The sequence below is a fragment of the Fistularia commersonii genome, chromosome 2 (assembly GCF_037954325.1).
Source record: "Fistularia commersonii isolate RoL2024-O1a breed Wild chromosome 2, RoL_Fcom_v1.0, whole genome shotgun sequence".
NCBI lineage: Eukaryota > Metazoa > Chordata > Actinopteri > Syngnathiformes > Fistulariidae > Fistularia > Fistularia commersonii.
This window is the reverse complement of record NC_141285.1, coordinates 3671154-3935320: the sequence shown is the minus strand read 5'-3', so window position 1 is coordinate 3935320 and position 264167 is coordinate 3671154. Positions and strand designations below refer to the sequence as shown.

The 264167-nt window shown below is 40.9% G+C and overlaps 9 protein-coding genes across 11 annotated transcripts; 4 read left to right on the top strand and 5 right to left on the bottom strand.

Moving 5' to 3' along the window:
- Positions 1–32819: 32819 nt before the first annotated feature.
- On the bottom strand, positions 32820–43478 carry socs5b (suppressor of cytokine signaling 5b). The gene is made up of 2 exons (XM_086164738.1): positions 43177–43478; positions 32820–36697 (listed from the first exon to the last, which is right to left on the bottom strand). The coding sequence occupies exon 2, from the start codon at positions 36676–36678 to the stop codon at positions 34987–34989; it is 1692 nt and encodes a 563-aa protein (XP_086020864.1). The 5' UTR covers positions 36679–36697; positions 43177–43478; the 3' UTR covers positions 32820–34986.
- A 14722-nt stretch (positions 43479–58200) lies between these two features.
- rhoq (ras homolog family member Q) lies at positions 58201–74419 on the bottom strand. Its single transcript, XM_086164726.1, has 5 exons — positions 73880–74419; positions 73349–73407; positions 63202–63366; positions 61923–62018; positions 58201–60721 (listed from the first exon to the last, which is right to left on the bottom strand). The coding sequence occupies exons 1-5, from the start codon at positions 74019–74021 to the stop codon at positions 60560–60562; spliced, it is 624 nt and encodes a 207-aa protein (XP_086020852.1). The 5' UTR covers positions 74022–74419; the 3' UTR covers positions 58201–60559.
- A 13130-nt stretch (positions 74420–87549) lies between these two features.
- mxtx1 (mix-type homeobox gene 1) lies at positions 87550–89783 on the bottom strand. Its single transcript, XM_086160518.1, has 3 exons — positions 89762–89783; positions 88802–88980; positions 87550–88299 (listed from the first exon to the last, which is right to left on the bottom strand). Exons 1-3 carry the CDS (start codon positions 89781–89783, stop codon positions 87550–87552), a joined length of 951 nt encoding a protein of 316 aa, XP_086016644.1.
- Positions 89784–94049: 4266 nt separating this feature from the next.
- On the top strand, positions 94050–97930 carry tmem254 (transmembrane protein 254). The gene is made up of 4 exons (XM_086164713.1): positions 94050–94231; positions 96139–96242; positions 96983–97042; positions 97242–97930. The coding sequence occupies exons 1-4, from the start codon at positions 94145–94147 to the stop codon at positions 97360–97362; spliced, it is 372 nt and encodes a 123-aa protein (XP_086020839.1). The 5' UTR covers positions 94050–94144; the 3' UTR covers positions 97363–97930.
- LOC147236170 (uncharacterized) lies at positions 97455–111066 on the bottom strand. Its single transcript, XM_086164699.1, has 11 exons — positions 110815–111066; positions 106533–106860; positions 106061–106177; positions 104059–104300; positions 102805–102970; positions 101404–101503; positions 101177–101252; positions 100455–100580; positions 100046–100213; positions 99888–99945; positions 97455–98541 (listed from the first exon to the last, which is right to left on the bottom strand). The coding sequence occupies exons 1-11, from the start codon at positions 110928–110930 to the stop codon at positions 98443–98445; spliced, it is 1596 nt and encodes a 531-aa protein (XP_086020825.1). The 5' UTR covers positions 110931–111066; the 3' UTR covers positions 97455–98442.
- Positions 111067–117382: 6316 nt separating this feature from the next.
- Positions 117383–126208, top strand: LOC147236169 (placenta-specific protein 9-like). The gene is made up of 3 exons (XM_086161089.1): positions 117383–117620; positions 124654–124745; positions 125145–126208. Exons 1-3 carry the CDS (start codon positions 117557–117559, stop codon positions 125280–125282), a joined length of 294 nt encoding a protein of 97 aa, XP_086017215.1. The 5' UTR covers positions 117383–117556; the 3' UTR covers positions 125283–126208.
- A 250-nt stretch (positions 126209–126458) lies between these two features.
- Positions 126459–206557, bottom strand: stk32c (serine/threonine kinase 32C). Its single transcript, XM_086164686.1, has 12 exons — positions 206123–206557; positions 178576–178631; positions 156942–157093; positions 148337–148510; positions 141829–141866; positions 141121–141210; positions 140661–140764; positions 140458–140574; positions 137066–137191; positions 136647–136775; positions 133970–134037; positions 126459–131953 (listed from the first exon to the last, which is right to left on the bottom strand). Exons 1-12 carry the CDS (start codon positions 206202–206204, stop codon positions 131758–131760), a joined length of 1332 nt encoding a protein of 443 aa, XP_086020812.1. The 5' UTR covers positions 206205–206557; the 3' UTR covers positions 126459–131757.
- Positions 206558–207362: 805 nt separating this feature from the next.
- On the top strand, positions 207363–215631 carry LOC147236167 (leucine-rich repeat-containing protein 27-like). Of its 3 annotated transcripts, none has more exons than XM_086164655.1 (11): positions 207363–207496; positions 207614–207879; positions 208022–208152; positions 208364–208422; positions 209856–210008; positions 211041–211242; positions 212576–212698; positions 213446–213551; positions 214062–214159; positions 214773–214893; positions 214994–215625. In XM_086164655.1, the coding sequence occupies exons 2-11, from the start codon at positions 207679–207681 to the stop codon at positions 215102–215104; spliced, it is 1305 nt and encodes a 434-aa protein (XP_086020781.1). In that variant the 5' UTR covers positions 207363–207496; positions 207614–207678; the 3' UTR covers positions 215105–215625. The 3 variants fall into 3 exon arrangements, with proteins under 3 accessions (XP_086020781.1, XP_086020801.1, XP_086020792.1); XM_086164675.1 differs by having other exon boundaries at positions 214062–214155; positions 214994–215129; XM_086164666.1 differs by having other exon boundaries at positions 207421–207496; positions 207691–207879; positions 214994–215631.
- Positions 215632–215777: 146 nt separating this feature from the next.
- On the top strand, positions 215778–224782 carry pwwp2b (PWWP domain containing 2B). The gene is made up of 3 exons (XM_086164646.1): positions 215778–216195; positions 218387–220115; positions 222840–224782. The coding sequence occupies exons 1-2, from the start codon at positions 216056–216058 to the stop codon at positions 220113–220115; spliced, it is 1869 nt and encodes a 622-aa protein (XP_086020772.1). The 5' UTR covers positions 215778–216055; the 3' UTR covers positions 222840–224782.
- Positions 224783–264167: the final 39385 nt, after the last annotated feature.

Below are 264167 nucleotides of genomic sequence, written 5' to 3'. Positions count from 1 at the left end.
AATGTTGTGGTGAGATGCAATTCCCATGTAGCCACCAGATGGCAATAATGTTTCGCTGACAAACAGTAAATTAAGTGGCAGATTCTTACATATGCAAATGCCAAAGTGCTCATCTATTTATATTTTGATACAGAGGGTAAAGTGGAGACCACCCAAGTACCTATCATCCAAAGACACCAAGCTCTGGTGTGTCTGATTCTGGCGTCCTGATGGCTGGGCGTAGTTGGCATAACCTATCAGGATCCTGTCTGCTGTCAGCAGCTCCTGAGATGCCAAGCTCAGTCGGGGGGGGGGAAGGAATGGACTGAACGCTAGGAGGGACCCACTGACATCCCACTCAGTACTGAGTCACTGCAGGAGGGCAGCCACTCCACTCTCATCGGCCTCATGTGGCGTGTGCCATGATAACATGTACCTTAAAGATACTGCATGTGAAGGGCAAATGCAGTATTAACAGAAATGCAGGGCGTAGTATCAGATAAGAAGCGGAGAATGTTATAGCGGCTTGTGTGTGTTTGATAGTGCTGAGTATTCTGTCACAGAGGGATAGATGGATTACCCAAAAATCAGAAAAATCAGAAAACTCAAATGCACATGTAAGGTATATTTGATGTATATATGATGGGATTGACCTCAAACCCAGGAAGCTTGCCAAGTAAGTGTAGTGGATTACATAATGCAATTCAGTGACCCGCTTGATAAGCAGAACACCCTTTTCTACATGGATTAAACAGCTGAATGGCAAATTACCTTTGAGAGAGCTGTACCTAATCGAGTCCTAAGAAAGCCACCTCGCTTCCCTCCAAAACAGCAGCATTTGACTTGATTTCCGATGACATGTCTGCGATGAAGACCAAGTCTCGGTTGTCCTAGAAATTTCCCCTCCATTGTGTGTGTGTGTATGTGTGTGTTTGCGCTCGTTCACAGCAGCTAACTTCTTTACAGAGTCCTTTCTCAGCTCACGTGTCCTGCTCTCAGCCTCAACCCCCCCTGCACAGTAAGCTGGACAATCTGTCTGCACTTCATGTTAGCCTTCATGAAAGCTTTTGGAAGAGGTCGATTTCAAAAAAGATCCCATTGGAAGGATTTAAGGCTTGCTGTGGGAGGGAGCGGGGTATGCTGCTAATAAGTTGACTTAATCAAATATGTACTCTTCAAAAGCATGGCCATATTTCGGATACAAACAGAAAAACTTGTGTTTTCATGACTCAATCTTCCTCCTGCATTGAAATCATTGGAACCAGCTACAGATATAGTCAAATATTTGCAATAAAGTAAATTGTCTTCAGTCTTCTAATTACAACAATAACTTAATCTACAGTTCCATCTATTGGTCTTTGTCGAAGGACATCAAAGTTTCACTCAGATGTTAGCTGATGACTCTTCATTCAAGCTTCCTTTAAAATCCCAAGCACAAGTTGTTCTACTGTTCCAGCTGTGTTGTTGTTTGACTGACGCCTCGTTCAGGATCCACGGTAAACAATAGATGAGTGGCAATGTCAAGAAAGCTGTGCCAGCAGTTCTGTGCAAGACCACAGCAGTACTTCTGTCGAGGTGCTAACCTGTGCATGATAGTGTAATATAGGCTAGCTGTGCAACATTGAACCCCAAAATGCTCGCACTTAAGGGGAGTTCTCACAGGATTTAGTCTGCTTCCCGTGCCTTAATAAAGAGTCTATTGGGGATAAGTGAATTAGTAGGAATACAAAATTCAAAATTTACATTTCTTAACCCTGCATACTATTCAACCATGCTTACAGTAGTGTAATGCAAACGTTTAAGATGTACTATCTTGAACTGTCAAGCGCTCATTAACGTTTGAGTTTGGCCAAGATGTCAAGTCCCGACGCAAGCATGGCAATGCCCATTACATGGTCAAATTATCCATGCCTGAATAATGCCCGCTTGGAAATTTCCAAGTTTTTCGGGTTGTGTTTCAAACTAGCCGCCGTGTAAAATATACAGAGTGTGTAGCCAAGATAACCAGAGCTTACCTTATTGACAAAAACAACACGATTAACCAGATGGCAAAATAGTTGCGGTTTTGCCTGCTATGCTGCCGGGTACTTTAGTGTGAAGTCAGCAGGAAATAGCAAACTAATCGCTTGTTTAGTTGAAACTATTAAGTAAATAAAGTAGACTGTATATTAGATGGTAATTAAAAACACAGTCCACAAATGGAAGTAAGCCCAAAAAAAAAAAAAAGAAAAGGGTAAATAAAGACCGGTAATACAAGAGAACAATGCACTTCCAAGATACATAATAATAAGATAGTTCAGCTACTGTAAGCCGAACAAACAGGGAAAATAACAAACCAGATACAGATGAACTATCAGTAAGTCAATAAGAAAAGTAAACAAAAACATCACAGATACAAGTGAAACTTGGAGTAAAAATGGGGTAAAAATGTTCCAATTAAAAGGGGAACACAGGAAGCATAGCAACAGCCAACATGAAAACTTTTCAGATTCCCCTCCAGTTTATTTGATTTGTATATTGATAGACGTGCATTGTGATACACAGACTTATTTGTCCACCCTAAAATAATAGTAATGTGTCTATGTCGGAAGTTATGAATAGATTTAATTAAATACTTGTAATCTGGACCCTTTTTGCATAATTAGCATTTTTACTTTGATACTTAAAGTCATAATTTGACACCCCTGGTTTAATCCACAAAGTTTAAAAATACCAGGTTTCAGGGGTGAATTGAACAGTGGGTATATTAACAGTAGTTAATATATCATCATTTTAACCATCCAGCCCACTTAAGAATAGATTGGGAGGTAACCAGAGAACCCGGAGGAAACCCATGCAGACATGGGGAGAACATGCAAACTCCACACAGAAAGGTCACCGTGTCGGAAATCGAACCTTTTTTTTTATATTCATATTAGAACCATACCGAGAGGATACCGTTCTAAACAAGTTTCATTTTGAAACATTTGTCTCTGCGTGTATAGTACAATATTGATTACATTATTGATTTATCAGAGAAGCATTTCATTTAAACCACAAAGATTTCATAGTATAAATGAAGTCTGCACATGAAACAAATCCAAACCTAAAGGGTTATTATTACAGTTTTTTTCTGACATTGCATAGTGATGTGCACATGGATGTGTAATATCTGATTGGGTCTGGTCTTCATTTTATGTATTCAAAATCTATTTAAATTATAGCACAGGTGCATTCAGATGTTTATAATTTGATGCAGGAAGTAGGAGAGCTAAAAGATAAATAACAAAAAATATTAGTATTATTAGTAGGATGCACTTAAGACCTGGAGTCTTCTGGAAAAACCTATCATCTGTGTTTTTTTTTTTTTTTTATGTTTAGTGTGTGGGTGGTGAGGAGGAAGTAAACCACTGGCACATGACATATACAGCCATTTGTCTTGGTTTTCTAACTAACAGGAACACATCTAGTGATCACAGAGGCCGTAAAGGTCACGGTTTGGATCCATCTGGCGTAAGGTATTAATCTTCTTGAATTTTACAAAAAGGACGTGGGGAACGGGGAATGTGAGGAAAGAAAATACTGAGTAAAAAAGAATCAGTCAGAGAAAGTAAAAAAAATATTCAGCACAAAGTGAATATAACAGAATGCAACAACCTTAACAATAAGCAAAATTGAGAAAGGAGCTCAGCAACTACACAGGGTAATATAGCAAAAACGCGTGTGACAGAGGTGCAGAAAGAGATCGTGAACAACATGGTTGTTGTTGCTGATGGCTTGAGGTGATGACTGGCAGTCATTCTGTGACGCAATATTGCAAAAATATGTTTGGACTTGCAGTATTAAACCACTGCCACCTACTGTCTCATTCCTAGATGTGATGTGACTCATGCTGTCTCAATTTCCCTCATTTAAGCCAATAAAGCAATCGTTTCCTCACGAATATGGAGGTGTTGATCTTTTTTCCTTCATCTTGCCTATTTTGCCTTTTTTGGAAATTTGCATAATTTGGTTCATATGTTTCTACCATTTCATCGCGAATGAGCATGACTAGTTGAGTGCAACCCCAGCACACTTTAAGCTTAGATATTACATTAGGGGAAGGGAGGATGTTTAGGAAGCATGATATGTGTGTCTGTATATATTGAAGCCATTACCATAACAGAAGTACGTGTCTGCTCACCGTCATCGCTTCATCACTTCAGACCAGTAAGGTCGGCTGCATGATGCGCGGATAATTTGTTTGGAAACATTAGCAGTTAGCACCTTTTTAAAAGTTCCAACCTTTGCTCCAGCTTCGGCGCTGCCACAAACCGGGCAGAGTTTCTGTGAAGATCATTGGCTGATGTGCAACTAGCAGACCTTCTGAGTGCACAAGACTGTAGCAAATTTTGTTCTGGTCAAATCAAAACAAATTAAATGCACAGTTGAAAACGAGTATTCTCTGTGAAATTAAATCTACCCTAAGCACATTTATTTCGAATTCAAATGGAGAAATACAAAGATAAGAAAACACAAGCACATGAAATGTGAAATGATTAGAAGACATTCAGGTTGGAATCAGATGATTTGTTTATGTCAGTTGATGAAAGTGAAATGTGTAATTTGCATATTCGGTCTTTAAAAACTTGTGTATTCTAGCTTATATGCACATTTTAAAGTAGTAATAAAAACTTTCAATATAATCCGAACACCTTAGATAGGTTATAAATAGTTGCTAGCCAATCATCTAGCAAAATAAAACAAAAGAAGAGCTAGTAGAAATGAACAGTATGAAGTAAATTTACCTTGATATTTCAAAAAGTGTTGGGTTGCTCTGTTTATCAAACCATCATGCTGGCAAATCTCAAACTACAAATACAACCCCCCTAAAAACATGAACGAATCTTCAACTGCAACACCACCTTGCATTCTGTCATATCTTTGAGTGGTTTTTGAAGCTTTCGCTGTGACACCGATGTTCCAGTGTGACAGCAAATGTCAGACAAAAACCAAAACCTCCTCCTTCACCTCGCCTCACCATGTCCTTACCTAAAAGTTGAAATATGTACATTACAATTATTTCATTTTTATTCCCTAAAGTCACCGCAGTGTGATTGCGTAAACAGATTTATGATCCCACAACATGAGTAACATACACGGCAGTGCCTCAGATGCAACCTCTGTTTGGTTGCGGCCAAATCCAGTACAGACACATTGAGGAAATTCTTCACTCCCAATTTCCCGGGACTGAACTGGGAGTGACCTGGTTGGCAGACACACAGCCCCGATGGAAGGAATGTAACTCAACTCCCCCCCTGCCTCACCCCTAATACCCTCCCATCCATCCCGCTGGTCCAGCTGTTTGAGGACGGAGAGGAAGAGAGGGTTGTCTTTTATCTTTTGCTGGCCTTAAACTGACCGCTGTACTTGCACAGGAAACCACCAAAGCGGCAGCAACTGAATTAGCAGTAAAATCACTGTCAGTCACAGCAGCAACTGCAACAGGGGAAAAAAAAAAAACAAAAAAAAAACGACAGAACAATAAAGTTATGAGAACAAGATGGCTTTTAAGGATATTTGCCTGAATTTTCCTTCTGTTCTCTGTGCATTCAAGAACGAGCTGGATACCCCCCCCCCCCCCCAAGCTCTGACCCCCACCTGGTCGTGAGCTTAGTGCAGTCAATGGTAGCCTGTGGAACTGGTTAACCTGTCTGCATCGCAAGTCATCAAAACCACATTTTTAGCAACAACCAAAACACCCTTATGTAAATGTTGCGATTTCTCTATTTACCATGTAATGAGATAATGATGTGAAACTATGAAGTGAATTTTGAAAAGCAAACATGTAGGTAGAGCTACTTTCCTTGTAAAACCAGTGATCTGGGCCTCCGTAAGCATAGGCTCAGCACAGTGTGATATTTGATGGCATTTAACACATTAAATTAAAGCTGAAGGGATCACACCTAATCGCAGTTTCTTACAAAATATGAATTAATTCTTTTGCATGGCTTGATTCTAGACGAAACTTTGATAGTATGTTTAAAGAGGGGTATCTATGTCTAGTCTTCATTTCACAAAGAAAACAAAAATTTCTTCAGAATCACCTTTAGTCCAAATGCATGAAAAAAAAAATAATCTAAAATAAACACACCCAGGTCAATGTTAATAGTTTTGTGAGTGATACAACTGTCAGTCTTCAGGTTTCTGTATTTTACAGTGCTTGTGTCTGCTGAGTACTGACCCAAGACTGACTTCAAAATATTTCAAGACATGCATCCTGTTACTACGCCCATGGATAAAAATCATTAAGAACAAAAAAAAAATCTTTGTTTTCACTGATGACAATGTGCAGATCCTTCATGTGTCTGAACATCCACCATTCAAGAAAATCCAGAATTTTCTCAGAATAACCATGACCAGATCGGATTGCTTAGTATTTTGATAATATCTGCCGGCCAGTGGTTTTATTCGATCCTTATCATATGCATTGCTCCTTCAAGAATTGCAAAACACTTCCCTTTGTGAATTACAGTTTTATTAAGAGTATTTTGTTCTGTATTTCCTAAGTGTATTTAACTTCACACACTACTCTGATACTTGTATCACAATCAAACATTTTTCCAGCAGGCTAACATCAGCCAAACCACACAAGAAACAAGAAGTCTTATTACACATTCATTGATAAAATAATCAATTTCTTCTTACTTGAAGAAGCAGTTCTACAAGGATTTGGTTTGGTTTACACGGTTCAAAATTCAGCAGATACAGTTAAATTGTATAATCAGGTACCAAGCAAGTGAAATGAATATTATTTATATAGTGTATGTTTTTTGATTGAATAGTATGAGGGCAAAAACAACATATTTAATTTCTTCAAAAACCTGTGCAGACACAAGGTTGAACGTATTTGAACATAAATTCTGTAACGTGTGTGTGTGTGTGTGTGTGTGTGTGTGTGTTTGAAGGGGAGCCTGGAAGTACATTTTCTCATCATTAAAACCTTGTTTCAAACCCATTCCTTGAAATCTTCAAGCTTAAATCGCCATTACTTTCCAATTTCATTTTCTTAAGAGTGATTACCAGTTTATTATACTTGGACAGTTATTGGAGCGAATCGCGGCTATTTATCAAGATAAACTGGAGCTGGGTTTTGCCGCCCCGGCCCATCTTCGACTCGGCCAGACCGTGAGGTCAAAAAGAAACCACCGTGCCCTTATGACTCAGCAGAGGGTGAAGTATGCAGCGCTGCCCTCTCGGTGCCCATGTGCCTGCAGCGGTACTCGGTGTTCTCGAAGAGCCGTCATATTACCCTGCGCCGTGGGACTCTCATCTTTCCAAGCTCCTGATATAAAAGCCAGGAATGCAAAGTTTCAGCTTGGCATGCTTCGTCCCTGAAAACTGGATATCTGCAGAGAAGCTCTGATTGTTCGGGCCCGAATAATGTGAAATACTCTCGCTTTAATGATGATTCTCTGAATAAAGGAAATCTTGTTTCGCTCTCACATCCATGAGAAGCGTGATTGAGATAATGGTGGCGTGTGGCAGCCTGCCCTGCGGGAGGGTTTCGAGGTTCAGCTGTTTGGCAGTGAGGTCCGGTGGATTTGCAGAGCTGTTGTCTGGATGCCTCCTGCTCCAGCCTCCCCTGGTGGTGTCCTCTTTCACCCTCGCCAGCCTTTTATTGGCTCCCCTGGCCTCCGGTGATCCTCAAAGGCCCAGGAACGGCACTCTGACACAAACTCGGCCATCCCACCTCTCCCCTTATTTGCTAACGGAGAAAACAATGTGGGGGAGATCCAAAGGGGTCACGGCAGAATCACCTTCCCCTCTGGCTGTCTCCGAGCCTGGCCTCCTCTGGACACCTCTCGTGACACTGAACCTCCCCGGGCTTGGCCTTAGATGTTTTAACCAGGAGTCTTTATACTTAACAGCGGGTGTCACTTCACTGAAATCCAAGGTATGTCACAGATGTAGTATAATTTACAGCACAAAACCCACTTATATCAAATTGTCTTCAGTGAAATGAATGCAATGACCTAGTGCACTGGTCTAGTACATACTGTAACTCCCAGGAAAATCCCAACCTGTCATCCTATCCCGAAACCCCAATGTGTCACGCTGACGACACAAAGTGTAACAAGTTAATTAGTAAGCCTAAGAGATGTTGATGGGCAGATTTGCTGACTTTTGGCTGCTGCCTCCAGCTCCGCAGTGCTAAGCTAGCATTGTTATAAAAAGTAAAAAAATCCAAGAAATATCACAATAATAGTGCAAAGCCTCGGTGGACATGACCTTGATATTCAAGGTCATTTAGTGCAATTGAAGCAGGCTCTGCATTTGGTAAGTAATGATGCAAGAAATGGAGACAATATAAATCGCCACTGTTTGTTGATGAGAATAAAGGAATCAATAAGCAACCAATAAGTCTACACTGGATGGGAAACAGCAACTGAATTGATTCATCTGCGTGCACGCACTTCTTCTGAAAAGGTATTAATGGCAGCTAATATGAGAAATAGTGCCCACACCTGTTGAGGCCAGTGGGCCATCTGGGCATAATTGCGGAGGATTGGAAGACAGTTCGATTGAAATCCAATGCATACAGCAAATATTTGGCTCATTTTACTCAAAGCAAATAAATACATAAATATATTGATAACACAAAGTATCATTTTTTTAGAACATTTCTCTCGATGAACCCCTCCTCACAGAGCTAAAGCCACTCTATCATTTTCCCTTACAGATTCAGTTTTTTTTTTCTACTTTTTTTTAAAGAAGTAGAAAATACAAGACATAAATAAACAAACAGATGTGGAGATCACAAAAGTTTCCATTGGAACAAAGAGAGTTCCAGCTGACAAACATAAATTAGCTATGTGGAAAAAATGGCATCAAGAGGTTATTGGCCCAATGCTGATTGGATATTGCTTGGTTACCGATAGAATACTGTCTTCGGTGATCAATCGATTTCCTATACAGCCTTGGGATTCTGTTATTGGATTTTTGTTTATGTGGAATAACTGCAATACCCTTCTCCTGTGTTTCATACTGAATTTTTCAAAATCGGCATAAACAATTGTTCATGCTACATTTAATTTTTTTTTAATCCAATATTTCTACTACACACTTTTATAAATTAAAAAGTTCAATTTTCAAAATGAATGAGTTAATTAAATGTATATAAATTTAGTAACACTACTACCACATTGTAGTTAGTCCACCACATCTTTTTAAATGCAAAGGAGCTCAGTGCAATTTAGTGCAAAATGTCTTTCACCATCCAAGGAGGAAACTGCTCAAACTCTTTTCCAGACCCAGTCTGCTTCTTTACTTAGTTTTTAATCAGTCACTGCTGAACGGGATGCCTCACACAAACATCTGGATCTGTTTCCATCTTTACATCTACTTTATCACAACAAGACAGTTTTGGCATAAGTCTTTGTTTAAATGTTAAAGCGCTTAAACATAATAAATCTGACACAACCGCCTGGATGTGACGTTTAAATGTAAAACAGGGATAATTAGACATTTCAAATGAAATAGTTTGGTTTGGTTCTTCTCACATGATAAGGTTGAGAAGTTAATTTCAAGAAATGCTTCCTTGAAATTTCAGACAGTTCTTCGGTGATCTTTGAAACTTGAAACTGAAATTTGAAACAATTACAGTCAAGACCGTATGATAAACATTGTAGATCAGTAAATACGCATCAATTAGAAAATAATTACATTTTACCAGGCAATTACATACGTTATGATGTAAATAGTGAATGTGGGTATTGTGATTTCTCTACATAATGAATAATCACTTTGAAAAACAATTACGATTTGGCAACCTAAATGGCCCAGATGTGTGAATGAGAACATGAATGGCTGTTTGTTTATATAAGTGTTTGACCTGCAACTGATCCAGTGTGAACTCTGCCTCTCGCACAATGATAACTGGGATAGGCTCCTGCCCCCCTCCTGCGGATCTAAGAGCAAGATAAGTGGCAGAAGATGGATGGATGGATGGATGGATGGATGGATGGATGGATGGATGGATGGATGAATACGACACACATCCGCCAAATCTGGCACGACGTACAATTATATGTGGCCCGCAAGATCATTTTATATAGATGTGTTATTATTGTTATTAATGGTCCAGCCGTATGAAACGCCGGCAACACACAAACTACAGATCCCATAATGCAGCGCTGTCTTGCTGTTTTGCCAAACACTAGGCTACCTGGGAACATACACGCGTCAATTAAGCCAAGCTTCAGTCGTAGAGTTCCACTGAACGCCATAAGAGGTCTTTCCTACCTGAGGCTATCAGACTTTTTAATTCCTCTATCTTCAGTCGAAGGGAATATTCAAATCTTTGTACTTTTTAAGACCTTAAAACACTTGATAGCCTTAACTTTGACACTTTAAATTTTATTGTATTTCTTATTCTCCCTCCTTCCTACTATTATCTATTATTGTTATGTTTTGCTTGAAACTCTAGCACAACAATTTCCTTCGGGATAAATAAAGTTGTTCTTATCTTATCTTATCTTATCTTATCTTATCTTATCTTATCTTATCTTATCTTCTGTTGCTGTGTACCACACTATTGTAAAGTTATTGTGAAGCTATCCCCTCACAATGGCAAAGAGAAAAGTTGATTCTGAAAACAGAGCCTTTCAGAACCGACGGGAGGCTGAGAATAAGTTTACTTTCATTGCCGACAAACTTATTGGACTTACAATAGATGGATCCCCGGCGATGTGCGTTGAAAAAAGTAGACTCGTGGTACGAGCATACGTGCAGGAAGAGAACTGTACTGGTGAGTTAACAGCAAATCACTGCATCATACACCAGGAAATGCTGTGTGGTAAAGTCCTTAAAATAGAGCATGTATTGCAACGCAAACTGTAAACTTTATCTGAGCTAAAGGTTTAAATCTCTGTCAATTTCAGTCGTTTATGCAAGAAATAGATTCAGAGTTTGCTGAAATCTTTGAGTTCATTGACAGTGAATTAAAAGACTCCACAGACTTTTTTGAAGATGAAAAGAGGAAATATGAGTTGGCGTTTCTGGTTGCACACAACAGCTCACCTCAACATCTTGAACCTTCAGCTCCAGGGACGTGAATGCATGGTCACTCGCATCTATGATGCGGTGAAGGCATTTCAAATGAAGGTGCTCTCATGGGAAACACAAAAGAACCAGTGCAACTTGCCTCACTTTCCCTGTTGCCAAGTAATGTTGAACCAACTCAGCGCAAGGATATCCCCAAATGTGCACTTTTTTGATAAACTAAGTCCATTGTGCGGTTTGCACGGCGCTTTGGTGACTTTGAAGCACAAAAAAGAATTTAGAGCTGCAACGCAACCCATTTGCTGTTGACCTGGAAACTGCACCTATACAGATTCAGATAGAGCTGATTGAGCTACAGTGTAATGGGACACTTGAGGCAAAGTATGACACTGTAGGGCCGGCACAGTTTACTTGCTCCATTCTTGAAGCAATGCCCGAGCTCTGTCTACATGCAGCTCAAACCTTGTGCATGTTTGGTAGCACTTATCTGTGTGAGAAGCCGTTCTCACTAGTGAAGATGAACAAACAGCGCACAGGAGTCGACTCACTATATGAACACTTGCAGTCCATCCTGAGAATCTCCACAACACAGGATCTTACACCAAACCTAAACAAACTTGCTGCCAGATAAGGTGCCCAATATCCAGCTCTGACAAAATGGCATAAAAGCAAAGATAAGTGAATGTTTTGATTTGTTGTTATTTTTACTTTTGCTGGAAAGCACGCATTTTATTTAGATTTCTATTTTTTTTTTTTTTTTTTTGCAGCGCTGTCATATTTTGAATTTTTATAATTTTGACAGGAGATATTTCTATGGAGAGCAAAATCACTGTAGATATTTAAATTATAAGTTTATCTTTTATGAAATGGCATAAGAGCAAAGAAATAAGACTGTTTTGATTTGTTTTTATTTTAACGTTAATTTGAAACCACAATTTTTATTTAGCAGGGTTTTTCCAGAATGTTCGACAGGATATATTTTAATGGAGAACAAAACATTGTTCGTTATTGAAAGTTCCAGTTTATTTATGCTGGAATAATATCCCTGTCTGTTTTTAATTCATATTTATATTAAAAAAAACATTTAGTTTTTATGTGTTCAATAAATGTTTATCCTGCTGCACGACTAAAATGTGGTTTGAGTTTAACACCCCTGCTGTAAGTGTATGGGAGCCCAGCTCTTCATTTTGATGGCAGGCTGCCTCTCCAGCATGCGCTATATGTTACATCCTGGTCATCGGCGCTAAGCCTGCTTCTGACCGCCAGCACGATATACTAACCTCACTGAGCAGACGCTTGATCACACATACTTATATAGTCATATACTCATGTAGATATGCATGCTCCCTTCCTTAACACACATGTATATTTTGCCCCTCACACTCATTTGGGTGCTCCAAGCTCAGATTAGCACGCTCATGCACGCTGCACGACCAACCTCCAGACAGGTTTAGGGTTTCTGTCACACTGAATTTTGTAGTCCACCCCATGCGCTATTCTTATCTGCTCAAAGTAAAAGCTCTGCAATCTGTGTAAATGTAAAACAAAAAAATAAAAGTAAACCAATCATCTAACATGCACGACAGCATTATCCTCATTCATTTTGGTTTTCTGAAAGAGAGAAAGGCTGCAATCGGAGATCTTTTTATTACTGTAAAAAAAAAAATCTTTGTTTCAAGTTTAGCCCCTTTGACTATAATTTGTGTAACAGTTCAGCGTGTTAAACCTCGGGCTTTTATTTTTCTTGCATATGTACATACATTTAAACGTTCTTTAAAAACGCAGTATAACATATGGGAATAAAGTAAAATATTAAGAAAATACGATGTCTATTGGTTGTAATAAAAACAGCTACGTAATACAAGAACGGAGAAAGCCTCTCGGATGAGGGGCGAAACATCTTCAAGTGAAGAAATTCAAGTCCAGTTGCCACGACAAGAAGTATTTTAACCAATAATTCCCTACATCCAATCATCAATCATTTCAATGCTTCTGCAGTCACAAACCCACCTTCTTTCTGCTAAAGACAAACAAAGCCTCTGTTTTCAAGCGACAGCATCACTGTAAGTTAATGTGTACTTTGTTATCGTGCTTTTCAAACCTTGTCCTTGCTTTCCTACTGTACTGTGGAAACTGGGCCACCGGATGGATTTTAACAGGTCGGTTGAATACCTCTAAAAGTTGAGTCCCGCCCACCTGGCCTAGTTCACCCAGAAAAACATCACACTGTTTCTGTATAATGCCTCAGAATTTAAGAGTTTAAAGATTTTCAGTATACACAAAGGTTAGCCATGTAAAGCCTTAAAAGTCAGGGATTGAAAATGATCTAATCTGACAATAGATACTTAGGCAATAGCGTGCATTACTTGTCCTTTTTTGCCCACAGCAGCACTTTTAACAACTGAATGTGATGGGAGTGAAACTGGTTAACCCCTGAACAAAGGGCTTTGCTAAAAATCTAAACATGAGAAAAAAGAACAGCACGCCCAACACTGAGTAGGCGCTCAGAGGATAGAAAGGATCACATTTTCTAGAAATCAGGCTTAAGTTGGCAGAAACATGAATGGACAAACATCTCAGTGAATTAAGGCATTCCCAGTAATTGTTTTAATATCGCCTGTGAGGCTCAGAGATTGGAGGGTGAAGAAACTGGATTTGGCAAATAGTTGGCATCCGTCTCATTGTTGTTAAGATTTTTCTTTTTCTTTTTGCAAAATCCAACAGTTGGAAATCGGCGAGTCAGGCGAGCATATGTTCAAAAATTGAGAGATGGGATGTGAGGCTGTGGAAGGTTTTTCGTGCGGTGTGAGGGGAGTGGGCCATTCCCATGGTGGTAAAATGAGGAGAAAAAAAAATAAAGCCATAATAAATTTGTGCCGTTCACTTGATGCTATATCAAGGCTGACAGCAATGCATGCCGCAGTTTTTCACTGAAAATGTTGTTCTGCCAGAAGAGAACCGTATCAAATTGAATGACTTTGACAGTCGACAGCATCTTGGACTCTATAATTTGGTATCCCATTATGAGGTTAACAAAAACAAAACAGCTTTGTATGGAGACATATATTCTTTTCATATTGACTGAGCAGAAAGGGTTTGCAATCAAAATAAAGACTTTTGATACAGAAACAAATTCCACATCTTTCCTGCAAATTTGGTACTCTCAAATCACCAGCAGACCTCTGTGGTGCAGGGGACCTTCTATAAATATTAGAGATAATGAGATCACGGTCTGTATTTTAAATATTTATGTCCAGATGTATTCAGTAACTGCTAAATTGTGACTAGCTGATAATCACAGAGAGACCCATCGATACTGACAGAGATGGTCAGTTGGAGGGAATTTTGTTCTGCACGGGTTAGGTAGCCTTGCCAACAGGAAACTAAATGATGTAGCAGTTTGGAGAAACCCTCAAACAGCTACAAACAGATGGATGGGGAACATCTATTCAAAACCAGACAATAGGGAACTTGAGTTGACCAGGACGTCCGTCTGAGAAGCGAGTCGAGTCAACCAAGTGAGCTCCAATGACTGGAACCGAATGCAGGATGTAACCCGGCCTGTATTTGAGAAGGTAAACTCAATCGCAGACGTACTGCAAATGCAAAGAACCAATCGGGCCAAAAACATGTAGAGGAGAAGATGAGATTTGAAACGGCATGAAATAGCGAGAGGAACCTCTGTTCATTTTCTATGAAAAGCTGTTCCGTGACCCATGATGCAATCAAATAAACAAATAAAACTGAACATCCAGGTTCAGTCTTCTCTTATGGGAGTCCATAGAACAACAAAACAAGACCGTCTCTGTGAATATTCGGTTTAAGCCACCGGCTAATTGAAAAGAAGAGTAACCTTACATCTTCTCCTGAGTAGCAAGACCACTTCTTCTTCCTCTTTTTTGGTGCAAAATGTATGGGAAAAGGTGTTCTGGGGCACAGAGAGTGACAATGTACTTGGAATTGCCTTGTTTGGACGATACTTCCGTCCTTGCCTGGCACTCATGCGTGTTCGGCTGTCTTTATCGATCCATAAAGCTTAAGTGACCAATATATGACCATCAGAGGGAACGGTGAAGAATACGAGAGATACTCTCCACCACTGCACGGAGACGGTGTATGACTTTGTCTCGCAGCATTAAGGCGGCCATCCCAATATGTCCCTTCTGACACCGCAGGCTGTGACGGCATTACCTTTGTGGTGTCAGAACGCCGTTCAACACAACCGAGACCCGGAGAAAAACCCGGAGGAAAACCCGGAGGTACACGATGAATGAGTTTTCGGTGGCCAGCAACATTTTCCGGAGGAATCAATACAACAGAATTTAGTTCCAACCCTAATTTACATGTACCATGTGCTGAGGTAGTATTTCAGAGCTCATTTAATGCACTTGGAAACGAATACAGTGAATAAAAAAAATGAAAACTTGCTGAAAAAACTTGAACACTGCATTTAACCCATTATGAAGACCCGTAAGCAGTGGGCAGCCACCCATCAGAGCTGTTTGGGCTCCTTGTCTTGCTCAGCATTCACTTCAGCATGTAAGGGAGAGCTCAGGAATTGAACCAGCAAAGATCAGTTTCTAGAAGATCCCTCTTGCCACCCGAGCACGATGTAAAGAAATGTCGTGTTGAAGAGCGGGCGGGAATGAAAGATAAAGATGCCCGATCTGTCAAATAATACATACTGATACATGTAGATCTATAGCGGCATTAATGAGCTCAACTTGCTGTAGTTCTTCAGGTTCCTAATGGTGCCCGTCACTGCGGCACCCGAACAGCTGGTACCGGGACAGAAGCTCACAGGTGGGAGGGGAAGAGCCAGGTGTCAACACAGTTTAACACCAGCTGAGAAGCAGAGAGAGAAAACAGACAGCGCAAAGATTTAGTGGCTCAAACACACCGTTAATGCCCTGGGTGACTGGGTGTGTGTGCGTCTACCATCAGACCCCTGGCAATAGTACAGCGATTCAGAGTGTTTGTGGCGTAAAAAAAGTCTCAGTCTATGTGTATGTGTGTGTGTGTGTGTGTCTGTGTGTGTGTGTGTGAATAGGAACAATGCAGCCATTTATGGGGTAAATACCGCAGTCTTTAAACAAGGGCCCTTAACATATTATACATGTGACCCGCTTGAGCTCAGTCTTGAAACTACCCCAGCTGCCCCCCCCCCCCCCCCCCCCCCCCCCCCCGCTGCATTCACCCCCGACCCGCACAAGAGATGCACACACTTTTCACTTTCTCTTTGCCGAATTCGAATTTCGAAACCCGAATGATCGCTCCGACGAAGGTCCCACAGTTGAACGAAACTTTCATTAAGGCCATAAGTATGTGCGAGGAGTGGGAAGCAACCCCGGGACCTTTGACCCCTGGTGTACGAGCCGGGCTGCCTTTGCCCCACTGAGGGTGTGATGTCACCCCCCCACCCCCCCTCCCCCGAGCACAGAACAGACAGTGCTGGAAAAGAAGGCCTGAAAAAAGAACTGAGAAACACAGTCCAGAAGAATAATTATATGAGAGAGGGAGTGAATCAGGAAATAGCTTTTGGTTTGGGAAACTCAAGAGTTTCAGGGAGCGCTGCCATGTGCTAAATGAAAACAGCATTAGAAAAAAAAAAAGAGGGGAGTGCGGAAATAAAGCAAAAATGTACTTTTTTTTTTTTTTTTTCTTGAGTAAGGGTGGCAGGGTAGCCAGTGGTCAACTCCCTCTTCCCTGACCTCCTCTCTCTAGCCTCTCTCTTCGAGACTCCCCCTTTCCATGAACTTCTCCTTTCTTTCTTCAATTATTGTGTGTGTGTGCATGTGTATGTGTGTATGCATGTGTGTGTGTGTGTGTGTGTGGCTGACCAGCTCTCAGCTCGTTCTTCCTTCCTCACACATTTTAATGGGTATCTTCCCAATCATGTTTTTATTGCAGGAAATTTCAGCACACCACATTGCGTGAGCCGAAGGAGTGTTCCATTCTTAGCTCGGCAGTGCTCTGTGCCAGGGTGTGTTGAGCTTGCCAGTGTGCCTCTGCATGTGTATGTGAGTGTGTGTGTGTGTGTGTGTGTGTGTGTGTGTGAGTGGGGTTAGAAAAGGGGGAGGTGAACCAAAGTGGCGTTAGTGTCTGTTTGGTGCCAACATTGCAGCCCTTGCTGCTCCAGCCTCCTTCTTTTGGGAACAACATTGAAGTCAGGATCGCCGACGGCGGAGTTAAGACCCCGAGAAATACGAGCGGTCGTCCGTGAGTCTGAACACAGAGGCGTAACATTGCAGAAATCTTCTCTCAGAAACCCCCCTCACTCCGCCCAATGCCACCGCCATCACCAACACCCAGCTCCATTTGCGAGAGCTTCAACTCCTCACCTCTCTGTCTCCTCCCTTTATTTTCCCCTCCTGGCAGCCACCTGGGTTTTTTTTCTCTGAAACGAAGGCCGTGGTTTTGGGCTTGCGGTTTAATTGAAATAATATTTGCTGTACTCCACTGCCTCCCCGGCTCTATTCTCTCTTAACAACGGGCATTATTTTTAGCCTCTCTGACGAGTTCTGTCATTTCCTGTTGTAGGGCTCGCTGTGCTCGACCACAAGCAGACTCTAACACTCTGGTGCCTCTCCGTGCTTCGCTTCGATTGCAACTCTCCTCGTGCGCACCAAGCCGAGAGTCCACGGTGAACCGTCCGAGATAAACTGAAAGACGCTCGGCCTGTGACTCTCAACTGCATTTGATTTAGTGCTTTCGAGCTTAAAAAGTTGGTTGAATCTTTTCACATTTTTGAAAATGGAGCAAAAACAGAAAACATTCGGAGCCGTTTACACAAAGTTTTTGCGCAGCTACAATTTTTTTTTTTTTTTTTTTTTTTTTACTCAACAAATTACACAAGATCCCCAGGAGCAACTGCATGCTACATTTTATTTGATATACACTTTTTTTTTTGCGACCACTTGATGTATGTAAAGGAATCTATTTCGACGACACGAAAACTGCGACGTAAATCTCAAGCGCACAATGGCGTAGCCATAAACAGACACACAGACCTCACATGCAGAGCAAAGAGACGGCAGGGAAACAGTTTGGACAGTAGACTATACAGCTCCCTCTACAAATATACATTGAAAGGCAGCAGAATGTCTGTGTGCATCCAGGCAAAGTGTCCAACATCATGGCAGCAGCTGCACACCCGAAACAAATCCAGCGGACGATAGCTGGAAAGCCACTATGTGCGAATGACCTGCAGGCTCGGATGATATGGGGATAATCAGAATACCGCCCCTGCGGTATCTGCTTGGGTTTTGAAAAATGATTGTTGGCTTGTCCTACTTAAAAAAAATGTGATGTCTTACACAGCTGACCTGAATTTAAAAAAAAAAAAAAAAAAAAAAAGTTGTTTTATTAATAAGAGATTTTTACTCCTGGTTCACGCAGAGTAATTTCCTTCAGGTTTCTAAGTAACATTTGGACATTTTTAGCAATCATTTTTTTGCAATAATTTATATGAATAATTTGCAAATTTGCAGAGGGATAGGAAGACACCGGAAAATTTGCCTCTTTTTGGTTTTTGAATCAATGATCTTTTTATAGGATATGAATGAAGACGGTGGAAATAAAAATCACGGTTTGCCATGTTCAACATATAAATCACAATTAAATTTTACAGCGTGGTATTTGATATATTTCACTTCATCATCCATTTGTTTTCATTGGTCTCTAAATTAGAAGTATTTTATGGGTTGTTCTAAAAGTTTGTATAAAGCTTTGCCAAATTCGCGGATCAGATGTGACTCGTTAGTCAACATAATGACAGCTATGCCTTCGAAGAAACCACGTCTGCATTGTCAGTGTGAGCGTTTTAGCCCGCATTCTGTCCAAAGTAAGACCGTGCCAAGATCAGCTTTGCAGAGCGGCAGGGCTGGATGTACTGTAGACTCACAACTTACAACACAAATAAAGATATTTCCAAATTTCTACTTTGGATGTTGTTTTTGAAGTTTAGGCCTTCACTTGACAAAATCGCTCCTGACGAGTTTACCAGTCCTTGGGTCTGTTCAAATAAATTCTTCGGTGTCTTCTTAGTTACCTGATGGGCCACTGAATAGAGTTCTGTGTCTTATGAAGATTAGATTTTTTCTTTTTTTTGTCCATTTGTCAATACATGATGGTGCAAACCCGGGCCTTTAGTACATTTTTGTTTGTGTAACCTGATGGTTTTTGAATTCACTTGCTTGTCTGTTTACACAATGTTTCATTCTTTATATACCTAACTAGGATAGACCCACTAACAGACTTTTTAATTCCTCTTCCCTCAGCCGCAGGGAATCTTCAATCTTTGTAGTTACTGCTAACAGTTAAGACAATTCATATTTCATTATATTTCTTATTCTTCCTCCTTTCTACTATTATCTATTACTATCATGTTTTTTTTACTTGAAACTCCGGCACAATAATTTCCTTCGGGATTAATAAAGTTGTCCTCGTCTCATCTCATCTCATCTCATCTCATCTCATCTCATCTCATCTCTCATATAGGAGTGCAAATTGGCCATAAAAGGCTTTTATACTCTCCAAACATTTAATAGTTATTAATTTATATTCTGATATACCACTAGCTTTGTGTTTTATCCCCACCAAAGCAAACAAATAAACACATTTTCAAAAGGAAATGAATACGTGTAGGTACAGGAATTCTCAACTTAAAGTTGAAATAATTTATTTTTAGTTCGATTGGGAAGTGCTATTACATAAAATATACAGTAGTTGTGATTTGGAAAAATGAGTAAAGCACCCATTGCCACTCATAGTCTTTTGCTCCATTGCAATGTTCCCAGCTTTCAGTGTCCAGCTCACCGAGCTGAAGACCTGTGATGTAATCAAAAGGGATAGTTGTTTAAGATTCAGAATTTTCATTGGAAGCGCCTGAGAGAAAAGAGATAAAACTTGGACAAAGCAAAAGCTTGAGTCTAATTGAGTAGATTGAAAAGTTATGACCAGAAGTCACAGGTTCAGACCTGCGGCGGCGGCTCGAGAGCGGGTTACGCAACAAGCGTCAGTGGAGTTGCTCAATGACCTGTGGTTGATTTGGGAAGCTCCCCATTGCAGGATGTGAAGCTGTGGCTGGCTTAGCAAAGAGCAGGGAGCTCCAGGAATATTAGTTTATCAAAGATTACAAGAAACGGGGATAAAATTACCCCTTCAAAGAAATCCCCTTGTAGAAATGTGTTGCAAGTTTTAATGGTCTCTCCAAAGCAACAGAGTGGAGTCTTAGGAGCATCCTTGGAAGAGTATGTTTTGTAAAAACACATAGAAATGCTGTTTGGGCAAAGCATCAACATCCACATCCACAGCGGGCAAATTCTGAACAAAGAATAAAATCAAAAAAATATATCATTCAACACCACAGAAGCTCATGTATTATGTTTATATCCCTGGAGTGGAGTCAGATCTGTAATCGTTACCAGACAACGTCAATAGCCAGCAAACTGTGTAGGGCAACTTAGGGCCAAACCTGCCAGAGGAAATATGTCCGCAAATGAACAAAACAAGAGAACCTTCCTCAACCTGGGTGGGTTGTGGTCATATGAATGCTGCCCGGCGATGTGACAACAGCCACGTGAGTCACTGAAAAATAGATGGGGCCATTGTGACATCCGAGCAGCGGTTCAGCCCCCCCCCAACCCCTCCCTAGAAGAGACCGAGGGGCCTGGATGAAAAGCCTTTGGGCTCCTTTGTGGTAGCCTTTAGCTGATTCACTCTTCTGGGAAGGGAAACCGCAAAACAGGCTCATTTCTTAATGTCTTCTTTGGAACCCCTATAATTCCCTTTTTTTTTTTTTTTTTCATCAGAACACTAAAGCTAACAGATCTGTCGGTGCTTCTTATTGCTGAGACTGAATCTGCAAAATCTGGTTACATGGACTAATCAGATAAGTCAATGTACAGTTTTAGCACCGGTAGAAAAAGGAACACTTTCAGAAAAACACTTGTGAAAAAACTATTCCAATATCCCTTTTCCAGTGCTCAAAAAGCCCACTAACACCCACTAACATCTTGCTTTCAACTGCAAAGAAAACACATCTGCAGTCATTCAATGGACTCAATTGAGTGTACAGTAGCCAAGGGTATTTATTAGCTCCACCTTCATCGGCAGCCATGGAAACCTGACACCCAGGTAGAGGCTCCATTTTCTGCCCGGTTTCTGGAGGCTTGTCTCCTTTGATTGTGAGTTTAGCAGCGTTTTGTGAGCTCTTTCCCAAATTCCACCCGCTTCTGTTCAGGCGAAATCACTATTTGAAAAAAGTTGCTGTTTTGTGTTTGTCTACTCACAGTCACCCTTTGTTTTTAGCTCCTTCATCTGCACTTACAAAAAATGGCAGTGATTGGTGAACCCATATTAAGGAAGCAAGTGGTCATATTCTGGTTGACAGTAGATGGGTTTGGAACCTCACAAATGCGTCAGAAACCAAAACACAACACTTCATCAGCAGTGTTTCTTGCTATAGGGCGCTGTCTTACCGCGACAAATTTCTGTTTACATTGTACTTTTGGTGTATAAAGAGATTCAGATTCTAATTCTGATTCATTTCGGAGTGAGCAGACCTCGGGAGAAATGCAATAATGTAATTCGCTCACGGCGCATTCAGTGGCAGTGGGATATTTAGGAAAACCAGTTTGACAATGAAAGCAACCATCATAACCATCATGTTTACCTGATTTCACTTCCTCTGCCGTTATCTGACATATCTCTCCGTTCCTGATGTGAGTCAGTTGCACTCAGAGACGTGACGGACCGGCAGGGTTTCTAAAGTTCACTTGCTTGTGTAACTTTGTAAACTTTGTAAACGGACAACCATTCTCTGTCTTTTGAATACAAAACCCATGACACATGTTTGCATGTGTAGACATGTTTTATGTTTCATTTTTTTTTTTTTTAACCTTGTGGAAATTTGGTCGCAGAAGATCAAAAATGACTCTGTTTGAGGCACACCAAGGCAACTCGTCTTATTTCAACCCCGACAAACTATGTCCCATTCATGCTACTGAAAAGCAATACTCTCTCCCGGTAGGGTTGTCACGGGCATGATTTATGCCTAAGACTCCATGTGTGGTACACCATTTGGATTCTGATGCTTTCCCAGCTGTAATATGTTGTAGTACGTCAAGGTTAAGTTAACCCAACAGCAAGCTAGTTATTTGTCGAAGAACCTCCCGGCCGACTGTAGCGGCTTATTCATAACTCAATTAATTAAAGAGTGACCAGTGTCCCCGATGGCCATGACCGGGGTAAAAATCCCACCATATGAAAACACAGCTCCGCCATACATCCAGTAGCTCTACCGCAAGACTTATCCGAGGCTCACTCTTGCCTGTCCTGGTGCCTCCATAATGGTGCACCAGCCGCCACAGAGGCTGCAGCTCCAGGACCCAGGGTTCCTCCACCACATGGCCTCTGCCTGGGAATGAGGGATTAAATATAATGCTCGCATGTCAAGTTTGCAAAGCAAGTGAGGGAGCGAGGAGGAAGGAATTTGTCAGACCTCCATAAACACATACATGGATTTAGATCCTGGTGCCAGCGCTCCGAGCGGGGAGAACTTTCCAGAGGCTCGCTGAGCTATGGGGAGGCTGAGGGTGAGAGTAAGCAGGGCTGCTGAGCGAACCGAGGGTTTAAGCAGAGGCCAGCCAAGCAGCAATGATACACTGCACCGGAGGAGAAGGACACATGGGAATGTGAGGGAAGAAAAGTGGCAGAAATGTGAGCGGAGAAGCAATGACAAGAGGATTGATCGGATGCTCAGAGTGCTTGTAATCTTAACTGGATCAGTTCAGAATCAAAATATTCCCTGCATACAGATATAGATTTAAAGATTAAGTCAGGATCAGGCAGGGAGACATTAATAGAGAATGAGGAAGAGAACAGAGTGGGAGGTGGAGGAATTAACAGAACATGCCCATCGAAATTTTCCACTGTCTCTGCCAAAGAACCCCCCCCCCCTTAAAAAAAAAAAAAAAAAAAAAAAAAACGAGTCGGGGGGGGGGGGGGGGGGCAGTCCAGATGTCATTCGGTGACCTGGACACGTGGTCCAACTTCTCCAGAGCTCAAGGATGCGGAGTGACGCAAGCAAGGGCTGCGGAACAAAGTGAGAGTAATCCGTCAAAAAGTGGGCAGTAAACGAATGAATTTGTCTCTAATTATATAATCAGGTATCCTTTTCATCCGGACTTACTCTTGGCAAAAATAGAGTCTTTATGGAAAACAGAGTCCCAACCACTTAACATGTTCAACTCAGGCTCAGTTTACTTGAAAACAATTAATATATCCAGTGGGAGGATTACTGTAGAAACCCAAAACAGATCCCAATCGTTAGCACTAGCCGTTTTTAAAAACAGAGGCTAAGTTAACAGTTTCTTATTATACAGCTATATGCAAATTCGTGTATACATACATAATCGTTTAGCTTGGATCAAAAATACCTTTGCTGTAATAAAGGGCTTCACATGGTTTCTATTAATCATCACTGCACAAACAAGCTGGTTTCCCTTTTCTTATCATACTTTTTTAATTGTGTGTCCATAAGTAAAATATAGAGACTTATAAATATTATCCGTTGCATAAGATAACATTTTGGCTGCCAAGGCTATGAGAAAAAGCTATGAGAAAAATAAAAAAAAGTATATATATATATATATATATATATATATATATATTTTTTAATATATATATATATTTTATATATACATTAAATATATGTATACATATATACACATTTTTTAATGTATATATATGTACTTTTTTTTAAATTTTTTTTTCATTTTTCTAATAGCTTTTTCTCATAGCTTTGGCAGCCAAAATGTTATTTATGCAACGGCTAATATTTATAAGTCCCTATATTTTACTAGTGGACACACAATTAAAAAAGTATGATAAGGAAATATACATATATTTTTTTACACGTATGCGTGTATGAAATATACACTGTATATATGTAATTTGTATGTATATACTGTTGTTTATATATTTCAAATATATATGTACCCCATTTTTTGTCACTGAAAACTGGTTTTTAATCATTGTGACAATGTTTGTGGGACAGCCCGGACTTTCTGTTTTGACAGCAGACGTCGGTCAAGTTTTTTGAAACCGTGCAAAATATTTGACACGGTTAAGCCGCCCTTAATTCAGCACTCGAAGCTTCAGCTTTGTTCGACGCATAAAGAGGCAGCCGATGCCTCCTGCACTTCCTCTGCACCTCAAACCCTTCAGCTCCAGATGATTGTGCTCTTGGCCATGTTGCTCTTGGCGTGCTCGGTGGAAGAGGAGCAGCCTCCAGACACGGCCCTCCCAGGCTCTCCCGGCCACTGAGAGGTGAGCTCGGGAGAGGGTGCAAAATTAAGTCGGGTGGATATATTTCTGCTATGAAATATGGATGTGAGCCTCGTGTGAGAGCGTGCCAAAACATGCATCCGTGTTAAGGTCAGCCGGAGGTCAGCGCTCACTTTGCTGCCACAGACCTGGCGCCGCTCCAGGGCTGGCAAAGCAGCAGTGGTGTCTCTTGGTCGCTGTCTCTTTGTGCTTGTCCTCTCTCACGTCTTCTTGTTGCCAGTGTGCCGTAGTTTGCGTGCAGAGTACACACAGGGAGCCATGTGTTGTGTATCTTTGTTGAGCCCTGGACTTAAAATTGTGTGGCAAAAAGTAACACCAGTCTTAAAGTCACTGAAACTCACGTGCATTTAAAAGTGAAGCAGGAGCGCCAAGGAGGGGCGCGCCAAACACCGCCGCTGGTGTCAGTAAGTGGCCTAGAAGGTATTACCTGAATAAAAAAATGAAATAAATAAATAAACCTCAACAGAATATTTTCATGTTTCCAAACATGCACTCTTACTTCTGGGAACAGTTGTTTTTAAGAAATAAACTTGTTTGTTCATTCTTCACGAATAGTTGAGTGATGAAAAGATATGTACACTCACATTTTCCATTTAAATGTGGAGCAAGAAGCAGCATTTTAGCCTAGCATAGCCTCCAATATATGTACGTGTATTGCAAGCGATGCAAAAACTAAAATGACGCCCATTTGATTAAGGATATGGAAAGATCCTGATGTGTGTTTTCTGTAAGTTGTGCCGTGTTAGAATGATTTTCAGTCCTGCCCACTCTACCTTTGAGCACTTTGACTCATTTAATTTTCCTTTCATTAATCTCTATAAAAACACCATTGTGAGGTATTTTTGTTTCATATATACAACCATTTAAAATCCAAAACCCACCTCTCAAGTAGCACATTAAGTTTAGTCTATTTAAGCACCATGATACCATAGTCTTGTCCAGCTTAAATATAAAACAAAGTTTCATTTTTGGTAACTGCAAACCCAAACCAGAAACTGGTACTGAAGCCTTTCTGGGTCTGAATCAACCTGTTATTTAAAAAAAAAAAAAAAAAAAGAAAAAAAAAATTCTGCCATTCCTGAACTATTCATCAGCTGCTTATCCTTAAACACCGAAATGGACAAGGAGATCAGGGGTTGCGTACAGATAGTGGATGAGCGTAAATATTTTTCTACAAACATATTCCGAACAGGCAACCTCATGAAGAGATCCTTTGTGTGTCGTATTTGGCAGAGCGACCGGCCAAAGTTTTGAAGAGAAAATGGTGCAATGGAAAATTGCTTAATGGGAGTAGAATTAAAGATGGAGGACTTTGGACTACTTTGTTGTTCACTTACATTGCACAGACAAACACACGCAAGCACGCACGCATGAGAAATAGGTTTGGTCTCCTTGTTCAAACAAGAATCTGCAGAGAGGGGTGACAAAGATATTAGGTTTAATTTTACTTTTTAAGTTCAATATAACTTGTAATGTCTTGAAATGGTGTTCATTCCATTTTTCCTAAGGAAAAGTGATTGGTTATAACTTCACCTTTTGAGAAAAAAAAAAACAAAACGTCATTGATGTTTTACTGCGCTGATGCCCCAGATCAGGTTGGCAGCAAGTTAGGCTATGCAGTGTGTGTGTGTGTACGTGTGTGTGTCTCTGTCCAAAAAAAAAAAAAAAAAAAAAAAAACCCTCACTAACCCAAGCTTACTGTTCTGTATATTTCCTGTGCATCGTGTATTTGCAGTCCCTATGTCCTCTATTGTAAGTCGCTTTGGATAAAAGCGTCTGCCAAATGCAATGTAATGTAATATAATGTAATGTCACATTGGTACCCCAAGGATGCTGTAAATATATTTCAATTCATGTCAAATTATTTCTTTGAAAACATTACAGCGTTAGACATCATGTAAATACTTAACTACACTACATTTTCCACTTAGCTACGGTGGAACACCAAATTAAACAGATAGTACATTGCACGTGAGAACGCTTAAGTAGAACCAGGCTTTTTAAGTGAGATGAATGAGTGTGTCCAACAAAGATCCGTGCTTTTGCGTAAAGCCTGATTACTGAATCACACATGAACACAAGACGTTCTCAGCCAGAGCCGTCAGATAAAGAGCTAATCGTGACGGCAGCGCGATGCTTCTCGCCAGTGACACATCTTCGCATCTCAATGTGCCAACCAGAGATAGAGCGGCACGTCCTGACCGGGCGGCGGCACTCTGCGCTGATAAGGAGACGATTGCGGACAGGCTTGACTTAGACCGGGCCGAGATGAAATCTTGTCGGGTTCGGGTCTTGCTGATAAACCCATGCCTCATCATTCACTCTTTCATCCTCTACCTCCTCCTGACCTACATCCAGCTCCAGATTCTGCACGTTATTGCTACAGAGTTGGTTTCTATCATGGTTGTGCCAGAGGGTCCCCGGCTCACAGAGACCCACAACCCTCACCCTGGAACACTTAATTCAGAAGGGTAACTTGCAACCTATATGTTGTTTATATTTCATTTTTGAACGAACAAATACTTAACTGTGACGAAGCTTGATTGTGTGTGTCTGCAGAAACGGCTGGTGGGCATAGTGGAGTGTGGGGGCTGGGCAGGCTTTGGTTGTGTGTGTGATGGGTCTCTGGTCTGCTGGAGAAAGCGTGAAGAAGCAGCTGCGCACCGAGACCGAGCCCCGAAAGGGCAGAGCTTAGAAGATTTGTCTCTACCTGTGACTAAAGATTTTTCGTTTTTATCTTTTCAAGACTCGTTTTGAAAGTGATTTCAAATAAATCCCAAATGCCAAATAAATGTCTCTTTTTCAACTCTAAAGGGTCAGAACCGGGGCCTGCGGCAGACTTGAATGCACTTCCAAGAGAAAAAAACACATACTGATATAATTTCACAAGTTTTTAAAAGCAGTAGAATTAAAATGTTTTGCAGCACTCCCTTTAGTTTGTTCCATTTTGTTCTCTGAAAACCACCAGAAGAGGCCGAGTTCTAACACATCACAAATCATGTGGAACGGTGTCTGGCTCGATAATTCTTAACAGGCACGCTGCAATGTACTGACATTTTAAAGCTTGGAAGTGGTTCCTTATATTTATAGCGAAATGTAAATAAAAAATAGAATGCACACACGGCAATGCCGTTTTTTTAAACCATATCGCGCTCACCATGAGCTGCATGACCTTTTCAACTTCTGTATGAGAGGCTTCTTGCGAGTGAATCAAGATGTGCAATGTGCCTCAGGTCAAAGCGTTGACTGCGTCGAATGAAAGCTGTGACTAGAAGCCATTTGATCTATTTATGATGCTTCATGCTCATCGAAGCAGGTGGTGGACAGCTTGAGAACACTAAATGCAAAAAAAAAAAAAAAAAAGTGAAAAGTTCTCTAACAAAATCATACCAATTTTTAATGATTGGTGAGAAATTACTCGTGAATATCTATTTTTTTATGACAGGTTTTTTTCACAGGTCTACATGAAATACTTCCCATGCTCTTGAGAATTGGTTGATACCATTTGGGAAAAATGTACTCATTCCTGCTTCTGAAACTGCTGTTTCAGTTTACTGTCTGCTATTTGAGCAAGTGACTTAAGTAACTGCATAGTTTACAATAAACCTGAAACTGTAAACAGTAATCACTGAAAAGGATACAGGTACGGTTTACAGCAGTGGTTCCCATACTGGTTTCACTTCCTCCTAATCTGCCTCATTCCCAATAATGGAATAAGATTAGCTTCTTTCTGAATAGCCCAGGAAATGTAACATTGGCAGGTCATAGAAGAAAAAGGGATCATGGCATATATCCCAGTCTTTACAAAGTACTTGAACCCATGTAAACACAGGCACTTTCTCCTAAATATGTTTAAGTAACCCCCCTAACCCATACAAGTATTTAGATATAGATATTGATAAAGTATTAAAGTACAAGAAAAAGAGACATACTCCATATCATATCATGGGCCAGTGTGGATTACACTCAACAGTTTTATTTGGAATATTAAGACAATGAAGCATAAGCCAAGCACCAAGAGTGACAGCTACAAGTGTCGCATCATACGGCTCTTAAAAATGAACAGGTTATACTGGAAAACAACAGATTTTTGCTTTTTTTCCCTCTCTTTGAAAGGTGAAGCAGATACACAGAACAGACAGTGAAATGTGAACATGATTATGCCATTTACACGCTCCAAATCCTACCTGACAGCAGAAGAGAGGATGTGGGGGGGGGGGGGGGGGGCAAGGAAAAAGTGGAAGAAAATGGAACAGCGATATTTGTCTGACAACAGCTTGGTCAGCCTGTAGCATCGGCTGTGGGCCCCACCCCCCGCTTTCCGGATTTAAAGGGCTCTTGTGATTGGTCAGAACAAATAACGCAGTTGGGGGACACAGCTGCACTGCAGAGTGACAACCATTAGTTCCCATCATTGTCAAGTCCTGTTGCCTCGGCACCCATATCCACACAGCAACCAATGTGCACATACAGCATTAAAGTGACAGAGGATTGCAACCATTGTTACACTACACTCCATTGCATATTAGGGAGAAGCAATAATGAAAAATAATGATTCTTTCATATCTTTTTCTGTTTGCATACCGCACTTAACACAGCTTTTTTTAAAATATATATGGGAATCATGGGAAACATGTCGAGAATAACTTCTTTCCCCTATTTTTTTCATTTAGTTATTTTAGTAAAACAAATGAGTTGCACCAAGGTTGGGGGGGGTGTACCTAGAGTCCTACGTCCAGGCATGTTACTGTGTTTTAAACGGGACAGCTGGCGAGACAGCGGTCTAAACCCAGTGGTTCCTAGCCACAAAGGAGGCTCTCATAGTGCAGCTAAATAGTGTCATGTACTAATGACAAAAGAAGGTCAAAATTCATGGCATTGTTTTTTTTTTTTCTTTTTTTTTTGAAAAAAGAACATAGAATACACACGTAAACACCTATCTTTGTTTTCCGCCTCGTTTTGGAGAAGTCGCACAGAAAAAAAAAATGTGGTGCTGGCTAAATGTGGTCCATGTTTTTACACATCCCGGGTTTAGGGTGGGGTGATGTGTGCGTGTGTGAGTGAAGACCTGGCTAAGTGCAGGTGTGACAGTAAAAAGGGTGTGCAAATGCATGTGTTGATTAATGCACCGCCAAAGAATAAAACAACTTTTCATCAGGCTCCATGATACATAACTCCATTCATCATACATACAATGGTTTTTGTTTTACTCCTACATCTATGGGTTATATGGCATGTGCTACGGTTAATGTCAGATATTTCCCATGGGGAAAAGTGGGTCGAGAGGGTCCTGGGACTCTCCTTGTAATGGGCCTGCCTGAGAATAAGGGTGTGGAAAAAGGGGGGGTTGCAGAGGTGTCGTTCATAGGAGTCCCTGCCGTCGCCCCTCACAGTCAACCCTGCCTCCCCTCTGCCCGAACCCTCTGTGTGGCTCTGTCCAAACACAAAACAACTCCCGTCCAATGCACGCACATTCACCTGGCCCGCGGAGCGCGGCAGGGAATCAAGTACACACGACACAGCTTGACGACGCCCGAATTTAGGGTGAAATTTTTCAAGACCACCAGCTTTTAACTCATTGTTCACACACGTCTTGCCAATTTGAGCTGATGTACACACACACACACATATACACACAAAGTGCGGTCAACAAGTACTGCAACAGTGAGACATTTTTGCTCTCTTTTGGTTGGATGCTGCAGCTCACCGTTCGTTGTGAAGGCTGCGTGCGGAAAATGTTGATGCTTCTTTTCAAAGCAGAGAAGCTACTGTTTCAAACACATGAACAAGATACCAACTCAATTTGAGAGCCTGACCAGTGTTTAAGTCATCTACTTCAAAAGTGGGTGCTCTTTGAGACTTTGAGTGAGGAATTGAGTTTGTAGGTATTAAATAAAAAATGCCACCGATTCCAAAAATAATTATAGCAAGTGACCTCAAATAAACTTGCCGCTGCATCTCACCGTTACTTTAAATGCTTTACTTAAAAAAAAAATGTGTCACTGTCCCAATACCCACTGACTGCACTATGGAACACAAATACACAATTAAAGTGCTATTTAGTTAAGAAAAGGAAACAAAACAAAAAACTCTCGCTAACCTGTGTGGGCACAAAATTAACCATAACTCTCAGGGCGCTCAGTGAGCCATAAGTATCTCTTCCCGCTCCTTGATATCATCTTCAGACCGAGCTGCGATTCATGTTCATTCAGCACAACAGCTCCCTAAGCCCACCCCCGCATCGACACAGTGATGTTAGACATGTGGCCAGATGGAGACGTGTATATATTAAAAGCTCTTCCTCATTCACAGCATCTGTAAGGCAGGACTGACCCTTATAGTTCCTTTATGAGCTGGTGATCAATGTGAGGAGTTATATGCTAATGCTAGGCAGTAGCATGACATAGATGGCAATGGGCAAGATGTGTGTGTGTGTGTCCTCTGATATATATTTCAGTGTGAATGCTCAGAAAAAAAAAAAAACCCTGACGCATTAAAGTGCACATGTAACTGACTTAAATGCCGATGGTCTTGCCGTCTGAACACTCCCGCTTTCTTTTCAACACGTCATGTGGTTTTTCAAGCTTTATGGGAAGAAAGTGCAGGTCAGTGGAAAAATGTTTTGGACTTTTAAGGGAGGAAATGTTCTGTATATTTGGATCAATTCACAGTGCAGTGGAGAAAGTAAATATTGGCTCGTGAGATATTTGGCATTTTATCCGTTATATCTACACAGATGATCTCGTACCAGCTGCATGAAAATATTTAGTTGCCTGCCTGATAAATGAGTGAAAATACAATAATGTTTTGGTGAGAGAAGGTTTGAGGGAGGGGGGCTTAGGGTAGTAACTCAATGGGCTAAGATTTTTCCTCCTGTGAGCAGCCTAGGTTTTGATAGAACGAGAACTTAGACATCTTGGTAAAAGATAAAATACTTCTTAGCTGAACCTCCACACAAATGAGCTCAGCGAGAAGTATCGGCCTACCAGTTGATACGTGTGGTTGGTAGTTGGCTTTGGTCACAGAGTCTTAGATATTTCCGGGGCAAATAACACAAGCACAGACAGATGTTCAGGGCCTATCCTTCTGAGAAGTGAAATCATCTTCAACATGTATGGGACAACAGACAGAGCGCAGCTAAGACATACAGGAGAAATACCGTAAGAATGAGTTCAGTTATTCACCTTTGTGTTGAACATTTCATGCATGTTTCAACACTTGAATTTTATTCAACACCTGCAGGTTTTCATCTTTCATCTCTACAGTTTATTGTATCTGTAACCTATTGATAGTTTATGAGCTCCCTCAGAGCCTTCTATAGGCCCAGGGGAATCAACCACCAATCTCATCTTGACATGTCACATTGAGAGTAACAACCCGGCTTATTTTCACAAAACAAGGTTCTGTAATGTATAGTCCGCAGTTCACAACTTAGAATGAACACGGTTGTGGATAACTACATGTGAAAGAGGGTTACATTTTATGTTGCCATCAGAAGTTTATCTGGATGCAGATTCTCCTGGCAGCAAAAGTTGGGATTTGTTGGGTCAATTAGCAGATCAGATCCTTCAGAAATCAGTGTTGGGCATTTATGGATATTAATGCTACTGTAGGGCAGGCACTGGACCCACTAAAGACCTAATACTTCTTCAAAGCTACCACATGGATAATGTGGTGAAAGAGTAATATCTGCATTTGTGAGTGAGAACAGATGTAACTAATATACAAATAGAAGTACACTCAGCAGTGCACATACTGTATCTCCGCCAAGGCCAACGTAGGAAAAAGTTTTTTTCCACCCTCCTGATCTACCCCAAAATCGAATGGGCTCTTCTGTGGCCTTTTGCTTCACCTCCCTATAAAGGTTGATGAAAAGCCGCCAGGTAGTTTTTGAGGAATCTTACAGAGACAGAGAGAGAAAAGTGAAAACACCAGCTAGGTGGAGGAAACTGTCAAGCATTTCTATAATCGATCATAGTTTAACTGATGTAGCACCACTAAACTTGTGTCCTTTACAAAAATCTTATGTGCACCGAGGGTAAATGAGCTTAAACTCACAAATCTTTCCAATGTTGTTCTCTTTTGTCTCATTTGATGAGATCAGAGTTGACTGGGATGAAGCACCTCTTGCTCCAGGTTTTGGACTGAGAAGCAATTGATTATGGAACAAGACTAATGGTTTACCAAAAGGCACATGGGTTACACTTATTTTCTTTTCAAAAAGAATCGTTTCTTTCTCAAGTCACAAAGAGATAAAACTATTCCAGTAACAAAACTCTCCGGGATATGCCGACTTCTGAAGAGAGTTTAGTCTTATGTGGAAAAAATGAAAGAAATGTAACCAGAAAATTAAGAGGAAGTAACAGGACTAGCAACGTAATGATACCAACTTGAAGGGAAAACGATTCTGTTGTTTTTTTTTGTTTGTTTTCCTGCTGGTTAATGCTATTCATAAAACACTTGACATGTTTTATCTTTCTTTTTTTTCTTTTTTTTTTTTACAAGAAGTAACAGAGTATCAAAGAGTGTACTGTAATGTAATTACAGGAGTTGCAGTTTAATTTCTTCACAAGCAGATCCTTGGACAGTATTAGAGAGGCATTTTTCTAGGCTTGGGCGGTATCAAAGTATCACGGGAGAGAACTGGGGGGGCGGCGTGGAGCAGGAGGTCGAGCAATCGTCTTTGGAACTGAATATTCCTGGTCCAATTCCCGGCTCCTCCTAGTGTGCTGAAGTGTTGTTGAACAAGACACTGAACCCAGGTGCTGGTCGACGGTAGCCTACTGGGTTAATTGCAGAGATTGAATTTCCCCCGCGGGGATTAATAAAGGATTCATTATTATTATTATTTTCAATACTGTTGAAAATACAGGTGCTCTTGTATCATACTAAGAATAGAATCTTGTGAAGGTATTTACAAGGAAATTGAAAACAGGTTTCTTAGCAAAAAAATAAAAATAAAACTTGTCCAGCTGTATGTTGCAACTCAAATACTGCTTGATACGAAACCATAAAAATACTGCAACATACAACTTTATCATGAGGGGACCAACTACACAGATGTTTATTAATCCAAATGTTTTAAGTCGGCAAGTGTTGTCAGTTCCTCCACAAATCTATGGAAAAAAAGTTTCTTCATACTATTTACTCTAAATCTGCTAGTTGTGTATTAAATATAGTGTTTTAATAGAGACACTGTCATACATGCTTCAAAAACATCTATCAATAGCTGCTTAGAGTTTAGTTTTTGCTCACACAAAAACTATTGTATAGAAATAGAAGGTATGTATGACATGATATATATATATATCTATATATATATATAGATATATATATATATATCTATATATATATGACGATATCGCCCAAGCCTAATGCCCTACCAAATTATGACCTGGTGTGTCCTTATTTCTTAATAAGCCTTGCTGAAAGACCAGTGGATCCACATTCATCTTAAAGGGATAAGGAAAATATGAATTTTCATTGATTGTCTACCCCTTGCCACATGCACGCAAATTCTTTTGAAAAGACATGAACAGCACTTATTGCTGTTATTGAACTGAAAAGCTTGCTGCACCAATGTTACACGAGAACAGCAGGGGAATATCCAATCAAACCGGCTAGAATGTGACAACGGAGTCCCAAAAAGAGCCAGGCTATAGAGGGTGGCGGTTACACTAAAGCACAATTCCATTAAAAAAAAAAAAAAAAAAAAACAGACTGTAAACAATACACTTGGGAGCTAAATTTCATACAGTAATTAATGAACTGTATAATCAACAGCACGACAGACTGATGTGATAACTTTGATGAAATGTTTAAGAGTCTCTGTGGTTCTACTGGTAATTCTGCAAGAGACAGCAACGTGAGCACGCTCACCAAATAGGACACAATAGTCTCGTTAGCATGCCTCGTTTACTGTCGCTGCTTGTGGAGAACTAGTGTTTTCAATGACTAATCTATAGTCCTTAGAAAGCACTTAATTTTCCTGATGCATTGCCCTGAAATCTATGGACCCCCTAAGAAACCATCTCTGTCTCTTGCTTAGGTGATTCTCTTGTGCAGAGATGGCAAGAATGTGCCTTGTGCTTTATCCATGGGACAAGCTCCGACTGCAAAATACCAATCGCACCTCCGGGTGCCTTGTCGACTAAACCACCTAAGGCCCTCTTGGAAAGGTGCCTTGCGGGAACTTTGACAAGTTGAGCAAGAAAAAACAATAGTGTGCAGAAAGTGAACTGTACAATGAAGCAATGTAGGTCTAAACAGTAATATGGGATGAAGAGGGAGGCATGCAGACAGGTCTACAGGCAGGATGGTGTTGTGGGAACAGGCAGACATTTAGCGAAAAGCTGTAGGGTAATGACACAAAGCATTGATGCGTTCACTCCCTGTCAACAAAATCTGTTTAACACAATAATGTGTGGTTGCCAGAGAGCATTATACTGAATATAATTATATGTATCTTCTTCAATGTAAGTAATAACTAAAACAAAGATTAGAATGAATCCGGTATAGCTTGTTATATTTAAATGTATCCCACACCAGACATAGACAGCGTTGTCAGTATAGCCTCTAAATGGCTAATGAGGAATTTCTCAAGTTCAGTAATCCACCTGCAGTTTGTCTACCGCCCTATTTGACCTTGAGTGGCGGCTCCCTCTCCAGCCAGCGAACTCGTACTTTCTGTTTATAGTGATACTCCTTGAGGAAGTCCTGCAAGGCAGGAGGCAACGGCAAAGAGCCTATACCATCGTAAGTTGTCCAGCGGCAGATGACAACTCGTGCCAGGTGCTGCAGGCCAAAGGGAAAGGTCCGATGGAGAGGTGCTGTAAGCAGCGGTTCAAAAAACATACAGGCGCTAGGGTCCTTGTAGTGCTCCAGCAGTCCTGTGACTGTGGAAGAGTGGAAAACACAAGGATCATGTGCATCAAAGCTGAAATTGTGGTTCCACTGCTCAATGCGGGCATGCAGTGAGCGGTTATAACGGCGGAAGCTAACGGAGAAGAGGTAGTCCTCCTGGGCTGAGTCACGCAGCAAGAAGGTGCCCTCTGGCCGTCCGTCCAGCAGGGCTTCAGCCTCATAACGGTCCATTACACCCCAGTAACAGGGCAGAGCTGTGATCTGCAATAGGTCTGGCACCAGGCAGTGGATGTAGTCTATCTGGGTGTGAACTTTCCAGGGCCCAGGTTGCTGTCGACTCAGCTGACCTTCCCCGGAGGCGTGCCTTTGTTTAGGCCTCCTAGCCTGTAGGCAGAGGGTAGTTGAATCCTCCTCCGAATCGCAGTCCTGGGCTGATGCTGCAGACCCCAAAGTCTGCCCGCAAGCCCCGGAGGACCCGCCGCCCATTGAGCTGCCAGCACCCGAGGCTCGACTTTCCCCAGAGGCCTCGCCCATGCCAGGAGCCATCTTTGGTCCCAGTTTATAGACAGATGAACCTGGCACTGAGGCTTCAAGGGTATGGATCTGTGCATTAGGTGGTGGATCCACACCTTCCTCGATGCTTAGTCTGCGCCGTTCACGTAGGCGTTCCTCTTCATCTTCGGGAGAGGGGTGGGCTGGATCAAAACCATCCAACAGGGCAGTGGAGGAATGGGGACTGACTGGTGCTGTGTGTTGTTTGATCAAGTGCCACTTGTGGGCAAGATCTGACCCTGGAGGGAAAGGGCAGGTTTCCAGCATGAGCTCTGTCAGGTGAATCTTACGTTTGGAAGTGACAGAGTTCTTAGAAGAACGTGAGCGTCTGCGAGCAGGCAAGGGTAAGCACAACCCCACAGTATCACTCAGCCGCTCACGCAAAGAACGAGCATTTAGATTACGTCCTCCTGAGACCGAGTCGCTCATCTCTTGGGTCGAACAGACTCCATAACGCCTGTCCCTACGGTGCCCGTTACCACGCAAGCGCCCAGATCGCCTATCTCCCTCCAAGGAACTCTGGGTTTTGGTGGAACATGAGTGCTTTTTCTTGCCACCCCACGGAGCATGACGAGAATACGAGTCTCTTCGAGCAAGGGGAACAGCCCCTGATCCTCCCCGTACATCCTCAGTGTCCTTGTCAATCGTGATCTCTACTATCTGAGGGGTGTCTGACACACAGTTGTGACTTCGTCGCCCTGCTGTTACCATTGGCACCGGGAGGAGGCTCCTTGATGGGCTGGAAACTCCTGATGTCTGAGGCTCACTTGAGCTGCTCCCCTGGCTGACATCCACCACACTGTGGACAGCATCTGCCTCAGTCCTGCTTTCACTGGCTCCTGAAATGTTGTTGTGAAAAAGCGTTTGGCATTTGCTCTTTAGGTTGCTCCACATGTTGCTCACTTTCTTCATCGATAGGAGCCCCTGGGACCTAAAATTATAGAACAAAAAAAAAAACAGTTGTGTTACAGGTACTGGAATCTTTAAACTGTTAGGATCACTGCAAAAACATATGAGGCACAAATCTACAGAAGCAATGTCCAGCAAGATGAAAAAAGTTTCATTCAAAATGCTATGGGAGATGTGCGAATAATGGGGCCGAGATGTCTGAGAGGTGGATGATCTTGAGTTGTTGGAACAGCGGAGTTAAGAGTTGCCAGGCAGACATGCAGGGACACAAGGCCACAGCTATAAATGAACTCAGGATCTGCTCACAGCTGATCTGTTGGTATGTATTGTATTACAGAGCCAGTCTAGACCTGACCAAACCGTTCCCTCCGACAGAGGCAGACAGGGCACAAGTACATGCACTCTCTTATGCAGTTGATTTATCACTCTACAAGAATTTAATAGGCATTTGAAAATAGTACCAGACAACTGCATGCAATTGTCTGGCACTGCATTTTATTGATCCAAATTTTTGTCTGGTAATACATTTTATGAAAAAGCAAATTTTATACTGGGGCAGTGCTTATACTTAAGGAGGCTGACCTAACTCAAAATTAAAAGTTAGAAGGATTGCATCTGCTGAATGTTCTCCAATGTTTAATTTTTTCTAGACTTGCTACATTAGATTTGGAGGGACAATGTGCTGTCACGTTCACATCACTGCAAGTAGTGGAGGAAAATATCATACATCATCCAGAATGCAAAATGTAAAAGCTAGAAATACTTAGAAGAGAGCGATTTTATAAGGCACATATTTTTTCCATGATTAATTCAAGGTGGGAGCAAAACTCCTAACAGTCTAAACTACTTGCATCAGCTTCAGTACCAGGAATACGGCAAATGATTACTTGGTGTGCTCTTGTGTTTACTCAACTCCCTACCACATCTTCTTCATGATTGACTAACCTAAGCTGCCTCTGGGCTAAAATCAAATGTCACACTGTCCAACAGGCAAAAGGAAGCTTGTCTCTTAATACTGATAATGTCATTAAAGATTTGCACGGTCAGCTGTGGAGGGTTCTGTGATGCACAGGAAACAAGACTGGTCTTAAACACATGACTGATTAGGCTGATTTGCTGAGGGCATTTCCATAGTTATCGCTGACAAACTCATGACAATTCTTCCAGACTCCTCATTGTCTCACAACAACCCAAACTACATTTGTCATGGAAAAAAAGGAATATTTTATTCAGTGTATTACACTGCTAAATGCAGCAGACCTAATGACTCGGGTTTAACTTCTGATCCCTCAGCATCTACACACTAATGAAATGCTGTACACTGCCGGGTCTGATAGAAGTCTTCTTTCCGTAACTTTACACAGACCTCAAGTCTGTCAAGACACGACTTTTGGCCAACCATTAATTGTCTACTAATAATATTTTTGATAAAGCTCCGCCTGGTGTTTCAGCTCCTTTTGACAGGATAACATTTTAATCAATTTTACCCTTTTGTTTTTTTTCCAAAGTAAAATGTTTGCAGCAAACAAAGTAATCAATATTATTCAACATATTCTGAAACTACAACTGCTATGTTAAGGTTATTTGGCCTTTAGTTTGCATCCAGCCTGAATAGACTTATTTAATTTAATGAGTTAAAAAAAACTTTCATTGAATATTTTAGAGGTATAGAGCAAGAATTCTAGAAGTTTTTTTTATTTTAAGTGTCGCAAAGTGGAAAATATGACAACATGGACCATACTGATGGAACCCTAACAAACATATCACTTTTTACACATGCAAAACACAAATCATCACATTCAACATATTTGCATTGTACAGTGGTTTAACCATGCCAAGGTTGTTTAAGTTAAGAGTGATCTTTAGACTGTTTACAAGAGAGCATTCCAAACACAGGCTGATTTAAAGTGATTAGTTAAATTGGTCACTGATTTTATACTAATTAGTTAAAGCTGATTTACCACTGGCAACCACAGACCACAAATGATCAGTTGTAGGTTTAATGTAATGCTACAGCCATTATGTTTGAAAGGTTTTCCCACTTATATTTACTAATAGTGATAATTAGTGTTGATGCATCATGCAAAACTTTAAAGGCTGAGGGTCAGCTCTCAACACCAATGTGGTGAATAATTGTTTTTATGCATTCAATTTCACTTGTATAAGACGAAATAGATGTCTGTAATCTTAAAGCAAATGCTTCACAACCCTAACAAGCCAAGCATAAAGTGAATACATCAACCATCTGAGCCTGTACTAGTCCTTCAAACTACACCTAAATCAACAGTGATTTGCACAAGGAATCAGAATTACAGCCATTTATTTCAGAACTTCCTGACAGTTGTGAACAATGAAGGCAATGTTACCTCTGCCTTAGGGTTATTCTAAGTAAATAAATGCTCTCGAGAGGGTGTGAAATAATGTCATTCATTATTAGAATACAAAAAGACATTTTTTTAACCCCCATTTAAATCATACTTGGTCATGCAAGACTGTTTCTCCTGCACAACTTCACACTCTTCTCCAATATGTGAATAGGAATGATTTAACTCACTTTTCTTGAGCCTCTTTGCATCTGTCAGCTATTGAAACACTAAACAGCCCGGCAATTGAACACGCTGGGCTTGGTCCACTTTTTCACACAGATTATAACAAATGTTTCTTTATATATTCTAATGGTCTTGGCCAGCGCTTGTTACAATAGCAAACCAACTGTGACTATTTATATCTATTTCTGAGTATCATTGTAAGAAGTGCTATGTTCTCTAATGTCAGTGTCAATGCAAGTATCTTGAAAAATAAAACAGATGCAAACCACACTAAATTCTCAACTAATAGTTACTTGAATATATTGTTCAAATAAGGACTAGGCATTGCCTATACAGAGGAAAAGCCTAGATGTCCATCTCAGTGTACATTATCACAGTATGGTAGCATGTGACATGGTCAAATAAACTAACCACTAAAATATAGTTATTCATGTTTCTATTTCACAGTTTTTGATGTTTTTTTTTTTATTTTGCATCTGTGGTGTTTACAACATTAGCTTGGCCACAATTTTATCTCACTTGTACGATCAAGAGGTATTTTATGAGGGTTAATGTCATCAGATACATCGGGACAGGCTGGACTTTCCATGCGGGCCAGTGTGTTGTATCCAACTTGTCAAAAAATGAAAGCTAGTATCTATTCAAAGAGTACCTTCACTATTTACAAGCTAAATAGCTAAAAAAGGCACTAAGAGGTCCAAGATTAAATTAATTTTGATAAATAATTTGTATAACTTAACAACTGCCTTTATATAAAAAAAATCCATTGCTTCAAAATTTTAGAGGATCTACACACGGAGATGAATTCGGAATAGATAATGAATAGAGGATTCAAAAGTTTACTATGACAAGCAAAGAATAGGATGCAACTTGTAAAGGGGATTGATGATTAGATCAGACTTTTTTATATTCAATATTCAACAGTGATTTTTATGCTAATTTAGACTGTGTGTTTCTAAACTGCTGAAAATTCAAAACAAAATTTAAAGCAAACATAAAGCATACACCAGCTTCTCTGACTTCAACCTAAGAATACAACTGGATTGTACAAAATCGGGCTCACTTTGTAGCATGTTTCTATAATGAGACTTAAGTACAACGTTTGGATAAGTAAGTCAATTATTTGTCAATTAAAGTTTTAGACCGTATGCAAAAAATGATGACGCTAAATTACTTTTAAAGTGCCCACTTCTAATTAAAACTATACAAAAAATGCTAATACAAGACCATAATAATATACATCTCATCCCTTCAGTACTACTAGTACCAAAACAAGACAATTAAACGATTTTCAGATTTCCAAAGAATTTAGAATTACTGATGAACCTAAGACACGATTTACACAATAGTGGTATATTTCTGACATCTGATGTACTGAAATCTGCTAAACATGTCAAGTCAAATTTACAGCTAATTCACATCTCATGACACTTTACATGTAGAGTGGGCCTCGACCTTTCATACATTAAACTGACTTATTCCAACAACTCTGCTTTACAACTGGACCAGATGTACATGGGTTTTGACAAAGGATCAGAAATACAATTTAGCTGTCCTTGAAAGAAATCTCTTTTCAGTTTATGGTTGTGCTGCGCTGTTATTTGTATAGTTTGTGAGTTTCCATGTAAGACAGACTATTAGTAATGGCAGTGTTACACCAGTTGATCAGAATATTAGCATCTGAAAGAACGGTCCTGTTCTTCACATCCCTAAGCATTTTGGAGCTCAGAAAAGTGACTGACAATTAACCCCTTTCAAGAATTGTAAGGAGATTGTTATTGGTCTGCTGCTGGCGCAACTCAAAAGTTACACTCCTAACTAGATTTATTGCAATCCTTGTCCCGGTATTTCTATTGAGGATTTTGTTAAATGAATAAGACATAAGTGCACAAATTAGAATGAACTCGCTCTGAATCTTTTTTTTTTTTTTTTTTTTACAACATCATGTTCAATTTCCACCAGTCTTTCTGTCACATTGCAACAAGAGGTGGAACAAAGGAGCAGTTGCTTATGTCAACTTTCTGTTAATTCAACATTGCATTAGAAATTTGCGGTTTATGGCAAATAATTGCATTTGTGCCACTGTACTAATTTCTTGGGGCCACTGAGGCAGTCTTTTTTTCCTAATAGGGAAAGATGAGCAAATGGTTACATGAAAAAATGGCACTTTGTTTCTGCAAAGGTAACTGAAATAGAAGTTAATCAGGAAACTGTGTTGTTAAAGTTTCAAATACAATCTGTAATCTCTCATCCCCCCAAAATGTCTGCAACACATGGTATTTGGATTTGTGGAAGTTTGCAAATGCTATCACTCTAACACTAATAAATGAAAAACATAATAACATGATGCATTTCCTGTACCTGTTTATAGAGCAAATGCTTAACATTGAGAAGAATGAAATATATTAGCCCATTTGGTTTTTCTATAGCCTTGGTAAGTTATGGGATTATTTCAGGTAAGTACATCATTTCGCATCTACAACATAATTAAACATGCTTGCATTATGTCCTTCCATATTGGTGGAGGGATTTTGCAAAGGAAGGAATATTTAAATAAATTAGATCTCAGAAGCAATCTGCCACCCCCATCCAAAAAAAAAAGTTCTGCCCAGAATTATATCTGCTCCATTGCATCAGGATTGCAATACTTTCACTTTTTGATCACTGCCATTGATATCAATGGCCAAACCAATAGTGCAATCCAGTCTACAAGCATTTACAGCTGCCCTGAAACAGAACTAGGCTAATTCAGTACTCCGACAGACCAACACACCCATTCTCCTGGGACCACACTGATCTAAGAGAGCTGGAAAGAAGACATGATTAAGGGAGAGCGCCTTCTCTGCTCAGACTAGATCAGAGTTAATGAGATATTTGCAGCGTCTTGCATTCTTAAAGCTATGTGGAGTGGCAGGAAGCTAAAAAGAGTCTGTGGATGACTGATTAATCACATTTATATTTATGTCTGCATTTTGATAACAGTAACTTCACATTTAACGACCAAACATTTCTAATCGTGTGTGTACTTGCAACAAATGTACACATACGACTTGTTTCTCGACAAGTATACACCTAAAAAAAACGTCAAAATAGGCTTAATACAAAGTTTTCCTTTAGGATCAACCCTTACCCTAGTTAGTTTAGAACTCAGCACAGCAACAATACAGCATTTGTCTAATTGACTCATTCATTAGTTAGTAATCAATATCTAACTAGGAATATTAATGAAAAAAATTACGTTAATAATAGAAAAATCGATCAAATGAAATTTGGTAAAACTTTAAATCAAGTACCGATTTGAATACATAACTGAAATAACAAGTATGCATTATGTATTCAAATACCTGAGCTGTCTTTGACTGAATATTCTTCTGTCATGCAAACGCAGCCTGCCTATTAACGTTAGCATCCATGCATATCACGGCGTCATTAGCAGAAAACTAACAATCAGTATTTAAGGCTGGTTTAGCTAAACTATAAGTTAATGGTTGCAGGGCCTTTTGGTTTTTGGAGGCCCCTCTTTTTACTGCACCCAGCAACCTTAGCTGACTTGCTAATATGGTAACGTTAACGTCCTACTGCCGCTACATGTAACGTTAGCTTGAGGCTCGAAGGCTACGCTAGCTCGGCTAAGATTTGTCGAAATGACTTGGTGGCATTTGCTGTATACGGGTGCTGCTTTAAAATGATCATAATTTGGATGTTATTGATTGAAACCAGAATACATAGTGTTCAGATCAATACCATCAAATACGCTGTCAACTAGCATTCCCTAGAAAGGGACTTCTAGCATTAGCTAACCAGACAGCTAGAGGGCTAGCACATTAGCTTGTGAAAAATCGACACAAAAATTCATAGAACTAAACCACACAGTCACAGTCGGCCGTTGGGTGAAAAGATGAGTGTGACGTGCTTAACATTTAAATACGCGTTTCTCGAATTCAAATCTTACCCGTGTGCCTTTTTGAAAGCCCTATTCAACAGCTCTCTTTGTCTGCGAAAAATGGCTATTCAGAGTAGTCGGGCATATATCCCCCTTGCGGACCACGGTGTCAGATGAAAGCACTACACGTCCACGGATACTTGATGGTGTCATCACGAATGTTTAAAAAATATAGTAAAATTCTACTTCAATTCTTTAAAATCTTAAATGAATTGCGTGCCGTGGGGTCCCGGTCTTCATCCTGGCACGGCTCTTCTTCTTCTTCGCCGTGGCCGCTGCCTATTCTAGCAGTCAATATGACGACGGTCTCACCAGACAGAGAGCCGGAGATAGAACGACTGAGCTCGGCATGAGGGAGACGGACGGACAGCGGATTCGCCCAATAGCGGAAAGGGAAAGGACGATCCACTTCCGATGGAGAACGCGGATAGGGAAAACCCTGGAGCGGCCTCGGCGTGATTGACGTGCCGCTGCACCAATGAGCGCGGAGAGGGGGACGACGCTCCTCGCTGGCATCGACTTGGAAACGTGGAGAGGTGCATTGATGCTGTTGGTGTCCTTGCCATGCTGGACCCGCTGACGTCATCCAGGTAAGTGGACGACTTGAGATTGCGATTTTATCTATTTTTAATATCTATGTTTTGAAATCGCAGAAATGTTAAAAAAAATAATAGTTGTATTATGAAAGTGTTTTAAATGATATCCTCGCTGGCTAAACTACCAAAAAGTCAATGTTACCAAACTGCCATGGGGTCTCAGAAGCTATGCTAAGCTCAGAAGCTTCTGAGAAGTAAGGTGTCTCCAAATAACAATGTCAAATTTAAAATATTAAGAGAACGGTAGAAAACCCATAAGTCCCGAGTTTGTCTTAACAAAGATTTTATGTTGAAACAACCTCTGTGAGTATTCTATTTCCAAGTTGCACAGCCCTAGTTAAATGTTCACTTAATCAAATCACTATACCTGACTATAATTTGAGACTAGTCACTAAAAGAAGCCTGAAGTCATTGTACATAAATCGAGAGGGAGGTGAAAAGGTCTTAGAATCTTATCTTTGGTTTTCAATCCCATAGTCAATTAGACCAGCAAAATATAATTTTCCTCTGCTTTATAGGATAGCTACAATCCATTTACAGGGAGGGGGTTAAAAATGAATTAATTTGTACAACTTATTATTCACAGTGATTTTAGAAAAAAAAGTGAATATGTGTCATTGTTTGAGCTATGGTATGTATTAGAAAAATTACAATGTCTGAAAGGAACATTTATAGTCATCACTCCATCACATGAGATCACATGACATGAGGCATAATGGAAAGTGGTATGAGTAATATAGTAATTTGCTCCAGCTGGAGGTTGGATTTAGGGAAAACACCAGCAGTCTAAGCGCATTAGCATTTACATCTCTGAGATCCTGATCAAATTTGTGTTTATGAAAGGAAATGAAAGTGAATTGTATTACCAATGAGTCCTCTGCTGAGTGATTTGTACTATTTTTGTCAACACTATCCCTCCAGGCTGATGCTGTTTCATTTACTAGCAATCAGCCATAAGAATCTGAGGACTTGCTACTGTTTCCTTTGTGATCTTGTTGAATTTGTCTGATGACAATATTATACATTCATATTAGTTCTACTAGTAATCATATATACTTCTGAAATGGAACAGGACTAAAACTTCCAGATCACACACTTGTGTTTTATGAAAACAAAGATTCTCTGAAGACTTTTCAAAGCCAAATACTTATACATATCAGTTACACTTGTTTGTATTTTGTCTCATGCAAATTTTGATGTGGGTGAAGCAAAGGTAACATTTAAGATACATATTTATTGCAGCAAGCAGCACATTTAGGATCCACATAATTAGAAATGAATTAAAACGCAATCGCAAGAGTTATTGCATGGATATGGTTTTGTGGGTTGGTTTGTACAAATGGCAAAAACGAGTTAACAGCAAACAGGATTCTTCTTTTTCATATATAAAAAAAAGACAAAAAAAAAAAAAAACATGATTAAAGCCTGTGATGGATACAGAGCAAACATCAAACTTCTTACTGACCTGATTTTTTTTTTTTTTGAGGGCTAGAAGCAGTTTTGGAAAGTGACATAAAGGTGTGTAGATGCATTGTTTGTTGATCTAAGGTCAAGTACCATTGTTGCACAGGTGGTGATGCATTTCAATCGCCAATGCCGTTTTTGTCAATACAAAGCTGAGATGTCAAAAATGATCTGTCATTTGATCATTTGAAGGCTCTCCCCAGATACTGATGTTGGCATGTGCGAGCCCCTTCCACTACATTGTACTAAGAAAAATGACCACGAGTTTGTGCACTTGATATCAATGAACAAAATAATCCTGTCCATTTAGTATTTTTGTCCTAAAATGTTTGCAATATGGAGCATTTCTTCTTTTACGTATCAGCTGTTGAGAAAAGAAAAGCAAATCGGTTGACTGCTTCAAGTGATGAATGGGAATGTGAAGCTCTGTGAAGTAAAGAATGTGATGCAAATGTGCAAATAGTCCTCATTTCTAACATCTTGGAACCATAGAGAAGCTATGAAGACAAAATGGCAGAGGACAGAAGGAAGAGCCAGTCAAAGAAGAAAACCTGAAAGAACAACTCCATTTGTAGAAATCTGTGGCTCCAGTCCAGTATATCTTTTCAAATACTAAAGGGGAATTGGCAGCAGAGACATTCCTATCAAGAGTGATGATCAGAACTATACAGAGGAGTAAGAGCAACCCTTCGACGCCACCAATACTCAACCCTTGGAGATGCCAAGAATCTTTCGACATATAAGCGCAAGTATTGGACTAGACACATGCTAAACAGAGACAGGTGGAAACTGAGGAAAAGGATCGAAGCCTTGAAGAACCTCGCGACCAGAACAATCTGCCAAGGTTGAGTCTCATTTCACTCTTAAAACCAGTCTGATCCCCCTCCCATTTTTCCTAATTCATACTGTTTAACAAATTCCAGGCAGATTTAAAGCCATTATCCTGTGTTGGGTGGGGTTTGAAACTAGGACCGCTAACGGTACTGCCAGAAGCTGCTGACGTTTTTTTTTGTTTTGTTTTTTTTTGTAAACACAATATGACATACACACTTAACAGCTGGTAGATCCAGTTTTCATTTATTTTTTTTTTCTTCCTTTTTCCAGAGAGGTGTAATATTGAAGACAAAAGTGGGGTGGGTTTTAAATGCAAACATCCAAGGAGGAAAGGATAGGAAACTTGAACACCTAATCCAGTGTTGAGAGGCAGGCAGGAGGAGCATATCTTTAATAAGATGAGGGATGACTTTGTAGGAGTAAGACAACAACAGCCAAAGAAAAGATGTCCACACCTTCAACTAATCCAGAATCCATGTAGAGCAGGTGAGGTATGAAGAGAAAAAAAATAGAGCAGGAATTCAACAAGTTACAGATGACTCATATCTACAGGTGAAATGCTTAAATTGGGACCACAAGAGGTCAGGAGCTCAAGATGCTTCTGATGGGGAGAGATTACAGCTGACAAAGTGCAATACCCTTATAACTTGCAGTGTTACTGTGCACTGCTCTTGGACAAAGGCCAGTTGTTTAAACAGCTAAAACATCGAGGAAAGAGGAAGAAGACTCAAAGGTGGTCCTATAAAGGCTTTACCAGGGGAGGGTTAACTTTGTTGGATCAAATTGACAAAGAAAGTTGTGTGCGTGTGTGTCCGTGTTTGGGGGGGGGGGGGGGGGGGGGGCATTTTTTTAATATTGATTTATTTCCAAATTGCATCCGAGGGACATGTCATAAAATAGAAAATGTTCAATCCAATTACAAAGAATGTAGACATTGTGCGATGTATTATCCACCTGGGGAGCAATTCAAGATTTTAATCTTTAATAGGAATGATGGGTCGGTGTTGAAACTTCCGGTGCTGCCCTCTGCAGTTTAACTGCTTCTCCAGCGCTATCAAAGGTTGCGCAAAACGTTAATAGCAAAGCGTAGATTTAGCGTAGGTTTAACCTTTGAGAGAACTGCTATTTTATTTGTTGGATCGACCAAGTGGAATATGGTAATTCACTAATTCCACAATTTGAGGGCATCATCGGGCAGCAGCGGACTCTGCTCTGATGTCTGTCATTTTAAGTCTCATTTATTTATATTTTTTTATTAGATTTATTGGAGAAATTGAATTAGAATGTTTTTGTATTTTCACTTTCAAAGGTGAAATCATCCTAATGTTAGAAATTATTCTGCGTGCGTTAGATATCATGTTCAGATTTAATGTTTTTAATGAGAAAAACTGTAGAGTTCTGTTCCAATTCCAACTAATGCCTTTTTTTCTGTTCAGAGATAAAAATGACTGCTTCCTCCAGTTTCAGTGAACTCAGATTAACAATGATGCATCAAATGTATTCATGACATGTTTTTATATGATCACGTGCTATTTGATTATTTGTAATGCAAGAAATATATTCATATAGGCATTTCACTTTAATTTGTAGAGAATATTTAAATGAAAGGTCACCAATGAGATCTGTTGCATGTTTGCGTTGCAGTAATTGAATGTATCTAGGAGTTGGTGAAAAATTCAATGTTGCCATCTTGTGGTAGCAGCATATTATAATTATTATAATTTTCAGTTCTGATAAGCTGAATTCTTATGCTCTCCCTTTATATAGGAATGTTTTCTAGTTTTCCACTCTGCATCCCTTTGGTTGCCTTGCTGATGCAGCGCACAATATTGTTTGAAAAGATCTTTCAACACTGATAATGGTTTAATTGCTGTGTGTGTGTTTGACAGTCACACAAAAAAAGATTATATACAATGGCATCAGTAAACACTTGAAAAGTCAGCTGCTGATATAATGAATGATAACCTAGATTTATCACACTGTCACAGCCTTTCAATTTTGTTTGCACACACCGACTGTATTTGACCCACTTTAATTGGACTGGGCTATTGCAATTCACGTATGTTTACAATGACTTGTCAACATGGTTGCAGCGAAAGCGGCCCATTGAGCCCATAGAACTTTACAATATATGCAGAGAAAGCTTCTCTGAAACCCATACCCGCCAAAGGGGCAACATATCAGCACCTCAGAATGCACTCTGACTTAAAACATTAAACAACATAAGGTGAAATACCACATACAGATAAGTAGTTAAAGCATTCTAGTGTCTCCTGGTAATGAGACCATGCTCTATTCACAATGTATCTATATGGCAAAACATGTTTACTGTGATCCGTGATGATAATCCATTTGTGATTTGTCAGATTAGTCATACAGTGATAGTCATAGGAAACATTTTCGCTTGGATTCTAATTGTGCTAAATATTATACTGTTTGTTCAAGTGAAAAAAATCAAGTCCAGTTGCCATGACATGAAGATGTTGACAAGAATTTACCATGACTTGGATGACTGAGAACATCCACAGACAATTTTACTGTTTGTTTACTCTTAACTGTGTTTTCCCTCAGCTCCGCCCTTCTATTCACAATCTACTAATCTGTCCAGAAATAAAATCAATGAGTTGATGGGAAAAAAAGCCAGTGTATGTACCACATCAGGTAAATTGGAAAAAAAAACACATATTAGTGCATGTAGAGCTTAATAATCATCCACAAAGATAGGGAAATTTGCTTCTATATCTTTCTGATTGTGAATGAGGGGACCTGATTTGATTAGCTGTTATAAAATTAGCTTCAAGGTGATTTCTTCTTCTCCAGCTCTTTGTTTTGCACCGAAATACAGAAGTGCACACCAGAGACTCGCTCACCTTCCTCGCACCGTATGCTCTGAGTTTAGAACGGCATCCTCACAGCCTCCGTATGGCTGCAGCCTCACAAGGGTGTCTCACAAATACAGCTCCCTTGCAGAACAGACATTACTCCCTGCCTTACACAGCTTCTAAGTAATGACCTCAAAATAATGTTCTTTCCTGCAGACAGGACAGGGCTGCAGATTAACCATTTATTTATATCAAAACTTTACCTTTACTTTATATCTACTTTTTTGATTAATTAAGTTGAATCTTGTGTGTTATGACACTGCTCAAATTCATGCAATCCAATCCTGAGATGTTCCTGGTTTATCAATGTTTGTATCAGTCTCAGCGGATTCAAATGACTCTCAAGTCATTACAGTAACCAGAAACAACAATGATCAAGGGCTTAATACTAATACATTTCAATATAAATCATTGTTATTGTTGTATCAATGCTTAGCATCCACATTACACCAGAATTTCATAAATGTGAATAAAAAGAATGTTCAATATGCTGTGGGGCCTATGGCAGTTCATGAAATCCAGTTTTGTTCCATGTCATGTGTGTGTATGTGTGTGTGTGTGTGTGTGTGTGTGTGTGTGTGTGTGTGTGTGTGTGTGTGTGTGTGTGCGTCTACTCGGCGCCTTCGATTGCGTGACATACCTGTAAGGATCAGCATGATTGGTTCTCAGTAGCTGTGATGCTGCCTCCTCTTTCTCGTCACAAGCATTATACGCGATCCTTTTACGAAAAACAAACACAGAAAACAGATGCTATCAACCTAGACAATGACATTCATTCAAAATGGATAATGTATTCCACAATTGACCAGGGGCCTTTGACTAAATTCTTTTCTTCACCGTCCCACAATACAATTTTAAACAACTTGAAGTGAGTATAAACAATTTGAAATATTGAAACAGTATGTTGCCCTGGTTTCTCAAACAAACAGAAACCATGACACACTGCTAAAATATGGTGTAAGGCTTCGTTTCACGGACATATTCATTACTCATTATGTGTTGCTTTGTAGGTTTTTAGCCTGCCTGACCAATTTTGAATAACATAAGCTTGTTACATTACGTGTTAGTAATTACAGCTTAATATTATCTGAAAGTGTAAAAAACAGTGTTGGTATAATGTGTACTGCTGAGCACATTAATTCGGTACAACCATCTAATTTGGTACAACCCTTGATGGTTTTCTATTGCTCATAGTAATTTGTATTGGGGGCAAATCTAAAGCATACCCTTTAGATTTAGGAATACTCAACAAATCCCCTTGTGCAAGCATTCAGCTTCACTGGCAAGGAAAAACTGCCTCTCAAAAGGAAGCAGTATATCCAGCCATCTGCCTGGACAAATTGGGTTTAGAATTAGTGTGAACATTATTGTTAATTCTAGGGAATTGCCTCTTCAATGATCATCTGCCTTGTCGAGATCATGTGGACATTTTGCCGGTCTTAATTGGGAAAATGTCATTTCTGAATTCTAAGATAAGGTCAGTGGCTTAATAAGGCAAGCTCTTTCTAAAATCTCTCCAGCTTTTCTATTTGTGTGAGTGCACACAACTCAGTGATGGCTGATGCTAAAACAACATCCCTCCTTACATGTTAATCTCTTCGGCAAAACCTGGAATTGTGTTTTCAAGGTTTGTGCTCTGGTTCTGGGTGTAAAAATCCCAGTTTCTGTCCACATATGTGCTTCTGAAACATACCCATGTAAACAGGGAACCAAGCCAGCTTGCTAGATGAGTACGTTTGATGTTTGATTAGAATAAAAGCTAAAATGAAAATGTAAAAAAAAAAAAAAAAAGACAATGGTGCAATATTGTGCGCATATTTATTTTACCACTGCAAATCACTCCATATCACAGAATCAGTAGCAAATTTAATCCTTTCCCTTTGCATTTTCGTCATTTTTAGAATTAACCAAGGATGTCCGATAGGGAGTTTACGGGGCTGTCACTTTATATTATTTTTTCAGTAATATAGCGCTATTCATTAATGGTGTTCAACGTTAGCAACAGTGATGATGCCACAGTATCTGATGTTTGCTGGGTTTGCAAGCTCTACTAGTCAATTGATACCACTGTTGCACTTAAGGATTGAGGGCAATGCGGTACCTGTCTCTCAAAAGCCTAAATAAAGCATGATTTTAAAACCAAAACAAGGTAGGCCTCACAGTGATTGTGTCTTCGACAACAGCAGATGTCGTAGTTTCACAAATCAGCGCGCTTGTGAAAAGTGCCTTGGGTGGTTCGACATTAAGAGCTCTTTCCTACCTCCAGAACCAGGGTGGGTCTTGCTGTCGAGGAGAACTCTCATGCCTCAGTGGTACATGGGGAGGACCTATTAGGTTGCGTCAGCTTCTGTGATTTATTACACTTCCATTTGATGTATTAATATGTTGTCCTGTGTTTTTCCTCCGGTGAATATTTTCCTGGTGCACTCTCTTTGCAGAGGGCCGTTCAAAACATCGCATTCGAGGCTCTCTCTCTTTCCCGCTCTATCAACAGAACTCTCTTCGTTTCGTACCTCAGCGGTATTCCGAGAGGATTAATCCAGGGTTCTGTCGGTTTCCATGGTTTATTGCATTTTGCAGTGGGGGCATAAATACGTTCAGGTCCTCTCTTTTTTTCCTGTTTATTCGTTATGCTTTTCACCAGAGGCCTGCCGCTTGTATCTGGTAATACGTCCCTTTTTTTAGGTAATTCCTTCTTGGGTTTAGGGCGCGCCGCCTTGGCTTGGGTCTCGGTTACCTTACCCACTCCATATATTGATTTCACCTTGGACTTGGCAGAAGATGGGTCTTTTAGTAGTACCTTCAAATTCACCTGAAAGTTCTTCTCAGAGGAGGAAGGCTTACCAGTCCTTTCAGATGCAACCTGCCTGCTCCACTGCAGCTCCTTCCTGTGCTGAGAGGGCAAGGCTTTAGCCTGGTCCTCAGGTACCTGATCTCCATGATGGTCTTCAGTCTTTGCCTGAGATGTATCTTGTAATAGTGCATTCACATGTAGCTCAAAGAACTTCTCCACAGAGGGAGGCCTGCTGGGCCTTCTTGGCCTGTTCCACTGAAGGTCTTTCCTGGGTTTAGGCGGCAAAGCCTTGGATAGGTCTCCGGGTGCCGGGTGACATCCCAGATTCGTCTTGTCCTCGATACTGGCTTGAGATGGATCTTGAGGTGGTGCTTCCAAAGTGTTCTTATATTCCTCTCCATCTTCTACTGTTCTTTTGACTTCTGTTGCTTCTTCTGAGGTATCACAGCACATGGCCATTTACAGAATGACATAACATTTTCACTCAAATATGCATCCTTAGTAAAATAACTCAGATATGATACAGCATATCAAGCGATGTCACAAATTCGCCAGATTCGTCCGATTTCATTTGTGCTTTTACGTAAACCTTGAATTAACCCCTCTGCTAAGTAGTCAGGTGTGTCACTATCAGACCTATACATAAACACCCAACCAAAGTATTAGAAGGTTATAATTTTCACTTTGAATTGTATAAGTTTCAGCCAGGAATTTTAGCGTAACAGCAGGATTCAATGGAGACAAGCAAATTTTGCTTATTATGGTCATATTATGTCGCTCAAACGAGAAGATCCGATCTAGATGATTTAAACATTTCCATTTTTTTTTTTTGTTTAAGCAAAGTTTGTCAGAGCAGGAGTCTCTATATTATAAGAATTTGCATGGTGATGTTAATTTTGCTAATTTATGTTAATTGATGTTGACAATTTAGGTGATTACAATCAAAAACTCTGGCATTAGCCTTTCATATACTGTGGACAGACCGGATGTGCCACTGTACTTTTTTTGTCAAGAAAGTAATTCCAATTGTTTTGGCTTGTTTCCAATTGGCTTGTTTTGGGAGAAAAACTGCAGCGCAACTATTTGCATTTTTGCCAAAACAAGGTGCAGTGGGTGCAACCTGAGAGGTTTCTTTGGAAACTAAGCTTCAGGTAAAATATATGCATAGTGGTCAAGAAAAGAATAAAGAATACAGGTTCTTCTCATTTTGAGTATCAGAAATGTGAACTTGTCCCTGTAGTAATTTAACAGTTCTTCCAAGAATGTGATTCTAATTTGGATTTTGCAAGAATATGGTCCTTCTAAGTACAACTAAAGCTACTGTCTTGGTCTGACTTGAAACTATTATTATTAAACTTTTTGAGTTGATCCGGTTGGCTTGGGACATCGCTTTAAATAGATTAACATTGAATAATACCATACATATTTAAACAATACTTACTCCACTCTTTTTGGTAGCTGCAATGACATCTGTGCTCGGGTAGATCATTAGATCTTCTACTGAAGTTGTTCAGCTCCGACAAATAGTGGTATACAAAGTCAAGGACGTCTGTAGGTTGGGAGATGAGTGTTGCGTTTGAAATATAGTCCAACAAACTGTCAATTTCACGAATGTAGAAGTCCAGTAGTGCCATTTGCTATCTTTCAAAATTACTCTTTCCTGCACATAAAGTGGCGTATTGTGCTTTGTGAGACGTTCTCTTCTGTGAGGTTTCTAGAATATCACCTTTTATAGGTTTAATGGCTCATGTCATTATACTGTCATACAGTAGGGGGGTACAGGGAATGTATCTGTGATGTCCCTGTGAACTGGCACTGCACCAGTAAAATTATATAACGTGAGAAATATGAAACGTAGATACATTAAGTATGATTTTCCATCTTCACAGTTATGGTTGATTTAGTACTGTAATTATTGTGATGATTTACAAATGGCACACCAACATTGCACGAAGAAAGTTACCAGTCATGAGTCTTCCTAGACAGCCTAGGAGCAATCGTCGTTTCATTTCTGATTTTCTAGCATTTATCGTTCTCTGTTCTGAAGAAGGGCCAAGGATGCAACCCAAGCACGTGTCATTTATGTTAAGTAATTGCATAAGGCCAGAAAAAAAAAGTTTAGATGTTTAGGAAATTTAATGTCAAAGAAAAAATAATGTATTTCTATGTGTGAGTGGTATGTAATTGCTAACATTATAACATGTTTTGCTCTGGCTGGCTTCATCACATTTGTAAACATTACACATTTGTAAACTGGTCAGCGCTATTTACTATAAGTTCACTGAAAGTCCTATTCTCTGAAGTGAATCCTCAGAATATTTCTTAGACTGAAAATCACTGCCTTGAGGATGAATTCAAATGAAAAGAAATTAGAGCGGATCATCTCACCTGCTCCCATCAAGGTGTGGAGTTTGTTAGTCAAGGCTGTGTGTGTCTCCACTTCATTCATTTCTATAAAGACGTGAATCAACCCTTGAGTCTCTCCCAAAATAACTCACTGCAAGTGCAGTGCCCGTTTACACAGACGTCAGAATCTCTGCTCTACTGGCAAATTAGACATTGCAGCTTCTTTCACACTGGGACGGCTGTCTGCCTGTGTGATGTCACACAGATCTGCGTGTGCTGTGGTGTATTTTGTTGATTTGATAGTACTACACACAGGAAAGCTAAGTGTTGTTGCTCCTTGGGGTCGGGTCCTTTCTTGTATCATATAAAGAGAAAACCCAAATGGGCAGAACACTAGTTTATCTCTAAATCACGAACATGTGAGCAATATCAAAACCTTTTCATTTCACAGGAGGAAGACAGAGCTATCTATTGATCAATATGCCATGCATTATTAGGCTTTCTCTTATCGGTGCTGGCATGATGAAAAGGGGCTTTGGCAACAATCCGCTTGTCCCAGACACTGCACAACGTAGAGGTAAAAAAAGATGTGTTCCATTCATGTGAATCCGTATGCAAAGTAAGTATTCCCACTTTTAAATGTTGTGTAAATGTGTCTCCAGCACTATGATATCACAGCTTGCATTTGTTCCCATGTGGCACAGGATGCCCAAAAAAATGGCAGTGATATCGCATGTGGGAATGAACTGGTTATTTTTCCTTCAAAAAAAACCACCCTTGATCTTTTTTTTTTTAATTGCCAGGTTTAATCACAGTAATAATGATAGTTTAAACATTTTTAATTAATGTTGGAAAAGTGACTCGCTGCCTTGCTTTCACTCCCTCAAACAAGTATTTGGTCTCAAAATACTCCAGTGGGCACCAGGATGCATCACAACTGAAAGCACTGCCTGTTCTAGCTTCTCTTGTGGGGCCGTGGTGCAATGAGTCACCTCATAAAGCAGTATTACATTTTATACGGTGTGACATATGACATAGCCTATCTTGATCATTGACTGGCGCTAAACCTTCATCCGGTATGAAAACGTGTCGGAGTTCTGTATAAATAAATTCATTGTATACTTTATGCAGGATTTTTTTTGGAGGGTGTAGAGAATCAGAGACGCAAAGGCAACAACATAATAGCCTGCAGATTGTATGAACCATGAGGTAGCTCAAATGGATGGTTAATGAGTGGACTTTTTATACTGAGAAACAAAAGTCATTTTTTGCAGATTAAAGAGTAAATTATTCTAACATCATTAAAACATTTAAATGGAAGCAGATAAGACATTTACCAGATATTATGTCTTTATAGACGGGATATATGATTTTACAAGTTGTTTGGTTATGCTGTTTTAGTGAACCTGTTGATGCGGATTATGTTTTTGTGTGTTTCCTCTTTCTATACTGTGTGTGAAATATTGTACAATTGCTCTATAATAGTTGCAGAGCCCAAGACCACAGTTGGGGAAAATGGATTCAGTCTTGAATTTTGGGCAACATAATTCAAGTTAATAAAGGCCTGTTGAGTTTAGGAAAAAAAAATTAATCAAATTTATTGTGTCCTTGGCTGCACTTTTCAGTCTTTGGTTGAACATAATGTAGTTTTATGGTTTTTACCATTTCACTGAGCTGAAAATGTTTTAGAGCCATAGATAATGTCATATACTTTTTGATGAAAGCAAAACTTGATTTGTACTAAATAGAATATTGTGCTTGTCTTTCTCAAAGGGGATTTAATATTTGGACTCCTTGTGTAATGTCGCTGTGGTAACTGGATTTGAATTCACTCCTTGAAGATCCTGCAGCTCTCATCTGAGAAGCTTCTTTAGTTCTAACAGAGTTGAGGTGTTTCCAGTATAAACGTGGGATCAGCTATTGATCTGCGGAGTCGTTATGTTAATCAATGAATTATGCAGCAGTTGGTTGAATAGGATTGCTATATTAATATGTGTTTGGTTATGTCTTACTAAAGGTCATAGCAATTCTCATTGCACTCAACAGCGTACACCTCTTCTTGAGTTTGTGTCTTGTTGTTCTGTCCTTGGGGTGCGCTGGCCTTTGCCTTTGGCTGTTGTGGGGTTTGAAACGCACCGGGATTTGATGTTTGTTTAAAAACCTTGAGTTTTTACAGCATCAACAAGCGACCTAAGGAAAAACCAGGTGTTTTTGCTTAGAGTTCTTCTATTAATTGCACATAAAATGATCACGGTAAACTGGCTCAAACCCCACCCACCTACCCTGGACCAGTGGCGTCAGAGACTTAAGGATGTAAACTGCATGGAACGCATAACAGCAAACTTACGACTTCAGACAGACCTATATCTTGACAAATGGGCACCCATTAAAAAATATTTGGAGAGTAGAAGATATTATCTCTATTTGACTGAGTTAGATTTTTTTTTTTTTTTTTAGTTTTATTTTATTTTTCGCTTGCCATTGAGGAAATAAGTGACCTATAAAGAATATTGTATAATGTGTATCTTGTTATGAGGTTTTGTAAGAATGTGTATGAATCTGTTAAGGAACCTGTTCTAATAAATGTTCAAAAAAAAAAAAAAATCTTGAGTTTTTTTGCTCGGCTATGTCGTGTATCTGTCTTCTTTGAGTTCTTTGTGCTTTCTTCTGGCATTTTCTAGTTGTCGGGATGCTCTTTGGCCGATGGCGGACATTTCTAATGACCCTTAGTTTGTGTTGAGGAGGATTGTGAGAGTTGAACAACAAGCACCGATCCATTTGTGTTGTTTTTTGGTAGATCCTTTTGCTCAGGCTTCTGACCTGCAGAATATGTACTGAGCAGTCCAAGCGGGGGAGCTTGTCATCAGTGACATCCTCCATAGTGAATTTAATGTGGATATAAACCATGATTTTTACCCACATCATCCACATACCTGAATCATCGGGTTGGCGTTGTCGCACAACAGGGTTCTTCCAGCTGCAACAACAGTAGTCCTCTGGCATACACTAATCTGAAGCAAATTAGGCATTTTCAGAGTGAATTATAGTGACCCCTAAAGGCTGAGCGGAAAGCAGAAATGCATTGAGATTCCCTTTCTTGGAAAAATCTAGGGTACGGTAGAGGTTCGTAACCTAGACCCCTCCCCCCCAGACCCTGGCAGTTATATTCGTAAACTCCCCGCAGGCCTTTAGAACTGAAGAAGCCTCTCGAATGAGGGGTGAAACATCTACAAGGGAAGAAAATCAAGTCCATTTGCCACAAAAAGGAGATTATACCATGACCTGAATGACTGAGAGACTGAGATTGCCAGCAGGTGGTGCTCATGCTTCAGAAATCAACACACTATCCTTGCACATGCTGTCATGCAATGTAACATTTGACATAAATTATTTATATTCTGTATGTCTCTAACTTCTAAATATTGTAAACTATCGGTGAAAAGTACGGAACTACATATCGGTTCAATGACCTGCTTACGGAGCAGTCTCGGATTTCACGATGAACACGAAAGCCTTCATTTCGATGACGAACATGTTAATTTTCCCGATGATTTTCCAAATTCCTCCAAGCCAGCTTATTAGCACAGTAAACACGTTTATTGAGAAAAAAGAGGAGCATCAAGGGGAATATGCATTGGTAGCTGCGGCACTTTAGGTCCTGGATCCTGAGGGTGGACCTTCAAACAACATAAGCAAGCAAAATTGTCCAAAGGGGAAGGCGGTTCACCCTGCAATCCACTCTGCCGCTCAAAAAAGGACAGTATACAATGCAGGCCGGGGCAGAGAGGAGCACCATGTACGTTAAAGCTTCAATCATCATATCGGACTGAACAGAACATCAACACAAGTTCTTCAGCAAGAATTGGCACTTTTGTTTAGAAAAGTAAGAAAAAGCCAATAACAAATGCATATAACAAGTGTGGTCAATCTTCTGGATGTTTGGCTTACAGGGAAATTCCATCACCTACAATCTGTTTATACATGTTAACAGGATGGGGGATTTATATTTAAATTGTTATCTACATCCTGGTAAACGTTACATACATTAGCTTTAAATGAAATAAAGGGTAGAATGTGATAGGTTGCAAGGTGATAACATGCGAGTGCAGGGTTGTCGGGGAAAAAAAGAAATCTTCATAACCTGGATGGTGGTCAGTTTGATATTTCCATGCAAATCTATGTAAATCCCTTCAAAGCTGTCATACAAACACTTTGCACATCAAAACAAGATATTTTTAACTCAAGACAACACTGAAGGCTGGAAAATGTATTGAAATAAATTTAGTGTCACCTGTTGTAATGAAGAGGATGATTCCTTTTGATATATCATTTTGTATAATTAGCTGTATAATTAGCATCCTAGTGTTTAGTAAAGCATTATTTTTGTGTGCCAATGTATTTCACATTTTGGACTCAGTTTCTGTCACAATTAAAGAACATTTTTAGCATTCAAATTCATGTCTGTGAATTTAAAATTAACCATCAAATTTATCATATTAAAATGGATTGGAGCCGATCGGGAATTGAGCTCAAAATATGTATAAAAAAAAAAAAGAGAGAAAATGAAAAATATAACTGAACCGAATAGGAAATCAAACCACATTTACTGGTTACTTTATCTGGGATGTATGATTCCACTGAAGTATGCATTGTATTATATTGAAAACCATTAAGGTGATATTATTCTTTTACCCACGTTGTCCAACTCAAACTGAAGGACTACTTTGTTGCTCCGGTGATTAGCTAACCCATCCTACATTTGTGTGTAAAGTAATTTCTATTTACCTGGAAGCAGGTAAGTTTTGAAGAGGTCCTTAGTTAAAACAGGCTGCAAGTTATCCACAAATGTATTCCCAAATCCACAGCAGCAAAGCCATATATTAAACTTGTGCCGTTCTTTTCTCAAGCTGACAAAGTAGACTTTCAATATATGGTTGAAGGAAGAGGATTATTTTGTGATAAGCCAAGAGTTTACTTGACATGTCGGGTATTTGACATGAGATCTGCATTGGATCACCATAAAAATCTGAACATGTAATTATATGGAAGTTTTTTGTTTTTTTTTGCTACATGACAGCTCAACTTAGCAGCGACTGAGCGTCCCATTTTGTTCCCTAGTTTGTTTGGTTCAACCTTGTTTACACGTAGTTGTGTTCAAATCTCGTATGTGCGACCTGCTGCGTTATATCGGTTGTTTTTTCGGGAAATGGCTGATTTGGGAGCGGATTTTAGATATCATGTGGTGTGATTGTACAGGAACAGAGGGTGGACTGTGCTCATACTTGTGTCTTATGGAACTTGTGCATCTTCTGTGCCGTAATCGGCCTTTACTGAGGGAGGAGGAGGAATGTGCTTTGTTGAATGGAGAATGTGCTTCATGTGTTGTGCATTAAACATACAGTACTGGGTAACATTAGCCACCTGATTTTGATGACAGTGTGTGCATTCGGTTCTTTGGATGTCGTATATGAATCATTTCTAAAAAAGAAGATCCCTCTCATTCTCTTTTCTGATCTGATAAACCTTCTCGGAGGTGATAAAAATACAAGGCTTAAAAAAAACAAAAACAGGAAACTGTTTTTTTTTTGACAAAATATTTGCACAACATAGCTTACCTCTAATGAAGAGATTAATGATGATAAACTCTAGATAATAAAATGGATAATATTGATAAAATAACTCGAGTTTCTGATGAAGCCTCTATATTTTGACATGCCACTCTAAATAATAATGGATTTTTCATAAGGCAAAAACAAGACTTAGAATTGTTAGAAAATATACAGTTCTAGGTCCAAAATGCGCTGTTAGAACAATATTTCATGTGTCGATTTTTGAAAATTTTCACCTAAACAAAGCATGTTTGGTTTAGCAGAGAAGACGATTCAGTAAAAACAAAAAGTCTTTTCGGCACAGGAGTTAAAATCCAAAAAACTATGTTCTTATGTCCCGAAATGTACCTTGGATGCTCTCACAGTGTCAGTACGTCAGCCTCTAGTAGCTATTCTTGCATTCTCTCTCAGTGGTATCAAATTGGCATCTTTCATTTAAACGCTTTTACGCATACAGAAATAATGCTAAATTCAATGAAAGTAGTTTTTATCTGACCGAAATGCAAGTTGGGATTTTTTTTGTATGAGAGCTTACAACAACTTTGCACAGGAAAGATGATTACAAATGGTTATAAAAGAAGGTACTTTTGAGGCAAAAAAAAAAAAAAAAAAGAGTCCATCAAGAGAAGAGACTGACTTGGAATTTGTGCTCCTTTGGTAGTAAACTGCATCCTCGAGTGCTGGACAGCAGGAGAGAGTTATGGCCTTTCAAGAGCACTGCAGCTTAAAAGTAGCTCCTCTTTTGTCCTTTTCAGTCCTTCCCTCCATCTCCACTCCGCTGTCTGTGCATTTGTCTTTTGACTGTCTTTTGCATTCAGTTCGTATCATCTTGTGGTATGTGGCTGAATGGTACTGCGGGTCCGGGTATCATGTGATCAGGCAGCAGTTAATGCAGCGCGGACCCAGTCTTCTCTTCAGAGCTCCCTTCTTCCTCTTGGGAGCTAAGATGGCAATGATAGCCTCATCAAAAACTGTCTTCAGGCCCTTCTGGGTCAGTGCTGAACATTCCACGTAGCAACACGCACCAATCTAAGGAGGGACAAGACCAACTGTCAGTCAAGAACTGGTTTCGATTATAAAACGCGGTAGTGAGCAAACGGTTATTTAGAAAAGGGTTCCTCAAACGTCCCTCGTCTTTAGCTCTAAAAACTAAAACCGAGAATCATCCTAAAACACCGAAAACTCATGAAGAAACCCTAGAGTTGTTTACCATACGTGCATCTCTTGATACGCTGTGCATGGCGTTTTGTCTTCATTAGAATTTGATTTGAAAAGGCAGGGTTAATCTTCCTCTGTTAGTTTGTCAGTTTGGAGAACGTTTCGAGAAACTGACCATCAATTTCTGTTTTGCGGCGGTGCTGCAGTTCTTGTTTTTCGGGGCTTTTCACGTCTGGATGTTGAAAGTAAACTTATCTCTGACTGCTTTCAATAATGAATAAACTCTTGAATAGGCAGACACAGATAAGGAGGCCCTTTCAAACATGCACTGCAATCTGAAATGTAGTTTTTATCCGAATGGGCTGTATGAGTGAAACCAAACGTCAAATTGGATGAGACATTAAATGATCTTTAACCCTCAAGCTCCTTAGTGCAAAGAGCAGGCTATCACTTAACCGCAGCGGATCTTTTTTTTTTTTTTTTTTTTCCTTCCCTGGCGATTTATAACAACAACGTGTGCAATGATGTTTCTGAGGTGGCTGGAGAGAGAAACGGAAACAGAGCCATAATTAAGAAACAAGAGATACCAGGCCGAGCTCAAAGGAGACGCTAGAAATAAAAACAAGCTGGAGGAACTTCAGGTCCAAGCACCCGAAAACAAAAAAACGATAAACGGATAAATAGGATGTTTGATAAAAACTACTATGCAGTGTAGTGTTCAAGTCATATCCTGCCAGACATTCATGACATTGAATCTGGAAAATGTTCCCACTGGGTGAAACACCAGTTTTTCTTTGACCTTACCATCATTTACGGTTAAAAGAAGCTCAATCAACACGTTTCCCATTGTAATTTTCAAATCCCTGTTACCTAGTATTATAGATGGCATCTAAAATTGTACCTCTGTACCAATTTACTAAACCCTACGTTAGCTGCATCTGAAAGCACCACTGGATAGAGTTCTCATTCCAAGCTGCTCCCTAAAAACATTAATCCCAGTGTGTCGAAACAGGACAAATAACTGGAGAATCACACAACGCCGAGGCAGAACGCATCGTGGGGGGCAACGCACCTCCTTGGCCAGTTTCTGCCCCTGCTCAGTGGCTATCGGCTTCTCCTTCATGTCATTGAGTTTGGCTATGGTCTTGGGGTCATCGCGGAGGTCAATCTGAAAAAGACACTTTAATTAAGCACATTTCTATTTGTTCTTTTTGCATTGAACACTCTTCTCCTTGCTAGGTTGTTCCTCAGCCCTCCTCCTAAACATTGCTGCGGTGCTAAACCGACTGATTTTGAAACAAATCCATGTTGGCTCACACTTCCTGCTCTTGTGCAAAAGCCATTTCACAGCCGACCACAAGGTTCCCCACTTTTCTTTTATTTATTGCAGCAACCCATTTTTACCAGCACACTTCCTCAACTGTATTGATAATTACAATAACTACGTCCATATGCGTAGTTCTCGTTAACCCGTCTGTCAATCGGCGTGATTTGCAGCTGACTGGCTTTCATAAAGCGCACGTGTTCATATCAGCACCGAGCTGAGGAGCAGGCGGAGAGTTATGACGGGAACTGATAAAAGAGCAGTAAACATCAGCTGACAAATGATAAATCAGACACCTACTCTATCCTCCTCTTCACCATTGGGTCTTGGCTGCATTGGCATTTGGTTGCCAGGGAACACAAAACCAAAAAAAAAAAAAAAAATCATCCTACAAGGCAGCATTTGCTTTAAGGAGGCATGTGGCGTCGATTGGTGGACACAACTTTATAAACACACCTTTTTATTATTTACGTTGGTAGATAAACTGTACATTACAAGGAACGCCTGCATCAGGATGCCGCTATTCAGGAAGACCAGCCATTTTAAGCACTATGCAAAAAATGTACTTGCGATGAAAGTACACTTTTAGAAGAATGTACTATTACTTTCATAGTTGTTTCACTTTTTTGTATTTTTTAGTGTATTTCCTGGAACTGTACACTCAACTATACTGTCTTTGGTCTTATAGGGTAAAATGATTAGTTTACTCGTCGGATTTCTCTATAGAACATGGGTACTTGGGTGTAGTTATTTGAGAAAAATACACTTTCAGTCATAAGATGAAGTAAATGAATTTAGTCATAAGTGAAAACGCGAAACTTATTTCGATATTTTTGTCTGAAAGCAAAACTGAGCAGCTGGTTCAAATATTCTTCTTCTAAATCTGAAAACCAAAGCAGGCCGAAGAGGTCGTTGATCTTTTTCAGTCCAGACGGACGAATGTGACGCCTTTACGTGGATATACAACACGTCTGGTTGCCACGGTGACCTCAAATATTAACACATCGGAGAAAAATGGAGGATTCACCTGGGTGCCAATTAGCAGGTAGGGGACGCTGGGCGCATACTCTTGGAGCTCGGGGACCCATTCCTCGCGCACGTTCTGGAAACTGGCAGGGTTTACCACCGAGAAGCAGATGAGGAAGACATCGGTCATTGGGTAAGACAACGGTCTCAGGCGGTCGTAATCCTCCTGGAGAGAGAACGGCACCCGTGAATGTCATACATGATTTATTTCCTTTTTCTTTCTTCACCTCGGAGAAATTACTCATGAATTATTTAAAGCCAATAAAGAGTCCTTTTTTTTTCGCAGATCCCAGGAAATTTGAGAAACAGAAGTCAAAATTTTGTTCATGCGCCAACACCGGTGCGGGTGATGCCTTTGGACTTCATCGTAATTCGTTGTGAAATCCCATTGTGATTTTAAGGAAAAAATATAATTGTTTGAAAAAGAAGGACATATCTGAGTGAGATAGTACGACTCCAGGGAGGTCTCCATCCAAACTTGGGATGACATCAGTTTATACGAAGCACGCTAAAGGTGTCTAAACACCATATTTTGATGGTGTATTTTGCACTTTAAAACTAGGGGTGTGAAAGTGCATTATGATGCAAGCCTGTGTCAATTCTGAGATTTGTGAGTGGGTGGACTCTCAGTTAAGCCTCACACTGAACCAGAGAAACTTCCAGATACTGAGAAAAAAAAAAATGGTAACCAACCTTTTTCACGCTCAAGAAAGTTATAGTCGTACAGTGTTTTAATTTTCTCATTTGAGCTGATTCAAAGTAAGAGTCATCTTGTGTCAAACGGAATTTGCCATCATAGATTTTCCGGTAGTCTTTGCTTCTAGCAATGAGCCAAACATACATGTATATCAATCGGCCGCAAGCGGACGATTCCCAAAGCGCTGCTTTAATGACCTTTTGATTAAAACTGACTCTCAAGAAGTACCTTCAGCAAGAGAGGGCCGTGGCTCGCAGCTGACAAGTCAACATCCTCTTCATTAATCCCCATTTGCATTCACCATCATTTCATTTTTAACAAAGAAACCCGGGTAATAAACACCTTACCCCATTAGTGTCAGCCTGAAACACTAAGAGATGCAAAATAATGAACTCCTTTTAATAAACGACTGATCATAATTCATGCAAAAGACTTTGACAGCTCAAAAATAAATGGGTTTTTTTCTGTTAAAATTCCAATTAATAACATAAATTCACTGAACAACAACTAAAATAGAGCTTGATTAAGACAATCTAAACTGAGACTCTTAAGTGAAAAAAGTCACATTAGAGATCATTGACTGGGGATATTAACTAATTCTGCTCTAGAATGTAGATGAAATGTTTGACAGCAAGTATGATGCATTCAAGGCAGTAAATACCAACAGTGGGCTGGGCCCGAGGCCGCTTCCGCTGTCTCACCCCGACGCCTGGCCTGTCAATTCTCCACACACACACACGCACACACACACACACATTGCCATATGGACAGTGAAATGATACTCATAAAAAAAATGTCAGCCGGTTTTGAGTTATGAGAAGAGAATGTTGTGACCTTGCTCTCTTCTTCCCCCCTCCCCTTGACACAGGCAATTAGGAGCTGTTGTTTTTTTTAATTTTTTTTTTTTTTATTTGCAACCCTTCAGCACGAGCCATGCACGTGGCACCGCCGTGAGATACGGTGTAATTTCCGATATTTTGCGCAAGCCATGAATAGCTAATTCACACACGCGATTATCCGTTGTGCCAGATCAAGTGGCCCTTTGTGTTAGCCCAAGATAAACCCTTTTGACAGAGTGTCCGACTATCACACATATGAGTATTTACGGCCTATCTAACTTCCGCTGAATGCCTGAACACATTGCAGCGCCTTTCAGCGGCTGGCTTGAAGACACGGAATCAATGCATCTCTGGTAATTTGATGCGACTCAACCAGACCGACTCGGACCAAGTGAATCAACCTCACTCTCTTGTCCGGGAAATTTATTGTCAACATCCGTGTAATGAAAGCAAAGCGGATACAAGTTCCCAGTGTGCCGGCGATGGGTGCTGCGTGACGGGCGAGCTCCGGCATGACGGCACGTCTTTCATTCTGATCTAATCGCCGCATTTCTCGGCCAAACACATCGTCCAATAACGTCAAACTATTATAAGCCAGGACACCGGAGTTCCACACTTAAATGGATTTATGGTAAACAGTTATGCAAATGAGTTGAACGCCAGAGAGAATTCTCGGAACAGTGGTACATCAGCTCGGCAAAGAGTGTCGTGTTTTCACAGCTGGAGTAATGGATTCGAGATATACTAGCTTTATATTAAATTGTAGAGGAGGATGACAACAGAGCACAAATCTTTATGCCGCTCCCATAACATGGATTAACCCCGGGAGAGACTCAAGACACCAAAACTAAAAACATACTCGCAGTTCATCCACTTCAAAATATATGCGGTATTTCAATGGCCTTGTGAAAGGAAGGGTCTTGTGATTGGCAGATTGATGTTCGTCGTGAAACAATCTGATTTCTTATGACATATTTTAGAAAACCCCCACGCATGTCCAGATTGAAATTGAACTGTTTTCCACTTAACCACGATGCAGCTCTCAAGACTATAAGTGGAACTCTCAGTCACGGAAATTGGGAGTGACTAGAAAGACGTCGCCTGTTTTTACCCAGAAATCCCTCTTTGAAGTCTCGTTAATTTTGCTTTATTGTGGATTTTTTTTTTTTTTTAATTTTATTGGATTTTTATTTCAGTAACTTTTGGGTGAAATTAGCCAAGTTGCCTATTCTAACTGAACTCACGTAATAAAAATAGATAATTCATATGATCCCCATTTTATTTGCATTTTTTTTTTTAATTTTTTTATTTTACACTGGCACTACCTGTTCTTTCATGTCTTTATTTATGTTGCCTACGTTTCAAATCAACCATTTCAATCCGAACTACATTCCAATTTTTCTCGTAAAGCGGGAATCTAGCTTTTGGCTGATGTCAAATTTAGCCCGTTTCCAGGTAATGATGGGCTACATTGCGCTTTCAAATATCACACATGGGGCCACAAACACGATGCATTGTCCTCGGCCTCTGTTTACCTGTCAAATGGGATGTGGGATGTGCGTTTGTGCCTTTGGATGTTCCTGACCTTTGCTGGCACAAGCCAGTCCGGCAAAACCCCCAAGAGACCCACAGACGTAATAGAGGAACACATTACATTACATTACATTACATTGCATTTGGCAGACGCTTTTATCCAAAGCGACTTACAATAGAGGACATAGGGACTGCAAATACACAATGCATAGGAAATATACAGAACAGTAAGCTTGGGTTAGTGAGGGTTTTTTTTTTTTTGTTTTTTTTTTGGACAGAGACACACAAACGTACACACACACACACTGCATAGCCTAATTTGCTGCCAACCTGATCTGGGGCATCAGCGCAGTAAAAAGTAAATACACAGTAAAAACACAGCGTAACCTGGCCAGCAGTTTACTGTTAACAGGCCGGCAGACCCGTCTTTGCGTCTCACACCGTTTCCACAGGATGCAATGACACATTACCAATAACACTGCACCAACCGGACAATCTGAGAGCATAAAGTGTGGCAGAAATACAGTGTTACACTCCCACACAGCCCTAATACTCGCGCTCACATTGGCGACTCGGCTTTCTCTGGATGAAAGGTGATCCAGAAAAGAAGGATAAAAACAGAAATAGCTCCGAAGCTTGATTTGGAAAGTTTGCCTGCCGTCTTTCCGCGGTTTACAGTCGATGTTGGGATTAGTGGAAAGATGAAAGCTCGCAATTATAGAGAAAATGTTTCAAAACGATAGCAATCACATAAACGAGAATTAAATAGTGATAAAAGATGCAGTTTGGGTGTCAGGCTATACATAATGCAGTGAAATGAAATGGGGTTTTCAACAAAGCCTGGGGGATTATAGTGATATAACACACACACACACAATATATACTGTATATATACTGCATATACGTATATACATATATATAATATATCAATATTTTGCACATTTTTCTGTTGTGAGGTGTGAGGCCACCTTTTAAATCATTAATAAATTCCAGGTAAATATACGGTCACCATTTAAAACAGCAGATAAAACATTGAAAATCATCATAATGGGGTAATTGAGACTAACTTCCGACGGGTCTCCATCGCTGTGAGGCTTGAAGCGTCCGTCTGTCCACTGAGTGACCGAGAAGCGGTGACTCAGTGACAGATGAGCGCAGCGATATCAATGAGTCATCCCTCCTCCAATGCCGCTTTTCTATTCTTTACTCTACCCTTTCTTTCTCTTTTTCAGTTCCTGACTGACTTCTCGGGGTTCTATAAACAAATTAGTGTGTCAACATAGTCAGAGATATCTGGTCCAACATGGCCACTTGGCAAGAACGCGAGCCGGGACATAAAACTTCTATTCATAAAGATCTGTCTAGGATTCACATTTCTGAGTTAGAGGGAAAATGGAAAGCCTTAAATCGCACATTTTAGTATTAGTAAGTAATTTTAAGCACGATGTTTCAGCGCTTATATACGGCACAGGTGGATGACAGGATCAGGGAAAATTCAAGGAAGTTTAATTCTGCAATAATTGATATATTAAAGAAGGCAAATTTTCTTTTCATTTGAAAAAGCAATTCTTAGGACAAGTGAAAGGAAAAACTTCGCCATAAGAACAGATATACTTCAGGAAATGTACATATCATAAAAACTGTTGTATTGTGTCTGTTCACCTGATGGATCTGAGTCAACGCCCAAATAAAGTCACCAGGGGTGACCTCAGCGTCCGAATGACGTGGGATGCTAAACTGCTTACTTGATGCAAAAAAACCCAAAAAAACAGTAAAACACTTAATCTAGTATGACTCAAGTTACCTTAAAATCAAAATTTCCTAGGAAAGCAACAGTAAGGAACTTAACACTTAATGAAAGATTTATGAACAGAGGAGACGAAAAACAGAAATCAGTTTATTGAAAGAAACATTGGATTAAAAACATCGCGTTGATTCTCCTCATTTTGTAAACTCTCATCAACAATAAGAACTATAGTAGCCTTTCTCAATGGAGCCACATCTTAATATATTGTATTCTTGCGTACCACAAAGCTCAGCTGTTGTCCAGAAACCATTAAAAAGACATTCAAAAGCCACACTGTTGCTGCAGTGAGTGACATGATCCTTCATTACCACAAACACACTGTTTATGTTTGCCCCCCCGAACACACTCACACACACACACATAGGCCCACATGCACACTCAAGCTTGCAAAAATCCTCAGAAAGTCCATTAATTTACCCCCCGTCCCCGTCAACTCTATGTAAGCATTGTCTACTGCAGCAATAATGACCAGATATTAAGCTAAATTACCCATAATCATATTTTTTTTAAAAATATGAGGGTTGGACTGAAACGTGCCTGTTTCAACTGTGGAATCACAGAGACTTTCCTCTTAGTTGAATTTCTTTTTCATAAATGTCATCGTGATCTATTGTTTTTTTTTTTTTTTTAATAACTGTAAAAGAAAGCTAATGTTACAAACTAGGATTCAGAGTTTAATCGTAGTATAAATAAATTTCCCAGGGGGAGGGTTGTATAATGAAAGCATGAAAACGTCTGCTTTGTGGGAAATCTAGAATATAGCCTTTTGGAGATTGACTCAGATTATATTCGCCGCCGCTACCTTGGCCTATAGCGCTTTCAATTCACAATTCGTTTGTTTCTTCAAAATGAGATTACATTATAATATTCATAAGACCTCCTGATCAAAAAAGGTGTAATGACTCCAAAACGACAGTAGACGTGTCAGTGCTGCTCTGGGGTATATTTCGGAGATCATTTCATTTTCAAGAAAGTAGCAACCATGAAAAATAATACTTTTTTGTTCCTATCCAGGTGTCAGGGAGTAAATGTAGCGTTGATGAGTAAACTGGATTACATTAGTCAATGATGGAAAGAATTTTATGGGAAACTATTCTAAACCTTTTCCTTGAGGCGCTCTGAAAACTCAGATTCTTGACTACAGAGCAAGAGGCAGTGGCGAAGAATCACAGGAGCCAAACAAATGTGATGAATCGGACGAAACCACGATGAGATGCCACGATAATTCATTCATTTAAAAAAAACAACTGCAAACCAAATACTCCTTTGGTCTCAATCAGCGAAAACCTTGAACCAATCAGGTTGGATGGAAACAGTGTGAAACAGCGTTGAGAAGCAAACATCAGGTTCCTCTTCATCATTTTTTTTTTTTTTCCAAGTGTTTTCATTTCTTCACTCAAGAGAAAAAATGCCTTATATCTATCCTGCCAGGGCAACCAGTAGTGGATTACTGTGGAGATTCAACTTCAGCAGCAGTGGCCAGCTGGTGTTTAAAAAAACAAAATTCCCGTAGTATCGGGCCTTCTTGTTCTTCTGTCAGGCCTCATATCAATCCCCACTGAGGACACCGCCCGTTTATATTTGCTGATTTACAAGAGCAGCTAAAAAAAAAATAATAATTCAAACATAATCCACATACAAAGGGTTGGATTTGTTTTACTGTGCTGCCATGTTAAGATGGTAGCGGCCACTGTGCCACCTTGGGGTGATTTATTCAAAAAAAGACTAAGAAAAGTAAAGGGGAATCGATAGATTGGGGGATAATGGCTGAAACGAAGTGGTAAAAGGGATTAGGGGTTGTGCTGTTAAGAGTGACGACATGATGAAGGGAGTAAATGGAGAACAGCCAAACAAAAAAAAAAAAAAAAATAGGGGTCAATAGGGCAACGGGGCACGGATCCTGCAGGATACCCCCTCCCTCAAACACATCCACAGGCAAGATAGCACTTAGCATCCACTTCCTGTTTCCTTCTGTAGCAGCCATGCTGGATTTTGTTGAGTGCAGCAGCAGGAGAATGAATGAATAAGTAAAGACTTTGCCCTCTGTTCCCTCGTCACATTTAGCAAAACAGACTTTGCAGACCTTCCATATGGAATAATTCAATAGGCAGCGCCTGGAGGGGAGAAGGGGGAGCGTGGGGGACGCGGTGGCACAGACAATGTCGGCGGGCGAAGCGGCACTGACTGACAAAGCGGCGTGGAACTCATCTGCGATTACGTGGCCTTGACATGCAACGTGCACGTGACAGCTCCGTGTATCATCAGAAGAGCATGTGGCGGCGGCGGCGTGTATCTGTAAAGCTGCTGATATACTTGTGAAACAGCAAAGCATTGTGGGAGCTCCAGAGACGGCAGGAATATAAATATTACAAGGAGCCCAATGCCGATCAAACACATGTAGCATGACAGCCGAGAGGTGGGAATGTTCATTTCGAGCGACACTTCCTGCAACGCTCTAGCTGTGAAATACACACAAATACGTATTCCTTCCTTACGTCAAACGAGATCCTATTGCGGGTCATTTAACCCTCGTGCGATCTTAACATTGTGTTTACTCCCCTTGTCCTACAGGTCAAAAATGACCCATAAGACCATCTTTGTACCCTAGTGGTTTACAGCCCACATGCAAAACATACACAAAAAAGAAGTATCACCTTTTCTAATTATGGGGTCTCTTTAGGAAAAGTCATAAAATTTCAAGTTGGGAAAACATAGGTTAAGGTGTTTTTTCTACAGCTAAACGTGGTAGTGGGTCACCTCTGACCCGCAAGACAACACAAGGGTTAAAAAAAAAAAAAGAAAAAGTTTTGAAAGTTTTCCATTTTCCACTAAAACTTACTTTCCGGGTTATTTTTGAGCAATCTCGCATCACAACGCGAGGAAAGTCGGTCAGCTGTTTTGAAGGCCCTTCCCACGTTTTCCAGCGCGAGTGGAAAGCTGAATGACGGAGAGTAAGAAAGGAAAATGGAACCGCGGGATGGAATTTATCCGCCTTTGAGCCGTCTCACCCGTCCGACTCAACTTCCGCGAACCCCCCTCTTTCCATTTCTCTCTCACTCTCTCTTCCTCCTTCCATCTTCTCCCCCCCCCCCAACCCCTTCTCCTTCTCTATTTGGGGCACCGGGTCTTTGATCAGACACTGAAGCTATAAACATTACCAGCTGGCCTTGTACTCCACAGAAAGAGGTCAGCCGAGTCGGGGTGCGGGGGGGGGAAGGAGGGGGCACAGTAACTCTACTCTCTAGAGCCGACATCTGGGAGAACTTCTCCATTTCAGAGACACTCTGAATCAGCTAAAAAAGAAAACACTTCTACACACACACACACACACACACACACAATTATACATGCTAGAATAGACAACGAGTTCCTCTTTTTTACAACCAGTGGTGACACTTCTGCCATCTGTTTCTCGGAAGGCGACGCTAAAGCTCAGCCACAGGTAGCTTCTCGACAGGGATGGAGACGACGGCTCATTCATGAATGAACGGAACAGAAGAGATGCTGACTATTCCAGTAGTGACCTTTTCTCCGCTTCATTTTTGCCTTCCTGATACACAGATTCAGTTTCAGATTGTGACTCCCTGTGACTTCACTGAGTTAAATCCGGCCCCCGAGGAGAGTGTTAACTGTCCGGTTCCTTTTGGACGTGCACATTTTTAGGTTCTCTGGAACGAGCGTGGGTTAAAGGTCACGGTGGGGGGGTGAAAAAGTGCACCCGTGTTGACAAGACTCCCGGCACAGAAGGAGAGTACATCATGCGCTGTAACTCGTATACTTATGCACTTTCTGGATCGGGTTGTTGGGGGAGGGGTGCTTCTCGCGGTGAAACGTTTCACGTGGAAACTTATTTCGCTTGGAAAATTAGAATACCAGACAGCTCTCTAATCATCAGGTAGTTGTTCGGTCCACTCGCTCGGTGCGGATTGGAAAGACGTGGGGTTCCAAGTTGTATTCCAGCAAGAAAGCGATCAGGCGCCGCCTTTTCTTCGAGCACTGAAGCAGTGGGATTCTCAGAATGTCAGAAACAGTGTTTTATTTTACTTTAAATCACTACTCCAAACACATCTAATCAATGCAGCCTGATCCATCTGACGCCAATTGGTCTGTCACTTTTATTTATTTATTTATCTATTTATTTTACAACTTTGTCAATTTTATTGTTTTGTTTTATTTGTATCGTTTCTTTAAATGTGGATTTTGTGTATATGTATGCCTGTACCTTGAGGTTCGAGGAAGGCGCCTAAAATAAAATGTATTATTATTATTATCCTTATTATAATCATCATTATTATTATTATTATCATTATTATTATTATTATTGTTATTATGGGATGTACTGCTTTAAGCATGGTGTTTACACATGTGATAAGAATATGAATAAAGCTGGTTCTGCTTACCGAGGGAGTACTTTGTTATTTTTCCATTATGTGAAAATATCCATTATGGAGATGAAAAAAAATGGAGTGCAACATTGCGGTATTTAAATTGTGTCCAGTTGTTACGTTTTTTTTTTTTTTTCTTTCAACAAACAGGGACTAAAAATCCAATTTTGTTTTTCCGACTGGAAATTTGTTTACATTTCAAAATCACCTCAAGCGTCCCCCTCACCGCCCTTTTTTTTTTTTCGACTGAACCAAGTTTCCACGTAAGTCCGTATCAAGCTGATACCGATACGTCTGCGGTAAAAGTGGGTCAAGACGTACGAGTGAGCGTTTCTCACATCTTGCGCTGTCACCCTCGGCGAGTCTGACTGATGTGTGTGTTTACATGTTTTCTGCTCTCTACCCATATGTGTGTGTCTGCATTTATATATATATACACATACATACATATATATACATGTATATATATATAGCACAGCACAGCACATTCGAGCTCCTCTGCTGAATTATTGTGTGTATGTGTAGGCTATTGCTTTCTCAGTAGTTTGAACTCTTGCCCATTCAATAGCACATTGTAAAGAAAAGCCCCGGCATTAAGCAGCCCTATTAACAAATCTGTGACATCACTACTGGACACAGGAGGCCTGTTCTCCACATAATAGAACTATTGAAACCCCCCCCTCACTACCGTTACTGTCCATGGCACACCAGACTGGCAGTAAACCCACGTACGATAACCATCACCTGTTGCAGCTTAGTGTCTGGCCTGAAAATGCAGCCAGTGGGTGTTGGAAGCACCATAGAATCAGTGTATGTGTGTGTGTGTGTGTGTGTGTGTGTGTCCTTGACATACTTGGCAAGCAGCCAGAGTAAAAAATAAACCCTACCTGGCCTGCAGTGTCATAGAGTCCCAGCAAGTACTGCTTCCCGCCGACGTTCACGCTCACTGTAAGGAAATGACAAAGAGGAGGTTGAACCAGAGGAAGGCCGGGGGGGGGGGGGATGTGGTTGGGGGGGGGGGGGGGGGGGAGGTGGTGAGGCAGAAGGGAAAGAAGGGGGTCGGGGGTGAGGGTGGGGAGGCGTGGGTGGGGGGGCTCAGGTCACCAACCTCTCTCTGCAATGAGGAAGGCAAACAAGTGGTTTTCATTATAGCAACAGATGCAGCAAATGCAGTGGGTGGGTGAGAGGATGGGGATGGGGATGGGGATGGGGGTCCCCCCTCCCACACACACACACACACACACACACACACACACACACACACACACACACACACACAAGTCATGCATTATTCTATAGGATCTTTCTGTAATTAGTTCCTGTTTTCAGACTGAATCCGCAGTAGATCAGGGGGTCAGCGTGATGTCCCCCCCCCCCCCACCCACTCCCACCCACCTTCCCCTCCACGGGACTCCTACCTGCGTAGTGATCGAACACCGTGGGCACATACTCCTCCGGGAAGGCGTCGTTGGCGTAGCTCATGAGGAGGCACGTCTTGCCCACCGCGCCGTCTCCCACCACGACACACTTCAACATGATGGTGCCGGTTCCGTTTGCCATGATCCCGACCTCACCAGCATCATCACCTCACCCACTTCTCCTCCTCCTCCTCCTCCTCTTCTTCTTTTTCCTGCTGTTGCTGCCGCTGCTGCTGGGCGGTGGTGGCCGTGATCCCCGCTCGGCGGCGGGCATCACCAGCGCCGGACTGCGCGGCGCACCGACTCGGACTGGAACTGCATGACGGCGCCCTCTTCTTCTTCTTCTTCTTCTTCTTCCTCCTCCTTACCGACGACACTCCCGAATTTGAATCCCGAATCCGATCCCCCCTCGCGACAAAGCAAAGCGTCTTCTCTCCGCCGCCTTACGCCCGATCCGGTGTCCGGTCTCCGGTGTGTGTGTGCGCTCCCGGTCCCCGGCACAGGCACCGTCCGTCCCCCGGCTGCCTCCCTGGCGCACTGAGCTCTTTCTGCCGGCCAAGGTGGGTGCGATTGCCGGAGAGGCGGAGCCACGGTTTGAACGCAAGGGGCTCCGGAGAAAGTTCCCCCCGCCTGCTGGGAACGGAGACTGTCAAACGAATAATTTGCTAAATCGGACTAAACATAATGTAAAGAATTTCATGAACTAGAATTAAAACAACTGCAGGTTTGGTGGAACTCCAAATCTCACCCCTACCCGAAAATGATGTGTGTTTACACTGCAGCTGCAAGCACTGGCGATTCTAAAGTCTGCAGGGGCTCTGGGCAAAACTTCACAGTGGAGCCCCCCTGCAACTAGAGTTTAATAATAATAATAATAATAATAATAATGATAATATTTAATCAATCCCCGTGGGGAAATTCATTCTCTGCAATCAGCCCATTGTGGATGAACCATGAGCAGTAGGGATGCCGTCGACCAGTTAGGAGTTCAGCGTCTTGCTCAACATAGCATAGCATAGCAACATAGCATAGCATAGCACAACCCTTCAACACACGAGGAGAAACGAACCAGGAATGTTCGGCACCAAAGACAATCACTCCACCTCCTATACCCCCCAATATAGCCTTTATATTATAAATAAATAGAAAATAAAAAATAAACACTAAACAAAAACCAAACAGAAGCATGCACGGAAAACAAATGAAAGCAAAACAAAATCAAACCAAAAACAACAAAAACATAGATAAAAATAAACAATAGAAATCAGAAACCAGCTCCCTGAACATCTATCTATCTATCTATCTATCTATCTATCTATCTATCTATCTATCTATCTATCTATCTATCTATCTATCTATCTATCTATCTATCTATCTATCTATCTATCTATCTATCTATCTATCTATCTATCTATCTATCTATCTATAAAGGGTGTCCCTCAGTTTGCTTTCCGGCTGCTCCTGTCTGCATGCCAATGCAGTATCTTTGAGAAGTATTCACTGCATCGTGGCTTGCACGTCCGCCTCACAGCATGATGGTCTCTGGTTCCATTTTGACAGCGTGCCTTGTGCAAATCTCTATGGTTTTTCTTTCAATTCCTCCAAATCTCCCAAAAAGATGTGTCAATTGCAGATCTTGAATTGCCTAAATGTGAGTAAGAGAGCGGTTCTGTGAACAACTGACGACCGATTCACGGTGAAACCGAGCCTTTTGTCCGATGACAGGCTACAACCCCATCATGAACCCGAGTGCTGGATAATCTGTCTCAAGAAGAAATAAATGAATGAAGCCATAGCATAGCATAGCATAGCATAGCAGCTCTTCTGTGTGTGTGTAAATGTGTGGATGTAATCCAGTGTAAAGCGCTTTGAAAACGCAAAGTGTGAAAATGCAATATAAGCATTGACTATTCACCCTCTCTTTATTTATCCATCTCTTTATATATCTGTCTATTGATCTTTCTATCTATCTATTGACCCGGGGTTGCAAACAGTTGCCTGATTTGACTGGTGACACACAATGTCTGTGGTTGCAAAATAATCTTGCAAAATCGCCGCAGCAAAGTGTTTCCACATTAATTCAACCGGCAAATGTGTGTTACAATGCGTCATGCAGGTGAATGCGTGCATGTGTTCTCATGTGTTGGAAGAGGGAAAGGCAGATGAGAGATGCAATAGGAGCAGGTTGGTGTGAAAGGAAGAGGGGAGGCACTGTGATTTGACCTCTGAGGAGCGACGGGACAGGTGTGGAGTGTTTGCGTGCGTCAGTGCAACGGAGTGTGTGCACGTGGGCTTGCAAATACACTCCCTATTTGTATGTCACTGGTTCAAGGGGATCCCAAACAGTCACATTTGGAATGGAAAAATCAACCCAAACACATGATAGCAGCAGTTCTGGTAAAGGGAATAAAATAAATAAATAAAATTAGTAAATGAATAAAAAAATAAAAAAAATAGATGAATGACTTGGATTCCAATAAATGTGGAAAATATCAGCTCATAGTTTCTGTAGGGAAAACAAATGATTAGTGAGCCCATTTTATAAGCAAATTAAGGACCCACAATTCATACATGAACAAAAATAAAAATCAGATATGAAAAATATATACAAATACATAAATGGTTAGAAAATATGAAGTTGATAAACAGAATAACAGTCATGATGATCAAAAAATCTGAATCACTGTTGAGCCAGTTGGAGGCCAGAGCCCTGAACTGTTCTTATTTTGTCTCAAAAAATCTTGTGACCCTGAAAGGATCATGACGACTGATCCTGTGTGACCAGATGAAGCACTTTCCTTCAAAACACAAGGTTCAGAAATGTTTTGAGGAACAGGAAATTAATCCTCTCCATGAATAGTTCTTTGAACGCGAGCAAGTGAAATATCCCTCAAATCATACAAGAAAAATCAAAGACATGTAAGTGCAAGTACACAAAATGCGCAGAAATTTCATTTAATCTCGGTTTCCAGCAATTTCACCTAAATTCATTTTGCAACCGCTAGAAAAGAACTGGATTAAATTGGCCAGAAAAAAATATCAGAAAAAAGGACATCGGTATTTGTAAAAAATAATATACCATACAATAGACCAGGGATCAAAACATCTTTTTTATTTCAAAAATTTTTCATAATGAATTGAATGGCTCGACGGCTTTGAATTTAACAGGATCCATCCTTTCCCTTCTCTTCTCCATCCGGCTCTCCCCCCCCCCATCTCGTCTCAGCTTCCCAGGGCTGACATGTTGCTGGATGATCCCTTGACGCTGCTGTGGCATCCAATCAGCTGCAGAAGGTGGGGCTGAGGATTCTCCTGCTATCACCACATTTGACAGCTGCTGCAGCAGCTCACATGACCAAACAGCAATTACCTCATACATGTAGTACTTCCTCTGAAGGTGTTGCATTGGAGAGACTGCTGGCTGTGCTGGGCTGGGCAGGCCAGCAACAAGGAAACAACCAGGCTCAGCATCCTTGGAGGTCCTGGAGATGACGGATAAAGCCCTGACATCCGTCACTTGGATGTGACCTCAGGAGCTGGTGGTCGGTCATTAAATACAAAGATATGTAAGGAATAACCTGCAGCATGAGCTCATGCGTTTACCAAGTACAGTTTTTAGCTTTATCGTTTATCATGTCAGTTGCTCTTGAAGCTGGAATCGCGGGTTTGACATCATTTGCTCTGACGTCGTGCAAAACCTTAAACCGTGATGTTATTAGAATGCTAAATTAGAATGCTAATTTAAAAGGAAATCCCAACACTATTTGCATCAGAAGAAAGGAATAAAAATCAATTTTTAGAAAAAATTGTTAATTTCATCAAAGCTATGAGAGGATGCACAGAGAAATGATGGGAAAATGGCTATTTGTATGATTTTTTTTTTTTTTTTTCTTCAAAGATGTCAACTGAGCAGCCGTGAAGCTTCACCACAGAGCAACGCTGCTAACACCAGCGGGGCTCCAGTTTGAGACATCACAGCTTCCCTTTTTGCTGTTGTTAGTCCAGTGATGTCTGTTAGTGTGTTATTCTAGACAACACTGTCACAAACAGCACGTCAGACATCTTGAATTTGAAACAGCCGAGTCAGGAGCTTAAGGATGGCGTTTCTGATGCTGATCATTTAACGGCCAATTACAGAGAGATAACACAAATGCAAATTCATATAACACACGTAGGTGTTTTCTTTTTTAAATATATTTTTTTTTCGGGTGGGTGATCCTGTTGGCACTGTGATTGACCCCCATTCTATTTGACTCCGTCAGGCCCGCGTCTGTTCACAGCTCAGTTCTGCAGCTCAGCTGTGACTGACAGCACTGCCTTGAGGTGAACGTGGCTACGTCGGCTCAGCCTCGGGTCCAACTCATATTGACCGTATTGTATTAAAAGTACACCTGCCGCTGAATCACAGGTGCTCGAAGCCACGATTGATCGGTCTTGTCTGTGGTTTTGTAAGTTAAAATCAGAAAACAAAGCAAGAAATAGCGTTATTTTGTTCACCTGATGTCGCTGCTACCGAGAATCGGTATCTGCTAACGTAGGAGCCCGGCTGGTTGGGAAGAGGGTGAAAATCAGTCGTGTTTCGGGGTTCAATGCTGATCAAATAGGCCGGCCAAACGGCAAAAAGTAAGTGGTGCAAAAGTATTTTTAGATACAGTGATGTCATCGAGTTGAAGAACTTTATTCTTGTTCACATGTTCATTCTGTATGGTGCTTAGGGTACATGGGCCTATCCAGCGGTTATCGGGCGAGAGGCGGTTTCACCCTGGTTCACTAGTCGATCACATAGAAACATACAACCATTCATTCACTCATTCACGTGTTTGGGCAATTTAGAGTCTTGGGTGCTGGAGGAAACACGGAGGGAACAGCAAATTCAGCGCCGAAAGGCCCCTGCTGTTGAGATCGAACCAGAGACCCTCTCGCTGTGAGGCATAAGAGCTAATAACTGCAGGACCATGCGTATTTTTTAAAGCAGAGAGGTTGGAATACCAAAGAAGCTCGTCTACTAAATGACGGCTATTTTAGAAATAGCAAATGCTTTTGATTATTGGAAAAATTATTCTATTGATTTCTGCTCTGTTAATTCTGCACTGGTATTTGCTGATATATTTTAAGCCACCTGAACATTCTATGCTGACTTGGACTGATTCTTGGTGTTGGAATTTATTTATTTCATCCGTCCATCAATCTTCCCCCGCTTATCCGAAGTTGGGTCGCGAGGGCAGCAGCTGGAGCAGAGAAGCCCAGACCTCCCTCTCTCCCGCCATATGGTCCAGCTCTTCTGGGGGGACACCAAGGCGTTCCCAGGCCAGCCTACGTGTCCTGGGTCTTCCCTATGGCCTCCTCCCAGATGGACGTGCCGAAAGTGTGTTGGTGCCAAGTGCACATATGCAAAAACGTTTATGCCCGAACATGCTGAACATGTTTTTTTGTTATGGACAATCTGTAACAAACACAGAAGTCCAATAACAAAAACCCATTCCCCCCAATCACACCTTTCTAAATCGCACTGTCGTTCATGTGAGCGTTGAGGTCTCCCACTTGAACAAGGGAGTCCCCGGTAGGAGCGCTCTCTAGGGACCCCAAGAAGGGTGGGTAAACTGAACTGCTATTCCCTCTGACTGCTAACAACAGTCAGAGGGAAGTTACCCCCTCGTCCTTCGGGTTGAATCCCAACATGCAGGTGCCGAGTCAGGGGGCAATAAATATGCCCCTACCTGCCCGGCGCCTCTCACCGGGGGCAACTCCTGAGTAAAAAAAGAGCCCAGCCCCTCTCAACAGGCCTGTATCCAAACTCCACACTGTGCGTCGAGGTGAGTCCAACTATATCTAGTCGGTATCTCTCAGGGTCATGCACCAGTTCAGGCTGCTTCCCTGCCAGAGAGTCCTAAGAGCCAGCTTCTGCAGCTGAGGATCGCACCACCAAGGTTCCCCGCTCCGGCCACCCCCCCGCTAACACTGCACCCGACCCCCTTGGCCCTTCCTGTAGGCGGTGAGCCCAGGGGAAGAGGGACCCATGTCAATCCTTTTGGCTGTGCATGGCCAAGCCCCATGGGTGAAGGCCCGGCCACCAGGCACTTGCCACCGTAAAAGAGTCCGGCCACCCTGCGGAGCCCCCAGTAACCCATGTCTGGGCAAGGGAAAACTGGATCCAAAGTTTTTATGTATTTATTTTATTTATTCATTGATCATCGTTGACTCGAGTTGGTCTGATCTTTGAATTGTTCCAAGGTTATTCCCAAGTTCTCTTCTGTAGTTCTTGTATTATTTTTCACTTCCTTCTTTGCGGGATGTCTCTTGTTTAACTTAACATGTTTGTGTATTTTCTCTTTATTTCTGCATGTCCTGTCCCATAAATCAGTCTCTGTTTGACCGCCCCCTTTATTCCTTTGTGCCGTCACCTCTCTTCCTGTCCTAATGTTTCGCCATCTTTTTCTGAGTGACTACATTTTTTGAAGACCCGTCGGCTCCTCTGTTTTGCTCAGCCCTCTTCCCCTGGTCTCTTCACAGTCCTTGCCGCTGGCCAGGGCGGGGTCTGAAAACTGCAATGTAAGGATACTCAATCAGATCTGTACTGAGACACATGCACTGACCAGAACCAGAATTCAGGAAGAAAGGTGGAAATGGAAGGGGTACCCCTGCTGCTATTTGACTGGACCCTCTTGGAAAAATTAAGCTTTAACAATGGACCTCAAAGCAAACAAGGTTGAAATGATTCTCGTGTATGACTCACACGCCACTGCATCGTAGGCTATCGTCAGAGGTGAAAGTCACGGGCGGTCAACCTTTTACTTCTGTGCGCAGGAGCCCTTGTTATAATGTGCTGGTCTGCCTTACTGCCTGTCTTCTATAATATTTTATACTTTGGCTCCAGCATCCATACACTGAAAAGGTCCGTTGGGAGAGGCTTTGTAAGCCTTACATTATTTTTTAAAGCACCAGGTGAAGGGCACATACCATGTTCACACAGCGTATACATTTTATTAGGTTGCCATCCAGGAGGTTAGGGCTGACAGAGGATTTTGCCACCCACAAGTTCATTAGCGGGTTGCCGACCTTATTTCCCACTTGGATGACATTTAATATCAACTGTCTATTTCGGTATGGAGCTGAGTTTAAAGGTGAGGGCTCTGGTAAATTGTATGTCTGATTCTGTGATAAACTCGACTCATAAACACAAGATTAACATCCCGTGTTACAAAAAAAGGGAAAATGAAATTAAAATGACATTTAGATTCGTTTTAGTCAGTGAATGTGAGCATATTCGACGGTATAGCATTACATCGGTCTATTTAAAGCTGACTTGCAGTCTCGCCAGCAAGTGGTTTCTGTTTTGGGAAAGGCAAACAAATGTAAGAGCACTTCAACCCACCCTGCTTCCTCTCCAGTTTCAGGTGTTATCTTCGAGATCATGCAGCAAGGATGTGCGTGCGCTGACATGCGCCTTCTCTCTAACACACACACACACACACACACACTTCCTGCCTGTCACTGGCCAACATCAATCACGGTGTGGACGTGTGAACCGAGGACGAGACAGGGGAGAGTGAAGCAGAGCAATCACAAAGTACTCAGATGAGCTCCTAAATTAGAGTGCGCGGCCAATGTGGACTCCCTGGGAGGGTTTGGCTAAATTACTGGTCATATTTTTAGTGAAGGCTGGGCTTCATCCCCCTGGAAGTGCCAGCAGCTGAGGACCATCACTCATACGCCTGTCTGCTCCTAGTTAGTTCAACACAAGATGTGCAAACTGTGTGTGTGTGTGTGAGAGAGAGAGAGAGAGAGAGTGTGTGAGAATGTCGAGAAGATTTAAAAGGAGAGAGAATTCCCTGGAGATATTTTGCTGCTTTTTTTTTGTGTGTCTGTGTGTTCGGTATGGCGTATGCCTGTGCTCGGCGACTGATAGATATTCACCCAGTGTTACAGCTCTGCAGTTTGATCATCGTTCTTTTAATCCGCTCTATGCCCGTATGTGTGTATTTGTGTGACTGTGTGTGTGTGTGTGTGTGTGTGTGTGTGAGGGAATGTGTCTAACAGACAGAGTCAGGCGGTTAGACGTAAGGAGACTTCATGTAGACATTGCCTGCAGGAGAATGTGGGTCATGTCAAACATGTTGGTCATGCAAAAACATCACTTGAATACCCTCAACTACACAAACACACACATACACACACACACACACTAACACATATACCCATCATCACATGGTCTGTGCAGCTGATTTCACAAGCATGCCTGGACAACATGGATGACAGCATGTCTAGGCTGATGGAGCTGACCCTTTATTTCTTCCAATAACCCGGAAGCACATGATGAAACGTGTGATGCAGGGTGCTTTACTGTAAGACTGAGGTTTTCTGAGGGAGTGTTTGTGTTATGCAACCACTGGCTGACAGTAACAAGGTTAAGATGAGGAAACACTCAGAACACTCAGAATGTTTATAGCAGACAAAGAAAGAAGCTAATACGCAAATGCTTTCTTCATAAGCGCGCATAATAGCGAGCAACATCTGAAAGGCTGGATGGATTTGTGCGTGAGGATTTACCTGGGAGCTGTCACCTGCTCACATTATACTTCGTTTGGTTTGTCCGGTCATGGGAAAAGCTGTAAAAGTAAATTGAACGGACAAATAAAGGAAAGATGAAGTTAAAAATGACGGGAGTAATAATAGAGGTGAATGCTGAGAAGAAAAATATTTACGGTATTACGCCATGTTGAGCTTAATTTAAACTGAACGGACCAGGCAGACAGCTGACGCTGCGAGTCAATAACAGTTCAGTACTGGGTCATACCAACCCTATTTTCTTTTGAGTTCGAAAGTGTCCAACTTCCATAAATTTACACACCCTGTTAAGGGAACGTTGCCTATAATGTACAGCAGATCGATTCACTCCAGAAATGCACAAATACTTTGTAACATCAAACCTGACTTGCCTTTTGTTTAAAAGCTGTGGCTTCCACCCTAAAATACTGAAGATAAATGAGCCTGGGAGACACAGACCCAATATCAGGAGCACATTTACATTCATTTACAAGATCCCAAAAGGAAAATTGTGACTTAATACACACAACACTACCATAATCTAACCCTTCTGTGATTTGTGACAATGTTGTTTTTATATGCTATTGATTTATACTGCAAGGCTTAATTCATGTCAGTTTAGCTTAAAAAATCCTTCTATTCTCATGGTTGCAAGTGATAAACTTTAAGCATGAGTTTTTTCTGGGGTTTTTGCATTGGTCATGACATTTCTCACTTCAGCTGTTTGCTGAACAGACATGATGCAGTTATAAAAGCCTCACACAGCTGGCTGACTTTCACATGACCTCAGTGATCAATGACAGCTAAAACCAAGTTTCCATCTCAAATGTTACAAGCACATTTTATTCCGTATTATCCATACAGCACTAATTGACTTTAGAAATCTATTTAAAACTCTTTCATACCGAGCAGCTACATTATACTCGAGTGACACACTTTTGTGTAGGGATGCATATCATTTTTATCCCTTATTCCACATCCTGGATGTTGAGATAAAATCCAACATGTTGTTCTAGTTTTTAGACTTCATGCCACGAGACAGGCGGTTGTCTAAAATCAGTTGTTTATCCAATATCTTTGAAGAGAGCGGGGAGGGCTGTCATCGACGGGCTGCGTCTGATGTCAGTCAAACGTCACACACGCGGGGGCACGTGCAGGTTAACGTGTCAGTCTTCACTCGGCTGCACTGCAAGCCAGCATCCTATCACAGAATAGTATATTAAATATCACACCGATCGCAATGTCAGAGGTTATGGATTTTGTTGAAAGATGATGTAGAGATGAGAAGAAGAAACATGCGGCTCATAAGAGACACGGGATGTATTTGACATAAACCCAAAAGATGACTGCCAGACAGATCCTGCACCTGCGGCTCAAATAAGTAGCATTAACCTCTCAATCATAGAGGCCAGGGGACAGCGATAGTACGCTGGCACCATCCTTCTACCAGATAGTGAAAAACAGCGAGAAAATTCCCACATGTGTTTGCATCTGCTTCTGTGCAGGCTTGGTTTTCATTTTTTTTTATGATCCATATCACTTATTGTGTGCAGAAGGATAAACGCTGGACATGCAGCCAGACGGCCGTCGGAATCAAACCCGGGAACCTCCGTGCCGTAAGGCTAATGTGCTAACCGGCGCTAAAAAAAAGGAGCAGATTAAAATGAGAATGTTTTGTTTTCCTCCTTTGTCATTGTGACACTGCATCGGTAAGGTTTTGGGAGCGGGTAGGCTGAAGGAGTCGGTGTCGGGGTTGACGTCACCCCTGCCTTGGATCATTAGTAACCAGTAGACACACCTGGGGAGAGATGTCTGGTTTTGACTTGGATTGAACGTGGCACGAAGAAGATGCCAAGGGCGAGACATTTTGGAGACAAAAGACCAGGGAAAATGTTCGGTTCCGCACACAGCTGTCACTGGCATCGGCCAGGAAGAAAAAACCCCTTTCATCACAAAGACACCTTGAGCAGACTCAAACCGTCTGTCTCCACAGGTTGGATTAAGGTGAGGAAATCTGTTTTTGCGTGCTCTCTCAGGTCGGCCCACCGCAAGCGAGCAATTTGTGAGATGCTTGTTTTCCTAAGTGGGTTTGGTTGATGTTTGGAATATGGTTTGCTTCCCTCCTCTGCCTGTCCCGGCAGTGTTTTCCTTCCCTTGAGATTGTTTTTCATTCATTTTCTGCGTCGTCCTCATTAATTGTGTAGGGATTTCTGGCGCTGTGGTTCACAGAGCGAGCCAGCGGCATAAGAAAAATGTCTGCCCAACAAATTGTAGCAAAATGTTATCCTGCAGTAATGCTTTGGTGGTTTATGAGGAAGGTGGGCGAGAAGATCTGGGGTCATGATGGATTCAACTGGCTCACACTGCCGCCGTAAACAGAGGAGGGAGCTGGTCATCAGGACAAATACCGAGGGGTATGCAAAGTGCTCGCTCGGGGTTGATCGAGGTGGATGATCAGCAATGATCAGCATATTCTGTAAGAAAAAAAAAGTCCACTCTGACAAAAACAGTCAGCATTTCCACTTTCCATCAAACACTGAAAAGTGCAAGCTAACAGTGGCTACAATTACATGAAAACAATGTTTTTTTTTATAATGTAAACAAATTATCATAGTTGATATGAAACTCCACATGTGGCTTATCTATTCAATTTTAATCTTATTAATAGATCCAGTGAAAAATAACCTTTGCTTCCAAAGCAATAGAGTTTCAAAAGTGTTAGCATGCTACTGCTAATAGCAGCCAGGCACTTGACTTTGTTAGCTTTGTTAGCTTTGTATTAAAATACTAGTCTTGTTAGCCACAAGACACACACACTCACACACATACACACACACACACACACATATGCGTACACATTAAGCTGAGACTGCCTCAGGATAAGCAGAACTGAAACTGAAAGTAAAAAAATACAAAAATCAACTGCAGCTTCGTTAGACATTTGTCATCAAACTGAATTTGCTTCCTCTCAAAATCACTTTTTTTTTTAAAATATACATAAATAGTGTTGCCACGAACTGAAACCATGACTTTATTTGTCTTGTTAGTGACAAAAAAAAAAGCCCCTTTCACCCAGATTGAAAAACCGAGGATTTGCGTTTGGATATAAGGATTGTGACATGCCGGCAATTTGTTTTTTAAATATAGAATAACACAGATCCCCCTTTAGTTATTCACAAAACTTCCCTGGAAATGACTGGTACGAGGATCCACTCAGATAATTTTGCTGTGACTACGATTCATCTTCAAAAAGAGTGTTATTGGAAGAGAAGAGATACAGAAAGTGAGGGGCGAGAAGAAATGTCAATTTTTAACCTATAAAAATTCCCGATCAATCGAATCCCATTGGTTTAGCGCCAGTATCCTTTACACTCAGTTTGTTTACTGAGCGTCATGTGCCGCCGCGCACCTGCACAGCACACATCAGAGGGTCCGTAACATTTCCTCAGCTGAGTTATCTTTAACGGGAACAACAGGCTTTGGAGCCACGTTCTCTCCATGTCACGGCCTATTGTATGTTTTTTCTGGGGACAGGAACCTACGCCAGACACTAACAAAAGGACAACACCCTTCCTCTCATCTTGAGGATGACGGCAGGAGGCCAAAACAATACAAACAGTATAAGCCCATTTTTCTTTGGCTGGAAACAGTATCAACCCTCATGCCTGACATCCTGTGTATTTTGGGCTTTTTCCATCGCATCTTTGTTTTCGAAAGATGTGTCGGGGTCACCAGATAGGAAAAAAAGCATCGCACACTGAGGCTTTGGCAAATAACCATAAGATACTGTCTTTCATCTTGACCTGAGGTTTAATCGGAGGACAGGGCGATAGTAGTCGCGTCTACATGCAATATTGCAAAATGTCCTCCAAAAAAAAAAAAAAAAAAAGGCATGCAAAAAGGCAGTCAAAGGGAAAGTTTAATCTAGTGTATTGCTAGCTATTACTTTGAAATGTTTTATTGTGAGTTTTACTTCATTTTGGAGACACATGAGATGTCTGCTTTCCAATGCATAGAACTGAATTTGGCAGATCCTTTTATCTCTGCAAACATGTCATCTATTTTTCCTTTTCATCTCCCTGGAATTTGGGGCTTGCATTAGAGGTTGTATGCTCTAAACCTTAGTAAAGCAATGCCAGGGAGCTAGACTGAAAGAAGGCAGCAGCCTTTTCCGTGGGTGAAGGAGTTATAACAATAATGTGAAGATCCCCCCTCTTCACATCATCTCCAAAATAGACAAAAAAATAAAAATGAATGACCCACATGAATACTTAAAATGCCGTCGGCTAATTCCTTGTCATTAAACTTCTTGGATACACAAATTTGTAATTATTTCCAATTTCAGATGTTGGACTACCACTTCTGAAACGTCTCCTACTTCATTATATGATCAATTTTCAGCATCTGTGCTGCAAAGTCAACATGCCATTATTTAGTGATTAGTATGAGGCCTTTGATTGACTTCAACATATTCGTAGTCACAAATACTGTTTTTGTAGACCCTTCAAATCAGAGTTTTAATTAGCTCAAAGAAAAATTGACGCTGCTATATATGACGAAGGAATGAATTCAAATGCGATCTTTACAATTTTACAGGATGAATATGTGATTCTGTTGTGAAAAAAATAAATAAAGGAAAATCACTGGAGCAGTTCTTCCAATTACTATCCACAAAGACGTTTAGGAAGAAATTGTCAACTCAGAAGCACCATCTGCTGGTGGCAACCAATGGCTCCATTTCACTTAATGGATTGAACATCTGTCACATCTGGATAACAGAGAACACGGGTCATTGATTCGCATCTGTTGACATAGACCTTGCTGGTTATAAAGTAAAAGAAATACATGGTGTCCATTATCTTATGCTGATTTATTTGTATAAAAGTACAGAAAACCATAAATACATTGTATAAATAGAGAATGGATGAATAAATACATTACAACAACCAGTTGAGAGAATGGGATGGAAAAAAAAAAAAGATTTTTTTTTTTTAATAATATTAATAAATTCCATTTCTAATATTTCAGTAGAGTATTTAAAAGATTTAAAATAACGGTTCCAAATGCTTTACATAGAAAATTAGAATTTTACATGTGATTTTTCCAATTGTCCTTTATAAGAGCCATCAGCAGAGAGCCGGCGTCTCCTCGGTAACTTGGCCGTCGAGTCCGTCGCCTCCGAGCCAATCCTCATCCAGCTCCCTCAGGACCTCCTGCAGCGACAGTTCAGGCAAGGGGGTGTGCTGCACCAGTAATGGCATTCCAGACTCCCGGCAGCCTTCCAGAGCAACCCACGAGTCCTCCAGCTGCAAATATTGGCCTTCCGGTGGGGGGCTGTTTTCAAGACTGACATCCCAGTATCCAGAGTCAGGAGTATCTGGGGTGGAGGTGTGTGTGGTGGAGCAAGGCATGTAGATCTGCTGTGGTGTTGCTCCATTGTACATGAAGGCTGCTGGCTGGTTAGACTTTGAACTGTAGTTCCTCTCCAGGGGAGACTGACACCAGAGTGGTGTTAGGGGGGATGTCTGGCTGCCATGCTGGGACCAGTAACCCCTCATGTTGGGGGTGGAGGTGCTGTTCAGCGATCGATTCTGCAGAGGTCCGTATCTTGAGCCAAAATGTCGGTGCTCTTCAACGGCAGGATAAACTGGAGGACGCTTCCTGAAGAAGCAGGCTTCCTCCATTTCCTCCTTCACCTGGGCAGGGTACGAAGGTGGGGGGATCTGTGGTAAAAGAGGGGCTGAACCCGCCTGAGGACCGCGAGCCACGGCGTGGTGTGGAGGCGGAGCCTCCGGAACCGGACTATCGGCCTGCCACAATGCTTTCTTGGCTCCTTTGCACTTCAGTGTTCGAGCTCTCCGGTTCTGAAACCATACCTTGGTCGGAAAGATGAAAAATAGCCACTTAGATATGAAGCGGGACAGATAAACAAGACATTTTGGCCCTGTAATCAATTTCTGGCTAAACAGGCAACACTTGTGGGGGTGGCCAGATACGGAGGCTGTCAGAGCCTGTTGTACAGTTTGTCACCTCAAACAAAATCCTGATAAAAACAGCTTGTGTCATCTTTGCAGATAAAGAAATGAAGTGATAGAGTGATAGTAGTATCAACAAGGTGCATTTGAAAACAGAGCCCTCCTGATGATAAGAAACTGCATAACAAAATCCTTCACAACATCTGTTGTACTACGGCGAGCAAAAAGCCGGTCTGTTCGAACGTAATCTCAGAAAAGCACCTGTGTCCCGTTCTCCAAATGTAGTTAATACTCAAGCTGATTTTACTCGAAACGACAATATTGCATTTTTCTTGCCTCAACATTCTCATAGTGTTTAAACCGGGACTGGTTATTATGTCATAAAATTGGGGCGGCTGCATACCTGGATGCGTGACTCCGGCAGGCCGGTGGTCTGGGAGAGACTCTCCCTCAGGCTGATGCCGGGGTACGGGTCGGTCTCAAATGTGGCTCGCAGGAGCTCCACATGCTCTTTGGAGAAACTTGTCCTTTTTCTGCGGCTGGCGCTGCGGGAGGAGGAGCCTCCGCAGGCCTGCACATCATCTGGGGGAGGAGAGGACAGCAGGTTCTGCATCAGATACCAGAGGTCCGTACCGCAGTTTATCCATCTGTTCTGCATTTCCGAGCAAATGTTTGTTCACAGAATGGACTTACATATACAGCTGTTATTAAAATACACCTCCCGACAGTCATGCAGAAGTTTCTTCAGAACAACCTTGCCTGTTCTGTGTGCAAGGCTCCAGCGCTGAATTATTAACACTTTGGATCTTTCCAATCATACATTTTCAAGTAGTGCTTGGATTTGCACAAAAAAAAAAACTGATTACATTCCTTTCACACAGTCGACAATACTTCAAGTCTGAAAAATAATCCCTGATTTCAAGTTTTAGTAAACAAGGATGTTATTAATGTGAAAGAATAACTTCCGAATGGATGCGTTAAGCTTGTTCATTTCTCGATAATGATATGCTGTGTCTTGCGAACACACAAAACCAAGATTTGAAATCTTTGCGGTCAGGCATTTAAGATCTAGTTCCTAAATCTGAGTTTGGACAAACTTTAATGGCTTTCATAAAAACAAAAAAAACAAAAGCAAAAACAAGAAACTAACGTTTTCTATTAGACTGCCCTTTTTTAAAGCCTTGTGTTGCAAAACCTACATACCTGGCGCACAAACAGGTCAGTTGACTAAAAACTGTTGAAAAAAAAAGTACGCTCCGTTAAACTTTTCGAGTTTACCGAAACATACGTGCAGGTATCGAACTAATCGCGGCAAACGATCGGGTTCGTACGCCCATTTGAGAGATGATGAAAAAGCTCTTACCGTTGCTGGAGTCCTTCCACATTGCAGCACTGAAATGAATGAAGCAAACAGATTCCTAATGCCAGAGGTCACTGTGTGATCCTTCTCTGGGAGTGTGTGAGTGTGTCTAATGTCTGTGTCAGGATACCTTTTATATTGATCACCTGAGACCCCAGAAGGCCATGGAAGAGCCAGATCAGAGGGTCAGGGTGGGGTTTATTCTTTGAGAGTAGGTGGTCAGCAGTGTGACTGCCTTTATCACCTAATCCCTATCAAGGTGGTTGCAAGGTCAATGGTGAATATGGCACAAGGCACTGTGATTTAACCTGAAACAAAAGACGGGCTTCTCAGGCTGGAGGGTGGCGGGGGGGTCGTTCGCCCCATCGATACCAATTAACTCAAAGTTGACAAGTAGTGATGCAACACACATCATTTTGAGTATGAAAATCCAAGGCACAGCTAAGAAAAGAAAATTCGCCTCGGTAAGAAATCAGAGGAATATGATGGGAATAACCAGCATGCATAAAAAGTAATGGATATCAAACCATCTATATTTACAAATCATAATTTAATATCTCTTTGATTGTTTTTGCAATGTTGTCCATCTTCTCTCTGATTTCCAAAAAACTAACCTGTAATTTCAAAATCCATACTATGTTCTTTAGCAGACAAGACTTTTTTCACCAGCCAGCGTCACTGAATTTGTGAATAATCGATCGCGAATGACGTTCACATCCGGAACACATCCATGAAAATCATAACTTCAGATGAGGCTGCCGGGCAAAATGATGGGAAGTAATTGAATAATGATGCGTTTTGAAGAAAGCGAAGCTTTCGAGAATATGAGAGACAAGCATGGAGCAAACAAGAAGATGGGATTTTTATTTCTTTCTGTTTGACAAATAGTCTTTAAATGTGTGCAGTGTAGAGCACAGATGAATATTTTAAGAATCTGTAGATTCTGTTGATTTATTTTGTTGCTTAAAATGCCTGAGACAATCCTTCAGGTGGCACATCATCGAGTTTGGTGATTCATTCAGAGCAGAAAGAACAACCTGCGGTCACGATTATTTGAAAACTCTTTGTCCATTAAAATTTTATGTGTACCCAAAAGAAATTCTACATGAAAATGACTTATCTTGGCAGAGCATCCAATCTAGTGCAAATAATACTGTAAATCATCAGTGATGCTCCATCAGTACCAAGAAGTATAATGGAGAGTCTGGACCAACATGGCAAATTAGAAATGCAAACACTTTCAGGAACACCCACTGTATTGACACAATATGATACAAAACTACATCCTGTGCAGATTACCAACCAGGTTGAGGAAGAAGAGGGTGCAGTTGTTGACATTTCGACCTAGCACCATTGTACGTGTTGACTCTTATTAGCAGGAAAGAAAGAAAAACTGCAGGAAACTGTTCATTTGTTGGTATCCATTGACATTAAATAAAAATCTTAAATGAAGTCAAAATGTACTAACAGATATTCATGTCTGCAAAAAAATTCAATTTGAACTCAAGTCAGAAATTGGTGTTTTTCAGCAATATTTGTTTTTTTGTACCGTCTATTTCATTGTATTTCATTATTGTATTTACAATTTCATTGTATTTCTTATTCTTCCTCCTGTCTGCTATTATCTATTACTATTATGTTTTCACTTGAAACTCTGGCACAACAATTTCCTTCGGGATAAATAAAGTTGTTCTCATCTCATCATCTCATCTAAACCTTTCTGAGTTAGGTTTGTAAATACATCTTTGTATTCTCATCACCAACTTGGTCTTTTACACTATATATCTATTCTATATAATCACTTTTGAGTAAATAAGGAAATACTAAGATACCTTCTGAATGTGGCGAAGGTAGTTGATATTCCTTCTTGCTTGTACTATTGATTATTTGTATAATGACACATTCAATTGTTAAGACTGAGAATTTCCATTTATATATTACAACAGGTATCAATATATGACGGGTTTTTGTAAAACAACTCCTTGAAAGTATAAATAAAAAAAACGTTTTGAGCACAAATGTATCATTTCATTTTAAAAGACCATTCATTTACATGCTAAAATTTCAAGGCCACCTTCCTGATTAATATTAAGGACACAAAAACAGCGGGGCTAAACATTAATCAGCCGCCAATTGTCCTGAGGAAATGTTTAACTCATGCTCCCTATAAAACTGTGCCAAAGCACATTGCAGTCTGAAGCCTATCAGCGGCTTCTGTTTTCTTTTCATATGCAGAACAGCCCCCGCTGTCACAAGAGGAGTGACAAAGGTGGGTAATTATACAGTGATTAATGGATAGTTACCTGCTGCCACACAGTGCAGTGAGGAGCAGCATCAGAGCAAAGTGGCGAGCTTGTTAAGTGGTTTAACATGTCCGGGCCTCCACCTTTAACCCCCGATGTGTGCAATCTGACCTATTTAACCAGATAAAACAGTAATGCAACAAATTCTGGGGAAATGGAATTTTTTAGTAAACTCAGACGTGACATACTATGAAAATCAGCGTAGCCGCCCTGCCTTTGACCAGATTTCTGAACGCGCGTACAAGAAACAGATACGAACGGGACTGGTATCAGAAACGGAAATTCTTACATGATGGAAAGACACACAGTGCAAAGGGGCAAAGTGCAAATGCAGGACTTACAGTATTTGTGTTTGAAAACAGTGCAGCTTGAAGTTTAGCAGAGTTATCAGGCGCAGCAAAACAAACTAAGACCACCTTTTTATCTTTATCTGGACAAGCAGCAGAATCAATGTCTCCGTGTGTGGAGACGGCTCCTGAACGTCCCACAACTCTCCCTGCACTGTATCCAAATCCTTTCAGATATATATAACATTTTGAAAAACTCAGGCAACTCCTAAGCTCACTAATGCCTATTGATTGCTTCTATTGATCCTTGGATCTTCATACTGCAGCAGGTATTTCATTATCTAAAATTAGTGAGATTAAAATATAGGATGAGAAAGAGGCTTATCAAAGAACTGTTTCAGTGGATTCAATTCTTGCCGTGCTCAAGTTTACATACAATGATCAAGTGATTAAATACAACCTCAAACCGGATGGGCACAGCCATTCATCCTCTGCAAAAACTCTGCTTTCTGCAGGTTGTCTGTGACAATGAGGGGAAAAGCGAAGCTTTATCTCTGTATATAAATCTCAAAGAATGATCCTCCAAACAGGAAGCCAGTGATGCTGCCAGCTTACTGTTATCACAGAATCACAGGTCCAGCTGAAAAAAAACACCCAAAACAAGTATAAAGGTTGTCCTGTGGTTTGGTTTAGTTGCAAAAATCAATCACATAAAACCTATTTAAATAGCAGAAATAGGGGTTCAGATGAGAGGGGGATCCTAAAAGTGGTAATGACTGAAATCTCTCTAAACTAATCCTGCCTGGCAAAAAATGAACAGGATATTCACAGAATAAGGAACATGTAATACAAACTAACCCAATACACACAAGCTAGCATGAACACCAAGAGAGAAATCAAATAAAGAAAAAAAGATGCACAACAGACAATTCAAAATCAAACTTAGTTCAGACATGACTGGTTACTCCTTGACCATACAACCTCCTGTGCACATTGCAAAGAGATATAATCATTATTGATTGGGTAAAGAAAGAAATGTGTAATAAAAATTGAAAACGGGAGCATACTGGTAAGATAAAGTTTAAATACATTAGATAATATTTCACTTTGTTCCTTTTCATTCTTTTTTTTCTTTTTTAAATCAAAAATTCAGTAAAGGAAAATTTGGGCTTAGGTATTGTTTGAAAAATTGCAATAACTCTGTAAAAAAAACTCACCAACACACACACACACACACACACACACACACACACAAAAAAAAAAATCTGTTTCCTTTATTTGGACTATGATATTGATACAGTTCTTCAAAACATCAGGGAAGCAGAAGAAGCTTAAAAAAATACATGTACAAATAAATACATTTTAAAAATGGCAGAATTAGATTTTGAAAGTTTCCGAACATTTAACATCCCGCCTTTACTTGAATAACACCGAAATAAATATGTTGTTCTTTTAATTTGACTTTGGTACCGTTTCATTCATTCTGCCAGTATCTCCACTGTTTCTGCAATTAGTTTTAAATCCAATGAGGACACAAAGTGTCCACGGGGGGGCGACGTTGGATTTCTGTTTTTGCACAGTGCGTAAAAATGGGAGTTTATTATACAAATACTCTGTCGAAAACATCTAGTAATTTTTCAAATAGAGGATCGGTATTGGCAGACAACGCAGATCTGTAGTTTCCAAATGATGTAACATTTCAGGAGGAGACATAAGCAGCTGATCTGGCCCAGGTTTATCGTTGCACGGACAGATTTGACAGCTGGACCGACGAGGAAAAAGCAACAACAGCAACTATGGCTAAAAGTGATGGAGGAGATTACTTTAAAAGAACCAGCAACTTTTGGATAGTCGCTGTTACATTCGGTGTGGGATATTTTTCCGTAAGTTAATTCGATTTGGTGTTAAAAAAAAGAGAGAGCTTGGGATTGCCGACAACCACAGTTGTTGTGACACTTTCTGTACTTTAAACGCCACGGTGCGGTGTTGCGTTTAAAAGCATCCGGGTTCGCAAATTACTCTCGATATGTAAATATCTCTCGCGTTATCGTAGCGATTATTATGTATGTTAAACATCATCGTGAATTCCTATTATCATGAAAATGCCGGAAAAAACAAGGCCTCTGTCAGTGATTTGTTTTGTATTATTGGGATTCTCTGCTGCCGAGAAAACAACACATTATTGCGCAAGTGAACACACTAGCTCACTGTCGCCATTAGCTTTTAGCACTAGCACGTCCCCCCTAAAGTGTTCCGTTTTCGGGGTTAAACCTTTTCAGCTTTACTTAAAATGTGTTTAATGCGCGCTTTGCTGACATTACCCTCGCACGACGTAACTTGTAAAATGTTATAACGCTGTTCTAGTACGTTAATTCCTCACCTATAGTAGGCTAACAAGCTAGCTGAACTTCGACATACATTGCCCACAATGGCCACCTGGACAAAGTTGCCACGTAGTAAAAGGGACGTGGACGCAGCTTAAAATCCCAAATTCCAGAAGTATCAGTTAAAGAATAAAAAGTTGTTTTTATGGTGGGTTTTACAGTGTAACCGGTAATAAACAGGGGGTTCTGTGCACGGGGGCCCAGCTCACAATAGTCCCATTGTGAATCGGTGCACAATGTCCGTCTGGACACATACCTGTTCAAACCCAGGTGGACAAAAGAGCAACAATTGCACTGCATGTCTTTGTTTTTGTATTTTCATGTATGCAAATTGTGATCCCCTGCAGAAGTGTGATTATTTTCTATATTTTAAACCCTGCTATAAAACCCTAAATACCAAAGTCTTGTTGTAAAATCAAACCTGCTGCAAACCCTCTGCATGTATTGTTTTTGATTTCGACTAAATCAGTTCTCAAGCTGAATAATATGTTTTCTATTTAGTCAGCCAGGATGATCAAATAATAGAGCGTGACTTATTCTCGTGCACATGATCAAAACCAAACAGCTGTAAAAATGAAAAAAAAAGACTAAAAAACCCACAGTCAGATACTGTATTTTCCACCACATAGAATACTGAGGTCAGTCATGCTGCACAGAACTGATTTATAATCCTACAAAAAGCAGTCAAACAAGGTTTGGCACAATGCGTTCTCTATCTGTTGAGGTGAGCCATCGCCTCAGAGCAGGAGAAGAACGATCCCATGTACAGACTGCAGGATTTCTGTCGACACAAATAGAATTTGAGCTCTTTGACCGGTGATCAGGGTGAATGGTGCAACTTCCATTTTTTTTTTTACTTTTTCCAGCTACGGGGCACAAAGTTTGAATCATATCTCAACTACAATGCTGTCATGTCAGATGCATAACATCAGTAATTTGAGTGTGTCGCCCGCATGATGAGAAGATGATCTTTGCTAATGTGCTTGTGACTGTCCTAATGTCTGATACTTTTCTAGTATCTTAAAAGTGTCTCCTGGCTCATTTGAAAGTCTTTTATATTTTGGAGATAATTCTTCATTATTTTATCAATTAAATGTGACTAGCCAAATGAATTACCAATGACATTTTCCATGATTTTGAAAACAGTGAAGGGAATCTATCGACGAAGAAAAGAGTATTTGGAATATCAAAAATTATCTATGCAGTTATTCTTACTCGCAATAAAAATTTGATGAGATTCTGTGTAGTTGATATAATATAAAAGTAGGTATACCATACTTGCATTTGAGGTTCTTTTTTCTGAGTTACAACCGGTCTATAACATATCTCTTAGGTAGCCATCAGATTTGACACATTTGAGTGGTCTGCATGACTCTGTGTTTAACTAACCCATCTATATTTTGCAGTGCATCGTGTTCTCCCCAGAAATAATCCCATTTGCCTACCTTGGTATATTTGGCAGCTTCTGCAATTACCTTGTGGAAAACTATGCTGGCATTATGTACAAAGGGTGAGTGTGGGTGTTTTTTGCAGCACTCTTGACACCTAACAACACATCAACCACGAATGATGCATGTTTTTTTTCCCCCTGCTGAGCTGAAATACACAACTTAAACAGTTCCCTTAATGATGTTCACTTATAAAAGCAGAGATCATTGCCTATTAGCTGTTTAAGCCACATGACTCCAGGTATGTATTAAAACAGCAATCAGTGGACAGTAAAGGTGAGGTCATGTGATAAACGACGGTCATTAAACCTGAATGAGGCAGAAACCACCGCCTCCCAAGCTGAGGGGGCGTCATGTGACTCCCATTACTCCACTCTTCAGTCACGATGATCATCTGCATGAAGTAGGTCGAGGGCAAAAGTAAAAGTACATTCATGCGAGGTCTATAGATGTTGAGCTCATGTGACCTATGCCGCAGGCTACTGTCTGCTTGAAGGGATTAGCTTTTGTCACTCCTTCTTTCTTTGTCCTCTCTCCCATTTCCTGAACTTCGTCTTTGTTAATTCCTGTTCAAATCCCGTGTATGGTAACATCTCTTATTCAGAATTAGCCAGATTTCGTGATATCTTCCAGGGAAATTTGCGTGATTTTTTTTTCCTATGCTAATTCCTATTTTTTTTTCTGCACCCTCTGTAATTAGAATATGTTGTGTTCCTCACATCACACGAATGAATAAATATTGTTCTTATTTATTGTGAATTCATGATCTACTTCGATGTCTTGTCATTCATTTTCTGCACAGGTGGTGGGCAGCCTTTGCTATCCATGTCATTGAGGCCTTGATTTCATGGAAGGTGTGCAGGTAAGACAGGAATTATCCTGAAAGTCCACATGATGGCGCTGTAACCGTAAGTCTTAATAAACCGTAATCCTCAATCAGCAAGCGAACCAAATCCAAGCAGTGATTCTGAAAGCTCTGCGTTCTCATAGAATCCTGAAATCGGTATGAGGGCATAGAGACACACTGTAACGTGACATTTGCTTGTCGTCTCTTCCCGCAGGAACAAAGGGATCAACAACATCGCCACTCGCTGCCTGTGGTTCGGCCAGACCTTCCTGTTCGGGTTCGCCTCTCTCGGCCTGCTGCTAAAGTACGACCCCGAGCGGCCAAAGCAGCACTGACCCCTGCAAACCAGCTAACCCTCAAGAACCAGTCGCCTCCTTCCTACCGTCTTGGCAGTACTGTGATCGGAATTCCCGAAGGTTGCAGACTAGAGGGGAACAATTGAGCCTTTTAGATTGTTTCTTTTCCAGAAAAATGTATTGAACTGATGATTTTGACTAACGCACTACACATGTTCATCTCACCATGATATCCATAATCTCATTTTCATTCCATAGATTTTTCTGAAGGTGAAGACTTCCGTTAAAATGTTCATTAACAGAAATCAGTATACGATCATCATAGATGAATTTTCAGTGCAATACAAGGGAATATTTTATGAGATGCTCACAATGTTTACATTCATTTAGGGTGGCTGCTGCTGCGCTAAAGATAAAGCAGACAGGTGGGCTGCAGATGGTGCTCTGTCCCAAAACTCTCAAATCCTTCGAAATAACAGGAGGAGAGCTTTCACCTAAATCCGCTTTCACCTATTGTTCAGCAAGTTGGTTGGAGTTTTCGCTACCTTTATCAAACCAGAGGTATCTCTTACTAACTTGGCAAAATAAAGGTACTTTTAAAATTGCATAATTGTTGTGAGTTCATCTGCCGCCTAATTTCCTTTTCACAAGCAATCAGGACAGTTTATGTCGTTGCATGCGATATTTATTTGGAGAATGTGTGCTTTCTAATACCTAGAGGAGATAGTATAAATTCAGAAATATATACAATTTAAAAACAATTTGGACTGAAAAATATAAATGTTTTTTGACCTTTAATTTCTATTAGGAACCGCCAAAGGCAAAAGCCTGCATCTACCGTGCAAGATTTACATTCAGAGATTAAATCGCTGTAAACTACAGGACGTGACAGTGTAATTGCATAATACACAAGAATAGCAGCATATGTCATAGCAGTAATGTAAGTAATATTCGCTCTATAATCTCAAGGCTTTTCTGTATACAGGTAGGTTTGCTGAAGAGTCCCTGTCTTAATTGTGGTGTAACAGTATGAGTTGTATGTTACCGGATGTGTTTCCAAGTAATTTCATTTTTATCATTATGTCACTTCAATCCTTTTCTTTTGTTGAAGTGATGTTATCACCGCTCCAGCCAGCATAGTGTTGGGTAGCGTTCAGTCAGCGTCTTACGGAGCTGAACGCTTTGCATCTTGTCCCTGGTTTCCACCACACACTCCACCTGTCAACACACAGTCATTATTACCACTCTTGACATAAATCACACACACACACTAAGCTGTTACCTTCACCTTCGCAGCCTCGGCTGAATAAAACCCCAGCACCAATAACACAGTGCACATTGGAGACATCACAATTTTGAGCCCAGCCTTAATGAAGTCCTTTTCTCATTATTATCACTCACCAATAGTGATGTTAATTTTAAAGCAAACAGCTTTTTCAATTGTTTTATAGTCAGCATGCATTTGCTTTGACTTTTCTTCGATAAGAAGTCAGTGTATTAATATGGTAATACTTAAAAATAAACACCCCTGGCTCTCAGAAGAAATAATGTATAACACATGACTAATTCATATTTCAATTAGTTGGGAATTCATCAATTCACTTTACTATTTTGGGCATGGTGGCGCAGCAAGAAGGTCTCTGGTTTGATTCTGACAAGGGAGCCTGTGTGTGGAGTGTGTGGAGTGTGTGGAGATCCTTAGTGCAGTGTTAGTGGTATCAAGAACAAATGACTGACACCATTCTAGAAAATAATGAAGTAGTTAGTTTTACATCAGTCTGTGATTTATTGTCATGTGATAACAATATACCAAATATCAGATAATCTATTTGTATTCTTCTTAATAGACTTACTAGGTTTCTTCTTTTTTTTTTTTTTAACCTCAATACTTCGCATTGTGTGGTAACTTTTACATTTTATTCGGTTATCGGTCATTGCCTCCATGATTTTAATTTTTCATGGATCCCTTCTTTTGAATTTTCCTCCACTTTCTCACCCAGCTGCATGCTGTCACCGCCTTGAAATAAAATCATTATACATGGTGTTTATAACACAAGTACAGAGATCTTTACTTCATCGTAATGGATGATAATGATTTCACAATACCACTGATGTGAGAGCACTTAAAAATACAAATATGAAGCGATTGTGGTGAGGTGTTGCTCTCTGCAGTAATAACTGTCAATAAAATACAAGATAGATATTGGTTCAAGGCACCAGAAGCCAAAAGGGACTTTTACAATTTGCAGTCCACAAATTATTCTCATAAAATCCAAATATTGGGCCGTAAATGAGTTTAAAAATATTTAATCTTTAACAAAGCCGTTTCTTAAAACCCCATTGCCTCCACGCAAGAATGCGGTGCGAACATTCCCTCCAAGGGGCCGAGCTGTACGGATTCTTTCCAGATGCAAAATGAAACAGGGTTTTATTTGTTTTATTAAATTTATATATTTGGTCTGTAAGTCCAGCCAAGATTCTGCCAAATCTAAGCCAATGTTCCACAGTGGAGAAGAGAAGTTTCCAGCAGATAAAGGTGGGAGTCATGAGGAAGAGTCGCTCACCTTCGCTGTGAAAAGGTCCGACTTGTCGCTGTGTCTCCGATGGCAGACGTCCAGCAACCTGCGGAGAAGCAGAGGGGAAGGTCAAGCGACAAGAGTCAGGTGGAATCGTGGGGAGCGGCATCGGATCAAAACGGGAATCCTAAGCTTTTTGAACCCACCTGACATCTTCTCTGGACAGCACGTCCAGCAGCTTGGCCATGTCCCCCGGCCACTCGCCCAGCTGCACCGAGAACTTACTGACCCGGTCATCCAGCACCAGGGCCCGGTCCACGCACTGCCGCACCAGCTCCAGCTCCATGTTGGCGCTGCTCACCACTACGGCCACCCTGCAAATAACCAAGAAGTCACTCAGTTTTGCTGACGTTTCATGAAAAGGACCTGAAATCAGACTGTAATTGCATGATTTGCATGTGGGTTTATTTGCAAAATCATAATTTCAGACCCTTTGCTCTCTTACTTTTTTGAAACAAAGATCATTTTCCACCTCTGTAATTTGTGGTGACATCTTTCCTACTATGTTGTTCCCAATATCAAATCGGAGTTTAGAAGTTGCACAAATACACCAACTTTTTGCCTCTCAGCTCCGGCAGTTGTCCGGCCAGGATGGCGGCAAGTCCCATGGCCCCCTCCGTGTCGACGGTGGAGCGTTCGAACTCCTGGAACCGAAGCATGGCCACCAAAGAGTCTTCCTCACTGTGAGAGAGACGACAAACACCGGCATGTCTGTGTCGGCAAATAGCTATTTTATTTCTGACTCGAGACGATTTTAGCAAATTTCTTTCATTCTCTGTGTAAATTAAATTCTCAATATCCTCAAGTTTCCTTGAATAAATCAAAGGCCGCTCCATCTCTCATAAGGTCGCTTGAAAATATTTTATAGATGCTTCTATTTGAAAATGTAGCCCTCAAAGGAACCCGTTTCAAAGAAGGATATATAGAGAATCTTACAACATATTGAAAAATTATAGCAAAGCAATGAGGTCCTCACAGACCAAGTGAAATTCAAAACAACATTCTTGGTCAAATAATGATGATTAATATAAATCATAATAGATTATAGAATGGAGAAGTTATGTTTCGGTTCAGTGACGGTCAGGGTTCTGTGATGTTGGTGTTAATGCTATTTGTGCGAATTCTTCAGACCTCTGTTGAAAAATGTGCAAAAAAAAAAAAAAAACAAAAAAAACCTCACCGGTAAATTAGAAAAGAGCCGAAAAGCCAGTAACCAGCCGACAGCTATGGACTAATTGTCGGTTTTGACAGGAGCTCTTGCTGTGGAGACACAGTACCTGACAGAAATGACTTTATCTACCAGCTTCTTTGCCAGCTGGAAGGTGTTGACTCCGAGTGAGCGCTCCATGAGATCTGAGGACAGGAAGGAGATCAACACGTGTTGCGTCAGCAGCTTGAAGCCTCATCTGAAGATCAGCAGGTGATATTTACTGTAGTTTTATCGAAACTAGATAAAATCCTCCGGCTAAAGTTTCCGTGCTAGTCATGTCTCATTCCAGCTCACCTCCGTAGAGTTTCTTGTTGGGGTTGCCGTGGATATCTTTGACCGGACCGTCAGTCTTCAGAGATTGTAACAGCAGAGGAAAACCTTCTGGTTCAATTCCCTGTTTGAGAGAACACACACTGTCAGAATTCACATTTTTTCTTATAATTTTTTTTATTTTGTCCCATGCCTCAAATCTAATCTATCTATCTATCTATCTATCTATATCTTAACAATATAACAATATTTTTTGGCCCCCTCCCTGAAATCAAATTTTTGTGGTTTTTTTTTTGTGGGTTTCATAAAAATACGTGCAAGGAAAAAATGAAAAAGTAACTTTGCAATGTATTTTTGCTTCAAAATTTGAAAAAAAAAAAAAAAAAATTTGATGAAAAAACGTCTAGTGACATTGTCAAAACGATCTTTTCTTTTCTTATGTTTATAAAAATCACAAAAATGCTAGCAAAAAAGAAAAGGGAAAAATTAAAAAGATTGATTTAATAACCAGAATAGTCATCGTTAGCCTTGTAAACATTATACCTCCTCTTATACATGCAGTTTTCTAATAAATTCTTGTGACAAATTTTCCAACAGTGACAAGATTTTCTCTTTTAACTTAATAATATTTTTAGGGTGTAATTTCATCAATTCTTTTTTAATAGTCATTTTTAATTATAATTCGTCGTGTATTTTTTAGAGGAACAGTTCATTTCATATAAAGATTTTGATAATTTACCTGTTTACCTCCTTTACTCTAAAACAAAGGAAAATTTTTGGACTTAGTGCTACTTCTAGGTAATAAGTTTACTTGTCCGGCCCCCTTGACATAAAATTAGGCCGTATATGGCCCGCGGACCAAAATGAGTTTGACACCCCTGATCTAGATAGATATCGATATATTGCAACATTCTCATTCAATTTCAGAAATATTCAGTTCTCCTACATTTTCCCACCGCAATAATGCCTCAGGAATTTTAAGTATCGCCATAGAACATGTTATTTTTATATTACTTTCTAGCACAATATCCCAACAACCTGCCAGCTGCATTTATCAAATCTCATGAATGAGAAACACACTCGATCAATGTATAGCTATAGTTTGCATAGTTATTCCATTGTTATATCATAGTTATATCATTCATGGTCGCAACTTAGGGAAAGACGCTTGCTGGCACATCGCTCGATTACCAAAAATGGAGAAACTGAATTTGCAATGACTTTTACTAAGAAAAATACCATCAGGGTGACAGTTATACTTGGATAGACTACAGGGATATAAGGGGCAAGTTGCAGCCCAAATAACGCTGGCACAATGAGGAGAGAGGGGTGAAAAATGATCCATTTTATCAGATTTTCTTTGAGTTAAGTGGAAAATTATGCTAATGCATATGCCCCCCTTGCCTCAAATCTAAGTTCACTTACTATGACGAGAATTTTTGAGTTGAGGTGTTTGATGGCGGCCGCTGCGCCAGCGAGCAGGCCATATTGTCCGGCCGCAGGGACCACTACCGCATCCAGTTTGGGCACTTGCTCGTAAATCTCCATGCCCACAGTCCCCAGTCCTGCCAGATAGGCTGCACTTTCATCTCTGGACAAAAAAAAACCAAACAAAAAAACATTTGTTTGTTTCAGTTGTCGTTCCTTTTTAAGCAGGTAATTTTAAACACTTTGCCCTATTTCCTCATATATGGCTTCTTGCCATTTATTCTGTGTATGAGAATTCACTGCAGATAATCCACATTCCTGATGCATTCATAAATTATATCAGAAAAAAATTGCGTAAAATATGCTCACGCCCACTTCCTTCACTGGGCTGCTAATAGCAACAGATTACTTGTTTCTTTCCTAAACTGTCATTTTCTTTCTTATTTTCCTAAATGCTTATACACGCTATATCCCTTTGTATTGATCCGGATTGTTTTTTTTCTTCTCAAGAGAACTGCTGCTATAATTGCAGGTGTTTAGGTTTTGATAGCCATCTCTTGTATACATTCTTTATAAAGAATAGATAGCCCCTGCTAGATTTTAGTCACCAAAATAACAGCCAGTGCACTTTTGCACTCACTTGAATAAGTTTGTAAGCATGTATAAAGCATTTATTAACACAAAAATTAACTATTGGGTCTATGGACAAAGACATACATTTCGAGTGTTTGAATAGTTAGATAATTCCGAAGTTGAGCTCGGTCCTTTAAGCTGCTACCAATCCCTCAAACTTTTAATTAACGTAAAAAGAAAAATTTAATATGAATCTTGTAATCTGACTGATCTGTCACACACTCACTTACTCCTGTCTCCATGTGTATCGATGCACTTTTATAAACACGGATCAACCGGAACGACTGTCCAAAATCCCAAGCGGTGCGTATCTTTGCCGCCAGGTTTTAACTGGCACTGAGAAATATGAAAAATATCACCCTGGAAGTTGCCAACTGAAACTGGCTGCTTGCTATGTTTATAGAGCCTTTTTTTATCACTGATATAATAATTTTGCTAAAGGCTTCATTGGACGAAGTCCCGGTGACTTCACGTGTACATATAATATGCCTGGATTCAGCCGATCAGACGGGAAATAGTTCAACAGGAATCTTTTAAAACTCCCGACAAAAGTTTCTTCACGCAGACATTTTCGCATCCCCGCCCTTGTGTAGGTAGGAATGGCTTTTGGTCACTGACTCTTCTAGGTAGAGGTATCCGTTCTCTTTGGCCAGATGGCGGGCGTGGTTCTGGGAGTCGTGACCCGTGCTTCCGTAGGAGATGACCATGGCGCCGTAGTCTCTGTAGATCCGGAGGCGTGGGGAGGAGCAACAGGACGGCATGATTACGAACACGGGGATCTTCAGCTGCACGGCGTGATGGGCCGCAGCCATGGAGAAGTTACAGTCGGTGGCCACGATCACGCCCTTCCTCTGTTGCTCCTGGAGGGACATCCAGGGTCAAGTTATGTGCAAAAGTCTAATATTTCCATCCGGCGCAAATGAAATGGACTGGGCTTTTAGACTCATATCGAACTTGTTTTGTCAATTTTATTTGAAGTACAATTGTAGTTGTTATTTAGATCTTGCTTATAAAACCTAAACTATTAAATAATGGCGAAGCCCGATAAACAAACAAACAAATAAATACGTATATGTTTCTGACTCTTATCAAACTTGTATATATTCTATTCAAAGTATAATATATTTCTATATTCATAAATTATTATAATTGTTTTTATTTATATTTTTGGTTAGAACCCTGAATATCAAATTATGTTTAAGCCCTACATATGTGTATATTTATCTATACATATATATGTAATATATATAATTTTATTATATATATCAAACATGCGCACGCACACACACACACATATATATACACTGCTCAAAAAAATAAAGGGAACACTTAAAAAACACATCCTAGATCTAAATGAATGAAATATTCTTATGAAATACTTTGCTCTTTACACAGTTGAATGTGCTGACAACAATAATCACACAAAAATGATCAATGGAAATCAATTGTATCAACCCATGGAGGTCTGGATTAGGAATCACACTCAAAATTAAAGTGTAAAAACAAACTCCAGGCTGATCCAACTTTGATGTAATGTCCTTAAAACAAGTCAAAATGAATCTGTGTTGCTTCCTGAGTGGACACTAGGATTTCACACAAGTGTGATTGACTTGGAGTTACATTGTGTTATTCAAGTGTTCCCTTTATTTTTTTGAGCAGTATATATACACACACAAATCAATATACACACACACATACATATACAATTACATATAGATATACATATGCATGTACATATACATAAAATAAAGGCAAAAATTACATATATATGTATACTAGTTCTCGACAATACACACAAACACACAGCCACACCCACACGCATATGTATATGTATGTATGTGTGTATGTATATCACCACATTTAATTTAGCACTACCAGACATAGAAACTGCTTTTTCCCACTTTTCCGCCATCGCTCCTCTAAACACACAAATCTCTGCAATACCACCTTGTAATGCATGATAACATTATGTACCTGACCCTTGCCTTATTTAACATTTCATTTATCTAATTGCCTGTTTTTTGCACCACCTCAATGACCATATGACCATACGCATGTGGATCCTCATCTTATTAGATAAACAGACATTGCGCTTTGCACTTGTATTGTTTGCAATGTTCAGGTCCAGTCATTGTTTACCTTTTTGTCAAATCCTCACATGTGTGACCATACTTAGTCAACAAGGCTGATCCCGATTCTCATTCTTGAGTGGAACATTCTAGTTGTCCTGCCACCTTTACAAAACAAGCTTCTTCTAATGGTTTTAGTCTTTGAATTGATCCTGTATTGTCACTGGAGGTGTGAATAATCCCCGCTGCTTCCTGTCTCAAAGAGGATCTTTGTTTAATGGCCTTAATGAAGTGGATTAAAAAGCTGAAACCATCGGCGTCTCATCCATCACCTGCTGTCATCGTATTCTTAGGGGGGGGTTTAAAGAACTCTTTTTAGTCCGTTCCCCATTTTGTCAGTGAATCACATCCCAAATGAACTATGCATGAATTTAATGGCATCATATCTTTGTCACGGTCAAGCGGTCGCATAAACACACACACAAACACACACGCATATCATGCTTTTAAGGTCATTTCGCATCCCTATCCTCGTCATCACCCCTTCCTACCTGTGTGAGGGATGTGAGCAGGTACAGCGCTCCTCTCTCCTTCACAGATCCCGTGTAATGTAGGTGTTCCTTCTTCAGGTAGATCTCCACCCCGTACTGTTTGGACAGCCTGGAGTACTGAAAGAGGCAAAAAGGGAAAAAAAAAAAAAAAAAAAGGCTCAAACTCACCGTGGAACTTCATCAACGCTTAACTACGACTCAGAAATAACGGCCTTAAAAAGCTCAGGATGCCAGTCCATCCACCTGAGGCGTGTGGTTATGTTGCCCGGGTAGAACGTGTTTTCAGTCTAAACTGAAGTCTGATTAAAAAGCTATTAGATGACATTAGAAAATCCGGATCGCCTCAGAACTTCTGCATGGAATGTTCTGAGACATGATCTTTCATTGTGGGTACAGATTTAATAAGTTGAAAATAATAACACGAACGCCCCGACCTGCTTGGACCACAAGTGTGAATAAGGCGTAGTCGTACCGTGCAGGGCGTCTTCTGGATGTCTGATTGGATCCTGAAAGCTGCGGCGCTGATGTCTTCGAAACGAAGATACTGAATGGGAGGCCTGGACACGACCCTGAATTCGCTGACTCGTCGGGTCTTGGGCGGTTCCGTGAGCACGACCTCGGTTTCGCCCACGACCCTGATGTCGTGGACCTTCACGTCACCGTTGAGAAGTTCCTCCTCGCCGAAGTCCTTCAGCCTCTCCGGTTCGATGAGCGTCGGTCTGCGGCCTGTGGCTCCGTTACTGACGGGGACCCCTTTGTACGGACAGCAGGGTTGTCCGGGGCCCAGACGCAACTCCTCCCTGAGCAAGAAGACAAATATTTATAAATGGATAAATGTGTATGCATGCATGTTTATTTTTTACATTTTTTGTAATTTTTTTTATTACATTCCTTTTCGTAGATGCGTATATCCGTGTACATACTTGTTTTGTGTACATCATTAATATGATACATATATACACACTACACTTATTGCATCTATCTATATGATTATGCATGTGTGGAAGTGTTTTTATATGTACATACATAAATACATACACACACACGCACATGCATACAGTATAGATCAATCTGTATTTGTCTCTTTCTATACACACGCAAACACTCACATATATGTATATACGCAGGACAGTCTCAGAAAATTAGATTATTGTGATAAAGTTCTTTGTCTTCTGTAATGCAATTAAAAAAACAAAAATTACTTTTTCAATATCTTTTGATATAGGATTTTTTCAGTTTTCTTTAGATGTTAGCAATAATTAGGAATATTAAAATAATAAAAGGCTTGCAATATTTCAGTTGATTTGTTATGAATCCCGAATGTATGACATTTTTGTTTTTGTAATTGCATTACAGAAGATAAAGAACTTTATCACAATATTTTAATTTTCTGAGAAAGTCCTGTATGTATGTATGTATGTATATATATTCCTTACACATATATATATATATATATATGTTTATGTGTTTTTGTTAATCAGAAACAATGCTGTCTCTGATTAACAAAAAATAGCAATTACTATCAATATCTTCTTTTAGTTTCAAGTTGCTTAAGTGAACACACACATAAATTTATTTCAGATATCAGACGTCGAATCATTGGCATATCACAGAAGAGGGACGGCACTGGAAAAACTCTACCTTGTTTACCAACCATTCAAGGTTCTCTCAGAGAGAGTAATATTGTAAAATGGCCTTTTAAAATGAATTTTATGCAATTGGATTCGGTGTATAAGTCTATAGGAATGTCATGATTTCCTAATATTAATAGCTTGTGAAATAAAATTAAGAAAAAGACTCTGTTAAAAGTCTCTGTTAGACACTATTCAGATTGCATGTACCTGCAACTCAACCTCCCTTGAACTTAAGTGAACATGGTCATGCTCTCAAGCTGAGGCAATGCTATGTGTAAATTGGATTCTTCTCCCACTCTTGATCTGACACACACACACACACACACACACACACACACACACACTGTGTCAATTAAAACACTGTGAAGTATCATCAACACCTCCACTCAAAAAGGAGGAACTGTAGTAATGTGTGGTTTGGATTGGGGGGTTAAAGGAAAATAATTAGGAAGAGAGGATATTTTCAGTGCCTCAGCTCTTCACAAAAACATGCAAGTGTGTATTTTGTGTGTATGTGTGTGTGTTTGGTATTTTTATTGGATGATAATAACTGTGTCTTTGTGTGTGATGGCACTCTAAATTAAAAATGTTGGAATTGTTTTATTTGCGCCTGTTTTCTTTACAGTATTTGTTTAATCTTATTTTCATTTTTTTATGCCAAAACAAGCAATACATTTTGATTATTTAATTCTGATGTTGGTGTTTGTGAGGGTGAATTTATATTCAATCCTATAGACAGTGTATCTGTATGTATAGATACAGTACATGTAGCTTTGCAAGATGTAAAACACTGTTTGCGGTTGTACTTTAATATATTAATCCATATAATCCAAATCCTAAAATCTGTGGCATCATAGGAGCCCGACTTTATTACATTGTCATACATGACTACCTGCAACACCTGCTAATGCATGCACTTCATGTTCTTGTTCAGAGAAAGTGAAATGATAAGGGATTCGGGTGAACAGGAATTGAACAAATGGACAGTGAAACCAGAATTATTTCAATGACAAACAGTACGTTTTACCTCTACGGAGGTAGAAAGCATCATCCTTTGACCCACAGATCAATCTCATTCAAACCAAGCTTTAAATCATGTCGTTGTTCATTCAATGAAATTGAAATTTTAACCATTGATTGCCAATTCAGAGCCGTCCCCAATGTATCCCTCAAACTTTAAAACCCCTCAAAATGTTTGAGAAAATCTACCCAAAACAATCAGATTACGATCGAACCGACCCCGGTCCCGTCACGTGAAGAAACACGCGCCCCTTCGATGTCGGATGAATCGATTCACCTTTCACGTCAACCCCACTTCCACTCACAGTGACGGAGCACATCTCTGAGTCAACTTATGATTCACCGGTCAATTTAGCTCACCTTATTAGGAGTTACACAAATCATTAGACTCGGGGCCAACTCGGGACCAAAGGCTGCAGGGCTCGATTTATAGCAGCTCTATAAATGAACAGAAATAAACAACACCGGCGGCTCGGACAGATGTACGCAGTCCGTTTCTGTCTTTGGACCGGACTTTGAATCATTAAGCATGTTTTTGTTACGGCACAGTTGATCGGGACGCTTTTTACGTTGTATAAACACAATGATGGGATTACAGTTCGGAGATTAACCCCATCACTTAGCCGGTAAAGAAGATCATAACCTGTAAGCAGGTTTGAAACTTTGGAGAACTTTATTACTTTTTATTTTTGTCTTTTGCCACGGAGCTGCTCCTATAATGTGTGGATTGGGGTGAAGCTGCATACTTAAAAATGTAAGCGAGCTTCAGCGCCGTCTCTTTTTGCATCAACTTGACACCAGGTGGAGCAATACTCCCAAACAAATAGCAGTTTATTCACTGCTGCCAGCACTCTATTTATATCACAATGATCCGCCATAAACAACACCGTGACCTTTCACCTTTTCCCCCGGGGTCTATTACTGCCCTCCGCCCTATTTGTCAGGGCCTCACCGTGCATCACTCAAACATGCAGCTTTCAAATGTAAAATGAGAAAGCCCCAAGGCTGCACCTGTGATGGAAAGCAGATTTGACCGATGCCGAGGGTGAAAAAAAAAAAAAAAAGCGAGGCGGCGACGCGACGGCGGACCCCGAAACGAAAAAGACACGGATCGAAAAAGGCGATTTTATTGTAAAATATAACATCACAGAAGCATAATGATGATATAGCCGCTACCTGACAGAGCCGTCAAGCGCGCAGGCCTTTCATCGTTTTAATCACCCGGCTTATTTGATGTCCTTTTAAATACAAGATACCCCGTGTTATTTCCCCCGGCTAATATAATTTGCACGTGGGGGGGAGAAAAAAAAAATGTCTCGCGGCATCATATGACCCTTCATCATCAAGTCTTCCTCAACATCTATCCGGCATTCACAAAGCATTTGTTCATTCTGTCTCCAGTCTGCTGTCTCTGGCTTGTTTTATTTTTATTTAATCCTATTTTGGTACCAGACAGGTCTTGAAGTACTCGAAGGTTGATCTTGCATAATGTTTTGTGATCGATAACCTTTGGCCGGCTGAAATGATGCTGAATATGGGCAACATCAAACAAAAAAAAAAAAACACAAACAAGCATATTTTGACTCCCGTCTGAGACAAGAGATGCTGATGCACCCGGACTGACTCGGTTAAAGGAATTGATTTTCACATAGGGACAAAATAGAGACTAAAACAGGGACTAATGTAAAGGGAGAGTCTGGAGTGGGAGTGGTTCTTCTCCAGCGGAGAGGAGGCATTAATGCTGGGGTCATGAAGGGTTGGGCGATAAGCATCTTTGGAAAGCTTTTTGGGGAACCTGATTTGGAGTCAAAAATCAATTCGGAGACGTGCAGGAGGATTTCTTGGTGTTTTTTTGAGGTTTGGAGGAGGAGAGAAAAGCAGGAGGAGGGGCCTGGGCAAGGCAGTAGAGTTTTTTTTTTTTTTTGTTGTTTTGCCAGAGGAGGAAGAGGACAGGAGACAGAGAAGCTTTTAGAGATGACATCTTGCTTTTTTTTTTTTTGGGGGGGGGGGGGGGGGGGTTGAACGTAGTTCTAGATTTGGAGAGGCTAAATATGACAACTGGGTTTGAAGGGACTGGGGTTGCTACATGTTATTTCCCACCTCTGCCAAAAGGGGTCATTCTCCTCGCTGTCTTTAAGCGCGGGCCTCGGCGAATACAACCGCTCGAGTCGCTCACTCAGGTAGCTCGAGTAGAATAACTGGGCCGCAAAGTTCATCCTGGACGAAAACGATTATTCCAAAGTGTCCGTGTCGCCTTTCCTCCCCTCCGGCTTGAGCTGTCCGACGGATGAGAGGGCTGCACTGACCGGTGTTTCTCCCACGGTTCAACTTCCCCTGCCCCAGTTCCCTCCCTCCTTCCCCTGCCCGGGGGCTATTTAAGACGGGATTACCGAGGGACGAATGCATGGTGGCTCTACAGAATCTCTCCTGTGGCCTGGCCCCTCCCAGGACTCTATTCCTGGTCCCAGACCAGGATTACTTCCCCTTTCTGTGACGTAGCACTAATCAGACGGTCTAAGGAGATAGATGCAGACTTAGGGTTTATCTGGGGACCAGAGATCTGGAGGCTCAAACACTGAGGAGACAACTGTGAATGGAGGATCAGAAATGACAAGTGTGTGTGTGTGTGTGTGTTGGGGGATCATGGGGAGAGAGCTTGTCAGTATTGTCAGAATGAGAAAATACATCATAGCAGTCATATGTCCAATAACGTCTAGCGCTTAATATGCAATGCGCGTCAAACACCTCCAAGGACATCGGCAAACAACTCCTCGTTCGGCGCGCGCGGTTTTTTTTTTACGTGTCAGCGCCGACGCCCGGGCAAAACCGAGGCGGAATATTACTTGAAAAACAAACCAGGATTCCCTTGACAAGTTTTACTGAGCGCCGCGTGTAGAACAACCGAGGAGAGTGACAGACTGCCAGGCAGCCATGGAGCAGACTGTAGGGAAAGTGGAGGAGAGGTAAATTGGTTCTGTCAGCACTCAGCCTAGATCTTATTCTGCTGTCATTGAAATGTCCAAATCTGAACCAAACCCTTTCCAGTAAGTGAATACTCTGAGTCCGATCATTACAGGAATGCGTATAATCAGAGATTATCCCCTTAGCGGACGTGTCTCATGCAGTATTTGCAGGTAAATCTGAGCACTGGGAAAGAAATATAAGATGGGTTTTACTGGCTCAGCGCAGATAGTGTCAGGTGCATTTTCAGTCACAGGACAGAAAGGAAATTAATTTCACAAGTTAATAACGTAACCTACTGAAGCGATCACCGGTATATCTTTATATATATATATATTTTATGTCCAACTTTGCCCGTATGGATTACAGTGGCTTCCATCTTCAATCAGGAAGTCCTGTTGGACTCAAGGAAATGTGCAACATGAATATTTAAATACCTTTGCAGCTGGCAAAGCAAATACACACACACATGTATATATACACACACATGTACACACCTAAGTGTGTACATACACATATAAAGAATACACATGTGTATGTGTGTTATCAGATAGACACTCATTTTTACATTTTCTGCATACGTAATGAGTGTAAACAATTAGTATATGCAAACATACACATATGTGTATATATATCCATATACAGTTATGCATACACATACATGTGTGTGTGTGTGTGAGAGAGAGAGTGTGCGTTTATATGTGTACAAATAGGAACTCTCAAGTCAGAACTCTTGTTAAATGTTATAGGTATATAGTATATATGTGTATATACTACATACAAATATTTGACTTTTAAGAGGAATCCCTTTGGATCCTGTACACAGATGCACACATTATTAATTTCACATAAATGACCTTCACGCCTCAGAAGTAAAACATTTCCAGTGTCATTTTTTCGTCCTTGTCTGCGTGTTTTCTGCATATACGAGAGCGAATCCTGACAGCAGCTCATCACCTGGCATGAAGACAACAGGTCATCCCCTCACAGCGAACATGGAAAGAGCTTCATCACACACACACACACACACATACCAGATTGAGAAGTCCTTCTCACCAGGTACTTCTGGTTCATGCTCACATGTAATTGGACAAATGATTATGCTTCAGGTGGCAAAATGTACCCGAGCTCAGTTCAGCCAATCTGACCATCTCAGGTGTGAAAGTGTCCCAGAGAGTTATGACCTTAAGGAATCCAGGAAGTTCTTCACATGGAGCAAAGAAAAAATGTAGAGAAGATAACCGCGCTGGTGAGTAGCTGGACTGGATATATCAGTAAGTATTTAAAATGAAAAAACAAACAAACTGCAACGATTTTCTGGAGCAGCTGCTTTACAAACTTCGCAACGATTATGAAGAATAGCTTTCATTTCAGTTGCGGTGAAGAATGTCTTGTGCACCGCTGACGACCTTCTTGGTTAAGTGCATTTTTTTTAATTTGAGTTTCTACTGAATTCCCTCATTTATCACAGTGTAAATACATACATGTAAAACATGCATACAGTGAAAAAAAAGTAGCAGCGATTGGATCTGGATCACACGGAAGAAGGAAACCAAAGATCAACTAACGACTGTTCTTTACAAACAGAGCGCGAGTTTTTTTTTTTTTTTTTAGTCTTTCGACGGAGAGGCAGAGACTTTACCAAAACTCCCCGCCAGAATACGATTTAGCTCCATTCCGAGTGGCAGCGAGTGGCAGGCGGCCACAAAGCTCAGCGCACTTCTTGGCAATAACAGGGTTTAGTGTTTAAGATAAAGGGCAGACTGGATGAACGACGAAAAGGTCACGGTGCACGTTGTGTTTCTTTTAATCAATACATTTTCCCGGCTTTGGTTTCCTTAAACCAAGGGACATTAACACTCTCCTAACACACACACACACACACACAGAATTGATGTGACCCATTTCTAATCCTGATTGTAACCCTACTCCTGAACACAAGGACAGACTTTTTTTTTTTTTTCTCCCACTCTTCCTGCTTGTGAGACGTTCACTCATCACATCTGTCAGGCGTGACACTGAACAAATCAAACAGACATATAGACAGCAGCGAGAGGAGGCCGGCACAGAAATAGAAAGGGAGAAGGTGACTCCGCCCCCGGCGGTCTGTCACACCACAGATCAGCGTGATGCCAGCCGACTGGACGCAATGATCCTCCGGCTCGGTGTTTGGGGGAGATGCTCTGTGGCTCGGCGTGAATTTTATGCGTCTGCCGGCCAAACATCGACCGGCACCTGCAACGGGGTCAGTCTGGTTCCGGGAGGGATGCAGGGGAAGGGGTTAAAATAGCATAAATTGTACTATAAATGTAATACACTGTACTTATGTTGGTTGGTACATCTGATTTCCCCACTTCATAAATGACGGGCGTCCGGTTTACACGCTTTAAATGGAATCCGATCATGTGACTCACTAATGGGGAAGACACTTCACGGTATTTGCCACATTAGCATTTCAATATATTGTATTTTCACATGATGGTGAGCATTATCTATCTAGCCGTCCTTTTTGGGGATTCCTCTTAAATGTCCAATAGGTATATATACCTATAACATTTAACAAGAGTTCTGACTTGAGAGCTCCTATTTGTACACATAAGAACGCACTCTCACACACACACACGTATGTGTCTCCATAGCTGTATATAGATATATGAATATATACATATGTGCGTTTGCATATACTAATTGTTTACACTCATTACATATGCAGAAAATGTAAAAATTTGTGTTTATCTATCCTTTTTGGGTGATTGATCTTGCTACATAACTGAAAGCATGAATAATACTGTAGTTTATAGAAGCTCACTTTATTTGGAGTTAAAATTTATAAGCGTTTGTCAAATTTGGGTGGTTTAGTTTTTCATGCACTTTATTGAATCTGCGCCACCTTTTGTCTGGGCTTTACCTGTTGTTTTTGTTTTTCTGGCAACATCAGAACCCGCTGATCTCCACCTTCACTTTTCCTCCAGTTTTCTTTTCCGCTGCTAAACCTGTAGATCTGCTTAAGAGGCGAGACGAGCGAGCAGAACACGAGGCTGAAGACAGTCTGGCTTAATAAAGATAACCGTGTTTACTACGTAGACGTCCTGGCTGTGTGTGTGTGCGCGCGTGTGTGTGTGTGTTTGTGAAGGAGTCACAGACTGGGAAAGACAGTGAGCTGTAAATTCTACACGAGAAACAGCAAACCAATCAATGCGACGAAAAAGGGCATTCTTTGCTGCTGAATTGATTCTGATTTTTCAGACGTCCTGCTGAATGGTAAAAAGTGGTGGATTTTCCCAGACGGGCCGGCTCTCACCATGCTTTTCACTTTCTTTAAGAGAAAAGCAAAAAAAAAAAAAAAAGAAATACAAGAGGTTTGTCTGCCCTGAATCACGTGGAAATTTAAGACAGATATAAGCCTTAGATTAATTTGAGCTTAACAGAACAAGAGTTCGACTGAAATTAAACAAAATATCATGTTTTATAAATATAGTTTCTATTCAACTCACATTCATACTAAATTTGCAGTTTGACAAGAAAATGCAGACTATCACCTTCATATTTGGTCACTCATATTATTTCTGCATTTATTGTGTGGATCAAACACATTTATGTGCAGGGAAATTGCCACAACACAAAAACGGTGGCGATCCTGACCTCTTTTCTGTGTGGGGTTTGTATATTCTTATTTGTTTATCCAACAATTCATTAACATGCAGTAGGGTCACTGGAGATGCTAAATTGCAAACAGTTGTATGTGGTGCAATATTTGCTGACCGGTCCTGGGTGAACCTCACCTCTAACCAAAAGAAAGCAGGTAAGGGATCCTGCAACTCTAGGATAGGGGGAATAGACAGTACTGGTAATAGATAAAATGAAAATAAAGATGCAGTTAAGCATAACCAGTGAGGCACTGACTCCATCACAATCAGATTTACAAACACATGAACTCTACAAAGTAGCTTATTCACAATTTGATTGGCAGCGGTTAAACTGGCACAAGCGCCTCCTACCATGAGGCAGGGGAACTGCGTGCCTCACTTTAGGATCGGTCACTACAAGTAACACACATATGGTTTTTAGACAGAAAATACTGTACATCGGAAATGTAATTTATATGGCAAAAGTGTTCAAACATTTTAATTGAGACAGCAATACCGTCCTCGTGCAGCGCATGCCAGCAGTCTGTGGTCATTACACAATCTATGTTGAAGCTCAACAGTCCGCTGCCTGACCACGCGTCTCTAAGTATTTTAACAGTAAATATGAAAAGTGATTTTCAATAAAAACGAAGTGAAGTTAAATGAGAAACACCTTTAAACACTGTTAAATATAACCTTTTCATTCTACATTCAAGATTGGCAGGTGAGGCAGGTGATTGGCACTGACGTCAGATTTACAACCATACAGAGTACCTTATTCACCATTTATTGGCAGTAGTTCACGTGTTTTGTTTAAAATATCATATCAACCTTCTTTACATAGACAAAATGTAGCATGGAAAAAAAGCAAAACAAAAACGCTATCTCTTACCTTTACCTATAATTGAAGTATATGCACCGAAGTCTTCCTTATCTTTCTTCCATTTTAAGTCTCTCTGTCTCCATGGAAATCGCTGCCAGCGAAGACAGTCGTCCTCGATCGATCCTGTTCCAACTGTATGTTTGGAGTCTTTTCGGTGCCGAGAATGAGCGCTCCACCGATGCTGAAAAACAAAAATGTCATACATTCTGGATTCATTACAAATCAACTGAAACATTGCAAGCCTTTTATTATTTTAATATTGCTGATTATGGCTTACATCTTAAGAAAACTCAAAAATCCTATCTCAAAATATTAGAATATCATGAAAAAGTAATTTGTTTTTTTATTGCATTATAGAAGAACTTTATCACAATACTCTAATTTTCTGAGACAGTCCTGTATTTTACACATTTAAAACAAAATCGACACGGCTTTTTACTCTGTGAATATAGTGATTACTTATTCATAGACTTTTTCAATGGAAATATTTATGTATGCATTTTCATTTATGTATGCATTTCTCTAATTTTCTGAGACAGTCCTGTATAGTACAGATCACTGTATAAATATAACCATTTAACTTACTTTTTCATTTCACCTTTTTTTCTTTCCATTATGTTAGGGATTCCCCCCCCCAGGAGCACAAATGCAGGCAAGTAGATTTGCAGGGTGGTTTATTGCTTTCTCATTCGGGAGCGTTTCCACACAAGGACGAACCAAGACACCATGGACTCCTTCTTCCAACATTTTCAAACAAGACCGGACAGTGACTGAAACCTTGGGCCTGCCTTATATACTCCGGCTTGATTAGCTGAATTCCCTTCTGGTGCGGCCTGGCCTCCAGGTGCGGAGGATAACCGATTACTGTGCCGCTATTATTGTTCCTCAGTCAATGGCGTTGTAGTGGACACAGAAGGTTTCCGTAACCGAGGTTAACTCTTGGTTTTCGGGAACATGGGATGTCCTCATGTGAGGTCAATACTGGTAAAGTGTCCTAAATATTTTTATTCTGCTCTGTCCATTCACAGAATCGCAGCTCAAAAAAAAAAAATCCCGAACATGGAGACGCGAAAGCGGAGATCCTGTGGTGGGGGAAAAAAAAAAAAAAAGTCAGCCAGTCTGCAGCTGGAGCCCCTCCTCTCACCCTCCCACACCGTCCCAGATACTGAGCTTTTTGTTCTGCATTTAATGTTTTCATTAGGAAACTGGGCGCAACTGAGCGGAGGGGGAGATTAGCGAGCGAGAGCGGCAGACGTGGGGCAGGAAAAGTAGGAAGAGCAGAAGGAATCCTTCGGTTAGAAGACATCGGAGGGCTTTTACCCTTTTCTGTTGCTTTCTTGCACGCGTTGGAACACCTGGCCGCCTCTTCACTATGACCCGCCTCTCCACTTCCTCATTCGGAGTCCTCCTCCTCCTGATTGGCTGCGCCGCTGCAGGTAAGTGGGGAAGGGGGTCACACAACAGTGCGGTTCTCCCCGAACGCTAAAAATCTTTTTTGTTTTTATTTGAAAACTGGGTGTGAAGGAACAGACGCGAGATGTATGTGTGTGTGTGTGTGTGTGTGTTTGAGGTTCACTAGCACATGTGTTACTTATTTCACTGCAGATCTGGTTACACTTAAATCTAATATAACGTCAGCATAGTTTCAAACAAAAGCGACTCCCTCCCTCAGCTACGTCGCTTCCCAGCAGCTTCTTTACGTTGTTTACCAACTTTTGTAGAGCAAAGCGGAAATTTACAAACACAGCAAACATATAGAATGTGGATATAAGTGACTCCCACTCCCAAAAATGTGACAGTGTTGTCTGCTGGGGGAGAAGAGGGATGGTTGATAACCTCAATTGCCAAAGAATTTAGGTTTTTCTGCATAGTTTTGAAACTAAATGAACTGAAACATAGCCATAACTCCGGGCCAATGACAGAAATCCCTGGTTTTGTCTAATAAACTTCCCACAACCTCACAATTTTATCAATAGTACCTGTCCTGTGACCATGGCAACAAGGAAAAACTAGACAGCCCTCTGAGAAATGTTCACATTTTTTGTTCCCTTCATGTACTTTGCTTCACTCAAGTCCCCTGAATGCCTCTTCAGGGACAAATAAAGTGGTTTGAATTGAAGACGGCTGCAGTTCAAACTGTGTCAAAACATTTAAAAGTCAGCCACTCCACAAAAACATGTTTTCCCCTTCATCCCTCAGTAAACGGTCTGAGCTTCACTCTGACATGACACAAGACGGGAGTTTAACTTTTACTGACGAAAGCATGCACTTTCCGCGAACTCTTTGATTCAAGTTTTGTCGTTTATAGCTTAATACCCCTCGCTTTGCCTCACGGTAAACAATCAAAAATCGGATGAAGAGTCGAGGCGAAGAGTACGACCCGCTTGACTTTGGTCGCGATGCAGTACAATGGAAAAAAGAAATTATCGGGAAAAGAGATGTGAAATCGGGTTTGGCTTTTGCTGCAAAGCGTCTCTCGAATACCGAATGTAGCATTTTAAAAAAAATAATAAAAATCTCAAGACTGTGATGGGGGTGATGGCCTCCCAAAAACCTTCGACGGTGATGCAGCTTAAATATATTCGGGTTACCGGCAGGACTGTAGAATATCTAGATTTGGCCATGGGCAAGAGAATGGGAGCACCGATCAATTGAGAACACCAAGTGATGAGGACAAGGACTACACATTCAAGATATTTGTTATATTTTCTTGATGAAAATTAATTAAGTAAACAAATAAATTACCATTATTTATGTGGTCAATTTTTTTTTTTTTTTGAATATTGGAATTGAAGATATTTATGTATTTACATCTGAAGAAAACAGGTCAAAATACATAGAATTGAGAGGTAAATTTGCCAAGAAACAAGCCAATACTATTTTTTATTTTGCTTATTTAATGCCTTTTACTAAAGGTGAGATAAGTAATGATATATTGAGTTTCTCCTAATATTTTTTTTTTTTTTCTTCTTTAAGGAATTTAAAGAGACACTAATAAAAGTATCTAACACATTAAATAGAATTAACTGGGTTTATCCACATGTGCAAATGCAAGCGAGAATACTTTGCCCTAAGTAATAAAACTCACAGATTGATTTACTATTTTTAACAAATGGCTGAAATGTACTGACCTGCTTTTTCTTTTACCAAACTGAACTTTCTGGGTCAGACTTTGAGCAACCGGGCCTAATTCCAAAATGGCTGCAAGGATATGAGCACATTAGGGGTGTGAGGTACATTAAAACAAGATATTTATATTTATATTTATGTCTTTAATGATAATGAGACAAACAAATGACGGTGAGTACATTATATTTCCTGGATTCTGTACATCAGTAAAAACCTTAGAGCTAAACATGTTTTGAAGGTGTGTGAGTGTCTGCTCTGAACATTCGCTCTCACTCACACACACACACACACACACACATACACTCACACACACACACACACTATACAAAATCAGACACTATTTGCTCACTACACACTCACTTAACACACTATGAAAACCCACAGACATGGGCATGGGCACACCTATGTGCCTTCACATACACACACACACACACACACACACACACATTGTCCAAGCCTCGGCAAAGCATACACACTGACATTAGACAGCACACAACACACAAGTTCTTGCAGACACACATTTTCCACCCAAGCTGCAGTGCACACACACACACACAGACACAAACACAACGCACAAAAACACTCCCACACATACACTTCCACGAAGACAACACACAGTCCTGCCTACACACTACACACAATCTTCACACTCACTACACACATACTCATTACACACACTCCTTGATAGATGTACACACTCTATACACCGTAGCCCTACATCCAACCTTTCACAACATGCAAACACACAAACAAACGCACACACAATACACAGCCCTGCACACATTAAATAATCCCCCATTCTTCGACTTCGTCACAACATGCTTTGTGCACACACACACACACACACACACACTAGAATGAAGTACGAACTCAGTGAACAAGGAAAATGAATCAACTTTGTGGCTCAGCTAAAAAGTGAATATCATTTTATTTTTGACATAAAAACTCTTAAAATCTGATACAATGTCACCACTTTCACCTTTGAAACTGCCAGGCGATTGAAATGTAATATTTTTTAATAAACTCCTGTAATTTTCCTGTTTTTCAGTTGCAAACTAGCTGATGATGTTTTTTTTTTTTTTTTCTGATTGATGTCGAGGTAATTCGTCAAATAACCTTTACCCGAAGTCATCACCTGAAGTTTTCTTTACAGATCTATTTGATTCAATTTTTCATATTTTTGACAATTTCATTAATAGCTTCCTAATCTACCTACTGCAAGTAGAAAGAAGTAAGTCAGGGTGAAAAAAAGCTACATCATTCACTTCCAGACGACACCGAAAGCCTTTTCTTCAACAAAGGTTCGGCAAAACCCGATGCAACTTCAACCGGAAACACATCGGAGGATAAATATTCCAACATCAGCCGCACTGATCACATCTGTGAACGCGAGCAGCGCCGGCAGACGCACGACGTGAAACATTCATCACAAACAGCAGCATGTTGCCGTGTGTGCCGGTTAACCACATACACGAACACACACACACACACACGCTGACAGGGAAGGAAGCACAGCTGTGGTTTCTCTTTTGCTGATCGGGAAAAAGCGGCGGCACATTCGTGGTTCGCGGCCTAAAGGTAACATCAACACCGACGACATAACAACTTTAATACATCTGGTTGGACTCTCAGGTCCTGCGTCAGAAGTCAGACTTGCTAATATTATATTACATTACATTGCATTTGGCAGACGCTTTTATCCAAAGCGACTTACAATAGAGGACATAGGGACTGCAAATACACGATGCACAGGAAATTTACAGAACAGTAAGCTTGGGCTAGTGAGGGTTTTTTTTTTTTTTTTTTTTTGGACAGAGACACACAAACACACACACACACTGCATAGCCTAACTTGCTGCCAACCTGATCTGGGGCATCAGCGCAGTAAAAAGTCCTGAAAGAGAAACGTTTTTGCCTGTTAATACCCGACAACCCGGGTGGTCGTCGAGGTGTGAGTCTCTTCCGCCTCCCCCCCCCCCCACATGAAAAGGACTTTATCCGTTTCCTTCCGCTGCGGTTTTGTTCCCCGATTGTGCTTTTTTTTTTTTTTTTTTCCGCTGTTCGGAATGATGGAGCTCCACAGGATCCAGTTACGAAAGTACAGTTACCCCGTTAAGAATCTAGGCTTTTCAAGGACGAGCAGAATTAGATATGGAAACCGTATCTTATTCTGATGGGGGAAGAAGGGAGGACCGGAGCCTATCTCTGCTGTCAATCTTGCGAAAGTCGGGATTCACCCTGGACCAGTCGCCGGTTGATCACAGGGCGGCCTACCGAGACAAACAACCATTCACAGGGCTCCCAGACGGGTGGATGAAGGCAAGATCTTCCTCGCTGACTCCTGGAAACCCCCCACAAAACACCCGGGCTCCTTTTTTGCTGACTTCTCCTCAGCCTTTAACTCCCTGCAACCATACATATTGGCGAAGAAGCCGTTGATCCGTTTCCACATAAAAACCGCCGGCTCATCCAGTGGATCATCAGCTTCCTCGCCGACGGCCCAGAGGGCGGACAACGTCCTTTCCGATAGCCTCGACTCTGTGGCTCATCTAAAAAGTGAATCTCATTTTATTTTTGACATAAAAACTCTTGAAATTTGATACAATGTCACCACTTTCACCTTTGAAACTGCCAGCCAATTGAAATGTAGTATTTTTTTAATAAACTCCTGTAATTTTCCTGTTTTTCAGTAGCAAACTAGCTGATGATTTAGTCATGATCTAATTATCAAATCATTATCTGAAGGCAATATGGCTAATTCTTGTGTTATTTCTAATTGGATATTTCAGCAAACCATTATCAGTGTTTATAGTGTTTATATGCATATATGTTCTCATCTGACTTTGTTTTTGTTTTGTTTTTTCCGATTGATGTCGAGGTAATTCGTCAAATAACCTTTACCCGAAGTCATCACCTGAAGTTTTCTTCACAGATCTATTTGATCAAATTTTTCATATTTTAGAGCCTCTTCACCTCCACGCCTGCATCCCGTCTCCACTGCTCTTCGTCCTCAACACAAGCAACTCCAGGTCCACCAAACAGGACTACCCTATTTTCTTTCCGTCCCCAACTCCACCACGGTTCGGCCCTCCAGGACTTTGCGTTCCGGTGCGAAGCCTCCTGCCTGAAACTGAAGGAGATCAAGACTAAGGAGATGGTCATCATGTTCTCCTGGTGGAGACAATCACCGCCATACAAGGGGAGCCAGTAGAAACGGTGAAGGAGTACAGATACCTGGGCGCCGTCCTCGATAGCCTCCTGAATAATTGGCAAACCTCTGGGACCTCTCTCCCGCTTCCGCGACAATCGAATCTTGACATGAGCCAAACGGATCCTCCAAGATCAGTCCCAAATCTTACACCGGCCTTCGAGCGGCTCCCCTCGGCGCCTCCTTTGGGCAACCTTTGACCCCAGAGCCGCCCGACCCCTCGATTCTCAGCAACCCTCCAGACCCCTCATCGCCATACCAGCCCCATCCGCGACGGCGCTCATGATATATTTATTATATAAATGCAGAACGCAGCTTCCTTCACAGACTCTTCTACCAATGGTACAATTTGCACAGTTCTGTGCAGTAAATTATTATACCGATAGTATGTGTATATATATATATATATATATATACATATATATTCACCCATATGTTTATTGATGTTCACTTGATGCTGCTATCCCACGCCCCTCGGGGACAAATAACGTTTTTTTTCTGATTCTGATTGTAATATTTATTACATTTATATTTATTATTTAAACGATTTGATATATTTATAGTATAAATGCAGAACGCAGCTTACTTCACAGACTCTTCTACCAATGGTGTAATATGCACAGTTCTGTACAGTAAATTATTATACCGATATTTTATATATATATATATATATATGTACATACATTCACCCATTTGTTTATTGATGTTCACTTGATGCTTCTATCCCACGCACCTCGGGGACAAATAACATTTTTTTCTGATTCTGATCGTAATTCTGACATCTTGGTTGTCCAATGAACATTCTGCATGTTTTTGGATTCTTGGAGGAAATCGTGCAGACACAGCGAAAATGCTAAATCCTCTGAGTGGATTTATCTCAAGTTAGGGTTTAAATGAAGGGAGCTGACCCGGGCCGAACGAGCCGGGAAACTCGTTATTTGTGTATAACCCACAGGAAAACAAAGTTCTTCAATCTCTCCATCTTTCGGTGGAACTGAGGGAAACACACTGTAAACAAGCCTCCGCCCTTAGAACGCAGATAAGGAGCTAAATAGAAGGAAATGTTGAAAAGACAACATGGTTGACTCTTTCTGAGGTCGCAAACTGCAAGCTAGAAACTACTAGAGGTTTACAAGAGAGAACATATAAACTACAGACACGATTTTCAATCATTTGTCCATTTTCTTCAGTCAAATCTTCAGTTTCAACTTCAGTCCTGTCATTTAATGATATATTGGGGATCTTAAATGATGGATGGCATTTGAACCACATGTGAGATAGGGAGTGCAGCTAAAACACAAGGCCGAAGCAAAATCAACGCATTTCACGGGAAGTTGTCAGAAGCTTTGGTTGATCTCAAGCGCACAATTCAGATAAATGAGTCGACGCCAAGAGTCATTTTTTCGAAATATTCATTCATTCGTTATCTACACGGCTTATACCGCACTTAAGGTCGCGGAAGCACCGCAGCCAATCTCAGCTGTCGTCGGACGATAGCGCAGGATTCGCCCTGGCAACCATTCATTCACACATCTTGGAATTTAGTTTAGCAAACTCCACACAGAGAATCCCCCATCTTGCCTCTGCATCTTGGACTCATTTTTAAATAACACACCAAAATGACTCTGGGACCTCAGGGTGTGTGACGGACATGTAAAATAATTAGCAATGCAACAGTCTCAAGTCTTTATGCAAAAATATGTCCCTAGCTTTTTCTGTTTATATTCTCGATTCATAGATGATATTTGGGTTATACAAAAACTAAATACAGGTACATCAACAAGCACATTTTTTTGATTGATGTTATTTTGTTGTGTGTTATCTGAAATTGCACTGGAGGTTCTTTTAATGTAATATCGTCGCTGGTTGTTAAAAACTATTCAACAGTAATGCGTGTGGGATACTTGGAATCCAGTATCCGATGACTTTTTTTTTTTTTTTTTTTTTTTTACTCCTGAACATTAAGTATCAGTCACAATATAATTCTAAATGTTAAGGTGAATGTGCTTCTTTTTTACACTGGTACAAAAGCTCCCGCTGTCCTCTCCCGACACCTTTTAAGTAATTTTGCTGCTGTAAGAACCTTTAAATCCTGCACACCCACGCACATGTGAACCTATTGTGTTTTCCAGCGGCTGAGTCTGAACGGAGGCCCCGAGCGGTGCTTTCAAGTGCCTGTCAGGAACACACGAGTCTTCACAATCGCCTGGATGTAGTGGAGAAGGTGGTTTTTTTTTTTTGTCTTTATGTTATTTCCCAACCCTACTGCTGCGGTGGTTTGAAAACACAAGGATTTGGGGATGTTTTGTCAAATTCGGTATTAAAGTGTAAGCGTTTTCTCCAAATGATGCTGCCAAAACATCCGCTGCCTTTCAGGATAAGACGCAGACAAAACCGTGGCTGGTTGCCGCATCCAGCCTGATGTACTGCGCAAAAAAAACACAGATTTTTGATGAGCTACTTCAGTCTTCCTCTGATCTGACTATCTGTTCTGGATGACTGTATTATTCATCCGCATAAGCAATTGCCTTATTCATGAGTTATGATGCGATTATTCATACTACCACTTAATAATGTATGGTTTGAATGGTAGCCACATCAATACGTTCACTGTCTCTTGCAGAAAGTGGAGGACACTGTTGAGAAGTTGGAGGCTGAGCTCACAGCCCTGCTGGATACCATTGAGGATCCGGAGTGGCGCCCCCTGTTGGAAAATACAGGAAAGCGCGTGGACGTTCTGCAGGATCCGGACAAATCATGAAGAAGTGGAGGACCAGAATCCTTCCCTTTACATCAGACTGAAAAAATACATCTTGTTGCTCATACAGGATATTGTCATGTGGATCGATTTTGGAGTCTGAATTAATTCCAATTATTGTTATTGTTGCAGATAGTTTCATAAAAAAAATAAGATAAAATGCATACATAAATATTGTTTTGAAATATTTCCGTTGAAAAAGTCTATGAATAAGTAATCGCTATATTCACAGAGTAAAAAGCCATGTGGATTTTGTTTTAAACGTGTAAAATACGGGACTGTCTCAGAAAATTAGAATATTGTGATAAAGTTCTTTATCTTCTGTAATGCAGTAAAAATACTTTGTCATGATATTCTAATATTTTGAGATAGGATTTTTGAGTTTTCTTAAGATGTAAGTCATAATCAGCAATATTGAAATAATAAAAGGCTTGCAATATTTCAGTTGATTTGTAATGAATCCAGAATGTAGGACATTTTTGTTTTTGTAATTCCATTAAAGACGATATAAAAACTTTATCACAATATTCTAATTTTCAGAGACAGTCCTGTAGTACCTGTCTAAAAATTGCATGTACAATTTTAACTCAGCTGGAAGCTACCTCAGAATGGGTAAGTTTGTCTATAACTTCCAGTTTAAACCAAATAAAAAGAAAGTTGTTATATTTCAAGTTTGTATCAGTGTATCAGGCAAATTTCTCTGATGTCAATGCATGTAGATTAACTAATGTAGAACTTTCCATTATGTTGGAACATGCCCTCAGTTCATATATCTGACATGAAATTATACGTAGGAGAAACTTGATGGACATCCATGCTGAAATATGGGCTTCAAAGTTCAGAGTTACATAGATTTTCATTTTCTCCCAAGTCACCGAGCTGTACCTGTAAACATGTATTTCTGAACAAAGATGTGTTTTCATCTTAAAGAGGAAGCTCGCTTCTTTGCATTATTTACTCTTACTTTTCCTCAAACAACCTCGCCTCTTGGATGGGAGTCCTAGATTCGTTCCCCTGCGGACATTTTAATATTACAGATCTCCGGCTCAGTCAGTCCCGCCCCCTCCCGTGCACAAACATGCATACACACACACACACACACACACACACACACACAGACAAACACACTGTGTATTTAGTTGGTCACGAAAAAAAAAACCAAAACCAAAACATAACACATTTGTCGTTACTGGAAGGAGTTTTATTTCTTTATCAAAGCAGTTAAGCAGCATGTAGTTAAACACACAAGCAGTTTCAGTCAGTTCAGTTCAAGACTCTTCGCCCCCTCAAGTCCCCACAAAATGTGATCACGTCTGGGGGGGTGGAGAGGAAGGGGGAGGAGAGGAGAGGCGACCGCAATATCGATGTATTTTCTCAACGGGGGCACTGAGTTTCGGATCCTCACGGTTAAGACATCTACAGCAGAAAGCGCCCTGACCGCGCCTATACGGTTGAATATGAGACATGCCGCTGCAACTGCTGGTCAAACACGAGCACGAAGCCTTTTTGTAAAACACTTACAGCATCCAAAACAGTAACACGTAAAGGAACATGTCAGGAGGGTCGCAAGCAACTGCCCAAATTTATTACTGATATTAAGGAACAAATGCAGAACTGCGGATTAGTATTGTAACCTAGAGAGAAGCTACACTTAAATTAACTGTCAAAATCGGTGTTTTATATCGTTTATAAATGATGAACATGGAACTACACGGCCACGATATTAATCCAGATCGTGTGCGGAGTGATATAACGACTCTTGAAAATAATTGAGCTTTGTTTTAACCGTCAATGGATGCACTTTTTCCTTTTTTTTTTTTTTAACGTTGCAAATACTGTTTGGCATGAAGTGCCGCAGTTCAACTTCCGTTTTTTTTTTTTGTTTTTTTTTTTTCCCCTCTGCTGACAATTAATGGAACACTGAACCCACAACAGAGCATCACACACTTCATTCCACCCATCCGGCGATGGGATGAGCCTGAATACTTTGCACGAAGCATTAAGACAACCTACAGGATGCCAGAAGGTACTGCATATCATCTAAAAATATCATGCCGTTCACTGAACACTGGGATTATACTTTTTTTTTTTTGTACAGTTGAACATTCACAAAACTCACTGTTCTGAAACAGTCTCACAGGCCGGATACACTGATCAGGACTGAGTTGATAATCAAGTGAGCATCGAGGTAAGCGATTACCAAAAGCTTGTGCATGCACACGTCCGCCTATAAGGCTCAAGCTTCAGGCGTTGGCGAAAAAAACCAACACATCAAAAAAACAAACAAACAAACAAACAAAAAAAAAAAAACAGGCTTAAATTGTGAAGGTTACATGCAGAAGAAGTACGGAAAATAGAGAAATTTCAATTGAGTTAATTGGCAAGATTGAAAATCATCTTTATATTTGTTTTTAAGATGCTTCTTCATCTCACTGTGTTATGTTTTGTTTTAAGAAGTATTTCAAGACTTTGGGCAATATTCCGTCATCCGCAGAGAATGAAATGAGAAGACTGATACCAACCCTGTGGTGAGACTTTCTGAGAAATGTTCCTCCAATTTGTAGAAAAAAATCCTTAAGAAAGAGAACTCCTGTAACAAGTCAGGTCACGTGATATAAAAAAAATCGTGAGATTGTTCAGGAAAAACCATCACTTAGCACGCTGGGATAAAAATCCTGAATTAAGGACATAACTCCTGGCGTGCTTTTTCTTTCTCTAGGACATATTTTGCTTGTTTTGGATCGGTCAAATTTAAGCTAGAAAATCCTTGCTTTGCTGTAAATTTGAATTGTGGATTTTTTTCGCTTTTAACGTACAAAGCTGACGGGACGTCTTAGAGGTAAACTTCTCATGCTGTTGTTAACAACAAGCTTGTAATACAACACTAGCACTACTCTACTAGTAAACTATTGTCCCCTTTTTTGCCTTGAAAAAAATATACATTTGCCCCTACATATTTAAATAGTAGTGATAACACTTAAGCTTTTACTTTAATTTCATTACAAAGCCTAGATTGAGATTCAGTACAAACACATAGTCAGTGGGTGAGAGTTAAATGTTTCCTGTTTTTAACACTTTGGAGTTTTAACAGTCAGCCAGTGTTTAAAGTAAAGGCATTTATTATCAGCTACTGATGTGTAATGGCAAACGGGTACAGAGTTGGATGTAGAACTGAGTCCATTCCGCGAACCTGCCTTCATAGAAAGATAAAAACACTCCTGTGACTCCTCGAGACTTTCGAAATATTTTAACGTCAAACCGGTAACATTTTGATCGGCGTCAGTTGCTACGGCTTGAAACTGGCATCTTCCCTTTTTGCACGTTATTGGCCGGAGCGCATCATGTGACACGGTCAGGCCGCCGTGCCAAACCGAACTTTTCCAATGGGAGTTTCAATCGACAGCTCGATAAAATTATTTTTTTCTAGCTGAGTGTAAGATCGGGAGCTGCAGCTAAAAACGTGCTTAAACTTTATGTAAACAAACACGTAAACAAAGTGTAATACTTTTAGTCCACTGGTAGAGGTGAATTGTGCGTTTGTACTACACTAATGCGTCCTCGCTATCAACAACGAACATATTGATGTGACAGAAAAATGACATTACTGAACGGTGTAACTTAATAACGTTGCACAACAAATATAGATACTTCAGGCCATCTGCGAACATGAGGAAATTTCAAGAGGAGATTCTGTTCAAATTGATATTGTGCTGAAGCGGTAGTTATCGATTATCGAATCAGGGACCGAATTTCAGCTCGAGGATTTGTCTCCAAGAACATCGAGGGAAATTAACTACTTTATGTTTGTGTTTGCTAAATGGGCTAAACCGCTACGGTGTGTTTTCTAGCCCCTGGCTGCCATATGATGCTTGTGCCACAAATTGTGTATTTTTCTTTATTCATAGTACATAGTATAGTACAGTTTGACATGCTATACAGTCAAACCGTTCCCCTGATTGTGGCTAATAGTCTTAAAGCGTGTAAAATGAATCCGAAATCAATTGTTTTATAACAACGTAAGCACACAAGAGCTGAAGTTTCAGTAAAAGAATCTCAAATGTGCTTCAAGGTTCACTGTCCAGCAGAGCGAGGCTGCTAGCCTGTTGTACCACTTACTTAGCCTTTAGGCTAGGCTAAGCTAACCTATGCTAAGCTAATCTACCCGAGGCTCCAGCTCTGTTTGATACAAAGACATGAGGGAGGTATCAATCTTCTCATCTAAATCCATTAAACAAATTTCCCAAAATATCTGTTACTTAAACAGCCCCCCCCCCCACCTGAAGTATATATTTTTTTATACATAATCACAATATGATTGTATAAATGATAGTACTTTCAGTTGAAGAAGGAACATTTACTTCATGTCACACCAAAAAAATGAAAAAAAAAAAAAAAAAAAAACAACAAAAAAAACAAAAAACAAACAGACATTCACACACTCAGAGTTCCTTAGAAATGGTTATGCAAATGGTAGAAAAGCTTTGGCATATTTTTGCCTACAAGTTGTGCCTGCACACTTGGAAAGAAGAGCAGGGCGAGGCTTCTTCACGCCGCTCTTCCTGTACGTCGAGTTCGCTGTCCCACATAAAACTGTGGTGACGCTAATTAACTACGCTATTTACATGGTTTTCATCGTATTAGGCCTTAGGGATTTAAGGTGGATCTTTGCTACATGTTCCCAGATGTTGTGACTGAGGTGTACGGTGGTGCCACCTTAAATGCACTATCACTATGGCGATAACGGACAAGCTCATCTATACAATTTTGAAGTACTGACAGGCCACAGCTACACATTGAAAGTAAACCCGCCCAGACGAGCTCTGCAGGGAGGCGATCTTCACACTAAACCGAGCACTTAGAGAGGAGGGGGGGCGGGGAGGTCATCTGAAGCAAAGATTTATGAAAGATTCTTAAAGGTTTGTCGGTGTTTGGTGTTTACTCTGCAGAGCGACGGGTGCTCGCGGAGAGTCCGAGCATTGGTGCCGGGCTGAGATACTACTTTTTTTTTTCAGACATCGTCCATTTGAGTGCTGCCGCCCATAAATGATAGAACCCAAAAAAAAAAAAAAAAAAAAAAAAAGCTTGGATAGGATTGAGCTGTAATGCGTCCATGGCTAATAGAGGTGTAACAACACAATCCTCTTCCCGACTGGCTCCGCTAGAGTGGCGGTTCAATCAACTCAAGCTGTGTTTGTTAAAGGGAGAAAATAAAACTTCTTGGAGCTCAAATTTGTTAAAACACTGCTGTGACAAGCTGTTAGACAAACTAAATAACTTTGCAGGATATGAGAATAATTATGATCTTCAGATGCTTTCTTCGTCGATGCCGAATACTAATTGTCCTTCTCTCTTAATTCCTCACTTTTCCAACTTTTAAGTATTTTCACTCTCATTTCTGGATCATTCTCAAGGGATTTCATGCGATCGCTTTTATCGTACATTTTTTTTAATTTTATCAATTGTGATCATGAAGTTTTTACTAAAATTGCAGTTTCTAACTTATCCACTATTGAATGCTTTCCCAATTCCTTATAAATTTACAGCTAATATGGTGCAAAATTTAATTTATAGCCAAGCTGCAAATAATGTATGACCTTTACTGGGTGTTTAACTGCAAACCTACACCGAACTAAGTTGAAAAAAATAAATAAAGCTTTAAGTTTTTTTTAATCTTTTTTGCACACCAGTATACCAACAAAGAGTCAATCTTTTCTAATAAATTATGTTATGTTTTTTCGAACTGCGGTATAGCAGAGCCACGATGCATTGTTACACCGCTGTTGGCTACAATACGAGTGACACAAAATATCACAAATCCCATTTTTAAACGCATTCCCGCAACCTCGCACCGGCTGACTGAAAGCCGCTGCGATCGTTTTTCTGGGAAAGGTGTTTCAACAGAAGGTTGAACCGGCAGCGAACGAAAGGAAAAAAAAAAGACGTCAGAATTAGGGCACAAAAAGAGGCTTAGGGGGAAGAGGAAACCGAACGAAGACACGGGACAAAAATGTAAACCGCCTGCCTGTGCTGAATAATTCAGTCTTCCCCGTGCGATTTCTGAAGAGGAAGGCTAAGAGGAGAAGCATCTCCACCGAAGCCACCAAAGCGGCTATTGCTCGGGATGTCGTCATACTCGTGGAGCCTTCATCTTAATATCGACCCTTCTTAGTCGGGGACACCTTTCATGCTGTACTGTAACATTGCATAGAAGTTAGAGCTTACGCTAAGGGTGGGCGGTTGGGCGGGCGGAGGGGGGGGACTCACTGGGAATCTGCTTCATTCATGCCTTACGGGAGGTGTGCTACAGACCAAATAAATAAACGAAAGAAATGACGAGGGCCGTTTCGGGTCCCGCTGTGTGTTTCCTCCGATTCCGGCCACGGCAGAGGAGAGAGGTGAAAACGTATCTGTTGTCATGGCACAAACACCGCAGCAGGCCAGAGGGACCTGTAAGCCACCATCTGGAGGCGACGTGGCGCTAGCAGCTGCCGGGGGAGGAGCACACGGAGCCGCACATGCTCAGTTTGGACGAGGATTCCGGCTCCGGTTCGGGTTCGGGCTCCGCCGCGTCGTCATCGGTGGCGCCGGCCTCGGCCTCCCCGTCGCCGTTCCCGTCCCCGCTGGCGTCGTCTCCGCCCGCCTCGGACTGACCCTCCTCCTGACGTTTTTTCAACCTCGGGGCGATACAAACATTCATAGTCATTCCAGATCCAAAACAAATGCAATATTAGTGAACCTCTTTGGGAATTTCCCATACATGGCTACTTAAAACTACCACAAAGAATTGTTGGTTAACTTCGATCTCTACCAGAAGTCACTGGATACACATGTAGTGACACAGACATTCATAGAATTATGGATTAATTATGTTACTTTTACATGGACGGTTAAAAGGTCCATTTGCCAGGATAAAAAACAGCATCGGACATGACTAGGATAACTGAGAATCCCATCCTGACAACAGCTGAGTGTATTACCTGTTTCTACGGCCTCCCTCGTTCTGACATGACTATGAAAGAAGTTATGTTTCCATCGTAAGACCATCGTTTTAATTCCATCATTGCGCAAATTGCTTTGCGGACCGATGTTTTTGCAGGTGGGCGGCCCTAAACTGTCAAGACCTAACTCTCACACACACTAACTTTCATCACATACTGAATGTATGAGCACACAAGTGCGTTTCGGAGATACATAAATGTGCATTTGATGATGACAGAGACATCCTTCTTCTCATTTTACAATCAGGATTCTGACAAAACAGGCAATTTCACCTAAAAGTTGCCATAACTCCTTAGATATGAACCCGCTCTGGTGGAACAAGCGACACAATTCAGCCCTTTTCTGGGAACACTTCATTTATTCCCCTATCTTTATGAGCTCATTTGGTCCTTATAAATTATGCAATAAATTAAAAAGAATCCAACAAACACAAATAGGGAAGTGGAACATAATGAGCATCCTTGTATGGAACTTGTCTCAGCTGCGTATAATTCCAGATATTATGCCCTCCATTATAAATAGAGCTAGATTGCCGTTCATTAGAGCAAGAGGATATAATAAGACATTTGCGATTGGGAGGGATTTCAGTATCCCTACAGCGTTAGGACTTATTCAATAATGGATGAGGCAATAATTTAGAGCAGCACTGAACCAACAGTCCAGCCTTTACATTGCACAGAGGAGGCTCATTCAATAATATATTGACTTGGCAGTTTAAATTCATCATGTACTTAAAGTTCAGGTAAAAGAAATATATGTATATCTATTAGTTGTAAAATATCATAGGATAAAAGCTTTCTCTTATTTATAATTTATAGCTTAAAGTCACTTAATCAAAGATTGTTGTCTGTTTCGTCTCGTCTTTGAAACAAATGACACATATTTGTGTTCAAAAGGGCCGTGGCTGCATATGTTCTCTGAATCGTCATATATTTTAAGAAAAATCCAACATCCCATAGCTCCAAGAGGAGTGATAAAATTTGAACTTGCTAAGAAGTCATAGGTTTCATTGATTTCTATAAAATGAACACCACTACAATTGGGTCTATTATCATTATAATATTTTGTGACTATGACTTTTGTGACTTCTGCCTCACAGTAAGAAGGGCCCTGATTCGATTCTGATGGGATTGGGTTTCTGTGTGAAGTTTGCATGTTCTCCCTTGTTTCTGTGTGGATTTCTTCCAGAAGTTCCCAAAGTCAAAAAATATGCAGTAGGTTGATTGAATATCTTAAATTATCCAGATGCGTGAGTGGTTATATGTCTCTCTATGTGGCCCTGCAATCGAGTGGCGACCAGTCCAGGGTTTAACCCCGCCTCCAGGGCTTAACCCCGCCTCCAGTGTTTAACCCCGCCTCCAGTCTTGAGCCCCGTCTCCAAGGTTTAACCCCGCCTCCAGTGTTAAACTCCGCCTCCAGGGTTTAACCCCGCCTCCAGGGTTTAACCCCGCCTCCAGGGTTTAACCCCGCCTCCAGGGTTTAACCCCGCCTCTTGCCTATGACAGCTTAGACAGACCCACCCATGATCTAGATAGCAGGATAAGTTGCAAGAATAAAAACATGAATTAATGAATATTGTTACCAAAAGCTTGAGTTAGATCTGTTACTTCCATGCTTGCGTTCGTGTGTAATCTATTTTCTTCGCCAACTGCCGAGATTTCGCAGCGACTGCTGTCGTTGTGCACGCTTACTTCTCACGGTTGAAGATCATGAACTCTTGCTGCACCACCTCAAGGCACTCCTGTAGATAGTCGTTCTCCTGCAGGCGGCAAACACACAGGCTGCTCGTCACGACGTCCGGTGCCATCATCAGTAACACAAACAAACTAAATGTCAGCTCGGATCAGTCGGCCGCCCGTCCTTTGAGGTGACGCTCTCGTTTCCTCTTTTTTTTTTTGTCCCCCCCCGGTTGCTCTTTTTAAAACTAGTCATGAATTGTTTGTGAGGCCTCCTCAAATTGGATGTTTGGCCTGAGATAAAAATAGAAGCTCATATTTCCAAAAGCACTTGGGGCCATGACAACGGCACGGAAGGCTTCATAATTTAATAATCTGGGTAATAATGCAGCGTGAGCGCACACGAGCTAGTGAGACTCGGAGTGCGATAACCCCCAAGATTGTTGCAGGTACGTGCACAAGCTGAATAACAGAGATAACATGTGAGCCGCACGCACAGGACTGACGCTAATAAGGCTGATGACGGTCTGAATAGCCTTTTCTGTAGTTTGTTTTCCTTCTTCTTGCAGTTTTATCCTTTACCTACGGGGTTACGCGTACTTCTACGAAGTAGCCGGGCTACCCGTCATTTTCAAATTTAAGAGTACGTTCAAAACGTGACCGATGCTGTTCTAGGATTCTCTTCAAGAAAAGACGTTGGGTGTCAACGTCTATCTATTTTGTACGATTCTAAGTCGATTTTCCAGCGTGGTGGGGATGGAGTCGATTTCACGTAGGGGGGCAGAGGAGGGATCGCCTGAGAAAGGACTCGCAAATAAAAAGACGCAATTCGGGATTATTAATTCGCAGATTGACGGCTCCGACGGCAAAACGCGCTTAATCTGTGAGGAAGAAGACCGCCGATCTGTCCTGAGCTGTTGTCCATCTTCTTGCTTCTCAAACCTTGGCAGGAACGCTGTTCCTGGAAAAATCTGTGCATTATTTAATGGCAAACATCCTTCAAAAGCTAAAAATAACCCTTTTTTTTCCATTAATCAAAGAGAATAAATGTAATGGCATCTTGAATTCCACCTTCATCCCCTCGGCTGCTGTGTCCTCCGCCTCGTCGGGGCCGTGTGAGGTCCGCGGCGAAACGTTGAAACGCAAAGAAATGTTTCATCATCCTCACAAAAAGATGGCTAAGAACATCAGATTCTATTATATGATTCTCGGGATTAGATAATCTGAGGAATGTTGCTCCTGTCATTTTTATGTAGGCCACATTTTACGAACCTCCACGCTCATTCCGGGCAGCCTCAGCATTATTCCAATATCATCACCTTCTTTATATAATTGCTTAAGTCATTTGCAGAATTTTTTTTTTTTTTTTTCCCTATATCAACTCTTTATTCAAAATATGGCTACATTTTTGGTGTTTTCTGAAAAACTTGAAAAAATGACTTATGGGGTTACTTTAAGAGACAATATATCTAAAATTACTGACTGACAATGTATTGCTTTTTCTTTCACAATAAACAGCACCCACTACTCTGGAGTGAAATGTAGTTATTTTTTTTTGGGGGTCAAAATTAAATATATAGTGAGGTTGCCTCTGAAACCAAGATTGTAAAAGAAAAAAAAAGTGCCCTCCTTAATGGAAATAATGGATAATTTAGGAGATTATATTTTTATTATTTACATGACATCAGTATTCCATTTTAAATATATCAATATTAATGCAACAACATAACCCCCCCCCGCCAGCATATTGTCACACACATAAATACACATAAAGTAAAATGTTTATATAAAGTTTATATATTGCTTGTCATCTGATTTTTGGTTTTCAGTGCTGGGCGTTAGTCATAATCTGCCATTTTATTCTTCACTAAGCTCTGGGGCCAAAACACCTCACAGATGTAGAAAGTGTGTCTCCACGTGTGTGTCACAATGCTATGGCAATGATAACAAATGCGATATGTTTTATAAATGCGAGATATTTTTAAAAAGGCAACAATATATGGGAGCGTTTTGGGGGTTACGTAGGTTGTGTTTACAAGCCTTGAGGACGGTTACAGCATCTGTAGAAACAGTTGTATAAGCCCTTTGTGTTTCCAGAGGGAGCCGTGTGAATTCCTATGAATAAATAAAAACGTTGGCTGAGGCTGAAAACTACAAAATGAACCGCGGTCTCGGGGCCCGGCAGTTAGAAACTAAATGGGGTTGTCAAACCTCGGTAGCCCTTTTGTTTTCAAGTATTCTCTATTTAATTTTCATTTTTTTTCTTGCCATCAATTATCCCTGTTTCAAGCTGGCAGCTTGAGGTTGGCCGATTGATTTCTGATTCGAAGTAAAGCACGGATATAAGCATAAATGTTTAATTCTTGTATCATAAATGTTGAAAAGCATTCATTTTGTACCGCTCTCTATAAGCATTTAACCGCCTGCAACTGTGTCCTCGTACCCTTTTGTACTACTATTCTACTCCTCTATTTTTCCTGCGACACAGTTTTTCTCTGCAACCAACTGTCATGCTTTCAATTGGTTTTCCAATTGAAAGCAGCAGCAAAATCTGCTGTTGCCAATTTGAACGTTTCGCTTTGTTTCCCCCCCCACATCAGACGGCAGTTGAGAGGCAAAAACAAAAGATTGGTAATAATTATTTGTTGGAAATGTATTGTAGTTTTAATACTTGAAGAGGGTTCACACTCACGGACTGTGAATCCTTGCTGTTGTCGCGAGACCGGTTTTTCGCCAGTCTCTTCTTCTTCTTGTGAAGCGGACGCGACTCGAGGATCATCTCCTCCAGCTCAAAGGTGGGGTCGCAGTGGAGGCGACCTTTCTGCGGCGCCGAGGATGCACGGGGACGCAATTAAAATCGGAGAGAACACATGCGCGAACACACACACACACACACACACGCATCATAAATCAGCGGCGGCAAGAGATGTAGTAAATGCACTGCTTGGCACACATGGATACACTTACGATGCACGGCTAAATGCATGTGCAAATACACTTTAGAGAAGTAGCTGCACTTTCTTTTGCATTATTTAGTCTCCACACAGGATCATTAGAAGCAGAGAGCTCATCTGTGTTTGTGTATCGCGCATACGACTGCTTCACACTCACATTAGGTACGAATCCAGCGTCCATCTTTTTCTCATAAACGGCGTCCCAGTTGATGTCAGCGAGGTAGGGAGACATCTGCATGTCAGACAGGCTGGAGAAACGATGCTCTGGGTTCACCGTCAGTAGCTGGTGGAAGCAAAACACACACACACACACACACACACACAACCAAACACTCGCAGTGTCACCTTCTGTGTAGCGATATCACCTTCACAACTTCTCTCCCCTCGCTTGCAGCCAAGCTCTTTCTCACTAAGAGGTGAAGTAAACTGGAGAAAATGCCAGTGAGGAAGAAAAAAAAAAAATCAATAAGATATATGCTTGGCTCTTTTTTTTTTATTTTATTTTTTATTTTTTTACTGGGTAGCCTGAAAGAGCAGTTCATCTTGAAAAAAAAAAAAAGGCCAGCGTGCGTGTCTGTGTGAGCTGAAGTGAACATAACAAGAAGCCAAAAATATTCAGTTAAATTTGGAAACCTTCCTCGGCCTCCGACGAACTACTCAGCCATTAAACCCCTTTCTGTCTAAAGGTCAATATTTCCGGCGTAAGTCGCTATCAATCTCTAACTGAGAAGAAGAAAAAAAATCATTTCCTATTTTGCGGTTTCAAAAATATAATACTTTATAAAACAAACTCATCCGGTTTAAATGTTACATTATTATTCATTTGTCTCATTCATAATATTAGGCTTGAAATTCAACATTTTTTACATTTTGACCCCTTTAAATCCGCCAAAAACATTGGAAAAGTACATGACTGATCCAAAAAAAATCTATTAATGTTTATCCATCATATATTAAGTATTTACAGTCCAAACTTAGCAGAAATTGAAGCGAGGAACGATGAATAAGGCAGGGGGGGGAGAGACGCTTGCAAGCACATGTTGCGGTGATTCAGCGATCTGCAGAAGCGGTGATAAGCATTGACATATGCTATTACGGTGATTCATATTTTTTTATTTTTTTTTTTATATTCTCGCAAGATTATCATTAGAAGAAAAAAGCCATCGGGTCCCGTTAAAACAGAGGCCAACGCACAGATAAAAATGAAAAAAAAAAAAAAAAGGCATATCTTTTATCTTTCGCACTTTAGCGGGAGCCGGCTCACTATTTGAAAGGTAATTATCTTTCGAAGAATTTCGCAAAGATCCCACGTAATTGGGTTGCAAACAGGAGGACGGATCTCGACGCCGGACACCGACAGGGGGTGCTCTTAATCGAATTAGCTGTCGGGGCGTGAACTGGAACGAACCGTCGGAGGGATCTCTCCGGCACCTGAGCTGACACAGTTGTGTTTTTAATGGGATATCATCTGTTTCATGTTTCACCTCAGGGTAAACATTGGAAGAGATAATGCTATGTGGCTTTGGTTGTCATGTTAACTCTCCTTCTGTGCTTTTTCTTTTTCTTTCTCTTCCTCCTCGCTCTGGTCGCAGGCTGATCCAGTTTTCCTCCTGCGGGGCTGGTTTCGGTCCGTCTCGGTGGAGTCCAGACACGGTAATCGATCAGCAGCAGAGCGGAAGAGACAAACGCTCCGTCCAGACCACTCAGTCATTCAGACACGCACCGCATCGCGTATTTACGCTGCCAAAAATTAACCCCCTCTAACAAGCCGTGGTCTTTGCCGCGGTCTAAAAACAACAAAAGAAATACCGCTCCTTCCTAAAACGGGGGGGGGGGAGGGAATCAAAAAAAAATGATTGCAGGGGGAAAAATCACTACCAGTTGATGAAATCCGTTTAAACGGATTCCTCGCCGTCTGACCCGAAGAGGACTGATCGAATCAGACCGACGGATTTTCACTTGTAAGCACACTCTGAGCCTCAGTGTGAGGTTAAATGACTTGTTGATGAATGTAATGAGCAGCACACACACACACACACACACACTCGACTTGCTCTATTTCTGCTCCTTCATCCCTCGGATTTCCATCTGCCATTTCTCCTCTTCTTTGCCCTGAGGGTCTCCGCTCCTCCTCCTCCCTCCCTCCGGCTCCCGAGCCTACCTGCATCCTCCCTCCCCGTGGCTTCGGTGCCTTTTTGCCGCAATATGTACCCTGATACCACCTCTACATCTCTGCCCTCCTTCCCTTCTGCTTGCTTCTTTTCAGAGAAGACCATCTGTGTCAGGTTCACTTTGCTTTGATTTTATTTAATGAAAAATGGAGCCTGAAACTCTCATAGGGTGTCTGGGGTTTACTAAGCCACATTTAAGACTGGGGAAAAAAAAAACAAAAAACATATGGGACTGGATTGCTTCAAGATGGATTATATTCCTTGAATGGATAACTAAATAAAAAGGGTATCTGGTTTACAACTCTATTTTTTTTCGTATTTCGAGGACATAAAATCAATATATCACGATATTTATAGGGCTGTTGTGCTCTCCACGATTAAAAGAAATTCAACTAGAGTAGCAAACAGCAAACAAATGAGTTACACCCCGTGTAGCATTTTCTTTTCTTAGTGTCAGCATTTTATTTCGGTCGCTTTTAATGAGGGCTGAATCCATAAATATGTGCAAAAAAAAAAGAAAAGAAAAAGTCCCATTCATCTTACAAAGCCGATGTCTTTTAAATAAAATAAAATAAAATAAAATAAAATAAAATAAAATAATTTGTTCATTATCTACCACTTAGGGTATAGACAAGGTATATAGAGACAACTATTATTCTCCCACCAGTGGAAGTTTTTTTTTTCAATTAACCTGCATGTTTTGGGAGTGTGGAATTTATTTTATTTTATTTTATTTTATTTTATTTTATTTTATTTTATCTTATTTTCAACAGTGGAAGTTTTTTTCAATTAGACTACATGTTTTTGGAGTGTGGAATTTATTTTATTTTATTTTATCTTATTTTATTTTATCAGTAACTTGCTCTGTTTACCAATGTGTCGATGCTCATCATAACCAAGACAGCAAAGACTTCTGTGACAGTTTATCAGCTCGACGCTGTTTTCTTTTTTGTATGCGATGACGTCCAGTGACGTCTCAGATGCTTCGTATCTAAGGTCAATCCTCCTCCACTCTGTGGCTCTCAGACTGAACCGCAACAGAGGCACAATATGAAGTTAAATCCTCCAGCTGATGCTTGAGGTAGGAAAAAAAAAGTAGGTCAATGCCAAATAGATAATAAAAGTAGCAAAAACTTGATTAAAAATACTAAAGGTTAACACCGGTCTGACACGAAATGTATTACAAAAGTGTGGTCATAAGAACGTTGCCTTCACGTACAATTTTGTTTTTTTCTCTTACAGAAATTCCCCGCTGCCTCCAGTTCTGCCTGATAAACACGTAACGGTAACTCGTCACTGCAAGTGCGACGTAGAACATCCGCATCATGTAATTCCGCTAAAGCTTGTAATCTAGGGGTAAAACCACGGCTTCTCTCACCTTCCTCATGAGGGAGACCAGGTCCTTGGGCCAGGCTGGGCTGTACTGGACACTGACCGTGCTGAAGAGCTGGATCAGCGACTCCACCGAGTTACTGGCGTGGATATCGTAGGGCCTCTGAATCAATCGCATACAAACCAGACCGGTTAGATGAACTCGATTTTGCATCCCCCAAAAAAAACGCCACGGCTTTCGCGTCTTACCCAGCCCCGCAGTACTTCGAAGACCGTCACTCCGAGTGACCACCAGTCCACCTCGAAAGCATAGCCCGTCCCTCCGCTGATGAAAGACTGGAAGATCTCCGGGGCTGGAGGAACACGAGGCAGACGTTCACGCGGGAGGCGTTTCAACTCGAAAACACTCGGTTTTGTTTCCTTAGTGACGGCAACACGTCAAATGCCTTCTCACGGTTTCAGATTTTTTTCTCGTTGAAGTGAAAAGAAAAGTCTTCTTTAAATACCTGCGATTTTTCTTTAGTTTCTGGACAAAAGTTCAACGTCTCAGAAAGCTCACTGTTCCGTAAGCTGACTCAATTACACAAACGATTATTCTTGCCGGTGTGTAGCGCGTCGACGTTTGTTGGTCGGAAGACACCGGAACTCCGCTGTTGATAAGGTTGTTCGTAAAATTTTTCGTAATTTCCTTCGGAAAATGTAAAATTACCCATGTACGGCTTGGTTCCAGCTAAGGCCGTGGCTCGCTCTCCGTCCTTTATAATGGTTGCAATGTTGAAGTCTGTCAGGTGGGCGTGACCTGCGGAGAAACAACCCGACAATAATATCCGGACATGCGATTTTGAACCACGGCAAATTTCAGACATATATTTGAGGGGCAAGCGCGGGGAAAAAAACCCCAAAACAAAACGGAATTATGCTTCTGCGAGTTTTACTGGCGTGCACTTTTGCCTCCCTGGCCGGGATGCCCACAAGGCATCCTTGACTCCTCTGACCTTGTTGCTGGCGGGACTCACTAATGGGCTGCACGGTTTTATTTTCTGTTTCCTGCTTGTCAAGTTGACCATCTGCATTTTTAAAAATTTTGATTAAACGAATGTATATAAGATGAAAAAAAAAAAAAATGACTGTATGTGTCGGTGCACAAATGGGCTTTTAAATAAAATTTTAATCTGTCTTTTCATATAACACTGCTCTGGCAGAATGGCAGGATTTATTGCCAACCGTAATGGTTTCCAGCAGTTTTAGTAACAAACTGAGGGAACGTCTTTTGTCTCCAGTGTCCAGATGACGCGCTAATAAATTGAGAAAAAAAAAAAACGTAAACTCTGTTCAAGAAGGAAAGAGGAAAAAGAAAATACTGATATATTATTTTTTTTTTTTACATTTTTTTTTTAGAAACACTTCACATCCTTACCTTGCTCATCCAGCAGGATATTGTCAGGCTTGACGTCTCTGAAGGAGGGAAAAGAAAGAAAAACGTACATCACAGAGAGCTGTCACTGAAACGACCCGCCATTCACTGCACGCAGTCAGAATCCCGTCTGCGTGTGTGTGTGTGTGTGTGTGTGTGTGTGTGTGTGTGTCTGTGTGTACAATTATCTGATGCTCAGAAAGTAAATGACTGTATTTCACACGGTAATTGAAAAAGGTGTCGGTGCTCAGCGTTGTTTATGATCAGGAGGGGAAACACTGAGATTAGATGTTTCCTGTATGTGCAGATGTGAATTCTGTAGGAGGTGTTTTATAGTCTGATGTGAAGTGTGAATTCCAATTACACTTGGTGCAACATGTTTTGTGTGTGTGCGTGTGTGTGTGTGTGTGTGTGTGTGTGTGTGTGTGTCAGTGAGTGGACAAGAGGGAGAGACCTCTGAATTTTAAACCTTTTGCAGAGCGCGTGAGAACACTGATCCCCCAGGAGGCTTTTGCAGGTTTGCTGGAACACGCTTTGTTACACCAGGCAGTCCACACACACAGAAACACACACACACACACATATCGCAGCATTTTCTAACCCCCATCAAGGCCCTCCAGAGGTAATTAACACAGTGCACACAGCTTATTTAATTATGCCCAGTGCCACGCTGGCGTGGGGAATACAAACCGGTCTGCAGACATCACCTACACAGCTACTGCTAATTGTTGTGGCTCAGTGATGCAAATAGCATTCATTGAAAATTCTTTGAGAAGAGCGACTGTGCTGCCGGCATGTCATTTTTTTTTTCCCCTACCAGATGTATAAAAATTCACTTAAGATTAAATTCATTTTGCGGAAGGGAGAGAGAAATGCATGTAAAATGGAAATTCGCCGTAAGCCGGGGCAAGTGGATGACGGCGAAGAGAGAAGGAGAGAAGAGGAGACTCTCCACTTTTACTTCCCTTCCTCTCGTTGGACTAATTTTTCCCTCCTTGGGCACGGTGGCAGCAGCTGACTGTTGCTAGGAGACCATAGGCCCTTCTTCCCTCACTCGGTGCAACAAAATAATTGTATGGTATTCTCCTGTCAAAAAACTTACAGGGTGGAACAAAACTGTAGAGCTGGGGACAGCCACGGATATCCAGGGAGTGGATTAAGGCTTTGAGAGCAGACACAATGGTGTCAGAGACGGCGGCCGATGCTGAAGGATGCAAAACCGCTGTCTGTCCTGAGAATGTGTGTATTTTTTTTTCCTGTTTTGGGGGCAGCAAATAACAAAAAGGCACCTGGAGCATCGCTGGTCCTCCAGATAACTCGCAATCCTTTTCATTTTTCATTTCCTGTAGAGGCTTAGTCATCACCTTTCCTTACTGTTTTCAAAAAAACTGTTCAGTTACTGTTAGGCAATCACATGATGAAGAAATTTAACATTTGGTTTGGAAGTTTAAAATTGTTATATTCCAATGTTTTTGTTATAAAATGTAAATCTGTATTGGCTGAAAATAAAATTAGATAAACTTGATTGATCCTCATAGGTGAAATTATTTTGTCACTGCAGCGCAACCAAATAATAAATAACAAATATGTCAAAAAATATGAATATAAATACAAATAGAGAGACCATTTGGAGACAATTAGAAAAAACCAAACAACATCAACAAATAAATAGACAGTGGAACATATTTGCCAAAAAGGCACTTATAAAAAAGGTAAATAAAAAGGATACAGCTCTGCCTTTCTCTCGCTCCCTCTCTTTCTACCCCAGCTGGTTGAGACAGAAGGCCGCCCACACTGATCTGGAATCTGTTATATTTTCTGCCTGAGTCCTGTCGCCAACTGCTCACTAATGTGTCAAGGAAATACTGTCCTGCAAGAATGCTAAGCTAATCTGTTACATGTTTCATACTGTTTATTACCTGCTTAGCTCTCACACTGGTTTATGAGGTAAAAGGGGATGAAAAGTCGCTAATGCTTCGCTGCCTCCTATGGTAGCATAGCATTAGCATGCATAGCATATTCACATAGCATCGTATGCTAACACCTGTGGTGAACCTGCTTTGTTTACCTTGGTTTGTTGACTATCTATCTATCTATCTATCTATCTATCTATCTATCTATCTATCTATCTATCTATCTATCTATCTATCTATCTATCTATCTATCTATCTATCTATCTATCTATCTATCTATCTATCTATCGTCGAAAGTTTCTAAGCATTGTTTCATCTTGACACTTGGCGAATCAGTTTGACCTCCTCACACACAGACACACACAGACACAGACACACACACACAAACACACACACACACACAAACACACATACAAACACACACACAAAGTTAATGTACTGTTTGAGAGAAGAACTGTTGCCCATAGAAGTTTTTGAACAAGATTCAAACTGCTTCCCAGCCATCTGCGGCTCTAAACTCTGTGGTCTGCAGGGACAAGGCTCATTCTCTCTCACACACACACATGCGCACACACACACACACACACACACACACACACACACACATACACACACACAGTTACACTTAGTGCTGTTCTCAGCATATTTGGACAAAAAGCTGCAGACAGCGAGTCCACTGTGCTTGAAGATGACTGATGGTAACAATTACCAAGACACACACCAGAGCTATCTTTGGATTGGTAAAGTAATGCAAATGAAATGAATTTACTCAAAGGGACACTACATGAAAAAAAGCACAATATCCTTTTCTTGTATTACTTGTTTAGCTTGTATTGTATAAATACAATCCAATAACTTGAGTAATATGTGTGTCAGCCATCATGCATCCTCACTAGGAAATTCTTCACTTCATTGACGTACACGGCAGTCTGACATTTGACGATGCAACGGTGCAAAGTGCTGCAAAACTCGAGTTACATAGTTATCCTCCAATTTATTTCTTTTAAACTTAAGAAAGGGTATTTAAATGAGAGGGATTGAGGCTAGTAGTAGCTGCAGTCTGGACTGGACATCCCTGGCTGATTTCATTCAGTGCAAGACAAAAAATGTTGTGCAAAAATTGTGCAATATGCAGTTATGCAACGTACACCAACGTATATTGTATATACACAGCTCAAAAAAATAAAGGGAACACTTAAAAAACACATCCTAGATCTAAATGAATGAAATATTCTTATGAAATACTTTGCTCTTTACACAGTTGAATGTGCTGACAACAAAATCACACAAAAATGATCAATGGAAATCAATTGTATCAACCCATGGAGGTCTGGATTAGGAATCACACTCAAAATTAAAGTGTAAAAACAAAGTCCAGGCTGATCCAACTTTGATGTAATGTCCTTAAAACAAGTCAAAATGAATCTGTGTTGCTTCCTGAGTGGACACTATGATTTCACACAAGTGTGATTGACTTGGAGTTACATTGTGTTGTTCAAGTGTTCCCTTTATTTTTTTGAGTAGTGTATATATATAATTCTCAATATATTTATAAATAGATATATGTTTTACATTTTTATACCAGGTAGATCATTTTGATTTGGCCACTTCATAAGTAGCTCACATGCTGAAAAAGTGTGTGCTCCCCTGTGCTACGCTATTTCTTAGTAACTCTAGCATTTTCAAGGGGGACGACTACAACGTCTTTGTCTATGACACAATAAAAGTCATAATTGCAAGCGATAGAAAGGTGGTAGTAGTAATCGTGAAGAAAATGCCCTTTTGCCTTCCTATAGGGGGATGAAACAATTCCTACCCGCAGGTGAAAGCAGAGTCAGGTGAGATTTTAATGATGCATATAAAATGAGCAAAGTTGATACACTCGAGCCATGTTTGCAGCCAAGAGAAAATTACGGGGTATCAAGTTAAGTTAGAAAGGCATGGTGACTTTGGAATTTTTCTTTCTTTCTGTTTTTTTTTTTTAAAGTAGCAAAGCTTTTACAAAAGAAACCGATTATTGCTTGATTCTCAGGAGGCAGGAGGAACGGAGATAACAGGAAAATGCACGGCATACAGAAAAAGATCCTTGTCGCTTTCTTGAATTCGGTTCACAAGTTCGAGTTCCAGTCGGATAAAAATCACCAATACTATTATTTTCGAGCACAACTTTACTCCTAACCTGTGAGAGAAGCCCCTTGAATACTAAATTTCTATGCTCCATCATGGAGGATGCATTGAGTTCCCGCTTTGATGGGATTGTAATCTGTCCTCTGCCTGCATCTCACTGCCCCATTAGGAACCTTTCAGAAAAAAAAAAAAAAAAAAATTAAACTGGATTTTTATCCCTGGTCTCTTTGTTTTGGGCTTCATATATATCATCCATATACATCAGGCTGGAATCTGGGATGTATTTCAAAGTGTTATCCCGGTACAGTAATAAAGGGTTAATCACACTATACCTATATCATCTCGGAAATGGCCTTCGGAAGTACAACCTTGAGGTAATCTTCAAAATGTACCATCGCAGAAGAAATACGGTCTTTGAACCGAAGCTCGGAAAATTTGACAAAACTGAGCATAATGACGCAGCCAGCAGCGCCATCGTTCAAGGGGGAAAATACTGTTAATAAGGATAATGGATATAAACACATTGATGGATGTGCTTTGACATTAAACGTGTCTGTCCTGCTTTCATCTGCTGCTCTACAGACAGAAAACACGACATATATTCAAGAACTGTGGGTGTCATTAAATGCAATTTAATACTTATTTCACTTGAACGAGTGCATTCTTGCCGAAACATTTACAAAAAAATGTCAAATAAGACATTAAACCGCAAGTCTAAAACATAAAGTCTTGGGACATATTGAGTTTATGTCAAAAATGTAAATCTTTTTTTATGATAGGTATGGATCACTTTTCTTCTTCCAATGCAAAACTGTTATTTCACATTATTGTTTCTTATCTAGAAATTTCCAGCGCTTCTGCCGAATCAATACTTTGATCTGCATTTCCTCGCCATACGGGTTGGAATTTTACGTGATAAAATCTAACAATATTCAATAAAAACAGTTAGCAACAGGAAAGCGAGCAAAATGAGATAAAACCAATGATGACATGCTTCATAGCAATGACTGCAAATAAAGGCATGCAGCTTTATGTACATAAAGATCCTCAGTCATACAAGTCGTGGTTAATATTTGTCAAACGCTGTCATGGCAACTAGACTTGACTTTTTTTTTTTTTTTACCTTGAAGACTTTTCACCTCTCAGCCAAGAGACTTCTTCACTTTTACTAGAGTATCTGGTATACACTGTAACTGCTGTTGGGTGTCGGTCCAAGTTGAGGATTCGTGGATTCTTATTGTTATTTCAGAGAGAATGGAATAAAATTTGTTTCCAGCCAGTAGCAGCAATACAGATAGAAAGCAATGGGATGTTTGAGAGATATGCACGGTAGACAGATAATCAAATAAAAATGAATAAGAAATAACAAAACAAAACGGAATAAGAATGCAACAGTATACAGGAACTAATATAAAATGTGCATTGTTGATAAAAGCGCTTTGTATATATAAGTCAAGTATATCAGGTGATGTGTAAAGTTTGGACTAAGCAAAATTGCATAATGGAAAAAAAAAAATTCAATATTAGATGTTTCAATATGTAAATGAGTTAGTTATTTTGCAGAAACTAGGTTGCATGGGGTTGTTGTGTTAACATGCGCGTTGTTTCAGGAACACTAATTCTAAATCTGAACAAAGGAAAAGGAGAGACCCGAAACCCTAACTAGGACCCGGATAAGCCTAAGGGATCTTACGAGTTTTTTTAGTTTTACGCAATCTAAACATGAGGTGTTCAATTAAATATACAGATACTAACTTAGGTGAGTCCACTGAATTTCTACCTTTGGTTCCCAAACAAGTCATACATTAAATGCTCACATTTACATAACAACCCCATTCAGTTTAGCTTCTGCAAAGGAATTCACTTGTTGACATAATAAACCATCTCAACTAGGACTGACACCCGATCCCAAAATTCGAGTCGATTGACAACAGAGTGCAGCTATATTTCCCTGTGGTTCGCTATCTTTTTTCTGTATATTTCGCGAATAAGGATTAATACGAGAAGTGCTTATTTTAAAATGGATATGTGTACATATAGAAACAGCCCCCTTATGTAATCTGCACACGCCCGACTGGGCAGGTAAATAGAAAGTCAATGATCACAGATCAAATTGACAAAAAAAAACAAATAAAAAGCCTGAGAGTTAGATATCTTTTGACAAATTACTGTCGCAAAAAAAAAAAAATATGTTTTCTGGTGAGAAACAAGTTGCAACGAAAACATGCCCGTTGGTTCTTTTTGATTTATGTAATGTTCAGATATAGATTTTATGGTCATTGAAGTGAAAAAAAAAAGATGCTATCTATATTTTTGAAATAGAGTGGAAAGAAAACAGTTACGAATACTGTTTTTTTTATTTTTTTTATTATTTCTACCTCCCTTTTGAGGTAACCTGTCCGCGGCAGACTCCTGTCCGACTTCTGCCGAGAGTTTTGGGGAGTTACAGGATGACTTTCGTCTGACTTTACCTGTGGATGATGTGCTGGCTCTGCAAGTAATCCAGCGCCAGTGTCATCTCGCAGAGGTAGAGTTTGACGGCGTCCTCGCTGAACTGTACGCTCTGTTGCAGGTGGTAACGAAGGTCTCCGCCCAGAAGGAGGTCCACCACCATGAACATGTCCTCCTCATCCTGGAATGAGTACCTGGGACAAGTGCGCAAAAGTGCAGGGACACGGCGATAAGTCACCGTCGCGTCACGGGGGGGGAAGAACACACCTGACAAACAGACGGATGAAGCGGTCGGGGGTCCGAGTCCCCGGACAGCGCACAGCATGCGGTACACTCATCGCGACACATTTGTAAAGCCAAGCGTAAACAGCGGCGAACTGAAACAAACACACACTCGTGCACAAATACAGAAACCCAGCCAATGACAGGCACTAACAGAAGCTGATTGTTGCGTACATTTCCACTTCATGCATCCATCCCGTCCTTTAAATACAGACCTGGGGCATTTTACGGCCCGTTTTGCTTTTTTATCCGGCCCGCCAAGCTATTTTCTTTGAATATTTTTAGTATTTTTAATCAATATTGAATTTACAAACACCTGATTTTTTCCTTTCGTTTAATTTTGTGTGGATGATTTTATACAAAATAATATCAGTACATGTATATACATGTATATGACCATCAATGATTTTTAAAGTTAAAATTAAGTGTCAAAAAATTACAAATTTTAAATTGCAATTTCAATTTTGTACAATTTACAATTTACACCCAGGTGGCCCGCATATAAAAATTAAATAAGAAATGTGGCCCGCCAGTCAAAATAATTGCCCACCCCTGTTTAAATACATGCTTATCCTATCCTAGAATCAGAAAACTTAATGTTTTGTGTGTAAATGCCATAACCGGTAGGCGTCGATTTAACGGAAATAGATTTTACATCCATCATTATCCCAATCACACATGATTAATTTAGAGGATGAAAAAAAAATGGGGATTTGGCTGACAAATGGATGCTTGAATTACTTCCCCGTCTTTTTTTTTCTTGTGGGTTAAATGGAGGCTGCTCTTGGTCTCTTTTTACAACATATATAGGAACAATCAGGCTTGCTAATCATGTATGTCAAATTAAACCGCGGCCTCTTCGTGATTTGGGCGAGTGTCTAAAAACAAACCCAGCGTCGCCGCCCCGGATGGTAAAACAAAACATCGAGGTGAGCAAACTGTTTGTGTGCAAGAGAATCTAATTTCTCATCTCGGAAAAAAAAAATGGAAGCCATGCTAATATCCTCGTAGGCACCTCTTGTCAATTTGCGGTAAAGGAAGGAAAACAAAGTAAGCTTTAGTGATTTTCAAACTCCAACTTGGCTCGCCGTGGCCGAGTTTCAGAGACAATACTTTATTTCGTTTCTCCGGGCTTTGGTCGGGCGGACGATCCGATTGGTCTTATCCAGGTGTAATTTCCTGCCTCTTTATACGGCCCTGTTTGCTGCAGAGAGAAAATCATTTCATCTCATCCGCAAAATTGGTGTTTTCGGCTTCGGAGAAGGAAAAGCCAATTTGAAGCGCGGCTCGCTTCGAGTTTAATTGATCGTATGGACACTTTAAGAGGTTCGGGTGGGAAAAAAAAAAAAAAAAAAACACACCCTGGCACTCAAAAATAACTTTCTCTCTGAAATAATAGCAATTAAGCTATAAACCCTTATTGCTTAATTGCCTGCGGAAATGTGAAGACTTAGATTTTATATCGTCACTATTTTTTGGTAGATTTTTAACGCCGCGATTTCACATCAGACAACACGGCCATAAATGCGGCGAGACAGCTCCGAGGCGCGAGATGACAATAAACTTAAAGCAACCTGCCCTTTGGAAGATTAACCCCGCAATAAAATCGCGGTGATTTGATAGCGTCCCACTCCATGGTGCACAGGTATTCCTCACTGTCACCTTTTTATCACCTCCTCATCCACAATCTAGTTCTGGGGGCATCGTATTCAAAAAGTTTAAGAAAAAAAAAAATCTTTTCAAACCACAGGCGGTACATCGGCTCGGCCCGGTTGTTATTTCCTCTCCGTCCTTTCACCAAGGAGACGAGGACGTGTCAGAAGCGGCGTCAATATTTCAACCTGGTTTTGATTGTCCTTGACTTAAAAAGAAAGCGACGGCCAAAACGCGGACGATGAAAAGCTCTTGTCTTAAGTTACGGAGGGGACCGGTCCCACGGCAACGGCTAAGGGTTGTCTTGGCAACCGCGGAAAGAAAGTGACGCAATTCTGCTAATCATCAGAACCTCTGATTCCCCAACTAATCAAATGAACTCCATTCAAAACTTGAGCATCATTGCATTCCTGTATTCCATCTTTTCACATAATGATACTGATTTCTGGGCTGCCTCGCATCTTCCTTGCAGGTAAAAAAACGCGGCGTGAAATCCTACGATCGAAGGTTGGACAGGGCGTGGGGGGGGGGGGGGGTCGACCATCAGAAAACCAAAAGAAACCGACGTTAATAACAGAATTGAATGGGTGTTGAGGCGTGAAAATGGAAATTGATCGGTCGCTTTGGAAAAAAAAAATACCGAACGGAATTGTTTCGATACCCTTCCCTGCTTTTTTCAAGTATTTTCTCAGAGGATCTAAATACGAATGGGATTCCAAGGATCAAAAATCAAACATTTAAATCAGTGCTGGCCAGAAAGAAAGGAAAGGCGTACGATATGGATTTGAGACCAGGGATGTTGTAATGTTGTGTAGTTCTGAGAAAAAAGTGGCAATTTGGGAAAGGACAGGAAGCAGAGCTGGAGGCAGCAGGGATGAAGACTTTCTCTTCAGGATTGACAAGGATGGATGAGATCAGGAGTGAGTCAATCAGAAGGGCAGCGCATTTTTGATGTTTTTGGAGATACAGCCAGACTGAGATGATTCGTACATGTGCAGAGGAGGGATGGCCAATATATTGGTGGAAGGATGCTGAGGTTGGAGGCCTCGAGGAAGACTTGGAAGGCTGGGAGCAGCCAAAAATAAGTGGGAGAAGATCTGGCAAATGACAAAGTGATAAAAGCGTATTTTGAGATATTAAGTGCATTTTATTTGGGTTAAATTCTCTGTCCACATTTGGTATGGTTAAACTGGTGCAGGACATGTATGCTAGCTGTGAGACACTGGTACGGTGTGCTGTAGGGGTAACCGAGAAGTTCAAGGTGGAGGTGGGATTCCATCAGGGATCAGCTCTGAGCCCCTTCTTGTTCACAATGGTGATGGACAGGCTGACAGATGAGGTTAGACAGGAATCCCCATGGACCATGAGGTTTGGGGATGACATTGTGATCTGTAGTGAGAGCAGACAACAGGTAGAGGAAAATCTAGAGAGGTGGAGGTATGCTCTGGAACGGAGAGGAATGAAAGTTAGTCGCAGCAAGACAGAATATATGTGTGTGAATGAGAGGAACTCGGGTGGAACGGTGAGGCTACAGGGAGTGGAGATCAAGAAGCTGGAGGATTTCAGGTACCTAGGGTCAACAGTCCAGAGCAACGGAGAGTGTGGAAAAGAGGTAAAGAGACGGGTCCAAGCAGGTTGGAATGGGTGGAGAAAAGTGTCAAGGGTACTATGTGATAGAAGACTATCGGCCAGAATAAAAGGAAAGGTGTACAAGACAGTGGTGAGGCCAGCGATGATGTATGGCCTAGAAACTGTGACAATGACCAAAAGACAGCAGGCAGAACTAGAGGTTGCAGAGATGAAGATGTTGAGGTTCTCTTCGGGAGTGACCAGGATGGATAGGATCAGGAATGAGTCTATCAGAGGAACAGCACATGTTAGATGTTTAGCAGAGAAGGTCAGAGAAGTCAGACTGAGATGGTTGGGTCATGTACAGAGGAGGGATAGTGAATATATTGGTAGACGGATGCTGGAATTGGAGCTACCAGGCAAGAGGTCTCGAGGAAGACCAAAGAGAAGATTTATGGACGTAGTGAGAGAGGATATGAAGATAGTTGGTGTGAGAGTGGAAGATACAGAGAATAGGGTTAGATGGAGAAAGGTGATTCGCTGTGGCGACCCCTGAAGGGAAAAGCCAAAAGAAGTAGAAGAAGATTTTCATTGAGTAAGCCGACTTTATGCCGTGAGTCTGGGATGTTTCCTCATTGACTTTTTATCCTCTCCAATAAGTTGCAGTGATAATTGAAAGCTCGCCAGTAACTTGAGTTGTGCGCGGAGATTCGACTGTCCTAAATCAAGAGGGGGCGACTCGGAGGAGTCGGAAAAGGACCGGGCACCGCGGCTTACAGAAGAGAGGTTGGCAGACTGGAAGAAGTACAAGGAAGGGGCAGAAATAATCAGGCCATGGTGACAAATGAGCACGGGGAGGCAGGGAGTAAAGGAGCGAAATGGAAGGACAGAGAAAGAGGAGAACAGGTTCGAAGCAAAAAGGGAAACAGGAGTTTGTGATCCCGTTGGCTGCAGTTGGTCTGCGAGCTTTTTGCTGGCCTACATAAAGCCGGAGCTGGCGGCAAGCCTCAATCACAAGGCTTACACACATAAGACACACACTTCCGCGCCCCTCCGAGGATTCCTCCAACACCGGCCTGAGTGAGTTCTATCCCCTCGCAACCATCATCCACCTCCACGTACCGGCCGCTGTCCCGCTTTCGCAAGGTGCGCTCCGAACGCGCTGTCCTACAAAAAAAAAAAGTTCCCGAAAAAAGTCGCGAGTGAGGCACTTTCGGTAAGTCTTAAGTCCTTCAAGGCTGCGAGTGCAGGCCAATAATCAGTGAATGCCATATTAGAGAAATAGACTCCTGTGCTGTTGGGAATTATCCCATATTTTGCCTTTTAGGGGGTTGATTTAAGGCTAAGCCCCCCCCCTTGCAGAGCTTGTTATAACTGCTGACTAGGGTTGGAGAGGCTAATTTGTTCTACGGTCTCCAAAGGCCTTGTTCCATCCAGACCTGAAATCAATATTCCTAATGGAGGCTGAGCAAGACGCGGTGCATCCATCCTCTCGCTCGCTTTGACACAGATGGACCGAGCGGCGAGAGGAATAACCCCCCGATACGCAAGTCCAGGACGGGGCCTTGTGATTTAGGCTCGTTTCATGTGACAAATCTTTGAAATCCTTCAAGATGATCTCCCGGGCACGTGTCTCAAAAATTTGACAACTGTTGCCTTGACAACTCTCACGGCTCGGTGACTTTACTTGGAAAGTGAAGCGTCCTTTTGCGCTAGGTTACCCGGTGGGGGGGGGGGGGGGGTTGAGTAACGCTCGAGGCAAAACATCTCCTTATAATGAGCCGCGAGACTCGGTTGGCCGAGGGGATCGAACGCTTGCAGTTTTCTGTCGTCTCTGATAGAGGGGGGAAGATGTGACCCGAGCACTCGAGTGTTTTTAAAAAATATATGAGGGAAAGAAAAAGTCAGTGTCTTCTCATGTGTCGCAAATCCTTACAAGGATTTGTGTGGGATTTGACGCGTGGCAGCAAATGATAGCCAATTTTTTTTTCCTACTCCAAGGTAATCCACTCAATGTTTCCTCCACTCCTACACAGGAATATATCAGCGGAGCAATTACAGCGCCGCAAACTTGACATCGGCCACTGCTTAAGGTGCCTGGGCGAAAGGGATTCGGCGTGGCCTTTCGCAAGGTCTCCTCCTAATGAATTTCCGTCCGGGACGTAGACGTAACCCATGAAAACGCTCGGCAGGCTTCAGGGACGTCCCGATGGAAGCAAAGCCGGCGTGAGCGCATGCGTGGAGTCGAGAGATGTGGGGAAAAAACCTTACAAATCCTCTTAGTCTGCACATCTCACTCTAAACAAATCGATGCCAAATAACTCTTAAGCGCCGTCTTGCCCACTCCACCTTTACTTCTCTTGTTTTTTTTGATGTTTTTTTCTTTTTTCCACACTCCCTAAGACCGTCTTTGGCTCCCTCCAGGCATTGTATTAATAAAAGGAAAAAAATCCAGGTGGCTTTATCGAGGGATGCATTTCCTCTGAGTTGCATCATTGTTGTGTTTGCTTTAGAGAATAGTCCAGGTCTTGAATTCTCCAGCGGCTCTATTGCAGTTCATTAATAATTCACAGAAGTGCCCGAATGCCAGAAATCACAGCGCTCTTATTGATACCAGCAGCTGTCTGATACGCAGGGTATTGGCTAAACAACAGATGCATTCAGGAAACCAATCGGGTTCCTATTTAAATAGGAAGTAACACATAACTCATTACCTGGCCGGCTGAGACGCTGTACTCGAGCAGCTGCGGAAGCGGACGGTTTTTGCGACGCGAACTCGATACGAAGACAAATCTGTGACAATCCGAACCTCACGAAGCATCTGCGTAAAACCTGAGCAGAAACAACGGGCTTGCAAAACATCAACTCGGCCGCTTAAAGTTGCTCCTTCTGCACTGACGCACCGCTGGGATAACAGCAGTGACACACCTGGTTTAATATCGTCTCCTTTTCGTGTCGGAAAATGTCATCGCTGCTCGGAGAAGAAGCTAAAAGTCCCGTTAATAACCATTGTGATACAACATAGTTGCCTTTTTGTTTTGAAGATACTAACAGATAAAAATCATCTTTTTCTCTCGCTGCCTATATCTTAAAAACATTATTGGTAAAAAGAGACATCCCTATTTTTTATAAATAATGCAAAGCAACATAAGCTATATAAGTTTTTATGTTTCCCGTCTGGTGACTGGTATTGTTTGTAAGGATGGTTTACTTTCAAATTATGGGTATTTAAAAAATGTTCTTAAAAATGATAAGAATATGATCTTTTCTTGAGTATTAATTCTCTCCTTGTTGTAATACAGTATTTTTTGCCTGACGGTGATAATAATGAGCACAAATGCGGTTGGACGAGACTCATGAACGGGGAAGCAGAAGAGAACTGTTTTTTACTAATGTCATTTTTTGGTTCAGTGAGTAACTCAGTTGAATAATCTACAGTAACTTTTTCTCCCTCTAGAACTTCTCTGAATGGAAAGTGACCTGAGGTTTTGGTGAAGAACAGAATCCAAACTAAAGCCCGGAAGGCCGAGAAAGCAGGACTCGGTGTTGAGCTAATAGGTTTCATCTATCAGAGACATGGAAAAATGTACTCTTTCTAGGCGTTTTCTTGTTTTTAAAGGTATTTTCAGGACATTCTAACACGTTAACGTGCCGGCAAAGTCATCGCAGAAATAGATCTATCAATAAACTGACTGAAAAAATGAAGAAAATTGGCACACCACCCTCTTTAAATTCTTTAAATTGATTCATTCTTGGCTTTTCAAAACTGCTGCATCATGTTGACCCAGATGGCGATCTGTTTTATTAGGAATTGAGAATAAAAAGTGGCGTGAAAAAAGTTTTTTGTGCTGTCGATTTGGTGCATCTTTGCTTTAACTAAAGTAACGGTCGTGGACATTTTCAAACTATTTGTGCACCAGCCACTAAAACGGATTCTTCTCCACTATTTCGGTGAAATAATGTTATTATCCAATGACCAAGACTTGTTTGAAGCTTGCTGACCTCATTGTTACTCTCGCCGCTGTCAGTAAACCATCAAATTACATGTAAAAGGTTATGGAAACTTCCAATTATGTGGATGATCCAAAGTTTTGTAAAAGCAGAACCCGCTTAGATGATTTCCAGAATTTGTGATTGACAGGTTGTTATCGGAGCCTGTTACCGCTTAAAAAGCAGAGAAAGGGGGAGTAAAGTGTGAAAATGTTCATAGTCTTGTAGATTGTACAATAAAGTTGAGCTTTTTTTTTTTTCTCCTTGCTTTTTTGGGGTATTTAAAATAGTTCTGGTTGGTGCGTGACAGAAATGAGCAGCGCATGGAAAAGTAGAACACAGTAGGCTTTGGCAGCCATATACTCCTGCAGGGAATTATACTATAAAAAATACACAGGCCGGCTACTGTACACTCATTAAAATGCCTTCGGTCTGATCCAGCGGAGTGGCTTCTCTAGCGGACAAAAATATCCCATAAATTAAACGTAAATCATTCAAGTCGGCGAAGGGGACGAGCCGGCCACGCGGCTTCGTCCCGATCCGTCCGGTAATAATCGATCTATCATGGCACGCGTGAAACGGCTCAATATTCTGGTCGTGACCGTTTGCAAGAGATGAGCACGTGCAATATCATTCGACCAATTATGGTGGAGTTAAGTGCTTTGTGTAATATGCCATGAATGCCGTGCCAGGTCCCCAATTACATTTAGAAATGTGTCCCCGCTCGGAGAGGAGCGTTTGAATAATGAAAGCAGCCGCCATTCACCCACATATCAGACTCCGGGGAGGAGCGAGGTCGTTTCAAACTGCAGTAATTATCAAATGTGTGCTTCATGGGCCCGGAGTCAAAATTAATATCCAAAAATACCTCACTCATGTAAATAATTTTGCAAATGAACACTTGTTGCTTTCTGAGAAAAAATGGGAAAAAAAAAAAGATTTTTTTTTTTTGTGCCAAATGTAGACAGCGGAGCTCAAGCACAATATTGATGAAGAGCAAATCTATCTTTAGGCATCGCAATAAACATGCATTATCCAATGAGAGTCGAATCGGGGTGATTATGCCACAATGCGCAGACAAGACACAGCACAGCAGACCACATGGAAAGTGTAAAAACAAAGGATAGTCACCAGAGATTTACTAAAAAAACATGTTCAATTTCCTGTAGGATCTCAAGCTCTCTAAAGACGTTTCGGACCTCATCTCTCTCTATGCACTGCTGTTTGTTCATGTACTTCATGGCGTACATCTTCTCTGTGTCTCGCTTTTGCACGATGCATACCTGCAGCAGAACCAGAGGAAAGGGGGGAAGAGGAAACACGGGTGGGGTAAAGACAGAGAAAAAAAGAGAAGGGAAAAAAATAGATCAATACACTTTAGCATATACTGTGCATATAAAATGTGCATTTTTAGATGAGCAATCGTGAAATTCAAACTGGATTTGTAAAAAAAAAACATTACATCATTACAACAGCAACCCTGCTACAGCACAATGCAAATAAACTTTTTTTTTTTTTTTTTTTTTTTTGCATCATACTGCTGTCGATTAATGCAATTGCAGGGAAGGATTCTGGAAAGCGATATAGAAAATGTAAACAGACCGGGCTTTTCTTTTATTAAGGGATTCACTTAGGCCAGATTTTGTGGTTTCATGGTGTGAAAGGTGAAGAAAAGGGAGGTCGTTACAGGAGCGTTTTAGTCAGTATCTCACACTTGGCGGATACGTCATTAAGCCTGCCGCTTTGCCAAAAAACGGGGAATTCAGCTCCCTACATGTCAAGGTCCTTGGCCTGTGCATGTGTTTCAAGAGACTGAAACACATTTCCTTCAACTGATTAAATGGACCGTATTGATCGATCACCAATCATTGAGCTTAATATGATGAATTTTTCACATGCTTTGAACTGGGAGGACATCATTAATCAAAATGATAAGAGCCTCTAAAATAAAATGTAAGCACTCTGAGAGCGTGTTGGCCTGCAACCAATGTTACCTCTTTGGATTACAAGAACAGTAAAACCAAGGCGCCTAAAATAAATTGTATTATTACATCAATTCATTTGGAATTGTGAGCAACTCTGTAACACCAGGGAATAAAATATTTCAATGTATATATATATATAAAGAGAGAGAGAGAGACCAAGTATACTTAATATTTAAAATATGTATTGTTTATATATTAAAACTTTTTTTTTCCAAAAATATTTGAAATATGTATTGTTTCCCTTGCAATCACCATGTATGTTACATTAAAGTTGTGTACATTTTTGGCCATTGCCTTACTCTGATGACGCCTTACACTGAACGGACCCAGACACAAACACACTTCCAAATGTCCATCAGTCGGGATGGAACGGTATTCGGATCGAGATTTCGGATTGGCTGTACTGCATGTCAATCAAACATGTCAACGCCGCAGTGGGGGTGGATGATAGGCTAACAGCTATTTCTGATAACATGCCATCACCAACACTACCTCTACTGTAGTGTATTCTGTTGTCATTTTTTTAGTTTCTATTAAAAGGCAGGGCTCCGCGATCGACGTCTTGCAGATGAACATGTTATATCTCCCTCAAACGCCTGGTCTAAAGATTTATGATTCTGATTCAATGCTTCAGTTAAAAATGTTTGCATCATTGCAAGGGAATATTCATGGGGGAGATGTAAATCTTTTTCACTCGAAAATCAATGCATAATAAATAGTTTCAAGTGTTTTTTTTTAATCCGAGACCGGAGACATCCCGGGCACATCTTGTTTTAAAGTGCATTTAGAGTTGCTGCAATGGATTATAAACTGAAAAGAGAGACAAATAAAGATACACAAACAGTCACTCACTCATTCATACATCATTTAGAGACGTTAATCCACTCACTCTCATTCACATGCCTGGGCAATTTAGGGTATCTAATGAATATACTGCATGTTTTTGGACTGTGGGAGGAAAATACAGAGAATTTTGAGGAAACCAAAACGGGCTTCAGGTGGACATGCAGACTCCAGAACCAAACCTGCAGGGACCTCTTTCTGCACTTTGCAACTGAAAATATTCTTTGTATGTATAGCCAGATAAAGTAAAGTATATTGGAATTTCTTACACAATACCAAAATTGTCTGTAAAACTGGGGAAATGGATGGAAATTTTAATACCTGACTTGCAGATGACCCCAAGGTTCAGCGGTCTGCCTTAAAAAGGAACCTCAAAAAGAATTCATTTAACTTGTATGCAGGAATAAATATGCAGAGGAGGAAAAACAAAATTCCTAACAGCTGTTTGCATTGGCGAGATGAATAAATGAAAAAATCAGAGTCTACTTCGTAGAATATGAGTGTGATTAATGCAAGTTGAATACCATTAACTGAACTCCAGCCCCCAAATTTATTGGATTATAAAACTTTAACCTTCCAATATCGGTGCACAGCACCCGGGACAGCCAGGGGCTCATATTAGATTCTCCGAAAGTTTCAGAATGGCATTAGCGCATTCCGCCGACCATTTTTAAACGGCACCGCTAACAAGAGCGGAGGAGAGAAAATACCGCCCGATTGCCAGAATGCACAGGAGAAATTAAAGCAAGTTCTTCTGTCATCATGTATATATCATATATTCTGCGTTCTAATCTTTAATATTATGTTGCTGTGGTCTACAAAGGGTGGGAAGATCTCATTTGCATGAGTGCTGCTAAGGAGGGAAGCCACCAATCCTTAACACTGTCAGTAAAGTGCCTAAGTGGGCCCGGGGAAGAAACCGTGGCGGCATCAATGCAGGAGAAGAAACAGGACGCGTGACATGCTAAGCCTTTATTCTATTTAACAGGATTCCTCCGGAACTATGTAAACAAGAACGCTGGTGTTAGGGAAAGGGATTAAAAAAAAAAAAATCTGGAAACCTGCCTGCCAGCTGATTCTTCATCATCAAGACAGGTTTTTTTTTTTTTTTAAGCTTATGATGAGTGGTATACGACTTGGGCGTCTGAGAATCAGATTACCAACTTCTAGTATTATGCAATGTTAGTGGTCCTTTAATAGAGCCTGAGAAATGTTTCCACTTGTATGCATGCATGCATTGATTTTTCTGCTCCTCGTAACTAAACACACAACCCCGCACTGGCAGAGGAGGGAGACATAAAGCACACATGGTGAAAATCATTCAAGAACCCCAAAGCTCAGCCTGTGGGCGGAAAGTTCTATTCCATAAAGGAAAGCAGGAGGCGATGATTTAAATGACTCATGCGCAGTTCGCCAGTGTTACGATTTGGTGAAAAGATTCAGGAAGCAGCCGAATACTCGTCTCAATCTGAAGTGGACAAGGTTAAACAGTGCAAATGGTGAAAAAAAAAAATAAAAACCTTGTACATATCCGGATGATACTGCGTTCAGCTGAATAACAATTCAACACTCCATTGTGCCGCGATAATAGTTTGCGAAGGGCACGGCCAAGGTGCGCTTCTGAAAAACAAAGATTCAATGCTGCGTCTGTCATCCAGCGGAAAATGACTGACAATAATGTTCAATGGAAGCGGTTGCAAAAAGCCACAGTGTAAACCGTCCTTCATATCCCCCTTAGAGCCAAACACATCCTATAATATAATAGAAGTAACCCTGCTTCTTCTCAGTAAAAAAAAAAAAAAAAAAAAAGATTTTCTATCTGAGGCACATTCATAAATTTCCAAAACACAGTCCTTATAATAAAAAAAAAAAAAAAAAAAAAAAAAAGCAGAGGGAGAAAAACCTCACGGACTTCTCACACGGAGGTTACTTGAAAAAAATACCTGTATAATCGTCCCTCTATAGTTTTGCACAATAAGTGATCTTCAAATACCTCAACCCTTGTGTGTCCTTGTGTTACAAGCGGGAGGTGCAGCCTTTTACATTTGCATTGAAATGTTGGAAAAAAGAAATGCAACGATTCATGTAGCCGTTATCATTCATTCCCTCATTCGGAACCCTTGTTCTCCCTTCTTTCCTCTTTCTTTTTAAGATGGTGCCGGAAGACGGCAGCCTGTTGCAGCGGCTCGCCTGCTACCGTAACACAAGAATTTCCTGCTAGAGTCGATCACAGGGCCGCATTTAGAGACATTCAACTACTTGCCACTGTCAGAGGCCACTGATAGACTTGAGTAGCTATTGCACCAACTAAAATATTAGAAAAGGTTTTAACACTACTCTAAATGAGGCGTGAAATGTAATTATCTATGGTGACGGATGGAAAGGTATCGCATCTTTTTAAACTCGTGCTCCTCTCGAACAGGGTTCGGAGGACGTCGGCCTCGGTGGTTTCCTCCGTTCTTCCACAGAGCCCTTCTCTCCTTGAATTTTCTCAGTTTGTATTTATGAAGACACGGTGTGTTTAAAAAAAAAAAAAAGGTAAAAACGGTGTCTCCAGAAGCATCAAGAGCATTTGGAAACCGATCAAACAGCGTCTTATAACACCCCCCCCACCCCCACCCACAAAAATGGCAGTAGTAGACAGCAGCTTGGAAAATGCCCCTAAGTCTCACTCACCATTTTCCGCAGATCCAAAATTTTATGTAATAGAGGGATTAAGCATTCCAGTGTTCACTGAATGCAAATACATTTCTTTGCAGATGGATCCAAACGCCCGCAGAGGCTATAGCGAAGAGGATGATATTGTCACATGGCTCCAGTTTTCCAAGTGAATGCAGCACAAGCTGACACCCCATTAGCTTCTATCCACATATAACTCAGCCCGGGAGATGTTCGGAGGATTAACGGAGGAAGCAAGAAGTTCCGTCTCTCACCTTTGGTCGTGCACTTTGTGTCAAAAAGGAAAAAAAGAACAAGGTCTCGACTACAAGGGAGTAAAATGGGCGGCGATGGAGGGGGGGGGGGTTTAATTTTCAAGCGTGGACATCCGGGGGGAGCTCAGAGCACAGCAGCTGCTCCACCGTGTCAGCAAGAGTCAGGTGAGGTGGTTGGGGCACCTGATAAGGACGACTTCTCCAACATCCACTTGGAAACAGAACCCGCAGTCGACGCTGGAGGGATTATATGTCGCGTTTGGCCTTGGGGCTCTGCAGGGGGGAGCTGAAGAGTGTCACCTAAGGTTGTCCTTCTCAACCTGCTGCAGGGGACACATGTAAGTCATGGGATAACGGTGATTGTGAAAATGATGATAATGAAAATAAGTAAATCCAATTTCAGCGGGAATGTTTTAAGGTTGTTAGGAAGCCCGTGTGATCTGGCTGAAGTTAGCTTCCGATGCTGATTTTTTTTTTTTTTTACTTTTGTCTTTATTTGCCTTCAAGGATGTACTCTCAGGCTTTGAATAGAATTCATTACATTGATAAATAGTATTGTTTCTTTTTTGGTTATTTTTTTGCTCAAAATTCAAATATTTAGTTTATATAATGCAGCATTATTATTAATATTGTCATCTCTGGTGGGGGAGATGTTTGACCTATATGTTAAATTCTGGCATTTAAAAAGAATGTTGCATATCAGCGGAGGACACTGTTTACTCAAAGTTTAAATCTGAAAATCCTCCCAGGATTAAAAGAGTCCCCATCAGTTCAACCTCACCCCATACCTCCTCTGTTTTTTTCGCCCTCAGCGTGATAACAAACAGCTCGGGGCCCCGCTCTTATCCCATCTCCCTGGTTGAGCTCCACACAGACCCACTTTCTCTTTGCTTTCAGCAAGGCCAGTCTGTGCCATCTGCACAGAGCTGGAAGGTAGTCTAAATAAACCTTCAAATCCTGTAAACAAGAACTAAACAGGTTCCTCCTCATCTTTTTTTTTTTTTTTTTTTTCTACTGTCAAAACAAATATAATAAATAAATTCCTGATATATTAGGAAGAGTCAACGTCTGACTGTGCCCAGAACAGCCCGGAAACATCAAAATATAGCCGTTTGGGAAACGCTTCAAGTATTCATTCGGTGTGAGTTGAGGTGACTAAATTACTGTGCTTGGTTTATAAAAAAAAACAATTAAAAAAAAAACACAATTTGTGGTTAAGCAGCAGAACAAATGACCACAAAGGTGTCACATTTGTAATAACAGCAGTGCTAAAATTCTGCAACAACCCGCAGAGGAGCAGAAAGCAGCACTATGATGTATGGATTCCTCTCCTGTTTTATTCATCCCCTTCATGCAATTTTAACTTGATGGCATAAACAATTGCACGGAAAAAAAATATATTGTCGCTTTGTATAAATCCTCTCATCCATTAACACGATGTTCCGATGTGACAATCTAGCGGGGCCTAATGTCTACTTAAACACCCGAAAGGTAAAACCGAAGGGCAAAAATGATCCCGTTTTATTTTTTTTTTAAAGGTCATATGTGATTTAAACACCGCCAGTCTAGAAAAAAAAGTATTCTCTGCCATACACACACATGAAATCACTGCAATAGGATGGAGAGCAACCGTTGTCTCGGTATTTTATTTATGAAACTAAATTTCCATTTCATCATCACGTTGAAACGAAAACATTATTTCAACAGGAACGGGCATCTCGCTCACTCACCCGCAACTCCACTGCAGCGCAGAAAGCAAAAAGCAAGCGCCTTCATCCAAAAAGTTACTTATTCTGGGCAAAACAGATCCTTATCATGCTATCTTTTGAAAATATTGGCCTGCGCCGTGGGAGGCAGCGGACGTTACATCTACTTGTTATTGGGACAGAACACCATTATCTCGGAGAGATTCGTTCAAAGCGCACGCCTCAGAGAGAGTTCACCTCGCTGCACCTCCAAAGAAAGTGAACTTAAAGCCCGATCGGCGTTTGTGATACAAATCGTAAAAATGTCAACCATATGAAATTGTCGTGAGAAAGACTAATCTGTGGTTCAACTGAGAATCGTGTTTCATCATCCATCTTTCTTATAGCGGGGGAATAGCTGGACAAATATAAATGATTATTATTGCAGCTCAAAATGCTGATTGGCTACATGTCGTCTTAAAGTCATGATAAAACCCCATCAGGCCGCTGTTTTTGTCGGCGCAGACAGTTATTTGGTTTTGAAGATTATTCCGGGAAAGAAATCTGACGTGTCTTCCTCTCTGTTCGTGGGTGGACATTGTTTAAGGTTCATTTATTTACATCAACGCGATTTTCCCCTTTCGAAGCAGATTCGTCACCAGCTGCCGATACGACGGTGCCAAGTTTGGCTTTCAGACCGCCGCCTGGTGCCTCTCTGGTCAAATGGCCCTCGGCGAAGATGAGGACAATCGCATTGTCCTTCATTGATGTTGTTTTTGACTTGTGATCAAATCCCGTGACGCGTTGTTGACAGTATTCTCGGACTCTTTCCAAGCACATTATACAGAACTGTGGGCAGCTGGAAAACGTAAAGCCAATCAAATATAACGCTGTCAGTCATCTCACGGCGGCTCCGTCTTATCTGGAATTCTCAGGAGCCGGTCAGCGGAGCGAAATGATGATTTTTCAAAAAGGACTTATTCATATATTCATAGACCGCATTAGCAATTCAATGCATTAGCCCGGTTTTGTGCGGGGCGGTGTAAAAGTAACAATTTTTGGGGGTGACAGGTGTGAGCCCGAGCGCTTTGTCCGTGATTTGCATATGAATAAAGATGTTTTCACCTGGTCTGAATTCAAAACTGAGATGGAAGATTCTGATGATTGCGTCAGCGCGCCCATTCACGAGAGCGGCTCCTCCAACGCCAGCCGACTCTTCCCACTGGATAACAACCGCTAAAATACCTTCTGATTAATTCTGTAACATTATCTCTGAAGTACCCGATTCCCCCGCCTGAGCCAACTATCCATTAACTGCTGGCTCGGCCGCCATTGTTAAATTCTAATTTAGGAACACCTGCTATGCAGATTGTGGGAATATTTGTCAAAAATAAAGGTCATTTTGCATCCAGCAAAGACTACAGGTAGGGGACTGCCTGGCCAGAACCATGTGCTGCGTCTGGAGGCTGGGGGAAGGGGGTGGAGAGGGTGGATGTGGGGGGGGTTTGTTGATGAATTGGCTCGTTCACCAGACCTGGCTCAGAGTTTCCCAACCCGAGGCCGGCAGGATGCGTTCACCTAAGGGAAGCCGTGAAGCTGGACAGCATTTGGGAGCCCTCAAATATAAGGATTATGCTTTAAACGGTTTTAGCACAAATGAAAATAAATGACTGCAACCCTTTTTCTTGCACCCCTCCCTTCCTTATCTCTAGTCATATCCCTCTCTGTCCTCTCCACCTCCACTCCAATTCATTGTAGAGCTTGAATAGGTGCTGTAGTTAATGAGCAATTGAAGTAGGAAAAAAAAAAGTAGTTTATATGGGCCGTGTTTGGGGTTTGAAATCTGGCTCCGAAATCCACATTTTGTGTCCAGCAGTGCGAGGAATGACGGCGCCAGCCCCGGGGTAAGATGCTGTCACAATGGCCGTAATCTCTGACCACCAGCTGCACGGAGCACCTGTCACCCCCCCAACCCCTTCCCCGCCGCCGCCGCCGCCGCCCTCCTAAAGACGACCTGTCTGAGTGGTCAGATAGGCGAAAGAATGCACACGTCGGGCGGGAGGTAAGATGCCAGGCGCATCCATCTCTTCCCCCGCAGAGTAGTAGCGCGCTGCCATTTGATGTAGGAAAGGGTTTCAAAGGAGAGGACGCCATACTTGAGGGAACGCCACGGATGAGAGCATCTGTCTGTCTCATCAGTATCCTCAAAGACGGGCGCCTGAAGAATCCCTACTTTGCATCACAACAAGCTTTCTTTCGCACTTTTTAATAGTTTTGGGCCGTGGAGCTTGAAACGAACTTTGTTTTTTTCCGCGGCAAAATCATTATTTAATCAGCGCTAAGACAGGAGAGCTGTCCTTATAATGAGGAGCTCGGTGGGTTGTTTCCCGGAGTTAATCTCCGCAGGGTCAGCCGGGATGCCCGGCACAAAGAGGAACACATCCAGGAACAACACATTTAAGCATTTGCATTTTCTAAATAAAGCCTCCACTCTTATTCACCAATATGCTCTAAAAAAAAAAAAAAAAAGCATCCGCCGACGTCTAATGAGGCAATATGAGCGGCGGTTACGGAATAACAACGGCGGCACACCAAGTCTTGTGATGGCTGCCGCTCGAGCTACTTGAAAAACTAGTGCAATCCATATAAAAGCATTTGTTATTCATCAATGCCGCATCTATTATTCATTGACCGGCCATTAAAGAAGCTAAAATTGTTGACTCAACTTGATTCAGTCACATCATTTGTTTTGTCTCTATGCGGCCAAGGGCAGTGTGTGTGTGTGTGTGTAGGATGGGATGTATCATTGACCTACTAACGATGAGAAGGTCACAGGTTTGGTCTTTGCCTCCTCTGAGACTTCGTCAAACTACCCTTGAGCTTGAAACTGAATTTCTAATGCCTTTGTGATGAGCACCTTCCCTGACAGCCTACGCCTGCAGAGTGTGAATGTTTGAATGAAAGGGGTGAATAATAAATTTTTTTTTATTAATTGCTATATATTCAATGAGTCACAGACACTGTTCTTTTATAAAGTCTCTCGTCAGTCATAAGACGTACGAGCAGGGAATGCTTTTCAAGCAAAAAAAAAAAAAAAAAAAAATCTGCTCTGCTTCGTGCTCAAATAGTCCAAAACAAAAACGTTCTGCAATATCTGAAAAGTTGAAGAAAAATAGCTCAGTGAATTCTGGCTCTATGAAATGAGAGATACGTGCTTCTGTAGAATAAATCAAGCAAAGTTACGAAAGGATAACTTAGCCTGTAGAAAGGGGTAAGACGACTAACAGGCCTTGCAGGCAAAGGGTATCCAAGTATGTTCAAAATAAGAGCACAGGAAGTTCATTTATTTCCTTCAATATGTGTTTCATCCATCATGTTGGAGCCATTATGTAACAACACACTCATTCAATATATATTTATATCCTCCTCTCAGTTGGGCTGAATGATGAGGGAACATGTCAGAGGCGCGGCGTGTTCATGGACAAAATTCATATGAAGCAAGAACTCGAAGAACCCCAGGTTCATGTTCTTAAACGGTACTTGACTACTTGACCGGTGAACAATATTCTAGAATATATTTGCAGAATGTTATGTATGAAAATATCTGCAAACTAACCTTGACTAATCAGAGACGATAACTATACAGTAATTACCACCTTATGTCCGAGAGAGAAATGTCACTAAGTCTAATTCTAATAAATGGCACTACAATTGTAATACAGTTTAATCTCAAAATAATTACCATGATCATGGTCTAAACCTCCAAAAATCTTACTCAGTTAATTCTTTTCTTTGTGTGTTTGCATGCGTGTGTTTTGATTTTTTTTAACTGACCCGTGAATAGCCGCCTGTTTTTGCGGCTGACGATCCGGCGATAACGTTTTTTTTTTTTTCTCCGTTATATGAAAGTTCCATAAAAAAACGAAGAAAAAACCAACGGCGGAGCGACAACTTGTTGTTGGGTTTATCGTAATACTTCGTCCACATTTCCCTTCCTGTCTGCCAAGACGACGCCACTTTGCAAGCTGGATTCACAAGATAATGAGATCACACGAGACCATGAGATAATGAGTGAATCGCAGTAATTGTCAGGATTATGACATTATGAGAAATTATAGCCCTCCTGGCAGGAAACAAAGGCTTAAAATATCTACGCGTCAAAGTCGACTATTTCCATCTCATAACGACCGCCAGATGATTTGAAAGTAGCATGAGGCGCGCCAGAATATTAATCTGCATGCATGAATTTTGCCAATTGTAAAGCTTAACCTATGTTTTGGTTGTTTTGTCTTTAAGTTGAAAGCGTATTAAGGGATTACCGACTCTCAGGGCAGTGAGAGTGTGACACTCAGAGGGTGTGGACCATTTGTCAAATACGTGAACGGTGAAGAGAAGATGAGAGATAAATAAAAGCTCGGGGAAAGTTTCGACGCCTGCATTCATTTTGGGTTTCTCCGTGTCAAAAATGAACATTATTATCTAGTGTATAAACTGAGATGGCAGTATAATCCATAATGGACATACCAGGCTTATTTGCAAAAATTGGTCATTTTCTCAAGATTTTATCACGGATGATGTTAAGTATTTACGATTTGTCAATTTTTAAGACAGTCCTCGAATAGTCGATGGTTGTAACCCTCTGGCAATTTCCCGCGATGCCGGTTGTAAATATCATCAGTCAGATATAGCCATTCAGTCTCGATGTAAACTGATGTCTTTGGCGCCGATGAGTATCCTCAGACTGTTGAATATCTTTAAAACACTTTGTCATCTATTTCCCATAATCCATGACGTCTTAATTTCACGTTTCCTTCTGGCAGCAACAACGATGTCATCTTCAGACAGCATGGTGAAACACGGATGAATTTAAATGAACGAATTAGCCCAAAAACGGCGACGCATGAGCCTTTGGAAAATGGACACTTGTGCTAATACTTTTTGTGAGAATTCAAACCTCAGTCAAGTCAGAACACAAACATTAACGCTATCGAACGGACTTTAATTATTCAAATTGGTTGATTGATCGTTCTCATCGCTGAGTCGCAAAAACAGGACCGTTTTCAGCACCGAAACATCATCAGTCACGATTAGAGTCTGAGGTTGCAGCAAGGTCTCGGACCTTCATCCGCCACAGTGCTAAATCATAGTCGTATAAAGAATCAAAGCAGGCTGACCTGTGGCTGCTCTTCATTTTCGCAATCATAAATCTTTTATATGCTAAAAACAAGCAACCTAGGTTTGCACCTCAGACCTGTGCCACAAGTTCCTCTCCATTCTCCCACAGCTTTCAGTTTGAGTGGTATTTACTCTTTTGAACATATGCACTTATTAAATGCTAATTTAATAAGTGTAAATGTATCACTTGAGCCCCCGACCCGAAAAAAAAGATGCGCTTTCATGTCGCGGTTCAAAGCGAGTTATCCAAATTGAAATCCCTGGATCGGCCACATGCTGTTTACCTCGAAAAATCCACCTTCCTCTGCTTCGCTCCCTCCTCTGCTCTGCTATAGTTAGTCTTATCAATTGTTGTCAGAAGGTCTGAGGCTTCTGGGACACCAAGGCTTGCAGATAGTAGAAAAGGGCCTGGGTGTTAAATTTAGTGGACTCCGTCAGGATGCAGCAGATTTTCTTCTTTTTTTCTAGGTCAGGTAAGTGCCAAGTCGGCCAGACGCCTTCGAATGAGACACATGGGGGAAACACGAACAGATAGAAGACCACCGCCTGAGGGAGAGCGGGAGGGAGGAAGAGCAGCTTGTGTTCCTCCTCTTAAATTCAGAAGGAATATTCCGTATGCAAAATGTGCCCAGCATTCCCCCAGATTAAGTTTAAGCTTATTTTTGTTCTTGGGTTCAATTGGTGCGCCAATTATTGTCAATCAATAACAGGGGAGGTTTGTACAAGCAAAGGTAAGACAAAACACACTCACGACTGTGCCGGTGCGCACACACACACACACACACACACACACACACACACACACACACACTCCCTCTTTCTCTCTCACACACACTGACACGAAGTTAAGCCAGTGCTGCATTTGGGCAAGAGTGTTTTAAGAGAGGGGAGTGAGGCAAACACTTTCAGGGTCTGATGAACATGTCATCCAGGGAAAAGAAGGAACAATTTGTTCTTTCATTTGGCTCATTCCACTGGATGTCTTCTGCTCCATAGCGGCTGCTGTCAGCCTGCAGGAAATGAAAGTGTTTACTGAGCTGGGCCGTCCATTTGTGCAGCTTCAGGACCCACTACTACAGGAGGCAACCATTAATAAGCACAGTCATGAATAACACTTCTGAGACTGAGTCAGGTTCCACACTTGATCGAAATACTATCAAAACTGCAATGCGGCCAGCTGAGCTATCCAAATTGCAGGATCAAACTTTTTTTTTTTTACCATCGGTGAAACATAAATGATATTTGATATCGACACGAAAAAATGGAATTCAATATTTTATTTTATTTTATTTTATTTTATTTTATTTTATTTTATTTTATTTTATTTTATTTTATTTTATTTTATCTTATTTTATTTTATTTTATTTCCAAGCTCTGACAGCCTCCGAGTCTGTAAAATCACTGGAAATTAAAGGGAGATGTGTGACCTGAAGGAAAAACTTGTCCTATCTGTGTACAAACAAAACAAAAATTAACAGCAGCAGCAGGACAACGGAATCCCTTCTTCTCCAATACTGACTTTGATTCCTCCAAAAATGCAATCATAAGGAAGTCACTATTTACTGCAGCTATCCGTGCAACAGTTGACACGTGATTGTTGGATTTGATGCCAAATAACCACTGAGTCAAACAATGCTAACACTGTTGTATATACCCACTGCCACATCTTGCATGGTATGTCATATATAAGTAATAATGCTTGTCATCAACCTACCACTGGACATCTAATACACAACTAAGTGTCAGGATAATGTAGAATTTTAGATGAATGTGAAAATCTGGTTAAAAAAAAAAACAAAAACATTGAAACACATACTATCGATATTTAGGATGCTGTCTGGATGCAAAAACAAGATACTGCACTGCACAAACAACTTGCTGACGAATATGTGGAAACTAATTGTTATCATCTAATCTTTTCACAAATTTTGACTATGAGGAATACCAGTTTTTGCAAAATTCTCTTTTTACCGGTAGACCAGTGATTCAAATTGTCCAATTGATTGGAATTTATCCCATATACAGATGCGTGGGAGAGAACATAAACGTTCCCCTACCACAAAAACTCAAAAATCACATGCACACACATGCCGACACACACACACAGGGTATGAGTTGACTTACCTTTATCTAAAAAGAATTATGAGTTTACAAATTATGAGTTTTAATATTATGTTGACTAGTTAACCACATCATGGGTTACAACCAATCCAGTCGTGCTTCATTTCAAAACCATTTCCCACTTGAAATACGGATTAATTTTCTGTTTTAATCTGCTATTGTTCCCCTTGAAAAAAAAAAAAAATACCATTAACAAAGATGCTAAAGTAAAATAGGAGGCAAGACTGACTTTCTGAAGAATGTGCTGCTTGTCAGAGGGAAGAGATAGGATGACATAATTTAACTGAATTTAAAAGGAGGAAGCCACGTGGCACAGAATAGCTCTCAGAGCACATGTGTTCAAACAGGCTCCCCTGCAGTCTGTACTTACCTCCAATTTATATGAAACACACAGAGGAACTTTGAAGTCCCTCATGTATGAAGGTGGGAAAATATGAGGAAAGAATAATGAGGATTACATGGATGACAGAATGTAGAAGAGACTAAAGAGGCACAAAAAAGTGATTGAAGGCTTATCTCAGCTACATTAGCTTTAGGGTTACTGAAGGCGCATGCTGCATGTTTCATTAATGGTGCAAAATCTTACACATATTCATCAATCTGACAGAAGCGGTGGGTATTACGGTACCTGGTACCATATCATCCGGGTAGATGTACGGGCTGTATGTGTTTTAAAATAAAAAGTCTAAATCACCGAGGGATAACCGGCCATTACATTGATTGACAACCCGCCTGCTCTTTTGGTCTGTCTTGTTAACAACAGGGATTTGACAAGATATTTTACTTCCCGCATGAGAAATTCACACTCGGTTATCCATCCACATCCCTGTGGGATTACCAAACTGCCGAAATGCATTTTCCAAGCCCCGGCCCCCTTAGATACCATTGTTGGGTGCGTGCTAAGCTGTCTCTCCTTAACAGCTCATGTGCTTTTTTGCAACGATACTGCTGCGAATAAATAGCAGAAGTTATTAGTCTCAGCAAAGTAATCAACTGGTCTTTGTTGAGGCATAAAGAGCTCAGTAATTTCTAGCTGCTGTATTTGATGCACTTTGTTGTATGAACTAAAAGCATTAGCCGGCAGATTTTCCAAGTGAAAGGTCATTCATGCAACAATTAGCTAAAATTGAGAAGAAGGATGATTTTTTTTTTTGTTTATCTATTTAATGACCTACAGCTAGGAGACAAAGAGCATTCTCAAGTATGCACTTAAAAACTGCTTTTCCTGTTAAATGTCCCGCTCAGCGTGTTCATTGGAGGATAAATAAATGCAATCAATTGTTTTATTATCTGCCAATTTTTGATTTCACAGTTAAACAGAGTAGCTAAATCTTCACTCCCATTTGCTGTGAAATTCCAAGATTCTTTATTCAAATTCCTTGTGACTGAGTTATAAAGATAAACAGCTGGGATTTGCAATTAACTTGATGGACTTTGTCAAATAATGGAAATGACCAGGATGTAATTCAAGGTTCAAGCTAACTAACTATAAGAGTCTGGTCGCGAATAAAGACAGAAAAGCATTCACCCTCTCATTCGCACGTCTGGGCAATTCAGACTAAAATATTGTTTAAATATTTTACTATACGTTACTATAACAGGTTATTAAAGATGCACATGTATGATATCGCCCTCAAAATCTCCCTTGGCCTAGCCTAAAGATTTATGATTCTGATTCATGCTTCAGTTAAAAATGTTTGCATCCTTGCAAAGGAATATTCATGGGGGGGTTTAAATCTTTTTCACACCCAAGCGCATGCATAATAAATAGTTTCAAGTGTTTTTGAAACCCTGACTGGAGACGTCTCTGGTATGTCTCGCTTTAAAGTGCATTTAGAGTTGCTACAAAAGATTATCAACAAAAGATAATCCATCTCAATCTAATCTAAGACGCAGTTCTGAGTTATACCTCACATATATCTAGAGACTTGGGAAAGATTTGGAAAAGATATGTGTAAGACTATAATCCCACTCCAGTTCACAAGACTAGTTTTTAGAGTTTTAAGTCTCAGCCTAGTGTGATACTAAGCTGAGTCTAGCCCTGGTGTGAGACTCGACTGACAATGAGATTTTAAAAAGACTGTGGATCTTACATCTAAAGACTCTGAAAAGATTTGGAAAAATTACAACTAGATTATTTCAGCAATTTTTTTTTTCCCACCATGCAATGTTTTCCCTGCATATTTGCAGATTATTTGCAATTTCAGTCCGTCCTTTTTCCTTCTCCACTCGATCGTGCTACGTTGGAGCTTATACATCATACAAGGCGGGCTCCACCATTTTTTGGACTGTCAATATTGATCAAGATGTCCTTCCGCGTTTCCATTCATCCATACCACCAACAAATACCGTCTCTGCCGAAAATACCACACCAGGCTTCCTTCTTCCAGTTTTTTTGGAGCTCATCTATTGGTTATTGATTGCGTTGTTCCCATAAAGACCGAAAGACTTAGGATAACATCAAACACCTTTGATATTGTCGTAAGCCCAAAGACTAGGAAAAGACTGCTCAAAAAAAAAAACGTAAGATTACAACCTTACACTCAACGACCGAGATGACGGGAGCGCGCGACTCTTGAGATTTCCTTCCAACTTTCAGTTTTATGTCTGCGAGTGTGAAAATCATAAGGTGTAAGCCCAGCGTAAGTCTGTTGGATAGCAGTGAAGCAGATGTCCCGATAGTGGATGACTGTTTTGACAATTACCATTGTAAAAGGTCAGTGCAAAGGAAAAAAAAAAAAAAACTGTGTATGTATGGCATGAAGCAAACATCTTCAAGTGACTGATCTATTATCCCGCTGCAGCCTCGGGCTGCCGCATTGATGATGAAAGGGCACGAAGTTTGCAAGATGATAGGATTCTTATCTGGATTTTTACGGCTAAGACAGCCTTTTTTTTTTTTAATGCATTATTATTATCTTTTTATCATAGCGCCATATCAGAGTTAAGTCAGAAAATAGCACCTTAACCCAAGAAAAACGCCCGCTCACAGTTTTGGAAAAATTCATTCTCCACGGAGCGACGCAGATATCACAAATGTGGAGGTGGAACAAAGCGCTTTCTCCAGCTCTTTCTGGCTAACGCAGACAGTCAAGTTAAATAACGGTCTGCTGAAATCCTGTGATATTCTCTGGGGAGAAACAATTGGGAGTGTGATGAACACAATCAAAAATGTAACCCCATTATGAGTCGGATGTCTATCCTCAAGATACATGATTATGCTCTTTTCTAAAAATTATTATTTTTTATATTATTCTCTTTTTATCAGGTTTGCACACTAGGAAAGTGTTGGAAAAAATAGAGGTCATGAAAGCTTTCTGGCCCAACATTCCCACTGCTATGTTCAGCTATGTATATCATATTTTGCTGGCAGCCAGTATCCCCGCCTCCAAATGGCCTATTTTTTACATGTTTTTCAGAGTTCTAAATTTTCACAGCCATCCGATGAAAAAAATAAAAAAAAGGTATATTAAATTGTACATCTAAAACTTACCTGATGAAATTGAAACACTTGAATTTTTTTTTTTTTTTAAGTCCTGAAGCTATTCTATCCATATGGCCCCTGTGTCTATTAGTGACTCTGCAATGGAGCTTTGTAGAGCAAAACCTATAGCGCTATAGCGTAATGGAGGAGCATACATTCCCCTGCTAATAGGTTGCTGAGGGCTACTCAGCAGCCAGATTGACCTGTAAAGTTGCAGTCCTGCGAATGAGCCTTCCTCCGAGCTCTTCGCCGACCAGCAGCCGGGAGGGTAAAAGACAGGAGAAGTCCTTTCGAGCGAACTTAAGTCGCCGTTAGTGGCGGCGGGACTGGCGGCGTGCTGCTCGGTAACCCCGCAGGGCTAAATAAGGGAAAAAACACTAACAAAGGCTTCATCATCTCCTGACCTTTTCCACGGATGCCTGGTACCTCCGCCGATATGATGAGGGTGTCACTTTCTCTTTCCCCCTTCTCATCTCCTCCTCCTCTCTCTCCCTGGAAACGCAGGAGTCACTTATTTCTAGTAACTGCTCTATATTAGGTGTCTGTCGACTTGGAGACAGCGTGTTTGGAACTGTGACGTTAAATCGATCTCCAGTGAGGTGATGACTTGCGCTACTTAACAACTATAGTTTTGTCTGACAAACCTACTGTATTCAGTTATTTAAGAAAAAAAAAAATATATCGGTTGACTCCTGTTTAGATTTAACCGTCTTGCTTCACGTTGCACGCTGTAATAACCATCTATTTCAAAACCACACGTTCCTAATGAGTATTTCCCCCCGCTGTGTGCGGCAGAAGGGACAGGACTATGGAATCCACCAGCTGTGCTCCGTTCTACCTCTGACCTTCCTTGCCCACCCCGACACTTGGCACCCTCCCTCTCTCTGTTTAGATGTTTACCTGTCTATCTGACAGTTGGTATTAAGGGGCTGCCACTGAACTGCTGTCAGTGCCAATGACTGTCGCGTGTCCCAAGACTGTCAGACCCCCCCCCCCCCCTTCCCGCCCATCCCCCGAAACCCACATCCCTCCAAGTGAAGCCCTTAATGAGCCTTATGGTGGAAATTGTTGTCTCTTATACATCCTGAGGTGAGAAAATGGAGAGACAAAAGAGGGGGAAATGTGTGATGCATAACGGGGGAAAAGGTAAAGGAGAAGTAATGGGTGAGGATAGATAGATTGAAAGGTGGGGAAGCAGGCAATTATTCCCACTGTGGCAATGAACAGGTCCATCCAGCCCTGTAGCGGTTTTGTAATGAATGAGCTATATTCGCTATGGCTGTGGAAGCAATCACACCAACACCGCCAGCACTCTCCGGGCCACCTGACAGAAGGCGGATTCTCCGTAACATCAGCGAGAGAAGTAAAAGATGAGGAAAAAAAAATGAAAATCGCATATGTTTTGGAAACATAATAAAACAGAAGTAGTCATGCAAGGACAAGACGGGGGGGCGTTTACCCAAAGGCTGAGACTCTTTGTCAAGAGTGGTCGAGCAAAAACCAGTGCAGGGAATACAATTGTCGGAGCGATTTGCCCGTTTCAACGTTTTTTTTTTTTTTTTAAACAGGCACTCAAGTAGGTAGAAAATGCCAGCTTCTGCAAGTCGCAAAAATCGATTTGTTTGAAAAGGATGCACTTGTGATCGAGCCATCAGAGACGGGTTGACATCAGCAATCCAGGTGCGACAATATATACCTCAAGGAAAGCAAAGACTTGTAATCAAGAAGCAGCACCGCGAAATGGAAAACAACTATCATAACCAGAGAAACCCGACCAGGGACACAAATCCCTTCCTGGACCTGACCTGACTCCAACTAATCCATATTTACTGGTCATCAAGGGTGCAGACAAGGACATGTTTGTCGCCATCATGGCTCCATGCATACTTAGTAGAAATCTAGCCACTAATGCACTGCGGTTTGGTCATTTCATGGAATATTTTTGGCTGATTCCAATGTTCAGACATTCAGATGCCCAACCGCGGCTGTGTTTATTTAATTACACATTTCACCGTCATCGTGTTCTGCTTTTGACTGTATTGATGTTGACTTATTTTCTGTATTAGGGTTAGGTCTTAATGAAACTTTTGCGCAGCAAGGTAACATGAACCCAGCATTTCGGGTTACAGGAAGAGCATTACCTCTGAAACAGAAACAACGGCTGCAGGTTGCAAAAGACAAACGGTGGTTGAGTCGATCAATGTGGTGAGTGTCTCTCAATGTGCCCAATAAAAGCAGTATGGGGCAGTCGATATGTATCGATGTTGCAGCGGGTGTCGACAAATGAGTCGGTCAATCGGATAGAATACAATTAAGCAAATACAGGAATGTGAAAGTCCCGCGCAATTTTTCCATGTGGGAAAAGTGTTAAAAAGTGACCACGGTGAGTACAAACATGGTTGCTACATGTAAAACAGCAAATGTGAAAATGCACAGGCTTCAGCCTGGAGAAAATAGTCGCAAAAAACCATCAACATTTAAAATTAAGCAAAAGCAGATTCATTTCCACAAGGGCCTGTTCAAACACAATTTAATAGTTTCTTAGATCACCGTGGGCATCACAAATTCTTTATACTAGTTCCTGAAAAGAATGGCTGGTAATTTGACTCTCATTAAGGAGTGTAGGATTTGATCCAAGTATGGAAAGTACAGATTGCGGTCTTTTTTTTTCCATTATTCAAATGATTAAGTTAGAGGCATATCAGCTATACTTAGTTATAGGGATGTGTTATACTTCGTCATCAATGAGCTTTTGCCAAATACCAAAACGTTTATTTTTTCTTCAACTGCATATTTAATTCAGTCATTAATTAGCAATTATTTATGATATTATTTTGCATAATTGCGTCAACCTAATGCCAACTAGACCTCCCAATATAGCCTTTCATCTTAACACCCACACCCCTTACTAGGAACCGGGGCTGTTCCCTTATAACATTTAAAGACAAGAATATTTCATGCTCCACTTTAAACTCTAAATTTGCTGTTAAAATAGTAGTAGAAAAAGGAAAATGACAATAAAATCAAGGTCAGGCATTTTTGCAGATTAGTTTTGGAGGGCAATTTTTCCTTCTCTACTCCCACAGCACCACCCTTCTGGTCTTCAAGGGTGCTGATGAGAACAGCCTAGGAACACTGTTTCACACCTCCATACATGTATACACCTCGGGGACAGACACACACACACACACACACACACACACACACACACACACACACACACACACACACACACAAGGCATTAGTGTGTTCTGCAGGGAAGCTGAATATTTTCACTGTCAAGTGTTGAGAAACAGCGGGAACATGGAGCGAGGCCATGGCGGAGCGGAAGACGTAGACAAGATGACCTCCGACAAGGACAAACTATCCACACATCCCAGCCAGCATCTGACTGACAGAGGGAGAATTTGGGCACGCACATGCGCACGTGTGTGTGTGTCAAGCCCGAATATGCATGTGTGTGTAAGGCCCCCATTAGAAATATGGCATAAGAGCCAAATCGCTGCTCAAAGATGTGGGAAGCAAACTTGGCATATGAAAAGACTTTTACAGCTTAGACTATATCTTCCTTTAAGCAGCCGTGTGTCTGCTGTTTAAATTTAAATCCACCAAATTAAAATGTATTCATGTTTCCTGTATTAGTTTTTAAAAAAAAGGGAGACTATGACACGGTCAAACATTGGGGCGACCCAGCTTCCCTTGCTGAGTGTGGTCCAGACGTATTGCAGATTCCCTTCAGCATCAAAACGGAAGTGGTAACAGCTTGGCGAAACAAAGCAATTCGTAAAATTAACATAAATTCACATGGTAATGTATTCAGCATTGGGCAATCCCTTTAAAGATATCAGAGGTACTTGATTTTTTTTTTTGTTTGACAAGCTCAAAGCGGGGAGACGTTGCAAAGGCGCACACTGATATAAGAACAATGAAGAAATAATAGCCAGGATATTTCGGTTTTAAAAATTAAGATAAATTGCTCGAGTCTCTCGAGCCCAGTTTCGCCAGCACGCGCTCACGTCTTGGCCTGAATTCATTAGCGAGATCTCACACAGGCGCTCAGTCCCAACACAAATTAATGATAACTAAAATGCCCTTCAAGTCCAATAGTCACTGTCTGTTTTATCAAAAGTGGCAACATAAGATGATGATAGGACCTGAGACAAGGTTGAAAGAATTGCAGTTATTTGGTTTCACTATGCAAAATGTCACTCACACACACACACACATGCACACACGCAAACAGAGTTTTCCTCCTCCCCGCTATCGGGCACAATCAGCCTAAACACTGTGCAGCTCTGTAATTAAATGTGGGGTCACATTCCCAACAGGTTGCCTGGGCAAGGGATACAAAGTGAATTGGTTCTCTTCTAAGTTACTTTTATTTGTAATACTGAAATAGAAAAATTATCTCCCGGTTAAAGCGCCGTGAGATAATGAGAACTGAAATGCAATCTGGCCTACTCTGAAACTTTGGCAGAGATAAGGACTGGCGGGTAATTGAGGGTGCAAAATACACAACAAAAATAGAGGTTACATTACCTTTCCAAAGCTCCCCTTCCCGATGGCTCGTAATATTTGGAAGTGGTCAAAGTTCACTGCGAAGGAAAAAAAAAAGGAAGAGAGAATCTGTGAGCATCCATTTACCTGCATTCCACACGAGTGTATAGGATATATTACACAAGGACTGCCACATATAGTGAAAGTGACAGAAACAATAACACAGTAACATTAAACTTCAATTTGTTCTGCAAAATTCCCTGGGTTTTATCTTTCAATTTTGGACTGAGTGCGAATAAAGACACATGATTGTGTTTTTTTTTTTTGTTCAAGGCCAGTGTCCTAACTCATATTAAATTAAATTAAATTAAATTAAAGCAAAAAAATTGTTTTGACTCACAAAGCCTAAACAATAAAAATGTTATTGCCTTAACTTTATGATTGTAACACGGTTCTATAAAACTGAAAAGCAGCATCTCCACCCCGCAGCTCTGAAACATGAGATTTTTAGAGCTTTCAGAGGCTCCATAAGACATCCAACCGATAGCAAAACTGCATTAAATAGATAGGAGTCATGTCAAATGGGGGAAACTTTGCTGCTCTAGTACAAGTCCACATTTTTGATTATTCTCGGACATCATGGATATTGTGTTCTTTACTTTTTTTAAACTGGAGAACCCACCCATGATAGTATGAGAGAGTGAAATTGCCGATGGTGGAGGCAACTGGCACCATCTCTGCTGAAATGTAAATACTGTTTATTTAATTGGATGCCAGATGAACAAATTGGGAAATCAATATGATGAGAAATGTATGTCATATATCAGGCAAGAATGGGAAAGAATCCAACTTTCAAATCTCAAGCTAATAGGGTCCTTTCCTTTCTAGCGTCTAGATGCTATTTCAGAAAAAACGATGCCGGGACACAGTGGTAAACTGGCAGTTCCAAACTGCCGTTACTTTAAAAATCTTGGTTATCTTGGTCTAGTAGTTGTGGGAAGGAGAAATTTTATTTGAATTCATTTAATCTCTTAGTCCTTCACTGGATGCGTTGATATTATAGAATATTCACAACAATGTTTTGCTGCAATATATCAAAGTTATTCACAAATGCAATGGCTGAACCAGTTAGCTTGTTATTTTAGCTTATCTAGTAAAGTCAGACCTCAAATACCAGATAGAGTTTGTTTTCCACAGGGAAAAACACTGGCTGGGCTTCAACCGCTGTTCTTTTCTTATCTTTGTCTATAATTTCATTTTGGTATATTGGATTTTTTTTGCACATTGCATTCAGTGGATGCAGTTGTGAATGATTTAGCAGTGCTTTGTAATATTGATCTTGATACGAATCACGAGAGGAACGGTGGTTGGTTAACCGTTTGTATGCTAGCGGAGGTCGTATTGTGAATAAAAGGACCAAACCCTGGTGATGATGCATGCGCAATGGATCACGTAAATCTACCATCAAAAGTATGTCTGTTATATGGGACAATGAAGTAATCTCTTGTTTCCAAAATCAAGTGAGTAATAACAATGCGGAACTGTAAAGACAGTTCCCCAGCATTGCATTTACATTTTCGTACATGTAGTCCTTCTCAAAATCCATTATTATTTTAAAGTATAAGCGTTTGCCATTGTGTTTGTCTTACACAGTCTGCAGACTGTGCTTCTTACGACAGAAAATACAAGCAATTCATAATATATGACAGTATTTTCAAGCAAGAATGCTATTGATTTATTTCGATGACACTATGAGTCACATCAGACGAATCCAACTGCAGATTAAAATGAAGATTTTTTATTTTATTTTTTTTCATTCATTTATTTAATATTCAAACAGACCATACTGATTACACCAATACATACAGGACTGTCTCAGAACATTAGAATATTGTGATAAAGTTCTTTATCTTCTGTAATGCTATTACAAAAGGCATACATTCTGGATTCATTACAACTGAAATATTGCAAGTCTTTTATTATTTTAATATTGCTGATTATGGCTTACATCTTAATAAAACTCAAAAATCCTATCTCAAAAAATATTAGAATATCATGAAAAATTTTTTTTTTTTTTTTTTTAATTGCATGACAGAAGATAAAGAACTTTATCACAATATTCTAATTTTCTGAGACAGTACTGTAGAAAAAAAAAAAAAAACAAATGATAAGAGAGACGGGCGCCAGAACATGAGGATTGATTGGGTTTCCCGAGGAGAGGGGGCGGGGAGGACAATGACCGAGGAACTGACCGGACAATGGCAGGCACGATGAATGGCTGGGAACGTGCACAAAGGCAGGAAGCAGCACAACCATTGACCCAGGATGGACCAGATTTCAAAAAAAATAAAACAGAATCTGATAAGTTGCCCGTGGCGTACATGGATATCTGCCATCCCCGCCCTCCTGCTTGCATTAATATGTCTTTGCTCATAAGATCCATCACTGCATTTTTAAGAGTTATTAAAGATGCTCTGGATCAATAATCCAATACAGTTACAGCAGGAAATGAAAATGCTAGAGCACGCGTTTCTCAAATGAAGAACCCTATCCTGATAAACAATTGGATGAATTATGAACCAAATCTTTCATGACCTATAAAAGATGTTTTAGATACTGTTCTTCTTTTCCTTTCGGCTATATTATGGCCACAACAGGAAATGAACAGACTTAAGACAGAAATGCAGACCGGAAGGGACTGATAACTTTTGGAGGATCTGGAAGAACAGTTGTTGTGTTACAAAGTAGAAACAAATATCGATGAAAGTAATCTCAGCAACTACATTAATGTACGACAAAAGAAACTGAGAAGACCTTGAGATCCTGAAATTTCCTGTTCTAAAAGTCTAAACTCTCAAAGCCAGTTTGATGGTTGTTGAGCCAAGAGACTTTTGGGATGAAAAACTGTGTTTGCTAGATCATAAACACACAGGAGATGTTTTTCCATTAACCTGTTTTGTTTTGCAGATTTTTAATTTACCACACAAAAACTTGTGAGAAAAAAAATATGAAAAGAGAAGCTTTTTGATTTTTTAAAATTTATTTCTTCTTGAGTTAATCTACTTCATGGGAGATAAAGATGTGTTTTGGAAAATCAGCATGAACATAAGTATTGAAGTTAAAACATATTATTTAAATTAGCGTGATCGGACCTTGTGATTCAAAGGGTCAAAAATGAATTTACATTAAAAAAAAGAAAATACTCAAAATGACTTAGTGTGTTGACTTTCATTAATAAATACACTTTCTTACAGCCACTGATAAAGAATAGAAAAGGGAACATTTGATACATTTACAATGCTGAAAAATTGAAAGATTTCAGGATTTGGTGATTTGGCTTTGCATTAAACATGTCTATTAAAAAGAAACAGCCACAAAACCATCAACTTTTTGCCTCTCATGTTACGTGTAGCACCGCATCAAAACATGCAGACTACTTCCAGTGTGTCTTAGTGGACATAGTAAATATAATTCACAATATTTTGTCACACATGCTTGGTTTTGGTTATGCGCCAGGAGTTGGTGATTGAAGCCAACACTTTAAGTAAGCAGGTAGCACACAGATGTGAAGATGGGCAACAGAAGAGGGTTTCAGTTGCTTCTTTGAATGAATTAATAAACAACACTACATTGTCAACATGAGCAAACGCCATTTTGTTGCTGATCGCAATTTCCAGAAGGTATTGAAAACTAGGGCAACATTATTAAGAGGCTCTAAGAGGTTCAAAACTCCTGGAACCCAAACACAGCAGGAGAGAGGAGGACAGAAAAGTACTGATATCGAAGTAGTGACAACGTACAATTTCGCTGAAACCATCCGAACATTTGCTGTACACAAGCACCTTCGAGATCTAAAGTCCCCAGAATTACCATCCTAATCTGTATTCTTAGATACAAGGTTTGTATGTTCTTATGATTAAAACATCAAAATCAGTCACATCTGAATAACAAATGAATTCAGATGTAAACATCTTTATTTAATTCTCGTCAGATAAAATCACGATCTGCAGTCTGTCTTGCCCAGTGTGTGTGTGTGTGTGTGTGTGTGTGTGTGTGCTGGAAGATGTTAGCAATGCAGGCCTGAAGCTAACCCACTCAAAATGTTAAGCGGTATTCTGATCTGTTGGCCCCCCTGTGTTGATGTAGTGATCACTGAAGAAAAAAAGAGCCTGGTAGGAGAGCCTGTGACCCCCCTGGTCTTTTAGCACCACGTGCTTCCCCACAAAGCCACTTAAGGTGTGGTCTTGGAGCCAGTGTGTGTGTGTGTGTGTGTGTGTGTGTGGGAGCCACCAAGTGTGGGTTCTCCGTGCTCATCCTTTCATAGGTAGCTAATCCTCTCATATAGCAGTGGCTCCGGCTGCACCCTGGTGATGACAAAAAGAGAAGCCATACCATGAACATTGGCTTCCATGAGGTATTAGTGAGGAATCAAATAAGGATTGTTGGTTCGTGGAATCAGCAGCTTCCTTTGCAGAGGATAGATTGCATGATGAGTCTTCATGTTTTACAGCATCGAACTTAGCTTAAATTTGTTGAGTCGTCTGAAACTTCAGAAAGATCCTGTTACAAAGTACCTGCTTTGGGTGAAGTCTGTACACTTGATTTGCTCAGGCGTGTTTGAGATTTGTTTTCATGGATATCTATCACAGTTGAACACTGTAGATGTGATCATAGAGATCAAGCCACTCGTTCTACCCGACTTATTCACTTTGAGTGTTCACCTCTCTTGCACTGTTCATTTGGCACATCCAGTGCTTTACCTAACTGTTTACATTCCTGAACACTTCGTCATTTTCCACATTAAAGCTGGACTCGACTTTTTACATTTTTGTACTCTCTCAATTTGCACATCAAATTAGTATTCCACTGTATGCATCTCAATTTTCACATTTAATTTTCCTCTGAATAGAATTGTCATCATTGTACAACATACACCAACTCAATGCCATTTTATAACGATAGCCAACTTGTTGTAATAGTACAGCAGTTGTGAAATATTTGTCACTGAACAACTGTCAACAAATTATGATTATTGTACAGTAGACGCCAACTTGTTGCTATTGTACAACGTTGATCAAAATAAAAAATTGTCGATTAGACATGAAGGAATCCGATCATTTACACCATTGGAAATGGTGAAATGGTGCAATTATCAATCCCGCTATATTTTTCATTCACTTTCCTTATTGTGCTTATTTATTTATTGTTTTGTCCGAGCTAATTTACCCGTGTCTCTTCTACGTATTACCATCCTGTCAAACTATCTGGCTTTACTGCGGACAGCAAAGGAAAAATGTAATCGTACAGGGAACACTTTTCCTTACTGTGCACATGACAATAAACTGTCCTAATCCTTGAATCTGGTTCTATCATCTGTCCCATTTTTCTGCTTTTTTTTTTTCCTTCATAAAATGATCATTTCAATGCTGACTTCATCATCAGACAGCTTGACATTTGGGAAAGGCCTTGACAGAACTTTTTGAAAGTAAGCCTGCACTCATCCAACTGTCATGCTCGGTGTGCTGGATGATGTCAATTTATTAATATCAGGAGTGAGAAAGTTAAGCAATCGAAGACTCTGAGCAAGATTGGACATGACAGATGGAAATGAACCGTAAATTTCAACTGTTCTTTTTACGCAGCGATCACCGATCCCCGATCCAGCGTTTCTGCGCTTTCGTAAATTGTGATTCAGGCTTTGTGCTAAGGCGGTAATTAGCTCGGTCTTTCAGAGAGCGTCTTTTCCCCTGTATGTCAGGCCGGCTCACCTGCCGGGAGAAAGGAACGCATGGGAGCTGGTAGCGTTTTCTTTCGTGCCAAATTAGTCTAGCGCTGACTTGAATCCCAACCGAGCTGCTTAACCAGACAAACTGACCTGCAGAGTCGGGCTGTTAATGGCTTAAACTTCTATAGCGGGTAGTTTCGTCTACTTATCTGCCGGAATGCTAAACAGCAACTAGATGATAAGTGGCCATTGAGCTGCAGCCCTATTTTTCCTCCGCTTCAATTCTTTTGTTTTGAAGGCGTTCAGAGTAGCATGCGCTTCCACATGATGAAAGAAGACTGGTTATTGGTGGGTTAAACTCCAATAAACAATGGGGGGGAGCGAGAGGGGGCTCCAAGAAACATTCAGCGGAGTCTTCAAATTACTTTAAATCAACGTGTAGTTGTGTTATTTCGCAGTCAAGTGGCATTGAAGAAAAACCAGAGAGCACATAGTGGATAGAAAGCGGTATCTGTACTAGAAATGTATCCATTTCAGTCATTTCTGAAGCCCAAATACTTCAATCAATCATCAATTAATTGTGATTTTTTTTTTTTTTCGAAGAACCGTAGGGAAGATTAATTGGAGATATTAAAGGAAAATAAACAAAAAGGGAATCTCAAAATGAGTCACTATCAAGTAGCATCCACCTCACACACAGCAAATGGGAGACCTCTATAAAATGCTTCGCTTCAACTGTCCACTGAAAGAGCTTTTACGACATTCACACGTTCCGACAATCGCACACGAATAGTATGAAACTGATGTCACAGCATCGGGAGCAATTACTCCAATGTCTTCTTCGAGGATGATTCAAGCGGCTAACACCGATCACAAGACTCCGACTGAGAAAAAAAAAAACACTTTAAAAACGGATAGGAGCGTACAAAGTGCAAGCGCCGTGGATTTTTCATTCACGGTGAAACCGAACCACGCCGGGACATGAAATGATGGTCTCTACTGATGCTGATCAGCCAGTTTCTGATCCTGATTGATTAACCTGAGAGCTGCCCGATCACACTTTCAAATAGATTGACCGCAGCAGAATATCAGCAAAGGACTTACAACCCCTTAAGACATTGCGACTATGGAGACTTTGAATAATCCAACACTATTCGGGTGTCTGGAAACTGCTGACACACCGATATCATTTGCTGAGCGTACTTTAGAGGGGTCATCTTTGGGTGATTGAATCTTGTGGATGAGCCAATTTTTGTTTCAGAGCCAACGCCAAGGGGCATGCAAAGTATTAAAGCCCTGTCACACATGCGAGGCGAACCTGATGCGAAGCAAGACGTTAGCTCGGCATTTACGTGACGATGCCGAATCAGTCGGATCAGACATTAAGCAGACTTTGCCCCACGGCTCGCAAGTACAAAGTGTGTGTGATGTCCTACTGAGCCCACGTGTGAACTGAGCTGGATGTTGTCCAGGTGAGTAGGTGTGCTGTTGTTCTTCATGCGAGGCGAGTCAGAGGAGAACAGACACCAGATGGGGAGGTGGAGAGATATCATATCAACTCAAATGTCTAACATGAAGAGACAATGTGGATCACGCTTATCATAATTACGCCAAAGAACTTCATATAACACACACACAGTATTGTACTGGATTTTTCCTTCATTATTTTTTTTTCCTTGCTACGAAGCCCGATTTTAAAGTTGTTTTTTTTGACCAGCGTTGGGATTCACATCAACAGGCTCATACCGCAACCGTAATTATTTCGTACGGATTCGACTGGAAAACTAACCAGGAGGGTGCAACACAGCATTGTCTATAGTGGGAAATAAAAGCAATATAAGAAATGAGATAAATAAATAAAAATAAATTACAAAAACAGACAGGGTTCATCAGATGATTAAAATCCTCAAAGCAAAAATGGTTGGTTGCACTTGCTCCTCTGCGTGTCCTCATAATTAAATTCCCTCCTTATGATAAAAACTAGCTATTATCGGCTCAACATTTATCAAAGCATGGGAACTGAAAGTGAATTTGGGGGTGGCCGTTCTTCTACTTCACCTGTAATTTATTTCCAGTCAAGATGATTTACAATCATTTGTAAAGCTTCCTTCCTCACTGACTTTCTCGACAGGGAACTCCTGATTATTTCTGAGTGTATTTCAAGACAATATCCGCACAGGCTCTGATGATTATCAGTCATAATCATAGATTATTGAATGGAAATCAATGTGTTGAATGTCTATGATTAATTTTGATTAAATAACTATGCTTTCCAAAATGGAGCCAGGGAACACCCCCCTCTCATTATTTGATCAACAGTATGAGACTTTATGATTTTCCATTTATTATTCAGAAAAAAAAACTTCTCATCTGAATTAGCTAGAAGAAGTGACTACTGGCATTCTGCCTGACAAATTGATTATTTAGTAATCACGAAAATAGCATGATGTATTCTCAATTCCTAATCTGCCAAGAAGAGTCGATGCGGTAGATGGATGTATTCTAAACTTTTTTCTCCTCAGTTGCATATTTCAGTATTTACCACAGCAAGAAAACAACTCAATAACCTCAACATTTGTATCATAAAGGTGCTCCTCGCAATGTGACAGAGAGCTCAGCTTATTCTCCGACAACTGCGATTCATAAAAGCCACTGTAATGCAGTAGGCGAGGAAAGAGGGACGGCTACGAGTGATCAAACATTCAAACCCCTGGAAAAATAAATTATCCAACGGGATCATTAATCGGGCTAATTATACCCTGAGAAATACAGAACAGGAAAGATTTGGCGTGAGAGAGACAGGAAAAACTGAGATAATATTACAAAACTGCTCTCCTAAGAACAGCGGATAGAAGATAAGACGGATGTTAATCTTCACACCTGAAGTGAAGGTTTTGAAAAATAAATCAAGAACGCAGAGCCAGCTGGCCAATTCAGCAATATTGGCTAATCCTAAGCAAGCCCTGGCCTCCGGGGAGGCACCTAAAATTTCGGAAAAAATCCCCTTCGACGTAATTATATTAAAACAATTTATTACTGTTAACTCTTGAAATGGAAAAGCTGATGTTGATTCAAATCTATGCAATCCCAGAACGATATCGCTACAAATTATAATAACAAATAAGACTGATTGGCTGATTGGTACCTCACCTTTTGCAATTATTTGTCATTTGTTAAGCATGTGAATATTAAAATAAAAGCAGCGACATATTCCAAATTAAAGACAAAAAAATGCTATTTGACTACGAGACGCACTGTATAAAATCTCGCCTGGAGCGCCACATTGGTTAGGGCCAGCTCTGCCGGTCGGTGGTGCAAAGTTTTTATCGTCACATTTTTTCCATTAATTATGAATCCTGAGATGATTTAATTTTCATGAGACACTCTTTATTAATTATCATCACGGCTCCCGGCACAAAAGGAGGCTGCGCCAGGGAAAGGGGAGGTGGCAAGTTTATCGAGAGTGCAGATGCTGATGACGAGTTCTCAGTTCAAATCAGGCTCAAGCACCTGCAGTTTAAGAAACTGCGATTCGTTGTTCAGAAACCCACAACATGCTCGACGACGCAGCCCATCCAGAGATAAAATAGAGGGGGAGAAAACTGCTTTTATAACAATTTAATTTTTCCGATTATTATTTCCCCGGTGCGGTCTGTTTGGTTCTCGAACAGGCTAAAAATCCTCAAGCAGAAGCGTGCATTTAATTTCTCACATTTTTAAGATGGCTCTCAAGCGACCTATTTCAATGGGTGAGGATCATGTAAGAAAGAAAAAAAAAAAAAGAACCACAATACCCAAGTGCATCTTTAATACCAGATACGGCTACCCCCCAACCCCCTCGGTGCCATTAAGTAAAAATTTAATTCTTATTCATGGTCTCAAAACAAATCCCATGCCAATCAATATTAACTGGTTTGAATGAATGCATTTCCCTGAGTGCCTTACCAATACGAGCGGAAAAAAAAAAAACAAAAAAACATTCATCTGATGGAGTGTCCTTCGTGGACTGTAATTTCGAGGGCAATGAGATGCATCTTCGTCTGATTTCCCCCTGAAAAAAAAAAAAAAACTGCACATTTTCCAGTTATCTATTAGAGAAAATCACCGCTCCGGTTGGATTTAATGAAAACAACCTACAAGAGAGTAGCAGATTAAGCACTCGCACGTCTAAACACCGCCCACAACATCTCTCTCACCGCTAGAACCGCCGACATTTTCACTCCAAAGACGCCATAACTACCATGAGGAGTTCACCGCATGATCAATAACCTGGACAGGAGATACTGTTCCACTGTTCCCCCTGATATTGATGTATCAAGCTGGGCCTAGTTGCTACCTAGGGCTGTGAAGGAGGCGAAGCACTATCCTAATGGGGGGGCAACTTAATACCTCTGATGCCGGTGGAGCTTTAGCACATTGATCTATGCGATACCACTTAATACGATGGAGCCGTGGATCACCAGGCTCATTTTGTTGCCGTCTCTAAGTCTTGGGCTGAGAGGGAAAAAACAGAACCCTGCGAATCTTTCTCGTCCTGTTTTGGGTTTTCATGTTTCACCTTTAACATACTTTTGATTTGGACATCCGAGTTTTCAACCTGCCTATATTTGTTTTACCTACTATTCTTGTCAAAATCTTCTTGTCGTGGAAGTTGGACTACGTTTCGCCCCTAATCCAAGAGGCTTTTTCAATTCTAATGACCGTTCTGATGGGGAGTTTTCCCGATATAACTGCCAGGGTTTTGGTCGTGTCTAGGTTATGTAGGCTTGTTATGTAAATGTAAGAGTTGATGGGCAGAAACAAGGAAATCAAATTTTCCCCAAATTCAGTATGAAGTTGAGCATTTCAGACAGGCTCAGACATCACCTGCATATGAATTGCGTCTTTAAACAAGCAAGACATTATCCTTTGCTTATTTCACTATGATTGCTGCTTTTAGGTCTAAACCAATCCATTAATTGTTTTGTTGTGTCTTTGAGTATCTTTTACGCTTCTTTTCACGCTGATCACACGGCGCTGTGATCATCTGTTGTTGTATTATGCTTGTTTTATGAATAAATACAACTTGGCTGTTTGATTTTGGGAATGCTTTAAATTTTGTCTACAATGTAGAACTTCACTGATATTTTACTTTATTTCACAAAAATATCTATTGCTATCAGCATTTTTTAAATAGTATCGACCCTCTGTCTCCTATCTGTACGGCAGTTGTAATTTCACGAAAAATAAATGAATGAATTTAATCGTAAATGGTCCCCCTTATATCCCGCTTTAATGACCCTGCGGTTCCAAAGCGCTTTATACTAGATCACAATCACCCTTTCACTCGCGCGCACACACACACACACACACACACACACACACACACCAATGGTGGCCTATTTTACCCAAGGACATTTTGACATGCGGACAAAACCACCACAATTTTCCAATTGGAAGGACAACCACTTTACTAACTAAGCAACAATTAGCCGAACTAGAGCATGAGAATGTTATCTGCTTATATCGTTTTTCACAGATTAGCAGCCAGCATATAGGTAAGCTGATATAATAATAATCAAGATCAATATATCATACCTTAAATACCTGATAAGTTCATGCCGTCTTTACTTTTCCATCAGGCGATGGGCCAAACACGAATAACCTGTCGTGGTTTTGTTTGGCCGCCCTAATGCCAGCCTTTTCATTTCGATCCGTGGTGACTTCATTATCTTCAACTTGGGTTCCTGACCAATCAAATCCAACAGCTTTCAAAGTTATGCATTAGGCTATTTGTCTAATATATAAGGCACGCATTTATATTTTAATTTTTAATCAGAAATGTCAACATCAGCCCGCTAATTCTATCGAGGTCAGGCTGAATATTGCTATGTTGCTTGTTTAGGCGCGGGATCGTAATTAGCGCTAATGACTCTGAACATGTAGAGCGGACTGACACACACCGCTGACAGCGGACTCTGTTGACATACGGTTCACTTCAAGAAGAACCAAGCCATCAAATCACCCTGAGTGAACGCACCCCGCTTGGATGAGCCCATTGGACTGGGATCAAAAAACCTCCTAGCATCGATCCTTTCCTGCTCTGTCTTTTTGAGAACACGCCTGACCTTCTAATCCAATCAGACGCCGCCTCCCTCTGCACTACGCCATCCGCCTGCGTATGAGCCATTTCTCCGATTTTGCTGACGGGTTGTTTTTTTTTATCCATTTGCATATACGGTTCATATGACCGCGGCTGCAGCGTCCTGGCCGGCCTCATCAGCAGCGGGCGAACCGTAGAACTCTGTAATGTGCTCATGTTCTCGACCAGGGTTTGTTTTTTCGGTCAGCCGGGGCGTCGGTCCGAGTGTAAGGGGGAACCGCGTAGTTCGGCTCGGATCGTTGTGAAAAAGGGGTCTAAAAAAAGCTGTTTGCTTTACCACATCCTCCACCGCCGCCGCCACAACTATCCCATGTGCTTGCTGAATTTTTTATCTCAGTAGTAAGCCATATTTCATGGTCTGCTGCTGGGACATACCAGGTTCTTTGATATTGCACCGTCAATTGAATGCGTTTGGAAGCTCCATGCAGGAAAAACATGATGCGGGCGCTTCGGTGTGCAGTAAATCTAGAGGAATTTGCTTTTTTTTTTTTTTTTTTTTGTCTCTGGAGCACATTTGTAGCTGGGTGAATACAGGAAAAAAAAAAGAAAAGAACAAAACAAGAAGAGAGTATATCATGATATTTGAACAGGGTATCCAAATTAAGTGGATTAATTTAAATGTAATTTCTTCCACATTTTGTTTAATCGGTATCATAATAAACAATTAAGTGATTTCAACTTAATTATTATGCAACATGAGAATGCGAGAGGATTGTGATACATTTGCATAATTCGAAGTTTGTCATCACACCGCAGACGCCAACGGAGACGGCAAAAGCATCGAAATAAATATAAATAGTGTTGAGATGTTATACTTCATAAACAAAGCTAAAAGTTATAATAAGGTTTGGATCATATTACTCTTCCACAAAACCAACTCGTCAGGGCTCGATGTTGTACTTACTATGTAATAATGAGGGCAATAAGTTAGTGGAGACACAAATTAAATCTAGGAGAATTTCTTTTAAAAAAAATTTTTTCTGGCCAAATGTGGAAAAATGATAAATGTAACAACACCTGCAGATTTTTTTTTTCATTAATAGAAGGTATATCATGGTATTTGACCGGTTATCAAAATCCCATGGATTCATTCAAATGTGATTTTTTATATAAATGAAGTCTACATCCAAATGTTGGACTTGTCATTTAAAAGCCAAGAATGGTAAATAAACCCATGACAATTTCGCATTTTGTAAAAATCAGATAAGTGGATTTGCTCACGATGAGAGTGATATGCATTTAAAAAAAATCAACAACAAAAAAACAATTAATTATAGAAAAAAAAACAGGATATCTTGATGTAGACTTAGGGGGATTCACAGCATCGCCTCCTCACATTCTACAGTCAGACCATCTTCCTCAGATGTGATGGTTTTTGCTCCCATCGCCGCACAGATGGGAAACACTCACATGTTCTTTAGATCGGCACAGAGGACGCCACGTGCCTTGGACGGTAATAAAGAGAATACATTGGCTTCATTTAAATACCCAGCTCTCCGAAGCGTTTTTCCACGTTAAAAAAAAAAAAAAAAAAAAATTAAATAAAATAAAAGACTGTGAAATCAAGGTCAAGCATACAAAGTCCACACTCTAGCATGGTAATTTCCAATGATCTCCTCTGTGGGTTCATTAAAGCCTGAGATTTGAGCGTGTCGAAGATATATCCGGTAAAAAAATAAACAGACATTCCCCCGCGCTGTGACAGAGGAGTGTCGAGCTGAAGGCCGTAACTGACGAGTCTGTTTACTTAAATCGCTATCATCACTGAGCAGCCATCATTATCAATTTCTCCTTGTACACCGGAGCGCTAATACGGACTCAAAACACAATGGTTCATCAATATTCATCGCCACTACAGAGCTTATTGTCTTTGCAGGCGTTGAATCTCCGCTCATAATTGGACAAGCGCTGGGAAGAAAAGCACGAGAGGCGTGTCGGCGTCGGCTGGAAGGCAATACCTGCGGGTTCGGCTAAACTGACTTTGCGTGCATTAATTACCCTGAAAGTGTTTTTGTTGATCATCATCTCCTGGACAGCTTTTATGATGACACAAAAGAATTACACTGTTGGAAAATTAAAGCAGCCATTAGGGCATGATTTTTTTTATTTTTTTTCCCCCCCCTGTCTGAGAGTGTTAATGTGTCCCGCTAATGTGATGAACCTCTTACAAAACCAAGGGGGGTGAGGGGGTGGGGGTTATTTGCAACGCTGTAAAAATAAAAAACGTTTTACCGACCTCTGCGTTTTAAGTTTCAAGCCCGCTTCACCTCTGATCACAGCCGGCATCACTCACAGAGCGAAGGGACTTTACTTAATTATTCCCCCGTGGAAAGTCATTAGTTACGCAATTATTACAGTGTTTATTACCGCACCGGACTGGCACCAAGTCATACGCCTAGTTTCACGCTCGTTGATAAAGTATTAACACAAAACAAACAGCAAAGTCACTCAGAAATAAATAGCCCGGAGAAAAATGTTGCAGGAGTGACTCTCGGGGGACAGGTGGAAACGGCAGGACACAGCTAATAAAGACAGGTTACAACTAAAACAACAGAAGTTGAACTATTGTAGACATGTACAGTAATGTAGAATTGCCTGGATTAAGTCCTTAAAATAATAAGCCCTTCGATAAAATAAAATAAAAAATCACGAGCAGAGCCTTCCTCTTGTTTTCTGAATGCAGACCGTGACATGAGTGTACGCGATTATGTGATCAGTAATTGTACTGGGATTACTGCATTCAGAGTAGTACTTTGTTACTCTAATGCGCTTCTGAGAATTGTAACACGATTATGATGATGCCGTAATCTGTCGAGCGTTTCAACCGACACTGATGGAGCGACTGAAATTTGTTCAAAATTTCAAATTGAGGGCCGGGTTCGCCTTTATAACGCGTCCGTTAATGAAGCGCTGAATGTAACGCAAATGTATAAATGACCTTTGACCCCAGTGAACTTGCTTTAAGGGGTCAAGACGCGGTTTTGTCGTGACATCAGTTCAACAAAACCTCCAAGAGGTCGCACCAAGAGTCGGAAACTCTCAAACACTTTCAGACTGCGCATCACTTCAAATGATGAGATGGAAAATTAGTTTAAATTTCATTCAATCCGTTTATTCATTCATTATCTGTAACGCTAATCCTGCTGGTGCCTATCCTAGCTGCCATTGGCCGGTCAATGCGTATAGAGACAAACAACCACCCTCTCATTCACACATTATACAGAAACACAACCATTCACTCTGTCTTTTGCAGATCATATGGAGACAAACAACCATTCACGCTCCGATTCTCGTCATGCAACTATTCACCCACTCATTCACACATTTGGGCAATGGATCTCCATTGAACCTACTGCATGATTTTGGACTAGGATGCAAACATAGGGAGAACATAAGAGTCTCCTGTCGGCATTGAACCGAGGACCTTTATGCTGTTTACAGTGCCGTGTAAAGGTCTTGAGTTTCCACTTGTTATTCTGTCTAGTAAATCGTGTTCACCAAAGAGCTTCCTGGCTCTTATGGATGCTTGTGAGAGTTGACCTTTGGCGTGTGCATGTGTAAGCAGGCCCTGGGCGATGAGATTTATAAAAAAAAAAACACGCGAATGGACAGCTGTACTTGCGCACACATTTTTGTTCGCAAATCTAAATAAACGTTTATGCAGTGTAATGATAACACTTAACAGATGCAGTACTTCCCAAAATCTAGTTACCTTGGGGTTTCCGGGAAAGAGATTCCTGCCATTTAAAACATTTTAATACTGTTACTTCATGAAAATATAAAAAAAAAAGTGTCAGATGCGCAGGTGGACGAGCTGTTTCAGCCGCTGCTGCCCAAGCAGAGCAATCAACCATCTGATGGAAGGGGCGCAATCTGCATCTAGCTTGATGAAAAACACCTAATTGTTCCAGGATGTCGAGTCAGTTTCGTCCTAATTATGTGATATGAATTTTTATGTACGGTGGTTTGAGTGAATACGCGGCGCCAAAGTATAATGCACAGCTGGCATGGGCAGTTAAGTTGAATGAGATGCGAAAAAGAGCTGCGGGGATGCCAAGTGTATCACCACCGACCGGGAGCCGTGCCTCCAAGAATGAAAGAGGAGATGTGAAATTTGGACCTCAGAGAAATCACAGCAGGCGGCTGCATTGTACGTGCAGAGACTGTTGGAAGAAAAGGGGGGGGGGAGTAAGATGAGAACGCTTCGGAGGATCGCAGAACGATCCTCCGAAGCAGGACGCGAGGGGTTTCTCGCATGCGAGCCGCCGTCACAAAGAAACCCTCATCTGGACCGTGTGAAAACTTCTGAGGTTACCATGGCGATGTGTTCAATTCTTCTCTTCTCTGCATTTATGTTAGGCTACAAGCGCAGCCATGTCGTCATTAAGACCCCGCAATTTGGTTTGAATTAATTCGTGGCAGCAGCGGAACTCTGACAATTCAAAATATTTAGTCTCATTAATAAAACACAACGGCCTCACCTTGTTGAATCCCAAGATATACTACGGTATGTCGGATGAGACAAGTAGAATATAGCCGCCGTGAGTCAGTCGTTTGTGCTACCAAGCGAAAGAGCGATGGTTTCATCAGAGATCCTGCCCCGACTTTCTAAAAAGGCACCGTCGCTCGCTAACCTCCGAAAGCAGGTCAGCGACCGGCGCCACAGAAGTGGAAACAGTGACACGACGCTGTCGCTCCCACTGCTGCTGAGACCTTTACCAAGCTCGAACAATCCGTCCATTAGTCAACTCATCAATCGACTGACAAACTTTTCGATTATAGATCCGGCGAGAGGCGCACGTCAAGCAAAAAAATTTGCCCATGTACTCTTTTCACATTTTTCCAAGCATTTAAAGATACCAAAACTGATCATTTAATTGCAGGCCTTGATTTTTGCTTTTGCAAATGTGTATTTTTTTTTTTTTTTCTTTTAAGGTGAATCATCTATTTTCTTCATCTACTTCCAGGAATCTGAGCATCTCAAATGACCTGGAGGGTGATTAAAATTTCTTTCTTTTTAAATGTTGAGGTAAATTAATGAGCTAACATGAGCTAGCGTTTTCCGTTATCTCATACATAGAGTTCATACTCATTGATGACTTTGATAACGCATCTTAAAAAGCAATTAGCATTACGATGACGGTCAACAGGATGACTCTGTGATGCTGCATTTAACAGTCTTCTTTCCAGCATGTTGTGCTGACATAACTGCAATTACCAACCGCTCCCAGCGACTTTACGCCTTCTCGCACATCTTACATTCATAAAAGCATGATGGGAGGAAGTCACAAAGTACCCCTTGACCACTGCCTTTCCTCCCCCACCGCTCAGTCACCGATACTATCCACCCGGAAGGACATCCGCACATCCGTGGTTTTCCAAACATCATTTCCCCAACATTCAAGGATATGGTTTATGAATGAGTGGATTAACCCGTGGAGTGGATATGATGAGGGAAATGACAGGAACCGCTGTAAATATGAGGCATGAAAGGTGTTATAAAGGTGAGAAGGAGCGAACAACGTGGCCTAAATCTGTCCCTTTAGCAGCTACGACGCTAAGCAGAGGCAGGACATATCGTTTTCTGGCCCAGATACGGCCCACTTGTGTTTTTTTTGCAGGTATTGGGGACAAGCACTGGAGCAAAATATTCAGCTCACCAGTCAGGTGGTCTCTCACGTGACACATCAGCCCAAACCCTATATCAGAGCCGTCGCAGGATTACACAACACCTCTATCTAACCCTCCCGTCTCTCCGCAGAGTCCAATGAAACACACACACACACTCACTCATGCACCTGCAAGAAGCAGCGAGTTTTCTCACACCTTCGATCTACAGAGTGATGGAGGCGGCGGACATGGGAGTCAGAATTCATTTTGTCTGTAATTAAGTATTATAATGAATTTCATATCAAAATAAATCCAGAAAGTTAAGAAATGACATTCACAATACAATTATTTAATTGGATAAAATGAATAACATTAAAAAATTTGAAGAATTCTAGAATTTAAAAAAAGGTTTCTATGTAAAACTACAATTTTGTGAATACCTATATTTTAAAAGGAGGAAATGTAACTGCAGTGTAACTAAACTATACTGGTAGTTTTTATCAAGAACATCAACATGATAGTATTTGCCAAATCTCCTAAAACTGCAAATCCCCTGTTGCTGGTAAATTATTTTTTTCCTCAGAACTATCACTTTAACGCTGTTATATTGCGTTATTTCATTAAATGTTATCGACCGATTCTCAGCATATTACAACTTTTTTCTAATATTAATCATAAACAATCATAAACATATTACAGTCATAAACAGACAAATCTAAACATCAAACTACATACTAGATAAATACTTTATTGATAACGCAGGAAATACTGCTGTGTGTGTGTGTCGGTGTATGTATATACACAGATATATATTTATATATGTGTGTTTATATATATATATGTTGAAACTCAAATCAAATCGGCAAAATGTTATTTCATATACAGCTTTATGTAAAATTTTATGAAAATAAAACACATAAAAAGTAGCAAAACCAGTGTGCATTGCATTGGAAGCAATAATATCACATCACGAGTCATGTCAGCAACACTGCAAGTAATATTGTGACATTTCCGACTGTTAAAGCTGCAGCGTATGAAAAATGAAGCAGGTTTTTGAGCAGTGAGGTTAAAAGGAAAGATTATGGCTGGCTGGGGCTTCCGGGTGCCCCAAAAATAATTCAATTCAAGCTCTCGGTTGGCAAAAATACAGCCGTGGTAGGAAAGAAATGTGATTACTGACCCACAGCATGTAAACAGGGGTCTTACAGGAACCCTGTTATTACATTGTGTGTATAAATGCTCCCTGATTTCCTGTCTTAAACAGGTTGCGCTCACTAATCCAGTTTCTTGCGTGGATGTAAACATAATGACAGGACGGAGCAGACGGTAGCACAGGTGAGCTAAAAGCGCTGGAGAAAAGTGATGCCGAGCGGGGTGAGACTGTCCTGTCCTGCTCTGACGGGGGGGGGACACACAGTCACCTTCTCCCAACCTAGTTTTCTCCAGATCCTTGCTGGGAGCTCAGAAGGACAGCCTTTTTTTTTAAAAAAAAAAAAAAGCTACTCTATCATTTCATTACCTGTTTAAACACCTGCTTTCTTATAAGGCCATAAAGTCAGCTTCACTTCTGTTTGACCTTTGGGTTTATGATACTAAATTTCTTTACTTCTCTACCGACTCATAAGGGGTTGTGCGCATTTATATCCACTGCCTCCGAAAGTAAAAGTCATCACTTTGGGAGGCAGTGGTGTAGAAATTACTGATGTGATTTTTGTCAAGAGTTGGCGCTTCTGCTTCACTGCAAGAGGGTCCCTGGTTCGATTCCGACAGGAAGCCTTTCTGTGCGGAGTTTGCACATTTTCCACATGTCTTAGTGGGTTTCATTCGGCGTCACCCGCGGTCCAAAAACATGCAGTGGGTTTATTGGAGCCCCTAAATTGCCCTGATGTATGAATGAGAGAATGAATTACTATACATCTCTATCTGACATGTGAATAGTTGTACCAACCAGGCGACCCAGAGCGGCATAGATAATGATTGTGGGAATTAATTAATTACATTTAGCTTAGGAGAGGACTATTAAAAGGACCTGAGTGAAAAATATCAAGAACATTATTTTCCAAAATTCTAAAAACAACATTGGCTCAATATATGTCATGATCATATACTGCTCCTGAAGTGGTCGTCTTCTACCTCTGGATGCAACCGATTATCTGCCTTTTTGCAACCAACCAGCCATGAGTGTTAACTTAACACACGTCGCTTTATAAAAGAAAACTTGACGGTCGTGGCAGATACAAAGAAAAAAAAAAAGACCCAATTAAAATTGAACTGAAAATAAGAATTACTTGACAAAGCAATAAGGCCCCCTCTCGCTCACACAGAGAAGAGACTATTATTCTTAGAACCATGAAACAATGTTGACATTAAAACAATGCAGGACCGCGTGAAAACGATCTGGTTTAATTGGTTTCCGTGGGCAATAATGTCTGTACTGGCAGATAAATGAAATGTTAGAGCCTGGGGTTTGTCTCACAGCTCTGCATACCCACACACACACACATACACACTCTGCGTAATGAATGGGATTACAAACTACAGAGTTTACATCTGTTAGTCTGTCAAGCAACTTGTGTTGACTTTGTGATTTGTGATCTGAGTCTTTATCCTCTGCGATCCTCCTTATTTGCTCAGAGGTTGCCTGAATACGGGCACGGTGAAAATGTACTTACACTTTCATGCAGGTTTTCTCGCAGGAATTGGCGAAGCGAGCGCGCTCTTCCCTCCGAAGCGAATGTAGTTCAGTATTGGTAGCGCTGGGAGTGAGCTGAGCGCGGCCGAGAGCGGTTGGTACGTCTCGGTTAAAGAGACGCAAAACCAGAAAGCCAAATATTGAAGGAAATCTCTTTTTGTTTGGGTCGTTTCTCAAAGACAAAGTCAAGCCTAATATGGTGTCATTCATATAAAAGAGATGCCGGGAGGGAGGAATGGCAGGAAGAGGCGCGTAAAAATGATCGCAGGTGTCCCAAACCACCACAGGCAAGAGTTGTGTAATAATGCCATAATAAAATATGGATAAATATGAGAAAAAAACAATTTCAGATATTAAGCAGATTCAATTTCACAAAATCCACATGCACCTGTTCATAGTTTAATAGTCAGGACACAGATGCTTGTCTTACTGTCCAAATTAGTTTTGAATTTGAACTCCTTTTCCAGACAAAAATTGCAAAAGGAAACAGCTGGTGCACCTTGATTGCAGAAATGTCGGTACATAAATACCGGCGAACAGAAAATCTGCTATCGGTTATCCGATCGAGTCCGAGCATGAACACGACCGCATTCGGAGGGGAGGTTAAAGGTGGTAACTCGGCAACGATCTCCCTCGCGCTGCCAAGCTGCAGCTGCTAAAATCGTCCTCGGATAGAGTGAACAAAGGGGGGGGGCGAAAAAAGCTTTTTTCATACATTTTCATGAATAAAGATAAACATTACATGGGACTTTCACCGAGGACTGATCTCCCATCTTCATGAGTGTGGGAGATTTTCAAACAAAGATGTCTAAACCTAGAGCTGTAAACAGTATGGATGGACAGCATCTCTTATTTCAAGAATAGGCTCAAAACCTTTCTCTTCACGAAGGCTTACATTTAGTGCTAGGCTAGCCCTTTGTTATGCTGCCATAGACTTACTTTGCAGATGGATATCCCATAATGCACTTCTCTCACACTTCCTATTTTGTATGCACTTCACGTCCACTCGTTAATGCTTGAAAGTAACCTCATATCTTCTATCAAGTCCCTGGACTCTCTTTTTGCAGGTTTGATGATTTACTGCAGTGGCGCTGCCAGTGTTATTTCTTTCATGAATGTTAAAGTTATCATTGTATCATGTCAGCTATTCCCATGTAAATGCTCGTGCTACTGTTATTATTACCTGTCCCTTCCAATCCTAATACCCACCACCGTCTCCATCATACTCTTGCTTACTATCTCTCTGTCTTTTTCTCTTGTACTCCCTCTTTCTATCTGAACCAGTCGAGGCAGAAGGCAGCCCACATTAAGCTGGGATCCGTCCAAGGTTTCTGGAGCGTAAAAAGCCACTGTTTCATCGCCGCCATCGCTAAGTGATAGCTCATGGGGGAATGTTGGGTTTGTGTAAATTGAGTGTTAACCTCCACTCATGTCTAGTTTCACAAAGACAACTTTGTCGTTATACGGCGCAATATAAATAAAATCTGAGTGTTAGGGCGATAATATCCCAGAGCAAATTTACTTCAATGTTTCCAAGTTCTAAATAACCATAAAAAAAAAAATCAGCTTAAACAAATCAATGCATCTTTAATGATGTTAGTTTCATTCTTTAACTTTAAATGCACATTTCAGCTACACTCATACTAAGCGTCAGCTGAGACTCTTCCAGTATTGACTTGAGTTTATTTTTCAACCAATCCAAAGGGAGAACAGGCTGGTGGTTTCGTGAAAAAAAAAAAAAAGGAACATTGAATCACAATGAAATATGTCTGCATTTGGCTGCAACACAGGGGATTACACACAAGACAACCATAAGTAAAGACAAACTGAATGAGAAAATGGTAGTGCAGCGTGATCGGGACAGTCCTCTCAACCTATTGCACCACCGCTACGGCCAATTACGGCAGCCCTTTGCAGCAGTAAGAGGCCAGTAGCTGCAGGCAGCCGTGAGTTGAGGTGAATAAAAAGGAATGAGAGAAATTGAGAGGCTCTAACAGAGATGAAAGGAAGTGAGAGTCTCGGTATTCAGTGCAAGTAATCAGCCATCTCCCCCCTGTCTCTCTACATCTAGCTTTATCCCCGATCAAATCTGTTTTTATTGCCTCATACTCTTATCATTGCAGACCAAGCAGTCACGCGCATGCCGAGACGTCTAGGCGGGCAAGCACACACACACACACACACACATAAAAATGAACAAACAGATGTTTTTTGTCCGCAGAAGTGGAAATGTGTGATCAAACGCACACAGCAATGTGACGATACAATTATAAGCATGCTATACATGCACGAGCGTGCACAAACGTTCATTTTTTATTTGATCCTAGCTCCACTGTATACCCTAACCACTGTTTAGTAACTTTATTGAAACCATGAGATGCTTTTTGAGGTTTAAATTTCTCTTAGATAAATCTGACATAAAAACATCAAACTCACACATTGTGTTGATCACGAAACATCAATAAGTAGATTTAAGAATGTAATTTGCAATTTTTCATCTGTTCATGTTAATAAAATCTTATGCATATTCTGATAATTTCTATAAAAGCATGATAAAGTCATCAATATATCTGAAGGTCCTAAATTTGTTAGCCTTATTCCAAGTAATAACAATTTTAATATTCGTCAATTATCTATTCAGCATGCATTTAATGAAAGTTGGCTATTTTATTTTTCAAGTTTAACTATCAACACATAGAGGCCTAATATGATCTAACAATAAACATGGTAATTTTTATTAGGCTTATTAACGCATGCTGTTAATAAACATCTTACAAGTCTGTGTAGCACCTCATTACCTTCTACTGTATAAATCTATTAAAATCTCCTTGTTTAATTGATAATATTTTCCACTTATCGACAATCTCACGCGGAATGATATCAGTTCAAGTCCATGAGTGGCGGGCTTCCCCCAGGGGAAGGTTACGTTTACGTTTCAGGGGCCGCTAACGTTTCGGGGCCGGCTCGGTGAATAAGGGAAAAAATATCACGGTCGCCATGGAGAATGGAAGGCAAATGGGTGTGATTTGATTAAAGATACTGATCGCTCCCAATATCCCAGGTTTGGTGAGTGCTTTGTCAGCTATAAAAGTCAATTTCAGCAATTACATAAATAAATAAATAAGCGCAGAGCGGTTAGTGCTACCACTCCGCAGAAAGAGAGTCACTGGTTCCAATCCAGCAAGGGGCCTTTCTGTGCGGAGTTTGCACAGGGTGCTCCTGATTCTATGGTTTCTTCCCACGGTCCAAAAACACATCGTGGGTTCATTGGAGGGAGATCCTAAATTGCCCAGATGTATGAGTGAGAGTGATTGGGTTTGACTTGACATCACGGGTTGAAATAAGTTTTACAAAAAAAAAAAAAAAAAAAAAAGGTTTCCTCTATAGGTGAACTGGTGATGTGTGATTTCTGAAAATGGGGGTGAATGTTTGTATGTTCCGCTATAGTGCGGTATAAGTAATGACTGAATGAATGATGGAATTAATCTGTTTTTCCAGGACTTTAAATGTCATCTTGATTTCTGCGAAGTTAAAAGTTTATGTTTATGTTTATGTTGGGGATAAGTGTTTAACTCCAAATCAGCTATTACCGTGGGGATCGTTGGATAAGTGCATCGTAGCGGGTATAAAGATTGTTTTAGTACTATGGAAACAGGATGTTCTCATTCCAATCGACTTCAGGAGAAAAAGACGCAATCTACACGATGGAGCGCATCGAGGGCACGGCGAGAAGTGCTGGATCGCCTCCACAAAAGTTTGCAACCAACCATCATTCTTAAAAAACAAACCCACTGTCAAGTCTTTCTTTGAGAAACCTCCACCCCCGCTCTCTGCTGCGACTGCATATAGAAACAACCTCTGCAGCGAATCACTGAATACCTTTGGAGAATAATAATAATTATTATTATCGTGCACATAGCCGCGCACCCCTTGCTGATGACGTCTTCAAGCAAAACCGGTCATACTCGGCTATAGATCGAAATATCTATAGGCTCTTTGCGTCAATCTCCTACAAAAAGATATTGTGTGAAGATACTCTTCGCCTGCTATGCTCTTCCTAAGATCACTTCCGGACTTTTTCATGCTAAAAGGATGAATATGTTTTTTGGGCAACAGCGGCTTCGCCTCGGAATTCCATCTGATGAATGGATAAAAATTTACATTTTTAAGTGTTTTGCCTTGAATAATATTGGAATGATTGAGCTCTGGAACATCGGGGGCGTTTTGTTACTTCAGACTTCCATTTGTAATAAAGAACATGTGCAAATAACACAGAGCCATTAACAGTCCACAGAAAGAAAGAGAAAAAAAAGACCTTGGGAAAATGAGCTTTTTGACATCGAGTCACTAATGGAAAAGACTTTGATGTGGAAATGGGAGCAAGACATTCAGCAAGGCCGCCGTTAGCCTTATCTGTTAAACAAACTGGGTTCATTGTGCTCACGTTACTATGTGACACCAACAAATATTCGCTGTATCTCTGCGAAAAAACAGCCTGACGCCTCGTTCATGCCATGCGACGTTCTGAAAAACGGATACTGCGCAGAATCAATTAAACAGCTTCATTCATTCATTCATTATCTATATGACTTACTCTGCACTCAGGGGCCTGGATCGGTAACCAATTAATCACAGGATCACATATGAAATTTGAATTCGAAATTTTCCAATTGTGGGACGAATAAAGGCACATATGATTTTATGAATAGACACATACACCCATTCTGGGTGAACAAATGAATATAATCATTCGCTTTCACATGCATGGGCAATTTTCTTTAAGTCTCCAATGAACCGATCGCATGAATTTGGAGTAAACCAGCATAACCGGAAAAAAAACCCACGCAGACAACGGGAGAACATGCAAACTACACAAAAAAAAAGCCGCCCTGTCGGGATCAAACCAGAGAGTTTATTGCTATAAGACGCCGCCATCAAGTTATTTTTTTCCCCTGAAAAATTTCCTGGAAGCTAAATTAAAAATGAAAGACACTTCTGCATTTTTCCAATCAATTCTGAAAAGGAGCTGGTTATTGTACAATCTAAAACGGTTTCACATTTTAATTAGAAAATAATTGTCAAAAAAAAGAATTAAGATGTTTACCAAACCAACCATAGTTAAGATATGGTTTTCTAATGTCAAAGAATCCACATCATGATAACACAAAAAATAGTCAGCATATTTCAATATTTTGCTCAATTGTACACTGCTTTTTTTCTTGCATGCCTTTTGAAAAATTTATATTTTGGTGCATGCTTCTATATTAAATCAATGCAGTCTTCTAGCCAAATATCACCAATTAGTGTGCTTGATGCTATAAAAGCTAAAAACTAAATAAAACAAAGTATGTCAATAATGATAGAGCCGTAGCAGAGACGAGCTTCCCTAGATGTTTCTATTTCTCTCCGTGGGAAGAACTGCATGTGCGCTGGTTGATTCTGGGTTATCAATCACATTGAGATTTACAAAAAACAGATGAGTAAGGCGCAAAGAGAAATTTCAAAAATGACTGACTTAATAATGACTACTAACCAAAAGCTGCGGTCAAGCGAGTTTGCGAGAAAGGAGATGCCGGGCTAGGCAGCGCGTGAGCCTTCATGCACTAATCAAACTGTCTGCCAACAAAAAAAAAAAAAAGCAATTTTGGCAGCGACACTTGGACATCAACCTGACCGCTTGATTATGTTTGCAGCCCTTGGAGCCAAACACTGCTCTAATGTAGGCCACATGGCGTTTCCCGAGAAGAGATAGTGTTTCTAAGAGACTTGATAGACGAGCAAGAAAACAACAGTTTCCACAACCTCTGCCGTTGTTTGCTCAGACTGCGACCGGCGCTCAGCGGCCTTTTTGAAAAATAAGGTTCAAAAAAAAAAAAAAAAGGTAAAAGAAAAGCAAATGCATTTACAAGATGGCAAACTGTGTGGAGTGAGCATCTCCCAGGTATTCAAGGTGAGGATACTCAGATCTTTTTTTCAACATGAGGTTGCACGCGGTGCCACCGCTACTTCCTCATAGCATTAATCTCATCCAACACGCCTCTGCAACAAGGCCCGAGCAGAAAGACGACACATCTGTGGATCACGACGCCGTTTGTGACAATCAGCCATGATTGAAAGGACGATGCCGCACAAAGACAGTCTACGCAGAGAAGATTTTTATTGATCCTCCACAAGTAGCACCAGCCTCATATGGAGGTTAACAGGTGATGGAGACGTTGTCTTCCCATGATGTCATAATGTTTTAAAAGTGACACAAAATATGACTCGGGACACCGATCATTCTGCAAAAAAAAAAAAAAAAAAAACTCAGGGATACGTAAGTGCTATAATAATTGACAAAAATGTAAAATTATAAAAATACCAAATCAAAAGTGAGCATCTCAACGGTGAGAATAAGTTAGAAAGGTTGCGTTTAGAAGTTTAACACAAGTATCAGACTAACTGTTGGAATAAAACCTCTTGTTGAGGAAATGCCCTTTTTATTGGACACGACCATCTGATGAGCTTCAATATGGAAAAACACATGTCTATACAGAATGTGGTAATATTTGTATTTATTTGTAGCCAGATCCTCTTTATTCACATGCACTGCAGAAGAAAAAAAGCAGGCGAAGGGATGAGACCTCGAAGAACCCGCTAACAGAAACAGAAGGGAAAATAGAAGGTATCTGGAAATACAAATATGGAAAGTGTCTCCAGCAGCTGCTACACCCAAGAGCCACATCTCAACACTTTACTCCATGCAAAAGCTGCAGACTTAATTGGGTTATCCTATGTGGAAGTGCGCGCACAGAGGCCATATGACCACATCTCTGCAGTGAAAACAGTGAAATGACCTCATTTGCTGAAGTTTCGCCTGTAACTTGGTCAGCCCATTGACAGCAGCTGAACCTCTCGACTTGTAGCACAGAAACGCCTGCGATTCAGATTACCGTGCACGTCCGGCACGTCAAGGCTTATTTCCCCCTACACTGACGAGCAGCCGTGGATAAACGGCACTTCTTTTTTTTTTTTTTTTTTTAATGCATGACACTAATCTCTACATAATTATTTTATTAAGACCCCAATTTTCAAATAGTTCCAGTTTCGAGGAGTTCATGCGGGCGGGCGTGCTGCAGCTATTTGACTATGTCTGGCGTGGAAGCAGCATATCCCATTTTATCACGAAAAGAATGGACAAATCTGAGATTATGTGAGATTAATACCTTGGAATATTAGGGATGGGCAATCCGACCCCTGCGCCAAGCAAAAGGAAAGGATGCTGCTGAACTTTGAGCATCGCTGACTTGAAACCAAGGACTCAGTGATTGCAAACTAGTGAAAGATGAGCTTATAAATATGAATCATAACACGAGATGTCGAATTGAAAAAAAAAAAATATCCTATAATAGTATTATTTACTTGACTTTCCATCACTTACCATCTTCCTTCTCATCGAAGACGGGTCTTTTGGAAGAACTATTGGCTCCCATCCTCTTCTTCCACTTTCCCCAGTGAAACATTGATGCTCAGATTGCATTCCTCGCCTCTTCGGGAGAACTACAGCTCAGTGCAGGAGACCCTCCTCGGTGAATAAAGATTGATAATAGTAATAATCATAAATATAATACATTTCAACCCGAAACGTTCCCGTTTAGTTGGCAGAACGATTTACGATCTGGCGAGTTTGCGCTCCCTCTTTACCGGGAAGAGCAAGTCTGGAAAGACTGGGAAATGTTTTCAATAATTTTTTCTTTCTTTTTCTTTTCTTTTTTTCCCCCCGAACAAGGGCGATTTGTTTAGCGGCTACCGAAGGTTGAAATAGCTGTTCGAAACCGGTGCTGCTCAGTTTTCTTCCGTGCACTGCAAGCCGAACCGGTAGATTTGTGTTTGTAGAGCTGCGTCAAGTGCGCAATTGTTAGCTACAACAATACCGGAAGCTGTGTCATTTGTCCTTGGCAATAAAAGCGTCCGAAGCCCCACGTAGTTTAGAAATTACCGGAATAAAATGAAATATGAATATTACGAATATTCGACTTGTATTAATTATGATTAAATTCACATTGCGATGGAAAAATGTGAACTAGATTATGCAAGATGTGTATCAAAAACAAACATTACATTCAAACGTATGGATGCAAGTCGGTCTTTTATGGCGAAGGGACAATCCGGAAGTTACTTTGTAAATGTCAATGTGAGCTTGACTATTATTAGAGTAGTGTAACAGTTGCTGGCCAGTGACTGAAATCGACGTAGCTCTGTATCACACACTGTCATGAATATCAACAAACAATGCAATATTCTTAAGGTGGCATCGGGATCATTTAATACAAACTCAAGTGCTTCCTTTTTTATTAGCTTTCTCCCTTCCTCATTTTTTATGTCAACTTCTTAACATTTACTATCACTACCTTCTCATTTGTAAATGGATGAGCGTTGGCTGCCAGGGTCACACAGGGGAACGTCGCCGGGTTTAATATTATCTTCTTTCCTCTTCGTCCTTCTTCCTTTGCCCCGTTGCTGCCATGTTACGTTTTAGAGAGAAAAACAATATGTTGTTTCGTCTTTTAAGGTGATATAAAAGTGCTAAACTACGATGATTTATAGCCTTCATTGAGGAGGAAGTGGTTAGTGGGTGCTGTTTACCTTATTTGAACGCGGACAGTTGCCGTAGTTTGTGTTGCCATGGCTACGACGTCCAACGCGTTAGCAAGTTAGCAATTTCTTAACTTCTGCCCGTCCTACCACATGTCTGTTATAGGGATATGAATTCTAACTAAAATTGTTTTAAGTATTAACTTAAGTTACTGAAAGGGTAAGTTAACTTGTGTGTTTAACGACGTTAGCTAATGTAAGCTAATGCGAAGCAGCTCAGTTGTATTGACAAAGTTAGCAGCCTGTCCAACATACTAATGTCATCTTAATTTCCCAGGTTAAAGGATGCCAATGCAAACCTAAAAACTAGAAAGGACACGAAAAGTTGTTTACACTTGGACAATGTGTTCCCAGGAAGAAGAGGTGTTTCCTAATATGCATCTTCGTAGCTTTGTCTTTGGAAACAGTCCTGTCAAAACTAAGACCCCCTGCTATACTGAACGGAAGGAGCCCCCCGACTCTTCTCCATCAGAGACCCTTTGCTTGAGCAGAACCAGGCTTGAACATGTTGAAAAAAGTATTTTGAAAAACAGCACACTAAAGGTCAGCTGGGACTTCACTGCACATTTATCAACCTTTGACTTGCTCAGCCACTCAAGCAAATAAATACTCAGTCTCTGTTGTATTAGCTCAACAATTTTCTGCATTTTAGCCACCGATTCTCAGTGTCCTGTCTTGTCTTCAGTATTTATATCTTGAAGGAAATCAGATATGCAATCTGCCGGAGTCAATGTTCACCAGCCTGCCGAGCCTGCTGTGGCTGGACCTCCGAAACAACCAAATTGCATCGCTCCCTGCTGAAATTGGCTTGCACAGGTACACCACATATGCCCGGTGATTCCAGGCCATCGAGGTAGAACATAATGCTTCATCCTTACACTTTGGACCATTTTCCAAAGGTCGTTTTACAAAATGGTCCCTGAATGCTTATTCCAGCAAATGCAAAGCGAGTGAAGTTTAGGGACTGCGCCCGAGTCTGGATAAAGATAAAAATATTGTTTTAAAAGCTGCAATTTTGTTCACTTAGATGCCTGCAAACATTATTGCTGGAGGGGAATCCCATCTCAGAGCTTCCACTGGAGCTGGGTGAGTAGATTATCGTCTCTTCCACCGGAAAGCAATAGCTATGCTGTCAGAAGTAACCGGTCGCATCAGTCCATCTTCATTTTCAATTGGCGCAGGGTGAAGCTGGAGAAAATGAATGTCAATATATTCATAAGCCTGCTTTGGGATCCTTATATATCATGATATACACGGGGAAAAAAAAATCAAATGTCAGCTTCTGAACAAAACTGAATGTGTCTTCAACATAATGAGGGCTAGTATAGTTCTCCTTTCATTAAACTGCTTCTTATGGGCTTCTGAGTGCACCTGCAAAGCAATTTTGAGAAATTACCTCCCAAAGAAGCATTATGTACCTGAGCTATATCATTTGTCAGTAATATAAAATTCAAAAAAATGTTGCCAACACAATGGTAATTTTGTTGGTTTTATTCTTGTGAATATTTGTTTATTCTTGTTTACTAATTTATTGCTCATTTTTAGGTAATTTCTTTGAAATTGGTGATTTACTCAAAAACAACTGAACAAATCTACTGAAAACAAAGATGGCAATTTTGCAAATACATGAGCTGAAAGCAAGATTATCTATCGGTTCACCATAGTATTGATACTGACAGTCGGATATGTAATTTTGATTCAAAAAAACATGATATAAGAAATAAGATGATAGTTTCAAGAACAATATATTGCCCTACTGACTTTACTGGCAGACTAATAATCGAATGAAGAAAACAAAACTCTCAAGTGCCTTGAATCAAGGAATATATGGTGCATTCGGGGAGATAAGGTTGATACTGAGTATGAGCTAAGATTATGCTCTTTTCTATTCATTGTTTTGTGGGAGACAAGAGAGCGCTATGGGAAAAAAAATGCACAGTGTCTTTTTTTGCCGATTATTTTCATCCCTTTAAAGAACATACTGCTGTATCATGACGCTGTGGTGTCAGAACCATGATGGTAAGTTATTGATACGCAGTTACTCCAGAATTCCCACTCTATTAATAAGGATACTGTTGATGTTTTTATTTTTGGTCAAAGATTACAATGTTACAGCATTTTATTTGTTGACAGAACAAATAAAAAAAAAAGGTAGATTATGAACATTAGCTGCCAGCAATCACATCTTTCACATCAGACAACTTGTTGACATCACGATATGTATCCATCTGAACAGGCTGTTTTATAATAATAAAATATTAATAATTTATACTTTATTAATATACTTATATATATACTTTATTATTGTACTTAATTAATTTAAGTACAATAATTTCATTTCCATAGAGGGATATTTCAGTTGACATATGCTGTTATTGTAGGCCATCATTGGCTGTTTAAGTAAACTACATATACTGCAGCCGTTGTGAATTAACCGACATAACACTTGCAGCTTAATTCCTGGAGAGTAACCTGGAAACGTGGTTCAAAAGGAGTAATTATTTGTCCATTTCACTCAGGAAATGTCATTAGCCTCAAAGGCCTGAACCTGAGAAATTGCCCCATCATTTTCCCCCCGCGTGAGGTTGTGCACCAAGGGCTTCAGTTCATCCTACAGTACCTGAGAAGGGCTATGGCTGAGCGTCCAGTCAGCGTGAGAAAGACCCCTCCAGGTGAGTCAAGGGCACCTTAGCTCACAAACATACAGCAGCGAGGCGTGTGCTTTGCACGTGCATCCGTGACATCTGGTCTTTTGTCAAAGACAGCGCGGCAGGCCACAAAAATAGCTGCTCTCTCCACTACCACTTCACTCTTGTGACTTCTGTTCCCTTGGAGACAGTGCGCACCAGTCTGCTGACTTCCCCTGCTCGAGCCCTGTAATATTTTTAGCCAGACGGAAATGATCGATAACATGCACACTCTAAACAGGGGCTCTGTCACTAAGTAGTGTCTGTAGGTAATCAGTGTGAGAAGCCAAGACAACTGTCCGCTAGAGAGGTTTCTGCTGCACGATGAGCGCAGTCTAAGCCCTCAGTCGCAGCATTTATCTCCCTGCCTACAAGGTTATTACCAAAGACAGGGCAACGGTCTCCAGAGGGAAATCTGCTTTTATTTAATTGGCTCAGGATATAAATTATAACACGCACTTCATTTACATAGTGCAATGTCATCACCCTGCTCGTGCTGCGATAACGTAGAAATTTTAAGTATTTTTAATCTAGTTAAACTTCGTGTGGGAAAGGCTGAGCTACAAGAGGGAAAGAAAAGCGAGTATCACAATTCCAGACGCTAGCGTTTTTTCTGATATTATATCAATATCTGCTTGGTTATGAGAAATCATCCGTTCTGCATATTAAGAAGGGATTTAATTCTGTTTTATATCACACTTCTATTTAAATGAATGCAAAATGACTCCAAATGCAGCATTTAGGGAAGCGTATGAGCTTAAAAAAAATCAGTATCAGACATTTCACATTCCTCAATATGAATTTTGAAACTTGAAATCTGCAATAGGTCCTATTATGTATTTGTAAGCAAAATTATAATCATCATTTAGATTGTGATGTCTCAGTCAGGCCCTATTCTGTTTGTAACGTTACCTTTAATTCACACTAATTCTTCTCTTAAATTTGATCTGATAAGTTTACTAAAATGTTGCATCCAATGGATGCTCTCTGTATCTGCTCTGTCTGTTTCCATTGTAGAGCTGCCAGTGGTGGAGAAGCTCCAGCTCTCAGAGTTGGTCAGATCCAGCATGGAGGCAGAGGAGGAGTCAGTGGATGAGGAGGAGCTTCAGTTGTTCAGGGAACTAAAAGACAAGATGATCCTCTTGGACAAAACTGAGCTGCACACAATGGCACAGGGTGATGGAAACCTCCATCTACGCCCTCTCCCCTTTATTAAACGGTGAGGAACTCCAAAAGAGTGAGTGCAAGGAAAAATGATTTATAGCTGAAATAGTTGTAGCCACTACTGGCCAATGCACCGCCACCTCTCCAAATAACTTAAGAGCTAATAGCCAATTTTATATGCTCACATTCACAAACTAGCCCAGCATTTTAAGGTATTTCTACATAAAAAAAAAAATGCTCCCATTACTACTAATCCAACTACTAGCTTGCAATTGATAAAAATAATGCTAACAATAATGGGCCGCGCAGTGGTTAGCACTTGTGAGTGAGTGGTTGTGTCTCTATGTGACCCAGTGATCGACTGGTGACCGAACCCAGGACCCTGAGTGCAGGATAGGCTGTATAAATAATGAATTATGACAATAATAGTAAATAATCTTAGAGAGCCTTTGTAGAAGGGGGAAAATAAAGATTTACATGAAAAAAGGGACTTAAGATTTTAAAAAGTATGTTATACAGTCACAGAGATGCAGAAAAAACATGTCAAATGGAAGAAAATAACGATGCAGACAAATAATCTATAAACTGTAATGATGCACCGAAAAATGTTAGTCCTGTCTTGTAAAATTATGGCAATCAATAGCATTTTTATATTCATTCACCAAAGCTCTTGAGTTGAAAATCTATATGACTATATGATATTGTACCATTTAGTTTTTCCGTTTAAGCTATTGTACCAAAGAGCTCTTCCATGGGGTAAAAAAATAGTAGTAAACTATAGTTACTGTAGTAAACTATTAGTGATATATTTGTTGTGGAAAAAAATATATTCAGTGCCTCTTGCTCCTTTACCCTCATTATAAATACCTGAATATATGAACCTGCAAATGTTTTTATTTCATCATGGAATATCACATCAAGAACATTGTATATCTAGATGGTAAACTCCAAACCAACAATAAAGTAATGATGACAATGTATTTGTGATTTTGAGATGTCGTCACAAGCAGTGCATATAGACCCATCTAATCACAGATTGGCGAATCAGCGCAGACTAAACTGTTTTCTAAAAACTGAAAGCACAAACCTACATGGAACTCTGCACATCTATCCATCAAACTCAGTCACTGAACAGTGTGGATGAAAAGAAAAACACATTCTTCTCAATGGGGACCTCTGTGTTATTGGCTTTTTGTAACTGAACAGAAGAAAATAAAATTGTTTCAGTGGATACAAAGATAGAGTGGAGGTTAGCGGTCTGAATTGCTGCCTTATAAAAGAAGATAAAGTATACGTACATATATTTTTTTTCTATCCATCCTCATCCACTGGGACTCAGGGCTTGCTTGGAAGAGTAATAATAATAAAACACTTTATCTATTTGTTAGAAAAACAGAGACCATCACGGCTGGCATAATTCCTGAGCTGCGGTTACACATGAAGACACCAGAGGAGAAGAAGCAGACCGTCCTGAGAGAGGCCAAACAAGATGTTCTTGATCAGACAAGAAAGTAAGCATCTGCTTCTCTGCCCTCAAACCCACAGGCGAATATAAGATTCTTATTTCCCTGGAAAGTCATTGAAACATGGTTAACATAATTTAATTATATTTCATATATCACAGTGTGGTAAATGTATTTGAAATAGTCACTAGGAATAAATCCAATGCATTTTTTGACGAATGTTTTAAAAATAGGCAGACATCTGTCTTAAGATGACTTTAAAAATAATTTTAAATAAAGCTCAATTTTGCCTTAAAATGTGGGCAGAATCAGTTACAAAATGCTCATAAATTAACCAGAAATTAAGTTAAAATATTGCAGAACAAAATGAAAATCACAAAATGAATATAGGTGTGCCCAAAAGTTAGCCAAACTATGCATTTATCCCATAAAATATTTAGGGAATATATAAAAAAAAAAAAAAGAAATAGCAATAATAATCACCATTACATCACATCACATTACAGTCATTTAGAAGACGCTTTTATCCAAAGCGACTTACAAAAATATCAATTCAATAACCGAAGATCCATAACACTCTTTCACAAATATATGTTTATAGAAATAATGTATCTGAAAATACTTGGAACTGCTAAAAGCCTGAAACATTTTTATTAGTTGCACACGTAGCCTTCATCTGTAAGATCACATTGTGTATTTTTATTAGACAGATCACTGTCGAGACTTTGTGAAAAGCCTACTGGAAAAATCTGCATAAATCTAAAATGGTGCCTTTTTTATCTAACTTTCCTATAGGAACCAAGTGGCTCTTAGTATGTGGCGTTCAAAAGCCACCGACGCGCAGGAGAAAAAACTGTCTCTGCAAAAGAAGAATGCAAAAATACCCACAAAGAGGCAAGAGGTGGGAGTCTGATAAAAAGACTCATCTGGCAATCTTTGTACCACAAGAGGGCAGTAGAGCACCACCTCTGCTGAACACACGCCCATATCATAAAGATGGAATATCACAAGATTAAAAGGGATTTTTCAGGGATACAAATGAAGGAGCTTCCATGCAGGGACTCAGCCAGCCTCATTGTCTGCCATCTTTAATGATACTGATAGGCCGGTTCTGTGGGAGCTCGAAGCAGATGCCTGCGCTTCTGATGCTGCGATCTGCATCGCTGATCAAAGCTAATGCTCTCTGTGCATGCTGGCACACTTTTACCAATGCAGACACATGAATTGAAATGTGACCAATTGAAATGTCTGCTACACTTCTATGCAGAGTCACCCATTTATATTTGCACTCGAATTATTGCCACAATGAGAGTGTTTCGTCAGGGGGATCCGAGGCGACGTTATGTGCACAGGATCTGCACTCTGGACCGAAGTGCCACTTTATAAGAGCATGAATGTTTCCATGTTGCAGGAGACACAAAGAAATTCTAGGCCCGCCGAGGACGACGAGTGCGATCATCCTGAAAGGCAACCTTTTGGCATTTCCATCAGACCGGGCGAAGATGGCAGGTAACGGGGACAAAAATGTTCCCCATTCACGCACAAATGCACGGCAACCTCAGATCTGGACTGGTATGAGAGTGAGAAGCAGACCTGCTACGTTGGCAAATTATTCCGTTTGTATCTGGGACAGAATTCGCAGAATATGGTCACAACGATAGGAACACATTATCTTGAAATTCCTGTTTATGTTTGCGCTTGATTTGCTTGGAAAACTACTAAGGCATAAAGCAACTGCAGCTGTAAAATTTGGAACATTCAACTTACAGCCTAATACGATACAGGATAACCCATATGCTCACACAAACAACAGGTCTCTGGTCTGATTTGTGAAAGTGGAAACGGGAAGCTAGAGACACCCAGTGGCAATAGAGAGACCACACACCTACTGAGGCTATTAGTAGCTTCCTTTGTTCAGTCAGAGACACAGTCTTCCTTGTGTAGATGTAGAATATACCTTGAACTTTCAATAACACAACACATATCAACAGAGTAAAAACACGCTCACTTGCATCCAAAGGTTTTCCAGGTCACCAATTAAAGCTGTAATGCACCTCTAGACTTACAGACACCCCGTCTCAAACGCTGATGATGAGATATGTTAACCTGTATGGATTTCCAGATCAGCCCGAGAGCTGCAACAGCAGATCCGTGCCCATGTTAAAAAGATTCGGGAGAGGTGCAGGAATCCCAGGGGCACAGCAATCGAGCAGGTTGCAGCCGCGCATGAAGATGTAGAGGAGGTCTGGCCCAGATCCTTATTCAACAAAACCAAACTACATACTGATCATGTCATTGCAATGTCATTTTTTTATTTTTCCCTGTTCTTTTCTTCCTGAATAGCAAACGAGGAAGATACAGATGCGGCTTCTGGAGAGGAAGCAGGGAGGGCATGGTGAAAATTGTTTCACTATCTTCACAGCAGATACTTTGCCGGGCTTCCTCGACAAGTGATCGTGATCAAACAGCGTGCCTTTTTTGAAATGTGCTGGATTCATGACTTTTTTTTGCTATGCGACCACATTAGAAAAAGAAAAAAACTTGCAGGTGTTTTGTTGGAAAAGAGAGGGAGATTTATTTCCACGATACGGGTCTTTCTCCTCACAGCGCTTTCAGAATAAATCTTCAAATCAAATAGTTTCAGCATGTGCAAACATGCCACTGTTCCTTATTAACTGTGAGAAATGAGTCGTCGTCCACTGGTGCACTTACTCAACAATGCAGGCTGTGTGGGTTATGGAAACCGAACAATATCACAAACTCCCAAGTTGAACTTGGCTACGAAAACTAACACGCCCAGGGCCCCGTGAGGGTCATTTAAAATGATCCAGCGATCATGTGCATTCAGATGCAATATAAAAATTACAGTTTCATACAATAATGCAGTAATGCACTTTTTTTCTGTACGGGTCAATGAAGTATGTGAGGATTTTTTTTTTTTTTTTTCATGTGGGAATGATAAGTGGACGTGTCTAGATAAAATAAAACGATCGCTTGCAAGTGAAATTCACCACTGTGTATCTTACATAATGTTAAAAGAACTCCATCCATCTTCAACAACCCACCAGTGTGGCGCACATGTCGCCATAAAAGACTTCCTGGGCTAAGCGGAGGAGATCCTGACAGTTAAACTGTAATAATGAAAGGCATCAAACAAGTCAAAGTGAGGCAGGGAAAGGGTAGGCCTTGTCTTGGGAGATTTTTTGCTTCTCCAGCACAGGGAGCGTGATGTCAGCGGTGGCAGTACTGTTGTAATTGACTTGGTAGGGGTGATGGCGTCATTCTATGCCCTGCTGTAGCCTCCTGCTTCAATAGCGAAGGGGAGACGGATCTTTGGCCGACGCGACCGTGGCTCCCTTGGCCGGGATCGAGCACCGCCGAGCCGGACATTTCACCACGGGAAATATGGAGGCTGCGGCCGAGGAGCTGCTGGCCGGCTCTCGGGTACCTGTCACTATCGATCAAATAGTTAACGATACACTGGTGGTGACGCTGACCTATCGAGAGAGGAGTTACACGGGGATATTACTTGATTGCAACAAAAAGTGAGTGTTATTTCGTACTTTAATTTTGTCAATTTATGCCCGAAATTAATGTTTTTGACGCGGCTAGCGGCTAATGTATCGTTCAGGCTAACCACCCAGGCTAGCCGGTTGGCTAAATCTGCTAACCGGGCCTCCATACAATAGACTCGTAGGTTATTGTAGCTGATAGGCTTGCTAACGTGCTAGCCTCCCGGCTAATGGCACTGATTTAATGTTAGCTTGAAATGATACGGTCAAAAACGTTCACTTAACATTAGGAAGATATGTAGGTCGATGTACTTGTCCCACTTACAGAGATTTATAACGACTTCTTCTGTACAGCAGCTAATGTCAATGGGTTCATACATAGCTTATTGTTAGCCTAATCAAACAGCTCAAACGTACCCTGTGAAAGGTAGGCCTTGGCTGTACAACCCTGTAAATCAGTTATGATTAAATGTGTTTATTCACATAGCATGCGTTGAGTTGTGCAATGTGCTCACGAATAAGGTTTTAGGTTGAATAAACTGAATCACTTGAGCAGTGCTTCCAAATAGCCCCCTCTGAACAAGTCACTTTTGATCTGTTAGAAACAATGGAAAAGGGCAAAAAAAGAAATGTGGCATACACTGAACCACAGCTCTGAATGCTTGATTTAAATGCTGGTCCTTTTACATGCAGTGAAACATCATTTCTGTCCGGCAAAGTAACAATGTTCTAACTGATGACAAGTAAGCCCAGTCGGACTGAAATGCAAAAGCCATATAAACACATAACTGTTAAATTGGTTTGTATCTGTGCCACGTCTTATCTACCCCTTGCTGAGTGTCACATGCAGAAACCTTGTGTTGTTTGTATTGAGCACCTTAAAAGCCACTGGCTTTAGACTATTTATAGAAGATCAGAATCTGTCCAGCTCTTGCCCCTTTACTATGCGTAGATGGTTTTTCATTTTGATTCAAGTTGTCCCGAAAATAACCCTTCCAAATGGGAAAGGGCAGGTCACCGAATAACTGAAAATAGGCCTATACTTTAGGCCGTGCCCGCTGACAGTTATTATCGTCTTCCTTTTAAACATTCAAGAATGGATTTCCTGTTATTGTTTCCCACACTTTATATCACCATTCCTGCTGATCCCTGCATCCAGTGACACTGTACAAAAGATGAACATGGCAACAATGCATTGAACCGTGGCTTGTCATATGCTTCGTCCTTGTACTGCTCTTAACTAGCACTGCCTGTTCCCTGTCGCTGGCAGCACAGTTTGTGCCTTGTCAGTCACCATGAAGGCTTATATTCCGGTTTGTTAGGGGCACATTAGGGAAGGTGAGAGGAGAAAGCTTCGCTGAGGGACCGTCTTTAAGAAGTGCCCTCCACTCCTCCTGGGGAGGGACCGGGGGTTCCCCAAATGTATACCCTAATTAATAACCGCACCACACATAAATCCCAGGAAGACACTGATACAAAACAAACTGAAGTCTCTTGGCTCCTTCCCTTCATCTCTGAATCCCGAGTGATACATGGGATTGTTTGTGTTCAGTCAGATGTTGGGTAAGGGTGGGGGGGTGGGGGGTCTTAGGCATCCTGTAGTTCCTTTGTCTGCTGTGTGCTGACTAAAGCGCCATAGCCATATTACTAATGCCTGCCAGCAACCTATAAAGACTACTTGGTACTTGGGCCTTCTTGTGACAGGTCTGTGTGAAAGACAACGCAGAAAATATCTCAAAAGAAGGCCGTGAAACGATTACTCCCATTTTGTAGCCCTGGGCAGCAGGAGAGACCGCTGACTGCCTGCTTGCACAGCGGTCCCCAACCCCCACCTGTGAAGAATTTTCAGCATACAGGTGACAGAGTGCGGTGTCACTTGTCCAGGCAAAGTGAAATTGAATTGTAAAATAGGTTTCCCTACTTAGAGCACATTGCCGGTGCCCTATGGGAAAGGCTTTGAGGAGTTCTCTGTGCTCTTTTCTTTTTTTTTGCCCTAATTCAAACAGGAAGGTATTAGATTTGTGCTGTCCCACTGGCTTTAAGTCATCTGATATGGTCGACTAAAAGCGCAGCACTACAGTGAGGTTCTTTTGGAGGAAATAGCTCGACGAAAAAACAAAGAAATGTTTGTCGTGCTCGTCGCGAGAATGTTTTTGAAATGTGAAACAAGCTTCACTCAAGGAACCGCTAATTAATTTCTATTGTTGTCCTTTCTCCTCCTCAGGACTGGGCTATTCTGTCTCCCAGATTTCACAACAAAACCCGGGGACTTCCCTGTATCTAAATCAAATTGTGAAATCCCAGAAGTCCTGAGTGAGGAGCCAGTTTCCAAATCTCCCAGCCAGGCTTCACATAGACCAAAGGATGAAAATACTATCCCTGAAAGCAGTATACCCACAGCGCCACTTCCCTGCCCCATGCCCACACCAGTACCAGCTGGACAGACTCCTTACCCTCCTTATTTTGAAGGAGCCCCCTTCCCTCAGCCTTTGTGGGTGCGCCACAGCTACAGCCAATGGGTACCACAACCCCCGCCGAGACCAATCAAGAGGAAGAAGAGGCGGACGCGAGAGCCCGGACGCATGACCATCAGCACTATCCGTTTGCGTCCGCGGCAGGTACTGTGCGAAAAGTGCAAGAACACACTAAACAGCGACGAGGACAGCAAAGACGGCCTGAGCAACAGCAAGACCTCTCGGAAAGAGAACGCACTGCAGAGCGACGACGACGGCGAGGACAAGGACGCCCCTCCGAAGCTGTCAAGAAAGGATGACGTGGTCGCGGCCAAGGACGCTAAGAGACGGGAAAATGGCACCGGTCTTGACAGTAAGCGCCTCAGGAAGGACAAAAGGGGGGACGCCGAAGGGGAGAAGTTCCCCGGAGGGGACGTCATTCCCCACAGTCCGGTCATAAAGATCTCCTATAGCACCCCTCAGGGCAAGGGAGAGGTCATGAAGATCCCCTCCCGAGTCCACGGCTCAGTCAAACCCTTTTGTCCCAAACAGCTGGTACAAAACGGCTTGGGAGAAAACGGTAAGACGTCCTCCGATCCTGCCAAGGAGCAACGGCACATTCTCGACGCCACGAGGTCTGGCCTCACTGTGTCCATTCCCAAACTCAAACTGACCAGGCCTTTCACCACAGTGGGTCAGGACTTGCCTTCTCCAAAGATCCGCTTGAGACACCCGCAGAGGGAGCGCGACGAGAGCGTGGTCGAGTACGAGGCGGAACTCGTGAGCGGCGCCAGGAGACGGAGCCCAAGGGCGCCCGGTCCCTGCCTCCCCCACTCTGAAGATTCAGGGGAAAGAAAGAACTCTCTGGAGTTGTGGTCAGGGAGTTCAGGAGAGGAGGGGGAACGCGGCCACAATGACCTTACGCTTCTCATCAATTTCCGTAAGCGTAAAGCGGACTCTTCTAGCCTCTCCGTTTGCAGCAGCGACAGCATGGACGAGTCCAAGTCCTTCAGCTCGGACGGCACCTCCCCAGAGCTGTGCGACCTGGCGCCCGGCGAAGACCTCTCCGTGACGTCGTCGTCCGTGCCGTCGCGGGACGATTGTAAGACGGTGCCGCCGCTCACGGTGCGGTTGCACACGCGCAGCATGACAAAGTGCGTGACCGAAGAGGGTCACGCTGTCGCGGTGGGTGACATTGTTTGGGGGAAGATCCACGGTTTCCCCTGGTGGCCCGCTCGCGTCCTCAGCATCAGCGGCACCCGCAAAGAGGAGACCGCCACCTGCGAGGCCCAGTGGCCCCAGGCCAAGGTGGCTTGGTTCGGTTCGCCCACCACCTCCCAGCTCTCCGTAGCCAAACTTTCGCCCTTCAGAGAGCTCTTCAGGTCCCGCTTCAACCGCAAAAAGAAAGGGATGTATCGGAGAGCCATCCTGGAAGCTGCCAAGGCCGTGGGGCACATGAGTCCCGAGATTACGTCACTGCTTTCCCACTGCGACACGTAGGTTAGTTCCCAACTTCCTAAGTTATTTCTTTTGTTTCCTATATTTTCAGTCAAATCATCAGTTTTTGAGCAAGGCGACACCCCACCTTCCCCATGTACTTTTCTGGACAGTATTTGATGGATGTCTCTTACCTTTCATTTGCATAATGCTGGTCTGTTTAATTTATTAATTCCTTCCACTCAAGCAGTCGACACCTGAAAGCAACAAATCATATTTTGTCCCATCACTTGAAGGACAGTCGTGTCATGCTGTGTGTGTATGGATGTGTGTGTGTGCGTGCGTGTGTGTGTCACCCAGGGGAAGAATTATTTACTGACGCCAGTGCTGTTCCTCACTCAAGCACAGATTGCTTATCACATATCGCGTCAAGCTCAGGCTATATCGAGGATGTAGGTACGACTCAAAAAATGTAGTTTCCGAGAAATTCCCAAGGCCCGAAGGGAAAAATGAACGAACGCCGCAAGCTCACAGAACAAGCGCCGTTAAAAGATGTGACAATCTTCTCGATTTACTTTTGTTGGATAAATGTGACAAACACGTAGTGTTACCATGGTCACGTCTGCCACTCCCAGCTTTTGATGATGACCACATCCAACACTGGCAAATGTGAATAAAAATGCAAGTGATTCCACTCCCAAATCCCTACAGTAGTTCAACTGTGGCACCTTAAGAAACCAGGACTTAACAGTTGTTTTATTATAATAGTGAGATCTCTCATATCACCACTTTTAAAATGTTGTGTTTTATACATGTATACCATACCAAAGGTTAGATTTAACAATAGGTCTTCTGACAGAATCCTGTGTTGATCTATTTCTAATGAGATTATGGGTAATTTTGCATCGCCAGTCTGACATTTCACTGACGCCGGCAAAAACTATGTGCAAAGGAGGTGTGGCTTTTTACTTTTAATGCCAAGGAATCTCTTATTAAATTTCTTTTTCAAGTCACTATTAATGCTGTAACAGTAAGGGTAAAATGGAGGCGAAAGCGCATTGAGGTTCTTCACCAGAAATCCAAACCCAACCCCAAATGTAATGATTGTGATAGTTCCTTGCAGATTTCGCACTCCCCTCATTTTTCCCGGTGGAAAAACATGACATTAACAATGACCTCCTGACAACAGAGCTGAAGCAAAATTTAGCTTAGCGACACACCGTAGCTCCCGGGGATGGCGGCTCAACAGCAGCGCTAAATCTGTGGGTTTGAAACAGACACCCCGCATGTTCACAGACAGCGCAGCTTAATAATTCAGAATATAGGGATATTGTTCCCCTTTTTCATCATCATCATTCGAACAGTGCAGCAAAGGCAGATGGAAACAGTTGAATTCCACCTGCAAAGTAAAAAAAGCTCGTATGAAGCATGTAAAAAAATTAGTCTGCATCAGACAGGCACATACCAGAATATGTTTTTCAAGACATGTTTTATTCCTGGGAAGAAAAGATCAGTCCACTGCGGTATGATATGATTAAGCAACACTTTTTGGCCTCTTGATCTAGCACTAAAGTTTGACACTACCACCATCACCTGTTCAGCAAACCAGTGTTTAAGAGTAAAATGGAAGCGGTATAATATTTGGTGTGTGTCACTTGTGAGCCACAACGCTCAAAGGGGAGGTCAGATATATAGTAAGTCTTACTAAATGGTGTTTAGTGAATTCTAAGGTTAAGTCTTCTCTCTGTCAAATCTTGAATTTCACTTCATTACAAATAGTCTCATGATATCAAGCATTTCCTGGTAAATAAAATGCTAAGTTCTTTTTGACCCAAATTCAAACTTTTGATGCGTAACATACAGTCTCTAATACATACACTGTCATACTCTATATATGTAATAGTCTATATATGTAATATATAGACCATGACGGGGATTCCTGCCCCCAGTTAGAAGATGGTGTCGTAGGCGCCGCAGAATATTCTCCTTCACGCAGGGACGGACATTTTTACTCACACATGCAAAATGGTTCCACTGTGAATCCCGGGAGCTACAATTACACGGCGAGGCGGTTGCGGCAGCGAATTCAAAGAGGCAAAATAAACATTAATACCGGTTTTAATGCAGAGTGTCCCGTTCACTGTCAACAGGAAAGCGCTCATTTCGGCGAGTGAATCCCGGCAAACAAACACATGGCCGCTTTAGTATGAAGGAGGCGATTCACAGACGTCTAACAGCGGTTCATAAAAATAGGTTTTAAGCTGATTGTCTCGATGTGGCAGATCTGTGTCCGTGCCCAGCGTGTTTTCCCCCGGCTGTCTGGGCACGTTGAGCCCGTGCAGGCAAGCAGCAGGTCCTCAACACACATTCAAAGGTTAAACATTGTCTTTGTTTGATGTGAAGGACAGCCAGGCATGGTAACGGGGGGGGGGGGGGGGACAAAAAAACAGTGTTTACTCTGCTGTGAGCCGGTAGCTAACAAGAGGTTGGCGTTCATTCACGATTTATAGTTAGGGGGTTAAAAAAAACCAAAACAAAAAAAAAAAAAGGCCTTTTGGTGCTTCCAGCTCATAAAAGAAGCACTAATCTCCCCCGTCCCCAGCAGAGGTTCCAGCGAGCATTCAATCTGCGGCGCTCCATAATCACCGGATGACTAACTTGACATTTTGCGAACTCGATCGGTCCGAGAGCCGAACCCCCCCCCCACCGCACCGGATGTACAACCTGCCTTATTTGCTCATTGTCTTTATTTCTCCCTCTCTCTCTTTCTTCTCCTTTCTTGTGCAGAGGCTGAGAAGAGATGGGAGGTCCCCGAGGTTTTTTTTTTTTTTTTTTTTCTGAATTCTCAGACTCTGTCATCAAGACCCAGGAGGGGAGTACGTGCGGTTGCCACGGCTACTATTTATAACGCCGTTTTTTTTTTTTTTTTTTTGTTGTTATTTTCTTTTTTTTTTTTTCTCTCCTCCTTTTTCACAAGGCTGGTGGAAAAATGGCCACCAAAGTGGAGAGTTGTTAAGACTGGACAAGGGAGCAAAAACAAAGGCCTGGCATCTCACGGTCTACTACGAACTTAAATATTCCTTCCTTTCGTTTTTTTTTTTTTTTCTAGAGTTTATCATATTAAAAAGAGGCGAATAACGACACTACCAGAACCCGAATGTATTTATTACCTGTTATGGTTTAAAGTCCACCTTTCTACGACAGTCTCACAAACCCACCCCGGCTGCTGTCCTTTTACCGGTTCTCCATCACCGTGCTCACCGCGAGGTCCAGCCCCACTCGCCCGCCCACCCGCCCCTTCCCTTTCTGCAAGGACTTTCAACCGAAGTATGAAAAAGTCTTACCCTGAATCCTTTTGTGCGTCTGAAAATGTGAAAGGCTCCATCCAGAGACAGTAATGACTGTTAGCTCTTCTAGCGATCAGTGTTCCATCCTCGTAGTTTTCTGCGACATTAGTTGGATTTGTGGATGTATTTATACTGAACTCTCCAGAATCATGTTGTGTGTCTTGCTTCCATTTCATTTTTTTTTTTTTTTTTTTTTTAACTTTAGAGGTGTCATGTCAGCGAACTTCCCCCCCCCTTTTTTTTTTTCTTTTTTTTTTTCCCCCCCTTCCCTATGAACCATTTTTACATCACTTAAATTATTTAAAGCGTCGCATTAAGAAAAAAGCACTTTATCTGTACCTTGGTGGCCTGCTGTACGCTCACCGTTTGAAACACTATGGCGAGATACAGCCCTGACGGGCAGCAGGGGAGTTCAGAAATCTTTGTGGTTGACTATCCATGGCCTTGGAGATGGAAAAAAAAAAATCTTTTTATTTTAGTCTATTGTACAATTTTTGGGACACCAGACACCTGTAACGGATGGTTGTTTACACTGTATTCTCGCATTTGGCTTGGGCGTGTTTCTCCCCACACACACACACACACACACACACACACATAGATACATAACATCTACTACAAAAAAACAAAACACATGACATTTCCACTGGAGAAACATGGGTTAAGAAATGTGTCAACGCCCCCTATGCATTATCAGTTAAAGCTTTATGAGAGACTTTAGGAGATTTAAAAAAAAAAAAGAAAGAAATAAAAAAAATGCTGTAAGAATACTGTGAATTCAACTGCTGAGTGTGCCGGCGGAGAAAAGCTCGCTGCTAGTAGGACCCGTCATTGAGTCATCCGGCAAAGCAAACTGCAGCGCTGACCTTTAGCGACTTTTGTGTTGAAAGCAGCTCTGTCGGAATGGGGATGTGTGGTGGGTGGGTGGGTGTGTGGGGTTTCGCGCAGAGACCACCGCCACCCGAGCCCGAGCCCCGTCTCCATCCGACGCAACACGGTCACACTCAGCCAACCAGCCCGTCTCCTTTCCGCTCGATCAGAAAAAAAAAAACAAACACTTTCGCTCTGATCAAGTTGGAAACCTGGCTCATTGACTGTCAATGAGAGGAGTGTGTTTTTAACGAGGGCGACACACTCCTGCCATTGAGACGACACACGGTTCGCCTGCTGTTGAGCCCAGCCAGTTTTCCAGGCAGCCTTACACATGGAGGAGTGGCAGTCTAAATCTTATGTACGCCTGAGAGGGGAAACGGTCGTCAGGATTTTCCCACGTTTTCGAGCAACATGGCTATCTACTGTTGCCCGCATTGGTCAATATTATTGGCTACTTTTTTTTTTCTTTTTTTACATGTACTGTACATAAAATAAAATATACAAGCAATACCTTGCTCCATTGGATCATTTGGTGTTTTTTGTTTTTTTTTTGTTTCCCAAAAACAGGTGACTTGACGCTGACGTATGGCCCGACGTGAGGTTCGAAGGTGACGATGATTTCCATTTAAGGTTAGCAAAAGACCAAAATCCCTGGATCTGCTGGCGCACCGGCACTTATGCACACAAAGAGCCAGTCAGTGCAGAGAGCCAGAGATATCTTTGATATTTTTTATTTCTCAGTGGGCCTTTGAAGTGTTCCCAAATTAAATTAAGCCAGTCACGCAAAATGTTTTTAAATCAATGTTATTAATATGGAAATTGCCAGTTAGTGTGGTTTTTGTTTGGCATTTCTTTTTAAACTGAACATAATCCCTCTTTTTGTTTGTCTCCAGTGCTTAGTTTCCTGTTTAGTAGCCAGAATGTTGACAGTGCGCTAGCTACAGGTTAACCGGAGGCAAATTTACCAAATTAGCATTCATTAACTCTCTTGAATTTGACCTATATCAACATCAGACATTTGCACTTTCTTTCAGACACCAAAACTGCCATGTTAAGTGACTAAAGCAGAAACTTTTTTTATTTGGCTAAGGGTCATCTCACTTTTATTTGTCACTTTTAAAAAAAAATCTTAGTCACATTCTTTGTTAAATGTTATTTATGTCCCATTGGTCTCACTAACCAGCTGCTGCTGTCTTGCACATTTGCATAGAAGCTTCACTGGTTGGTTATAGAAAGGCTACAGCTAGCTTAGCTAAGCTTCTTCTAAACATCACTATACAATTTGTTTTGCACTTCAGTTTTAATGGATCTCCCTGATTTGTAGATAGTTAGATTATCAGCAAAGTGTGTATTTCTCAAAAAGCCACACCATTGCATTATCATGTACGAGTGTTTGGACTGAACAAAACAGGACTGCGAATCTTTTACTGTAGAAACTGAGGCACGATTTCCAACCTCTGGTTACACTTCTTTTTTTTTTTTTTTTGCCATCCGGTGGTTGTTAACATGCTCCTTTTTTGTTCTCACTCAACCCCGGCGCTGACGTTCATTGAGCTATAAAAAAATCTCGAGGTGTAGCCCGTGTTTAGGGTCGGATTTTTGACCGCAAACGTTTATATGCAAGCCATATAAACACAGCTGCGCGCGGATCCCGTCTTGTGCACAGTCGTCGACCAGAGCCGTCCTTGGTTTTTCGGCCCTGCCGTGCGCGTGTGATTCACAGCCACGAATAGTGTCAGAGTTGAAGCATGTCTGTTGCATAACTGCTGTCAAGGTGATGTGCCTCCCGTCACCCGATCAGGAGATTTTGCAATAGTAGCTCAGTTGTAGACAACCCCCACCCCACCTTCACTCCTGCTCCTATTTCATTCTTCTGACTGCTTGCGTCTCCTGCCAGAAACTTCTTATAATGTGCTGCTCTGTTTTCCCTCCCATCCAAAAAAAAAAAAAAAACAGTCCAAAGCCAGAGGACTGATTCATTTGTGTAGATATGCCAAGAAAACCCTTGTGGGGGGGGGGTTGAAAGTTGTCAAAACGGACCATCTAGAAGATAGATTTTCAAAAAAAAAAAAAAAAAAAAAAGTCCTTGAAATGTCAGCGCCCAGGAGCCTGAACGTCTACCTTTCTCATTTCTCCAAAAAAGTAGGTATTTATTTGTGGTATCTAACATTTTTATACTTAAATATTTGATCAGTGACGGCTCGCAAAATATTGCGTAACAGAAAATATAACCCAACAATGGGTAATTGTGAAAAAATCCAAGCCCGTTGCCATATTACAGTGAATCGAATGCAACACCTCGCCCGAGAGCTAAACTTCCCAGCGATGTTAAACCTCTGACGTGCTGATTCAGGGTCTGAGATTCATCCCAGGCAAGCACAACTGGAGCAGCAGTAAAACCACCCCGTGTTTCTTTGAATTATAGCCGGCGATCGATACAACCCCCCCCCCCCCACCCCACCCCACCCGCTCCCCTCCATCATCCGGCCATTAAATCTGAAGCACAGCCAAGTCTTGGCTAGCTGGTATTAACACACAGGCTGGAAGCTTTCGGGGAAACAGCTGGTTGTCCTGTCCTGTGTTTAAAAATATCTGCCTTCCAGTGAATTTACAGCACACACATCAGGACCTCTTTTTTTTCATAGGGTTGCACTGTTAAACCTTTATAGGCTCGAACCAGGACATTACATATATAGCATATTAAAGTAATTGTTCCCGGACCCGGCCCGTGGGCTCTGTCAATTATGCGCATTTAAGTGCTGAATAAGGCGTATAGTTTGTCTGGAAGATTTTTCAAAATGGGTTTTACGATGCCCCCTTTTTTTTTTCCCCTCGTTTAAATTTCAGCATTTAAATAGAATAATGAATAATCGATGCAATTACATAACAAGAGCACTTATACTTCAGTTAAGTATTTCCATTTGACAGCTTGGCCTACTTTACAGGTGAAGATCTAATGTCCTGTTATTGATAATAGTGATAATCCAGAAAAGCTGGTACCCTTTGTGGATTTAAACAGTTTAGGCAAGAATAAGAAGGACATACGGATGCTTATATTTTATTACAATAGTGTATGTTATCAGGCAGCAAGCAATCGGCGTCCTAGGTATAAACCAGGGGTGTTAAACTTGCGGCCCGCGGGCCAATTTCGGGCCCTCGAAACAATATTTTGTGGCCACCTGCCTGAAATCAAATCTTTATGTTACTGCGGCCCGCGCCTTCTTTTAATGCATCTGGGGATTTTATACAGTGGGTTCAAAAATAAAAAACGGGCAAGGAAAAAATGAAAAAGTAACTTTGCAATGCATTATTTGCTTCAAAATTTGAAAAACAAAAGGTTTTTTTGATCAAAAAACATCTAGTGACATTGTTAAAACTATCTTTTCTTATTTGTATAAAAAACACAAAACAAAAGCAAAAAAAAAGGCAAAATTAAAAAGATTGATTTAATAACCAGAATAGCCTTGTAAACATTATACCTCCTCTTATACATGCTACCAATCAATTTTCTAAGACAGTCTACTGGCAAATTTTCCCACAGTGACAAGATTTTCCCTTTTAACTCAACAATATTTCTAGGGTGTAATTTCATCAATTTTTTTTTTATATTATTTTTTTAATATAAAGTTTAATATATATATATTATATATAAAAAAAAAGATTTTTATAATTTGCCTTTCCTTTACACTAAAACAAAGGAAAAACGCACCTTCCAGCCGGTGTTGGAATTGATCAGGACGCTTGTTGTTCCACTGAACGGGATAAATCATCACATTGCTCAATTAGAAATTCGATTTTAGAACTATATTCCATCTAAATCGAAGATAAATTGCTTTTACTTTTTCGACTAAACACGCGTTTCACATTTTCAACGGACCGCCTTTTTGGAACGGGTGTCCGGCAAACGCATATCTCAAGGGGTTTGGACTTCTGCGGAGAATCACAAGCAAGACTTTATCCATAAAAGAAGTCCAACCCCCCCTTCTTTCAATTAGAGCTGGTCTGGGGCTCGGAGTCGGCACTATGGAAACAAGAACTGATTTACAGTTTAAATAAACCCATCTGGTCGTGCCTGTGTTTATTACTGCCACCGTGCTTTGAGGGGTTTTCGTTCTAGTTCGTGGCGGAGCGTGCGCTTCCTGCAGGCGAGGCATCGTCACTATTTGAAGCCGTCTTCGGCTCCACGCGCACCGTAGTACTCGTCGTCGTACACGCTGCGGTATCAACTGTACTATCGACTGTGTTACTCTGCAGTATGCGGCGTGTAGGTGAGGCTGGAGGAAGGAATGAGGGCAGGCCGGCGTGTTGAACTTTACTGTTGTGTCACACATAAATACACACGAGTAAATCAACAATACTGCTCGCCGCGGGCAGGACAGCGGTGACAAGTGAGGAGACATTTCCCCAGCTCCTGGTTACGAGGACACTGAAAGAGAAAATAGATCTTCCCGTTCGGTCCCTGTGGGCTGTTTGGCACACATTTTGTGATTTGACATGCTTTAATGCTCGATTTGTATTTACTCATTAATGTCAGGAAAAACATATTAAAGCAGCTGTTTCCAGATAGGGGGTTGGGGGGGGGGGGGTGGAGCCCCTCTCAGCTCCCCAGGGTGGAGGATGGTGGGGTTGCGCGATTATTTTTTTATTTTTTTATTTCTATTTTTTAATTATTATTTATTATGTTTATTTTTTATTTATGATGTATTATTTTTATTTTTATTTTATTATATATATATATATCATCAATTTCCTTCGGGATAGATAAAGTTGTTCTTATCTTGTTCTTATTATATATCTTTTTTTAATAAAAAAAATGTATATATATATATATGTATATGTATATATATATATTTTTTTCCCCTTTCTCAGAGAATTCACAGTTCTAAAATCCATTGAAATCACTCAAATGTTTATCAAGTAATTGGCTATCATTGGCTATATTGGTTTCCCTTAAAAGAAATGCAAGAAACTTAAGTTTATCCGGTAACTCACTGGAATCACAAAAAAAACACAAAGGGATTATCACAAAAAAAATCAAAAAGAAAACTATTTTAAAAAAAACAAAGAGGAAGTGGGTGAATATCAAGAAATTGCCCTTTGATGAAAATATAACCTGAAAAATTGCAAGGAGCCAAAGGTTATCATGTCAAAGGCTATCATAAAAATAAATACATAGATTGAAAATTACCAAAAAATGGGAAATTTATTTGAAAAAAAAAAGGTGATGACAGAAATCTGGAGGAAATTGCCTGAAAGGTTATCAAGAAGTCCATCAAGGAAAGATTCACCTACAAAATTAAAGTTAGAAAGAAATGAAAGGTTATCAGGCAACTGAGAGGAATCCCTAAAAAAAAAAAAAGTTAAATAAAGAGTAAATCAGGAACATCACTAGGAAATATATCTGGGAAAAAAACAGACAAAAATCTAATTTGCGAGAACCGAGCAAGACTCTTTTTTGATAATAACCTGAAATTAGTCAATTACTCTAGAAACAATATTGTCACCTGACATTTGACGTTTTTAAATTGTTGAGAAGCGGCACACTTCAGCCTGATTATCACGAAAAGGATAAAAATTCAAATGAGTCCGGCATAAATTTAGAATTTGAATAGCTCCATTGTGTGCGTGCATGAAACGTGCTTACATGCTCCATTCGCTTTCATGAATAGTCGGCGGTCACAAGTGCCTGTCACTTTTATTTTTTTTTGGGGTGGGGGGGGGCCATGCAAATATTGAGAAATCCTCGCCACGATTAAGTAGCTAATCGGATTTTCACCTTTTTTTTTTGCACCAAACCTTCTGCCTGAACGTAACACTCATGTTAAATGTCATTTGAGAAATTGACTCCACCTGCGATTTTCCATTTTCCAGATCTGTGTCCTGCAGCAACTTCCAAGTGGAATGAGATAAAAAAAAATAAAATAAAAAAAAAACTCTTATATTTCCATTCAAACATTTACATCGATGATTCAGCACGAACCGACCGGTTCTTCAACTACGCGACGGCCGAATAACCGCCTTACTGTTGACATGGAAACACACGCATCTGCATACATGCTTACATATCAAACACAATCTGTAATCCCTGTATTTCCTAAACTTGACATGGGACCGTGGCGTTCATCCGCATGTGCTGTTTTTTTAAACCCCCCCCACCTCACAAACACACACACACACACACACACACACACACACACACACACATGCACACACCCGCCTTGTCCGTCTCTTTGATTTACGCTGCCAGACTTAGACCCTGATTTCCTGCCACTGATAGATGCAAGCACATGCTGGCACACGGCGACCCGGAGCTCTATCCCTCCTCGCCCTTCATCCGCCACGTTCTCATTCGCCGCGTGGGGAGCGGCGCTCGGCTCCTTCATGGATCAGTGCAGCGTGAATCTGGGACAGAGAGGGGAGGCACATGGCGGTGGGATGCTGCATGCAATTACTGCTAATGATATGCCTCCATGCAAGCTGTGGCCATAATTAACTTTGGAGGCCTGGCCTGTGTGTCTATGTGTGTGTGTGTGTGAAAGAGAGATGCTCACAGGAACAGGCAGTGCTGAGAGGCGAAAGCTAAGAAAGCAAACCTGCCTTGACATTGTTCAGACGACGATGTGTGCGATCACAGATTAGACACGTTGGGTGGTCTGACATAAGGGGGTAACACGATGCGGATGGTAATGGATTTGTCCTCCGGAACTTAGACAAAACTTACTCAAGAGCGTGCACGATGAGGGAGGCGGGTTGAACCCGAGGTTAGATGTTACTGTTTAACTTTATGTTAACAAGTATGGAGGATTAGACATATATGTACATGTACGTTTGCACAGGAATATATTTGACGATAAAATTACCATTAGAAAAATGAGCGGAAACACGATAAGGCGCAAACACTGTGTGGTGGTAGTGTTATTAAAATGTTTTGATGCCTGTACTAGACCTTTTGCTCCCTCGGGTGAAGCTGATAAACTGATTTTATACATTTCCTGCCCCGAGGTGTTCCCTGAGACGTACCGCCTTACGAGCAAACAAAACCAACCGCCATTTTGCAGCACGTGTGGCATATGAACAGTATAACCCTTTAAGAAGGCTTGGGTGCTAGATGTGGCTAAAATGTAGCATCAGCGCTAACCTGACTGGTTGCATAGATCCCAAAATTTCATAATATATTTTTGTCTTATGACTGATTATTATTATATAATAATCAGTCTATTATTTAATGAGATTCATGCCTTATTATGCCTTATTGTAATAATAATTAAATAGTTGGTTGATATGAACAGAAAAAACTGTATAAGGTTAAGGGTAGTATATTTCCCCCGCTGCATTTTTTTTTTTTTAATTTTATTTTATTTTATTTTATTTTATTTTATTTTATTTTATTTTATTTTATTTTATTTTATTTTGATTATTCATTCATGTTTTTTCTGCAGCTCTTTTGCAGTTAAAAAAAAAAAGAGATAAAAGAAGGCACACAGCGGGCGGTTAGCTCTTCCTTCACATCAAGACGATTTCTGGTTTAATTCCGACTGGGGCCCTTTTTTATGTGGAGTTTGCATGTTCTTGCGTCTGCATGGGGTTCTTCAACATTCTCCGGTCTCCTCCCATAGTTCAAAAACATGCAGAGGTTCAATGGAGACCCTAAATTACCCAGATGTCTGAAAGAGAGAGTGAATGGTTGTGTGTCTAAATAACCCAAATGATGAAGTGAATGGTTGTATGTCTCCATATAACATGGAAGTGACAGAATGAATGGTTTTATGTTGTGAACAACAGAGTGAATGGATATATGTCTCTTTATGTGGCCCTGTAATGGACTGGCAAGCGGTCCAGCTGGGATCGAATCCAGCACCCCTGTGACCCTGAGTGCAGGATAAGCAATATAGGTAATCAATTAATGAACTTGGAAAAACAGGATGTGTGGCAAATCAAGACATCTTGGATGTTATATTATTATATATTATTAGTAATCAAAAAATAGAATCGACACTTCGTATCATTCGGCTTTCCGCTCATTTTCAGTACATTTTTGCTTCTCCCCGTCTGACTTCCTGTGCTGTGCAGCCATGAGGAAAACAGGGAGCCATCCAGCTCGAGGTATGTGTGTGTGTGCGTGTGTGTGTGTGTGTTTGCCGTGCTCCACCTGTCTGCGGAGTTGCAAGGCAAACACAACCGCTGCTTCACGAACAGGCCTTTGTCCTTCGTGCCTCTGCCTCATCCCTCACGCTTGTCATCGGTATCGACAGACCCGGTTCGCCCGGCCGGCCCTTTTCTTTTTCATACCGGGTCATTGATCCGGGTTAATCATTGCGGTTTGATTACCCTGGTGCGCGGTTTAAAAACCAAGTCTCGGGCGGGTCGGAGGGATTATCAGCATTTTTGTGTGATGTTAGCGAATAGAAGCCGTGTTTTCATTAACAATAGCGGAACTATGATGATTTCTTTAAACCTAAACCGCCCACATAAGCAGCCATTCCGAGGCTTCTTCCACCATTTCCAGGAAAAGACTAGATATATATTTCTCAAGGACCCGGGCGCGGCTCCAGCGGGCTTATTTACACGGCGGCCCTCCCGGGTCAAGCCACGTGACCCGGGTAATCACGGTTTTTGCCTGACAGGAAGCAGCCGTCAGTTGACTTTAAACCTCGAAAATAACGTCGCCCTTCCCCCTCCCCGGTAGGATTCCTCAAATATTACCATAAGCGGACAGATCGAGTAAACACGACGGCGACTCCTCCTCTGTCTCCGATGCCCGAGGTTCGTGGCCTCGGCGTTTCGGGGCCGGGACGCGGCGGCGGCGGCGGTGGCTCTGCCCCTCCAGCGAGCTGTAGCCCCCCCTGGCCTCGGAGCAGCTGTCAGCGAGCTCCAGAGACCCAAAGAAAGAGAGTTGCCCTGCCCCCAACTTTATCATCCTGCGCTCTCTCTCTCTCTCTCTTTTTTTTTTTTTCGCTCTCACATCAGGCGCTGGAGCAGGGGGGGGATGGGCGGCGCTCACGCCAGAGCTACAACAGCGATATCTCAACACGCGGCGACAAAAATCAGCTTTGAAAACAGGGGAAGCGCGTAAATCACACCCATTATTAAGTCGCGATATTTGTTTTCTTCCAACAACAGAAGCTCTTTGTCTCCGTCTCGCGTCTTCCCCATCTGTCCTTTTTTTTTTTTTTTTTTTTTTCCCCCCTTTTCTTCTCTCCCGAACGACCTCCCGCTCGCCACCTCCTCCATTATCCTCCGACTCGGCTACGCGCGCCGGAGCCCTCGGCCAGGCGAGACATTAACGTTGGATCAGAATCCGCAGCATCTGTGTGGAAAATAAAAATGACAGGATAATGTTAAGGCTGAGTAATGACTGCGTAATAGGCCCGCTTTGGCAGCCCGACGCAAACCGGGATGCTTATTCATATTGTCAAGGAAATGCGGTATAAAAGAGCGAGCCATTTGAAAGGTCACGCCGGATTTGTGGGAGGCTGCCCGATGATCGGGAGAGGAGCCTTGAGAGAAAACAAACGAGAGAACGTCTGCAAATTAATTTCTTGATTTTTTTTTTTTTCTTTTTTATAAAAAATGTTTAAAATTCTCCCACCAACTGCTTTTCCACGATTATAGCCTTGATGTCTTCCGAGTGTATTCAGTTATGTGTGATTGTTCTCCAACGCCGCATGAATAATACATTTGAAGGTAATAGCGGATTAAGCGACTGTGTTTTGCATGCTAAAACTTGTTTTGTTTTTTGTTTTTTTTCATGAACTTTAAAATTTCTTTCGCGGCTCTCTTCCCTATCTGCCCTGCCCAGCAGCTGTTTCCAAATATCCCAGCTGAAGTTACGATAAAAAGCTACCTCAGGTTTGAAAAAATGAGACTTTTTGCAGGTTTGGCGCTGAAACTTGACAGAAAAGACGGGGACAAAATCTCATCAACTTGTGAAAAACAGTCATCCGGCCGAAGCCGGGTCATATCAGTGCAATATTCTCGCCCTTTATCACAAAGAGACATCATCACGAGTGTTATTGCGCCATTGTTTACCCTTTCTTTGTTCGATCGCACATACAGTAAGTCCTATCAGCATGCGACAACAATCGTTGCGCAATTCGGCGGCGACCGGGTGTGTCACCCAATCTCAACGTGAATCGCAAATGTCAAATCCCCGTCGAGATTAAAAACCGGGCAAAACGTGTACCGCGATTAAGGATTGACATCTGGGGCTTTTTCTTCGTGATCCTGGGCGGCGGAGGATTATTGATTTGTACAAAATGTCTCCGCAGCGATCAGATTCACAGCTTTCGCTTCGGTTACGTTTTTAGTTTCGCCCAATGGTTTCATTTACTGTGAAAAAGCTTCTTCTATCTTGTACCAAAAAAAGGTGAAATGGGAGTAAATAGCACAGGTTTTGAGAAATTTAATAAGAAAAACGGTGGGCAAAATGGTATAAAATAACCCCCCCCCCATCTGGGATTTTTGATTTACAGTCACTTTTAGGCTAAAACACACAAAACTTTGCTTTTTTCAGCTCATAAATACTGACAAACAGTTGCAGTTATTAAGACACTGATTCTCTGAGCACCAAACTCGTGAATAATTCCTGTAAGGCAGACTTCAGGGTTCAGATCATAGGTGTCAAACTCTGGCCCGCGGGCCAATTTTGGCCCGAACTGTAATTGTATTTGGCCCGCCGGGAGAGTCTACAGTGCATGTACTGCTAATTCTACAAATCCCAGAATTTCTGCTGGTGTTTTGGCTAAAAAATCACAACAGGACCCATAAACGCCCTCTCCTCTGTCGACAGTTGTCATAGCGACCTTATGCTAATACTGCCACCCTGCTACTCAGGCAAAAAACAGGATTTTGCATGTGTGCAATATTGAGTTATTTATTTTATAGTATTAAGCTATGCTTGTTCTGTATTTAATTTTTAAGCAAACTTGTTTGGTTCCTTATGAAAAGGTTCATTGTTATATAGTGAGGAAGATTTTTTTCAATAAATATCAATGTTGGCCCGTGACTTTGTCCCAATTTTGAATTTTGGCCCATTGTGTATTTGACTTTCACGAGTCGATTTTCACGAGTTATTCTTTCCTTTCTTTATCTTCTAATTCGGTTCATCCCCTGAAAGCGGCCGGCCAATCAGATTGGTTTCCAACTGCAGGAATATGAGGAAAATGGTGTAAATATTAACATTTCTATTTGTGGGGAGTTTGTAATGAGCAGACCGGAAAACCCACAGGCCTCTTTTGTAAATTCTGTTCCGAACGTTATCAAGTGTTAATGTCTTCACAGAGTGACATTTAATTTTTCACCCCCGCACCTACAAACGCTCTTTTTGAAGTGCACGTCGCTTCTCCGGAGAGTCATATCAGCATCTTAACAGGTTGACACATGTTAAGCGGAAATTTGAATGAAGGCGTTGTTACATTAGTGGGTACATGCACGGATCAGGGTGTGTTCATATGTTAACATGTAACCTGCTGCGCCATCTGTCACCCCTACGATATTCTCCGTGACATGCGCGGGTTTTATGATTGCGCACGTATGTAAAAGCCATTTCCGTGTCGCTGTATTTGTTTGGTTTGAGGTTGGCGAGTCCGGCCGGCGGCTGCCTCTTCGGTCTCTTTCTGGAGAGACATTCATTTGCAGGATTGGTCACATTGGAAAAGGGCATTCCAAGATCACACACACACACACACACACACACATAGATCATTTTCACAGCTGTACGCTCACACTGATCTGGTTTAAGAATTTAAATCGGATCCGCCTCTGAAGCTGCAGCATGATAATGTGATACTTCACAGATGAGAGTCTAAAGAACAAATTAGGGAATGTGTGTGTGCATGTGTGTGTGTGTGTCCAGATTTTTTGAAGAAAGGCATGATATGAAAGGGACCTGTGTTACTCCATGTGGGTATTTGCAAGATATGTGTTTATATATTGTGACATAGTGCCTGTGTGTGTGTGTGTTTGTGTGTGTGTGTGTGTGTGTGTGTGTTTATGTGGAACTCGGGCCTGCAGCTATGCTGATCCAATCTGTGAGCTCTCCCTCCCCACAGCATGATCTCGCAGCGCCTCCATTGTCTCACTAATCCCGGACTATTAACATTGCAGCGCCACAACAGGCGCTCACTCAAGCCTCGAATGGCCCCCAAAACTCTCTCTGTACTGAACAGACTGCAATCTAATTGAGTGGGAAGAAGGAGGGAGGGGTGCTACGGAGTGTGTGTGTGTGTGTGTGTGTGTGTGTGTGTGTGTTGGAGGGGCGGGGGGGTGCGTGAGTGTGAGGTTAACAGGATCCAAGAGATTAGCACAGATTGAAAATAGGGTGGGGCTACCACAGGTGCCAAAATAATAACGGCATAATTATTTTGATTTCAGTAGAGCCAATTTACTTATTGGATCAGTTTGGATTAGCATTTTAAAAATCAAAGAATGTCAAATTTAAAAAAAAGTTGCCGCTGTCATCGCTTCTTTTTAGCTTAGTTAGCTAAGCTAAAAGTTAGCTTAGCTAAGCTAAGACCTTAAAACACTTGATAGCCTTAACTTTGACACTTTATATTTTATTGTATTTCTTATTCTCCCTCCTTCCTACTATTATCTATTATTGTTATGTTTTACTTGAAACTCTGGCACAACAATTTCCTTTGGAATAAATAAAGTTGTTCTTATTCTTATTCTAAGCTAAAAGTTAGCTTAGCTAAGCTAAGCTAAGTTAGCTTAGCATAATGAACGGTAGACCTCTGTGACGGGAAATAACCTCCAGCCTTAACCGTGAAAGGAAAATTCCAGCAAATTAAAAACACACTTACGGTACGAGCATGTTGTGACCCATCCATTTTACCGGATTATGAAGTTCTGACCTAGTTATTATTGTGAAAGCAGACACAGAGCTGGAGCTACTTTTTTTTTTGATAATGCGGCGCAGTCATTCAACACAGCACTTCAGTTAAGAGAGGATTCAACTGTAAAAAAAAAAAAAAAAGGAAAAAAAACTAAAAAAAATCATCTAAATAACGTATAAATCTCATTAAAGAATATGAATTATGGTGAAGAAAAATCATCATGGAAATTTTTGACAAAATATAAATTCCTGTTTCTTGCATCTGATTACATAAAGGCAATCAAACAACCTTTTATGATCCAAACATTGCAACACCTAAATCTCATTTTAACAATAGCAACGGAAGTAAATACATATTTTTTTTTTTTTTGGGGGGGGGGGGTTATACAGTTAGTGTGTGCATGCTATTTTTCACAATAGATCACGATTGAGAGTTCAGGCACGACCCGCAGGATGTCTGGGTCGGCGCAGCCTGTTAGTCAAGTGAATACACAAGTTTAACCAGACCATAATAAGGCTCTAAGAGCAGATATTTTCTGGAAAGTGCTCGTCATTTCCTATTAAAACACAATTGAAAATTGGCTTCGGTGAACTGTTCTCTCCGTACTGTTTATTATAGTACTGTTATGTAATCCTAAAATTATATATACCGATTCATATACAATTCTGCCATTGGCAGAGAAGCTGTTTCTCCACTGCTGGATTAGCAACAGAACATCAACATGTGGAAATGCTGTGTTTTCCATTTATTGCAGTCGAATGTGGAATTTCCAGATCTGTCCGCTGACACTTGACACATGTATCTGTAGATATCTCATCCAAACCAGATTTATTTCCACATATGAAAAGATCTGTGATTATTTTTATTTATTTTTTTCACCACCTATATCTTCCTGATAGATTTACAGCCCCTGGTAAACAGGGGAAAAAGAAAATTGGATCACATGAGAGGCCAAAGTGCAGCGTGTCGTAAATAAGCATTTCTTCCGTCCCCACAAGACAAACCAATAAATCCATTGAAAGTGCATTTTTGAAATCCGTTTATTTGGTTGCTGTTTTCGACACGAGCGAGCGGCATGTTTCGTAGAGGAGGCTATCGGGTCAAGCAAAAGTGCTTTGCTAAAAGTAGATGACGCTGGGTAGGAGTGAGAATATTCACACTGGAAGAAGATCCTGCAAAAGAGATCTCTCAAAAAGAATAATCCAGGCTCTCTAACCCGCATCTTTTGGTTTTGCAAATCACACCGGATCAGATGTTTGATTACGAACTCACATACTTTACAAATCTGTCAGCCACCCACGTTAATACAGTGGTAAAATAATATTCTAGGACAGTGGTCCCCAAACTACGGCCCGGGGGCCGGATACGGCCCGCCTCCGCATTTTGCCCGGCCCCTGAATAATACCAGAGACGCTTTATAATTTTTATTTTTTCATTCTCGCCATTTTATTCCACCCGTCTGCAGGCTGTGCTTTATCTAAAACCCCTCCCTCAAAAAAAAAAAAAAAAAGAAAAAAATCCAGGACACGCCCCAGTCAAATAACACGGAATAATAGCGAAAAGATTAGGGAAGAGAAAAATTGATTCAGAATGCAGGGTATTTAACCTGCAGTGGACAAAATTTTTTTTTTTTTGTTCAATTCAAAGAAAAGGGTGTTTGTCTCATCTGTCAAGAAATGAGACAAAGACATTATTCATTAATAATGTTATTATTTATTTTCTGATTTTTTTTTTCCCTGTCAAGATCCCAGAGAGGGTTAATTTTCGGTTATGTGTGGCTTTCTGGAAAATAATAAATGTTATTTGGCCCCCGCAGGAAAAAAGTTTGTTCTAGGACATAAAAATTGTACATTTGAAATAAAAAAAATAAGAAGAGGAGGACATGCTTTGGGAGTCATAATGAAGTTCAAAAAGAAATATCTGTAAGCTCGTTCCCGGATGAAATTTGCTTTTTCGCAAGCGATGTTTGCCAATATGACGGAGCGAGACTTTTTTAATCAATTTACGGGAGATAGTTTATGATGTTCGGCGTTTCATCGTTATATCTCCAAGGACCGTCTGTACTGAGTACCTCCATGCTGAAATGGAAAGTATAACGAGAAGAGCTACTTGTGACATTTACCAGAATAGGTAATAATGCGGCTTTTTATGATGCGATAGGTTCCACCGATGGACAGGCAACGTCTCAGGTTAAAGTCCATCCCACTCGCGTCCACTAAATATTTGGCTTCCGATCAGATTGCGATGTCGCAAATCCCGGCGGTGGGTCGAACCAAAGAAAACAGCAAATAAACCTATTTATTTTCCGGACAAACTCTTCTGAAGACACAATCAAGAATTTTTAGCGAGTAATAAAACACTTGCAGAAAAACATATGAATGGGAAAATCAGATTGTACAAAATTCACGCTTCCCATTAAAGAAGGATCACCCCCGATCGAACATAGGGAACGTTGTCTGACACGGGAAAATGGGCCGGGGGGGGAAATAAAATTCGGCATAAAACAGAGGCAAGTCGGGGTCGAAAACATAATCTTCCCATCTCGGCATGATCTTTCCCTGGCACGTACCCTCCTTCTGGGGTGGAAGCTAACGTCTGTCTGCGATCTCCCGCTGTGGTTACACCGTGCACGCGAAACAACACGCCGTAGGTATGGAAATTCTCCGGGTGATTTCCACTCTCCGATGCTTTAAATTCTACCGTGCTGCGATGTGATCCGAGTGCGAAAAATAAAAAAGGCCTTCACCGCGCGACGGTAAATCAGAGCAGCTGAGCCAGCACGTCTTCCAACTCCTGAAATCTGGGAACTGTTGATTCTCCACTTTTGCATTTACGTGTCCGGATGATCAAACGGACGATCAACGTGGAAGCTACACGAGCTCCCCGTCCTCCCATTACATTTTTGACATTCTTTGGCCATGTATGGCAGATCGACAGCTTCGGAGGAAAAATAATAATAACCGCAGTCGGCCAAACCCACCGCCCTCTCCGCAGTGGGTAAGAGAAGCTGCCGGCGTAATTCCGCGTCTCTCAGTTCCGCAGCTGGAAAAACATGCCAACAACCGGACCGTGTTACACCCCCCTTTCCCTTCCCCTTCCCCGAAATGCTCTTTGCACTTTCGTTAAGGTAACGTCGGACAAACACGACGGGGCGGAACGAATTACAAGTTTCACTCCGGTACCGTCTCTGACAGAAGATGTCTTGATGATTCAGTGTTTTTTTTTTTTGGGCTCTGATTTGCGGGGCTGCGTCCCGGGAGGAGGAAACGCCGACGTGCGAAGTCACGGACCTGCGGTTATTATCCGTGTCTCGCCATGCAAAACGCGGAGTCTTCAGTATCTCTGTCTCATCAAACGCTTTCGCTTGTGAGACATCAACACGGATTCGAGCACGGGAAAAGCCGACTGTGTTTTTATGATAACAGTTTGAAAGAAAAAAAAAAAGGAAGAAAGAAAAAAAAAATCACCCCGAGGTGTCGGATCAAGTTCATTTGGAGGTTTTTGTTCCCTCTGGTTGCGTCAGAACAAATGTTTTGTGACTTCCAGTGAAGGTCAGGCGAGATATTACAGCAATGCAAGCATGTGAACCGGTTTTTGCCTCCATACTTGTGATAATAAAACCGAAAGTTTCGGTTCTGAGAAAACTTAAGGCCTTGCAGAAATTCTTTGCAACACAAAGTATGTGTATACATTGTTTACCAGAGCTTCTGTGTTAATGAATGGCGCTAAAATGCTAATATTTGCTAGTTAGTTGTTATCGACAGGATAGACCGGCGGGTTTTAGAAAAGAAATCAAAGAATGAACGATGCATAGTCCTGACGTTCGTGCGAGGAACGTTCCTCTCGCCTCGAAATGGAGATTAATCGTTTTTTAAAAAAAAAAAAAAAGAGGATAACGGATCTCGTAGCTTTGCTTCGGTTCCAGCCAAGTCTTTTGTCACACTATAAAAAAAAGGTCGGTGCCAACAGGAGCGACGGGGAGGAAGGGGGGTTCTTGGCCTCGGATATTGGGAAATCGGAAGTAAGACACTGGATTTCCTTCAAATGCTGGCGCTTGTGTTCCCCCCCCCCCTCCCTTCTCGCCGTGAGATAGCTTGGGATCACGCCAGCCGGAGAAAAAATTCCATCGATTCACATGAATATTTTCACCTGAGGTAAAAATGTTCCACTCTCTTGAAGACTGGAATGCGTACAAAACCCAACATCCAGAGCGCGTGTGCTTCACGGGGGACTCGGTGACGGTTTCTACCGCCCGTTTTCCGACAGGGAATAGATTCGTCGGTCCCTGCGATCGACCGACGATCGGTCCAGGAGCGCAGGATAAGCGTTAGCAACAAAAAGAAAGATTTTACATCGAAACAATGAATGGATGGATGGGCGCTATTGTTGGGTGGGCAAATATTTTTCTCAATTTCCACGACTAGATTTCTCTAGAAATGCTTACAGAACTGCATCTTGTGTGAGGAGTTTCACCTCGAAATGGTCTTGAAAGAAGCGAATCAAACACTAAAATTAATGTTTTATCGCGCACAGTCGTCCACCGCTTTCTTTCGGTATCTTTCTCGCGTTCTTTCTACCAGAAAGGTCCGACCCCACTGAGCCGAATGTTGCGTTCCTGTTCTTTCAAAAACTGCTGTCCAGACCTGCTCTACACGGAAAGTGTCATGAGACAAATCTGTCGGGAATCGGCGCCGTTATAAAATAAAATCGGACTCGGCTTGACCTCAAGCGTTCATGTTTTTCATCACGCCGTTGTTATTAAACCGTATTTGATATAACACGTCAACTAGAAAAAGGCGGTCTTGTATTTGCAGAAGGGTTTCGACACGCCTCGCTCCTTCGGAAAAAAGGTCAAAAAAGTGTCGAATGAATAAAATCTGCCGACGGAGCGATTAACCGATCAGCTGTTTCTAACCGCCAGATATGTTTTGACCGATGAAAAGACCAAAGCATTCTTCCATGTCATTCATTATAAAATATTACCGGCTGTTTAGACAGGGAACAGCGAAGGAATGTGACAGTTTAGTGGGAATTAAGGAACGGCGATGCTGCCAAAGAATCGGATAAGGCGTGGATGATGAACGTCTTAAGCGGAAGAGTCCGAATAAGTTCTGAGTCCAAAGTCCGGCAATAAATTCGGCGCGCTGAGATCGGTAACCACTTCTGCAAAAACATCACACGCATTGTAGCTTTTAAACCCGAACATTCAACGTGTATCGACTATTACAACCGCGTTTTTTTTTTTTCCTTCCTTCCATGAAAGCAAGAACAATTTTCGTCGCGTCTATTTTTTTTTTCCTTTTTTTCTGAAGGCCGTTATGTCATACGGTCACACTTCACTGCCGATAACCATAAATGAATAGCTTTTGACGGGAATCACATAGCAAAAGTCTCATGGGAGAAAAAAAAAATAGATAAATAAAAAAAAAAATGTTTTCATAACTGAACTAGATGCTTATTCAACGTACAGTACAGACAGGGGAAAAACCTCATTCTTAATCTTCTAAATGACCAATAGATATCCGGCAGTGAGACAACACATTTGCCGCCCACGCGTCCCCGTGGCGACGGCGGCGTCTAACCGCCACCTCATTCACTGACAGGGCGTCCACACATTTCATCGACGACTGCGGGGCCCCCGCGCACATGCACACACACCCACACACCCACACACACACGGGTGAATCACGGCTGAAATCAATAGCTTGCCCACTGGATGTTTGATACACTCATATTATGGCCTTTAGTTATGATGCAAAATTGCATGATTCACATATTACATTATATTACATTACATTTGGCAGACGCTTTTATCCAAAGCAACTTACAATAGAGGACATAAGGACTGCAAATAACACTTGCAAATACAAGATGCACAGGAAATATACAGAACAGTAAGCTTGGGTTAGTGAGTCTTTTTTTTTTTTGACAAAGACGTACACAAATGTACACACACACAAACACACTGCATAGCCTAACTTGGTGCCTAACCTGATCTGGGGCAGCTCAAGCATCAGCGCAGTAAATAGTCCTGAAAGAGAAAAGTTTTTACCTGTTTCTTGAAGGTTGAGAGAGATGATGCTAGTCATTTCATATTGAAATAAATCATGAGTGTATCTGAGTTTATCTTAAATCAGGATGAATTACCCTCTAATTGAATATGGCACAATCTGCGGTTCATTCGGTTTGGGGATCTAGAATGGTTATCGTCATGTTTCCCCTCGTAGCTGAGGTGAAATCGAATATCTTAATGTATTGCCCTCCGGTGCGCACACACACAAACACACACACACACGAACGGCAAAAATATATACTGCTCAAAAAACTAAAGGGAACACTTGAACAACACAATGTAACTCCAAGTCAATCACACTTGTGTGAAATCATAGTGTCCACTCAGGAAGCAACACAGATTCATTTTGACTTGTTTTAAGGACATTACATCAAAGTTGGATCAGCCTGGAGTTTGTTTTTATACTTTAATTTTGAGTGTGATTCCTAATCCAGACCTCCATGGGTTGATACAATTGATTTCCATTGATCATTTTTGTGTGATTTTGTTGTCAGCACATTCAACTGCGTAAAGAGCAAAGTATTTCATAAGAATATTTCATTCATTTAGATCTAGGATGTGTTTTTTAAGTGTTCCCTTTATTTTTTTGAGCAGTGTATAATGAATGCACATTTAAACGCACACGAGCCATATGCACCGGGAATCATGTGCTCTTTACAGTGAACTTATTCAGCGTCTGGATGACAGCGGTGTAACCTTTTAGACAGAATAAAAGCAAACTACCTTCATGCCAGCTCCGTGAGTCAGGCAGAGTGGAATTTTTACAGGACGCGGACTTGATGAACCGAAGGTGAACGTACGATAGCGCCCTCCTTCCACCTTAAACCATCTAATCCACAACGCCGTGACAAAACGTTCCCTTATTATCCCCGTCTTAATTATTATTTCGTAAGACACTGTAAAACATGTTGATGAAAAACAGGCAATAAAAAAGTACCACGGGAGGAAATATGATATCTAATGACGGTACTGTCAAAAGAAAGTGAGAGTTATTACCAAAATACAGCTGTTTTTGACTGCGGGGGGAATTTATACGTTGCACCGTACACTCGCGGCACGGTATTTTAAAAGGTTACCAATATGCTGCTTTCGTATGTATTTCGCAAGTGTTTTTACTTCCGTAAAAACCTGATAGTAAGCGACCGTCCTGGATGTTTGCAGAGTGAGTCAGAGCTGAGCTGTTGGGTTTCGGAGATCCAGCCATGTTAGTGACACAGACTTTCCCATACGAGCCGCCGCCATCACGTTGATTCATTTCCAAGCCCTTGCAGTGACACTCTAGGGTTTGATTTACGCGCGACGCTTTCACACGAGATGTTCGAATCTAGGCGGATTAAAAAAAAAAAATAAAAAAAAATAATGTGTTCGAAATTTGTGGAAAAGACACTGCGTGACACGTGTTGGAAACTTCCAATTTTCTATCCCGCTCACAGCTAAAGGGCAAAAGGTAACACAGAAACTTAACAACTAGATTTTTAATTTTCAATTCCTTAAAGCAGCATTCTATGGTTCTATGGATGGTTGACTCTTCCCTGGAGATTTTATGTCATCCAACTTTAACAAGCCAGGCGCAAGTTTAATTGTTAGGAAGCACCCCATCGTTAAAATTCACATTACTGAAGAAATGTTTTACTAAAAGGGCGCAGCCTTTTTTTACCCATGTAATGTTTGGTGAGAAATTGAATCCTACCATGCAGTAAATCCAAACACTGGGTATGTGTTTGTTCTGAATTTTCTAGAGTGCAGATAAGACCGGCACGGGAGTGGTCCATGTTTGCAATCAGTCATCAGTCAAGTCTCCCCTGACATCAGGGAGGAGACCTACATATTTCTTCCGAAACTGACTTCCCCGAGACGAGAAGCCGAAACGGCCGAGCGACACCGGCAGGAAAAGAAAGACTGCTGAGACGCGAGCGAATGGATTACATATGAATGCCCGCATTGATATGCGCAAATATTGTAAAAAAAATATATATTTAGTAGTGTTCATCTACCGCTTTTTTAACATGTACAGGGGAAAATGTATATTTAGAAAGAGCTTAGATCAATTGTATCCCACAGAGCGGCTTCCACCGGGTTTTAATCATCATGTTGGAAGCTGATGACAGTAACAGGAAGTCCTTCTTTTTTTCTTTTTTTCTTTTTTTTTCAAACATATCAACTCTAAAAACAATCTTCAAATATGCAGAGGAACAGATGTGTCCTGGAAATGATTCATCCCGTTTTATCCAACACAGCTGCTTGAGCTTAAATGGCCTTTTCGATCCAATAACTATATTCACATGTATCTTTTATATATATATATATATGTATCCATGTATTTATAGTAAATATCAAACCCCCTGCATTCATGTATGATTTATCAAGTATTACAAACATTATGAATTTTGAATAACATGAAAACCCCTTTGTATCAACATAACTATATACTTTTTCTTCCCAGCAGTTGTGAACAGTCATACTGTTATAATGATGAGAATAGTATGAGAATTAAAAAATCAAATTAAAAGTAGACTCTAATTTCCGTTTACAATATGTTATTAATCCCTCAGAACAAAAAAAAAAAAAAAAATAACATGTGTTTTTCCCTTAATTATTAATGGCAAAGGCCCCGAGGAGCTTAAAACCGTGCAGGTACTTTCAGTATCAGGGTCTTTCATTGGAATGATTCACAGACCAGAAATAATAAAAAGGGAATGTGAGCAAAGCTTTTATTTTTAATGGTTATGTCAGCGGGTTCGGCAGCCTGGCGCAGACTTTTCTGAACATCTGTTTGATTGCGTTAAAACTGTTTGGATGTCTCAAAGAAAAAGCAGACAGAGGTGGTTTGGGTAACAAACAGCGACCGGTTCGGTTTTAGCCAGGATGTTATTTCGTAAAAACCCCAAAAACCAAAATGTTGTTACCTAAACACATTCCCAGGACCGGTTTTTTTAACAAGTCAGGAAATACCCTTACGAAGCACCTGACATCCTGAACATTTCCTGACAGAAAGTGTATTTTTGTTGGAAAGTTAAGTGGAAACTTTCTGCTGCGACGGCCGCCCGTCGATCGATTTCGTCGGACATTCTAGCTTCAAAAGATGAGCCGACTCTTTGGATACGAGGCACTGACCTCCACGTTGGTTATTCGAAGTTTGACTAATTGAATGACGCAATAGATATTCGCTGCGTTTCGCAGTTCCCAGAATCATGACAGGACCTTTGCTGTTTTTCCTGTGCGTTCAAACAACCCGGGAACCGTCGGACCGCTAAGCTACTTCTCACGAGCGCCGAATCCCAAAAGTAGTCCGATCGGGTGTTTTCTCGAGACGAAATTGACAGAACCGGCGACAAATGGGCCGACGAAGAGGTTCCAGCTCTCCTGACCCGTTACCAAGGCTCGCAGGAGGAACGTAAAAACATTTTGGTCCAAATTAGTACGGAGGTTTGTTTTTGAGCGCGGCGATTAAGGTACAGACAGAAGAGCCACACCCGTCCCTTCTTTGGGAATGCAAAACTATGAGGAGGGTAGTTCCTGTGAATGAAATCCGAGCAGAACAAGTCCTGGAACTGCATTCTGGGAACTTTTTCTGTACAAAACGCCGACGGGCGATTAAGATTTCTCAAACCGTGAGACATTCCTCAAGGCACCCTTGGTCAAATTCTATTTTTTTGCAATTCTTGCTCTTATTTTCTTGTCTCAACATCCTCCCCCCCCTCTTGGACTCGCCATGATCCGTCGTATCAACCCTCAATAAACCCGGCATATATCGCGTGTTTCATTATTTATCCATCTCTGACTTTGTTACACTTGCAAAAAGAAAAGTCGGCGATTAGTTTGAGAGAATGCCGCCGGTGACGGCTTGTGTTTTGAGAGATGTTTGCACAATGGAATTAAAAAAGCAACTTTTCTCAAATACCTGCTTCTGCTCCGGTTCGGGTTCTTTTTCCTGTCTTTACGACAATTTCGGGAGTGTGTTTCTGTCAGGTGACCGCCTGGTCCAACATTTGTTTTGAGTGGTTTATTCAACGATAGCTCTTAACAGTATGGAACAAAATATTGCACGGGTAAGATTGTTTTAAAGAAAAGATGACAAGGTTTGATGGGACATTATGAATGAGATTATTATTGTTGGTGATATCCCCTTCCATTAACACACCACACAGTGTGTGTTTTTGTTATCTGTTAGCGTGCTACCGCACGGTACTGCCCTAAAAAGACGTCGCCGGGTCACGTCTAAAATCCATCCTGTCGCGAAGGTAGGCTTTTATATTTTGTATTTTTACATTTTTCCGTTCACCGCCTCACAGTCACGCGCCGTATTATCTGATAAAACCGCACTGGCGTTGTCTGAAATGTCACACGCCGATCAAAGATACCGAGAACAACGAGTCGTCGCGAGTTCTTAAAAGAAAAGGTTTCTCCGGTATGCGACGCTTTTATTTCCATCGCCATCGGCTCAGGCCTTCGCTTATTCCGGCAATTTTAATAACGCGATTTTCATCGCGTTTCACGATTCAACGGACTTAAATCACGAATTCCTTCTTCATTCGGCCGCTTTCTCGCCGACAGGTCTCCTGCTCCGAGAGGCAGCGGGTCGAACCGCGAGGTAATAATGTGGAAAGCAGTGGGTGAAGAAGCCGGCGTGAGGACGAGACGGGGCTCTGACAGCTGTCACACACTAACAAACGCCTCCCTCTGTGACTAGAAACTCGGGGATGCGGGGCGGGATCGGGGTTACCTCCCTCGCCGCACAGCTGCCGCAGAAGTGTCACTCACGGTGTTATCGTGCCCCCTCGTCTGGACTCAATTATGGGCCTTTTGGACACTGTGGGCATCGGCCCTGTGCACCACCTACGTGTAATATTCCCAAAAAAAACGCGCCGTAAAAGCGTTTAAAATGAAACTCCGAAGACCGACAAATCGTCGCGGGAGTTATTCGTGAACGATTTCACACTGCGGCTCCGAGTGGCTTGGGAAGTATTTGATTGAAGTGTATTTTTTTTTTTTTTTTGTGTTAGTTCCTTTTTTTAATGCTAGATCTAAATTGGATGATTATGGTGATGTTGAAATATCAAAATTAAATTTTATTTATTATTTTTCAACGCTCAAAATAAACATCACACACGCGGAAGCCGGTAGACCCGGTATAGCCCCGATTTGCAGATGCTGTGCGCAGAAGTACAGGAGCAGAAGTCCCATTAATCAGGTAAAATAAATATTTATGAAGATATTTTGCAAATATTTATTTTTTTATTGTTCACTGACACAGCGATTTTTTTTTCCCGATTTATTTTTAAAATTCAGGTCAAGGCTCCGCTACACGCTCTGAAAGCTCAAAATGTGTTCATTACATTAATAAAATTTAATTTTTCTCTGTAGCATTTCGTGGATTTCATAAGCAACACACTACACACTTGTTTATGCAAAGTGTAAAGGTAACAAAAAGCAATGTACACAGCGGTGCCTTTATTTTAGATGTCAAAAAGTAAGTGCGGCTCCCAGTGTTTTCTTTTCCGTAGAAACCGGGTCCAAATGGCCCTTTGGGTGTTAAAGGTTGCCGACCCCTGGTTTAGACGTATAAAATTAGCCAAACAAGTTTTCGACCCCACCTTTTAAACAAGTCTGAAACCCTGAAATTCCTCAGGAGGCCTTTTACGCACCAGAGAAAAAGAGGAAAAAGGAAGGTGATGCTGCCACCTGCTGGTTTGTTTGCTCGCCGGTCGGACGACGCCGAACCGACCGCTCAATCCTTTATTATCACCATTTTACATAATAAAAAAACAAATGTGAAAATCTGCATAGTGAGGAGCTTCTTCCTCCGCGCTACATATCCGAAGGAATCTGGTGTCACGGTTTCGGGTTCTAAGGTTGCTAATCGATAATTCTGAGCGATCACCTTTATCCACCGGTGAAACATTTCTCTATTGATCGGAGTCGGTTCCAGAATGACAGGGTTTGAGGGTATAATAGGATGAAAGTGAGGTTTATCATATTCTACGGCTTTTACAGTCACCGCAGCCCAGCAGCCGAGGGCTTTTACCCTTCGTCATCTGTCAAAACGTTGTATTTTGTGTGTGTGTGTGTGTGTGGGGGGGGGGGGGGGCGTCTTCCTTTTTATTTATTCAAAAAGGATCCTCCAAAAGTTGGCTCTATATATATATATATATATATTGATCGGAGAACTGGAATATATAACTTATATAGGCTCCTGCCTCTATCTACACCGAACAAGAAAATGCAGCTTTAGTAGAGAATCATTTGGTTTCAGTGAATCTTGCAAAACCTTGGTTGATCTTGTGGAGTACTTATTTTATCTTTTAGTGTTTGTATTTTTTTTTTTTTTGGCTTTTTTTTTTAAGATTCCCCTTTGATTCAGTTCCTCCTGTCTGCACATTGTAGTGTCATCGGGCGATGCACCCAACTCCATGTTGTTCCTTATGGCTAACACATCGGTGTGTGAGTGTGTGTGAATGGGTGAGCCCGTTGTTGTGATTACTCCAATTTTGTGTCCCATTTGAATTTTTATATTTTACTGAAAAATAACGGGATTTACCAGATTCAATCAAAATGAAGAGACTTATAGATCTCGTCAAATGTGATGATCGAGCGTCTTGATTTCCAGAGGTTTTGTCACGTTTTGCCTCTAAGATGAGTTTATTCAATGTTTCACGGGATGACGGATGGGACCTTTCAGCCGTTAAAAACCTCTTAGAGTTTCTGACAGGTATAATAGATCAAATGTATTATATACCTGTTGTTATTTGTAAGTTGGACATTCATTACGGCAGCGTTTATCCTGCTGTCTAGAGCAAGAGCTTTAAGTTATTTATCGCGTACAGTGTTGCCCACAGATAATCTATAGCCAGATCTGCCAAGCCTTTCTTTGATTTATTCGGATTTGTTTTGGTTTTGGTTCTAAATAATGTTGACAACTTCGCACTCTCGTGTTTCCAAAGACAAAACGAGTGATTTTGCTCTGAGTCAGACTCAAGTTTGACATCTATAGCGTCACTTGCCTTTCGTGGACCACCCTTTGTCCTCACCACCAAAGAATGATGTAAATTCATCAAAATAATAACATTTTTTGGTGAACTCCAAACAATAATATCCAACCGCTGCTTGACTTGTAAAATTCAGTCAACGCGCGATGTCCTAAACAAGCATTGATCTCTGCTGCCCTCTCTTGGAATAACGCAGGAGCATCAACATGATTTTTAATTCCACCACTAGGATTACAATTTGACTATGAACTATCACACATTCCCAGATTGCGAATTTTTATTTTATTTTATTTTATTTTATTTTATTTTATCCGTTTCCCTTTTCCAATTTTTAATGCATAATTAAAGGCGCCTCTAAGGCCGTCGGTCTGTCTAATTGAGTGAATTTATAGTTTGCGCTTTACATTAAATTGATTGGCAGAATGTGTAAGCAGGTCAGAGAAGAGGGTTCAGTTACAGGTCCTGGGAGCAAACATCTGTTGATCTGTTGACATGGAACAATTTCATCAGTTTCAGTCTGGACCGCCACTTCAAGTCAATTAGGACCCTCTCTGCCGGGACATTTACATAAGGTTCTGGAGCAGCACAGAGCGCGGTTTGTTTCCCATTCTGGCAGCGGCCGTTTCCTAGATACACTCGGGCCTGTTTTCAGCACCTCCAGGGGCTATGTGTTTGACAAGCGGCAAAAAAAAGCGCTTAATCCTGGGTTTATATTTAGTACAGAACCCTCATTGCAAGACGCCTGACTCATAGGGTCCAACTCTTGACATATTGCCAGTTATGGTTTGAATGAATGGAGGGATGAGTGGAAGAGGGGGTCTCGGCCCGGAGATGTGTTTTGGATGAGCTGCTGTTGCTGATGCGGTTGCTTTTTTTCTGAGCATTCTGAACTAATCCCGTCGGGGAAAAAAAAAAAAAAAAAAGCTTACTTTATTTGGATGCACTTTGTGACAGTAGATAATGTCACCCTGCACTTTCACCATTTAGTAAAAACAAAGGAGCCCTGTGTGACCGCTTTGTGTAAACTGAGGGTATTAGTTATTTTGTTCGTATAAATAATGCTTCCGAGACACATTTTTGTACGGTGCTTTGTATAAAAATAAAATGATGAGAGTAAAAAAAGATAATTATTTCACCTGACAGAAAAAAGAAGGGAATAAGTACATAGTAAATGGGACATACAGTGGGGAGAACAAGGATTTGATACACTGCTGATTTTTCAGCTTTTCCCTCTTACAAAGCATGTAAAGGTCTGTCAATTTTATCATAGGTGCTATTCAACTGTGAATGCCAGAATCTAAAACAAAAATCCAGAAAATCCCATTGTGTGATTTTTGAATAATTAATTAGCTTTTTATTGCATGACACAAGTTTTTGAGAATCTCTCCTGTTCTCCACTCATTACCTCTATTAAATGCACCAGTTTGATACCCTTACCTGTAAAAAAGATCAATCAAACAAACTCCAACTTTTCCAAAATGTCCGAGGCCACGAGGCCGGGACGGGCGAGCTGCTTGGTGAGAAGGCAACAACTTTTGGCACAATTATCAGAAAATGGTCGAAGTTCACGGGTCAACCTCCAAGACCGGGAGGGATCAGCCTAGAACTGCACCTTTTTGATCTAAAACTCCACTTGCCGTGTTCGGAGGAGGAAGACGGATGAGTAAAACCCCAGGAACACCATCCCGATCGTGAAGCATGGAGGTGGAAACATGCGGAGCCAACAAGATGTTGCCCGACAACCTCCGTCTGTCAGGAAGAGCCTTGAAAATGAGTCGTGGTCGGGTTTTTACGGCATGACGACGACCACAAACACACGGCCGACGAAAGGTTGGCTCCGTAAGAAGCATCTCAAGGTCCTGGAGTGGAAGCCGGAGTCTCCAAACCTGAACCCGATAGAAAATTTCGGAGGGAGCTGGAATATTGCACAGCGGCTGGGAAATTCTGTATTGAGGAGCGAGCAAAAATCCCTGCTGCAGTTTCTTCAAACGTGGGCAAGAACACCAGGAAACAGCTAATCTCTGTAACTGCCAACAAAAGTTTCTGTACCAAATATTAAGTTGTGTTTTTCTGATGTATCAAATACTTGTGTCATGTAATAAAAACCAAAATAAATGATCTAAAAGTGATTATCTAATTTTTTTTTTAAATTCCGTCACTCACAGTTGAATAGCATTTGTGATAAAAATAACAGACCTCTTTTTTGTAAGTGGGAAAAGCTGAAAAATCAGCAGTGAATCAAATACTTGTTCTCCCCGCTGTGTAAGGATGCGCACAATTTAAAAGTGTATTTGTTCAAGCTTTTATATTGATCTTTAATATGTTCTTCATCAATATGGAACATTTCCATGTACATTTTTAACACATCATGTTGGTTTTCACAAGAATCATTCAGGCTTGGATTTGAGGCGTTGCCATGGCGTTCCGTGTTTTGCATGTAAAAGCACATACGAAGGCGTGCTCAATACGGTTTCCAGTTTCATGTAGAAGTCAGAATAAAACCACCAACACACAAAGTAAAATATATTTCTATTATCAGATAATCGGTGTGATGGGAAAAGGTCGTATACATTATTCTATGTTAGCGGCTAACATGCTAAAAACATGCAGGTTGACAGCAGATGTGCCCAGATGTGCAAATGACAACATGAATTCTTGTTTACCTCTATATGATCCATGAATGCATGAATTAGTTTCATATTATGCCATAATTATACTGCTGATTAAGCAACAGACATACATCAAATCCATCAAACACAGCTTTGCAGAACAAACTGATATTTTAATCTTTTAGCTTCTCCCACATGAAATATATTGCATTCATTTATACAGTTGGATTATCTTTCTTGGGGAAAGATGCTTTAAAAGTATGTTTGTTCCAATGCTGGAAACAATGAGTTAAAGCAACTGCTTGTATTTAAAGTGATTACTGGCCGGCGTCAGTTTAACTCTGATGTATCTTCCTGACCCACATAGACAATCAGGCCCATCGGGAAACAGATTTTCCACTTCAATATAGTGCCGTGTTTGTTGCTACTGTGCAACAGAAGTCCAGCTGCTACTTGCAGTGAGTTTACGAGTTATGTCGGCGTTTCATTTTTAGCATAAGAGATTCAACACAAGGCTGTTTTTGTCGCTAAACCATACTGTTTTACAACCCCGTCGCATTTGCTGCGCCTAAACCATTTATTATTATCTGTGTTTCAGCTGCTGCCTATAATTTAAGGTAGATTATGCAAATCTGAGCCGGGACAGGTAGTGTTTCGCTATCCTGATTAGATATACAAGGTTTGATTCCCGACCCAGTGATCCAGCTTTGCTTTTTTCATCCGTTTTATGTCTTTAATTATTTTAACAAGTATTTTCAATCAATATTGAATTTAGAAATGTCTTTTTTGCTTTTTCCCTTTTAATTTTGTTTGGATGATTATATACAAAATAATGTCGGTTGGCATACAGGACTGTCTCAGAAAATTAGAATATTGTGATAAACTTCTTTATCTTCTGTAATGCGATTAAAAAAACAAAAATTACTTTTCCATGATATTCTAATATTTTGAGATACGATTTTTGAGTTTCCTTAAAATGTAAGCTACAATCAGCAATATTAAAATAATAAAGGCTTGCAGTATTTCAGTTGATTTGTAATGAATCCAGTATGTATGACATCTTTGTAATTGCATTACAGAAGATAAAGAACTTTATCACAATATTCTAATTTTCTGAGACAGTCCTGTATTTATATGACCGTGAATGATTTTAATATTGAAATAAAATGCCAAAAAATTCTTATATCTAAATTGCAATTTCCATTTTGTTCACCTAGATGCCCCGCGAATATAAAAATTAAATAAGAAATGCGTCCCCCAGGCCAAAATAATTGCCGACCCCTGCTATAGATGATAAATGAAAAAATTGTTTCATTACTATTTTAAAAATATTCAAGCTTCAAGACTAAATTATTTGATTATCATCCCCAAAATTTTTACTCTAAGACTCCACATTGCAAAGGACTAAACGTGAATATCCTACTATTATTTGCATCATGTGACACTGAGCAGCTTTGTTATAGAATTTCCGTCGAATATTTGTCACTGCAGGTCACAGTTTTGAAACTCCTGCTCGATCTCACTCCCAAAAAATTGAAAAAAAAATCGCAACCTTAATAAATAATAGATAAAAAGCAACCGTTACTTGCACAACTCAAAACATACGGCACTGCAGGCTCCTGGAAATGCTAATCCGGAGCCGGGACTTTTCTGGGTGTAGATCGGTGACCATGGAGCAAATTTAGGCCTCAGTTCCAGCGCTGGCAATGCAGATTTCCTTGAAAACCTCCCCCATCTTCATGTCCACCCGACCGATAGAAGACAAACAATCCATGTGTGTTCTGCTCCGCTTCCATCTCCACCACCTCCAGTGCTTTTTGGCAGCTTCACCAACCACAATGTTGACTAGCTAGTCGGCTTACTTGACAGGATAAACTATATATAATCAATGTAAGGCAGGGGGTGCCCACACTTTTTCGCCTAAAAATGCTGAATATATATTTATTGCTATATCTACTGAGTATACTTAACACAATAAATGTTTGTGGATCTTACATAACTGCATGAACCCTTATGGCACACTATAACAGAGTGCTTTTTTGGTAAATACCTTATTTTGATGACTTGAACGGAGTCAGCAGCATACTTGAAGTGAGCTGTGAGAAAAATGACCGCCGTCCTGACAGCTGGGATTTCAGTTCCTTCACCTTTCTCCTACTCGGCTCACTTTTCGGAGGGAAGTCGGCGTCGTAGTTTTTATGAACGGTCTGAAAATGCAGCACCGCATTTCCCTTTTTCGGTATAGCGATGGCAAATCGGCAGATGAGGCAAACGCACTTTGAAAATGACATAGTAAAAAAAAAAAAAGTCCACCTCTCATTCCGTGCGGAAGTGATACGTTTTAGTCTTTTTACTCGGTCCAGCTCCCCCATTCATTTTTATACCCATAAGTTTAGAAGACATAAATTGGAGGCTAACTTGCTAGCTTGCTAGCTTGCTAGCATTCCCGGTTTTGTGCACATGGTGGTGACGCCCGTGTCGGAAAAAGTCAGATTTCATAGCGAGGAGTATTATAGGCCGACGTCTATATTTTAATGCCAACCGAATCTACCTTCGCGATCGACCGCTAGATCGCGATCGACGTATTGGGCACACCTGATGAGGGACGAGAAAATCCAAAACAATGTGTGGAGAGATTCTTAGATGAACCTAAAGGGTTGGGTTTTTTTCAGCGAGAAGAGCAAAAACAAGCAGGTTTGATAAGAGGATGATGAGAAAATGCTGTTTTAACTTTTAACGGTTAAAGTTTGATGAATTAGATCCCTGGAGATTTCCAATTACATCATATAAAATCCTGCAGAAAATAGCCCGTGCTCTGAGTTGAGCAGGAACAATCTCACCAGTCTGTGTGCCTTGAACTAAAATGATTTAGGCCATCAATAGCCTCTTTCAGAAAATAACTGACCTTTGTCCCAGAAGAGTAATGTGCTCCAAATTAATTGGTAAGGGAGGATAAATTAGTATGGAGTATATTATAAAGCATCCAGTGGGAGCTCTAAAATAGGCTTCTTCACAGTGGGATTCTCTTTGGCAGGGAAAGAGAGGTGGAGAAATATGCCAGAGATTTAAGGGTACAGCCCAGACAGAAATGTTAATGTTGTTGACAAACCCGGCCAAAATCGCCCAAAACCTGTTCTGCCTTAACTGATGCACAAGATTATACAATTCCGATATCTGAAGAATGTGAAAAATTGGATTTTCGGTTTTAATGCAACAAAAATGGATTATAATTTCACAGTATTTACACTTTGGCGGAGTACATTAATAAATGTGTGGAAATTCTGACTGGAGCTTGTTGTTGCTGGAAGTGTGTTGGCTTCCATCTCGGGAATATGATTTGTATGTGAAGGCATCTCAATGTTTCCAACAGTTATTAAACTTCTCACCGGGGCAAGAAAGTAAATCTTTATTGAATATCATTGAAGTGGAAATGATCTATATGGATGTTAGTTTATGAATAATAATGCTGATTAAGCCGTTTTTTTAAAAGCCGTGTGTTAACCAATTTAATGGACTTGACTTGGTTAACAAATGACGGATTTTCTAGCAATCATGATATTTCTTTTTCACTCTACATCCAGATGGTAGGAGTGGGAGTCGAACTTATTTTTTTGAAAAAGGAGTCTTAAGGGAGTCGATATTCTCAGCACTGATGTTGAACTAACATTCGTGTTCTTAAAAAATATCGCTCCCTGAAAGTGACTTAATACAGACCGTATTGGTTAATCTTTATAACTACATATTTGGCGTTCAATGTGTCATCGATCTCTGTATCATTATTCAATGGTATGACTGGAGAGCAATGTACTTGAAGGAGACAGATTGTCACACACACACGCACACACACATACACAAAGCAGTAATGAAAGTTTTCTCATGGTAAATTCCCATGCTAACAAAGCCGTGTCTCCAGGGAAACATACATCAGGTCTCCAAATCTGATTCCCAAGAGCAGCTGGTGATAAAATTTTGTGCAGAACATTTCACTGGGAGACATGAGAACGCCACAGTGTTTCCAGGTTTTCCTATTTTTAAACAAGCAGATTTAAGCAGTAGAGAGATGAGGGTCAAAGTGCACATACTTGCTTGCAGTCTGGAATTCCGACATAATTTTTTCCATTACCCACAGCGTGGTGGGAGGGGCTCCCGGCCCTGTGTAGAACTTCTTTATCAGTACCGAACACACACAACTTCATTCCCCCCTCCTTACATTTCCCTCTGGGATATCCTGCCGAGAGCAACCGTTGTAGTATTTACCGACTCTCACGGCACGCATTACCTGCGTTGTTATCTGTGTGCACACAGACCTCCGCACATATTTGTCCTGTTATTTTTAGCGCCATCTCTTCTTGCATTTCCCTCAAGCTGTTTAATTAGCGGGACCACGAATGAGCGACCCGGTGGATGCGAACCGGCGGGAACCTGGGATGTTTGTTGCTGTTTTAAGTCTTGGAAAAATGAGTGGGGAAAGTGTCGCGGTGAAAACAAACCGAGAAATTGCCGGTCGTTTGCCGGAACTGTTGCACGGCAAGTTTTTATTTGCAGAAAAAAATGAATTGGGTGAATCGTCCGCCACTTACTGGTGAGAAGGTTTTGAGTCTTTGCAATGGATGATGACATTTTTTTGAGGTTGGCCTACATATCATGTACAGCCTGTTTCCACAACTGTATGTACCACTTATCTCCACTGTTATGAACGCATGTGACTTTTTATTAAAAAAATTCACATTATGTCCCGTCCTCTCATTGCAGATACACCCAGAGATACAGCCGAGGACATTGCCGGGATGCGTTATCATGTTTGTTCACTCTGTGATCAACTACTGCCTCGTGAGTCGGGTTTATGTTCGGGTTTATACTAACACACAGATAATTAATTCATCCATTATCTATCTATTCTTATCCAAATACAGAGACGTGCAACCATTCCCTTTGTCAATCACATATTTTACAGAGACATGCAGCCATTCACTCTCATTCACACATCATATAAAAACATACAATTATTTACTTGCTAATTTACCCACCATATAATCAGAAATACAACCATTCGCATGCCATATAAAGACATGCAGTTATTCACTCATCATATAGAGCAGGGGTGTCAAACTTATTTTCGTCCTAATTTTGGGCATAATTTAACGTCAAGGGGCCGGACCAGTTAAAATCATTACCTAGAAGTAACACTTTGTTTTATTGTAAAGGAGGTAAACAGGTAAATTATAAAAATCTTTATATGGAATAAACTGTTCCTTTAAAAAATACATGATGAATTCACATTAAAATTAATATTAAAAAAAGAATTGATATTGTTGAGTTAAAAGAGAAAATCTTGTCACTGTGGGAAAATTTGCCTCTTGAATTTATTAGAAAATTGATTGGTAGCATGTATAAGAGGAGGTATAATATTTTCAAGGCTATTCTGGTTGATAAATCAATCTTTTAAATTTTTTTTCCTATTATTTTTGTGTTTTTTTTTTATAAAAAACAAGAAAAGAAAAGATCATTTTAATAATGTCACTAGATGTTTTTTTTTAACCAAAACATCATTTTGTTTTCAAATTTGGAAGCGAAAAATACATAGCAAATCATTTTTTCCTTGCCCGTTTCTTTTTGAAACCCATCGTATAAAACCCCCAGATGCATGTGAGAACAGACCAAAAAATACTGTTTATATAGAGACATTCAACAAATTCCCTCTGTAAGTCACACGTCATATAGAGACATTGAACCGTTCAGCTTTTATTCACACATCTGGGCAATTCTGGCCCAATTCTTTGGCGCGAATGTTCTTACCGCAGGATCCTCGAGGAAAAATCCTCGAGAATAGTCATGAGACATGTTCTACACCAGTAAGGAAGCACTTTTCTCATGAATTTTATAATTAGTTGCAGGCAAATAGAAGCGATGTCTTGCTAAGCTACTGTGAGAAATATTGCATAAAACTATACATTCAGAGTGTCTTCAGAAGTAAAAAGTTTACAGGTATTCATTCACAGTCTCCAAATAGATGTAAACACAAATACAGGCAATTTAACCCCCTCATATGAATTAAAACCGTAAAAATCCCACTGTGAGTGACCTGGAGCGAGACGTTTCGGCCCAGGTCTTTGGGAACAAATGCATTTTTAATCACTGGATGAAAAATCAAATTCAAGTCACAGTGTGTTCAAAACATAGATTTGGTGATATCTCCAAAAACTCAATAAGCCACGGCAAAATAATTACAAAAAACTTTTTTTTTTTTTTTTTTTTTTTTTTTGTGGTGAAAACAGCAGCAAATCTCACACGACAAATATTTTGTATATTTTGTAATTACGAATTTCAAGGTGACTGTTTTGTGTGACCGGGGGGGTCATGAAAGCAAATTTCCAGAAATGTCACACTCTGGTGTGACGTTCCTGTTAAACATTAGTGTTTGTTATTTTTTCGTTAATCCTCCCCAGCTCTCCCGAGGCACACGCTTCTTTTTCCTCCTCTCTCCTTCTCCTCCGCCGTCTCCCTTCGTTCTCGCTCTACCTATTAAGGACACTGCTAATGGTGTTTTTTTTTCCACTTCACTTTGTCTCCTCTTGACAGTTAACAGTTAACTCTCAGTCATCCAGATGAGGTGGATGTGAGAAGTAGAAGATGTTCATTTTAACGACAAACGGCGGGTTAGACGGATCGAGAATATTCCAGAATTGTTCAAATGCTACTTCAATTTCCGTGATGGTTCCAAGTGTAATATTTCGCAAAGATATTATGTAGTTTAACTGATTGGATTTCATTAAATCGATATACATGTACAAGAACTGTAATAGTATCTACTTCATGTGCCTGAATGACTGAAACGCTGGTGAATATTGTTCACAAGTACAGAACAAGATGAGATGAGATGCTCTGTAGATGAACATGCAAGCCTGTATGTATGCCCCCCCCCCCACCCTCACCCCCCCCCCACACACACACCACACACACACACACAAACAGACACAAACACACTCCTATGCCAGGCACAGCTGTGAGCACTCTGGTTTTGGCAATAACCTCTCAGCTCTCTTCAAAGACTTCTTAGTGAGGCATGACCGCAGCCCCTCACACACACACACACACACACACACACACACACACACACACACACATAACCAATCCTGTTACTGTAACGGCTTCATGATACTTAATGGTTGTTTGGTCCTGTTATGTTCGTGCAGATGGACGAGGATAACAAAGTATACCACATAGGGGGTTTTTAGCAGATTATCGTCGAGACCTAAAATAGATGTCAAAAATGTCTAGATACTAACTTGACCTGATATCTTGAGAGTCTTTCCTGTGACCTCTTCTGGCGCAATCGGGGGCAGGATCTCATTGCAGCTGGGCACATGACTGCCCCTTGAGTTGTTGACCTCAAAACTACCTTGAAATGGAGCAAGCTATTTATGGTCTCAGGCTTCCTTCAAACCATCAGGGGGAGATCGCATCATGTGGTCAAAAAGTGGAAAAAAAAAAAAAAAAAAAAAAAAAGGGCTCTTTTGCCTCAAACTTCTACAGAACTGTCATTTTCAGCGTCAAGCCTCACATCAGCTAACGGGCCTGTTCACGCCAGACGAATTGTCAGCAAACAGGGTTTTTGGATACCGGGAAAGGGACGACGTAATCCATGATCGAATTGGAACCACAGGAACGGGCTTCCCTGCGCGCAAATGACAACATCCAGGAAACCCTGCCCTGATTTGGCCTTCATTTCGTTGTTTTCGTTTATTTTCCAAGACTGGAAATCTTTTAATCAAAGCCTGCGCGTCAGCTTTTTAGCAAAAATGCAGAGTTTAAGAGATGCCTTTCAGGTCATGGGCTTTCCAGACATCTGCTAATGGTTGCTGATTGATGCTTAATTCTTAGATTAACTTGACAGATATCAGCTGATGAGCATCAAGTGGTTCTTGTCATGACTAATCCGAAGTGTGATGACGGTAATGCAGCCCTGGACATGATACTGCACTTTCAAAACCTCTTTTGGCAATTGCAGTAATTTCTAGTATCTAACAAATAGTTGTAAGCATTTACCTTTTTTGTTGATCTAACTGCAAAAATGGTGAAGTTATTTGATTAACCTCTGTCAATAAAGGGCCCTGACATTTACATCTTGATATTTGTTTAGCTTGAGGACTTATTATAATTAATAATGAATCCTATCACACGGTGTACTTTGATACATTCTCCCAACTATCGATCTCAGAAGAGATCAATACACCCGGGCTGCTCTTTCCAATTTCCACTCATTTTCACTTTTTTTCAGATTCAACAACGATGGTTAATTTAAAGTATTTGCCCGGAGCAAGCTGCATGGCGGTGCAGCTGTCGGTGCTTTTGCCTCACAGCAAAAAGGTCGCAAGGTGTGGGTGTTTTCGCAATCCGGTCAAATCGAAGGTTCATCGGAAAACGCCGAATCGCCCAGATGTGCGAACGAAGGGGTGAACAGTCGTACAGTACGTCTCCATATGCAGCCCTGCGACGGACTGACGACCAGTTCGGGGTGAACATTGTCTCCGTAGGCTCCAGCACTCCGTGAGTGCAGGTTTGCACGTAGACGTCAACACAACTTCTAACGGAGCGAGTAAATAAATAGCTGAACGCAAGTGTTATTTCTACGCCGACCCCTCCATCGTGTCACATGAGCTCCACCGGGATGTGCGGGCATGTAAATCAACTACGAACATAAGGAAAGATAAAATAAGTGAACATCTTTTTATACGTCTTGGCCGCTCTGGGTTTTAGTAAACAATAATGGCTCCATTCAGCCATTGCAGTTTAACACAAGGCTCTCACAGTAAGGCATCATACTTCATATTACTGGCTTATAAGCGAAGAAGATGAATGATACTTTGCCCCGTGGCATTCAAACATGCTTTTCCGACTCTGACAAGTTCCTCTAAATATAGCAGTCGGTCAAAAAGATTTAACTGTTGACCGTAATGAGAACCATGTGATGCCAAGAAAGGACGCACATTGTGTACTGGTCTTCAAATCGGCTCCCGGACAATGAGATTATCATCAATAAAGTAACTACAAACACATCTTCTAAAATATCTCAAGATTCCCAATTTTTTTATAGGATCCATCATGATTTTGGTAGATGAGCATGTGGCAGGGTTTGTTTGAGTGCACTCCCCCCCCCCTCTGCTCTATAAATATATTTATTACCATAATATTATTACCGCATTTGCAGGCTATAATTTTTTGCAGAATTTCAGCCCTACGTTGCCACTCTTGAATTTTGGATCAGCGCCATCATTTTAATGTTTCCTTCAAAGGACAGAACTGGAATCTATAATTCATCTGAAGCAATCTGGACATATGAGGAATGAACTTTATTGAATCTGAGCAGGAAAAAAAAAGGATTTTGAAGCATTAAAAACAGGTGTCCCAAGCAATGTTAAAGCTCTTGCTTTATCATTTCTGTTTACAAGCACAGAACTTGAGTTGCGTCACTGGCCTAATATGAAGGACTGCCCTGAACGCTGCGGATTGGTTCTGCAAAACAATCTTTTTTTTCTTTTTTTTTCATAGTTCGTACTCTTGAGTTCCTTCCGAGATAGTAAGATGGAGGGAATCACTGCATTGCACGCACAGGTTTGGCTGTGCGGTGGTTGTTTTAGACGCGGTTCCCATGTCATCTGTTAAATAAAGATATGATTTGGCCGCTGAAGTATCATGTAACGTTGGAATCTTGTGCCGCTTCAGATTCTCATAACCTGAGTCGGTGACGCTTGCTGCCACTTGTTGTTGCTCAACACCGTCTCGGTCCCGGATCCACCGTTTTGGATCTGGTTTTCTCTTAACTGGCAGACTCGGATCATGTTTTTAGTGGGGGAGCAATTCATTGGGGCATCATGAGCTCCCTCTGATTTCTGCCACGATCAAAACGCTGTTTTGGTTTTACGTGGAGGTCGGTTAGACCGCATGTGTCCTTTGTAAAAGATAGTAACTGCTTCCGATGACTTGTTGATTCTCCATTAAGAATATATTGATTTCTTGTATCCTGATTGACCTCATGCTTGTGCCAGTATTTTTGTATTTAAGACAAGTGAGAGATTTACACATGCATCGGAGATTGTCCGTAAGGCACAAGGATTTCTCAAAGATCTTCAGAAAAAGGGAGTATGCGCATTCATGTCTTTGTACTAAGCATTTCAAGGCACAAAAGATTAAACCATGATGCATTGGCTGGATTTCAATCGACGTGTTCTTTATTTATACTTCAAACAATGTATTAGTAAACAAAATACAATTTCTTGAATCAAATGATTCCATAACATTTAAGTGATATCTGTTGAATAAGCATTAGTAAGCACAGTATCAACAGATATTTTTCTGTATACTGTAGTTTACATGAATAATGAAATTTACAATGAAAATGGGCATTTTCAAAGGCATACGTTGTAAACCTAACCACATTTTATCAAATATTAGGGCTGGCAAACAGATATGTTTTGTATACATCAGAAATTCCGATAAATACAGTATTGCTTGGAAAAAAATCACGGCTTAGGAGTCATCTGTGAAAAAAAATGGCACTTGCAATTACAAATTTGTCAAGTGAGTTTTGTAATGATGCCCCAAAAAAGTCCAAAATGCTTTCGCAAACTCATCAATGAATAAGTTAAGATAAAATAAGATAGTACTTTTTTGATTCCCAAAGGGGAAATTCATTGATACAGCAGTGCAACAATAACCATATCAATGATATGGATGTAAAAAGAAGAGATATAAATATGAATATAAATATGAAATAGAGGAGACAAAAAAATGACAACAATGTGACAACAATATTGAAATAAATACTCCTTATAACGTTTACATGTTACAAGATTTGTGTGTTTGGCTTGTAATTATCAATGTGTATGTCGTATGTCAAAGTTGAGATTTAAAACGTAATATCATATAGTAATTAGGAGGTGAGCTTACTTACAATTTGCACAATTCTGCACATATATGCATATATATATATTATTCCATTCTTATCATCTATTATTTTGTTTTTTTATTTTATTTATTTTTTCTCTTTTTTTTTATATAGTTATTAATTTTTATTTAGATTTATTCTTGATGTTCCCAATTTTTGTTGTTGCTACCCTGTGTGTCCCCCAATTGCCCCTCGCGGACAAATATTTTTTTTCTGGTTCTGATTGTGATTATAATATAATATAATATAATATAATATAATATAATATAATATATATATGTATATAAAATCATTTTATTTTAATAATGTTTTAATAATGTTCAAAATTTGATGTTGCGACCAATGTTTCTCCCAATTGTCCCTTGGGAACAAATATTTTTTTCTGGTTCTGATTCTGATTATAAAAATATATTAAAAAAATATATTCATGTATATAAAATTATTTT

Coding starts and splice junctions, on each gene's coding strand:
- socs5b (XM_086164738.1), bottom strand. CDS start 36,678: ATGAAGAAAGTGAGCAACATGTGGAGCAACCTAAAGAGCAAATGCCAA.
- rhoq (XM_086164726.1), bottom strand. CDS start 74,021: ATGGCAAACGGAACCGGCACCATCATGTTGAAGTGTGTCGTGGTGGGA. Junction 63,367..73,348: donor TCTATGACACTGCAGGCCAG/GTAGGGTTTATT, acceptor TTCTCTCTCCAG/GAGGATTACGACCGCCTGAG. Junction 60,722..61,922: donor GGCAGAAACTGGCCAAGGAG/GTGCGTTGCCCC, acceptor GTCCCTCCTTAG/ATTGGTGCGTGTTGCTACGT.
- mxtx1 (XM_086160518.1), bottom strand. CDS start 89,783: ATGTGGAAGGACTCCAGCAACG. Junction 88,981..89,761: donor GTGGAAGGACTCCAGCAACG/GTAAGAGCTTTT, acceptor CTCCTCCCCCAG/ATGATGTGCAGGCCTGCGGA. Junction 88,300..88,801: donor TGCCGGAGTCACGCATCCAG/GTATGCAGCCGC, acceptor TTTCCGACCAAG/GTATGGTTTCAGAACCGGAG.
- tmem254 (XM_086164713.1), top strand. CDS start 94,145: ATGGCTAAAAGTGATGGAGGAGATTACTTTAAAAGAACCAGCAACTTT. Junction 94,232..96,138: donor TCGGTGTGGGATATTTTTCC/GTAAGTTAATTC, acceptor TATATTTTGCAG/TGCATCGTGTTCTCCCCAGA. Junction 96,243..96,982: donor GCTGGCATTATGTACAAAGG/GTGAGTGTGGGT, acceptor TTTTCTGCACAG/GTGGTGGGCAGCCTTTGCTA.
- LOC147236170 (XM_086164699.1), bottom strand. CDS start 110,930: ATGAACTTTGCGGCCCAGTTATTCTACTCGAGCTACCTGAGTGAGCGA. Junction 101,253..101,403: donor CAACAAGAAACTCTACGGAG/GTGAGCTGGAAT, acceptor TCCTGTCCTCAG/ATCTCATGGAGCGCTCACTC. Junction 100,581..101,176: donor GATAAAGTCATTTCTGTCAG/GTACTGTGTCTC, acceptor TCTCTCTCACAG/TGAGGAAGACTCTTTGGTGG.
- LOC147236169 (XM_086161089.1), top strand. CDS start 117,557: ATGACCCGCCTCTCCACTTCCTCATTCGGAGTCCTCCTCCTCCTGATT. Junction 117,621..124,653: donor GATTGGCTGCGCCGCTGCAG/GTAAGTGGGGAA, acceptor TGTGTTTTCCAG/CGGCTGAGTCTGAACGGAGG. Junction 124,746..125,144: donor GCCTGGATGTAGTGGAGAAG/GTGGTTTTTTTT, acceptor TGTCTCTTGCAG/AAAGTGGAGGACACTGTTGA.
- stk32c (XM_086164686.1), bottom strand. CDS start 206,204: ATGTTTCACTGGGGAAAGTGGAAGAAGAGGATGGGAGCCAATAGTTCT. Junction 137,192..140,457: donor TGGTCTCCCTCATGAGGAAG/GTGAGAGAAGCC, acceptor TGCTTCCACCAG/CTACTGACGGTGAACCCAGA. Junction 136,776..137,065: donor ACGCTGGATTCGTACCTAAT/GTGAGTGTGAAG, acceptor TCGGCGCCGCAG/AAAGGTCGCCTCCACTGCGA.
- LOC147236167 (XM_086164655.1), top strand. CDS start 207,679: ATGTGTTCCCAGGAAGAAGAGGTGTTTCCTAATATGCATCTTCGTAGC. Junction 208,153..208,363: donor GCTGAAATTGGCTTGCACAG/GTACACCACATA, acceptor TTGTTCACTTAG/ATGCCTGCAAACATTATTGC. Junction 214,894..214,993: donor CGCATGAAGATGTAGAGGAG/GTCTGGCCCAGA, acceptor CTTCCTGAATAG/CAAACGAGGAAGATACAGAT.
- pwwp2b (XM_086164646.1), top strand. CDS start 216,056: ATGGAGGCTGCGGCCGAGGAGCTGCTGGCCGGCTCTCGGGTACCTGTC. Junction 216,196..218,386: donor TTACTTGATTGCAACAAAAA/GTGAGTGTTATT, acceptor TCTCCTCCTCAG/GACTGGGCTATTCTGTCTCC.